The sequence below is a fragment of the Myxine glutinosa genome, chromosome 6 (assembly GCF_964187855.1).
Source record: "Myxine glutinosa chromosome 6, kmMyxGlut1.1, whole genome shotgun sequence".
In the NCBI taxonomy this organism is placed as follows: domain Eukaryota; kingdom Metazoa; phylum Chordata; class Myxini; order Myxiniformes; family Myxinidae; genus Myxine; species Myxine glutinosa.
The window spans coordinates 123153271-123441628 of record NC_136266.1 but is presented as its reverse complement, the minus strand read 5'-3'; the positions used below and the strand labels follow the sequence as shown (position 1 = coordinate 123441628).

The 288358-nt window shown below is 43.4% G+C and overlaps 2 protein-coding genes across 2 annotated transcripts; both read right to left on the bottom strand.

The window, feature by feature from the left end:
• Positions 1–55450: 55450 nt before the first annotated feature.
• On the bottom strand, positions 55451–254571 carry LOC137430253 (beta-1,4 N-acetylgalactosaminyltransferase 1-like). Its single transcript, XM_068120978.2, has 10 exons — positions 254331–254571; positions 232191–232307; positions 209880–209986; positions 155457–155494; positions 154469–154649; positions 116917–117003; positions 114175–114359; positions 104388–104528; positions 57202–57424; positions 55451–55773 (listed from the first exon to the last, which is right to left on the bottom strand). The coding sequence occupies exons 1-10, from the start codon at positions 254540–254542 to the stop codon at positions 55574–55576; spliced, it is 1491 nt and encodes a 496-aa protein (XP_067977079.2). The 5' UTR covers positions 254543–254571; the 3' UTR covers positions 55451–55573.
• On the bottom strand, positions 211925–219481 carry LOC144892545 (uncharacterized). Its single transcript, XM_078779513.1, has 3 exons — positions 219434–219481; positions 218118–219335; positions 211925–212083 (listed from the first exon to the last, which is right to left on the bottom strand). Exons 2-3 carry the CDS (start codon positions 219228–219230, stop codon positions 211925–211927), a joined length of 1272 nt encoding a protein of 423 aa, XP_078635639.1. The 5' UTR covers positions 219231–219335; positions 219434–219481.
• Positions 254572–288358: the final 33787 nt, after the last annotated feature.

Here is a 288358-nt window from a genome sequence, read left to right as displayed (position 1 = left end):
ACAAGACTGACTTACACAGGGATTGATGGCAGGGAAGGACAGGCAGTCGATAGCACAAGGTGCACCTTGGCTCAGGGACAGAATCAAGCACGGTCCAGTCCAGAGATGCGGGGAGGTGTCACAGCGCTCGGAGGTGGCGTCCTTCTCTCTCCAAGCTGAGGGCGCATCTGACGTCACCTTCCTCTTCCTGCGCATGCTCAGCGGGGAGTGACACGCCCTCGGCTCGTTGGCTCCGCCCCAGATGGGATCGGTCCGCCGCTTCTATTGGGTGCGGGGGTTACCGGGCTCCGCCCCTGACGAGGAGCTGACAGCGAGCCCCTACTTGGTAACCCCGTCGAGCACATGTCCGATGGCGGCTCGTTGGAAAGGCTTGGTGCCCTCCCAACACCCCCCACCAACCAAGCCGGAGTGAGGACGCGCACTCCCTGCGCCGCCGCCGTTGTTGTTGCTGTTGTTGTTGTTGTTGTTGCTGAACCGTGAGGAAGAGCTGCGGGGAGGTATTGGGAGGTCCTAAACTTCCTAACGGTGCCATACAATCACATTCTGGTGCAACGAAGAGTCAGAATTAATGGAAACGAGTCCTTAACTGACATAGACTAAGAATAACTAGCAAGATGTCCTATAGTTGTCTACGTGAGATGCGGTGGACCTGGATGCAACATTTAATGGGGGAAATAGGGGAAGGTCGGGTCTACAGAGTGTTGTTTACAGAAAATGGGACTAGGGAATGGGGGATTGGGGATAGTTGGGAAGTATGGAGGAAATAGGGGAATATTTACAAGCGGATATGGATGGATGCCAATCTCATATCCGCAACATTGCACCCTTCTCTACCTCGGGGCGTCCCGACCCGATAAATTTTTACTTACTTTAGTGTGGCACTCAGATGTAGTTCCCTCTACTATTAACTCAACCCTGAGTGCGACAGTTTTACAGATGTTCACAAATGAGTAAATATGTCCCCCTGCGACGTTGCACCCTTCTCCTCACAGAAACACACCCACAGGATAACCGAATCACGGAAAGAATCCTCAAACTAAACATACAGCCGGTAGGGAGCATCATTTATACAAGACTACACTGATATTTACACTACGATCCAGGACCTGTTCTTTGAGGAACACATGCAGATGTTATGCATAGAGAGAGAGCACGCATGCCAGCATCAATACACCAACCCACGAGTGCCTAGTGGCCCTACGACCTTTAATAATGTGCAGAGCACCCCATCCAAGCACCAAAAGCACCACCCCATTATGCACAGTCAGCACCATCCGGTGCACCAATAAAGTGTTCATAAAAATGCACAATTAATTGTCCATGGTCACCGGTGGTGTCGCAGCCGGCCGATGTTCTGCCGCTGGTCTTGCCTTCCTGGAGTGCACTTGGCCTTCTGGCTTCTTTAAAAATAAAGAAAGGCGCCAACCGCGTCCATTTCTGAATTGTAGCCGTCAGGGGGGGGGGGCAACTATAAGTGGTTCACCTGTATGGCATAGGTGCCACGTTGACCCAGAGGTCCATCAACGGGTGGTGCTTGCCCGCAAAAGAACTGCGGTCCATTGTGGGCGGCCACAAAATTTGCGGTCCATATGGTGTATCGATCCAGGCAGCAAGCAGCGAAAGTACAGGCCCACAACTGCGGAGCCAGCACCTCTCTCTCCTCTCTCTCTGCCCCAAAGCCAGATCCTCGGAGGTGGGAGACAAAAGAAAACAAGTGAGTAAGGTGGTAAGGGCGCAAAAGTGCACGCAATATTAGGTAATGCACACTAGGGGCACATGGGAACCAGGTGAGACAGGTACATTCCTACCGTACGCCCCCCCCCCCCCCACCAGGTAACCTACATTGCCCCTCCCTTACCCCTTACTGTATCCACAAACCACAACACTACCCATAAACATCTACTTTACACATCAACAAACGTCCCTACTGTCTTCCCCGTTCCTCCCATAAACCAAATTCGTCTTCTCTCCCTCCTAACCAATCAAATTTGCCATTTCCAACTCTCATCAAAATTTGCCATCTCCAACTCAACATCAAAATTTGCCATCACCAATTCATCATCAGTCCCTCCTAAGGAGGGAGAGATGGAATCACCCCAATGTCTCATCCACGTCGTGATGCGTCTCACAAATCCAAACAGCAATGCTCACTTCCTGCAACACAAAACAAAGAAAACGCAGGTGTGGAGTCATAATCCTCACCTCAGGTAAGTGGCTGCGTATGGTGCGACAGGTTCATCAATCCTAACTATTTCCTAAATGACTTTAACAACTTTACATTACCCGGGGTCTTTCCCTGCCAATCCATTGGCCAACTTACACTATGGGTTCTAAAAACCAATTCCCATTGACCAAACTGTGGTGCTTCTCAATTTGGGGTCTCACTCCCCCGATTCATCTCCCGGTGCCCTCGCACAATTTCTGGGCTGTGACGTGTAGCTCTCCCAGCAGGTCTACCCACCTGCACACCTCCACCACTGTAGTTGCCACCCGAGCTTACCTGCTCCTCACCCTAACCTAACTAACTGGGGAAGGCCCTCTCGCACTCTCACCCCCTCAGTGCCCTCTCTGGCACGGGCTGCCCGATCCACACCCGGGATCCTCAGGCACCCGCTGGCACTAACGGCTCCCAGAGCCCACCTGCAGCCTCACCTGGCCGACATCCTCACAGTGGTGGAGTGCCCAAACCAACTACACACACTAACAGGCTACACGCCCAGCCATTTCCACAACACTAATGCACCCATCCAAATACCATTCTGTCACCCGCACCACAGATGCCAATATCCAACCACAATTTACCTATACCCTCTACCTAACACTTACACTACCCGCCCCGGGTATTCGTGATGGGGGTCCACTCTTCCCCCATTCACACCTTCGCACCACCCACTCCACTCCATCGTTTCCACCATACTCACTCCACGACCATCCATTCCAATACTCCACTTATTCCACACTCCATGTCTTCCACACAACCATTTATTCCATTCACCTGTTGGTGCACACCTGTGCACTCACACCTGGTGCCACCTGCACCCTTCTCTCCCCCAAGCGCATTCGCGCTGATCCACAACACTCACTACTCCCTCACTGCTCCACACACCTGTCCAGTTCTCACACAGCGTCATCTCATCTAACTACTCCCCTCTGAAACTTGCGCTTCCCAGTCGTCCCTTTAAACTATTGCGCTCCCTCGTCATTATCATCCATACTAATCTACCTGCGTCCCCACTACAGGTATCAGTCACTATCTAAACTTAACGTTACCTAATGTCATCTTCGCTAGATCCCTACACACAATATAACCTAACCCACCCGGGCTAGTTTTCACTGCCATACACCCCATAATCTATTGCTCCTTTGCCCCACAGTTTGTGAGGGATGACAGAGTTGCCATCCCACCACATCGGGCATCTCCCACTACCAATTTTGCACATCAAATTTCAACAAATCAAAAATTTGCCAATCACTACCCATCATCTGCCAATCATTACTGCCAATCCTTTGCCAATCATCAAATTTTGTTTTTCTAATTTCGGGTCCAAAACACTAACCTCATCACCCGTCTACTTATTAGATCCTCTCGGTGCGCCAATTCACGTCTACAGCCCGGCTTCATACAGCCGAGCAATGAACGCGGGTTGTTTTGTGCCAGCAGCTGGATACGTCCCGCATTCGGGGCAGGGACGGGGGCTTACCCGGCCCGAGACCCCACGCACCACCTTGGCGTGGAGCCATCCCATGGCCTGATCTCGACCTGCCGGAATGCCTCAACAAAAAGTGGTCGCCATGACGACCCTTCCTATCGGGCTGCCCGCTCCGCCTCGTGGAGCACGGACGCGGCCGTTCAAAGCGAGGCCCAGCGTGGATCGCGTACGGCGGTCCTTTCGAATCCGCCGTGGCTCGGATCCCCGCTGGTTCTCGCGGCACGCGAAGCCCGGCACGCACCGAGGGCCCGATTCGGCTAAAAGTCGCTCTAACCGCTAACCCGGTTACCGTCGATGCCTCACCTGCATGCTCACACGCATATGCTACCCCTTTCTTGCTCATACCTCCAGCTGTTCCCATGCTCCTCGTACCTTTCCTTACACACCTCGGTACACTCATTCCACTCACAGCCTTGGTCACACACCTGACCACCGAACACTTTGGCACACATTCGTTGTTCGCACACCTCACCAACACACCTCTTCGCGCCCCTTCCTCGGTCACCTCCTCTGTGACAATCACAGGTGTGCTTTCACTCGCACACCCAACCACGTGCCTCACGACCAACTCAAGTGTGCATTCCCACACGCGCTCTACCATTCCAGGTGTGCTTCCTTTCTCACCTGTCACAACCAACTCACGCTCCGTGTCACTCTTACTACTCTCACCTCCACTCTTGACAGCGCACTCACCCTTACTCTCGACAGCGCACTCTTTCCTCATGCACCCGTCCGTTACACACCTTTCTCGCGCACACTCTCCCGTTACACCCTCTGTAACACTCACCACAGGCGTGCATTCTCCCTTTACACCCTCCGTAACACTCCTCACTACGCGCTTCCATGTGCTCCCTCGCACACACGCTACGACCGACTCACTCTCGACAGCACCCTCACTCCTTGGCACGCACTTTTTCCTCACACACCCCAGAGTCGGACTTTCTCGCACACCTCCTTTTTCGCACACCAGACCTGTCGCACACTTCACCAACGGCCTCTCACGAACACCCGGGTCCATCTCGACCCCCAAGCTTATTAAATCACCTGGCGCATCATATGCACGACCATATTGGTCACCACTTACACCGGGTCCTCTTTCTCTTCGCTTCTCCTCCATCACCTGCGAATCCCTCATCCGGTTAATGAGCACATCATCACGAGCCAAACACAGACTTTGGACCAATTCTTTTACTTCCTCCTTTATCTCTTTCTTATCCTCTCTCCGTCGCTTCTTAATTTCGCTCACCCCTTCTTCCACTTCTTCTAATTTCTGCTTCACCTCCTTCATCTCCTCGTGCGCCCCTTTAAGTTCTTCCTCTAACTCCACCTTATTTTTTTCTATGTGCTCCCGCACCTCCCGCTCTTTAACCTCCATCACCTCTACCACCTTGTTCATTTTCCTCGTCAGGTCCTCATGTACCGTCTGACACTCTTTTTTAATTACCCCTACGTCCTTTTTCATCTCCTTCTGTGTCGATTTTAAACCCTCTATTACCGCTGTGTTCTTCTTTACCTGGTCCCCCAACTCCTTTTGTCCCACTGTCAGTTGTTCTACTCCCAGCGTCAACTCCTCTATACCACCTTGCAATTTTACAGTCCCCTTTCTCACCTCCTTCTCCATGCGCTCCTTACAGTGCCTCACCTCCTCGCACACTCCCCTGACCTCCTCACTCACACCTCTTCTGATCTCTTCTCCCATCACTTGCATCTCCTGCCCAGATGCCACCCTCATCTGCTCCATTTCCTCCCTGTGAGCATCCAATTTAGTTTCAACCCCCATTCTGACCCCCTCTATCTGCTGCCCCATTTTTTTAACTTCCCTTTCCACTTGGTCCCTCATGTCCCTCAATTTGCCTTCCATACTGTTTTCTAACCCCTCTAACCCATTTTTCACTCCTTCCATTTGATTCTCTTGAGCGGCCATTCTGTTTTCTACCCCCATTAACCCATGTTTCACCCCATCTATCCCATTGTCTAACCCCTCTAATTTCTTGTCTAATCCCTCACCGGTACCCCTCGCTTCGTCCCTAATTACCCCATTTGGCCCTCCAATCGCTCAACCACTATCAGCCCTCATTTGCTCACTATTAGCCCTCATATCGTCCTTCTGCAGGTTGAGGGACGCCTGCATTTGTACCATAAATTGCTCCGTGAGGGCCTGCATTTTGGGCCATCCCTCCCACTTGTGCAGCGGGTGCGGCCGCCGTAGCCATGTGCGAGGCGCCATTTTGCACGCCCGCAACCTCGTGCGCGAGGACGCCATTTTGCGAACCTGCCGCCCTCACTGCTTCGCTCTCCTCATGTCCCTCAATTTGGTACTGGATCGACCCTGCCTCACTCTCCTCTACCGGAACCCAGCCATCTTGATCTGCCATAGCGCGACTTTCAAAATTCGGGTTTTTATTTTACAACAAAACAAATTTCGGTTACTTGTAATTTTGAGCGCGTTAAGCGCGCTTCGGGTCCGATCTCACTCCTCGACACCAGTTGTTACGGACACGGCTTAAGATGTTATGATGGGCCGAGCGGAATGGCCGCCGTGTTCGCACAGTTTACCCGATTACCCCCAACTCACCCGATTCCACTCGAACATTGGCCAAATCGCGCTACGCTAAATCAATGAAGGAAAGGACACAACGACTGGGATCAATGAAACGACGCAAGGGGTACAGTTCTCAAGACCTCCGGAGGAGGATATAATTAGTGGGGGAGAAAAGGGATAGATTACAAGGCAATGAGGTAAAGACACAGAAGAGATAGGCACTTAGACACAATCTTATCTATCCCAGACAGACCACAGACAAACGGAACAAGACTGACTTACACAGGGATTGATGGCAGGGAAGGACAGGCAGTCGATAGCACAAGGTGCACCTTGGCTCAGGGACAGAATCAAGCACGGTCCAGTCCAGAGATGCGGGGAGGTGTCACAGCGCTCGGAGGTGGCGGCCTTCTCTCTCCAAGCTGAGGGCGCATCTGACGTCACCTCCCTCTTCCTGCGCATGCTCAGCGGGGAGTGACACGCCCTAGGCTCGTTGGCTCCGCCCCAGATGGGATCGGTCCGCTGCTTCTATTGGGTGCGGGGGTTACCGGGCTCCGCCCCTGATGAGGAGCTGACAGCGAGCCCCTACTTGGTAACCCCGTCGAGCACATATCCGATGGCGGCTCGTTGGAAAGGCTTGGTGCCCTCCCAACACCCCCCACCAACCAAGCCGGAGTGAGGACGCGCACTCCCCGCGCCGCCGCCGTTGTTGTTGCTGTTGTTGTTGTTGTTGCTGAACCGTGAGGAAGAGCTGCGGGGAGGTATTGGGAGGTCCTAAACTTCCTAACGGTGCCATACAATCACATTCTGGTGCAACGAAGGGTCAGAATTAATGGAAACGAGTCCTTAACTGACATAGACTAAGAATAACTAGCAAGATGTCCTATAGTTGTCTACGTGAGATGCGGTGGACCTGGCTGCGACATTTAATGGGGGAAATAGGGGAAGGTCGGGTCTACAGAGTGTTGTTTACAGAAAATGGGACTAGGGAATGGGAGATTGGGGATAGTTGGGAAGTATGGAGGAAATAGGGGAATATTTACAAGCGGATATGGATGGATGCCAATCTCATATCCGCAACAATATTTTTACTTGCACTATATTTTTGTCGTTCAGCCTGTGCCTTTGTATAATAATTTGATAAATCAATATCCTGAGAGGATTTTCCAAAGATAGAACCATCTTTTCCAACATAAGTCATTTATATTAGATTAAAAATGATATCATAAAAATTTTCATTATTGTTGAGTTGAAATAATACATATAAACATAATTGACAACAACATTTAGAATTAATTTCTTGAACTTGAAATGTTTGATAAACACTATTCTGTAAAAATTGTATTACTTCAACAGGTGGTGGCATACCATAACTTTCAAAATAATATTTATCCTGACTATTATGAATACAAACCCAATGAGAACCATTCTGTGTGTCTAAATTCATAATAATATTCTTTGTATTCTTATTTATATGTATTAATTCATCTCTCATACAAATAACCACATTATCAATTTTTTGTGTTTTACAATACTTAGCTAGTTCTATATTTGACTTGGTATTCTTTCCAAATTGTTTAAACCATTTATCCATTTATTTATGAGAAAGATACAATCCATTACCCCGTTTAGTTAGTTTAACACCCGCTTGAGCGATAGAGGAAAGCATATCTCCAACCAACAATCTAGCTTTATCAGGTAGACTTTCAAGTTTTTGAGCAAAATCTACAATTACACCACTTCCACTAATTTGTTTCTCCAACTCCTTGTTATGTCTTTCCAATTATTTTTGAGCTTTTAGTTGTGCCTTCCTTTCGTTAGCAGTTTTTACCGCTGCTGAAATACCACCAGTCAATGCTCCCGCCGCAGTTAAACCAGCAAATAAAGGAATTAGAAACGGGAGAAATCCTCCTCTTGACTCGTCTATTGAATATTTCTTCAACATAGGTTTCGTCATTTTAATTTTAAGTGAACCAGTATCATTTACTGTTTTTACTTGTGTGTGTGCGAGTAAAACATCAATTCTTACAGCTCCTTTTCTTTGAATTGTATTAACATTAATAATACAAGGCTTTTGATTTTGAATACAACATGTTAATTTATTAAGATTGATTTGATTAACATATACCCCAACCATTTATTTATGAGAAAAAACCTATGTGATATTAATCATAACACCATTATCTGTATTAATCTGTAATTCTGTTTCCTCCAAAAGCAAACAATATGCATTAACCTCTTCACTCTCCCCTCTTTCAATGTATAGAGAAGTATCCACTCGATTAGACTTTATAGTTTCCTTTTGAGAACTCAGGTCAATTGCGTAGATTGTATAAAGTTTTTGAAACGCAACCATATCCAAAATAGGATCATTATTACCATTACTTTCACACACCTTTTGGTAGGACTTGTAGGCTTCCGCATAATCATTTTTTTCCCAATTAATTTCCAATCTATCTCGCGGATAAAATGTGCCATCAAGAGAAACCCGAAGTTGTTTCACCTTAGCATTATCACTCAGCGCATTATTCTTATCAGTGCCTTCATCTCCATCTGGTTTCTTAAAAATGAGCCATAGGTATCGTGGCTTTCCTTGAAGAACACCTAAATTCCAAGTGTAGGTAGTGTGTTCCAGTTTAACGTGTTGACATCTTCTTTTAAGGTATGATACATTTAGTGGTTTCTTTGAGTTAAGTCTTCTATTTAACATCTCCTCCGTTTTAAGATTAGGAGTATATTCACTAATATACCAACACAAATCATTAATAACAAATTTATTATTATCACCAAAAGCATTTTGAGCCCCAAAAAGCAATCTATTTACATTATCATTCCTTTGTAGTTGAAATCTAATTTTAAGCCCATACAAAACTTTATCATAATCACAAAATCCAAATATACCTTTAAGAGGTACTGCTATGGTAAAACTATTCTCTGCTTTTGTTTCATCATTATACATTGCCTTCCTTTGACTATAACCGGGGTCAGCATTTGTTCCCGTTGACATATCAGGAATAAAACCTTCAACAGCTCCCTTACCCATTCTATCACTAAACGAATATAGTGTAAATTTCATCATTTCAGATGTAGCAGAGACATAATCAACCACTTCAACCTCTTGTGTTCCAATATACAGGCGGACACTGTCAAACATTTTCCAGAAGAAATCATTTACGAGTGTAGCATTAGTATTATTCGCAGCCTTAGTGAATTTAAATTTACACAGCAAGAAACTATCAGCTATATTCAAGTAAGTTTGTTGATTATTTATTTCAAAACTTTTTGTTCCGTTTGAATTCCAGTCTGTTCCTGTAATAGCATTTACCTTAAAATAGTCTTCCTTTTTAGTGGAGTTTGAAATGATAATCGTATCATCCAAATCATAGATACTATCAATCGCTTCCATACTTGTATTTATATAGCATTAAAATTGTTGAAACCCTGACCCAAGTATTTTAATGATTTTTTGTCGTTCTTGTGAAGATAGTTGAGTTTTACCTTTTTTTATTTCTTTGATTGCTTGTAATTTATGAGACTCCTTTTGAGCATCTTTTATACTCTTTATAGCACCCGCAACTGAACCCACGGCAGAAGCAGTTGAACCAATTAGGTCTTTATGTTTAAGGATTGTTGAACCAATACCCATTAGAGTATCAATTATCCCATCTCCTTTCTTTCGAAATTGATGACCTACACCCCGTTGTCTCTTTGGTTTATAGTATCCTCTACCCACATACCTTGTATAGTATGGTGAAAGGTACATGCCCTCCCCTGTAATTATTTTATATTTTCCCAACTCGTGTTTTCTCACAATAACCATTATTTATTTATTGAAAATCTTCACGTAGGTGAATTCTGATGGATATAATTTCATCATTAAAGGATATCATACGATTATCTTGGTCGGTTATCCTAAAATTTACCCTGTATATGGTTTTTCCTGACACAGGTAAATAGACAAGATTTTTTGGTTCCATATTAAATTTATAACCAATCGGGGTTGAGTATGCACTGAATGAAAATATTGTATTTGTTCTTATTCCATCGTTATAAGCACCATCAATCAAATCACAATGAATTAATACTGAATTTATACCGGAGGATATTTGGATAACATTATCACTGTAAAACGTCCCGTTATTTTCAATCTTTTTTGAAGAGAAACCCAATAGCTCTCTAAACGAATTTTCAATCGTGAAATCAACTTTATAATTATTTTTAAGTTTAATAGTTTTTTTTTGTTTGTTTTTTTGTTTTTTTGTATACAAGATCGAGGCTCGTGAAAGAGCGAACATTAATCACACAGAAAGACAAACAGACACATAAAACAAATAACATCGGGAGCGGTAGACAAGATGGGGAGAGAGGGGGAAGGACACAAACACAACATTTGAGAGCAGGGACCGAGAGACATGGAGACATCGAGAGATCTGTGGGAGGGAGAGGGCTTTGGGGGGGAGGCATGTGAAGGGGGGGAGGCATGTGAAGGGGGGGAGGCATGTGAAGGGGGGGGGGGTGGGAGAGGTATAAACATATGGACACTGCCAGGATTTCCAGGAAATAAGTTGGAATTTCAAACAAGGTGGATCTGGGGTGAATTAGTGGGGGTAGAAAAGATCAAGGTTATGGATGGGGGAAGATAAGAGATGGTGGTGAACAGCTGTTTTAAAGACCTGGAGGGAGGAGAGGGATTGAAGGGAGTGTGGGAGTTTGTTCCACAGGCGGGAGAAAAGAGGAATGAAAGAGTGAAGGTGAGCAGAGAGCCGAGATTTCGGCAGTTTAACCATCAGAGGGTTGCTGGCAGATCTTGTGCGACCTGTAGGAATATTTGGGGGACAGAGCACAGAGAGAGCTGGGGGAGCAAGGCCGGAGAGGAGTCGGTAGAAGACAGAAAGACCACCTACCTGCCTGCGGTGAGTGAGTGAAAGGCCCTCAGAGATAGCTTCATCGCGGGAGATTCCAATGATTTTGAAAGCTTTGGATTCAACAGCGTGAAGCCGAGCCAGGTGTGAGGCAGGAGCACCAGCCCATAGGGGAGAACAGTATTCCATTGAGCTGCGGATGAAAGCCTTGTAAGTGGTGAGGAGCTCAGGTGTGCTGAGGAAGGACTTCGCACGACGGAGGATGCCCAGTCGGCGACTGGCTTTGGAGGCCAGCTTGGAAATGTGGTTTTCCCAAGAAAGATAATGGCAGATAGTGAGACCCAAAAGCTTGAGTGACAGAACTTCTTGGAGAGGATTGTTGAGAAAGTAGATGGGAGGGTTGTCCAGTCGATCTTTTCGGAGAGACATAGTAAGAGAGTGAGATTTGGCAGGATTGGAAGACATGTTCCACTTGTTTGACCAGTCTGTGATTTTGTCCAGGTCTTCAGAGAGTGAGGAGGCTGCAGAATGCCGATCTGAGGGAAGAGGAATGGAGCGGCAGAGAGTGGAGTCATCAGCAAAGAGATAGAGAGGATTTTCCAGAGAGTCAGAGAGATCATTGATAAAGACCAGAAAAAGCACAGGGCCCAGCACACTTCCTTGGGGAACTCCAGCCTGAACAGGAAGGGGAGATGAGAGAAATCCATTCAGGGCCACACGTTGACTACGACCAGAGAGGAAGTCCGCAAGCCATGCATGGAGATTTCCATGGATACCATAGGAGGAGAGTTTGGTGAGCAGAGCTGGGTGCCAGACCGTATCAAAGGCCCTTGATATGTCAAGGGAGACAGCTCTGATTTCCTGTTTGGCATTGAGTACCTCCATCCATTGTTGAGACAGCAGAAGCAGCATGTCCAGAGTAGAGTGACCTGGTCTGAAACCAAATTGATGATCAGAGATCATGCCATTGGAGAAGAGGAAAGATTTCATATCCGAAGCAATGATGGATTCCATGACTTTGCTGATAATTGGGAGCAGGCTGATTGGTCTGTAGTTGCAAGGATCTGTTTTTGCACCTTTTTTGTGTAAAGCGGTAATGTTAGCTGATTTCCAGGATGCTGGCAGATGACCTTGAGCAAAAGATAGGGTGAAAAGAACAGAGAGAGGGTGAGATAGAGCGGCAGAGCAGGATTTTAAGACCCGTGGGCTGATGCCGTCTGGTCCAGTTGCAGAATCAGAGTCGAGGTTTGACAAAAACTCCTCCACCTTGTCAGGAGAGAAGGACACAGAGTCCAGGAGCAGTTGGGTTCGACTGGGAAAGGTGGGAACAGAGAGAGATGGGTTTGGGACTAAGGATTTCGAGGCGAACACAGAGTTGAGGCATTCGGCTTTGTCACGTGCGATGTCAACTGTGTGGCCATTTGAGGTAAGGGAGGGGATGGAGGGGGAACAAACACCAGAAACGGATTTGACCAGACGCCACCAGGATTTGGAGGAAGGAGACAGGTTTGAGAGTTCATTCTTGAGTGAGGAGAGATAGTGCTTCCTGGCACTCCTGAGGGTAGACACACACTTGTTCCGAGCTTGGTGGAAGGAACTGAGATTTCCTTCAGTTGGATTAGCCTTCCAAGAGGCAAAGGCAAGTTGTTTCAGGGCAACTGCCTCACCACAAGATTCAGTGTACCATGGACGGGAGGAAGGGTAAGACAATTGAAGGCGAGATGGGATAAATCTGTGCATGAGAGAGATCAGTTTGCTTTGGAAGAATTCCCAGGAAGAATTGATGTCAGAGGCAGTGGAGATGGGAGACCAATCCAGACGATTGATGGCTGCTTGAAGACCGTCCCAGTCGGCCTGAGTGAAATGCCAGACTCGTCGACGCTGAGGAGGCTCTCTGAGAATGGCCAGAGAGATGTCCACTTTGACAAGCACATGATCAGAAGAACCGATTGGAGCAGAAGAAGAGCAGCAGACATTAGCAGGGAAGTTTGTCATAACCAAGTCTAGAAGAGAAGATACTCCATTGGCTGAGATCCGGGTCGGGAAATTGACAGATTGTGTCAATCCCAGTGAGTCACAGAAGTCCTTTGCTGAGGTGCCATGACTAGTGAGAGAGGAACCCACACCCAACCAGGTGGCATGATGACAGTTGAAGTCACCACATATGAGGAAGAGAGAGTTGGGATGAGTGGATAGAAGTTGGTCCATGTTGTCAGACATTGAAATGTAGATGGAGTCATCACTGTTTGGGGGACGGTACAGAACACATATGAACAAAAGGTGGGAGCGGAGAGGAAGCCGTAACCAGAGGTACTCCTGCGGGTGAGGAGGAAAGAGAGCAGTGCAAGGAGAGTGAGGAAGAGAGTTTTTGACAAAGATAGCCACCCCACCACCAGGCCGAGGCTCAGGTCTATCATACCGGAGGAGGGAGTAACCAGGAAGAGATATTAAGGAATCAGAGACATCTTGAAGGAGGAAAGTCTCTGTTAAGCAGATCAAGTCTGGATTGTCAGAAGCAACCTGTATGGAGAGATCAGTCAGGTTTGAGCGAAGGCCCCGGATGTTTGAGGTCCATACCGTTAATGAAGAGAGAGGGGGAGCATCGGGTACAGGACAGGGGAGGGGAGGAGTAGAGTAAGATGAAGGATGAGAGGGGGAGGTAGGGAGAGCAGTTGATAGTGTTTCAGATGTTGCAGAAGAGTTCCAAGAAAGGGAAGGATGAGGAGGATGAAAGGTTTGCTGGTGAAGGGATGCGGCACAGTGAGGAGTTGTTTGAGGGGGGGCAGAGGAAAGTAGAAGGTTTGGGGGGGTGGAGGTATGAGATAGAAGGGAGACGAAGTGGGGAGGAGGCAGCTTGGAGGAGGAGGGGGGAGGAGAGAGAATTGGAGAGGAATGGTATGTGGGGAGAATTGAATGGGAGGGATTGGGGGGGAGTTTTGAAGGGCAGGAGTGAGGGGGGAGTTTAGGAGGGGAGGGGCAAGGGGGGAGTTTTGGAGGGAAGGGGAAAGGGGGGAGATCAGGAGTGGAGGGGCAAGGGGGGGGATTAGGAGGGGAGGGGCAAAGGGGAAGTTTAGGAGGGGAAGGGCAAGGGGGGAGTTCAGGAGTGGAGGGGCAAGGGGGGAGTTTAAGAGTGGAGGGGCAAGGGGGAAGTTTCGGAGTGTAGGTGCAAGGGGGGGGATTTGGATGGGAGGGGCAAGAGGGGAGTTTAGAAAGTGGATGATTAATGAAAGACGAACATTGATAACAAATTGGGTTTGTTGTGATTTTCAAGTTAGCAATCCGGTTCAGGATGATGGAGGAGGGATGGAATGAATGTGAATTTAGACCATGTAGTGAGGGAGACGTATAAGATATTGAATTTCTTTTTTTTGAAGTGGAATGAGTTGGAGAGGAAATTGAGAAAAGCCTTTTAAATAGGAAGAAAAACAGCGTGTTGTAATATACCACTGAATAAAAAACAGAAGGGGAAAGGTTAAACATATTTAAAAATATTTAAACAGAACTATGAACAATCTTATATGCACAAAAATACCAACGGGGGGAGAGCCGAGAGGGACCACCACGAGTCACGTGAACAGGACAAACGGTGGATGGCAAGGAGATAATGGGGGTGGGGTGAACAGCACACCTGGACAGAAAATACAGGATGAGACAACAGTACACGTGGAGAAAATAAAATAAATGTTTTTGGTTTTTTTTTTTTTTTTTTTTTTGGTGGGGGGGGGGGGGTGGGGATTTAGAACGTTAGACAGTATTATGTTCGGGGTAGAAGGGAAAAAACCAAGAGCCAAGCAAAACACACTTAAGTTAACAAAACACCGACGGGGGTACAACTACAGTACAAGGCCACACACGAGGAGCAGAACACGATTAATTAAATACGAGTTACAGGAAATTCAAACCAAAACTAACTATAATCAAACAATATCACATGGACGATAAAATAACGAATTGAAATTTGACAATCTATCTGGGGAAATGGGGGAGAAACACGTGGTCGAAGAACGAACGAACGAATAAGAAAGAATAAACGAATGAGCACAGAGAAGGTAATGTCTTTTTTTTTTGTTTTTTTGAGTTGAGATTTACATAAGGAAGTAGGCTTTGGGGTGGAAAGACTGCGAAAACAGAGAACGAAAGTTATTGGATCACAAACGACAGGCGCTGAGAGAAAAACAAAGCCTCAAGGTTGTACAGTGTACACTGTACAGGGCCTCGAGACGACACGAATTAACGCGATTTTCAATACAGGTATGAAAGATTTGCACCGAAAATCTTTGACGGGACAATATACGTACATACACCATAAAAGAAATACAGTTATAACGAAAATACAAATTGGAACAATGACTTAACTTCGATTTCGATGGAGAGCGTGGAGACCTGCGAAAAAACGAACCGTCGCCAGCAAGACCGGAAACGGAAGTCCCTTGATTTTGTTGATTTTGAAGTGTGTTTTTGAATATCTATTACAATATTTTTTGGTTCATCACCTTTTTCTCTCATAAGGCGAGAGACCTCTGAAGATATTTGAGAAATCTCGTAAGCTCCAGGTGAAACGGTTATAGTTTTATATCCACTTCCTGGATTATAACTAAACTTGTTGTTTTTCTCTGTGATATTAAACAAGGTATTATAAGTTTCCATCGACAATAAAGATGCCTCATATGAGGTAAGGGGGTCAAGTTGTAGTGGGTAAGGGAATGAAGCTGTGTAATCGCTCGTTGTGAAATTAAAACTAAGAATTGTGCTTCTCATCTTATTTAATATCTAATAAAATATCTTTGTATTGACATTTATTAATTATTTTCATATTCATCAACTGATCTAAAATGGCTGAGGATTCATTAAAACAATTGTTGTTTCCAGCCTTCTTACTACCTAACAACAATAATAGCCTATTAACTAATTGTGATGGGTCATTTGGAAGAAAACTAACACCCGAACCAAGCTTACTTAAAGCATCAATAATATGTTTCTCCTTCTCATTCTTCTTACTTTTACCAGCAACAGAAACTCCATAATCAAGTGCATTTAGCAACTCAATATATACCCTATGTTCCTCTCTTTCCATATCAAGTGGTTCCTCAAAATATTTTGAACCGCTGAATCCGGGGTTTGTTAGAAGAAACATTAATCTTGGAGTTAATTTAACATTTGGTTGAGTAGAACTCAAGAACATCAATTCATCATTAAATATCAATACCTTTTCTTTCACAAGATGGAACACTGCTGGTTCTTCTGTTGGAATGAGACCTGCTCTGGTTTTTGAATCTGCCAAATATTCATTGTTTTGAAGAGCTTCCACTACATAATTAGGGGGTTGATTTACCTCCTCAAGTTTCTGAAATAATTCTTCATCATTATATTCTAATTTTCCAAGTTCTTGTTTTGTTATCTGACTAAAATCTTTGAGCATTTGAAGTTTTTTCGGAGTAAATTCTACCGTGGGAACTGTAGAGTGTTGAGTTTTTAAAAGCGGTTTAAAAAATTTCTCTTGTTTTCTTTCAAAGGCTTCTTCACCAGTTAGTTTCTGTCTCCGTTTCTTCTTTATCTCTTCCTGTTGCTTTACAACTTTTGAAACCAACTCTTGATGTTCTTTAAACTTTCTTGCTCTTTCTTCGGTATTCATTTTCTGTATTTATTTATTGAAAAATATCATTTAATGAATTGTAAAGGTCAATGGGAAAATTTTCATTTTCTTTGTCATTATAGTAAATGTGTTGAAATAAATCCTTTTCTTTAAATATTTCATCAAATTCTTTATTGGTATTAATACGAGTTGTTATTTCTTCTTCACTAATACTTGTATCTCTGCTTTTCATACGTTTGCGTTGAGTCTCCTCATCGATATCAAAACCGAATGATAAAATCTTAACTCCATCACCACACAATTGTTTAATAATTTGTCTCATTCCTTCAGGATTAGTTTCTAAAATCCCAAGACCATTAGATTTTACTTTATTTAACTCACTCTTACAATGTGAATATTTTGTAGAACCAAGAGAGACCTCCTCAAATATTTGACCTTCGTTCCTCAATCGCATATGTTCCTCCATTGAAATGTAGTAATAATCTTTCCCTTCTACTTCTCCTGGTCGCTTTGCTCTGGTTGTAGTACTCACAAAACGAATCATAGGGTGTTTTTAAAAAAAACTTACAATCTTTTCATTTTTACTATTCAAGAGTTTAGATTTATGAAAGTTCTTTCCTGAAGCAGATTTACCCACAAGATTAATAATAATAGTTATCATTTATATATGTCATTATGTTTAAAATAAAAATACATCCTTTAATATCTCATCTTGTTTCACAACAATATATTTATATTTTCCAATCGTGTGTTTCATATAATTTTCAAATTCTTTTTTACTACATAACGTAGAGCAATTATCTCTCCAAAAATTATTTACATCTATTGAATTTAACTTAAATAAAATAAAAGTATTGGCATTGTTTCTTATTGAGCGTCGAGGGAGTTGAAAATATGATTGACTAAGATATATACAATTACAAGAAGAATGTCTCCCTCTTGTATAGTAGCTATCCATTACTGTTTGGTTTCTCTCATTAACACAATCATCAAAGATGACGAGGTTCTTTTTTGATTTATCTAAATCTTGAGGTGAAGGTATATCATCCGTATTATCACTGAGAATACAAGTTATGGGTTTTGGTTTCGATTTTGATTTCTGTGTATCACAAAATAATTGTATTATATCTTCAATATTATAATCATTTAGTTTGTTTTGAAGTTTAAATAAACCGATAATGTCTTCCTTTTTAAGACCTGCATTAAAACCCTGTGAGAGTAGTTGATACTCGGGTTGAAAACTAGACTTTGTAAAAATTATTAAATTATCATAATCTAAAAAATTAGGACCAAGGAGCATCTTTAAAAGTAAACAGGTTTTTCCACATCCGCTTGAACCAACTATTAGACATCTCAATGAATTTGGAATGTTTTTATGGTTATTAAATTTTATCTTATTTTCCCAAACGGGTAAAAAATCATTCATTTATATATTTGGAAAACAAGTCATCTAACTTTTTTGAGCTATTTTAGAAACTCTATTTTTATCCTGAGTTCGGGTTTAATTTCAAAATAATTCATTATTTTATTTATATAATATCTTGTATTAACATTTCCATTAAAATTATTTTGAATAATAAATATCATTAAACCCTTATACATTTCCTCAATACAAATAGTCTCTTCCCTTGAAAGAAATGGTGTATTATCATCACAATACTTAACATTCATCTCTCTTATTAATCTTGTAAAGTAATTCATTTTTGGTTCTAATTTAAAAGAGTTATATATATTTTTATTTTTTTTATTATCATTAATTAAAATTAAATCACAGAAAATACATTGTTTATATGAACCCTCATTATTAAGCCCTATTCTATCACAAGCTGGACAATTCTCTAATTTATCATATGGAGAGTCTGGAAATTCTAAATATCCTTCAGAACTTATCATATTTATATGGTAAATTTTTACTTAAACTAAACGCAAGTTTATTCATTAATAAATACAATGTTTCAAAGCACAAAAGACAAATTTCAATCAATCTCTACTTCGGTGAAAGATATAGAAAAATATGTCAAAGATGTTAAATTGAACAAAGATAAATATGGAAATTTTTGGGTAAAACCAGTTATGGAAAATAACATGAGCCCCTCTATTTCATTTAAAGGAAGAGCTCTAACTATACCTGGAAAGACATCCATTAAAGTAAATCTAACAAAAGTTTCTCCTCTACTCCTGGCAATTTATTCAAAGCTTGAAAAAGTGATTGACCACGATACTTTGAAAAAGAATGATAAGACCATCAACAATACTCGTGGAGAAATTTGTATTTACTTTAATAATCCAAAGGTTGTAGATCTAAGTAAAATGAATGATGTTAATATTTCTGGTGAAATGTCATTTCGTTCTATGATAGTTAGAGATTATTTAAAGATAACTTTTGATATTAAAAATGTAGAGATTGAATCCGTTAATGAAAGAAAGTATATTGGTATAGATGGAAAGGTTTTTTCTGCTAATTAAATATGAGTCATTACAGCAGTGAAGATTTACTATTTCATTGAACTCGGACGATAGTGATGATAGTATTTCATTGAACTCGGACGATGGTGATGATAGTATTTCATTGAACACAGACGATAGTTATGATACTAATAGTTTGTGCTCAAATGATAGTTATGAGAGTAGCTTTATTGATGACTCTGAGTATGATTCTGAGTATTCATGTGATAGTTATGACTTAGATGATTCTGAGTGAAAAAGTGTTTTAGTTTAAGCACAGCGATATATATAAAACGGAGCTGTAAAGCTCAAAAGTGTTTTATTTTAAGCACAGTGATATATATAAAACACCACGTTTTCTCACGCTATAAATATGGTTTATTGTGATACTTGCGAGAAGGAAGTAAAATATTATAAACAACATATTCTCACCGCAAAACATACATACAACATTCTTAACAAACTTTCCCCTCTTCCACCTAAAACAAAACATTGTAAGGTCTGTAAAACAACCATCCTCAAGAAGGGGTTTAAAGCCCATCTTAAAACTAACAAACACTTGTCAAAATTGTTTACTATTAAAAATACTGATGGTGCTTTCAAAAGACATCAGGATTCGAATCTTTAACTTCAAACCTCCCGAACCAAAGTCTATAGTTGATGCTGTAGAAATAGTCAACCCTGCTGTTCAAACATTGATTGAAAAAACACTAAAAGAAATGAAACCACTTAAATTTTATATGGGGGTAAAATTAGAAATGACAAAGGATAAAGGAGTTATAGATACACCATACATGAGAACTGAGCCACACTTTATATCTTCATATCAAGATTTTAAAACATCAGGAGTCTATGATGAACTTATTAAACAAGAGCAAGATGTGGATAATTCAATCGTAGGAAGTGGATTCAATATAGGAAAAATTATTTACATAGACATTCATATTCTTAAATCAGATCCTCTAAAAGCTTCTTCTTACATTGATTTACCCAGTGTTATCAAAAATAGAAAAGCAGTTATCAATATCAAAAATAAAGACAATAAATGTTTTCTCTGGTCTATTTTAGCACACTTACATCCTCCACATTTTCATGATGAAAGAGTATCTCATTATAAAAAATATGAGAATACATTAAATACGAAAGATCTCAAGTTTCCGATGACTTTAAATGATATTCCTAAATTTGAAAAGATGAATAATTTATCAGTTAATGTTTATGGTCTAACAGAAACAAACAACATTCAGGTTTTAAAGCTTTCTGACAATTGTAAACAAACTCATATTAATCTTCTATATTTTAATTCAGAGGAAAATTCACATTATACATACACCAAAGATATTACAAAATTAATAAAACCACAAGTATGTAAAAGAACAAATAAAATATATATTTGTATGCGTTGTCTTAACTTCTTCCATACACAAGAAAGATTAGATAAACATTCAAATTATTGTGGTGAACATAAATCAACGGTAATCAACATGCCTAAAAAAGGCTCAAAGATCACATTCAAAGATGAAAAGAAAACAATAAAACATCCATTTGTTATATATGCTGATTTTGAAAGTATTTTAGAAAAAATTGATACTGCTTCTCCAGATCCAAAAGAATCATACACAAATAAATATCAAAAACATACTCCTTGTGGTTTTTGTTATTATATCAAATCATCCGTTGGTGATAAATATAACAAGTTAGAGATGTATAGAGGCTCAAATACCCCAGAGGAGTTTGTGAAACGACTAGAAAAAGACTGTGTTCGATTAACCAAGATAATGAGAGAAACCAATAAACCAATGTCCTTAACAAGTAAAGAAAAAAGGGAATTTATAAAAAACAATGTCTGTCATATTTGTGAGGAGAAAATTGGTAAAGGTCTAAAGGTTAGAGACCATTGTCATCTCACTGGTAAATATAGAGGTCCGGCTCATCAAAGTTGTAATATTAATTATCAACTCCCCTCTTTCATTCCTGTCTTTCTTCATAACAATGCTCATTATGATACACATCTATTTATCAAGGAACTCTCAAAGACTTCTGGAAGTATCTCAGCAATTCCAAACACGGATCAGAAATACATTTCATTCACAAAAACAATTCACACATCTCCTATTACTCATATCAGATTTCTTGATACATTTAAATTCATGGCAAGTCCATTGGCTAACTTGGTTCAAAATCTAAAAGAGTTTCCATGTCTTTCAGAGTATTTTTTAGATAAAGATTTTCTAACACAAAAGGGAATTTACCCCTATGACTATATGGACTCATTTGAGAGATTCAATGAAACACAACTTCCTTTAAAAGAAAATTTCTATAACAAATTAAATAATAGTCATATATCTGATAAAGATTATGTACACGCACAAAATGTTTGGAAAAAATATAACATTAAGAATCTTGGTGAGTATCACGATTTGTACCTCAAAACTGATGTGCTTTTGTTGGCTGATGTGTTTGAGGCTTTCAGAACAATCTGTCATTCTGGATATGGATTGGATCCTGCTCACTATTACACTGCTCCTGGATTGGCTTGGAGCGCGATGTTAAAAATGACAAAACAAGCTTTGGATTTGATAACCGATGTTGATATGCTTTTGATGATTGAAAAGGCAAAGAGAGGAGGAATTTCACAAGTCTGTTCAAAGAGATATGCTAAAGCAAATAACAAGTACATTCCAAATTATGATCCATCGGTAGAGAGCTCCTACTTGATGTATTATGATGCGAACAACCTGTATGGCTGGGCAATGTCTCAGGCTCTTCCTTATGGAAAACTTAGATGGGTAAAGGAAAAAGATTACAAAAAGGTTTTACAAGATGTATGTATCTCTACACAAAAAGAATTGGATGATTCAAAGGTTGGTTATTATTTTGAGGTCGATTTGAAATATCCAGAGGAACTTCATAACCTACACAAAGATCTCCCATTTGCTTGTGAAAAGGAAAGTCCAAAGAAGGAGTGGTTAAGTGATTATCAACAATCATTTAATATAGGTGAATCAACAGAAAAATTACTTACTACATTATATAACAAGAAAAATTATGTTCTACACCAAAGAAATTTGCGACAATATTTATCAAAAGGTCTAAGAGTAGAGAAGATCCATAGGGTTCTAAAGTTCAATCAAAGTCATTGGTTGAAGGGGTACATTGATTTTAATACACAAAGAAGAACAGAGTCAAAAACAGATTTTGAGAAAGACTTTCATAAATTGATGAATAATGCGGTCTTTGGTAAGACCATGGAAAATGTGAGAAAAAGACAAAATATCAGACTATCAACATCTTGGAAACAAGCATCAAAATTAATTAATAGACCGAGTTTTACTAGAGCTGAGGTCTTTACTGAGAACTTTTGTGTGATCCATTTGATTAAAGAGAGTATTGAAATGAACAAACCTATTTATATTGGAACATCAATTCTTGATTTATCAAAGTCATTAATGTATGATTACTTTTATAATAACTTGAGGAAGAAATATCAAAATGATGTTAATCTACTTTATATGGATACAGATAGTTTTATTTTGCAAATTAATACTGATGATGTTTATTCAGACATGAAAAAGGACATTAATATCTATGACACTAGTAATTACAGTCCAGAGAGTGAGTTGTTCTCTTCTAAAAATAAAAAGGTGATTGGCAAGTTTAAGGATGAATTAGGAGGAAATGTAATGAGTGAATTTGTGGGATTGAGGTCTAAGGCTTATGCTTATAAATACATTGTGAATAACGTTGAAAAAACTGATAAGAAGTTAAAAGGCATAAAGAAAAATGTCATTAAAGAAACAATAAACTTTAAGGATTATTATAACTGTTTAACAACAAAGAAAGAAGAGTTTAGAAAGATTAATGGTATAAGAAGTTATAAACATAAATTATATTCAGAAGAGGTGAATAAGAAAGCATTGGGGGCTTTTGATGATAAGAGGTTTATTTTAGAAAATGGAATTGATAGTCTCCCTTATGGTTATATAAGTATATAAGTGATAAGTTAAAAAGGGGGGTTAGGGATTTTAACGGGCTACCGCCGCATTTTTACTATTATATAAATGATAGAACCAAGTACCAACCAGACTAAAGAGTGGAGGTGTAATCAACCTTGGTATATAAATGGTAAACATAACGAATGTGAAAAATATCAAATAGGTATTATTGAAAAGACAACTGGTAAAAAAATTTACAAAACAAATAAGAGAATTAATTTAAATACCGGTGAATTGGGTAAAAAAGATGGAAATATTTTTGAGTGGACGGAAAACTTTGATGGTTGCCAGGAAAATATATACTTTAATTTAAAAATGGTATGTGGCACTGGAGGCGCTCAAACAAGAACATTGAGGGAGGTTTACCATTTTATCTTAGCTCAGTTAAAATATCTTAATAAAGAACCAAACTCAAACATCTTTTTTGTTAATATATTAGATGGTGAAGGGAGTGGCAAGAGAATTAAATTATTTCCCATGCATAAACAAATATTTGTAGGGTCGTTGCTTGAGTGGGTCAAAGATGATTCACCAGATGATATTAAGAGTAAAAGGTTAAAAGGTCCATAAGGTCAGAAGGATCACAGGTTCACACAGAAGGACCATTGTTTAAGTGGTCTAATGAATAAGGATAACATGTCAAAAGGTTAGAAGGTTCGTAAAGAACAGGGTGAGAGAAATAGAGGTGTTTAGGGGCAATGAGGGAGGGGAAAAATTAACATGTAAGTCAATGGGAAAATGAGAGTGTCCCAGAAGCAACATATATACACTGTGGTCGCGACATCTTTTTCTTCTGGTCCTGGCTTTGATAATGGGCAGTCGCATTTCCTCCTTGTTCCGACTTTGTCATGGGCGTGTGGACTTTGGGGCATGTGCGCACTTGGGAAAATTCTGGTGAGAAACCGGTTCGGGTCAGTTTGGAACTACAAGGCACAGGATTGATGTCGGCGGTGGACTGGCTAGGGCGGATCCAGGGGGGGTGACAGGGGTGACTAGTCACCTCCCTATTTTTGGAATAGCAATGTTTTAAAACAGAGGAAATTGTTTTTTTTGGTCTTTCAGATTTCCGTTTTGCAAGGGGCCTATGGAATCCATCTACATCGCCTGGTAATATTATCTATTAATTTAGTGTTCGTTATGGTTGAAGATAAGCTCTAATTAGCAGGAGGTAGGCCCTAGTTAGATTAATGCTGCCGAGGTGTAGGATAAGCCGCTGGGGCCTGACTAGGCCTAGGCCTAGTCGATCATATCCTACTGTTTGGGAATAGGCGTTCTGTATAGCCATAAGTTTCATCTTTATTGCAGTTATTCAACTTGATTATCAATTTATTTCAGATTTCAGCATGCGTTTGAAAAATGGACAACCCAAGGAAGAAAACACGTCGCCAAGGAACCCTGGACGCTTTCATTAAAAAGCCTAGTTCCAGCGAAGGTACGACAACGTCTGAAGCTCCTGAGGCGATTGATATAGTTAGGGGAGTTATGAAATTTGAAATTACCGGGCGGACTAAAGCACCAAATTTTCACAGGAGTTAGAACATTGATTTAGGAAGATAATTAGCCTCTCCAAACAACTTTTGGCCCCCTATGAGGCCCACAGTGGCCTGATACACTTTGGTCTCCATTTATGGATCAAGGGAAGTAACTCAACTTTTTTTTTCTTTTTTTTTTTGTATACTGAATCGAGGCTCGTGAAAGAGCTAACATTTACTTCACAAACAAATCAACCAGACAAACAAAATATATAAAAAGAGGGAGCGGAAGACAAGATGGGGAGAGAAGGGGAAGCACACAAACACAACATTTGAGAGCAGGGAGATGTGGGAGGCGCTCTAAAACATATCAGAAATCATAAACATGCATCAAATACCATTTTAGGTGTATAAAACTCTCAAATAGTTATATTTTAACAGTATAATAAATGATTAATATCGAATTACCTCTCTTGAAATAGCTTATATTCCATCAAAGCATAATGCACTATCTTTAGCTTGATTTTTCCTGTAATTATCCAAAAATATTTATTCTACAGTTGCAAAGTAAGGATAAAGGAGTGATGTAATGTGCCATTTACAGAGTTACGTTGCATGTATACGCTATCATAACATTTAATCATTACCGGAACTGTTATTAAGATATTTCACAGTTACATGTGCACAGCCTGGTGCATGGAAGGTCACTCTTTTTACATTTACACCGAACGCAGTTTCCGGTACATCGGCACTTAATCAGTTCGCCACAAGCCTCGGCCGCCTCGGGAAGGGTCATCCATGTGGGTTGTAGGCTCTGTTCATCGTCTTCCTCCCATCCCCACTGTAGCGGTGATGGGAGATTTTGCAGCGACTGAAAAAGAATAATTATGTAGAATGTAACAGTGCTAGGTAAATTATTTAGCAGAACTTTATAAGATGGAAGATCAAGGAATGAAGACTGTCATGTGGTATATTTATATTATTACCTTGTGTGCCATCATCCAGACTGCTGATTGGTATATTGCTCGCAGAACGTGAGGGAAAAGAGCGTCTTGAGTCGGTGGAAGATTTTCGAAACTGCGGGATTTTTTGCAGAAGAGGTTCAAACGTGTTTGATTCACGGATTCGCTGTCGGATGTTTTGTCATATACGAGTACAGTAAATCGTTCGAGTGCTTTGAAGACGTCCGAAGATATGTTGATGGCTGCAAATGGGTTGCTTGATATTTCGAGGAACGTTTGTGTTGCCTCAGGGAACGACTTCCATATTTTGAATATTGTCTTTTTGCCTTTGCCCCTGAAACCTGAAGTGCAATCACTGCCGCTGAATGCGTGAAAAAATGGTAACGAATTGGATCTATCATGTCCGAGGAACTCATAAAGTTTGTTGATCGAGATGACTTTGAGGTCCTTGCCTACTCCAAACTCCACATTTATTTGCAGTAAGGGGTGATCATCAACTATTTGTGAAAACAATCCTACCAAAATAACAATCACGTTGGTATCAACAGTTTTTACCACAATATTCTTGTGTCCATGTTTAGCTGCGTCTATCAGATGGACAACAATCCTGGTGTCTGCTTCCTCGTGATCACACGGTCCAACCGAACTGTCATTGCCCGAAGTTATCACCGGTCTGGAAAAAGAATGTTCCTCTACTTCACAGTTTAGAAATTGAAACAATTCCGTTTTGTTTCGATTGTCACGAAGAAAGTCAGGCCATTTTCTGGGTATTTTTGCGGTAGAGGTAACTTTTCGTCTTACACCTTCGCCTATTTTCTGACGTGTACTCGCCTTGATGCTCTTCTCACGATATTCATCCCAAACAATGTCAATGCGCGATCGTGATGCCTCCTTTTCGATATAGGGCAAGAACACATTCTTGGAGTATTGGTCAAACGTCGTCATTGTCATTGGCCGAAGCAAAAAAGTATGTTTACAGTTGAGGTATACCATTTATATTAATCATAAAGCAGATATTTAGATGCTATGTACATAGATATCAAACGTCATCATAAACACCCGTATAGGGGAGGAACAATTTAGGTTTATTGCTCTTCCAGGTTTATTGCTCTTCCAAAGGTTTATTGCTCTTCCAAAGGAGATAATTCGATATTAATCATTTATTATACTGTTAAAATATAACTATTTGAGAGCTTTATACACCTAAAATGGTATTTGATGCATGTTTATGATTTCTGATATGTTTTAGAGCACACAGACATTATCATCTATTTATTAAAAATCATTTTAGATAAGTTGAGTTACTTCCCTTGATCCATAAATGGAGACCAAAGTGTATCATCTTGCACGGGCCACTGTGGGCCTCATAGGGGGCCAAAGGTTGTTTGGAGAGGCCAATTATCTTCCTAAATCAATGTTCTAACTCCTGTGAAAATTTGGTGCTTTAGTCCGGCCGGTAACTATATTGACTATATTAAGCCGTAACTCCCCTAACCAATATGGTCACGGAGCCAACGGCAGAACACACAGAACCGATAGCTCCAAGAGAACTTCAACCTCAGCATGGTGTTGTTACGAATTATATTTCTTCTGATGGTACAGCGGCAGCCGTCGCTGTGGCATCCTCGACAGTTGAAGTGTCTGTCTCGCCGTATGACGTCGGACAAGTAATTCGTGGATCATCAACATTAAGTGACTCGGATAAGATTCGGTTCATAGACAATTGCTGGAAACCTTCAACGTCTGATGCCCTGGATTCCCAATATTGCGAGTCGAAAAGGCGGTACCTGACATTCCAATGGAAATGGCTTGATCACCACAAATGGCTTGCATTCAGTGCGCACGTCAACCATAGAGGCGGTTGGTGTTTACCGTGCTTACTGTTTTTGAGTGACCGTGAAAAGGAAACTCTTGGGGTCTTTGTTAAAACTCCATTCAGAAACTACAACAAATCCAAGGAATCGCTGAGTGGACACGAGGATAAGAAATACCACAAGATATGCATCGAACGGGCAGGTATTATCCGAGCTCAGATGGCAAACGTCGAGGGTCGCATTGACGTACAGATCAATCAAATGGCGGCGCAAAATGTCAAAAGAAATGAACAGATACTGCCATATATCGTCGACGTGGTGATGCTATGTACCACACAGCAGATCGCTTTACGTGGGCATAGGGACGACAAGGTGGATTTCGCTCAGGCACCTGTAGCCAACGAAGGGAACTTTATAGCTATCATTCGTCTTCTGGCAGAGAGCAATCCTGCCCTGAAAGAGCATCTAATCTCTGGACCGAAGAATGCTCGGTACACCAGTAAAACGGTTCAGACTGAGTTGATCAATGTAGCTGCCGACTTGTTCCGTGACTACTTTCGAAAATGCCTTGAAAAACACCCTCACTTTGCAGTCATCATGGATGAAACAACATCACAAGGCCGTGAGGTTTTGTCAGTATGCATTCGCCTACTCAACTTCCTTGCTGATCCATCCAAACCGAAAAAGCGTGAAGTGCTGATAGACATATGCGACCTTGAACGTACGACTGGACAGGCTATTGCCAAGGCAATTCAAAAAAGCCTTGAGAGAAATAAGATCAACATTGCTGATTGTAAAGGTCAGGCATACGACACAACTGCGTCAATGAGCTCCGACATGAAGGGTGTTCAAGCTGAAATTTCCAAGCTTGCGCCGGATGCGGATTATCAAGGTTGTTGTCTGCATGGACTCAATCTTGTTATCTGCCATGCTTGCAAAATCCCATCCATTGTAAATATGATGGATAATTGCCGAGAGTTGTTCAGCTTTTTTGACAATTCACCGAAGCGACAGAGGTTTTTGGAGGTCATTATCCATGCCCTGTCTCCAGACGCAAAGAAGGTCAAGCTAAAAAAACCTGTGCAAGACGAGATGGATCGAAAGGCATACCGCCTTCGAAACAATCTTCGAGCTGTACGAATACATTGTCGTCACTCTCGATGAAATATGTCAACCCACAACTGATGAGAGATTCTATCCGCACAATGAAGAATGGAGCTGGGACACAAATACCAGGACTGCAGCCAATGGTCTACGGCATACGATGGTAAGCTTTGGCCATATTGTCAACTTTGTGTGTGCAAAGGAACTGCTGGAACCTATGCGACCACTGGTTACATCGCTACAAGGTAGACTGATGGAGGTGTACTTCGGGTTTCAGAAGATCGAAGAGGTAAACCTTTCGTATGTGGACATCCGAAAAGGGATCGACGAGTGGTTTCAGCATATGTACGTGGAAGTACTAGCTGTAGCTGAAAAAGTTGGGTCTACTGAGCAACGGCCAAGAGTATGCGGTCGACAAACACAACGAAAAAACTGCCCATCTGAGTCCGTAGCCGAATATTGGAAGAGGACTGTAGCGATACCATTCCTTGACGTGATATGTAGTGAGATGAAATCTCGGTTCAGTCAGGATAAAAGGGCGCATTATGAGCTTTGTGCTCTCATTCCTGAGGTAATCGTGAAACAGAGCACTGCCGAAGTGAAGGAGCTGGTTCAATGCCTTCTGGTGAAGTGGAACCACGTCATGCCGCTCCCATCAGCCTTTCAAAGTGAGCTGCAGAGGTGGATGAATTACTGGAAGCGGCAGTTGCCTATCTCCGCAAGCTCAGTAACCAGCCTTTTCACCTTCCATGCTGACGCCACCTTCTTTCCCAACCTACGAGAACTATTGAAGATTCTAGCTGTGCTGCCAGTGGGAAGCGTGGAGGCAGAGAGGTCGTTCTCGTGTTTAAGGCGTATCCACAACTGGCTCCGAAATACGATGGCAACGGAGAAGCTGAGCGACTTGGCAGTAATTGCTATGCACGGACACGAGGTGCCAATCTCAAAGGCGGACATCTGCAAACGATACATGGATCTACACCCTCGTCGAATGATGGCATCGTCGTTGTTTGATGACCGTGATGGTGATTAATTCTATGCACGAAAATGCCGGTGACAGAGTCACATTTATCATGTTTGATACTGCTCACATTCATGTTCATTGTTTCTCATCAGTCAAGTAATATTGTAAGTTGGCCAGCGATTACTGATAGTCGGAATAAATTCTTCATCCCGATACCGGGTCACTGTTTTGGTCAATCTTATTTATTCCTATTTTACGAAAATTTAACTCATTGATGAAAAATTAAAATCCCTACCTAAAACGTCATACTCTAGGAGTCCAACAGTGAGGCAGATTTGTTTCACAGAATGCAGGAAATTGCATTTCAGAACAAGCAAATTTGAAAATTTCCATGCCCCCCACCCGGGCCCCCCTAGCGGGCTCGGCCCCATTGGAGCCTCGAGGAAGTCACCCCCCTGCAGAAAATCCTAGATCCGCCACTGAAATGGCGTCCTAGTAAAGTATGAAACGGGACGATCCTGTAACATACAGGACACCGGGTCAGCCTGCTACGGTGAGACAAAGCATATAGTCCAGGTTGTTGTGTAATTTCGTTCAGAGTTTTTGGAGATTTGCTAACATACATATTTGGAAACAACAGAGTGTAAGCAACCAGAAAACTAATGTTTCCATTTTCTCGGAAGTGTGTATGGCGGCCATCTTGGATTTTCAAAAATGACCACCCACGCAGGCATTTCTGTCAATATTTCAGCTTCTAAGCCACATGGGGTCCTGGTTATAACAGCCAAACCTCTATTTTAAGGACAATGAATCCAAAGGCACCCAAGTACAATATTCCCCGTGACCACAGAGCAAATTATGATGCCAATTGTTATGTTAATTTAGGTCATGTAACTGATTAACTGAACGCCTAAGTTTGGGATAATACTTAGGCAACATTTATGAATAACTACATCTAAATGGCCTTAAAGGAAAGACAATCAGCTTCAATATCATTGCATAACAGAACACAATATTAGGCAAAATCGTTTGCTGTGAAAAATCAATCATCATCATTATCTTTATGATCACTCTCTCCAATTACTGTACTAATGTTCTGAGAATCTTGATCATTCTGGCACTTTGTGGGGCACAAACAGAGATCTGTACAGATTAAGTAATTTTATTTCCCACGAACATCTGGAAGAGGAACAATCTCCTCTGCACTGGCCATCCCAAAGATGACCTTGATGTACGATTTACTGGACCATCGGTGTCCTGGTAGAAGCCATTATGAAATGGATCCAGGATCTCCTGCTGGGCGATGCTTGCCTGATCCCATACACAACCCAGAATATGTGCCCTTCGGACAATTACATCTAAAATGGTCTTAAAGGAGAGATGATCAGGTTTATATCTTGACACACGCGATCACTTGTTATTATAGAATAACAGAACCCAATATTGGACTGTGTAATCAATCATCATCATCAATCTCGTCATTCAATGTAATATCCCGAGAATCTTCATCATTTTGGCACTCTGTGCTGCACAAACAGAGATCTGTACATGATAAGTCCTTTGATCTGCAAGAGCATCTGGAAGAAGAACAGTCTCCTCTGCACTGACATCTGACCATCTCAATTATAGCCTTGGGAGGACCACGGTTGTCATTGGCTTCACCTGACCTTCGGTGTCCTTGTAGAAACCATTCTCAAGTGTATCCAGGATCTTCTGCTGAGCGACGCTTGCCTGACCCCGTGCCCTCAGGATGTGCTGCTTAAGAGTGCCAAGGGTAGGAGGAAGTTTCTGACTTTCAGCCATGTGCTTGCAGAAAAGATGCCATCGCAACTCAGGGATGCTCTTTATCTGGATGCCTTTTGGTGAGTATGCAGCACACACGAATTCAGCTAATGTGGACACCATCTCTTCAGTCACTTCAGTGGCCTCTGTAAGCATCTGCAGAGCCTTGACGACATCTTCACCTGCTTTCATGAAGACCTGCAGCCAGGTTGTCTTGCCTATTCGAGAGCTCGTTGTGTTGTCTGCCCCTGTGAATGCATGGAAGGCAGGCAAAGCCTTTGCTCTTTCGGCACCAAAAGCTGTCCATATAGGCTGTACTTGAACAACTCCAGAAACCATCGAAACACTTGTGTTTCTTAGCAGGAGGTCATAGTTTGCTATCACCAGCACGAGTACATCGGTGTCTGGAGAGAACACCACTAACTCTGCATCAGATGAGTTTCGATGTGATGCCAGCAACGCCTGTTGGATCAGCAGTGTGTCCGTTTCTTCGTGGTTGTTATCCTCAAATAACAGTTCCCTGTTGCTCTTAGTATGTCCTGCAGCAGATGTAATTATCAGCTTGGAAGAGTCCTTGTTGTATTCAATGGTTTTTGCTGCAAGATACTCGGTGAGATCAGCCTTTATTTTGTCATGAGAAAGGAAGCGGCTCATTGGAATATGATTGATGTTTGTGTCATCTTTGACTTGATACTGGACTTTCCCTGTCTTTTCCTTTCCCTGTCTTTCCCTGTCCCTGTCCCTGTCCTGTCCTGTCCTGTCCTTTTCCTGTCTCCTTTTTGTCCCCCGTCGCACAGCGTAGCGAAAGGGGGACAATGGCTTTCCCCTCCGTCCGTGTGTCCGTCCATCCGTCCGTACGTCCGTCCGTCCGTGCGTGCGTGCGGGCGTGCGTGTTTGCGGGAGTGCGTGCGTGCATAAGCGAAGGACCGCATTCAAATTTGGTGTGTGGGTGCAACCCACGTCAAAATCCAAGATGGCCGCCGCCATGTATGTCTGATGCCATGTAGGTCTGAACCTTGTGAGATGAATATCTTGAAAAATAAGCGAAGTACCAACTTCTAATTTGGTGTGTGGGTGTATCTCGGCATAAGGAAGAACGCTATTGTAAAAATGGGATCGCCACGTCAAAATCCAAGATGGCCGCCACCATATATATGTCTGAACCTTGTGAGATGAATATCTTGAAAAATAAGCGAAGTACCAACTTCTAATTTGGTGTGTGGGTGTATCTCGGCATAAGGAAGAACGCTGTTGTAAATTGGGTCGCCACGTCAAAATCCAAGATGGCCGCCGCCATGTATGTCTGAACCTTGTGAGTGGAATATCTTGAGAAATAAGCGAAGTACCAACTTCTAATCTGGTGTGTGGGTGTATCTAGGCATAAGGAAGAACGCCATTGAAAATTGGGTCGCCACGTCAAAATCCAAGATGGCCGCCTCCATGTATGTCTGAACCTTGTGAGCGAAATATCATATCATAGCATGTTTTCTGCGTCTTCCACTTTGTCAACTCACATCACTTCACCGACGGGGGACCTAGGCATAACGCTTGTTTCCCTTGTTGTAGTCTTCAGAGAATCAGCCCTGTAGGTATAAAACACGAGAATGATCTCATCACAGTCTGTCGTTAGACACACCAGCCTCTCATTGAACAATCCACTGAGATCTTTCACCGTCACTACTGTGGCAGGTTTCTTTGTCAGCTTCTGCACAAGCACCATACCATCCACAAGAGCAACTTCCAACTGGAATTCGTACCTTCGTTAGATGTTGAGTCGTTGGTTTCTGTATCCATTGCATCTTTCAACTGGAGGCTTGCAAATTGGATCTGTTGCTGATCTTCTTGGGATGTTTCAGCTGTTCCCAACTTCTCGAGTTGGTGAATCAACTTTGACATAGTTGCCATCAAAGTTGACATCAAAGTTGCCATCAAAGTTGTCAAAGCATCATAGTTGCCAAAGCATCATAGTTGCCATCAAACAAACTGGCTCTCTCTCTTCAACAGTTGCCAACAGATTTTGATAGGAGTCGATTCTGGGTTGTTGTACAAGTGAGCCTTTCTTCGCATCGCAGATTGGCACAGCACACACAGCTTCCAGTTCGTGGATTCCTGGGTTTGATGCGTCCCTTGACAAAGGCTAGGTATCTCACTCATGATATATACCTACTGGAATCTGCAAATACAGCAAATGAAACCACCACCTATAAACACAGCCACCACCATCACAGTATTGACACAGTTCACATATTGACACATGTCAGTATGTGTTGTGCACATTAATCCCATAAAATGCAGCGGAAAATAGCTTGACAAAGGCATAATGGCCCCCAGAAGTGATTTACCACATTATAACTGGTACCATTGTATTCTCCGCCCCTGAAAATGAATGTTTAGCCGTTCAAATGAAGACCCTGGGTGGTTTAGAAGCTGAAATATTGAGAAAATTGCCTTTGCGGGAGGTCATTTTTCGAAAATCCAAGATGGCCGCCATATATACTTCCGAGAAAATGGAAACATTGGTTTTTTTGTTGGTTCGGCTCTGTAGCTTCCAAAAATATATAGGTTTGCAAATCTTCAAAAAAACTGAACGACAGCCAAACTCTGAACATAGTGAACCGGACTAATATGTCGCCCATTTGGGCAGCGATGTCCGAGTGTGCCTGGGCGGTGTCCATGCTGTGTCATGTCCGTGCTGTGTCGTGACTGTACTGTGTCTGTGACCATGCCATGTCTGTGCTTTGTCGTGCTGTGTCATTTATTCTGGAGTAATATAACTGATTTATCAATTTAGACAAAATTCCTGATAAACTATCAATTGAACGGAGCAACAAAACCTACCAATCTGTAATGAACATGCGACTGGTGTTTTCATCTGCACTACTAACCAACACCATGTTCGTCTGAATCACTTGCACAAGGCTCAGAACGATACAGCTCCACAATCCCCAGAAAGCGTTTCCATCACTAATTTTGTCTCCAATAGTTTCTTCAAAATCCCACTGATCAGTTTCAACATATTGAGGACCTTCAGTGTTGCTAATGGTGGTGGAATCAGTATCTGATTCCGAGCTTGACTTGCACTGTTCTTTATATAAAACCGTCATTTGGATCAAGGTGAGAATTCATATTGTGACGTCACTGGTGAAATCGTAAATCTACACCCTAGGGCTATTTTTGACACTTTGTGAAGGACAAAAATTTTCTTCCCTGCAAATTAGACCGTGATTAATGATTTTCAATGGTTTTCAGAAAATAAATTTTTGCTTTTGGATTTCCCTTCAACCTCGGCTTCTTGTGATGAAAATTATATCTGGTTTGGGTGTAAGATCACTGATAAACTTAACACATTCAAACTCATGGGCAGCTAACCTTTTTGCATTCCATTGGATAACTATCATTATTCCATGAAGGAGTCCTGAGACTTTCGGATCCATGACACTGATTTTATTATTTGACTTGCTGAATATTTTATAAATCTCCAGGGAATAAATTCCCCCCCCCCCCCCCCCCACCCAGGTATTTAATCTAATGGCTGCAGAGGAAATTATGTTTATTTTTTCTGATCTTCTTTATGCTTGGTGGGCAGCACAATTTACTACTTTTGTGATAAAACTGATGAATCCCATTCCGGTAATCTTTATGTCTAGATTGACTATTGCACTCTTGGTCTGGCATTCTTGATCTTTAATCTCTGCCTGAACTCTCACCCTTTTTGTCAATATATTGACCTCGCCATAGGATTTGGTCTTGGTGTTGGCTTTGCTTTGTTTATTGGGTTCTTAATTTTGTAAACCTTGAGAACAGCCTCAGCATCGGACAGCTTTCCTTCACGAGTTTTAACATGTTGGATCTGGGCAGCTCTTTGGAATTCCGGGCATCCTGCACTGTCATCCTGAACTACAGGCTAAACTGTTGATCCGGATCCGAGAATTTTAAAAGTGATTCATCACCATTGAGTGATAGGTCCAAAATGACACATAGCATATCTCAAAAAGTTGTGGATGAGCTATGACAAAACGAGGTCGATGAGTTGGTTAGGTGACAAGAACAAGTCAATTAGATTTCGATTCAGGTCCGGATCCAGATCTGACCTATCAGTGAGATGCAAAACATAAACTGTTCAGCCTGGCGGAGGTATGTTCTCTACCGAGTGCCATTGTATTTGCCATTAGAACTGCCCATTTTAACTTAAATTTAGAGTTTTTGTACTTAAATTTGGATAATTACATTGCAACACTGAAAAAAACACGAAACTCTTGCATTAATTGATGGTCCTAACACACATCATGAGTGAGGAGATTTGTCCCCACTACCCTATTGGAGGAGAAGTGCTAGACGCTAAGCATATCCATACAGTGTGAAAGAAAGAAAGGGTGGCTTTTTGATATGACAAATGGTGATATGTATGTTTCGTTTGGGTAGCTAGTTTAAGGGCTTAACCACCATTTGTATAAGTGTGTGTGTTCAAATTTCGTTGTCTCTGTACTGCCACGAGGGAATGGTTTTGTTTAATTATATAGTAGATAAGGGAAGACATCCTGTTCCTCTATTACAAGTCTGTGATCCGGGCAATCCTTTTCGCTCACACCTACCTGGAGTGGGGTTTGCAGGGGGGGGGGGGGTGTAGGTGTCGGGTGGAAGCTGAGATTACTCCCAGCCAACAACACGGATGTCCTGTGCTACCAACGCACTCAAACAAACTGACTCCCAACTGCACAAACCAAATGCACCAAACACGTGGCCTCCTGGCATGCCCCTTTAGTTACATCTGCTTGCTTGCATGGCCCTGAGTTGGATAGTTTAGACTCATAGGAGAGTATATATCAACACTGGGCCAGTGCACTCTCTTCTCACTGAAACATTGGACATGGAAAACGGTTCTGCATTGCAAGTGGTCAGAATGTTGACTGCTGATCACGAGATAGCTCAACTTGATATTTTTAGGGAAGCAACTGTACATTTTCCTTGGTTCTTTTGCCTTGAAGATCAATGTATGTTTTGCAGTAGTCATGGAGTTGTCATTAATCATATGGTTCACGTATTATTTCAGAACTAGTGGGGTCACCCATGGGAATCCCACAGGCATGGACGTGTGTGACATTTGGACATCTTGAGTTTGATGCTACACATCCAGTTTTACAAAATGGTTACTGGAAATTTATCAGATCAACAAATGGTGTAATCTACACAATTTATTTTATTCTGATAACATGTGAATGCATGTGCGTGCACATAGGAAATACAGTTTGAAATGTGTAATTACATCTCATGTAAAATGTTACTTCAAGAGCTCAAATCCTCTCCCTCCCTGCCCCCATCCCTTCCACGTCACGCACACTGCACCGGGGAGTGGGTCACACACAAACGGGGGAGTGGGTCTCACACACAGAGACACACGGGGGGAGTAGGTCACACACATACAAACGGGACAGTGGGTCACACACACAACACATTGGGGGGGGGTGGGGGTGGGGGTCACTGATACGGATTCGTCACTTCCGTTGTTGTGGTTTTGCATCCACTGTAAATATTTCTGATTCCATGTACTGTTATTGTTTTCAAAAGGTTTATTGTCCATGAACTGCTTTTAAAAGGTAAAAAAAGTTAATGTTAAAAGAAACAGGAAACCGGATCGGGAACCGGAAGACGAAGAAGAAGAGGAGAGAAAGGAGGCGGAGCGAGTGAAGTCGGAGAAGAAGCAAGTCGTTTCTTCGTCCTGAGCGAATGTTGTCGAGCAAGAGTCACGAGTGAACTTTGGGTTTCCTGGAAAGGGATTCCTGCGATAGGGTTGTTATCGCTGTGACTGATCAACCTGCGTGTCAGGTTTGGCGTTGGATTCCGAGGAATCATCGTTGTGTCATTACATCTCAAGTACGAGCCGTCGGCCATTTTGACTCGCGCACTTTGCTCATCGCGAAAGGTCTTTGCTTCGCGTCAGCCGTTTTCACCATTCAGACGTCTATCTGGGATGTGTGTGTGCAACGCGGATTTTGAAGGCAAACCTGAGGTTCGCCGATTTGGAGCTGTAAAACATCCATACTGGAGGGTGTGATTTCCCAGTCGCCTTGAGTGTGCTTTTACGCAGCTTTGGGCCGCGTGACTCTTTGCGCTGCTTTTGCCGCGTACGCCTTTGTGCAGTTTTGGCGGTGTGACTGGGCCCGTCATCTGAACGGGATTCTGGTTTCGATTCGACATTGCTCTGACGATCGCTGGAGGGGATCAACTTTGAGCTTGAAGACGGGAATATAAGAGACATTGGGGAATGTTCTTTTTCACTCACTTGGAGCACAGTGAGTTACCTTATACTAGCTGATGGTACCATCATAAGATATACATTGATTGTACTTTTGATTGATATTATTGTTGTATTGTTATTCTTGTGTGATTTTTAATACAATATTTGTTTGTTGGTAACAATTGGTTTGGTTTCATCATTGATTTTGGACACAGGATAACACACTTTTCTGCCGCGACTCCTCTCGGGGCTCGGAGGTACACCGTGACCAGGGGGTCGGGGAGGAGCACGTAACAGTCACACATACATACGGGGTGGGTGGGGGGGGGGGGTGAGCAGGTCACACACAAACATGGGGGGCGGCAGTGGGACACACACACACACGGGGGAGTGGGTCACACACACACACACACGGAAACACTTGCTGAAAAAAAAATATATCATTAAAGATTTCACGATTTTATTTCCTGTAGCTATGAAATGCATTTTCTTTGGGTAGTGTATAATCGCTCCGAACGAAACGGGCATTACCTGGTTTCCTTTGCTTGAGTTGTAATCAAAATGCACCTTTGTTTCTTCAAAAAGTAATTTATGATCGAAGACGTGTTGATTCAGTCTAAAAATCTACATCAGAGGCCGATCGTCAGCCTATGGAGCCCATGACTCTTCTTCATTTTTTAACTTGAATGTATCGAGAACTTTTCGCTTTACAAAGTAAATATAGATTAAAACCAAACATTATTAATAAATATTGTGTTCCGTAGTTAGTTTACATTATTATGTACATTTTTGAAGTACTGTATTGTTTAATTCCATGGTTGGAAAAGAGTTGACTCGCTTCAAACAAACTCTGTATGTACACCCCAGGGATATGGAAAAATATAATTAGACTTCCGTTCGATCCCAAACTTCAGTATTCAGTCGCTGTACTTTTACTGAGTAATAATATTGTTACGGACCGCGGATAAGATGTTGGTTTGCCGAGCGGATGGCACCGCGGCCCTAACAGTTACCCCGACTAACCCGATTCCTGAACGTTGGCCGAATCGCGCCACAGATATTCAATGGGGAAAAGACTAAAGCGAAGGATGTGAAGAAGAAGAAAGACAATGGGTAAGGAATACAAATATAATTTATTTACTATTTACAAGACCAAAATAACCAAGGAGAAGGAAGGATAATAAAATAATTTACAGAAGAGGCAAGGCGACACAGCGAAACTTAGCTTAACTATACAGGCTTAATTAATACCCAGTGACAGAACAAACAAAGACAGACTCACGCGGGGAATGATGATAGGAATGGCAGGAGGTGGATGGCTGGAGGGAGAGGAAGGTCCACTGGAACTGGGTCATGGTCGGGCCGGGAGCGGCAACTCCATTCCTCCGCGGCCACGGTCGGCACCGCCATCAACGCCCAAGCTGCGGTCGTGCGAGCTGCCGCGGGACGAGCTCCGCCGGTCGAGTTAAAGCTGCCTGGTGGAGCCAACGCTGCTTGGTGGAGTTTAAAGCTGCTGGTACTGCTCGTGGTACTCCTCTTGCTTGCTCTCAGGACTCTCTCTCAATGCTTGCTCTCAGAACTCCTTCTCTCAATGCTTGCTCTCAGAACTCCTTCTCTCAATGCTTGCTCTCAGAACTCCTTCTCCCTCCTCTCTGCTCTGCGCTGCTTGTGTACTGCCAACTCTCTGACGCACCTCTCTTTGCACGTCTCTCTTTTGGTCCAACCACTCACTCGGCTCTTGCGCGCGCGCTTTTATAGCGCCTCAGGCGATCAAGCCGCCGGCCTTCAGGACACGCCCCTCGGTGAGCTCGCTTCGGCCCTGATTGGTGGGCACAGGCCCTCTGACTCCACCCTTGATGACGATGGGCGGGCACGCCCTTCTTCCCCGAGCTGAGCACATGCTTAATGGCGGCAATTGTAGTTGGCAATGCGAATGGCAATTGACGAAAAGGGAATGTGAACGGAATCTACTCTTATTTCACCTGGTGCAATGGAGTGTCATCTTAATGGAAGACAAGGCCTTACCCTAATACAGATAATAAGGAAATAAACTACTGAACAGGGATAGTATGGTGTCCTTCATGTATGCTTTATGGAACTAACTATGGGAACGCCTTTTGACCTTTATACAACACTGGAGTAAGGAGGGCGATATTTTACAACAATTTACACTACAACAACAACAACAAAAAACCATTCTCATATCCACAACACTGCACCCTCCTCCTCTTAGGCATGACCCGGGCCTATAACTTTAACTTTTAGTGTGGCACGTAGGTGTAGTTCCCTCTACATTTAACCTGACCCTGAGTGCGACAGTTTTAAAACATAAATAAATATGTCCGCTGCTCCATTGCACCCTGCCTAACAGATTCACGCCCACAGTTAACCGAATTGCGGAATGGTCTTCAAACTATACATTGACGGTGGGGAGCATTATTTACAATGACGTTACTTTATTTACAAAACTAACCCAGGACCTGTGATTGTTCTTTCTGGGGGGGGGGGGGGGGGGGGAGACAGTCTGCTCTGCATCGACGCACCATGAAAGCACCCAAAACGCACGAACACACCCTCAAGCACCAATCGGTGCTCAGTCATCACTGTTCATTAAAATAAAAACAACAACCCCTAACCCTGCTGGTGGTCTCTTGCTCTTCGGCTCGCTCTGCTGGCTATTTGCTTTCTTCCAGATGTTGTCATTTTCTTTGCTGGCGGCCTTCATGGCCGGTGCCAGCAGAGGAGCCATGCCCCAACCCACGGGGTCCATAAGTGGTGCTCAGCCACAGACATGTGGTCCATAATGTGGTGCATCGATGCAGACAGCTGTGGTTGCGAGAGGTTCGGGCGCACAATGGCCGACTCACGCACGCTCCCCTCAGCGCCCAGTGGCGCACAGGTCCTCATGTGGGAGACAAAAGGGGGAAAAGACAGATGAGCGAGGGGTAAGGTCACAAGGGTACACATCAATCAAGGCAATGCAAGGCGAAGTGCGTACGGAGAGCGAAGTGAGAAAGCTCGTCCCTACCGTACGTCACCCCCCCTGTCACCTACTCTACCCTTGCCCTTACCCCATATTTACAACAATCTACACATTTACAAATCCGTCGCTAATGTCACGTCTTCCCCATATTTCCCCCACACCAAATTCGTCTTCACAATCCCACTATCCAAAATTTGCCATCACCCAATTCATCATCAATCCTCATAAGGAGGGAGAGATGGAACATCAGCACAATGTCACACCCACGTCATGATGCGTCTCACATTCCAAACATTTGCATCAATAAAAATAATAAAAACAACCTGGCATGGTGTGGAGGTACGTCATCTCAGGTGAGTGGATGCAGATGGTGCGAGGAGACTTCAATCCTAACTATCCTCTAAATGACATTAACACACTTTACACTACCCGGGGTCTTTCCCTGCCAATCCATTGGCCAACTTACACTATGGGTTCTAAAAACCAATTCCCATTGACCAAACTGTGGTGCTTCTCAATTTGGGGTCTCACTCCCCCGATGCAACTCCCTGTGCCCTTGCACAATTTCCGGGCTGGGTCATGTAGCTCTCCCAGCAGGTCTACCCACCTGCACACCTCCACCACTGTAGTTGCCACCCGAGCTTACCTCGCTCCTCACCCTAACCTATCTAATTGGGGAAGGCCCGCCCCTCCTGGCTCTGTCACCCCTCGGTGCCCCCTGGCACTGGGCTACCCGGGTCCGTCCTATGGATCCTCGGGCCCCATCCACAACAACTCTACTGGCTCCCAGAGCCCACCTGCGGCCTCACCTGGCCGACATCCTTACAGTGGTGGAGTTCCCAAACCAACTACACACACTAACAGGCTACACGCCCAGCCATTTCCACAACACTAATGCACCCATCCAAACACCATTCTTTCACCTCGCACCACAGATGCCAATATCCAACCACAATTTACCTATAACCACTACCTAACACTTACACTACCCTCCCCGGGTATTCGTGATGGGGTCCATCCTCCTTTCCCCCATCCACACCTTCGCACCATCCACTCCACTCCACAGTTTCCACCATACTCACTCCACGACCATCCATTCCAATACTCCATATACTCCAGACTCCATGTAATCCATACAACCATTCTCCATTCACCTGTTGTTGCACACCTGTGCAATCACACCTGGTGCCACCTGCACCCTCCTTCCTCCCTGGACCATTTGGTCAGCACAACTCACATCACTATCACTCACTCAAACACTGCTCCATACACCTGTCCTGTTGCACACCTGTGCAATCACACCTGTTCCTCACACACGGCATCATCTGAACTACCTGTTGCCCTGCTAACTTAGTGCTCCCCGTCGTCCCTTTAAACTAAGCACATACCACGTCATTATCATCCACTCTAATCTACCTGCGTCCCTACTACAGGTATCATTGTCACTACCTAAATCTTACCGTTACCTATTGTCAATCTTCTCTAGATCCCTATCGTTATATCCTAACCCTCCCGGGCTAGTTTTCACTGCCATAAACCCCATAAGACTAGTGCTCCTTTGCCCCCGTTGTGAGAGATGGCAGAGTTGCCATCCCACCACATCGGGCCTCTTCCACTACCAATTTTGCACACCAAATTCCAGCCAATCAAAAATTTGCCAATCACTACCAATCCTCTGCCAATCCTTTGCCAATCATCAAATTTAGCTTTTTCTAATTTCGGGGCCAAAACACTATCCTCATCATCACAGTCTACTCACTAGTGCCTCTCGGTGCGCCAATTCATCTCCAAAGCTCGGCTTCGTAAAGCCGAGCAATGAATGCGGGTTGCTTGGTGCCGGCGGTTGGATACGTCCGGCATTCGGTGCAGGGAAGGACGCTTACCCGGGCCGAGATCCCACACACCATCTCGGCACAGAGCTGTCCAATGGCCCGATCTCGACCTGCCGGAACGCCTCAACAAAAAGGGGTCGCCATGACGACCCTTCCTATTGGGCTGCCCGCTCTGCCTAGTGGAGCACGGACGCGGCCGTTCCGAGTGAGGCCCAGCGTGGATCGCGTACGGCGGTTCTTTCGAAACCGCCGTGGTTCGGATCCCCGCTGGTCCTCGCGGCACGCGAAGCCCGGCACGCACCAAGGGCCCGATTCGGCTAAACGTCGTTCTAACCGCTAACCCGGTTAGCGTCGATGCTCCATTCGCATGCTTACACCCCGCAGCCCGTTCCTTGCTCATACATCCAGCTGTCTCCATGCTCTTTGTCATTGCACCTTCCCTGACACACCCAGGTACACTCATTCCGCTTACAGACTTTGTCACACACCTGACCACCGCACACCTTTGCACACACTCGTCGTTCGCACACCTCACCAACACACCTTCGCGCCCCCTCCTCGGTCACCTCCTCTGTGACAACCACAGGTGTGCTCTCACTTGCACACCCAACCACGTGCCTCACTACTAACTCAAGTGTGCATTCCCACACATGCGCTACCATTCCAGGTGTACATCCTCTCTCACCTGCCACAACCAACTCACGCTCCGTGTCACTCTTACCACTTTCACCACCACACTCGGTCACGCATTCACCCTTACTTTTGACAGCGCACTCGTTCCTCATGCATCCGTCCATTACACACCTTTCTCGCGCATCCTCTTGTGCACACTCTCCCGTTACACCCTCTGTAACACTCACCACAGGTGTGCATTCTTCCGTTACATACCCTGTTAAACTCCCCATCAGGCGCTTCCATGTGCCCCCTCGCACACGCGCTACGACCAACTCACTCTCGACAGCACACTCACTCCTCGGCGCGCACTTTTTCCTCACACACCCCAGAGTCGGACATTCTCGCACACCTCCTCCGTCACACTCCGTACCTGTCGCACACTTCACCAACGGCCTCTCACGAACACCCAGATCCAAATCAACCCCCAAGCCGACTGAAGCTCCCCTCACATCATATACATTTCCACGTATATCGCCACTCACCTTGGCACCTCGTCTCCACACCTCCTGTGCCACCTGCAAACTCTTTATTTGGGTAGTGAGCACATCATCATGATTTGAACACAGACCTTGCACATACTCCATCACTTCCTCCCTTATCTCCTTTTTAGTTTCCCTCCATCTCTTCTTAATTTCACTCACCCCTTCTTCCACCTCCTCTAATTTTTCCTTTACCTCCTTCATCTCCTGGTGCGCCCCCTCTATCTCTTCCTCTAATGCCACTTTAACCGTTTCTATGTGCGTCCTCACCTCTCTGTCCTTCGTCTCCATTACTTCTGTCACCTCGTCCAACCTCGTTGTCAGTCCCTCACGTACCATCTGACATTGCCTCTTCGTCGCTATCAAGTCGTCCTTGATGTCTCTTTGTGTCGCTTTTAACCCTCCTAGTACCGCAGTGTTCCTTTGTACCTGCTCCACTAACTCCGTCTGTCCCACCGTCAGCTGTTCCACCTCCTGCGTCAGGTCCTCTATGCCCCCCTGTAACCTAGCCGTATTATTCCTCACCTCTTTCTCCATACGCTTCTCACCTCGCTTTACCTCCTCGCGTACCCCCAAGACCTCCTCGCTTACACCTCGTCGTATTTCCTCCTTCATCTCCTTCATCTCCTCCATCTCTTTTGTAGATGCCGCCCTCATCTGTCCCAATTCATCCCTCTGAGCATCCAATTTACCTTCTAACCCGATTTTCACCTCCTCTATCTGGTTCCCCATCCGTTTGATTTCCCGGGCGGATTGCTCCCCTACTTCCCGCAATTTGCCTTCCATCCTATCTTCTAACCCCATTAACCCCTTCTTTACCTCTTTTATCCCGTTGTCTAACCCCTCAAATTTATTGTCTAACCCCTTAAAATTATTGTCTAACCCCTCAAAATTATTGTCTAACCCCTCAAATTTATTGTCTAACTTCTTAAAATTATTGTCTAACCCCTCAAAATTATTGTCTAACCCCTCAAATTTTTTGTCTAACTTCCCAATTTGGGCATTGGTACCCCTCACCTCGTCCCTCATTGCCCCCATCATTCTGTTTTCCATCCCTTTGAAATTATCGTCTCTTTTTACCATAAAGGCCATCATCTGTTTCATCAACAGGTCCAAATTCATTGGCATCTTGGGCTCGGCTGCCGTGACCACGGGCGCGGCTAAATTTGGTGCCGCAACAACCATGTGCACGAGGACGCCATTTTGTGTGCCTGATACCTCCTCAACCACCTCCTCATTGCTCTCCTCCATTTCTTCCCTCCGATCCTGGGTTACCCCTAACCCCTCTTCTAGTTCCCCCACCGGCATCCGATCGCCTTGACTAGCCATGGCGCGATTTCAAAATTCGGGTTTTTTTAAAACAAAACAATTTTCAGCAGCTCGTAATTTTGAGCGCGTTAAGTGCGCTTCGGGTCCGATCCCGCTCCCGACACCAATTGTTACGGACCGCGGATAAGATGTTGGTTTGCCGAGCAGATGGCACCGCGGCCCTAACAGTTACCCCGACTAACCCGATTCCTGAACGTTGGCCGAATCGCGCCACAGATATTCAATGGGGAAAAGACTAAAGCGAAGGATGTGAAGAAGAAGAAAGACAATGGGTAAGGAATACAAATATAATTTATTTACTATTTACAAGACCAAAATAACCAAGGAGAAGGAAGGATAATAAAATAATTTACAGAAGAGAGCAAGGTGACACAGCGAAACTTAGCTTAACTATACAGGCTTAATAAATACGTAGTGACAGAACAAGCAAAGACAGACTCACGTGGGGAATGATGATAGGAATGGCAGGAGGTGGATGGCTGGAGGGAGAGGAAGGTCCACTGGAATGGGTCACGGTCGGGCCGGGAGCGGCAGCTCCGTTCCTCCGCGGCCACGGTCGGCACCGCCGTCAACGCCCAAGCTGCGGTCGTGCGAGCTGCCGCGGGACGAGCTCCGCCGGTCGAGTTAAAGCTGCCTGGTGGAGCCAACGCTGCTTGGTGGAGTTTAAAGCTGCTGGTACTGCTCGTGGTACTCCTCCTGCTTGCTCTCAGGACTCTCTCTCAATGCTTGCTCTCAGAACTCCTTCTCTCAATGCATGCTCTCAGAACTCCTTCTCTCAATGCTTGCTCTCAGAACTCCTTCTCCCTCCTCTCTGCTCTGCGCTGCTTGTGTACTGCCAACTCTCTGACGCACCTCTCTTTGCACGTCTCTCTTTTGGTCCAACCACTCACTCGGCTCTTGCGTGCGCGCTTTTATAGCGCCTCAGGCGATCAAGCTGCCGGCCTTCAGGACACGCCCCTCGGTGAGCTCGCTTCGGCCCTGATTGGTGGGCACAGGCCCTCTGACTCCACCCTTGATGACGATGGGCGGGCACGCCCTTCTTCCCCGAGCTGAGCACATGCTTAATGGTGGCAATTGTAGTTGGCAATGCGAATGGCAATTGACAAAAATGGATTGTGAACGGAATCTACTCTTATTTCACCTGGTGCAATGGAGTGTCATCTTAATGGAAGACAAGGCCTTACCCTAATACACATAATAAGAAAATAAACTACTGAACAGGGATATTATGGTGTCCTTCATGTATGCTTTATGGAACTAACTATGGGAACGCCCTTTGACCTTTATACAACACTGGAGTAAGGAGGGCGATATTTTACAACAATTTACACGACAACAACAACAACAAAAAAAACATTCTCATATCCACAACAATATAAATAACGAAGTCCTGGGAACGTTCTGTCCTCTCCTTTTCCTATCTCCTTCCCCTCTCTCTCTTCTTTCCTTCTCTCATTCCTCTCTCTCATTCTCCTCTCTCATTCTGCCTTCTCCTTCCCCATGCCAACATAACAGTCAACACATTCAAAACGGCTGTTGGAATATATGTCGCCGATTTTCTCAACTTTTGCTGAAACTGAGACTTGAACCATCCTAGCGACTGTGATGGTGAATTCAAGTCGAGATAAAGCATGAGGGAGACTCAATGAATGACCTTTATGTTACAGGCCTTTGAAAATGCATTTTCTTCTATAAACGGTAACTTTCATCGAATTTTATTCCCGTTTTTTTTCAACCGAGTCGAAAACAATGTTAGCGACTGTGGAAAATGAAATGAGATATTGGGTTAGAGTTGAAATAAAACTGTGAGAGAGAGCAAGACACCACGGGCCAAACAAAAGAGGCCTCAAAGCTATGCGAGGAAACAAAATGGTGGATATTTGTTTTTGAAGCCCCAGCCAGACCGGGTGTTGCCACTCCCCCAGACAGACAGACAGACAAACAGACAGGATCACCTACGGAGATTATAATATTAATATTTATTGCTGTGAAAGATAAACCCATTTGCCTATCCATCATCAACATCCCTCTTACACTGTATTTGGAGGTGTTTTAAGTTTTATTAATACCAATCACCTCACATTTAATAAAATCCAAAAGCATGAACCTTCAGATATTCAATTAAACATACCGTGCTCAAGTACATGGCACAAGTTGAATTGAAGCGACATTGCACTTGTTAAAATAGGTTTTACCAAGAACGGCACTCAGTCGAGAGCATACCTCTGCCTGTTTGGCCATATCACTCAAACTCAAATTTTTTAATACAATATTTGTTTGTTGGTAACAATTGGTGTGGTTTTACCATTGATTTTTGACACAGGATAACACACTTTTGTGCCGTGACTCCTCTCGGGATTCGGAGGTACACTGTGACCAGGGGGTCGGGGAGTAGCACGTAACAGTCACACATACACACGGGGGGGGGGGGGGGGTGAGCAGGTCACACACAAACATGGGAGGGGCAGTGGGACACACACACACACACACGGGGGAGTGGGTCACACACACACACACACACACGGAAACTCTTTCGGAAAAAAAAAAATTCTTAAAGATTTCACGATTTTATTTCCTGTAGCTATGAAATGCATTTTCTTTGGGTAGTGCATAATTGCTCCGAACGATACAGGCATTACCTGGTTTCCTTTGCTTGAGTTGTAATGAAAATGCACCTTTGTTTCTTCAAAAAGTAATTTATGATGGAAGACGTGTTGATTCAGTCTTAAAATCTATATCAGAGGCCGATCGTCAGCCGATGGAGCCCATGACTCTTCTTCATTTTAAAACTTGAATGTATCGAGAACTTTTCGCTTTACAAAGTAAATATAGATTAAAACCAAACATTGTTAATAAATATTGTGTTCCATAGTTAGTTTACATTATTATGTACATTTTTGAAGTACTGTATTGTTTAATTCCATGGTTGGAAAAGAGTTGACTCGCTTCAAACAAACTCTGTATATACACCCCAGGGATATGGAAAAATATAATTAGACTTAGTTCGATCCCAAACTTCAGTATTCAGTCGCTGTACTTTTACTGAGTAATAATATAAATAACGAAGTCCTGGGAACGTTCTCTCCTCTCCTTTTCCTATCTCCTTCCCCTCTCTCTCTTCTTTCCTTCTCTCATTCCTCTCTCTCATTCTCCTCTCTCATTCTGCCTTCTCGTTCCCCATGCCAACATAACAGTCAACACATTCAAAACGGCTGTTGGAATACATGTCGCCGATTTTCTCAACTTTTGCTGAAACTGAGACTTGAACCATCCTAGCGACTGTGATGGTGAATTCGAGTCGAGATAAAGCGTGAGGGAGACTCAATGAATGACCTTTATGTTACAGGCCTTTGAAAATGCATTTTCTTCTATAAATGGTAACTTTCATCGAATTTTATTCCCGTTTTTTTTCAACCGAGTCGAAAACCATGTTAGCGACTGTGGAAAATGAAATGAGATATTGGATTAGAGTTGAAATAAAACTGTGAGAGAGAGCAAGACACCACGGGCCAAACAAAAGAGGCCTCAAAGCTATGTGAGGAAACAAAATGGTGGATATTTGTTTTTGAAGCCCCACCCAGACCGGGTGTTGCCACTCCCCCAGACAGACAGACAAACAGACAGGATCACCTACGGAGATTATAATATTAATATTTATTGCTGTGAAAGATAAACTCATTTGCTAACCCATCATTAACAACCCTCTTACGCTGTATTTGGAGGTGTTTTAAGTTTTATTCATACCAATCACCTAGCATTTAATAAAATCCAAAAGCGTGAACCTTCAGATATTCAATTAAACATACCGTGCTCAAGTACATGGCACAAATTGAATTGAAGCGACATTGCACCTGTTAAAATAGGTTTTGCCAAGAACGGCACTCAGTAGAGAGCATACCTCCGCCTGTTTGGCCATATCACTCAATGGTGAAGAACCACTTGCAAAATTATACTAGCTGGATCCGGATCCGGATCTTCACCAAAATTGAATCGATTCTTCCTTGTCACACATACAACCCGTCCAACAAGTTTCGTACAAATCCGTCCACAACTTTTTGAGATATACTGCTATGTATAGTGTTTGGCCCTATCTTCCAATAGTGAAGAATCACTTTAAAATTAAATAATTCTCATATCCGAATCCATATGCAGATCTTCACCAAATTCGAATCGAATCGTCCTTGTCAGACACCCAACCGGTCCACCAGGTTTCGTCCAAATCCGTCCACAACTTTTTGAGATATCCTGGTATGTATTGCTTTTGGCCATAGCTCCCAATGGTGAAGAATCACTTTTAAAATTATAGTCGCCTTTGGTGGTGGAGGTAACTAGAGAAATGCGACTGTGTCACCAATATGCCTCCGCATAATCCCACAATGGGTAGATGCCCTCGTTCACTGTCTTAAAAATAAACAAGTTTGAATTGAAATCCCTTCTGCTGTTTTCAAGTATCACATTTTTACCAGTCATGACAGATTTCACATCGATCGGTGAAGCGGTTTCAGAGAAGGGATTTTTTAAATATCGGCTTTGAAGCTAATATGGCTGCCACACCACGTGACGTATGACCTTAAAAAATGTATACTCTGCATAGATATGAGTAGGGGATCCCGTTTGTGAAGTTTCGTGTTGATTGGATAAGGTCCGTTTTTCTATCCAAGATTTCTGCCAAACCACATGACCTACAATGTCATCATTTTCAAACAATATGCAACAATGGTGTTAGATGATACTTGTAAAATTTTGCTTCAACAGGGTAAGCGGTTTCATATTTATATAATTATTTAATATTTTCCTTCAATCCAATATGGCTGTGACACCACGTGACCAATGATGTATTTGTGATCATCTTTTAATCGCCATGCCTAGTCAATGACACACGTATAGTTTCAAGTCAATTGATTATGGTGGTTTGGGAGGGGATGTTTTTTAAGGGTTTTAGGTTAAATCCAATATGGCTGCCAAGCCATGTGACCTATGATGTCATAAGTTTAATATTTCCACACGGGTCACAGATCATGTGCATGCAATTTCAGATTTTTAGGATAAGGAGTTCGATTAAAACATTTTTGGCTGGTTTACCCCTTCACCTATGATGTCATCATTATCATGCTTTTGTTCCCCATTGGGAATACTTGACAATGTGCCAAGTTTCAAATTTTTCCATTCAGCGGTTTCTGAGAAATATTTTTTAATTATTTGCGTTTAATCCAAGATGGCTGCCATACCACGTGACATATGACGTCACAATTATGATAAAAAAATTCTGCATAGGTGTCACTCCCACCCTGAAAGTTTCGTCTCAATCTGACATGTGGTTGCTGAGAAAAACGAGGTTTATCCCGGACGGACAGAAGGACCAACGGACAACTGAAAACAAAATGCCTCTGGCCCAACTTCAGGGGCAGAGGCATGAAAACACGGTTTAGAAAATGTGATAAAATACTACCAAACATTCCTTATGAACAACCCATAGATACGAACAACCTTACATTTCCATTAAATACAGTCGGACCCCGCTATTCGCGGTTCCGCTATTTCGCGGGTGATAAAATGCGACCTGTTTCTCTATTCTCGGAAAAGTGTCCCCCAAATTCGTGGTTTTTTCTATTCGCGGCACTATTTGACGAAATCGCGGGGGGGGGGGGGGGGGAGGGGGGTTCCTATTTACGGCCGTGTTCTGCAAATTCGCGGTTTTTCAGTGGCGCAATTTTTTTTTTTCATGAGCCATGAGCTTGACATACGGTATTTTTACAGCCGTCTTTCACCAGCCATGAATAAAGCAGCTGGACATACCCAAAAAAAATCTACGAACCGCGAGCATGACTTGCTCCTGCGTTTGCTGCCGTGTTTCGCATTTTCACGGCTTTCGTGGGATATCCCGTCATTCACAATGTGAATATCTTCACGTGATATTCCACCATTCACAGGTAAACAATGTTTCGCGGGATATCCCGCCGTTCCGTTCACAGTGTGAACAGATTCACGTGATATTCCACCGTTCACAGGTAAGCAATGGGGATATCCCACCAGCTGCATAACACGTCATCCCTGCGAGTTCCTGCACAGAATGAAAACACTTCACAGTATGTATTAGTGCAATTAGCTGTCTCCCATTTCCCCATTGAAACAATGGCACAGCATTAATTCTTGAATTTTCATCGACATTCGTGGATTTTTTTTATTTTAATTTTTTTGTATACAGAATCGAGGCTCGTGAAAGAGCTAACATTTATCACACAAATAAAATCAAACAGACAAACAAAATATATAAAAAGAGGGAGTGGTAGACAAGATGGGGAGAGAAGGGGAAGCACACAAACACATTTGAGAGCAGGGACATCGGGAGATGTGTGGGAGGGAGAGGGCTTGGGGGGAGGAGGCGTGGGAATGGGGGGGGGGGGGGAGGAGAAGTATAAAACACAAGGACACCATGGACTTCCAGGAAAGAAGTTGGTATTTCAAAAAAGTGGATTTGGGGTGAAATTAGCGGGGGTAGAAAAGATCAAGGTTTTGGATGGGGGAAGATAAGAGATGGTGGTGAACAGCTGTTTTAAAGACCTGGAGGGAGGAGTGGGATTGAAGAGAGTGAGGGAATTTGTTCCAGAGGCGGGAGAAAAGAGGATTGAAGGAGTGAAGGTGAGCAGAGAGTCTTGATTTTGGCAGTTTAACCATAAGAGGGTTGCAGGCAGATCTTGTGCGAACTGTAGGAATATTTGGGGGACAGAGCGCAGAGAGAGCTGGGGGGGCAAGGCCGGAGAGCAGTCGGTAGAAGACAGAAAGACCACCAACCTGCCTGCGGTGAGTGAGTGAAAGGCCCTCGGAGTTAGCTTAATCGCAGGAGATTCCAATGATTCTGAACGCTTTGGTTTCAACAGCGTAAAGACGAGCTAGGTGTGAGGCCGGAGCACCAGCCCAGAGGGGAGAACAGTATTCCATTGAGCTGTGGATGAAAGCCTTGTATGTGGTGAGGAGCTCAGGTGTGCCAAGGAAGGACTTCGCACGACGGAGGATGCCCAGTCGGCGACTGGCTTTGGAGGCCAGATTTGAAATGTGGTTTTCCCAGGAAAGATCATGGCAGACAGTGAGACCCAAAAGCTTGAGTGACAGAACTTCTTGGAGAGGATTATTCAGAAAGTGGATGGGAGGGTTGTCCAGTCGGTCTTTTCGGAGAGACATCGTAAGAGTGCGAGATTTGTCAGGATTGAAAGACATGTTCCACTTGTTTGCCCAGTCTGTGATTTTGTCCAGGTCTGCAGAGAGTGAGGAAGCTGCAGACTGCCGATCTGAGGGATGAGGAATGGAGCGGCAGAGAGTAGAGTCGTCAGCAAAGAGATACAGAGGATTTTCAAGAGTCAGAGAGATCATTGATGAAGACCAGAAAAAGCACAGGGCCCAGAACACTGCCTTGGGGATCTCCAGCCTGAACAGGAAGAGGAGATGAGAGAAACCCATTCAGGGTCACACATTGACTACGACTAGAGAGGAAGTCTGCCAGCCATGCGTGGAGATTTCCATGGATACCAAAGGAGGAGGGTTTGGTGAGCAGAGCGGGGTGCCAGACCATATCGAAGGCACGTGATATGTCAAGGGAGACAGCTCGAATTTCGTGTTTGGCATTGAGGACCTCCATCCATTGTTGAGAAAGCAGAAGCAGCATGTCCAGAGTAGAGTGACCTGGTCTGAAACCAAATTGATGATCAGAGATCAAGCCATTGGAGAAGAGGAAAGATTTCATATCCAAAGCAATGATGGATTCCATGACTTTGCTGATAATTGGGAGAAGGCTGATTGGTCTGTAGTTGCTAGGATCTGTTTTTGCACCTTTTTGTGCAAAGCGGTGATGTTGGATGATTTCCAAGCAGATGGCAGATGACCTTGAGCAAAAGAGAGGGTGAAGAGAACAGAAAGAGGGAGTGAAAGAGCGGAAGAACAGGATTTTAGGACCCGTGGGCTGATGCCGTCAGGTCCAGTTGCAGAATCAGAGTCGAGGGTTGACAGAAACTTTTCCACCTTGTCAGGAGGAAAGGACACAGAGTCCAGGAGCAGCTGGGTACGACTGGGTACGGTGGGTACAGATAGGGATGCATTTGGGACACAAGATTTAGAGGCAAACACAGAGTTGAGGCATTCAGCTTTTTCACGTGCTGATTCAGCTGTGTAGCCATTCGAGGTGAGGGAGGGGATGGAGGGGGAACAAACACCAGAAACATATTTGACCAGACCCCACCAGGATTTGGAAGAGGGAGACAGATAAGAGAGTTCGGTCTTGAGAACGGAGAGATATTGTTTCCTGGCTCTCCTGAGGGTGGACACACACTTGTTTCGGTCTTTGTGAAAAGAAATGAGATTTCCTTCCATTGGATTTGCTTTCCAGGAGACGAAGGCAAGTTGTTTCTGGGCAACAGCCTCACCACAAGATTCCATGTACCATGGACGGGAGGAAGGGTATGACAACTGAAGACGCGATGGGATAAATCTGTGCATGAGAGAGAGCAATTTACTTTGGAAGAATTCCCAGGATGAGTTGATGTCAGAGGCGGTAGAGATGGGAGACCAGTCTAAATGATTGATGGCTGCTTGAAGAGCGTGCCAGTTGGCCTGAGTGAAATGCCAGACTCGTCGGCGCTGAGGAGGCTCTCTGAGAATGGTCAGAGAGATGTCCACTTTAACAAGCACATGATCAGATGAGCCGATTGGAGCAGAAGAAGAGCAGCAGACATTTTCAGGGAAGTTAGTCATGACCAAGTCCAGAAGAGAAGATGCTCCGTTGACTGAGATCCGGGTCTGGAAATTGACAGATTGTGTCAGTCCCAGTGAGTCGCAAAAGTCCTTAGCTGAGGAGCCATGGCTGGTGAGAGAGGTACCCACACCCAGCGAACTGGCATGGTGACAATTGAAATCACCACATATGAGGAAGAGAGAGTTGGGATGGGTAGATAGAAGTTGGTCCATATTATCAGACAGTGAAATGTAGATGGAGTCATCACTGTCATTTGCCGACATTCCCGGGTTTTGTCTCACCATTTCCGGGACGATCATTGACCTTCACAGATTTATCGTCGACATTCTCGGGATTTGCGTCACCATTCTCATATTTTGCTTCGCCGTTCGTGGTTTGGTCCTCTCTATTCGCGGATTTTCGTGACTCGAGAACCTATCCCCCCTTTTTCCAATGAAACAATACCCCGCTATTTGTGGCTTAGCTAGGAACGTATCCCCCGCGAATAGTGGGGTCCTACTGCACACATTTCCCTGAATTACCTTTAAGCAATGACTTTTGACCCACAAGTAGTATTAAGGCTTATTGCAGATTCCGGAGTTACAAATATTCATAAATAAAGTCACTCAATCCCTGATTACTGAATGATGCTTTTTCATGTTGACGAGGAAAAAAAATCGATGTCCTCCCGGGGTTGAATTTGAAGTGTTTATTTACCTGGAGAGATTATCAGAAATCAAAGCAATTACAAGAGAACCAGCAACAATTCCAAAAGAAACACAATTATTAAAGAAACAGTACAATAATAATCGACATCGACAAACGGATCAATCTCAGAATCTCCGAAATCTCACAAATCTCCCTGAAAATCTCTAAATGAATGCTCTTTGAGTTCAGCCCTATATTTCATTTCATTATTTCCTTCGCTTTATTTCATGATTATACTATCCCTTTTAACCTGCATATGTAACCTAGGCTATATAGAATATATATGTCCTTTATCCTAATAGTTATAAGTACTAATTCCTAATTAACTCCATTTATATCGATTACATAGAGGATAAATGCATGTTGAGTTTCTTACACTCATTGCTAAAACAGCAAACACCCTTTTCCAGTTTATTTAATCAACAGATCCCAAGCATTGTCAAACAGCCTGGCCAAGGCCAGGTGCCTGGCACTTCCTGTTCCAAGCACAACGAGTAGCTTTTGTAAAATCTAATTTTCCGTGGTTTTTTTTCCAGCAACTCAGTTTTGAATTCAACTTCTGTTCAATTGGAGTTTTGGAATTAATTGATTTTCATTTGCTCTTCCACACTATCTACATAAGTGATGTGTGCGTAGTAACCCAGAACCATATCACCTGTAAGTTGCTTCGGGACTTTGGCATGCCAAACCGTCGTGTTTCTTTACAAGCACAATTGGAATTCCGAACTGGACATTTCACTTTGCCTCTATACAATTCCACAATAAATTTTTTATTCATATTCATTGCTTGAGTTTTTACATTCAGTAGAACAACAAACCCTGGATTTGTGTTTATTCTTATCTTTGCTACAATTACCTCGATTTTTGTTCTTGTGATGGAACTTGTCCTGCAGGGAAAGTTGTAGCAGCAATATATAGATATTTCATGCACCAAATATTGAGCTTGTGAAGTCCAATACACTTTGATATGTGTTTGAAATTAAAGTTGTGTGTCTTATGATTGTTTGTGGTCAAATTGCAAAATGGAGCGGTAACTCAAATTTGGTATTCACGCATAGATACATACATGCGGCGGACAAGTCTTACACCACGAGCATGGCATCATTCTTGGGATTGTGTGAACAGGTGTTTTCCCAGGCAAATTCTTCCTGTAGGCTCCTGAGTATGATGATGTTTGAGGTATCCATTTTATTCCTACTCTCATTTTGAATATAATAACCAAAATTAATTTTGGGCCCTGTTTCATGTCAGTGTTTGGACACATGGTTCATTGTCAATTGAAGATTAAATTTAGGTATAATATTAAAGCATAATTATAAGAGTTTAGGTGATGATAGATGTTCATTGTAACTCATTCTTGAATATTCACCAAATGATGCATGTCAATCTGTGCTTAAATGCCAAATTTTTTAGGGCTTGAGTGTTGAAACGAGGATTGTAGAAAACATTTCGGAAGGAACTGTACCTATTTCGTATTGAGGGATTTTTTAGATGACTTTCATGTCCTATTTTCACATAGTCGCAGGAAGCAACTTGCAGTTCACCAAGCCCATCCATGAAGAATTCTGCAGAAGCCACCCAAAACAAAATGCATTCAATTAGTGTATAATATAAAAATTGTGGAGGGACTTTTACACATCTTAGAAATAATTTTAAGTGTTTCTGCATTTGTTTGTTATTGCATCATGGCCGAACCCCGAGCACCTAGATGCCCCAAATTGTGGGTGTAGATACTTCAGAATCTGGGCAAGATTTTAAGCTACTGAATGTTGGCCTTGAAGGCCATTTTGAGACCACCATCGACCACTATAAAGTGTATATTGGGACGTGCGGTCAAGCAGTGCTGCCACCGGCTCACAGGCAAAATGTCACCACTATAAGGCCAATAACTCCAAAGCTGTCAAACATCCAACACCTCCCGAAAGCAGTGTTGGGTAACCCTTCCTCCGCCCCTAGTATTCAATGAATTATGGATGAAGCTGCTCTTGTTCAATGCAAGAAGAGATCATTTGAATGACAGGGGTACAAAATGTAGGTTCTATTCATAAATCAGCAGTGCTGCCGGGGCTGACTGCTGGACCTACTATACTAGCCTGTTATCATAATCCTACACTACCCAAGCCTGTTATCATAATGCTATGAGCACACACACACACACACACACACACACACACACAGCTCTTTCTCCACTACTTCCCTTCCTCCCCTCCTCCACTCCACTCCCTCCCTATTTTCTTCCTCCCCCCAACCCTCACACTCCCCTTCCTTTTTTCTGCATTCTCCTTAATAGATTAAAGTCGTGTCTATTCAGCTTACAAAAGCCTGGTGTTGGCTTAGCGGTGAGGGTGCTGGCTTGGGATCCCAGGATCCTGGGTTCAAATCCCGGGCGATTGCTGAATTAACACCAGGGGGGTTGACTCAGCCTGTCATCCTTCCGAGGTCGGCAAATTGAGTACAAGTTCACTGGTAATTCCTTGTGTGTTGCAAGAGGCGACTAACAGGGTTGGTGGCAGGAAGGGCATCCGGCCATAAAACATTGCTTCAAAAAGGGGACAAAGGTGCCCGAAAAAGGCCAACCCCTGCTCTGCGGGGGAAAATGGCTTTGAAAGGTGGTTCTATTCAGCTTACAACATGTAAATGCTTTTCACAAAATTCACTTGGTTTCATTCACAAGAATCAATCAGTTCAACTCTCAGCACACTCATGCAAATATGCTCCTCAACTCTGAAACTCGGTCCTCCCGCTAGTTGGTTGGGTGCCTCGCGGTGAAAAAAGGGATCAGCTCCGATACGTGCCGACAATATAATACAACATGTGGCGAAACAAGGGATTGGCTCTGGTACATGCCAAAGGCATGAGGACCATGTAGAGAAACTCGGACTTCGTTCCTCAAGCAAATTTACCAACACATTCCTCTTCTCCCGGATCCGCAACTCCCATGGTGTATACATTATCAGCCTTAAACCAGGTATAGACAGTTGATAGCATTGTACCCGTGTGTCCGATTCGGCTGAGCTGTGGATCAAAGCCGACAGCACGGACACGGTCTGTCTTGGCCATGAAGAAGTTGACTACAACATCGGTGATAACGCAGCCAGGGAATCCTTGAAGATCATGGTAGTAACCTTCAAGTTGTTTCACACAGAAGCCATCTTCTATTTCTGGTGATACTTTCAATTTGTGTCGGTAGGTTCTGCCTTTAACTGATCCGCCAACCTGCAGGTACCACAGATCAATACAAGTTAGTCCAAACATGACAGCGGAATATTTCATCAATGTGTTTATCCAGATGCCACAGTGTATTGGCATAGGTCTTGGCTATAAGTTATGTCCTAGTTAGATGCAACAGATGCCAAAACATCCTGTTGTAGGAATCCCACAGCAGCATCAAAGGAGGTTCATAATGGGGTAGTTGTTCATGGTAGCATGAGTAGATGAGAAATGTTGCTTCTGGGACACCCCAAATCCCCATTCACTTACATGTTAATTTTCCTCTCTCCTCATTGCCCCTAAACACCTCTATTTCTCGCACCCTGTTCTTTACGAACCTTCTAACCTTTTGACATGCTATCCTTATTCATTAGACCACTCAAACAATGGTCCTTCTGTGTGAACCCCTGTTCTTTATGAACCTTTTGTCTATAGCACCTATCCTTAATGTTTGTCATTAGACCACTCAAACAATGGTCCTTCTAGACTTGTGGACCTGTGATCCTTCTGACCTTATGGACCTTTAACCTTTTACTCTTAATATCATCTGGTGAATCATCTTTGACCCACTCAAACAACGACCCTACAAATATTTGTTTATGTGTGGGAAGTAATTTAATTTTTTTATTAACTTTTTTAACTTTTTACTTTTCAATAAGTCTTATTTGATATTTTTCACATTCGTTATGTTTTTCATTTTTAAACGAAGGCTACCAAACTTGGATCTTTTGTAATTAATAGCTCAGTTTTGAGAAATGACTTGTGATAAAACTTGAATAATTTCCCAGAAATCCCCATTGTTTCGTTTCCTGTTTTCACACACCCTGAATTTCCTCGAAATGTCGACAGCAGCACTTCCCTTCCCGAAATAAATTTTACATTATAAAAGTCGTGTTAGATACAGTTTTAAACATTGGGAATCGACGGATCTGAATGACAACATGTCTTACTCCAGCCTTTACTCTGATGAATATTATATCAACTCACCAGGACTTTGGTAAGTTTCATTCAGAATTAAAGTGTTCAATGAGAGTTTTGTATGTGATTAATTATACAACTCATGACTTAATCCCCCTTTATCTTTATTACAGCAATGCGAATATTGTGAATAACCTGGCAGAATATCAAGTTTTTCCTCAAGAGATTCACAACGAACTGAATATGGGTTTGAACAACCTGCCTGTTTCACCGTTCTTAGAAGATTCATGTGGAAGGTATGATTCTAAATAAAATACGTTGGTGTTAAATGACGCTGCCTTAGTGTGTGTGTGTGTGTGTGTGTGTGTGTGTGTGTGTGTGTGTGTGTGTGTGTGTGTGTGTGTGTGTGATGTTTTGTCTGGTTTACTTCAGCGCAGTAATTTCTCCTTATTTTGTTTGCAGTATTAACCTCGAAGACCAAAACTTTGAGTGGGATGATTTTGATCTCCCAAGGAGTGGTTATTTCCTGCCAACCTGTGATACTCTACATTTTCAACTCAACGATCTTGAAGCTAAGCTTGATTTTTTAGAGGTAAGCATGTGTGTGTATGTATTGTTTGTGTGTATGTGTGTGTGTCAATGTGTGTGTACACCGTTTCGAATAGGTACACCATATCCCTGCGCATCGTAAGAGGTGATTCAGGGTATATCATTCATATATTTCTCTCCTTGCTTCACCCCCTCTTGTATTTAATAGAAAGAGATTCAAAACCTGAAGACATCTGCTGAACCAACCTTTGACCTATGCTGGGGAGAAGTTGAATGTATACCTCAAGAAAAATGTTTTGTTAATATAAAGATTTTGTTTTCAATATTATATGAATATATTTGCTTTGTATACAACTATTTAATAATTAATTACAAAAAGAGAATAAAGGAAAAAGGACGGGAAGATACGTCCCCCACCCTCGATCCCCCCTCAACCCACCCCTCCCCTCCCCTTGTGTGTGGGGAAGGTGGGGGTGGGATGAGGGGGGATCAAGGGTGGGGGACGCACAGGGGGTGGGGGTTGATGGGTGTGGTCTGTGTGGGCGGGGTCTGTGTGGGCGGGGTCTGTGTGGGCGGGGTCTGTGTGGGCGTGGCTTATGATTTTTTTATTTTTTTTTTTTAAATTATTACCAATAATTAAATTAGTTAATCTGGGTGGGGTGAATAGAAATGTTGTTTAATGAATTATTTGCTTTGTTTTTTGTAATTCTTGTGAATAAAATGCCCCTAATATTTCTTCCCCATTCATATCATATAATTTGTAAGTCCAAGGGACTGTATCCATTATATCAACAATTTTAAATAATTCATTAGTCCACCTCTTTGTATAACCTTTTTCAAAATGGCTTTTCCATTTGTATATTCTTACCATATCACCAACTTTGAACTTGGGTTTTCTCAAATTAATCTCCTTTTCATATTCTAATTTTGTAAATGTTTCTGATGGTTTTGATTTTGTTGATGAATGAACTGTATTATTGTAATTATCGACAATATTCTGGATTAAATACACCCATTGTTAAGAACCGAGTTGTGTGAATTTTTTATATAATTTCTCCTTTAAAGTACGATTAAAACGCTCAATAACAACTGCTTTAACTTCATTAAAGGTGCTGTATAATTTAATACCCTTCCCCTTCAGAAATTTCATAAATATTTTGTTATAGAACTCTGTTCCCTCGTCAGTCCATAACTTCTTTGGTTTTCTTTTACTTTTACTAAATATTCCACTAAAAGCTAACATTAGAGTATTACCCTTTTTGTTTTTCAACGGAACAACCCAGGCAAATCTACTCCTCAAATCAATAATGGTTAAAGCATACCTGTATTTCAATGGTTAAAGCATACCCCTGTCATTATTCAATTCGATTAAATCAGCGGACCATATGTGGTCGGTGTATTTAGAAGAAACTTTCCTTCTTTTAAACTTTGTGATTATAGGTTTGTGTAATTCATTAGCCAAAAGCTCCTCAGTCTTGATGACATCATTGGAGTCTAATAGTTTTTTGAGGGTGAATAACCAAGACCAAGTTTCAATTTGACACTTATCATTTTTTTAACAATAAACCGATCAACTTTCTCTCTCAATGTAGGATTTCGTATCAAAGACAAATTATATAACATTTCTCTGTCTGCTTCATGTTTTTCATCCAATGTAGTGGTATTTCCATAAGCAATATCATGTTTCATATACACTTCATCAACCCTATTTATAGGTTTAGACCAAGGTTTAGGATTGTCAGCCTCATCTAATCTTTTATCCAAGTTTGTTCCTGGACCACAGAAAGAATACCCTGGAAGGTGTAATTCCCCTGGAATTCCAGTTGTTGTAAATTTACTTCCTGACAGAAACTTTTGTATGTCTCCTCCACTTTTAGGAGAGATAAATTGACACTTTTTAGAACCACACACTTGACATATTCCTTTTTGATAAACTCTATTATTTTTAGCTTTAACATAAGAGATATTTTTAGATTTAGTTTTCTTTTTACATTTGAGACAATAACTCATATTTATTTATCAGAAAAATTCCGACAGAGTATCAAAACCTTTTTGGTTTTTAACATATACATTTCAATCTTTATTTTTAAAACATAAAGAATCCTAAGGAATGCCTTCACTCTCTCCTCCATTTATTTACAAATAAAACTAACTAAAGTCAATAGCATCATCAACCACATAATCTTTGTCTTCTTCATGTAAATCTCCTCGCTGAACTCATCTCAACCATTTTTAAAATCATTATCTTAGTAAGAGTCATTAATTCTTTATTTTCCTCTTCGGTGCGTTGAGATTGATTTATTTGCTGTAATACACTCAATCTTTTACGAATCTCACTGATTTCCATCTTTTTATATTTTTCCTCCCTCTCTCTTTGTTCCCTCTCCTCCTTCTCTCTTTTCTCCCTTTCCTCCCTCTCTTCCTTCTCTCTTTTCTCCCTTTCCTCCCTCTCCTTTTTCTCTCTTTCCTCCTTCTCCCTTTCCTCCCTCTCCTCCTTCTCCTTTTTCTCCCTCTCCTCCTTCTCCTTTTTCTCCCTTTCCTCCTTCTCCTTTTTCTGCCTTTCCTCCTTCTCCTTTTTCTCCCTTTCGTCCTTCTCCTTTTTCTCTCTTTCCTCTTTCTCTTCTTCAACTCCTTCCTCATCCCTTGCTACCCTTGAGTTTGAGCCCCAAAGAATATTATACATATACTCATCTGGATTTTGAGATATTCTTGTATCTATAATTATTTTTCTCATAATAGGATACCAATAAGATTTGTTGACGATTTCTAAAAGAGTTTTATATTTCATAACTTTGAGAAGTTCATTTTTATTTAATATTTTAAACAAGTCTCTATTTGTGGGTTTAACAATATCAGTATAAGGCCAGTTTTTAATGACAAAATTTCCATGTATATGCTCCACATCATAAGGTATGTAATACCGAGCACCCTTTTCTTGTAGGTATCTCTGAATACAAAAATTATAATTCTCTTGTAGTCTTTTTCCTGCCATTTATGTATCAGAAATATATGTGAGATTAATATTATGACAGGTAATACCACCCTATCTTCCCACTACCAAATCGGTTTGTATTCCTCGGCTTTCTATCCTTATCTCATTACCTTCCTTCTTTGTCATGCTAACCATCGCTATACTCTCATATATTTTTCTTTTCTTCAAATCATGTATTTGTTGTTTACTAATTGTACTTCCACATAAATCCTTATCCTCACCAAGCGGATAATATTCTTCTTTACGAGACTGATTCAAATCATGTAGGTCTTCTAAGTTTATTGAAAAATACCAATTATACCCTAAATCAGGCATATCATACCCCCATTTATTAATTCGCATATTAACTATATGTCCTTCTTTATAAAATTCAATTGTAAGCAGGTAGTTAAATTCAATGAGGAAAGGTGTATGGTCAGTATAACCAGGTGTTGTGGTTGTAAATTTTACTTGTTTAACAAAACGTGCTGTTTTCTTTAAAAATATATATATTGTGATAAATCACTGAATCTAATTAAGTCATTCGCATCTGTAGGGTTTGGATAATTGATTAATTTATAAGTATTCTTCATATTAATATTTTTACTTATACTATATTTTTGTCGTTCAGCCTGTGCCTTTGTATAATAATTTGATAAATCAATATCCTGAGAGGATTCTCCAAAGATAGAACCATCTTTTCCAACATCAGTCATTTATATTAGATTAAAAATGATATCATCAAAATTTTCATTATTGTTGAGTTGAAATAATACATATAAACATAATTGACCACAACATTTCTTGAACTTGAAATGTTTGATAAACACCATTCTGTAAGAATTGTATTACTTCAACAGGCGGTGGCATACCATAACTATCAAAATAATATTTATCCTGACTATTATGAATACAAACCCAATGAGAACCATTCTGTGTGTGTAAATTCATAATAATATTCTTTGTATTCTTATTTATATGTATTAATTCATCTCTCATACAAATAACCACATTATCAATTTTTTGTGTTTTACAATACTTAGCCAGTTCTATATTTGACGTTGTATTCTTTCCAAATTGTTTAAACCATTTATCCATTTATTTATGAGAAAGATACAATCCATTACCCCGTTTAGTTAGTTTAGCAACCGCTTGAGCGATAGTGGCAAGCATATCTCCAACCAACAATCTAGCTTTATCAGGTAGACTTTCAAGTTTTTGAGCAAAATCTACAATTACACCACTTCCACTAATTTGTTTCTCCAACTCCTTGTTATGTCTTTCCAATTCTTTTTGAGCTTTTAGTTGTGGCTTCCTTTCGTTAGCAAGTTTTTACCGCTGCTGAAATACCACCAGTCAATGCTCCCGCCGCACTTAAACCAGCAAATAAAGGAATTAGAAACGGGAGAAATCCTCCCTTGTATTGAAAATTTCTTCAACATAGGTTTTGTCATTTTAATTTTAAGTTATCCAACATCATTTATTGTTTTCACCTGCTCTCTTGTGAGTAAAACATCAATTTTTACTGCTCCTTTTCTTTGAATTGAATTAACATTAATAATACAAGGCTTTTGATTTTGAATACAAGATGTTAATATATCAAGATTGATTTGGTTAACATATACCGGTTCTTTTATACTCATTTATTTATGAGAAAAAATCTATGTGATATTAATCATAACACCATTATCTGTATTAATCTGTAATTCTGTTTCCTCCAAAAGCAAACAATAAGCATTAACTTCTTCATTCTCTCCTCTTTCAATGTATAGAGAAGTATCCACTCTATTAGACTTTATAGTTTCCTTTTGAGAACTCAGGTCAATTGCGTAGATTGTATAAAGTTTTTGAAACGCAACCATATTCAAAATAGGCTTATTATTACCGTTGCTTTCACAAACCTTTTGGTAAGACTTGTAGGCTTCCGCATAATCATTTTTTTCCCAATCAATTTCCAATCTATCTCGTGGATAAAATGTGCCATCAAGAGAAACCCGAAGTTGTTTCACCTTAGCATTATCACTCAGCACATTATTCTTATCAGTACCCTCCTCTCCATCTGGTTTTTAAAAAATGAGCCAGAGGTATCGTGGTTTTCCTTGAAGAACACCCAAATTCCAAGTGTAGGTAGTATGTCCCAGTTTAACGTGTTGACATCTTCTTTTAAGGTATGATACATTTAGCGGTTTCTTTGAGTTAAGTCTTCTATTTAACATCTCTTCCGTTTTAAGATTAGGAGTATATTCACTGATATACCAACACAAATCATTAATAACAAATTTATTATTTTCTCCAAAAGCATTTTCAACCCCAAAAAGCAATCTATTTACATTATCATTCCTTTGTAGTTGAAATCTAATTTTAAGCCCATACAAAACTTTATCATAATCACAAAATCCAAATATACCTTTAAGAGGTACTGCTATGGTAAAACTATTCTCTGCTTTTGTATCATCATTATACATTGACTTCCTTTGACTATAACCAGGGTCAGCATTTGTTCCCGTTGACATATCAGGAATAAAACCTTCAACAGCTCCCTTACCCATTCTATCACTAAACGAATATAGTGTAAATTTCATCATTTCAGATGTAGCAGAGACATAATCAACCACTTCAACCTCTTGTGTTCCAATATACAGGCGGACACTATCAAACATTTTCCAGAAGAAATCATTTATGAGTGTAGCATTAGTATTATTCGCAGCCTTAGTGAATTTAAATTTACACAGCAAGAAACTATCAGCTAGAATCAAGTAAGTTTGTTGATTATTTATTTCAAAACTTTTTGTTCCGTTTGAATTCCAGTCTGTTCCTGTTATAGTATTTACCTTAAAATAGTCTTCCTTTTTAGTGGAGTTTGAAATGATAATCGTATCATCCAAATCATAGATACTATCAATCGCTTCCATACTTGTATTTATATAGTATTAAAATCGTTGAAACCCTGACCCAAGTATTTTAATGATTTTTTGTCATTCTTGTGAAGATAGTTGAGTTTTACCTTTTTTAATTTCTTTGATTGCTTGTAATTTATGAGACTCCTTTTGAGCATCTTTTATACTCTTTATAGCACCCGCAACTGAGCCCACGGCAGAAGCAGTTGAACCAATTAGGTCTTTATGTTTAAGGATGGTTGAACCAATACCCATTAGAGTATCAATTATCCCATCTCCTTTATTTCTAAATTGATGACCCACACCCCGTTGTCTCTTTGGTTTATAGTATCCTCTACCAAGAAACATACCTTCACCCTTATAGTATGGTGAAAGGAACATCCCATCCCCTGTAATTATTTTATATTTTCCCAACTCGTGTTTTCTCACAATAACCATTATTTATTTATTGAAAAACTTCACTTAGGTGAATTCTGATGGATATAATTTCATCATTAAAGGATATCATACGATTATCTTGATCGGTTACCCTAAAATTTACTCTGTATATGGTTTTTCCTGACACAGGTAAATAGACAAGATTTTTTGGTTCCATATTAAATTTATAACCAATCGGGGTTGAGTATGCGCTGAACGAAAATATTGTATCTGTTCTTATTCCATCGTTATAAGCACCATCAATCAAATCACAATGAATTAATACTGAATTTATACCGGAGGATATTTGAATGACATTATCACTGTAAGACGTCCCGTTAGTTTCAATCTTTTTTGAAGAGAAACCCAATAACTCTCTAAACGATTTTTCAATCGTGAAATCAACTTTATAATTATTTTTAAGTTTAATAGTTGATTTTGAAGTGTGTTTTTGAATATCTATTACAATATTTTTTGGTTCATCACCTTGTTCTTTCATAAGGCGAGAGACTTCAGAAGATATTTGAGAAATCTCGTAAGCTCCGGGTGAAACTGTTATAGATTTGTATCCACTTCCTGGATTATAACTAAACTTGTTGTTTTTCTCTGTGATATTAAACAAGGTATTATAAGTTTCCATCGACAATAAAGATGCCTCATATTCTTTTGTGGGATCAAGTTGTAGTGGGTAAGGGAATGATGCTGTGTCATCACTCGTTGTGAAATTAAAACTAAGAATTGTGCTTCTCATCTTATTTAATATCTAATAAAATATCTTTGTATTGACATTTATTAATTATTTTCATGTTCATCAACTGATCTAAAATGGCTGAGGCTTCATTAAAACAATTGTTGTTTCCAGCCTTCTTGCTACCTAACAACAATAATAGCCTATTAACTAATTGTGATGGGTCATTTGGAAGAAAGCTAACACCCGAACCAAGCTTACTTAAAGCATCAATAATATGTTTCTCCTTCTCATTCTTCTTACCTTTACCAGCAACAGAAACTCCATAATCAAGTGCATTTAGCAACTCAATATATTCTCTATCTCCCTCTCTTTCCATATCAAGTGGTTCCTCAAAATATTTTGAACCGCTGAATCTGGAGTTTGTTAGAAGAAACATTAATCTTGGAGTTAATTCAACATTTGGTTGAGTAGAACTTAAGAACACCAATTTATCATTAAATATCAATAACTTTTCTTTCACAAGATGGAACTGTGCTGGTTCTTCTGTTGGAATGAGACCTGCTCTGGTTTTTGAACCCGCCGAATATTCATTGTTTTGAAGAGCTTCCACAACATAATTAGGGGGTTGATTTACCTCCTCAAGTTTCCGAAATAATCCTTCATCATCATATTCTAATTCTCCAAGTTCTTGCTCTGTCATTTGACTAAAATCTTTGAGCATTTGAAGTTTTTTTGGAGTACATTCTAACGTGGGAACTGCAGGTGAAATCGTTTGTTGAGTTTTTAAAAGTGGTTTAAAAAATTTCTCTTGTTTTCTTTCAAAGGCTTCTTCACCAGTTCGTTTCTGTCTCCGTTTCTTCTTTATCTCTTCCTGTTGCTTTACAACTTTTGAAACCAACTCTTGATGTTCTTTAAACTTTCTTGCTCTTTCTTCGGTATTCATTTTCTGTATTTATTTATTGAAAAATATCATTTAATGAATTGTAAAGGTCAATGGGAAAATTTTCCTTTTCTTCATCATTATAGTAAATGTGTTGAAATAAATCCTTATCTTTAAATATTTCATCAAATTCTTCATTGGTATTAATACGAGTTGTTATTTCTTCTTCACTAATACTTGTATCTCCGCTTTTCATACATTTGTGTTGAGTCTCCTCATCGATATCAAAGCCAAATGATAAAATCTTAACTCCATCACCACACAAATGTTTAATAATTTGTCTCATTCCTTCAGGATTAGTTTCTAAAATCCCAAGACCATTAGATTTTACTTTATTTAACTCACTCTTACAATGTGAATATTTTGTAGAACAAAGAGAGACCTCCTCAAATATTTGACCTTCGTTCCTCAATTGCATATGTTCCTCCATTGAAATGTAGTAATAATCTTTCCCTGCTTCTTCTCCTGGTCGCTTTGCTCTGGTTGTAGTACCTACAAAACGAATCATAAGGTGTTTTTAAAAAAAACTTACAATCTTTTCATTTTTACTATTCAAGAGTTTAGATTTATGAAAGTTCTTTCCTGAAGCAGATTTACCCACAAGATTAATAATAATTGTTGTCATTTATGTGTGTAAAATATCAGTTAGTATCTCATCTTGTTTCACAAACAATATATTTATATTTTCCAATCGTGTGTTTCATATAATTTTCAAATTCCTTCTTACTACATAACGTAGAGCAATTATCTCTCCAAAAATTATTTACATCTATTGAATTTAACTTAAATAAAATAAAAGTATTGGCATTGTTTCTTATTGAGCATCGAGGGAGTTGAAAATATGACTGACTAAGATAAATACAATTACAAGAAGAATGTCTCCCTCTTGTATAGTAGCTATCCATTACTGTTTGGTTTCTCTCATTAACACAATCATCAAAGATGATGAGGTTCTTTTTTGATTTATCTAAATCTTGAGGTGAAGGTATATCATCCGTATTATCACTGAGAATACAAGTTATGGGTTTTGGTTTTGATTTCTGTGTATCACAAAATAATTGTATTATATCTTCAATATTATAATCATTTAGTTTGTTTTGAAGTTTAAATAAACCGATAATGTCTTCCTTTTTAAGACCCGCATTAAAACCTTGTGATTGTAGTTGATACTCGGGTTGAAAACTTGACTTTGTAAAAATTATTAAATTATCATAATCTAAAAAATTAGGACCAAGGGGCATCTTTAAAAGTAAACAGCTTTTTCCACATCCGCTTGAACCAACTATTAGACATCTCAATGAATTTGGAATGTTTTTATGGTTATTAAATTTTATCTTATTTTCCCAAATGGGTAAAAAATCATTCATTTATATATTTGGAAAACAAGTCATCTAACTTTCTTTGAGCTATTTTAGAAACTCTATATTTTATCCTGAGTTCAGGTTTAATTTCAAAATAATTCATTATTTTATTTATATAGTATCTTGTATTAACATTTCCATTAAAATTATTTTGAATAATAAATATCATTAAACCCTTATACATTTCCTCAATACAAAGAGTCTCTTCCCTTGAAAGAAATGGTGTATTATCATCACAATACTTAACATTCATCTCTCTTATTAATCTTGTAAAGTAATTCATTTTTGGTTCTAATTTAAAAGAGTTATATATATATATATTTTTTTAATTATCATTAATTAGAAGATAATCACAGAATAAACATTGTTTATATGAATCCTCATCATTAAGCCCCACTCTATCACAAGCCGGACAATTCTCTAATTTATCATATGGAGAGTCTGGAAATTCTAAATATCCTTCTATCATATTTATATAGTAAATTTTTACTTAAACTAAACGCAAGTTTATTAGCTAATAAATACAATGTTTCAAAACACAAAAGACAAATTTCAATCAATCTCTACTTCGGTACCAGCAGAAAAATATGTCAAAGATGTTAAATTGAAGAAAGATAAATATGGAAATTTTTGGATTAAATCCATAATGGAGAATAACATGTGTCCTTTTATTAAATTTACGGGACAAGCTATGTTAATTAATAACTCTATTAAAGTAAATTTGACAAAAGTTTCTCCACTACTACTGGCAATTTACTCAAAGCTTGAAAAGATCATTGATAAAGAAGCTTTGAAAATGAATGATAAGACCATCAACGATTCTAGAGGAAACATTTGTGTATTCTTTAATAGACCCAAAGATGTGGGTGAAATTAATAATATGAATATTAGTGGCGAACTATCATTCCGTACCCTGATTATTAGAGATTATTTGAAAATAACATTTAATGTAAAAAATATTGTGGTTATTATTTCTAATGAAAGAAAATATATAGATATTGATGGAAGTTTAATGCTACCGTAAACTGGGGCTACTTTGAACATTTTTTTCCTTTCCCATAGAACCCTGGCTAATGTAATAAATATATCTCACTCCTTTCATTACTCAAATAGGGGGACTGAATGAAGCTAATGATAGCATGCATCAAAACTGCTTAGCTGTGCATATAAATATATGTATATTTTAAAGAAATTAGGTGTTCACAGTAACCCCGCGAATGGGGCTACTTTGAATCTGTGTGAATTTGCTATACATAGTCAAAGGAACCCCTCTGTTTGGGTGTCATTGAACGCTATAACTGTTTTAAAAAATAAAATGAATCAAAAACAACATTTCAGAAAACTTTTAAAAAATAATACGGGTACTGGATATCAATTTTGGATTGTGAAAAATTTGAAAATCGGCATAATGAGGAATATGACACCATTTTATCATAAAACTTCCGTTAACAATTATATTACTTGTATTGCGCTTTACCAAGGCAATACAATCACAAGAAACATGTGAAATTACAGTAATACGGTTCCAATAGTGAAGAACAAATCGACGGAATGGACGGTGCAAAATAACCCTTTGTATAGAGGTCATATCACATTGGGGTATGTGTCCCCACCCTCCCCTCCTACTGCATTTTAAAGTTTTGCAGTTCCTTTGCATTGAATGTAAGTCCACCCCTTCTTTCCTCTTTTGGGGGACTCAGCAGTCTAACCAACTGGTTTACAGTAACATTACCCTCATCAGGTACGGATGGCCAAACAAATTTATTGTCAACTTTCTTCGATGACCTCATGAACTTCATAGTGCATTCATCTTCATCGACTATCACTAATTTGGCCACATAAAATTTGACAGAAGTTTTCACTTGGAATTTTACAACATAATAGTTGCCAATGGATGGTACTATGTCATCTGGCAGGACTTCCTCTTCAGACTCGATGCTATCACTTATCTGATCCTCGCTTTCTTCTACTTCGCTTGATTCTGTCTCTGCGTCATCAATGCTGCCATCATCACTCTGTGACCCATGACTGATTATGTCATCGATGGCATTGCTGGTTGGTTCCTGTAAGTCCTCTGCACTTATGCTTTTCCCCGGCTCTACAGATATTTTCTTCTTTCTCTTTTTGGGGGGATCTTGCTGGTCTCCAACCCCACGCATATTCTTCAGAATCCCTACGACTACTTCTGACACTGTTGTAGGTATGGCAGCATCATTTTCGTCACTGTCTGGTAGCCGCTTAATAACCCCGTGTCCTAGAGTGCGGTGACGCTTCATGAAATCATTTGCCCAATCAAATGATGGAAAATTATTGTGGAACTGCGCCACCATTCTCCCTTGTTTTTCCAGATAGGAATGTGCCAACATCCGGAGGTCTTTTAAATCAAATGGAAATCCCCAATCAGCGACAATCTTCAAATGATCGGCAAAAGCCTGCTCCTCTTCAATAGTGAATACTGTAGGATGTCCGGGTTTTTTGGTATGTTTTCCCTTGAGTTTATTGTGCAGTGTTCCCGCTGGAATGTTGAATGATTTGTGTGCCTCTCTTTGGCTCATTGTGCCTTGCTCCACTGCACGGACTGCCATATGTAGTTGCTCAGTTGTGTAGTTGCGGTACTACCTGGAACCTTCAACCCGTTTGTACGTTCGGACCATGTTTTACCAGATCGGATACCTGAAAATGAACACGTGTAGGGTGAGGTATAGAATACAGACTTTAATATAATACTTGTGCTTACAGACATCCAAAGAACAGCTATACATTTGTCAATCAATGTATTATTTCCTTGGTGTTACACGATTTTCTATTACCGGGGTTACTTTGAACACGTTCAAAATAACCCCGATTGTGACGAAAACATGCATGGGTAATGGTCAATTGACCCCTGTGATCCTATACCCAAACCATATTGACTAAGATTTGGTACCCCAAAAGAGTAATTATTACTTAATATTATGTTAGTATTTTAGGAAAAAATGAGTTATACTTACAAGTCAGGAGGTGAAAGTTTAAGACAGTTTGCTGCATACCATGTGCTCAGCATGAGGTGTCGGCCATTTTGAATCAGGCTTGGTCAATATCATTAATGTCCACATTTTAAATAATAAACAAACACAAAATCAATTAAACTAAATAATATCTTGTTTTATTTAAAACTTTTTTATTATTAACTAAGTATATCATAAATCATTTTCTTACGTGTGTGTTCAAAGTAGCCCTGTGATTCAAAGTAGCCCCAGTTTACGGTATGTAAATGAGTGATATTGACAGTCAATACTCTGAGAGTCTAGGATCTGAATATGATACTGAGAGTCTAGGATCTAAAGATAGTTATGATACGAATAGTTTGTGTTCAAATGATAGTTATGAGAGTAGTTTTATTGATGATTATAGTGAATCAATGAGTGATAGTGATAGTGATAGTGATAGTGATAGTGATTTTAGTGATGATAATTCAGTGTACACAAATGATAGTGTTCTCATTGAACTTAGATGATAGTGATGATGATGATTTTAGTGTTGAATTTTGTGATTAAAAAGCGCTTTACTTTTAGTATACCTGTAAAAAGGTGTTTTACTTTAAGTATAGTTTCATATATAAAAAGCCTGTAAAAAGGCACTTTCTTCGAAGGACGGTTTCTTCTATAAGTGTTTTACTTTAAGCACAGTTTCATCTTTAAAAAAGCCTCTAAAAAAGGCACTTTGTTTTAAGTATAATTTTACTATATAAATATGATCAAAGCAACGTATTGCGACGTTTGTGAATAAGAATATAAACAATACAAAAGACACCTTAAAACTAACAAACACACATTTAATCTACTTCACCTACTAGCTCCTATTCAGAAGGAAACAAAACACTGTTCTGTCTGTCATAAAAATATCCTCAAGAAAGGCTTCGAAATACATCTTAAAACAAATCTACATTTAATAAATTTTATCACAACTAAAAACTCTGATGGCGCATTCAAAGGACATATTAAAATAAGTCTTTAACTTCAAACCTCCTGAACCAGAGTCTATAGTTGATGCTGTAGAAATAGTTAAACCTGCTGTTCAAACGTTGATTGAAAAAACACTAAAAGAAATGAAACCACTTAAATTTTATGTGGGAGTAAAATTAGAAATGACAAAGGACGTAGGAGTTATAGATACACCATACATGAGAACTGAGCCACACTTTATATCTTCATATCAAGATTTTAAAACATCAGGAGTCTATGATGAACTTATTAAACAAGAGCAAGATGTGGATAATTCAATCGTAGGAAGTGGATTCAATATAGGAAAAATTATTTACATAGACATTCATATTCTTAAATCAGATCCTCTAAAAGCTTCTTCTTACATTGATTTACCCAGTGTTATCAAAAATAGAAAAGTAGTTATCAATATCAAAAATAAAGACAATAAATGTTTTCTCTGGTCTATTCTAGCACACTTACATCCTCCACATTTTCATGATGAAAGAGTATCTCATTATAAAAAATATGAGAATACATTAAATACGAAAGATCTAAAGTTTCCTATGGCTTTAAATGATATTCCTAAATTTGAAAAGATGAATAATTTATCAGTTAATGTTTATGGTCTAACAGAAACAAACAACATTCAGGTTTTAAAGCTTTCTGACAATTGTAAATAAACTCATATTAATCTTCTATATTTTAATTCAGAGGAAAATTCACATTATACATACATCAAAGATATTGCTAAATTAATAAAACCACAAGTATGTAAAAGAACAAATAAAATATATATTTGTTTGCGTTGTCTTAACTTCTTCCATACACAAGAAAGATTAGATAAACATTCAAATTATTGTGGTGAACATAAATCAACGGTAATCAATATGCCTAAAGAAGACTCAAAGATCACATTCAAAGATGAAAAGAAAACGATCAAACATCTGTTTGTAATATATGCTGATTTCGAAAGTATTCTAGAAAAAATAGATACTGCTTCCCCAGATCCAAAAGAATCATACACAAATAAATATCAAAAACATACTCCTTGCGGTTTTTGTTATTATATCAAATCATCCGTTGGTGATAAATATAACAAGTTAGAGGAGTATAGAGGCTCAAATACCCCAGAGGAGTTTGTGAAACGACTAGAAAAAGACTGTGTTCGATTAACCAAGATAATGAGAGAAACCAATAAACCAATGTCCTTGACGAGTGAAGAGAAAAGGGAATTTAGAAAAAACAATGTTTGTCATATTTGTAAGGAAAAAATTGGTGAAGGTCTAAAGGTTAGAGATCATTGTCATCTCACTGGTAAATATAGAGGTCCGGCTCATCAAAGTTGTAATATTAATTATAAACTCCCCTCTTTCATTCCTGTCTTTCTTCATAACAACGCTCATTATGATACGCATCTATTTATTAATGAACTTTCAAAGACATCTGGACACATTTCAGCAATTCCTAACACGGATCAGAAATACATTTCATTCACAAAAACAATTCACACATCTCCTATTACTCATATCAGATTTCTTGATACATTTAAATTCATGGCAAGTCCATTGGCTAACTTGGTTCAAAATCTAAAAGAGTTTCCATGTCTTTCAAAGTATTTTTCAGATAAAGATTTTCTAACACAAAAGGGAATTTACCCCTATGACTATATGGACTCATTTGAGAGATTCAATGAAACACAACTTCCTTCAAAAGAAAATTTATATAACAAATTAAACAACAGTCATATATCTGATAAAGATTATGTGCATGCACAAAATGTTTGGGAAAAATATAACATCAAGAATCTTGGCGAGTATCACGATTTGTATCTCAAAACTGATGTGCTTTTATTGGCCGATGTATTTGAAGCCTTTAGATCTGTTTGTCGCACTGGATATGGATTGGATCCTGCTCACTACTACACAGCACCTGGATTGGCCTGGAGTGCGATGTTGAAAATGACAAAACAAGCTTTGGATTTGATAACCGATGTTGATATGCTTTTGATGATTGAAAAGGCAAAAAGAGGTGGCATTTCACAAGTCTGCTTGAGTAGATACGCAAAAGCAAATAACAAATATCTTCCAAATTATGATTCAACGAAAAAGAGTTCTTACTTGATGTACTATGATGCGAACAACCTGTATGGCTGGGCAATGTCTCAGGCTCTTCCTTATGGAAAACTTAGATGGGTAAAGGAAAAAGACTACAAAAAGGTTTTACAAGATGTATGTATCTCTACACAAAAAGAATTGGATGATTCAAAGGTTGGTTATTATTTTGAGGTCGATTTAAAATATCCTGAAGAACTTCATATCAAACATAAAGATCTTCCATTTGCTTGTGAGAAAGAAAGTCCAAAGAAAGAATGGTTGAGTGATTATCAACGATCGTTTGATATAGGTGAATCAACAGAAAAATTACTTACTACATTATATGACAAGAAAAATTATGTTCTACACCAAAGAAATTTGCGACAATATTTATCAAAAGGTCTAAGAGTAGAGAAGATCCATAGGGTTCTAAAGTTCAATCAAAGTCATTGGCTAAAGGAGTACATTGATTTTAATACACAAAGAAGAACAGAGTCAAAAACAGATTTTGAGAAAGACTTTTATAAATTGATGAATAATGTGGTCTTTGGTAAGACCATGGAGAACGTGAGGAAAAGACAAAATATCAGACTATCAATATCTTGGGAACAAGCATCAAAATTAATTAATAGACCGAGTTTTATAAGAGCCGAGGTCTTTACTGAGAACTTTTGTGCGATCCATTTGGTTAAAGAGAGTATTGAAATGGACAAACCTATTTATATTGGAACATCAATTCTTGATTTATCAAAGTCAATAATGTATGATTACTTTTATAATAACTTGAGGAAGAAATATCAAAATGATGTTAATCTACTTTATATGGATACAGATAGTTTTATTTTGAAAATTAATACTGATGATGTTTATTCAGACATGAAAAAGGACATTAATATCTATGATACAAGTAATTACAGTCCAGAGAGTGAGTTGTTCTCTTCTAAAAATAAAAAGGTGATTGGAAAGTTCAAGGATGAATTAGGAGGAAATGTTATGAGTGAATTTGTGGGATTGAGGTCCAAGGCTTATGCTTATAAATACATTGTGAATAACGTTGAAAAGACTGATAAGAAGTTAAAAGGTGTAAAGAAAAATGTTATTAAAGAAACAATAAACTTTAAGGATTATTATAACTGTTTAACAACAAAGAAAGAAGAGTTTAGAAAGATTAATGGAATAAGAAGTTATAAACATCAATTATATTCAGAAGAGGTGAATAAGAAAGCATTGGGGGCTTTTGATGATAAGAGGTTTATTTTAGAAAATGGAATTGATAGTCTCCCTTATGGTTATATAAGTGATAAGATAAATAAGTGATAAGATATATATAAGTGATAAGATATAAGTGATAAGATATATATAGTGATAAGATATATATAAGTGATAAGCTAAAAAGGGGGTTAGGGATTTTAACGGGCTACCGCCGCCTGTTTTTTACTATTATATAAATGATAGAACCAAGTATCAACCAGACTAAAGAGTGGAGGTGTATTCAACGTTGGTATATAAAGGGAAAACATAATGAATGTGAAAAAGATCAAATAAGACTTATTGAAAAGGCAACTGGTAAAAACGTTCACAAAACAAATAAGAGAATTAATTTAAATACTGGTGAGTTGGGTGAAAAAGATGGAAATATTTTTGAGTGGACGGAAAACTTTGATGGTTGTCAGGAAAATATATACTTTAATTTAAAAATGGTGTGTGGCACAGGAGGTGCTCAGACAAGGACATTGAGGGAGGTTTATCATTTTATTTTAGCTCAGTTAAAATATCTTGATAAAGAACCAAACTCAAACATATACTTTGTTAATATATTAGATGGTGAAGAGAGTTGTAGGAGAATTAAATTATTTCCTACGCATAAACAAATATTTGTAGGATCATTGTTTGAGTGGTCTACTAGATGATCTGCCAGATGATATGTATAAGGCTCAGTGTCAATAGTAGAAGAAGGATCATAGGTCCATAAGGTTAGAAGGATCATAGGTCCTCGAGGGGGGTGAGAGGGAGCAAATATTCGTAGGATCATTGTTTGAGTGGTCTACTAAACAACAATGATCATTGATAGTAAGAGTAAAAGGCCCATAAGACCAAGGGGGGAAGGAATAGAGGTGTTAATGGGAAATGAAGAAAAGTGATGGTGAGAGGAAATTTTACATGTAAGTGAATGGAGATTCTGGGGCTGTCCCAGGAACAACATTTATCATCTACTAGCATGCTTTGAGCTGTTACAGTGTAACTATAGAACCCATTACCTCAGGAGGAACAAGATCACAAGGCCTTATCAATCAGCAGATGTAATGTTCATCCAAGTCGGTCTGAAGCCCTGACAGACTAAATGTGGCGTCAGAAAAAAGTATTTTCGAATATTTTATCGTTAATGGATGTTAAAGAATACATTAATACCATCAAATAATATTTATAATCAACGTAAGTGCCCAAAACCCAAAATGGTGGCAATCAATACCTTTTCATGTGTGGGGTGCAGGAGCCCTGCTCGTGTTGTATTTTTTCAACTTTATTCGGCTCATTTTTAGCTCACCTGGGACATAGTTCCGGGAAGCCTATGGGATAGCGCATTGTCTGAAAACACTTGACAATTCTCTGAAACTGCTGATTGGATTGTGACCAAACTTGGCTAAAATGATATTTCCTATGTTGCAACTCTAGTTTGTTCGCGGCATTAAAGAAATCGAGATCAGGGATCAAAGGGGGTCTAAAGTTGGTCAACGTGGGCACAGGTTTGAACCTCCAAAATAGGTATTTGCTTTCTTCTCAAACAACACATGCAATTCCGATTAAACGTGACCACAACCTTCATCACCCGTAATGTACCAAAGTTTGTTCAGTGCAAGAGAAAAATCGGGGTCTAAGGAGGTCTTCGGGGGATAGATGTGTGAGGTTGCCCCTAAAATATTAATGTTTTTGGTTAAAGTCTTATAATGACGTTAATATTGTCACGTGACTACCCTTTGTGAACACAAATGACCAAAACGAGCTTAATACTCCAAGGCATTCAGTCAAACATATAGCGGGCAATACGCGTTGGGGGCAAGTGGTGGGTGGAGAAATCGGAGCCTTACCTTCACGGATCCCCCGATGTCTTCGACCCTGTAATAAATAACTCAAACAAAACGGATTTAAAATATACAAAAATAAACAGGTTTAATGAAAAGAAATGCCAGCAAACAAAGAAAATGTACGATGAACTAAATTCCTAAATTGAGGGACCCTCCATACAGACTCGTATACAGACAAAGGATAAAATAACGTTATATAAAATAAATGTGTGTGGTTGGCACTTCGATATCTTTGCTCGGCTTGAACCCCTGTCAAGAGTCGTCCAGGCCCCATGTACCTACACAGGAAATGCATGCCGGTTGGTGCCAACTAGTGGCTGAAACTGTTGGTCTCCGACAGACCCTGCTTTCCAGGTTGCGTGTCGTTCTTCCGACCGTCCAACCTCCCAATGTTCCCGCACCGGAGTGCTTGAAACTCCGGCCGTTCGATGTTGCAGAGGGAATGAAATATCCGTGCCAAACCAGGAACGAATCCAAGAAGGAATCCACGAACGATTTGTTCCCCCAGGAGCCAGTGAATGAATCACGACCAACAGAGAATCAGTCCACGGCACAGCCGAAAAACAATGAACCAAGCCCAGCAAGCGATGCCAAGATGAGGAGATGGCCGGTCAATCCACCATCCAGGCAGGAGAGAGAAATAATCACAATCCACCCCAGCCAGGAGAGAAACGTCCACAATCCAGCAACCGAGAGAGAGAGAGAGAGAGAGAGAGAGAGAGAGAGAGAGAGAGAGAGAGATGTTAGGAACACCAGTCTTTTATAATCCATCCCCTGACATCATCCTCATCCTAATCCAACCAGTCCATGCCAACTTGCCTGCTCCAGAACGTTCTCGCTGATGTCATCCTTCCACCAATCCCCTCGCGCTCTCTCTAACCAATCACTGCGCTTCGGGGCGTGGCCCCCACAGACCTGCCTGCTTCGATCTTGCTATCCAAGTTGGTGTTATCAGCCACAGTGCTCAATGTCCTGCTTCCGGATAGTTTATTTAATGAGTGTCATTAAATGCGCGATTCTAGCTCTATGTGTAGTGTATTGTCAAAAGGGACAAGGGAATAAGTTACAGAGGCAACCACACACAGGGGATTTATTAACATAATCCCTAAACTAATTAACATGACCCCACCCCTCGTGATGGGATCGAAGATACACCTTACATGACATCGGGGCTAAACAAGTACTTATTACATGGTGGTTATTATTCTTCATCACGACATACAGTCATGTGAAAAAGTAAGTACACCCCATGTAAAGTTTTGACTTTTTCAACCTATTTCAACATACAGCTATTTGATCTTCATTTCAACAATATTGATAGATAAAGGTGATATAATATAACAAATATCATGAAACATTTACATTTTGTAGTCCATTGTATAATTTAAATAAACATAAATGCAAATTTCACATGTGGAAAAAGTAAGTACACCCTTTGCTCTAATAGGTGGTATTGCCCCCTTTGGCAGAAACAACCTCAAGGATGTGTTTCTTATAACTGTCTACCAGTCTCTGACATCGCCTGGGATAAATTTTTTCCCACTCCTCCATGCAGAATTCTTTCAGCTGTTCGATGTTTGAGGGGTTTCTTGCATGCACAGCTCGTTTCAAACCCCCCCACAACATCTCGATGGGATTTAGATTCGGGCTATGACTTGGCCATTCCTGAATGCTCCATTTCTTTCTTTTCATCCATTCCTTGGTGGATTTACTGGTATGTTTAGGGTCATTGTCATGTTGCAAGGTGCACCTTTGGTTGAGATTCAACTTTCCGACAGATGGCCTCACATTATCCTCAAGCACCCTCTGGTACAATGAAGAATTCATAGTGGATTCTATGATGGTGAGCTGCCCAGGCCCTGATGCAGCAAAGCTGCCCCAAACCATAATATTTCCACCACCATGTTTTACAGTTGGTATCAGGTTCTTGTGGTCAAATGCTGTCTTTGGTTTTCGCCAAACATATCTTCTGGTACTGTGGCCAAATAGCTCTACCTTTGACTAATCTGTCCAGAGCATTTCGTTCTTGAAGTGCTGGTCTTTGCCTGGGTGTTTATTGGCACACTTTAGTCTTGCCCTGATGTTTTTTCTGGACAGCAAAGGTTTCCTCCTGGTACACCTCCCATGTAGATCAAATTTGTGCAGCGTATTTCTAATGGTAGACTCGTGCACTTTGACATCAACAGTGGCAAGAGCTAACTGTAGGTCCCGTGATGACATTCTGGGGTGGTTAGAGACTTCTTTCAGCATCTTGCGGTCTGCTCTCGGACTGAACTTGCTGGAGCGGCCTGGCCTGAACAAGTTGGCAGTTGTTTGGAATCTTCTCCACTTGTAGATGATCTTCCGGACAGTCGAATGATTGATTTCAAATTGTTTGGAGATAATTTTAAATCCCTTCCCAGACTCGTAGGCATCTATAACCTTCTTTCTGAAGGCCTCAGAGAGCTCTTTTGATCTAGGCATGGTGACGCCGCACACTTCAACAACAAAGAGCAAACCAATCGAAATGTCTGAGGTTTAAATAAGACAGGTTCCTCCAAGATCCTCTCTAACGATGTTCTAATCATTTGCACCTGAGCTGGTGCACCTGATTCTAATTTTAGGTATTTGAAGTAGTGATAAATGTAGGGGTGTACTTCCTTTTTCCACATGTGAAATTTGCATTTATGTTTATTTAAATTATACAATGGACTACAAAATGTAAATGTTTCATGATATTTGTTCTACTATATCACCTTTATCTATCAATATTGTTGAAATGAAGATCAAATAGCTGTATGCTGAAATATGTTGAAAAAGTCAAAACTTTAAATGGGGTGCACTTACTTTTTCACATGACTGTATGGTGCATGCTAATTTATGCAAATCAACTGGTTATAAGTTATCACTACCCCCTAGAAACATAACAATATGATTATATATGCCGCCCTGTATCATAGAAACCATTGGAATTGGTTTAAGTACCATGATACTTTAAAAAATACCTTAAGTCTGTGTAGCATACTACTTTGTTATACCAGGTGAGCGATCAGGGGTATTGCCCCTATTTTTTCTCATATGGTGCCACTGGTGGGCCGTACTTAGCTGGGGGTGCTGTGTTTGAATGTTTTGTATGATTTCACTTTGTGTTGATATGTGTTGAGGATTTCGATGTTATGGTGATGTGCAGATTTCAGTGTTGGCTGATTTTCAACAGATATTTCATTTTCAATATCCTCTGGTTGAATAAACATAACTTCATTGGAATGAGATGTATTTGTACCGGCAAGCACGTCATCTTGAAGTCATCATTGTCTAGATTAAGAATACCAGTTCTTGGAAAACCTTCAGTGAGATATTCTGGGCAGATGGCGAATTTTTTTTTGTTTTTGTATACAAATTCGAGGCTCATGTAAGAGCGAACACATTAAACACAAAAAACATAAACAGACACATAAAACATATCATAAAGGGAGCGGGAGACCAGAGGGGGAGAGAGAGGGAAGCACACAAGCACAACAACAGTTGAGAACAGGGATATCGGGAGATCTGTGGAAGGGAGAGGGCTGGGGTGGGGGAGGGGGAAAGGGGTACATGGTATAAAGCAAATGAACACTACTAGGAATTTCAGGAAATAACTTGGGGATTGAAAGAGGTGGATTTGGGGTGTTTTAACGGGGGTAGAAAAGATCAAGGTTTTGGATGGGGGAAAATAACAGATGGTGGTGAACAGCTGTTTTAAAGACCGAGCTGCAGGTGCTTCTCCGCCATCATCTGGAATGAATATAGGCCTTGTGTATTTTTTCCAGCAAAGTCGATGATATCTTCTCATCTCTTCAGCGAAGGGGTCGCCTGTACAATTTATAACAGCTACGATCCAATCATGCATGACATCATGTACAAGGCACACAGAGTGGGCCTTGCATTTCCCCCATGCATCTTGCTGTTGAAGAAGACAGTTTTTGACGAGGATGCTTTCTGTCTTTGAGCTTCCTGCACCAGCTGCATATGTTCTTGTCGTGTAATGGAGGGGTCCTTTGTGTTGATGAGACAGTCATGGTTTTTTTTATGTTGAAGGCTCCAGTGATGGACTGTATAGTCCTCATCGAGGCCAGGCCTTAAATAAGAGCTGCATTGATAGAAAAGTGAAGAAAGAGAGAATAGTCTAAGAGTTTTGAGTAAGTAAAAAATCTGCATTTTGAAAAGGGGAAGGTCGTAAGTGTTTGGAAATACATGGGAAGGTAAAGAGTTCCAGAGTTTGTCAGTGGTGGGGAAGAAACAAACATCATAACGGGCCACCCTTGATTTGCCAATGACCACACAATAATCATGCGATGTCGTGGCTTGTCGAGTATTCCATGATATCGCTGCTGGTGGAGGTACACAAGCAGCAAGTTCTTGGGAGCAGAAACCGAAGTAATATCTGTAGAAAAGAGAAAGACAGCCAACTTTATGGCGTAATTCAAGCGGGTCGAGTTTTGAGATCAGATTGGGAGAATTGATGTCGCATTACTTTGGATTCAATTCTATCGAGTAAGTATGTGGAGGTAGAAACTCCCGAGATGTAAGAGCCATACTCTATACAAGGACGAATCGATCCTTTATACAGTATAGTTGAAGCAACTGTTGGGAGGAGAAGAATCTTCGACATCTGAACAAGACTCCAGGTTTCTTTGAGGCAGACTTAGCTGTTTGTACAATGTGTGGATTCCAGGATAAATTTGATGTTGGGGTAATACTTAGTAGGTTTGTTGTATCACATTGTGTAATTGTGGAGCTTTCAAAGAAGATTGGAGAGGTGAGAAGAGTTTTAGAGAGAGAGATGGGAAGAAATTTAGTTTTAGAACCATTAATCTAAACCTGATTACATTTGCCCCACTGGGAAATATTATCCAAATCCAAATTTAAAGAGGTGGCTGTGATCAAACGAGATGCAGATCAAGTGAGGGGAGATGGAGCAGATGGGAAAAACATGGAGGAATGTGCATTTGGTTATTTGTAAAAGAAGGTCATTGATAAAAAGAAGGAAGAGTGCATTTGGTTATTTGTAAAAGAAGGTCATTGATAAAAGGAAGGAGGAGTGCATTTGGTTATTTGTAAAAGAAGGTCATTGATAAAAGGAAGGAGGAGTGCATTTGGTTATTTGTAAAAGAATGTCATTGATAAAAAGAAGGAAGAGTGCATTTGGTTATTTGTAAAAGAAGGTCATTGATAAAAGGAAGGAGGAGTGTTGAAGACAGGACAGAACCCTGAGGGACACCAATGTTGACAGCGAAGGAGGGAGATGATGAACCATCAACAATTATGGAGATAGAGCAGTCTAAGAGAAAGCTCAATACGAGAGAGCAGAGTGAGGAAGGAAAGCCGAAAGAGGGCAGTTTGGATATCAGACCCCAATGCCAAATTTTGTCAAAGGCTTTTGAGATATCAAGGCCTTCAACAAAGGATTGCCCAATGTCTTTAAGAGAAGAGGCCCAAACATTCGTAATATAACAAAGGATATCACTGGTAGATCTTTATTTGCGAAAGCCACATTGATGGTCAGATACCAGACTGTGAGATTCGAGATGCTTGAGGAAATGGGAATTGAGAAGACATCCAAAGCCTTTGGAAATAGCAGAAGTCAGAGCAATTGGACGGTAGTTTGAAGGGTTTGAACGATCACCCTTCTTCAGTGGCGTGTGGATGAAAAATGACTTTTGGGGCGAGATGTCAAATTGCCACCCCCTCGCAACTCACATGCTGAATTAAACACAAAGCCCAATTAAATAACTTTATTACAAATAAAATTAGGTACAGTACATTTGCAAGTGAACAGTTAAAGTTTTGTTTTCTGCCTTTGTTTTGTTTTGTTTTAAAAAAAAATTGTGGAGATAATGTAAAAAAAATGAATCTTTGATACATTGTATAAAAATTGTCCCAACTTATTCACTAAGATGACAGAAGTATTCCAAAAGCATAAATACAATGTCACTTCCACGTCCTCGCGTTAAGAGAAGAAAAACATAGGGGCAATACCCCTGGCCCTCACCTGGTAGAATAAACAGTATACTGCACTGACTCAGGGTATTTTAAACCAATTTCAATGCTTGCTAGAATATTTCTTGCAGTATACTGCCCACCCCACCCCCACCCCTCCCACCCCGTGTACCTCCTCAGACCCCAATTTTTCCAATGCCTTGAACAAACATTGGTACATCACGGAAGTAGTATGGAAATGTTGATTCTGGCTCACTTTGTCCAAATAGGGTTCAATATGGTACAATATGATTCACTATGGTTCAACATGGTTCATTATGGTTCAATATGGTTCGACATGGATTATGGTTTATTTTTCAATTTTCCCAATCTTTTCAATTTTCCAAAAAAAATTCTTTAATTTTCAATTTATTTAATTTCCAATTTTCAATTTTTTCAATTATATAATTTTCAGTTATATACTTTTCCCAATTTTTTAAAATTTAATTTTCAATTTTTATTTAATAAGCCCTATCTGACATCTCGACTCCAGATGTCGCTGTTAAGTTGATATGAAGTGATTTGTGTATTCTTCTTCTCTGATTAAAACATTTTTAAAATTGATGTACCAAAAAATGTATTTTTTATCGCAATTGATTTTTATTTAATAATCAATTATCATATTATTAATCACATCACAAAAAATAAATATTGAAATATTTCAAGTTATAAATAACGGATATTAAAATGTAGGTGTAAATTCCCAACCTAATATGTTAAATAAACCCTTACATATTTTATCATGAAATTGTTTTCTTTCGACCGTTTTAAGAATCGTAAAATCTTCAATATTACATTTGTGATTATGCTTATGGAATAACTGAAATAATAAACATTGTATATTCATAAAATTTTTCATATTTAATTCTTCAACTTTTTTTTTACCATGTTTTTCATTGTATAATTTTAATAATTGTTTAAAATCTTTAACCAAGTCATTCTCCAAATGAGAAATATTATCTTTCTTTTCGTTCACGTTATTAAATTAACACTGTCATAATATTTTGTATATTTTAATTCTTTTTAAAACATTATGATGTGAGTTTTCGTAATCTGCTATAAAATATAAAATGCATATTTTATATTATCTTCATTCATCATTTATTAAAAGTCGATAGGCGTTAAATTTTTTTATTTAACACCTGATAAACCTTATCGGGTATTTTACAATATTGTTTTCCTTGATATTGGGCTATACAGTCTTGAAAATGCGAAACTCGATTATAAATAAACTTTCCTATTACGTTTACTCTCGTATAATCTTTATAAGTAATACTTATATCTATACTCATTTGTTGCGTGTTACACGTTAGACATATTTTAATCGTTGTATCATTTATTTCAAAATTCTTTATATTCGTATTGTTACAATTTGTACAAATAATATTAGATTGGACATTGTTATTTTCATACGGAATATAAATATTCCATGATTTTACACGCATAATTTCTTTACTGATGAGTAAAAATTTATTTATTATAATTTTCTTTTTTTCCAGAATAGGTTTATTATTTTCTGATAACGATACGGGTGATGTAAAATTTTCTTATATTCTTGAATAAGAAATCCTGTATCTATAATATACAACAATTTTTCACATTTGATATTGTATAATAATAGTTTAGCCTGGTGAATATTTTGCTGAATATTTTTATTAGTTTTATTATATTTAATAGTTAAATTTTTAATAGCTTTTAATTTAGTATTGAACGTATCATATTCCCTTTTAAAGTTTTTAATAATTTTATTATTGATGTGAATAATATCAATATCGGAACACATTATATTTTATTTTATGTTTGTATTTAAAGAATAATGTTTTATTTTTTCAATTTTCCCAGGTCCTTCTCGCTCATGCTGCACGTGTGGAGGGGTCAATATATGGTTGAACCCCCAAAAATTGATACAAAAGGTTTTTCAATGGATTCTGGTACGATTGGGCATGCTAAATAACATACTAAATATCTAGTAACATCTGACTTCCGGAAAGGGGTCATTTTCAAGATGGTGTCCAAGATGGCCACCGGGAGCTTAAAATGGCCATATCTCAATTACTCAACCTAGAAAGGTGGTTTTGGTGTCTAACCCTAGGTTTTAGGGCCCAAGGAATCCAATTGAATCAATAAAATTACCATCAGTTAATTATTTCTTGACAAGTCCAAGATGGCATCCCAAGGTGACATCCTGATCCACTAAAATGGCTCTGTCGAATAGTAGTCAACCTAGAGAGATATTTTCAGTGTGTATACCTAGGTTTAAGGCACCCAGGAAATCATCAAAATTACTTAAATAAGCGCAAAGTAATCAGGTAATCCAGTAAGCCAGGTTTACCAGCCCATTAGGCATTTGTTGTCTTTTCAGTTAGTCGCTATTCATCGTCATCCTATAAACTGGAGAGCTATCATTGCAGGAGGTTATGAGTTATGAGCTCAGTCCTTTCCCTCCTGCCCTCTTTGAAGCCAGAAACGTTTTCCGAAAGGCTGATAAGCCACAACTAGCTCACGCGATCTGTGATCATGTAAGTGATGCCATCCTAGATTTTGTACCAGAAACGGTGATCCACATCCTTGATGGAGGTTCACTCCTTCACAGAATACCATGGAAGAGTGGAGAAAGCTATGGTGAAATAGCGCAGTCGTATGCTGACTTCACCATCCAGCATTATGGTTCAGCTACGACCATTGTCTTTGATGGCTATGAGGAAGGGCCGTCCATTAAAGACAACACGCATCAGAGAAGAGGACACAATATTCATCCCATTGTCAGCTTCACTGCTGAGACAAAGTTCTCAGTCAAGAAGGAGGAGGTCCTGTCAAGAGATATCAATAAACAGAGACTGATCGGGATGATAAGTGATGAACTGAGAGAAAGGTATTGCACTGTGGTCAATGCACCTGGAGATGCTGACGTAGATATAGTAAAGGCTGCAGTGGAGGCATCTCTTCTACACACCACTACACTGATTGGAGAAGATACTGATCTCCTTGTCTTACTCCTTTACTATGTGCAGGGAGACAGTAAGAGCCTTTATTTCAGATCAGACAAGTCCAAAGCTGATGGCAGTTTTAAAGTGTATGACATCAACCGTCTAAAAGAAATCCTCGGACATGACATGTGTTCTCAGTTGATATACATCCATGCAATGACTGGTTGTGACACGACTTCTCGGATTTTTGGTGTTGGCAAAAAGACTGCTTTCCAGAAGCTTGTAAAAGAAGACCCTGTCCTTCGGTCTTGTGCCAACACATTCACCATCCCAAACCAGACCACAGAGGTGATCGATGACCTTGGATGCCGAGTAATGGCTATCCTCTTTGGTGGCAAGTGCAAAGCTTCCCTTGCAACAATGCGATATAACACCTTCAGCAAGAAGGTTGTCTCTGCTTCGTCTTTTGTAACACCCGAACGTCTGCCCCCAACTGAATCTGCTACCAAACTTCACTCTATTAGAGCGTACTACCAGATCATGGTGTGGATGGGAAAAGAAGAGGGTATGGATGCCATGAAATGGGGGTGGAGCCTGCAGGATAATCAGTTTGTCCCACTTATGTCAAGAATGAACGCTGCTCCAGACAGTCTCTTGAAGGTCATTCATTGTAACTGCTCCACTGCCTGCAAGGCACTCGGCTGCTCTTGTAGACGATATGGACTACCATGTACTACTGCCTGTGGACCGTGCCAACTTGAAGAATGTGACAATCCACATAACAAGTTTCTTCCAGAGGAGTCGGAGGATGACGATGAATAGCGACTCTCTGACTAAATGTAAAAGACAACAAATGCCTAATGGGCTGGTAAACCTGGCTTACTGGATTACCTGATTACTTTGTGCTTATTTAAGTAATTTTGATGATTTCCTGGGTGCCTTAAACCTAGGTATACACACTGAAAAATACTCTCTAGGTTGACTACTATTCGACAGAGCTATTTTATTGGATCAGGATGTCACCTTGGGATGCCATCTTGGTCTTGTCAATAAATAATTAACTGATGGTAATTTTATTGATTCAATTGGATTCCTTGGGCCCTAAAACCTAGGGTTAAACACCAAAACCACCTTTCTAGGTTGAATAATAATTGAGATATGGCCATTTTAAGCTCCCGGCGGCCATCTTGGACGCCATCTTGAAAATGACCCCTTTCCGGAAGTCAGATGTTACTAGATTTTTAGTATGTTATTTAGCATGCCCAATGGTACCAGAATCCATTGAAAAACCTTTTGTATCAAATTTTTTGGGGTTAGGTGAGTTTTTTCGTATATTGACCCTACTAGTGTAGATAATTATAGATCTAAATATTTTTTTAACCATTGGTATTTGAAAATTATCTAGACCTATTTCGGTTATTGACAGAACATCGATGTTAAAGAGAAGTATAATGAGTAATGTATTATGCATATATTACTTCTAAATTTTGGTTAGTTTGAATATTCAAACTATGAATAAAAAAATAACCTTTTAATTTTATGTTTTCTGGTAATATTTTTCTTACAGGCTTTAATTTTCTGTTCTGGTTGGAAATATTTAGTTTCACCCCAGAATAACTTTTCAAATGATAATTTGTCATCTATTGAAAAAAATTTTAGGAATGAAGAATTCCCCGTTTGGTGTTAATGTAATTTCTTTTTTTTTTTACGATTAAATATTAACCCCCGTTTCCCAAATGCCAAATCTTGGAAAAATTTCTTCTTCCATTGATCATATGTTTTAAAGTGCAAGTAAAGTGACAATGTATATTGGGCCTTATTAGGGAGAATTATGTTCATTTTTAACATTTATTTGGCAATACACAATATTTAGTGATTATAGTTAACATAATTAGCATATTTTTGCCATTTTTCAACACATATCTTCATATGCAATAAACCGGAAGCGTTCGGCATTTTCTGGAATGTGACGTCACGAAAAGACTTCGCCTGCGAACAGATGATTTATCGCCATCACAAAGCTATCGCGTTGATTTGCCGTGTGATGTTTACCTGCTTATTTTTACTTATTGCGTGTTTCAATTGACAATGGTATGGAAGTGTGTGGCATACGGCTGTTCTGCCAGCGACAAAGAGGGCGTAAGCCTACATATGTGGCCAAAAAAACCACAAATAGCGAGTCATTTCAATCTCAAATGAAATTCCACTGGAAGATTTGTCAATAGGTGAGGTATATTAACAAACGAATGAAACAGATTTGGTCAAATTCTGACTTTTTTGAACTAGATCGCATTTCACACAAAGTTGTGAGAAACTAAAGAAGAAGAAAGCTTGCGGGGGAGGGGAGAAGAATATCCCGCTCGAGATATCGAGATCCCGAGATATCGAGATCCCGAGAATATCCCGAGAATATCCCGCTCAATGGCTCCTGGCTTCTCAGATAATATAAATAATTCTGTCTCTGCAATTTCAGGTTAATTTTCTTTTTAAAATGGCTTTTTCTGCAATTAGTGCATGGATTGACATGTGTGGGTGTGGAGGGGGGGGGGGTGGGATGTGTGTGTGTGTGTGTGTGGGGGGGGGGGGTTGGTGTGTGCGTGTGTGTGTGTATGTTAGGGGTGGGGGGTGGGGGTATGTGTGCGTGTGGGGGGGGGGGGGGTTTGGTGTGTGCATGTGTGTGTGTGTTAGGGGTGGGGGTATGTGCGCGTGTGTTTGTGTGTGTGTGTGTGTGTGTGTGGTGGGGGGAGAGAGTGTGTGTGTGTGTGTGTGTGTGTGTGTGTGTGTATGTGTGGAGGGTGTGCATGTGGAGGGAGGGGGAGTGTTGTGTTGTGTTGTGTTGTGTTGTGGGGTGTGGGGTGTGGGGTGTGGGGGAGTGTTGTGTTGTGTTGTGTTGTGTTGTATTGTGGGGTGTGGGGGAGTGTTGTGTTGTGTTGTGGGGGGTGGGGGAGTGTTGTGTTGTGTTGTGTTGTGTTGTGTTTTGTTGTGGGGGGGGGGGTGGGGGAGTGTTGTGTTGTGTTGTGTTGTGTTGTGGGAGGTGGTGGAGTGTTGTGTTGTGTTGTGGGGGGTGGAGTGTTGTGTTGTGTTGTGTTGTGTTGTGTTGTGGGGGGTGGGGGAGTATTGTGTTGTGTTGTGTTGTGTTGTATTGTGGGGTGTGGGGGAGTGTTGTGTTGTGTTGTGGGGGGTGGGGGAGTGTTGTGTTGTGTTGTGTTGTGTTGTGTTTTGTTGTGGGGGGGGTGGGGGAGTGTTGTGTTGTGTTGTGTTGTGGGAGGTGGTGGAGTGTTGTGTTGTGTTGTGGGGGGTGGAGTGTTGTGTTGTGTTGTGTTGTGTTGTGTTGTGTTGTATTGTGTTGTGGGGTGTGGGGGAGTGTTGTGTTGTGTTGTGGGGTGTGGGGGAGTGTTGTGTTGTGTTGTGGGGGGTGGGGGAGAGTTGTGTTGTGTTGTGTTGTTGGGGGGTGGGGGAGTGTTGTGTTGTGTTGTGTTGTGTTGTGTTGTGGGAGGTGGTGGAGTGTTGTGTTGTGTTGTGGGGGGTGGGGGAGTGTTGTGTTGTGTTGTGTTGTGGGGGGTGGGGGAGTGCGTGTGGAAGGGGGGGGGGCGGATGTGTGAGTGTGTGTATGTGCGGAGGGGGGGGTGTGGGTGTGCTTGTGGGGGGAGGGGTGTGGGGGTGTTTGTGTGTGGGTGGGGGTAGGGGGAATGGGTGTGTGTGTGTGTGTGTGTGTGTGTGTGTGTGTGTGTGTGTGTGTGTGTGTGTGTGTGTGTGTGTGTGTGTGTGTGTGTGTGTGTGTGTGTGTGTGTGTGGAGGGGTGTGTGTCCAATCTCGTGACAACACTTCGATTCCCTGACTGTGGCCATTGCTTGGCAGTGACCACATGTACACCTGCAACAAAACATGACACTCATCAACACATTATGTTATGTCCATAAGCGGCGATACTTAAAATACTTGTCATTCATGAAAGTATGTACATTTATATTTAGTTAAGAACTCACCAGTCACTGTTTCCCATTCTGGATGCTTCTTCCTCGACATTTGTGTTTCGCGGTCCGCCATTTAAGCCTGATTAGCGTCGCGCTCCGGCTCGAACATATAGGGTTTAATCCCAGCAAAATCCACATTAAATTCCTCAATCTCTTCTCTGACAAATCCATCGCAAGAACTTCCCTCATCCTCTGAAAATTCTAGCACAAACTCGCTCTCACTCCCACTCAAATCCTCAAATTCCACAAGTATTTCTGCACTCGCTGATGCCAAGTTGTTGACCTCGATATTGTAAAGCCTATTGTCTTTTCGTGATGTCACAGATGCGCCCCTTCCACTTTTGAAATTAATTCGGGAAATTTCCAGGAAAAAGTGTATTTCTCATAATTAAAATAATGTGGGCGTGACCTGAGCGAGTCGGCGAGTCGGGGGAGGCTCTGATTGGCAGGACAGTGCGCCAAAGCTGACGTCAGCGGCCGGGGATATTAACGCCTTAACGGGGGCCGGACGCAAGGCTGCCACTCGTAGCCGGACCCGGACGCCATTTTCGGGGAGATTGAGTAGGACTGGCAGTTGAGTGACATTCCTGGCAGTGAGAAGGTTTTTGAGTTCACGATTCGCAGTTCACAGCTTGAGAGAGTCCCGGTGCGATCCTCAGTTGGCTTGTGAACAGAGTCCTGGCCCTGGTTGAGTTGGCTGTCGTGTGGAAGATCGCCGTCGAGGTGGTTGGAGCTCGCTCCTTTTTGCTGGGTGGATTCGCGCTAGCCTGCTGTGGGACCTCGTGGTGATCGGTGCTTGGTGCTCGGTGCTCGGGGCTTTGGAACTTGGAGCGAGGTGTGCCGCGGGACGAAAGGAGCCGGGTGTTGGACGGCAGCCACCAAGACGACAAGGACGAGATAAGGCTGTATCCGCGAATACACTTTACATAAAAGACGTGTTATTTTCGTATTCATCTCCCTCGTCTCGTGTTTGAAATCTGTTGTGCTTGGGATCCCAATTTAGTTACCTTAGGTTTATCGTCACATTTTCCTGTCCCTGCCTGTTATTGGATAAACCCTTGTATTATTTTGCATCCCCATTCAAACCTGTGCCGCTTGAGTTAATTTCCTTCCACGACCGGAGCTACACGTGCTGCAGTTAAGTGCTTTCGCCGCAGCCTCCATTTCCCTTCTTCCTCCCGCGCGGCCATAGCCGAATCCGTGTTTGGGTAGTTGCCTCCAATAAGACCGTTTAGGCTGTCCGCAACTCTGATGTTAATCGGAGTTGCACGACAACTGTTGTCGAGGAGTGGGATGGAACCCTAGAAAAAAAGAAAAAGAAAAAAAAATTGGTGTCAAGGAGTGTGGAGAATTTGGAAAGAAAATTTTTTGTAGTCGGAGGCGGAAATTTATATAGTCGATTGGGCTTGCACGACGCGAAAGGTGCGTCATTAAATTAATTCAATTCCTGTTGGAAAAGCCGCGCGGGAAAGCGACCTCCTTTACGGAGGAGGAGGTGAGCAGTATGGAAAGGAGATGGAAGGAACTTCCCCCGCCGGAGGGACGGCCCCCATAGACACCCAGGCCTTAATGAAATTAATGAAGGGAATGAGTGATCGATTGGAGGGGCAAATTAAAGAAAAAATTGAGGGACTGATTAACAAAATGGATGCCTGGTCGAGTAAATTGAAGGAAGGACGAACGAATAGTGCCGTCGGGGCTCAGGAGCCGGGAATGGCAAAATTTGGAATTGCACCGGGAATGGCAAAATTGGGAATTGCACCGGGAATGGCAATTGAAGTAAATGGGGAGATTGCAGGTGCAGAGGTGGATGGGGAATGTCCACAGGTGAATGGGGAATGCGCACAGGTGAGTGTGGTGCGCACAGGTGGATGGGGAATGTGAACAGGTAGATGGGGAATGCCTGCAGGTAAGTGTGGAATGCGCACAGTAGAGCGTAAAAGGTGCAAATTGTAGCAGGGAATGTTTCCCACCTGGTGGCCTGGTTGTTTGTCGGGACCAGGTGGATGTCACAACACCCCAACCGGGGGATGCATTCGGAATTGTGCAGCACCAGGGCGATGGTGCAGAGCAAGAGGGGGTAGAGGTATTGGGGGTCCGTGCAATGGAGCCGGACTGGGTATTTATTGGGGATATTTATGAAAACCTGTCGGGGTCAGAAATGATTTGTGGTATTGATGATGATGATGACCTTGATGTGACACAGCGGCTGGGGACCTGGGACAGTCCCATGGAGGTAGAGTTTGACCAGGCCCAAAGGAGTTTGGGGGATGAGGTGAGTTGGTCCGAGGAGGTGGTTGGAATGACCAAGGGAACTCTCACCGTACACTACGATTTGGTAACAGGCTCCAAAATTACAGAACCAGTTGAGGGAGTGTGTTGGCTCCGGGCTGGATTTGGATCTTGAAGGATCGGGAGATCGAGCCTCTGATGATTTGGTCCCCGTAGGGAATGTGGACCGGCTGCAGGGAGGGGCAGAACAACCTGTGATAGAGGTTGTTACCTGCAGCTGCGGTTTGGCAGTGGGAATAAAAAAAATTAAAAGGAGAAAGAAATTTAGAGTAAAATGGGAATTTGATTTGGCGCAGCCATGGGGAGAGTTGGTCCCCGGGCTGCGGGATTTGGACATGGGGAGGTCAATGGTGATGGCCTCGGGCAAACGTTGCCTCTTTCGAAATTTGGGAATGCCAGCCAGCTGGGGGGCTGAGCTGGCGGGATTTGGACGTGGGGTCCAGCCATGGGGGGCATGGTACGACCTGGGCCCCCCGGGGGGTCTGGCGGAGTGTGGTGTCCCTTGTCCGTCGGGGGACCGCCCGGGTGTGTAGCTCGGGCCGACAGGGTCACCGGACCCTAGTGGGGGTTAAGACCTCCAGGGGGGTCCGAGGTGGCTTCTCAAGCCTGGGTTGGCATTTATTGAGGACCACTAGGGGGAGGTGTTGTGGGTCATGCTTTGGTGGTGGCACCGTGGACGGCCAGCTTGGGCCTGATGTAGTGACCACCCGGGCATGCGGCCTGACACCCTCCTCCTGAGATTCTGGGACAGCCAGCATGTGGTGACCTAACATGTTGTGCTGGGCTATGGACACAGGTCGAACCGAATGGACAGGAATGAGATAGCCTGCCGTACAACCATTGGGGCATCTGTAGAACATGATGGTTTGAGAGTGACCTTCCACAGATGTTCCGTTATGATTTATGGACTCTCGGGTTGGGAAGAGAGCCATGGGGATGTGAATCGGGAGATGTGTAACGAGCCGAGCATATGGGCCATGCTCGGCTGGAATGTGTTTGGCAAAGCATCTTTCTTTGGTTGAGATTAGTGAATTGTGACAAATGTTTGGCATGGGTAATCTGTGGATTAGATGCAAATTTAAGGGTGAATTTTGTGAAGAGAAATTGTGGACACTGTTTAGTGACGCCATTGTTGATCCAGGTGTGGTAGACCAAAGTGTTGGAGGCTGTGATAAAATTGACAAGGTAGCAGGACACAGCCTTCGACTGCTTATGGGGGCGACTGCGCCAATATTTGGGACGCGGAGTCATGGGGATGTAGTTGTGTGGTTGAGGGTCAACGTGGTGCTGTGCGTGTCCGAGGGGTGTGGACCATGTCTTCTGGGTGAGTCTCCTGGTGGAGCATGGCTGTCGACTGGACCTTGGTGTGGTCAAGTGTGGGTGAGCACTGGGGGGGGGGGGGGGGTTGGCAGTTCTGTGGTCGGACTGGGGGATGATGTGGAGTGCAGGGGGCGTGGCTGTGGGGATGCCACGCACTGCGACCGTGCCCCCCAGGGCCGAGGTTGTGTGTGCGGTAGTGTGTGCTGTGGCAGCAAGTGCTCACCACATTGACCAGCTGGGGCTGGTGCAGCTGTGTTCCTCGCGGGGGGGGGGGGGGGCGAAGGATGGATGGTGGGTCGCACCCTTTTGGACAATCATGTGCCATGTTGGGGTTTTGACTGCTCACCTTGTCCCGATGACCCTTGCACGGTGGAGGTACAGAGCTGTCGTCGCCACAGGTAGTTGTGTGGTGATGATCACCGTTGGATGCGGATCCACATACCTGCCAGTGTCGTGGGGACAAAAGTGAAATTTGGAAGAATTTGGTAGGCCCAATGAGAAATTTTGGGATTTTGAGGGTGGATTGCACTTTGGACCTGACCAACCGATAGTTACCTGCACTTGAGGTTAGTGCTGTTAGCTAGATTCAAAATCCCGTCTCGGAACCGTCTCGATAAATTTTCAATTTTTATAACGGGATCTCGGGTCGGCTCGGTTCCTGACAAAGTAATACATAAAAAAAAAAAAAAGGCTTCAAAAATAATGGAATTTCATTACAATATATAAACAACAATGAAAAAAATTCATTTCTGATGTTGAGTACTTAAATTCCGACTTAGCTTCCATTTACCGGGATGAAATAAAATACACCGCCTACATGCAGATGATCGGCCACCGATGGGACCGGGTTATCTCATTACAGTTTGTATTGTCGTGTAATTTCTTGCTCGGAATGTCAGAGAGAGGGAGAAAATGTTTCTGCCCAGGCATATTCGAGTCCCGGTTGGAGTTTCATTATCATTTTGTGAGTTGTGATGGGGCATGTCAAGCGTTCTCGTAGCTCGCGCGCGTACACGTACGACCGTTCGATATTCATGATAGTTCAATAGTTGCCGCGTCCTGCTGCTGCGCACATGTGCATGTTACTTTTTTTTTTATAGTTCCGTTAAGCGGGCTATAATGACGCAGCGTTGCGTGCCTCAACTCAAATCGGAATGTACAATTTTTTGTTCAACCCGTTGATAGCCGTTCGGTGGACGGATCAAATATACCGACCCCTTATTCCAGAAATTGAAACTAATAACGCTAAATAACGCCTTTCATCGCATGTTCACTTGTTTTAACAATTGTCGACTGATAAGGCACCCAAGTTATCCGAGCCCATGCTTTGATCAACCCGACTGCGTTACCTGAATTGCTGGGAAGCCCCACCAGGACGATGGCAGACATTTTCACTTTCAGAAGTTCCTGCCACACAACGAAATATTTTTTATTCATATTTACCTCAGCGCATTTCAGCCCATGGAATCCACGGCATCAGAGCAGGTGGGCGCTGATTCGCTCAGAGCGATCACGTGATGACGTTATGAACGCTATGACGCTATGAAAAAAAAATCGCTCGCTTTGCCAAGGGGCTCGCTCCCCCCCCCCCTTCCCCTCCCCTCCCCCGCCCGGCAATGCCGGGTACTTCTGCTAGTAAATTATAAAGCAGGCGGTGTAGTGATCACCCCCCCCCCCCCTCCTTATTTTGACTCTGACTAAAGTAAACGTAATCAACTTATCAGGCCTAAAGTGGAGATAAGATAACCAAAATACTTTCACATTCAAACCGTCACACCAAACCCCGAGGGATTCTTACAATTTATAGATTTAGCGTTGCAATTAAACATAAACGTTCATCAAAAACTCATTTCATAAAACTACATAATGTATTGTACTTGTATTAATACATTGTGTGTGGAATAATCCGTTATAAACGTGTTTTTAATCTAAATAAACATCGTCCCTCCATTCACGGGGCCTCGAGCGAATCCCTCGATATTAATGTGCTAAAGACCATAGCAACCACATTCCGTAACTCGTCTCCAAGGACGGACACGTGACCGCAGCGGGGCGAGGCGGAGTGATACAGCGGAAGGATTCAACGGTTTAAATAAAGCCGCGATGCGGGGGATTTTCATTGGGACCTTTATCCTGATTTCGTTACCTCCGCCACCAAAGGTAGATGGAGGTTATGTTTTCACTCCTGTCTGTTTGTCCGTTTGTTTGTGAACACAATATCTCAAAAAGTTATGGACGGATTCGGACGAAATTTTGTGGAGATGCAGCGTGTGTGACAAGGACGACATGATTAGATGTTGGTGAAGATCCGGATTCGTTTGCAGTGCATTGTTTGTTGACAAGGGGAAAGTCCTGGAACAGTGAGTTTACTTTATCTATCATCGTTTGTGTCAGTTCAGCTGCACTTGCGAAAAATGATGCTTGTGCAGAAGCAGAGTAATGAAAGCAAGGCTCAATAAATGCCTCTATTATGGAAAATATCTGCAAGAAGTTGGAATTTTAACCGGGATTTTTTTACCGAGAAATTGCGTCAGTCAATTTATCTCGGGACCGTCCCGAGACCGTCTCGAAAGCCGAAACCGCCGGGATTTCGTCCCGGTCTCGGATCGATTGACAGCCCTACTTGAGGTGAGTTGAGGTGTACTGTCCCAGGCTTCAGGACTTGCTTGTGGAAATTTTGGGGACATGTAATTTGGAGTTGGGAGGCGGGTGAGAGTGATGACATGGCCGGTGAGGGGATGGAATGGGGGCCACACAGTGTCTTGTGGGTGGCGTATGTTTTGGTGTTGTGGTTATGTGTTTTGATGTGGTCGTGAGAGTGGAAACTGGAAATGGATGAGTGATGATTATATATTGGAGGAAATGAGTAAGTGGTGATTATTGTGTTTTGGAAATGAGTAATGATTCAATGTGAACTGGGGGATTTCACATGTAGCAGGCCATGGCAAACCTTTGTAACATCTTTTGAACCATTTCTATGAATTGTGCCGTGTTGTGTTGAGAATTGAATGGCAGCGGGGGAGGAAGTGTGTTTTGGGGATCTTGTGGGTGGGGAAGGTGTGTGTGTCCACAGGTATGGATCAAGCTCTGAGGAGCGATGCCTGCGCCCCCCCCCCCCCCCTCTGCGGCAATTACCCCTGGCAGCCGGTGGTACCTGGAAATTGGAGCTCGTCGGTGAAGGGTCAAGAGGTAAAGGTCAGTCGGTGAAGGTCGGTCGGTGAAGAGGTCGGTGAAGAGGTCGGTGAGGAAAGAGGTCGGTGAAGGGTCAAGAGGCCAAGAGGTAAAGGGGGGGGGGGCAATGAACTTGTAAGTCGGTTGACTTGTTTTTGGGACTGCGGGCACCACAGCCTGAAGCGACCCCACCATCCTTTTGTGCGGTACCTCCCCACTGCCTAGTTGAGGAATGCACACACACGAATGACATCAATGCCATGGTCCTGCAGGGGTGTGAAATAAGTGCTGGTAATGATAAAGTGTCGTGCTGAGTTATGGAATGTGTTTGAGTGGATAAGGGGTTTGTGTTGCATGAATGTGGGCGAAATCCACCAAGCCATGTCACTCACCTGCAACATCTGGACAGGGCCCGTGGAAATTTAGGGGTGCATTGGGGATGGCCCTGCAGGTAAGGTCGCGTCTTGTGGCATCCACCGGGGGACGCGGTCTGTAGATTGGGGTATGTAAAAATGTATAGAGTTTTTGCATTTTTGGAGTAAGGTTAAGTTTTGTGGATAAGGGAGGAGTTTTGAGTGTTGTTTGTTCCTCCCACCACAGGAGCGATGGAATGAAGACCATTGTAAATACATGATTGCATGATGGTTAAGGGGTTTAGTTGTTAAGGAAGTGTAGGTAGGTAGTCCGACTCACTTCCCACAGCCCTTCCTGATTTATTTCATAGGTTAATTAAGTGTGTCACAGTAAGTGTTAAGGCTGGAATGGTAGCGCCTGCAGTGAACCTTGCAGGAGCTACGGTTCCAGGGGGGGGGAGGGGGGAGGGGGCTGTGTTACGAATTTGGGTTGTGATATATGTAGAGCAGAGTAGATCTGAATAGGGAACATGCTTCGTGTGTCGCGGTAAGGAACACTTCCTGTAATAACTCATGTGTAGGCGTTTTGTCGGCTAAGATGTGTGATTGTGAATCTACCAGGAGATTCGTGTGTTAAGTCGTGTAGGGAATAATGAGTAGAGCCCTTGTATGTCTCACCTGTTAGCCAAACCTTGTCCCTTATGGCACTACAGACCACATAGACACTTGGTTAGGATTCCCTCAGTGCAACATTAATGACGCCCTTCCCCCATGACATGACGTAGGAAGAAATCAGGCCAGAACACCGCCACACGGCCACCACCATTTGCACCTCCGAGAGGCCTACCCGCCTCGCATAGCACGTGCTGTGACCAAGGAGCAGGAGCTGGAGTGAGAGTGACCTGAGCGAGTCGGGGGAGGCTCTGATTGGCAGGACAGTGCGCCAAATCGGCCGGGGCGGGCCGGGACAGTGCGCCAAACACGTCATCGGCCGGGGATATTAACGGGGGCCGGACGCCATTTTCGGGGAGATGGAGTAGGACTGGCAGTTGAGTGACATTCCTGGCAGTGAGAAGGTTTTTGAGTTCACGGTTCGCAGTTCACAGCTTGATAGAGTCCTGGTGCGATCCTGAGTTGCTCACAGTTGGCTTGTGAGCTCACAGTTGGCTTGTGAGCAGAGTCCTGGCCCTGGTTGAGTTCGCTGTCATGTGGAAGATCGCCGTCGAGGTGGTTGGAGCTCGCTCCTTTTTGCTGGGTGGATTCGCGCTAGCCTGCTGTGGGACCTCGTGGTGATCGGTGCTTGGTGCTCGGTGCTCGGGGCTTTGGAACTTTGAGCGAGGCGTGCCGCGGGACGAAAGGAGCCGGGTGTTGGACAGCAGCCACCAAGACGACAAGGACGAGATAAGGCCGTATCCGCGAATACACTTTACATAAAAGACGTGTTATTTTCGTATTCATCTCCCTCGTCTCGTGTTTGAAATCTGTTGTGCGTGGGATCCCAATTTAGTTACCTTAGGTTTATCATCGCATTTTCCTGTCCCTGCCTGTTATTGAATAAACCCTTGTATTATTTTGCATCCCCATTCAAACCTGTGCCGCTTGAGTTAATTTCCTTCCAGGACCGGAGCTACGCCGGCGTGCTGCAGTTAAGTGCTTTCGCTGCAGCCTCCATTTCCCTTCTTCCTCCCATGCGGCCATAGCCGAATCCGTGTTTGGGTAATTGCCTCCAATAAGACCGTTTAGGCTGTCCGCAACTCTGATGTTAATTGGAGTTGCATGACAATAGTTTTTTGAGGGCTCTGTCCACGGTGAAACACCTGGATAACCAAGACCAAGTTTCAATTTAGCACTTATCAATTTTTTCACAATAAACCTATAAACCTTCTCTCTCAACGTTGGATTTTGTATCAAAGACAAATTATACAACATTTATCTGTCGGCTTTGTGTTTTTCATTCAATGTAGTGCTCTTCCCATAAGTAATATCATGCTCCATACACACTTCATTAACCTTATTTAGAGGTTTAGACCAAGGTTTACGATTGTCAGCCTCATCGAATCTTTTATCCATGTTTGTCGCTGGACCACAGAAAGAATATCCAGGAAGGTGTAATTCCCCTGGAATTCCAGTTGTTGTAAATTTACTCCCTGACAAAAACTTTTGCATATCTCCCCCACTTTTTTGCTAAGAAATCATTTGGCACTTTTTATAGCCACACACTAAACATACCCATTTTTCATAAACGTGATTATTTTTAACTCACCTGGACTATGCTCAGCTGAGTTTTTGTCGACACCCAGTGTCCGTCATCCGTCATCCGTCTGTCGTCTGTCTGTCGTCTGTAAACAATTTGACGTTTGTTGATAAAGTCACAAATATTGATAAAATTTGATGAAACTTGTTGTGCAGCATCTTTAAGACATAAACTAGTTTGGGATTGCATTTGGGCATTGCACGCCCAAAAATGGGCGCAGCAGGGCAGCCATATTGTAAAATCCATTTGTGTCAATCTGGTACTTCCTAATGTAGCTCTAAGGCTGAAACTTGGTGTGTAGACAGTATGTACCAAACCTCAACACATATATTACGGGTTTTGACGATGTCCGAAAAATGACATGATCATGACCTATGACATGACTTGACCCATAAACATCAGTTTGGACAACGTCCAAACTCTAAAAGTCACAAATACTGATCAAATTTGATGAAACTTGTGCCTTTTGCCACTTAAAGATATTTGAAAACACACATATAAACGCACATATAAACATATAAACGCACATATAAACTATATAGTTTGTGGTTCTATTATGCATATTCTAACCATATTGATATAGACCAGTTGAGTTAAGGTTCCCTGGTTCAGGTTTATGTTCCATTCAAGAGAATTATAATTTTTGTATTCAAGGATACTTACAAGGAAAGGGGACAAATTTTTTCATTCCTTATGAATTGGAACATAAACAGGGAAATTTTGTAATTAAGAACTGGCCTTATACAGATATTGCTAAACCCACAAATAGAGACTTGATTCAAATATTAAATAAAAATCAACTTCTCAAAGTTATGAAAAATAAAACACTTTTAGAAATTGTCAACAAATCCTATTGGTATCTTATTTTGAGAAAAATAATTATAGATACAAGAATAGCTCAAAATCCAGATGAATATATTGTCGTGCGAATCCCTCAAGGTTAACACCAGGGACCGCGGAAGACCGAACGGCTTTAATGGAGGCGACGACCAAATATGGATTTTGCTATCAACCGTGGGAAGAAGAAGTGAAGAGGAAGAAGCAGCAAAAGCGCATATCTGGAGAGGGAATGAACTCAAATGAACACGGGTTTAACAAGGAATGGAAAGTAATGCAAGGGTTTATTTTAAATAAAGGTCGGGACAGGGAAATGCGATGATGAATCTAATAATGATCCTAAATTGGCATCCCACACACCGACTTCAAAATAGGAGACAGGGGAAAATGAATTAACAAAAGAACACGTTTGTTTTGGGTTCGTGTAATGTGGTGCGAGCATAACTGTCTGTCGTCCAACTCGGCCCCGTCCGGCTCCAAGCTCCGGCGTGAGGAAGCCCTCCGTGCGCTTCACCCACGCTCTGATCGGCCCCGAGTCAACGCCCCACTCCAGGCTCCTTTCGACCGCCCACGAGGTCCGTTCGCTCCACGGCACGCCTCGCTCCTGCACCAAAAGCCCCGAGCACTGCTCCAAGCATCACGAAGATGGCGAACCAACGACCACCAGGACCTCTCAATCCGAAGAGCCAAGACCCAAGGACGAACAACGACAAGCGAAGGGCCAGCACAAGTCAATAACAAGAGCGAAGAGCCCAGCACGAAGAAGAGCAGCGCAGAGACCAGGGACAAGAGACCAGCATGAAGAAGCCAAGAGAGAGACAGAGAAAATGTCGTGCAACGCGTCCTTTTGTAACCTGGCCCGTCTGACGTCAGTTCTGGTGCGCTACCAACCAGCGCCTCGTAGCTTCCCGCCGTTTGCCGAACCTCCTCGCGCCTTCCATGCTGATTGGTTCCAGGTTCGCGGCTTCCATGCCAACCAATCACAGTCCTCCTGGGCATGGTTACAGCTCGTCTCACGCGATGTTGCTAGGCCAGCTGGTGGTGCGGCTGGCGGCTGCCATCCGGCAGTGCCCCGATCTGGCCGCCTGCCGGTCTTCTTCCAAGGTCATTGTAAGGAAAGGGGAATTATTTAATGTGTGCACTAAGGACCTATCTAAGTGTTTATATGTGTGCGTTGCCACAAGGGACAAAGGACCAGGTCTGACACACAGGGGTTTATCTTAGTCCCCACAACTATTTAACACACGAACCATCCTTGTATGTTCACAGGTATACACTTACCCCGACAAACCGCCTAAAAACACAGAACCTATTACAGGTAGATTCCCTATCGCGACAGTCGGACACCGACCTATACAGATCTACCTGGCCCTAGATATTCCTTTCCCCCCCCCCCCCCGACATAACACTATGTATAATATTCTATGGGGCTCAAACTCAAGGGAAGCAAGACAGGAGGAAGGAGTTGAAGAAGAGAAGGATAAGGAGGAAAGGGAAAAAGAGTGAGGGAGAAAGGGGAGAAGGTGATAAAGAAACTTTTCTGAAATAAATGGAGGAGAGAGTGAAGACATTCTTAAGGATGCTTTATGTTTAAAACAACATCAATTAAAAAAATGTTTTAATCGGAGAAGAAGAACACACAAATCACTTCATATCAACTCAACGGCGACATCTGGAGTCCAGATATCAAATAGGGCTTATTAAATAAAAATTGAAAATTAAATTTAAAAAATTGGGAAAATTATATAATTGAAAATTGAAAATTATATAATTGAAAAAACTTGAAAATTGAAAAATAAACAAAAAACATTGAAAATTGAATAAAAATTTTTTGGAAAATTGAAAAAATTGGGAAAATTGAAAAATGAACCATCATGAACCATGTTGAACCATATTGAACCATAATGAACCATGTTGAACCATAATGAAAAATATTGAACCATATTGAACCCTATTTGGACAAAGTGAGCCAGAATCAACATTTCCATACATCTCACGGATGATGAAGGTTGTGGTGAAGTTTCATCCAAATTGTGTGTGGAGGTTCTGAGAAAAAGCATATACCTATTTTGGGGGGCAAGCCCCTCCATAGACCACCTACCTGAGCTATCTAGTCCAATATTGATGTCCTCCCAAATAGGAACAGATATCTGTATTATGAAAGCTAAATGTTCAACGTTTTTTGTAATATCACGTACATAAAAGTACATGGATGGATTATATCGGTCGGTTGGATGGAGTTCATTTTCATGTCGCCCGTCCGATCTTGTCAGAGGGGCGGGGGACAAAAAGGACTCACTGATATGTGGCCTGCTGGATTGTTGTTAAATGCATTCCTTGATTGCGTTAATATTGTGTTTGTGTGCTTTATTAGGCATCATCCGTCTTTCCATTTAGATCCCTTGTAAATACGGAATTGGGCATATTTGAACATACAAGTCAAGGAGCTTTTCTCTGCTTAATCAGTATTGTGGTTTTAATAGTCAGGTGGCTTTGTGAAATTACCGTTACCGGACGGATAAAAGCACAATATTTGGTATGAGGCTCCCTTACGGCCTATTAATTAATCTTAGCCTAGGAGCCCTCCGGAGTTTTAAAACATTTTCTCATGCATATTTCTCATATTTCAACATATTTCTCATGCCTTCCTTGAAAAGGAGAACCGTGTTTCTCCCATCATACTGTTCTTGTGCCTCTGGGAAGCGTTCCAGCAAATTACCCTTCAGTCTGGTCTTGTTGACTAGTTTCTTGATGCCCAGTTCCTCCAGATGATTCACATACAGAGAGTGGATCTCGGACAGCTTGCAGGGGAGAGTTCCAGAGTCCACAGATTTCTCAATGTAGCTGGTCAGTTCTACAAATCCGAGACTCGTTCATTTTCTCATCTGTATTTTCAGGTGTTTGGCTAGCCTTGAGAGTGAGACTACGGTAGCGATTTCTCAGTTTGACCAGACATGCCAGATGGTATTTTGCCTCCATTGCAATTAGATCTCCTCCAACTATTCTAGTCATAAGTTGGGTGTCGTTTAGCTCTGTGATCATGTCCCGGATATTTTTGTCAGCATCAAATGTTGAAAATTCATGGAGAACATTTTCTTCTTCACCTTTCTCGCAGAAGAAACACTTTTGAACGTTCAGTGCTTTGCGCTTACTGTGCCTTTTCTGTTCATCATCAGGGTTGTGCTCTCTCTTCATCTTTGCCTTTGCCAACTTAGAATTCTTGAATTTTAAATGGCAAGATTTGTACCAGGAAGCAGAATGAGGAGCAAAATTGTCAACAGTTCATCACTTCCAAAATAGAGTTCAGCTGGAAGAGCACCAATGGCCCGGAACTGTTCTACATTGGTCAGGAATAATGTGTAGGCATCTGTTTTGTCACCACTTGTCCCAGGGTTCTGCAACGGACACTTCAAGGGTTCAGCAGTATCCCGCTGGCAAATGACGCAGTAATCCCAGTTTAGCTCCATGTTGAGTCACACACTGAAAAGATACAAGCATATTGGAATATTTAGAACCCAGTTTCTGTGTATAGTTGCATAAATACTTTGCTGGAACTCGTTGTAGGTCTACTGGTGGTATTGCAATATTCAAAACCTATTCAGTGGGTTCAGTGGCCTAAAAAAAACAACATTTTGCAACCAATCTGGTGTTCTTATGACTACCAGGACTCGAGAAAAGCTATATTTTGTCATCGATGTTGGCCATCTTGAATTTTGGTGTTTTACATGAATTTTTTTTTTAACTCCGAAGGGCTCCTAGTCCTAGGCTAACATTAATTAATAGGCCCTAAGGGAGCTTCAACCAAAATATTGTGCTTCTATCTGCCCGGGAACGGTAATCTTTAAATATAGCACTAAGCCACCTGACTTTCAGGAGAAACCCTATCAAAGCCTGTAAACACTCCGATAAATGTCACACTTGGGTAAACAAAACAAAGATGAACGAGACTGTGTCCTCACCAAGTCCATTGTAGTCTCTTCCAACACGGTGATGAACTTCTCCAATTTGGTGTCCTTTGTGAATATAAAGTCATCATCCACCCACAAGAGGTACTTGGTGGTTACTTGTGAAACAGCCAGGTTCCTCCCAGCAAACCAACCCTGTTTGGTAGATTTTATAATTAGGTTTACTCTCCATGAAATGGAGAGTAACCTATTATTACTGCTAGAGTTTTTCTTATTATTATTATTCTTCCACGCTATTTTGCACCTCCGAAAACTTCATAATTAAGTTTCTCAGCAACCGCTGGTCGGATTGACAGGAAATTTTCATCAAATTATCGGCTAGGCTCGTAGAATTTTTAAATGCTAATGATGACGTCATAGGTCACGTGGTATGGGCGCCATATTGTAAAACACCTTCAACTTTGCCACTCTGTATCTCCGAAACGGCTCAATGGAAAAATTTGAGGAATGGCTCATTCTAAAGAACTCTGCAATGGGAACAAAAAACATGTGTATTGAGTATATCAAAAATGCTAACGTTAAGAGGTTAGAATTCGTCAAACACAGTTTTTCTCCCCCGAAAAAGAGATTTTTCCCCCAGATGCTTAGTTAAAAAAAACTCAGAATGCGAAAATTTTCGAAGTCATACGTCACATGGTTCGGCCGCCATCTTGTTTTCCGTGAAAAAACACAAAAAACCCTTTTTCTCTGCAACGGCTGAACGGATCGAGCCCAAACTTGGCATGCGTATTCGGATACCCATGACAAACAAAAAAGTCAGCGAGCACGACGTCATCCGACACGTGGTTTCAGAGTTATGACGTTTTAAAATCTCAAACTAGAAATGGAATCACCTCCATAATTTGTGGAGGGATCGAGTGGAAACTTTACACAAGTGTTCCTCATGGGGGGATGTTTAATCGTTACTTGAGACGTTTTTTTAAGTCGCATGGTTTGGCCGCAATAAATAATGGAAGTTAAATTTTAAAAAGCTTGTAACTCTTGAACCACTGCATGGATCGACTTAAATTTTAATACAATGTAGCTCTCATCGGGTGGAACAAGTGTGCAAAATTTCAAGATGATTGGATGTACGGTCGCGAAGCTAAAGTCTTTATTGTTGAAAGAGGAACAAACACACCATTTTGTCCTGCCAGGCCACATCTCCCAGTGCTTTTGCCATTTTCAGTTTTAATTTCCTTTAAAAAACATTTTCTCTGCAATAATAGGGCCGATTGAGATAAAATTTTCACCATAGGAGGCACTCGGTCGGTAGAATATTTTAATGGTAATTATGACGTCGCAGGTCACGTGGTTCGGCCGCCATCTTGTTTTTCGTGAAAACACGAAAATCCATTTTTCTCTGCAACGGCTGAACAGATCGAGGCCAAACTTTGCACGCAGAATCGCATGCCCATGACGAACAAAAAAGTCAGCGAGCACGACGTCATCCGACACATGGTTGCAGAGTTATGACGGTTTAAAGCATGAACCTTTAAAACGTAGCTCCTCCCTCATTTTTGATCCAATCGAGGAGAAACTTCACAGGTCTGTTCAGCATGTCGGTCTACTAAAATGTCATTTTAGAATTTGCGATAGGTCACGTGGTTTGGCAGATATCGTTAATTAAACGATTTTTTAAAAAAAAGGATATCTCTTGAATCGCTTTATTGATCGACGTGAAACTTCATACTGTAGTAGAAGTCATGAAGAGTAACAAGTTTGCAAAATTTCAAGATGATTGGATGTACGGTCGCGAAGCTATAAGTCTTTATTGTTGAAAGAAGAAGAAACACACCATTTTGTCTTTCCAGTACGTGCTCACGATAACGCGATCTCCCGCGGTCATTTGAACCGCAAAAAAAATTATAATTGCAGCTTTGTCAATAGATGAGGCATATTAACAAACGAATGAAACAGATTTGCTCAAATTCTGACTATTTTTAACTCGATCGTATTTCACTGAAAGTAATGAGGCCTGAAGAAGAAGATTCACTTCCAGGACGTGATCATTATCACACGATCTCCCGCGGTCATTTCAACCTCAAATGAAATTCAAATTGCAGATTTATCAATAGGGGAGACATATTAACAAACGAATGAAACAGATTTGCTGAAATTCTAATTTTTTTTAAATCGATCGCAATTCACATAAAGTTTGAGGTACTAAAGAAGAAGAAGAATCGTTTAGCTTCTCAGATAAAATAAATAATTCTGTCTGCAATTTCAGGTTAATTTCTTTTTAAAATGGCTTTTTCTGCAATCAGTGCATGGATTGACATGTGTGTGTGTGTGTGTGTGTGTGTGTGTGTGTGTGTGTGTGTGTGTGTGTGTGTGTGTGTGTGTGTGTGTGTGTGTGTGTGTGTGTGTGTGTGTGTGTGTGTGTGTTTAGAGGGGTGTGCGTATGGGGGGAGGGGTGTGGTGGGGGTAGGGGGGATGTGTGCATGTGTTTGTGTGTGTTAGGGGTGGGGGGATTTGTGTGTGCATGTGTGTGTGTGTTGGGGTGGGGGACGGTGTAGAGATGTGTGTGTGTGTGTGTGTGTGTGTGTGTGTGTGTGTGTGTGTGTGTGTGTGTGTGTGTGTGTGTGTGTGTGTGTGTGTGTATGTATGTATGTATGTGGGGGAGGGGGTGGGGTGGAAGGGGATGTGCGTTTGTGTGGATATGTGTGGGTGTGTGGAGGGAGGGGTGTGGGGGTGTTTGTGTGTGGGTTGTGTGTGGATATGTGTGTTTGTGTGTGGATATGTGTGTGTGTGTGTGTGTTGGGGGTGGGGGGATGTATGCGTGTGTTTGTGTGTGTGTTAGGGGTGGGGGGATGTGTGTGTGTGTGTGTGTGTGTGTGTGTGTGTGTGTGTGTGTGTGTGTGTGTGTGTGTGTGTGTGTGTGTGTAGGTGGGGGGGGGGGGGTTGGTGTGTGTGTGTGTGTTTAGAGGGGTGTGCATATGGGGGGAGGGGTGTGGTGGGGGTAGGGGGGATGTGTGCATGTGTTTGTGTGTGTTAGGGGTGGGGGGATTTGTGTGTGTATGTGTGTGTGTGTTGGGGTGGGGGACGGTGTAGAGATGTGTGTTTGTGTGTGTGTGTGTGTGTGTGTGTGTGTGTGTGTGTGTGTGTGTGTGTGTGTGTGTGTGTGTGTGTGTGTGTGTGTGTGTGTGTGTGTGTGTGTGTGTGTGTGTGTGTGTGTGTGTGTATGTGGGGGAGGGGGTGGGGTGGAAGGGGATGTGCGTTTGTGTGGATATGTGTGGGTGTGTGGAGGGAGGGGTGTGGGGGTGTTTGTGTGTGGGTGTGTGTGTGGATGTGTGTGTGGATGTGTGTGTGTGTGTGTGTGTGTGTGTGTGTGTGTGTGTGTGTGTGTGTGTGTGGGGGGGGGGGGGGGGGTGGGGTGTGTGTGTGTGTGTAGGGGGGATGTGTGTGTTTGTGCGGGTGGAGGGATGTGTGTGTGTGTGTGTGTGTGTGTGTGTGTGTGTGTGTGTGTGTGTGTGTGTGTGTGTGTGTGTGTGTGTGTGTGTGTGTGTGTGTGTGTAGAGGGGATGTGTGTGTGTGTGGGGGTGGAGGGATGTGTGTGTGTAGGTGGGGGGGGGGCTTGGTGTGTGTGTGTGTGTGTGGGGGGGAGGGATGTGTGTGTGTGTGTGTGTGGGGGGGGGGGGAGGGATGTGTGTGTGTGTGTGTGTGTGTGTGTGTGTGTTTGGAGGGGTGTGCGTGTGGGGGGAGGGGTGTGTGTGTGTGGGAGGGGGTAGGGGGGGTGTGTGTGTGTGTGTGTGTGTGTGTGTGTGTGTGTGTGTGTGTGTGTGTCGGGGTTGTATCCAAGGGGGTTGTGTCAAAGCATGTCCAATGAAAGTGGGGTTGTATCACAAGTGGGGTTGTATGAAAAGTGGGGTTGTATCAACAGTGGGGTTGCATCAAAAGTGGGTGCGAGTAAACCGGTCATCACTGCCAGCAGTTTTAAAGTGGCAGTTCTAGTTATTATTATTTTTATTATGATTACTATGATTACTATTCATTATTATTAGGCTTCCAGTGATCATCCCACTGGAAGCCTATTGTTCTTGTAAGGATTATTATTTTCACACATTTTGTGGAGACGATTCAGAGAAAACCGTTATAGCTAGCTCTACGAAACTTTAACTCATTATATATACCAATGTAACTTAGTGCATCATGAATTTTGCTTTTGTCATTTTGACTTACATTGGCTGCCATTGCCTATGACGTCATACACTTTAAACATCTTCTTCTCCAGAACCACTGAACGGACCAATGCAAAATTTTACAAATGTGATCGCCTAGCGATGGGGATAAAAGTTTGCAAAAAAAACCCGCCATCGATCACGTGGTTTGGCGGCCATATTGGATTTAAAAATAAAACTTTAAAAATCCATTTCTCCATTCAAACCAACCCTCACCCCTCCCCTTCAAACCTCACCCCTCCACTTCAAACCTCACCCCTCCCCTTCAAACCTCCCCCCTCACCACTTCCCTTCAAACCTCCCTCCTCAACCCTCCTTTTAAAACATCCCTCCTCACCCCTCCCCTTCAAACCTCCCCTCACCACTCTCCTTCAAACGTCCCTCCTCAACCCTACCCTTCCCACCTCCCTCCTCACCCCTCCCCTCTCCTGCATCCGATGCTCCCCCTCCCTTTTCCTAAACACTATGGACCTCCAACATCCGGGGCCTTCGCTCAAACCTGAATGATCTTTCCATACAGGTTGATTCTGACAAACCAGACTTGATCTGCTCAACGGAAACTTTCCTCCTTCAAGACGTCTCTGATTCCTTAGTATCTCTCCATGGTTACTCCCTCCACCGGTACGATAGACCCAAGCCTCGTCCTGGTGGAGGAATTGCACTCTTTATCAAAAACTCTCTTCCACACTCTCCCTGCACTGTCCTCACTCCATCCCACCCTCAGGAGTACCTCTGTCTACGGAGTCCCCTCCGCTCATACCTTTTGTTCATATGTGTGTTGTACCATCCTCCAAACAGTGATGACTCTGTTTACATCTCGCTGTCCGACAACATGGACCAACTTCTATCCACTCATCCCAACTTGCTCTTCCTCATATGAGGCAACTTCAATTGTCACAATGCCAGCTGGCTGGGTGTGGGTACCTCTCACACCACCCACGGCACCTCAGCAAAGGACTTCTGCGACTCATTGGGACTGACACAATCTGTCAATTTCCCGAAACAGATCTCAGTCCACGGTGCATTCTTGACTTGGTTAGGACTAATTTCCCTGCAAATGTCTGTCCTGACAGTTGCGTGCGTGCTCCATATGCTAGCGTGCTCCATATGCCAAGCGGATAGCGATCCACGATCCGAGCTGTTAACCAAAAACTAAACCCGATTCTAAGTGGTGGTAGGGTAGGGTGGGGCAAGAGGCCCAGTAGGGGTCAAACGCCTACCCACAATATATACTAAACCACGTGATGCAACGAGCCCCATGATGCCTTGCGAGCTTCCTTCCGCAAACATCCTTTCCCGCCACGACGGCGACACAGGCAGAGAAAGCGGTACGTTTCTCAGATGTTTTTCTTTGTTTTCGTCCTGTTGTAAATTTCATACTTCATTTGTTCAGTACCATCATCTAAATAGCAGAAGAAACAGAATGTCTCTACTTTTTCTTGTTATAGTGATCTGTTAGCTATCTGTTGATGCCAGACTAAACTAGTTGCCTCCCTTGCTTTAAGTCAGATTTCCAAAGATAAGATTTGTAACAGATTGGGGGTCAAACGCCCACTGGGATGTTGGGGCAAGACGCCTAATGTGCTCCTCATTCCACTGAATGTAATACCGACTTGACTTGAAATGCTACAGTACTGCATGTCTGTCTGTCTCTGTCTCTGTCTCTGTCTCTGTCTCTGTCTCTCTCTCTCTCTCTCTCTCTCTCTCTCTCTCTCTCTCTCTCTCTCTCTCTCTCTCTCTCTCTCTCTCATTTTCAGTTGTCATACCTTTCCTCCCGTCCATGGTACACTGAATCTTGTGGTGAGGCAGTTGCCCTGGCCCCTGAAACAACTTGCCTTTGCCTCATGGAAGGGAAATCCAATGGAAGGCAATCTCCGTTCCTTCCACAAAGCTTGGAACAAGTGTTTGTCTACCCTGAGGAGAGCCAGGAAACAATATCGCTCTATTCTCAAGACTGAACTCTCACGCCTGTCTCCCTCTTCCAAATCCTGGTGGCATCTCGTGAAATCGGGTTTTTTTTTTTTTTGTTTGTATACAGAGTCAAGGCTCATGTTGGAGCTGACACATTGCACATGAGAACAGGCACAGACCCATAAAACCACATACAATAAATAAAGGGAGTGGGGGACAAAAGGGAGAGGAAAGGCTGCAAGCATAACAGTAGAGAACAGGGACGTCAGTAGATCTGTGGAAGAGAGAGGGCCGGTGACGAGGGGGGAGGGTGGAAGCAAAGGGGCACACGGTATGAAATAAATTGACACGACTGGGAATTTCAGGAAAGAAGTTGGAGATTGAAAGAGGTGCATTTGGGGTGTTGAGGTTTGCTGGCAGATCTTGTGCGTCCTGCAGGAAAATTTCGGGGACAGAGCACAGACAGAGCATGGGGAGATAGACCGTAGAGGAGCTGGTAGAATTCAGAAAGACCACCGACCTGCCTGCAGTGAACGAGCGAAAGGCCCTCAGAATCAGCTTCATCGCGGCAGATACCAAAGATTCTGAAAGCTTTGGTTTCAACAGCGTGAAGCTGAGCTAGGTGTGAGGCAGGAGCACCAACCCAAACAGGAGAGAAGTTTTCCATTGAGCTGCGGATGAAAGCTTTGTATGTGGTGAGGAGCGAGGAAGGACTTCGCACGATGTAGGATGCCCAGAGGGCGACTGGGTTTGGAGGCCAGCTTGAAAATGTGGTTTTCCCAGGAAAGATCATGGCAGAACTTCTTCAAGAGGATTGTTGAGAAAGTAGATGGGAGGGTTTTCCATATGGTCTTTACAGAGAGACAAAGTGAGATTTGTCAGGATTGAAAGACATGTTCCACTTTTTGACCAATTTGTGATATTGTCCAGGTCTGCAGAGAGTGAGGAGGCTGCAGAGTGCCGATCTGAGGGTTGAGGTATGGAGCGACAGAGGGTGGAGTCATCAGCAAAGAGATAGAGAGGATTTTCCAAAGTCAGAGAACATCAATGAAGACCAGAAAAAGCACAGGGGCCAGAACACTGCCTTGGGGAACTCCAGCCTGAACAGGTAGAGGAGATGAGAGAATTCCATTCAGGGCCACACGTTGACAGCGGCCAGAGAGGAAGTCGGCAAGCCATGTGTGGAAGTTTCCATAAATCCCATCGGAGGAGAGTTTGGTGGGCAGAGCCGGGTGCCAGACCATATCGAAGGCACGAGATATGTCAAGAGAGACAGCTCTGATTGCCTGTTTGACATTGAGGGCCTCCATCCATTGTTGAGACGGCAGAAGCAGCATGTTCAGAATAGAATGACCTGGTCTGAAACCAAACTGATGATCTGAGATCAATCCATTGGAGAAGAGGAAGAATTGAATATCAGAAGCGATGATGTATGCCATGACCTTGCTGATTATTGGGAGCAGGCTCATTGGTCTCTCGTTGCAAGGATCTGTTTTTGCATCTTTTTTGTGTAAAGCGGTAATGTTAGCTGATTTCCAAGCGGATGGCAGATGACCTTGAGCAAAATAGAGGGTGAAGAGAATAGAGAGAGGGTGTGATAGAGCAGCAGAGTAGGAATTTAGGACCCGTGGGCTGATGCCGTATGGTCCAGTTGCAGAATCAGAGTTCTGTCTGGTGTCAGTTCCCCTTCCATCCCCTTCCTTACCTCAAATTGCTCCAGAGAAGACACTGCATGTGAAAAAGCTGAATGCCTCAACTATGTGTGCCTATAAATCTTCTGTCCCAAACCCATCGCTCTCCGTACCCACCTTACCCAGTCGAACCCAGCTGCTCCTTGACTTTGTGTCTTGTGGACTAACCTAACCCTAACCCATGGGACATATAATTTGATAAAAGTGAAATCATCAGTCACTGGTCTGGCAGCCACATTGGATTTTTAAAAATCCCATAAAAACAGGAGTGTTGGCTTGCACCAAGTCCTTCTCAAGACTGCGCAGGGTAAGTATTATATGAATACCATCTAGTTGACCATGTGACCAATGTTAATCTCAAAAATAGTTTGTGGTTGAATTCATTTCGCTGATTCGAAAATACTATTCAAATGTCAAATCGATGGGACAAAAATTGAGGAATTTAGAAATCTGGAAAAAGTGGTTGACCTTAGGCTCATGTTGACCTTTTGGCCTATGTTGATCTCAAAAGTGGTAGATGGTTGAATTCAGTTCACTGATATGAAAATCCTATTCAGATTTCAAGTCAATCGGATGAAAACTGAGGATTTTACAAATTTGAAATCGTTGTTGACCTTTGGCCGATGTTGATCTCAAAAGTGGTAGATGGTTGAATTCAGTTCACTGATATGAAAATCCTATTCAGATTTCAAGTCAATCGGATGAAAACTGAGGATTTTACAAATTTGAAATCGTTGTTGACCTTTGGCCTATGGTAACTTTGTGACCCATGTTGACCTCAAAAATAGTTGATGGTTCAATTCATTTCGCTGATATGAAAATCCTATTCAAATGTCATGTCAATCAGATGCAAATTGAGGATTTCAGAAATTTTAAAAGGTTGTTGGCGTTTTGGCCTATGTTGACCTTTTGGCCTATGTTGATCTCAAAAATAGTTGGTGGTTGAATTCTTTTTGCCGCTATGTAAATCCTATTCAAATTTCAAGTCAATTGCATGGAAATTGAGGATTTTAGAAATCCGAACAAAAGTAGTTGACATTTGGCCTATGTTGACCTTTTGACCTAAAAAAGAAATAGGATTTTGTCAGACCACAAATTCTACCATTTGGTGAAGTTTTGTGAAGATCGGTTTAAAATTGTGACCTGTAGGCAAGTACAAGTGAGCGAACAGACAAACACGCAAACACACACACAAACTGGAGTGATCAACATACAGTACTTGTCAAAAAAAACATTTTTTTTTGCAAAATAATAAAACAGGAAATCAGAGCTGTTTCCCATGACATATCTCGTGCCTTAGATACATTCTTGCACCCTGCCCTGCTCTCCAAACTCTCTCTGCACATGTCTATACAAGTCTGCCAGACTTACTCTCCTGCCTTAGTCAACTGTGTGGCTCCAAATGGATTTCTCTCTTCGCCCCTTCCTGTTCAGGCTGGAGTTCCTCAAGGCAGTGTTTTGGGCCCTGTGGTTTTTCTGGTCTTTATTAATGATCTCTCCGACTCTCTACGAAAATTCTCTCTATCTTTTTGCTGATGACTCCACTCATCACTCTGCCGAGAAAATGGATTTTTAAAATGCAGACACGGCACACGTACCGCACCCGACACACATATAGACCCGATTGCTTAACCCCGCTTTTCGCTTCGCGAGTGCAGGGTAATAATGTTTGCAGAAACACATTCAATCTTCCCAATCAACACTGACCCTTCCCCTCTTCTCTCTTCTGATGTTACCCACCCCCTCCCTCCCCCCCCCCCCCCACTTTTCCACACCCATGCACCCACCTCTTTTGTCCACACCCCACTGCCATTTCCCCACGACCCATTTCTGACAGTTATATAATTATTGATGGTGCCTTCATTGAAAAATACAATTGCTCCCAAGTAGCTTACTCAAAAGTGTTTGATAGATCTTCACTTTATTTTCTGTCCAACAAAAACCTACATTTGAATGTATTGCACAGTATATACAGATAGTTCTACAAGAGGTGCAGAAGTGGTAAATGGCAAAACACACCACGCCAAAAGGCATCTTGTAATGATCCACTTTCCAACCCGTGATGTTCTGCCATGGTTCGCTGTCATCCGCCACCACGATTCGTACGTCAGTGTAAAATTCCCGTACACTCGCAATTAGATTCTTCACCTTTTCATAGCGAAGGAATGTCTTGGTTATGATCGTCACCAACTCGCTGATATTGCCTTCAAGAGAAGTGATTATGACATGGATTAATGGGTCAAATTATGACACAAAGAAAATCACAAACTGTACATTTGTGATGCGATACACAATGGGAAAGAAATGATGTCACGATATACACTTCATGAACTACCTCGTGCACATACAATAAGGCACAGACGCTGAAACAAACCACGAATCTCAACGGAATAGGAGCATGAGGCTGTTGCAAAATTGTAGTACAGCAGAGAAAGTTGAGCAAGAACTTCTCTTACTCTTGTGCAGACATTCAAGATGCTGAGCAAATTGCCAGAAGGGAGGAAGTTATAAGGGTGCAAGTGGGGGAGGTTGGAGTTTGTTGGATCTTACCCTAACTTTTCTGAGAGGGGCATTGTCCTCCACCTCGCTTTAATAAGGGATATATCCTTTCCTCAAAACGCAAAGGACTATTTTGCTATACAGTGCCTTCAGAAAGTATTCACACCCCTTGACTTTTCACATTTTCTTGTGTTACAGCCTGAATTTAAAATGCATTCAATTTAAAATTTTGTCACTGATCGACACAAAATACCCCAGGATGCCAAAGTCAAAACATATTTCTAGAAATTTTAACAAGCTTATTGAGAGTGAAATTCAGAAATATCAAATTTACATAAGTATTCAACCACTTGAGTCAATACTTTGTAGAAGCACCTTTGTCAGTGATTACAGCTTTGAGTCTTCTTGGGTTTGTCTGTATCAGCTTTGCACATCTGGATTAGGGGAGATTCTCCCATTCTTCTTTGCAGATTTGCTCAAGCTCTGTCATGTTGAATGGGGAGCTTTAGTGAACAGCAATCTTCAAGTCTTTCCACAGATTCTCAATGGTATTCAAGTCTCGGCTTTGGCTGGGCCACTCAAGGACATTCACGTTCTGTTCGGATGCCATTCCAATGTTGCTTTTGCTGTATACTTGGGGTCATTCTGCTGTTGGAATGTAAATCTTCGCCAAAGTCTAAGTTCTTTTGCACTCTGAAGCAGGTTCTCCTCAAGGATTTGCCTGTATTTGGCTCCATTCATCGTTTCTTCCATCCTGACAAGTCCCTCAGTCCCTGACGCTGATAACCATCCCAATAGCAAGATGCTGCCACCACCATGTTTCACAGCAGGGATAGTGTTAGAAGATGGGTGATGAGCTGTGCTCGGTTTCCACCAGTTGTAGTCCTTTGCATTCAGGCTATAGAGTTCCATTTTCGGCTCATTAGAACACATAATTTTTGTCTCGTTCTCTCGGAGTCTTTCATCTGCCTTTTTGCAAACTCAAGGTGTGCTGTCATGTGCCTTTTTCTCAGGAGTCGATTCCATCTGCCCACTCTCCCATAAAGCATAGATTTCTTAAATGCTGCAAAAACTTTTGTCCTTCCAGCAGGTTCTCTCATCTCAGCCAAGGAACTCTGTAGTTCTGTCAGAGTGATCATTGGGTTCTTGGTCACCTCCCTGACCAAGGTCCTTCTTGCCCAGTTGCTCAGTTTGTTCGGACTGCCATTTATAGGAAGAGTCTGAGTAGTTCTATATTTTTTCCATTGGCTAATGATGAAGCTCACTGTGCTCTTGGGAACTTTCAACACTCCTAAAATTGTTTTATACCATTCCCCAGATTTATGCCTCCTTACAATTTTATATCACATTCCTTGGACTTCATTGTGGAGCTCCTGCTCTGACATGCACTGTCAACCGTGGGACCTTGTACATGAGGTTTGTTTGTTTATAAATCATGCCCAATCAATGAATTTGGCTACAGTTGAACTCCAATGAAGTTGTGGAGACATGTCAAGGATGATCAAAGGAAATTGGATACACCTGAGCTCAATTTGGAGTGTCATAGCAAAGGGGCTGAGTACGTATTGATTAAGACATTTCAGCTTTTCATTTAAAAAAAATTTGTAAAAATTTCTAAAAAAAATTTCTACGTTGATATGGAGTATTATGTGTAGATCAGTGATAAAAACAATCTCAATTTAATCCATTTAAATTCAGGCTATAACACACCAAAATGTGAAAAAGTCAAGGGATGTGAATACTTTCTGAAGGCACTGTATATACCAAGGCCAAATGTGCGATGTTCACACACACTAAGATAAACAATTCGTAATACTACAAAAAAAATTGAAGGAAGCAGTTTGCAAAGCTTTCATATAATTGATATGCTTTACAGCCTTGAACTATCCCTTCTTCATAGCTAAATCCAGACAACCTTGCGTTCATCAATATCTCTCATGCAATAATAATTTTCCTGTAACCACATTGGTCCATAATTAGCAATGTGCACATAACTCAAGGAATAACCTAAACTTCAAAATTTACTTTAAATTGTAGCTTGTCACCTGGCATCCTTATTGCTCTACCTGAGATTCTGCAGGTCGTTGAGCATCAATATTAAAGAAAATTCATTTATATTTGAAAATCATAATCTCATTTGGAATGTTAAAAAAAAATCACAATCGTAATAAACTGTTGCCTTGGAATAATAAACCACAGACACAATCAAAGGAAAATAACCATCGAATGTACATTTTGTTAGGTTGTGGATTTTGGAGTTACCTGTCCCAGAATTGTGGAGCGTCGGAAGCCGAGGATGTTGCACTCGGATGAGAAACTCAACAATTTGACCTCCGTACTCCAACTTGACTAAAGGGAGATGAGAGGACAGAGAATCATTTTGATCATGATGTATGGCCTTTATGTTTAAAGAAGTACATTATGGAGAAGAATACACACCCTTTGGTTCTTTTCAGAAACTTCTGTGTTTGTGTGATCTCTTCATTTTTACTTAAGTAAAATGTTTTGTTTTTCCACACAAACCATTCCATATTTTTGATACTTAGAAATGTTTCTCACATGCAATCTAGACTATTACATGTATTATTTTCAGATAATCATTAAGGCAAATCCATTATTAAATGTTGATTTGACTTAAACGTTATCAGAGTGTGCCGGCACTCTCTATGTAGGCATGGTGCAGAAAAAAAAATGTCAGTCCCATCCGCTACATACAAAACTGTCATACACAAAACTGTCAAAGCCGACCTCCTAGCAGGTCAGTTGAGCTGATTGTCGAGGCAATGGGTGAAATGGCATTGGGATTTGTGGATATGCAGAAGGCCAAGGGCACTGTCCCGAGAAAGATGGAGATGGCGACACTGAGCTGGATGGGAGTGCGGAAGCAAAGTTATGTCGGTGGAAGGGATGTATAAGGGAACGATGGGAAAAGTTTTGGTTGGTCCTAGGAACATATTGTGGGGCGGATATTGTATGTGGACGAACTGGTTGTTGTGGTGAAGAGTGAGTGGGAGATGCAGGAAGTACTGGGGGAGTGGAAGGAGGCATTTGAGAAACTTGGGCTGAGAATGTGCCGGGAGAAGACTGAGGTGATGTAGGTCGTCAGCAGAGAAAATAAATGAATATTAGGTTCGAGGAGAAGGAGATCAGACAAGGAAATCGGTTTGAGTATCTGGGTAGAACAGTGATTGGGGATGGTAAGTCAGAGGCATAGGTGCGGAGGAGGATTTAGGTGGGTGCGAATGTGTGGAGGAGAGTGGAGGGTGTAATGGCAGACAGAGAGATTTCAAGGAGATTGAAAGGAAAGGTTTTGATGTCACGCAAACGCCGGCCTACCGTTACATTCTGGAGAGGGTGGCATTGACAGAGAGACTTTAGTCCGGTGAGCTCATGTGATTGAGCAGTGTCCATGGTTCAGTCAGTCAGTCATTCATTCAGTCTGGAAAAACTTCAGTCATTATTGCTTGAACCAAACCTGCAATTTTGATTAAACTTGGCCATAATCTTCATATCTGATGCCATATGAAGGTGTATTGACCAAGTCAAAATCTGCACTCATTAAGGGGGTCTCGAGGGGTATTTTTGACCCCCCCCCCCCCCCTCAAAACAGATATTTGCTGTCTTCTCGAAAACTACACACACGATTTTGATGAAAATTGGGAACAGGTTCATATCTGATGCCTAATGACAGTGTATTGACAGTGTCACAGTATAGTGACAGTGTACAATGACTTATATGCATCAAAATATGCGCTCACTGAGGGGGATTACCGGGTGGGGTGGGGGGTGTTTTACCTATTTTCAATCAACGAGTTGTGAACTGTGACAAAATGTAATATGCTATCAAGACTAGTGATAATGATTCTGCAGCATATTTTAAATACTGTATATCTATATGACAACAAACTTGTTGAAAACTATTTACATTCCTAATTTATCTGAAAGGTTGTCCGACAAAGTAATTCAAATAATATGCCCAAAACAAATCATTAACAAGTACAGATACATTCAAATTACACCGCCCCCATGACAAATAATTAAATATCCTACAGCGCGGCATTGCCGGGTCGCCTCCGGCGCCCGGAAATACCGCAGTGCAGCTCATGGTGGCTGCATTGGGAGGGACAGGTGTACACTAATTTATTGATTAATTGTATAATTAAAATCAATAAAAGATTATCACAAAATATTTTCTTAATCAATTGGCTAATAGCATAACTAAACCACTAGTGCTTCATCCGAAGATGTATCTTTTAGAAATATCATTAAATGAGTCATTAATAAAAAATTAATTGATTAATCAATAAATAATTAATCAATTAATCAATAAATAATTAATCGATTAAATGATTAATCAATAAATCAAAAATATCCTTGATAGCCATATCACTTGGTCACTGTCATGATCAAATATTAGCTTCCCAGCTCAAAAGGTGCCTGAGATATTGGCCAAATGAGAAAGAAAATAAATAATTGATTCTTAATGAAAATAAATAAATAATAATCATTAAAAAATTAAATTATTAATCAATTCGGTCACAGAACACATAAACCACCACCATTTCATCAGAATCTGTAACTGAAAAAAAAAATATATTTTTTTAGTACTTAATTGAATAATTAAATAATTAATCGATTAATTGATTAATCAATAAATCAAAAATATCCTTGATAGCCACATCACTTGGTCACTCATGTCCAAATATTAGCTTCTGAGCTCAAAAGGTGCCTGAGATATTGGCCAAATGAGAAAGAAAATAAATAAATGATTAATAATGAAAATAAATAAATAATAATCATGAAAAAATTAAATTATTAAGCAATTCGGTTACAGAACACATAAACCACCACCATTTCATCAGAATCTGTAACTGAATTTTTTATTTTTTATTTTAGTAATTAATTGAATAATTAAATAATTAATTGATTAATTGATTAATCAATAAATCAAAAATATCCTTGATAGCCACATCACTTGTTCACTCATGTCCAAATATTAGCTTCCGAGCTCAAAAGGTGCCTGAGATATTGGCCAAATGAGAAAGAAAATAAATAAATGATTAATAATGAAAATAAATAAATAATAATCATAAAAAAATTAAATTATTAATCAATTCGGTCAGAGAACACATAAACCACCACCATTTCATCAGAATCTGTAACTTAAAAAAAGAAAAAAGGTCATTAATCGAATAATTAAATAATTAATCGATTAATTGATTCATCAATAAATCAAAAATAGCCTTTGCAGCCAAATCACCTGGTCTTTGGCCTGTCCAAATATCAGCTTCCTAACTCAAGAGGTGCCTGAGTTAACGGTCAGAAGATAAATGAAATTTAATTAATTAAATAAGTACTTCATGAAACGCTAATAATTAAATAACTCCTCAATTAAATGATTATTCAAAAAACAAAAAATACCGTTTTTGAAAAAGGACTTGCTCACTACTGTGCCGAAATTTCAGCTTCCTAGCAGGATGGCTGAGATATCGTCCGGACAAACAAACAAGAAAACAAACAAGTACACATACATTCAAAGTACACCGCCCCATGCCAAATAATTAAATATGCTGCAGCGCGGCATTGCCGGGGCGCCTCCTATTTTCAATACTGTGCTTCATCATTTATTTATTTTCTTTCTCATTTGGCCAATATCTCAGGCACCTTTTGAGCTGGGAAGCTAATATTTGGACATGAGTGACCAAGTGATGTGGCTATCAAGGATATTTTTGATTTATTGATTAATCATTTCATCTATTAATTATTTATTGAGTAATCAATGAATTATTTAATTTTTTATAAATGACTTATTTAATTAAATTTCTAAAAGATACATCTTCGGATGAAGCACTAGTGGTTTAGTTACGCGATTAGCCAATTGATTATGAAAATATTTTGTGATAATCTTTTATTGATTTTAATTATACAATTAATCAATCAATTAGTGTACACCTCTCCCTCCCAATGCAGCCTCAATAAGCTTCCTAGCTTAAAGGATGGCTGAGATATCGCCCGGACAACCAAGAAACAAACAAACAAACAAGAAAGAAAGAAAACAAGAAAACACGTACAAATACATTCAAAGTACACCGCCCCATGCCAAATAATTAAATATGCTGCAGCGCGGCATTGCCGTGGCGCCTCCGGCGCCCGGCAATACCGCAGTGCAGCTCATTGAGGCTGCATTGGGAGGGAGAGGTGTACACTAATTGATTGATTAATTGTATAATTAAAATCAATAAAAGATTATCACAAAATATTTTCATAATCAATTGGCTAATCGCATAACTAAACCACTAGTGCTTCATCCGAAGATGTATCTTTTAGAAATTTAATTAAATAAGTCATTTATAAAAAATTAAATAATTCATTGATTACTCAATAAATAATTAATCGATTAATCAATAAATAATTAATAGATGAAATGATTAATCAATAAATCAAAAATATCCTTGATAGCCACATCACTTGGTCACTCATGTCCAAATATTAGCTTCCCAGCTCAAAAGGTGCCTGAGATATTGGCCAAATGAGAAAGAAAACAAGTACACATACATTCAAAGTACACCGCCCCATGCCAAATAATTAAATATGCTGCAGCGCGGCATTGCCGGGGCGCCTCCGGCGCCCGGCAATACCGCAGTGCAGCTCATTGAGGCTGCATTGGGAGGGAGAGGTGTACACTAATTGATTGATTAATTGTATAATTAAAATCAATAAAAGATTATCACAAAATATTTTCATAATCAATTGGCTAATCGCGTAACTAAACCACTAGTGCTTCATCCGAAGATGTATCTTTTAGAAATTTAATTAAATAAGTCATTTATAAAAAATTAAATAATTAATTGATTACTCAATAAATAATTAATCGATTAATCAATAAATAATTAATAGATGAAATGATTAATCAATAAATCAAAAATATCCTTGATAGCCACATCACTTGGTCACTCATGTCCAAATATTAGCTTCCCAGCTCAAAAGGTGCCTGAGATATTGGCCAAATGAGAAAGAAAATAAATAAATGATTAATAATGAAAATAAATAAATAATAATCATAAAAAAATTAAATTATTTATCAATTTGGTCAGAGAACACATAAACTACCACTATTTCATCAGAATCTGTAACTTAAAAAAAAAATTTTTTTTGTCATTAATCGAATAATTAAATAATTAATCGATTAATTGATTAATTAATAAATCAAAAATATCCTTTGCAGCCAAATCACCTTGTCATTGGCATGTCCAAATATCAGCTTCCTAACTCAAAAGGTGCCTGAGTTAATGGTCAGAAGAGAAAGGAAATTGGATTAATTAAATAAGTACTTAATTAATCACTAATAATTAAATAACTCCTCAATTTATTGATTAATCAAAAAAAAAAAATACTATTTTTGACAAAGGACTTGCTCACTACTGTGCCGAAATTTCAGCTTCCTAGCTCAAAGGATGGCTGAGATATATCGCCCGGACAAACAAACAAGAAAACAAGAAACCAGAGTGAAAACTGAGTACTCTCTTTCAGCGTGCGTCACTGCCGAGCCCCCTTTGGTGCCCGGCAATGACGATTTGCAATGCCTGGAGATGGCATAGGAAAGGAGCGGTGTACAACAAGTACACATACATTCAAAGTACACCGCCCCATGCCAAACAATTAAATATGCTGCAGCGCGGCATTGCCGGGGCGCCTCCGGCGCCCGGCAATACCGCAGTGCAGCTCATTGAGGCTGCATTGGGAGGGAGAGGTGTACACTAATTGATTGATTAATTGTATAATTAAAATCAATAAAAGATTATCACAAAATATTTTCATAATCAATTGGCTAATCGCATAACTAAACCACTAGTGCTTCATCCGAAGATGTATCTTTTAGAAATTTAATTAAATAAGTCATTTATAAAAAATTAAATAATTAATTGATTACTCAATAAATAATTAATCGATTAATCAATAAATAATTAATAGATGAAATGATTAATCAATAAATCAAAAATATCCTTGATAGCCACATCACTTGGTCACTCATGTCCAAATATTAGCTTCCCAGCTCAAAAGGTGCCTGAGATATTGGCCAAATGAGAAAGAAAATAAATAAATGATTAATAATGAAAATAAATAAATAATAATCATAAAAAAATTAAATTATTAATCAATTTGGTCAGAGAACACATAAACTACCACTATTTCATCAGAATCTGTAACTTTAAAAAAAAATTTTTTTTGTCATTAATCGAATAATTAAATAATTCATCGATTAATTGATTAATTAATAAATCAAAAATATCCTTTGCAGCCAAATCACCTGGTCATTGGCATGTCCAAATGTCAGCTTCCTAACTCAAAAGGTGCCTGAGTTAATGGTCAGAAGAGAAAGGAAATTTGATTAATTAAATAAGTACTTAATTAATCGCTAATAATTAAATAACTCCTCAATTTATTGATTAATCAAAAAAAAAAATAACGTTTTTGACAAAGGACTTGCTCACTATTGTGCCGAAATTTCAGCTTACTAGCTCAAAGGATGGCTGAGATATCGTCCGGACAAACAAACAAGAAAGCAAGAAAGCAAGAAAGCAAGAAAGAAAACAAGAAACCAGAGTGAAAACTGAGTACTCTCTTTCAGCGTGCGTCACTGCTGAGCCCCCATTGGTGCCCGGCAATGACGATTTGCAATGCCTGGAGATGGCATATGGCATAGGAAAGGAGCGGTGTACAACAAGAAAACAAACAAGTACACATACATTCAAAGTACACCGCCCCATGCCAAATAATTAAATATGCTGCAGCGCGGCATTGCCGGGGCGCCTTAGGCGCCCGGCAATACCGCAGTGCAGCTCATTGAGGCTGCATTGGGAGGGAGAGGTGTACACTAATTGATTTATTTAATTGTATAATTAAAATCAATAAAAGATTATCACAAAATATTTTCATAATCAATTGGCTAATCGCATAACTAAACCACTAGTGCTTCATCCGAAGATGTATCTTTTAGAAATTTAATTAAATAAGTCATTTATAAAAAATTAAATAATTAATTGATTACTCAATAAATAATTAATCGATTAATCAATAAATAATTAATAGATGAAATGATTAATCAATAAATCAAAAATATCCTTGATAGCCACATCACTTGGTCACTCATGTCCAAATATTAGCTTCCCAGCTCAAAAGGTGCCTGAGATATTGGCCAAATGAGAAAGAAAATAAATAAATGATTAATAATGAAAATAAATAAATAATAATCATAAAAAAATTAAATTATTAATCAATTTGGTCAGAGAACACATAAACTACCACTATTTCATCAGAATCTGTAACTTTAAAAAAAAAATTTTTTTGTCATTAATCGAATAATTAAATAATTCATCGATTAATTGATTAATTAATAAATCAAAAATATCCTTTGCAGCCAAATCACCTGGTCATTGGCATGTCCAAATGTCAGCTTCCTAACTCAAAAGGTGCCTGAGTTAATGGTCAGAAGAGAAAGGAAATTTGATTAATTAAATAAGTACTTAATTAATCGCTAATAATTAAATAACTCCTCAATTTATTGATTAATCAAAAAAAAAAATAACGTTTTTGACAAAGGACTTGCTCACTATTGTGCCGAAATTTCAGCTTACTAGCTCAAAGGATGGCTGAGATATCGTCCGGACAAACAAACAAGAAAGCAAGAAAGCAAGAAAGCAAGAAAGAAAACAAGAAACCAGAGTGAAAACTGAGTACTCTCTTTCAGCGTGCGTCACTGCTGAGCCCCCATTGGTGCCCGGCAATGACGATTTGCAATGCCTGGAGATGGCATATGGCATAGGAAAGGAGCGGTGTACAACAAGAAAACAAACAAGTACACATACATTCAAAGTACACCGCCCCATGCCAAATAATTAAATATGCTGCAGCGCGGCATTGCCGGGGCGCCTTAGGCGCCCGGCAATACCGCAGTGCAGCTCATTGAGGCTGCATTGGGAGGGAGAGGTGTACACTAATTGATTTATTTAATTGTATAATTAAAATCAATAAAAGATTATCACAAAATATTTTCATAATCAATTGGCTAATCGCATAACTAAACCACTAGTGCTTCATCCGAAGATGTATCTTTTAGAAATTTAATTAAATAAGTCATTTATAAAAAATTAAATAATTAATTGATTACTCAATAAATAATTAATCGATTGATCAATAAATAATTAATAGATGAAATGATTAATCAATAAATCAAAAATATCCTTGATAGCCACATCACTTGGTCACTCATGTCCAAATATTAGCTTCCCAGCTCAAAAGGTGCCTGAGATATTGGCCAAATGAGAAAGAAAATAAATAAATGATTAATAATGAAAATAAATAAATAATAATCATAAAAAAATTAAATTATTAATCAATTTGGTCAGAGAACACATAAACTACCACAGTAGGGAGATAATGGGGCTTCCAGGACACCCATGTATTTAGATGGGACTTTTTCCCAAACTGCCCATTTTTCCCCCGATTACCGCGACACCCCCTTCTCCTTTTACATGTAAGTGAATGGGGGAGTCCTTACTTAACCTCCAAGGACCACGCGACATTCAAAATCCCTCATTTATCCTATTAATATTTGCTCATTTTCTAATTTTTTAACAACTCCATTCTCTTATGGAACTCATCCCCATCTAGGATATTGATAAACTTTGCATGAAGTACCTTTCTCTGTGCGTTTATAAAATGATATGTTTCACGGAGGGACCTGGTCTGTCCTCCTCCCGATCCACATACCATTTTAAAATTATAATATTTATTATCCGGTTGATAACCATCAAAGTTCTCACTCCACTCTAATATATTTTTCTTCCCGCCCTCCATTACCCCACTTAACAAATGAATACGTTTATCCGTCTTGAAGACCTTCTGACCCTCTCAACCTCTCGGATCTGGTATTTCTCACACTCATTATGTTTTCCATTTATATACCAAGGTTGATTACACCTCCACCCTTTAGTCTGGTTAATACTTGGTTCTATCATTTATTTATTTATAAAAAAGGCAGCGGTAGCCCTTAAAATCCCATTATCTTATCACTAATATATGGATGGTTGTTGTTTAATGGCTTATCAGTTTTGTTTTTTGTAATTCTTGTGAGTAAAATGAACCCAAGATTTCTTCCCCATTCATATCATATAATTTGTAAGTCCAAGGGACTGTATCCATTACATCAATGATTTTAAATAATTCACGAGTCCATTTTTGTGTATAACCTTTTTCAAAATGGCTTTTCCATTTGTATATTCTTACCATATCACCAACTTTGAACTTGGGTTTTTTCAAATTAATCCCCATTTCATATTTTAATTTTGTAAATGTTTCTGATGGTTTTGATTTTGTTGATGAATGAACTGTATTATTGTAACTAGGGCATGCCCGTACTATATCTATATCTAAAATTATATCCCCCCCCTCTATTTACATGAAATGGTTTGGTCCAAAGCGAACGGCTTGCGAGTGGTGACAATCCCCCCCCTCTATTTACATGCAATGGTTTGGTCCAAAGCGAACGGCTTCCGGAGTTTGGTAAAGAAATCGCCATCGCGTGCACAAACGCGCAGGAAAGCGAATGAAACGCAAATTCGTTTTTATTAGTTGTAAAACATAGTTTAACGCCAACATAGTTTGCAAACGTGAAATAAATGAATACGCTCTCAAATGTGCCATCCGAGGCAGAGTGTGCCCGCCACGTTCGGCACACGCGATCGTTCGCTGCTCTCTGATTGGTTGAATCGTTTTTTGGACATAGCTCGGTAAGTAATTGTCCGATTAATATGAAACCTTGAAAAGGCACATCCTCGGGTCCCCAGCAATATACCTGGCAAGTTAAAAGTATATCGGACCCGTGGTTGTCGAGAAACAGCGGTCACAGACAAACGTACAAACGTACAAACGTACAAACGTACAGACAGAGATTACTGGAATTATAGATAGATTATCAACAATATTCTGGATTAAATACACCCATTGTTGAGAACCGAGTTGTGTGAATTTTTTATATAATTTTTCTTTTAAAGTACGATTAAAACGCTCAATAACAACTGCCTTTCCTTCATTAAAGGTGCTGTATAATTTAATATCCTCCCCCTTAAGAAATTTCATAAATATTTTGTTATAGAACTCTGTTCCCTCATCAGTCCATAACTTCTTTGGTTTCCTTTTATCCCTATCAAATATTAGCTTAAAGGCTAACATTAAAGTATTACCTCTCTTGTTTTTCAACGGAACAACCCAGGCAAATCTACTCCTCAAATCAATAACGGTTAACGCATACCTGTATCCCCTGTCATTATTCAATTCAATTAAATCAGCGGACCATATGTGGTCGGTGTATTTAGAATAAACTTTCCTTCTTTTAAACTTTGTGATTATAGGTTTGTGTAATTCATTAGCCAAAAGCTCCTCAGCCTTGATAACATCATTGGAGTCTAATAGTTTTTTGAGGGTGAATAACCAAGACCAAGTTTCAATTTGACACTTATCATTTTTTTAACAATAAACCGATCAACTTTCTCTCTCAATGTAGGATTTTGTATCAAAGACAAATTATATAACATTTATCTGTCTGCTTCATGTTTTTCATCCAATGTAGTGGTATTCCCATAAGCAATATCATGCTTCATACACACTTCATCAACCCTATTTATAGGTTTAGACCAAAGTTTAGGATTGTCAGCCTCATCTAATCTTTTATCCAAGTTTGTTCCTGGACCACAGAAAGAATACCCTGGAAGGTGTAATTCCCCTGGAATTCCAGTTGTTGTAAATTTACTTCCTGAGAGAAACTTTTGTATGTCTCCTCCACTTTTAGGAGAGATGAATTGGCACTTTTTAGAGCCACACACTTGACATATTCCTTTTTGATAAACTCTATTATTTTTAGCTTTAACATAAGATATGTTTTTAGATTTAGTTTTCTTTTTACATTTGAGACAATAACTCATATTTATTTATCAGAAAAATTCCGACAGAGGATCAAAACCTTTTTGGTTTTCAACATATACATTTCTATCTTAATTTTTAAAACATATAGAATCCTAAGGAATGCCTTCACTCTCTCCTCCATTTATTTACAAATAAAACTAACTAAAGTCAATAACACCAACATCATCAACCACATAATCTTTTCCTTCTTCTTCTTCTTCACCACTTTCTCGTTTAAATCTCCTCCCTGAAAGTGAAGACATTGACGCCGTTATTCTTGAAAATAATATTTCCATTAGACTTTTCATTTCTTTATTTTCCTCCTCAGTGCGTTGAGTTTGATTTATTTGCTGTAATACCTTCAATCTTTTATTAATCTCACTGATTTCCATCTTTTTATATTTTTCCTCCCTCTCTTTGCTCCCTCTCCTCCTTCTCTCTTTTCTCCCTTTCCTCCCTCTCCTCCTTCTCTCTTTTCTCCCTTTCCTCCCTCTCCTTTTTTTCCCTTTCCTCCTTCTCCTTTTTCTCCCTCTCTTCCTTCTCTCTTTTCTCCTTTTTCTCCCTCTCCTCCTTCTCCTTTTTCTCCCTCTCCTTTTTCTCCCTTTCCTCCTCTCCTTTTTCTCCCTTTCCTCCTTCTTTTTCTCCCTTTCCTCCTTCTCCTCCTTCTCTCTTTCCTCCTTCTCTTCTTTAACTCCTTCCTCATCCCTTGCTACCCTTGAGCTTGAGCCCCAAAGAATATTATACATATACTCATCTGGATTTTGAGATATTCTTGTATCTATAATTATTTTTCTCATAATAGGATACCAATAAGATTTGTTGACGATTTCTAAAAGAGTTTTATATTTCATAACTTTGAGAAGTTCATTTTTATTTAATATTTTAAACAAGTCTCTATTTGTGGGTTTAACGATATCAGTATAAGGCCAGTTTTTAATGACAAAATTCCCATGTATATGCTCCAAATCATAAGGTATGTAATACCGAGCACCCTTTTCTTGTAGGTATCCTTGAATACAAAAATTATAATTCTCTTGTAGTCTTCTTCCTGCCATTTATGTATCAGAAATATATGTGAGATTAATATTATGACAGGTAATACCACCCCATCTTCCCACTACCAAATTGGTTTGTATTCCTTGGCTTTCTATCCTTATCTCATGACCTTCCTTCTTTGTCATGCTAACCATCGCTATACTATCATATATTTTTCTTTTCTTAAAACCATGTATTTGTTGTTTATTAATTGTACTTCCACATAAATCCTTATCCTCACCAAGTGGATAATATTCTTCTTTACGAGACTGATTAAAATCATGTAGGTCTTCTATGTTTATTGAAAAAGACCAATTATACCCTAAATCAGGCATATCATACCCCCATTTATTAATTCGCATATTAACTATATGTCCTTCTTTATAAAATTCAATTGTAAGCAGGTAGTTAAATTCAATGAGGAAAGGTGTATGGTCAGTATAACCAGGTGTTGTGGTTGTAAATTTTACTTGTTTAACAAAACGTGCTGTTTTCTTTAAAAATATATATTGTGATAAATCACTAAATCTAATTAAGTCATTCGCATCTGTAGGGTTTGGATAATTGATTAATTTATAAGTATTCTTCATATTAATATTTTTACTTGCACTATATTTTTGTCGTTCAGCCTGTGCCTTTGTATAATAATTTGATAAATCAATATCCTGAGAGGATTTTACAAAGATAGAACCATCTTTTCCAACATCAGTCATTTATATTAGATTAAAAATAATATCATAAAAATTTTCATTATTGTTGAGTTGAAATAATACATATAAACATAATTGACCACAACATTTAGAATTAATTTCTTGAACTTGAAATGTTTGATAAACACCATTCTGTAAGAATTGAATTACTTCAACAGGTGGTGGCATACCATAACTATCAAAATAATATTTATCCTGACTATTATGAATACAAACCCAATGAGAACCATTCTGTGTGTCTAAATTCATAATAATATTCTTTGTATTCTTATTTATATGTATTAATTCATCTCTCATACAAATAACCACATTATCAATTTTTAGTGTTTTACAATACTTAGCTAGTTCTATATTTGACGTTGTATTCTTTCCAAATTGTTTAAACCATTTATCCATTTATTTATGAGAAAGATACAATCCATTACCCCGTTTAGTTAGTTTAACACCCGCTTGAGCGATAGAGGAAAGCATATCTCCAACCAACAATCTAGCTTTATCAGGTAGACTTTCAAGTTTTTGAGCAAAATCTACAATTACACCACTTCCACTAATTTGTTTCTCCAACTCCTTGTTATGTCTTTCCAATTATTTTTGAGCTTTTAGTTGTGCCTTCCTTTCGTTAGCAGTTTTTACCGCTGCTGAAATACCACCAGTCAATGCTCCCGCCGCACTTAAACCAGCAAATAAAGGAATTAGAAACGGGAGAAAGCCTCCTCTTGACTCGTCTATTGAATATTTCTTTAACATAGGTTTCGTCATTTTAATTTTAAGTGATCCAACATCATTTAGTGTTTTTACTTGTGTGTGTGTGTGAGTAAAACATCAATTCTTACAGCTCCTTTTCTTTGAATTGTATTAACATTAATAATACAAGGCTTTTGATTTTGAATACAAGATGTTAATTTATTAAGATTGATTTGATTAACATATACCCCAACCATTTATTTATGAGAAAAAACCTATGTGATATTAATCATAACACCATTATCTGTATTAATCTGTAATTCTGTTTCCTCCAAAAGCAAACAATATGCATTAACCTCTTCACTCTCCCCTCTTTCAATGTAAAGAGAAGTATCCACTCGATTAGACTTTATAGTTTCCTTTTGAGAACTCAGGTCAATTGGGGAAATTGTATAAAGTTTTTGAAACGCAACCATATCCAAAATAGGATCATTATTACCATTACTTTCACACACCTTTTGGTAGGACTTGTAGGCTTCCGCATAATCATTTTTTTCCCAATCAATTTCCAATCTATCTCGCGGATAAAATGTGCCATCAAGAGAAACCCGAAGTTGTTTCACCTTAGCATTATCACTCAGCGCATTATTCTTATTAGTACCGTCCTCTCCATCTGGTTTTTTAAAAATGAGCCAGAGGTATCGTGGCTTTCCTTGAAGAACACCCAAATTCCAAGTGTAGGTAGTGTGTTCCAGTTTAACGTGTTGACATCTTCTTTTAAGGTATGATACATTTAGCGGTTTCTTTGAGTTAAGTCTTCTATTTAACATCTCTTCCGTTTTAAGATTAGGAGTATATTCACTGATATACCAACACAAATCATTAATAACAAATTTATTGTTGTCTCCAAAAGCATTTTCAACCCCAAAAAGCAACCTATTTACATTATCATTCCTTTGTAGTTGAAATCTAATTTTAAGACCATACAAAACTTTGTCATAATCACAAAATCCAAATATACCTTTCAGAGGTACTGCTACGGTAAAACTATTCTCTGGTTTTGTGTCATCATTATACATTGCCTTCCTTTGACTATAACCAGGGTCTGTGTTTGTACCCGTTGACATATCAGGAATAAAACCTTCAACAGCTCCCTTACCCATTCTATCACCAAACGAATATAGTGTAAATTTCATCATTTCAGATGTAGCAGAGACATAATCAACCGCTTCAACCTCTTGTGTTCCAATATACAGGCGAACACTATCAAACATTTTCCAGAAGAAATCATTTACGAGTGTAGCATTAGTATTATTCGCAGCCTTAGTGAATTTAAATTTACACAGCAAGAAACTATCAGCTATATTCAAGTAAGTTTGTTGATTATTTATTTCAAAACTTTTTGTTCCGTTTGAATTCCAGTCTGTTCCTGTAATAGCATTTACCTTAAAATAGTCTTCCTTTTTAGTGGAGTTTGAAATGATAATCGTATCATCCAAATCATAGATACTATCAATCGCTTCCATACTTGTATTTATATAGCATTAAAATTGTTGAAACCCTGACCCAAGTATTTTAATGATTTTTTGTCGTTCTTGTGAAGATAGTTGAGTTTTACCTTTTTTATTTCTTTGATTGCTTGTAATTTATGAGACTCCTTTTGAGCATCTTTTATACTCTTTATAGCACCCGCAACTGAACCCACGGCAGAAGCAGTTGAACCAATTAGGTCTTTATGTTTAAGGATGGTTGAACCAATACCCATTGGAGTATCAATTATCCCATCTCCTTTATTTCGAAATTGATGACCTACACCTCGTTGTCCCTTAGGTTTATAGTATCCTTTACCCACATACCTTGTATAGTATGGTGAAAGGTACATGCCCTCCCCTGTAATTATTTTATATTTTCCCAACTCGTGTTTTCTCACAATAACCATTATTTATTTATTGAAAAACTTCACGTAGGTGAATTCTGATGGATATAATTTCATCATTAAAGGATATCATATGATTATCTTGGTCGGTTATCCTAAAATTTACTCTGTATATGGTTTTTCCTGACACAGGTAAATAGACAAGATTTTTTGGTTCCATATTAAATTTATAACCAATCGGGGTTGAGTATGCACTGAATGAAAATATTGTATTTGTTCTTATTCCATCGTTATAAGCACCATCAATCAAATCACAATGAATTAATACTGAATTTATACCGGAGGATATTTGGATAACATTATCACTGTAAAACGTCCCGTTATTTTCAATCTTTTTTGAAGAGAACCCCAATAGCTCTCTAAACGAATTTTCAATCGTGAAATCAACTTTATAATTATTTTTAAGTTTAATAGTTGATTTTGAAGTGTGTTTTTGAATATCTATTACAATATTTTTTGGTTCATCACCTTTTTCTTTCATAAGGCGAGAGACTTCTGAAGATATTTGAGAAATCTCGTAAGCTCCAGGTGAAACGGTTATAGTTTTATATCCACTTCCTGGATTATAACTAAACTTGTTGTTTTTCCCTGTGATATTAAAAAGGGTATTGTAAGTTTCCATTGACAACAAAGATGCCTCATATGAGGTAAGGGGGTCAAGTTGTAGTGGGTAAGGGAATGAAGCTGTGTAATCGCTCGTTGTGAAATTAAAACTAAGAATTGTGCTTCTCATCTTATTTAATATCTAATAAATATCTTTGTATTGACATTTATTAATTATTTTCATGTTCATCAACTGATCTAAAATGGCTGAGGATTCATTAAAACAATTGTTGTTTCCAGCCTTCTTACTACCTAACAACAATAATAGCCTATTAACTAATTGTGATGGGTCATTTGGAAGAAAACTAACACCTGAACCAAGCTTACTTAAAGCATCAATAATATGTTTCTCCTTCTCATTCTTTTTACTTTTACCAGCAACAGAAACTCCATAATCAAGTGCATTTAGCAACTCAATATATACCCTATGTTCCTCTCTTTCCATATCAAGTGGTTCCTCAAAATATTTTGAACCGCTGAATCCGGGGTTTGTTAGAAGAAACATTAATCTTGGAGTTAATTTAACATTTGGTTGAGTAGAACTCAAGAACATCAATTCATCATTAAATATCAATACCTTTTCTTCCACAAGATGGAACACTGCTGGTTCTTCTGTTGGAATGAGACCTGCTCTGGTTTTTGAATCTGCCAAATATTCATTGTTTTGAAGAGCTTCCACTACATAATTAGGGGGTTGATTTACCTCCTCAAGTTTCTGAAATAATTCTTCATCATTATATTCTAATTTTCCAAGTTCTTGTTTTGTTATCTGACTAAAATCTTTGAGCATTTGAAGTTTTTTCGGAGTAAATTCTACCGTGGGAACTGTAGGGTGTTGAGTTTTTAAAAGCGGTTTAAAAAATTTCTCTTGTTTTCTTTCAAAGGCTTCTTCACCAGTTAGTTTCTGTCTCCGTTTCTTCTTTATCTCTTCCTGTTGTTTAACAACTTTTGAAACTAATTGTTGATGTTCCTTAAACTTTCTTTCTCTTTCTTTGGCATTCATTTAGTATTGAAAAATATCATTTAATGAATTGTAAAGGTCAATGGGAAAATTTTCCTTTTCTTCATCATTATAGTAAATGTGTTGAAATAAATCCTTTTCTTTAAATATTTCATCAAATTCTTTATTGGTATTAATACGAGTTGTTATTTCTTCTTCACTAATACTTGTATCTCTGCTTTTCATACGTTTGCGTTGAGTCTCCTCATCGATATCAAAACCGAATGATAAAATCTTAACTCCATCACCACACAATTGTTTAATAATTTGTCTCATTCCTTCAGGATTAGTTTCTAAAATCCCAAGACCATTAGATTTTACTTTATTTAACTCACTCTTACAATGTGAATATTTTGTAGAACCAAGAGAGACCTCCTCAAATATTTGACCTTCGTTCCTCAATCGCATGTTCCTCCATTGAAATGTAGTAATAATCTTTCCCTTCTACTTCTCCTGGTCGCTTTGCTCTGGTTGTAGTACTCACAAAACGAATCATGGGGTGTTTTTAAAAAAAACTTACAATCTTTTCATTTTTACTATTCAAGAGTTTAGATTTATGAAAGTTCTTTCCTGAAGCAGATTTACCCACAAGATTAATAATAATAGTTATCATTTATATATGTAATTATGTTTAAAATAAAAATACATCCTTTAATATCTCATCTTGTTTCACAACAATATATTTATATTTTTCAATCGTGTGTTTCATATAATTTTCAAATTCTTTTTTACTACATAACGTAGAGCAATTATCTCTCCAAAAATTATTTACATCTATTGAATTTAACTTAAATAAAATAAAAGTATTGGCATTGTTTCTTATTGAGTGTCGAGGGAGTTGAAAATATGATTGACTAAGATATATACAATTACAAGAAGAATGTCTCCCTCTTGTATAGTAGCTATCCATTACTGTTTGGTTTCTCTCATTAACACAATCATCAAAGATGACGAGGTTCTTTTTTGATTTATCTAAATCTTGAGGTGAAGGTATATCATCCGTATTATCACTGAGAATACAAGTTATGGGTTTTGGTTTCGATTTTGATTTCTGTGTATCACAAAATAATTGTATTATATCTTCAATATTATAATCATTTAGTTTGTTTTGAAGTTTAAATAAACCGATAATGTCTTCCTTTTTAAGACCTGCATTAAAACCCTGTGAGAGTAGTTGATACTCGGGTTGAAAACTAGACTTTGTAAAAATTATTAAATTATCATAATCTAAAAAATTAGGACCAAGGAGCATCTTTAAAAGTAAACAGGTTTTTCCACATCCGCTTGAACCAACTATTAGACATCTCAATGAATTTGGAATGTTTTTATGGTTATTAAATTTTATCTTATTTTCCCAAACAGGTAAAAAATCATTCATTTATATATTTGGAAAACAAGTCATCTAACTTTTTTTGAGCTATTTTAGAAACTCTATATTTTATCCTGAGTTCGGGTTTAATTTCAAAATAATTCATTATTTTATTTATATAGTATCTTGTATTAACATTTCCATTAAAATTATTTTGAATAATAAATATCATTAAACCCTTATACATTTCCTCAATACAAATAGTCTCTTCCCTTGAAAGAAATGGTGTATTATCATCACAATACTTAACATTCATCTCTCTTATTAATCTTGTAAAGTAATTCATTTTTGGTTCTAATTTAAAAGAGTTATATATTTTTTTATATTTTTTATTATCATTAATTAAAATTAAATCACAGAAAATACATTGTTTATATGAACCCTCATTATTAAGCCCTATTCTATCACAAGCCGGACAATTCTCTAATTTATCATATGGAGAGTCTGGAAATTCTAAATATCCTTCAGAACTTATCATATTTATATGGTAAATTTTTACTTAAACTAAACGCAAGTTTATTCATTAATAAATACAATGTTTCAAAGCACAAAAGACAAATTTCAATCAATCTCTACTTCGGTGAAAGATATAGAAAAATATGTCAAAGATGTTAAATTGAACAAAGATAAATATGGAAATTTTTGGGTAAAACCAGTTATGGAAAATAACATGAGCCCCTCTATTTCATTTAAAGGAAGAGCTCTAACTATACCTGGAAAGACATCCATTAAAGTAAATCTAACAAAAGTTTCTCCTCTACTCCTGGCAATTTATTCAAAGCTTGAAAAAGTGATTGACCACGATACTTTGAAAAAGAATGATAAGACCATCAACAATACTCGTGGAGAAATTTGTATTTACTTTAATAATCCAAAGGGTGTAGATCTAAGTAAAATGAATGATGTTAATATTTCTGGTGAAATGTCATTTCGTTCTATGATAGTTAGAGATTATTTAAAGATAACTTTTGATATTAAAAATGTAGAGATTGAATCCGTTAATGAAAGAAAGTATATTGGTATAGATGGAAAGGTTTTTTCTGCTAATTAAATATGAGTCATTACAGCAGTGAAGATTTTACTATTTCATTGAACTCGGACGATAGTGATGATAGTATTTCATTGAACTCAGATGATAGTTATGATGCTAATAGTTTGTGCTCAAATGATAGTTATGAGAGTAGTTTTATTGATGATTCCGATTACTATATAGAGTTTAGTGATGAAGAAATATGAAGTTTCTCACTATATAAATAACATGAAATCTGGTTATTGTTCCGCCTGTGATAAACAGTACAATCGATATGATATTCATATCAGGACCATTAAACATGCTATCAATACATCTGATAAGAGTAAAAATATGATAAGATGTGAACCTTGTAATAAGCTAATTAGAGTACTTGATAAAAGGAAACATAAACAAACAAAGCACCATTTAGATAATGTTCTTAACGGTTATAAAGAAGAAGAGATGAAACATTGTGATCTTTGTGATAAGGATATGAAGAAGACTAGTTATAGATATCACATCCTAACCAAGAATCATATGAATAAGTTGCCCCAAATTTAATTGAGTTTCCTGACTCTTGTTTTCAATTTTTTCATGTTTTATTTTAAGTAAAAGATAACTAGTAAATAGTGAAGTTTTTTACTATATAAATATGACGAATTCTACTTACTGTGAGAGTTGTGAGCAGAACTACAAACATATCAAAAAACATTATAGAACACAAAAACATTTAAAGAGTAAAGATAATAAGTATTGTAAGATTTGTAAGACATGGGTTCTGAGAAGTGGGTATGATCAACACTTAGATACTCAAAAACATTTGAAGAATCTCAAACCAAAGGTTCTTCCAAAGGTCTATTGTGAGCGCTGTCAACACTACATCCTCAAGAAGGATTGGAAGCGTCATGAGAAGACAAAGAAACACCAAGTTCCATATTATGAGATTGAAAATTTAGATGGTGCTTTCAAAGGAAATATTAAAATTAGATTGTTCGGTTTCAAAGATCCAGTCCCCCGTTCTCTGGGAGCTGCTGTTGATCTTACAAAGGAAGGAATAGATGATCAGATTGATAAGACTATATCTGAAATGGGAAGTTGTAAATATTATTTGGGGACTAAATTGGTTCTTCGTAAAAAGGAAGATCCACCATTTAACTTTTACCTACATACAACAACTTACATGGTACTTAATAAAAATGATTATAATAGAAATAAAGAACAGGTCTTTAATGAGCTTAAATATAGTGAATATAATATTGATGATCTTATTGTCGGAAGCAGTCTCACTGTTGAAAAGGTTCTGTTTGTTGATGTTCACATTTTTAAATCTGATCCACTACAAGCAAGATCATATATTCAACTTCCTAAAATCATCAAAGATAAAAATGCTATAGTAAATATTCAGAATACTGATAAGTGTTTCTTGTGGTCTGTACTGGCATATCTACATCCAGCAAAAGAACATGCTGAAAGAGTAAGCAATTATATGAAATATGAAAATGAATTGAATATGAAAAATTTGAAATTTCCGATGACTCTTAATAATATTCCAAAGTTTGAAAAGTTAAATAATATTTCTATAAATGTCTATGGGTTGACTGAAAAGAATAAAGTGCAGATTTTACAAATCTCAGATGATGAGAAAGAAAAACATGTTGATCTCTTGTATTTCCGATCTGGTGAAATTGAACATTATGCTTATATAAAGAACTTTTCAAGATTAATTAAATCACAAGTCTATTCTAGAAAATGTAAAGTTTATCCATGTCGTCGGTGTTTGAATACATTTCATTCACAGGAGAGATTGGATACTCATAAACAATATTGTTCAAATGAGAAAGCAACAGTCATTACACTTCCAAAGCCTGGTTCTAAAATTTCATTCAAAGATCAAAATAAAACAATTAAACATCCTTTTGTGATATATGCTGATTTTGAGAGTATCTTGGAAAAAATAGCAACAGCAGCTCCAGATCCAAAAGAATCATACACAAATAAGTATCAAAAACATACTCCTTGCGGATTTTGTTATTATATCAAATCATCCGTTGGTGGTGAATATAACAAGGTAGAGGAGTATAGAGGCTCAAATGCCCCAGAGGAGTTTGTGAAACGACTAGAAAAAGACTGTGTTCGATTAACCATGATAATGAGAGAAACCAATAAACCAATGTACTTGACGAGTGAAGAGAAAAGAGAATTTAGACAGCCAAAGGCTACCTGTCATATTTGTGGGGAGAAAATTGGTGAAAGCCTAAAGGTTAGAGATCATTGTCATCTCACTGGTAAATATAGAGGTCCGGCTCATCAAAGTTGTAATATTAATTATAAACTCCCCTCGTTCATTCCTGTCTTTCTTCATAACAACGCTCATTATGATACACACTTGTTTATTAAAGAGTTGTCAAAGACTCCTGGGAGTATCAGTGCTATTCCAAGTACAGATCAAAAATACATCTCCTTTACAAAAATCATTCCAACAAGACCAACTACAAGAATTCGATTCTTGGATACATATAAATTCATGGCTAGTCCTCTTGCTAACCTAGTTAAAAATTTGAAAAAATTTCCATGTTTGGAGAGTAATTATGAGGATACGGAACTCCTAACACAAAAGGGAATTTACCCGTACGACTATATGGATTCATTTAAAAGATTTGGTGAAAAGAAACTTCCTTCAAAAGAAGATTTTTATAATATTCTTAATAATAGCAATGTTTCAGATGATGATTATGTACATGCTCAAAATGTTTGGAAAAAATATAATATCAATAATATGGGTGATTATCATGATCTCTATCTCAAGACTGATGTCCTTCTTCTAGCAGATGTATTCGAAGCATTTAGATCTGTGTGTCTTTCTGGATATGGCTTGGACCCTGCTCATTATTTCACAGCACCGGGTCTTGCTTGGAGTGCTATGCTAAAAATGACTAAACAAGATTTGGATTTGATAACCGATGTTGATATGCTCCTGATGATAGAGAGAGCAAAGAGAGGGGGAATTTCACAAGTCTGCTCATCAAGATATTCAAAAGCAAATAACAAATATCTTCCAGATTATGATCCAAAGAAAGATAGTTCCTATCTCATGTATTATGACGCCAACAACCTCTATGGGTGGGCAATGTCCCAAGCACAACCTTATGGAGGATTGAAATGGGAGAGTGATCATGAGGGTGTTCTAGAAAAGATTTTGAGTTCAACACAAAAAGAGTTGGATGAAAGGAAAGAAGGGTATTTCCTGGAGGTTGATCTAAAGTATCCAAAAGAACTCTTTGAGAAACATAAAGATCTTCCTTTCGGGTGTGAGAAAGAATTAACAAACCCAGAGTGGTTGAGTGAATATCAGAAATCATTTGATAAGGAATCGAGAACAGAAAAACTTTTAACAACATTCTTTGATAAGAAGAACTATGTACTACATCAGAGAAATCTTTTACAATTTGTGAAACATGGTCTAATTGTTGAGAAAGTTCATCGGGTCCTGAAATTCAAACAGAGTTATTGGTTAATGAAATATATTGATTTTAACACTCGAAAGAGAACGCTTGGAAAGACTGACTTTGAGAAAGATTTTTATAAGTTGATGAATAACGCAGTGTTTGGGAAGACTATGGAAAATGTTAGAAAGAGACAAAATATCAAGTTGACAACTTCCTGGGAACAAACTTCCAAACTAATCAACAGACCGAGCTTTGAGCGTGTTGAAATCTTTACAGAAAACTTTTGTGCTGTTCATATGATGAAAGAAGAAATTGAGATGGATAAACCGATTTATATTGGTACTACTGTTCTCGATCTATCAAAACTACTGATGTATGAATATTATTATGAGAATTTGAAAACAAAGTATGATGATAACGTCATGTTGATGTATATGGATACGGACAGCTTCATTCTGAGTATCAAGACAGATGACGTCTACGATGATATGAAAGCTGATTCTGTAATTTATGATACAAGCAACTATGATCAAAAGAGTGAATTGTTCTCGAATCAAAATAAAAAGGTGATTGGAAAGTTCAAGGATGAGCTTGGTGGAAATATTCTGAGTGAGTTCATAGCATTGAGAGCAAAGGCTTATGCGTATAAATATAGAGTTGGGAATGTGGAGAAGTGTGATCAGAAGCTCAAAGGGATTAAGAAAAATGTAATTAAAGAAAGTATCAATTTTGGTCATTATTATCAATGTTTGATGAGTGGGGAGGAACAGTATAGAAAGGTAAAAGGGATTAGGAGTTGTTAGCATGAATTATATTCAGAAGAGATAAATAAACTAGCACTGGGGGCATATGATGATAAACGATATATTTTAGATGGTGGTGTTATGTGTGTACCTTTTGGTTATATATAAATGGATAAAGAGTGGAGGTGTAATCAACCTTGGTATATAAATGCTAAACATAATGAGTGTGAGAAATACCAGATCCGAGAGGTTGAGAGGGTCAGAAAGTCCTCAAGACGGATAAACGTATTCATTTGTTAAGTGGGGTAATGGAGGGCGGGAAGAAAAATATATTAGAGTGGAGTGAGAACTTTGATGGTTATCAACCGGATAATAAATATTATAATTTTAAAATGGTATGTGGATCGGGAGGAGGACAGACCAGGTCCCTCCGTGAAACATATCATTTTATAAACGCACAGAGAAAGGTACTTCATGCAAAGTTTATCAATATCCTAGATGGGGATGAGTTCCATAAGAGAATGGAGTTGTTAAAAAATTAGAAAATGAGCAAATATTAATAGGATTAATGAGGGATTTTGAATGTCGCGTGGTCCTTGGAGGTTAAGTAAGGACTCCCCCATTCACTTACATGTAAAAGGAGAAGGGGGTGTTGCGGTAATCGGGGGAAAAATGGGCAGTTTGGGAAAAAGTCCCATCTAAATACATGGGTGTCCTGGAAGCCCCATTATCTCCCTACTTACCACTATTTCATCAGAATCTGTAACTTAAAAAAAAAAAAAATTTTTGTCATTAATTGAATAATTAAATAATTAATCGATTAATTGATTAATTAATAAATCAAAAATATCCTTTGCAGCCAAATCACCTGGTCATTGGCATGTCCAAATATCAGCTTCCTAACTCAAAAGGTGCCTGAGTTAATGGTCAGAAGAGAAAGGAAATTTGATTAATTAAATAGTACTTAATTAATCGCTAATAATTAAATAACTCCTCAATTTATTGATTAATCAAAAAAATAAAAATACCATTTTTGATAAAGGACTTGCTCACTATTGTGCCGAAATTTCAGCTTCCTAGCTCAAAGGATGGCTGAGATATCGTCCGGACAACCAAGGAAACAAGAAAGAAAACAAGAAACCAGAGTGAAAACTGAGTACTCTCTTTCAGCGTGCGTCACTGCCGAGCCCCCTTCGGTGCCCAGCAATGACGATTTGCAATGCCTGGAGATGGCATAGGAAAGGAGCGGTGTACAACAAGTACACATACATTCAAAGTACACCGCCCCATGCCAAATAATTAAATATGCTGCAGCGCGGCATTGCCAGGGTGCCCGGCAATACCGCAGTGCAGCTCATTGAGGCTGCATTGGGAGGGAGAGGTGTACACTAATTGATTGATTAATTGTATAATTAAAATCAATAAAAGATTATCACAAAATATTTTCATAATCAATTGGCTAATCGCATAACTAAACCACTAGTGCTTCATCCGAAGATGTATCTTTTAGAAATTTAATTAAATAAGTCATTTATAAAAAATTAAATAATTAATTGATTACTCAATAAATAATTAATCGATTAATCAATAAATAATTAATAGATGAAATGATTAATCAATAAATCAAAAATATCCTTGATAGCCACATCACTTGGTCACTCATGTCCAAATATTAGCTTCCCAGCTCAAAAGGTGCCTGAGATATTGGCCAAATGAGAAAGAAAATAAATAAATGATTAATAATGAAAATAAATAAATAATAATCATAAAAAAATTAAATTATTAATCAATTTGGTCAGAGAACACATAAACTACCACTATTTCATCAGAATCTGTAACTTAAAAAAAAAATTTTTTTTTGTCATTAATCAAATAATTAAATAATTGAACTATTAATTGATTAATTAATACATCAAAAATATCCTTTGCAGCCAAATCACCTGGTCATTGGCATGTCCAAATATCAGCTTCCTAACTCAAAAGGTGCCTGAGTTAATGGTCAGAAGAGAAAGGTAGTTTGATTAATTAAATAAGTACTTAATTAATCGCTAATAATTAAATAACTCCTCAATTTATTGATTAATCAAAAAAAAAATATACCGTTTTTGACAAAGGACTTGCTCACTATTGTGCCGAAATTTCAGCTTCCTAGCTCAAAGGATGGCTGAGATATCGTCCGGACAAACAAACAAGAAAGAAAACAAGAAAGAAAACAAACAAGAAACCAGAGTGAAAACTGAGTACTCTCTTTCAGCGTGCGTCACTGCCGAGCCCCCTTCGGTGCCCAGCAATGACGATTTGCAATGCCTGGAGATGGCATAGGAAAGGAGCGGTGTACAACAAGAAAGAAACCAGAGTGAAAACTGAGTACTCTCTTTCAGCGTGCGTCACTGCCGAGCCCCCTTTTGTGCCCGGCAATGACGATTTGCAATGCCTGGAGATGGCATAGGAAAGGAGCGGTGTACAACAAACAAGAAAACAAGTACACATACATTCAAAGTACACCGCCCCATGCCAAATAATTAAATATGCTGCAGCGCGGCATTGCCGGGGCGCCTCTGGCGCCCGGCAATACCGCAGTGCAGCTCATTGAGGCTGCATTGGGAGGGAGAGGTGTACACTAATTGATTGATTAATTGTATAATTAAAATCAATAAAAGATTATCACAAAATATTTTCATAATCAATTGGCTAATCGCATAACTAAACCACTACTGCTTCATCCAAAGATGTATCTTTTAGAAATTTAATTAAATAAGTCATTTATAAAAAATCAAATTATTAATTGATTACTCAATAAATAATTAATCGATTAATCAATAAATAATTTATAGATGAAATGATTAATCAATAAATCAAAAATATCCTTGATAGCCACATCACTTGGTCACTCATGTCCAAATATTAGCTTCCCAGCTCAAAAGGTGCCCGAGATATTGGCCAAATGAGAAAGAAAATAAATAAATGATTAATAATGAAAATAAATAAATAATAATCATAAAAAAATTAAATTATTAATAAATTTGGTCAGAGAACACATAAACTACCACTATTTCATCAGAATCTGTAACTTTAAAAAAAACATTGTTTTGGTCATTAATTGAATAATTAATCGATTAACTGATTAATTAATAAATCAAAAATATCCTTTGCAGCCAAATCACCTGGTCATTGGCATGTCCAAATATCAGCTTCCTAACTCAAAAGGTGCCTGAGTTAATGGTCAGAAGAGAAAGGAAATTTGATTAATTAAATAAGTACTTAATTAATCGCTAATAATTAAATAACTCCTCAATTTATTGATTAATCAAAAAAAAAAAAAACGGTTTTTGACAAAGGACTTGCTCACTCTTGTGCCGAAATTTCAGCTTCCTAGCTCAAAGGATGGCTGAGATATCGTCCGGACAGCCAAGAAAGAAAACAAACAAGAAAACAAACAAGTACACATACATTCAAAGTACACCGCCCCATGCCAAATAATTAAATATGCTGCAGCGCGGCATTGCCGGTGCGCCTCCGGCGCCCGGCAATACCGCAGTGCAGCTCATTGAGGCTGCATTGGGAGGGAGAGGTGTACACTAATTGATTGATTAATTGTATAATTAAAATCAATAAAAGATTATCACAAAATATTTTCATAATCAATTGGCTAATCGCATAACTAAACCACTAGTGCTTCATCCGAAGATGTATCTTTTAGAAATTTAATTAAATAAGTCATTTATAAAAAACTAAATAATTAATTGATTACTCGATAAATAATTAATCGATAAATCAATAAATAATTAATAGATGAAATGATTAATCAATAAATCAAAAATATCCTTGATAGCCACATCACTTGGTCACTCGTGTCCAAATATTAGCTTCCCAGCTCAAAAGGTGCCTGAGATATTGGCCAAATGAGAAAGAAAATAAATATATGATTAATAATGAAAATAAATAAATAATAATCATAAAAAAATTAAATTATTAATCAATTTGGTCAGAGAACAAATAAACTACCACTATTTCATCAGAATCTGTAACTTTAAAAAAAAAAATTTTTTTGTCATTAGTCGAATAATTAAATAATTAATCGATTAATTGATTAATTAATAAATCAAAAATATCCTTTGCAGCACAATCACCTGGTCATTGGCATGTCCAAATATCAGCTTCCTAACTCAAAAGGTGCCTGAGTTAATGGTACGAAGAGAAAGGAAATTGAATTAATTAAATAAGTACTTAATTAATCGCTAATAATTAAATAACTCCTCAATTAATTGATTAATCAAAAAACAAAAAATATCGTTTTTGACAAAGGACTTGCTCACTACTGTGCCGAAATTTCAGCTTCCTAGCTCAAAGGATGGCTGAGATATCGCCCGGATAAACAAACAAGAAAGCAAGAAAACAAGAAACCAGAGTGAAAACTGAGTACTCTCTTTCAGCGTGCGTCACTGCCGAGCCCCACCGATTTGCAATGCCTGGAGATGGCATAGGAAAGGAGCGGTGTACAACAAACAACCAGAGTGAAAACTGAGTACTCTCTTTCAGCGTGCGTCACTGCCGAGCCCCCTTCGGTGCCCGGCAATGACGATTTGCAATGCCTGGAGATGGCATAGGAAAGGAGCGGTGTACAACAAGTACACATACATTCAAAGTACACCGCCCCATGCCAAATAATTAAATATGCTGCAGCGCGGCATTGCCGGGGCGCCTCCGGCGCCCGGCAATACCGCAGTGCAGCTCATTGAGGCTGCATTGGGAGGGAGAGGTGTACACTAATTGATTGATTAATTGTATAATTAAAATCAATAAAAGATTATCACAAAATATTTTCATAATCAATTGGCTAATCGCATAACTAAACCACTAGTGCTTCATCCGAAGATGTATCTTTTAGAAATTTAATTAAATAAGTCATTTATAAAAAATTAATTGATTACTCAATAAATAATTAATCGATTAATCAATAAATAATTAATAGATGAAATGATTAATCAATAAATCAAAAATATCCTTGATAGCCACATCACTTGGTCACTCGTGTCCAAATATTAGCTTCCCAGCTCAAAAGGTGCCTGAGATATTGGCCAAATGAGAAAGAAAATAAATATATGATTAATAATGAAAATAAATAAATAATAATCATAAAAAAATTAAATTATTAATCAATTTGGTCAGAGAACAAATAAACTACCACTATTTCATCAGAATCTGTAACTTTAAAAAAAAAAATTTTTTTGTCATTAGTCGAATAATTAAATAATTAATCGATTAATTGATTAATTAATAAATCAAAAATATCCTTTGCAGCACAATCACCTGGTCATTGGCATGTCCAAATATCAGCTTCCTAACTCAAAAGGTGCCTGAGTTAATGGTACGAAGAGAAAGGAAATTGAATTAATTAAATAAGTACTTAATTAATCGCTAATAATTAAATAACTCCTCAATTAATTGATTAATCAAAAAACAAAAAATATCGTTTTTGACAAAGGACTTGCTCACTACTGTGCCGAAATTTCAGCTTCCTAGCTCAAAGGATGGCTGAGATATCGCCCGGATAAACAAACAAGAAAGCAAGAAAACAAGAAACCAGAGTGAAAACTGAGTACTCTCTTTCAGCGTGCGTCACTGCCGAGCCCCACCGATTTGCAATGCCTGGAGATGGCATAGGAAAGGAGCGGTGTACAACAAACAACCAGAGTGAAAACTGAGTACTCTCTTTCAGCGTGCGTCACTGCCGAGCCCCCTTCCGTGCCCGGCAATGACGATTTGCAATGCCTGGAGATGGCATAGGAAAGGAGCGGTGTACAACAAACAAACAAACAACCAGAGTGAAAACTGAGTACTCTCTTTCAGCGTGCGTCACTGCCGAGCCCCCTTCGGTGCCCGGCAATGACGATTTGCAATGCCTGGAGATGGCATAGGAAAGGAGCGGTGTACAACAAGTACACATACATTCAAAGTACACCGCCCCATGCCAAATAATTAAATATGCTGCAGCGCGGCATTGCCGGGGCGCCTCCGGCGCCCGGCAATACCGCAGTGCAGCTCATTGAGGCTGCATTGGGAGGGAGAGGTGTACACTAATTGATTGATTAATTGTATAATTAAAATCAATAAAAGATTATCACAAAATATTTTCATAATCAATTGGCTAATCGCATAACTAAACCACTAGTGCTTCATCCGAAGATGTATCTTTTAGAAATTTAATTAAATAAGTCATTTATAAAAAATTAAAAAATTAATTGATTACTCAATAAATAATTAATCGATTAATCAATAAATAATTAATAGATGAAATGATTAATCAATAAATCAAAAATATCCTTGATAGCCACATCACTTGGTCACTCATGTCCAAATATTAGCTTCCCAGCTCAAAAGGTGCCTGAGATATTGGCCAAATGAGAAAGAAAATAAATAAATGATTAATAATGAAAATAAATAAATAATAATCATAAAAAAATTAAATTATTAATCAATTTGGTCAGAGAACACATAAACTACCACAATTTCATCAGAATCTGTAACTTAAAAAAAAAATTTTTTTTTGTCATTAATCGAATAATTAAATAATTAATCGATTAATTGATTAATTAATAATTCAAAAATATCCTTTGCAGCCAAATCACCTGGTCATTGGCATGTCCAAATATCAGCTTCCTAACTCAAAAGGTGCCTGAGTTAATGGTCAGAAGAGAAAGGAAATTTGATTAATTAAATAAGTACTTAATTAATCGCTATTAATTAAATAACTCCTCAATTTATTGATTAATCAAAAAAAAAATACGGTTTTTGACAAAGGACTTGCTCACTACTGTGCCGAAATTTCAGCTTCCTAGCTCAAAGGATGGCTGAGATATCGCCCAGACAAACAAACAAGAAAACAAGAAAGAAAGAAAACAAACAAACAAACAAACAACCAGAGTGAAAACTGAGTACTCTCTTTCAGCACGCGTCACTGCCGAGCCCCCTTCGGTGCCCAGCAATGACGATTTGCAATGCCTGGAGATGGCATAGGAAAGGAGCGGTGTACAACAAGCGCTTTGCCATTTTTAATTGGTATTCTTAATAGTTTGTAATACTTCGTCCCAATTATCAGTTTTTTTGTTGTTTTTTTCTTTTGTTTGAAGCGTTTACATTTTTTTGTAAATTCACTATTTGATTTTTTTTTTGATTATACATATTTTTATCTTGTAAGCAATCTTTGATTGCAAATTATGAATATGTATGCATGCGTAATTCAGCCATCGGCTGCCAGACATAGGGGAGAGTGGGGTAAGATGAGCCATTTTTCAGTAATGCCCTTCTGGACATCAAATATAAAGTGCTGTGCATCAGAGCCATAGTGATTATGATGGTGTAAATACTTGCTTCTCCCCTCATACACATGTTACCATTTCATTTTCATGTAATTAATTAGCAGAGGCCTTCAAAAAAAAGTTGTCTAATGGCTCATTTTGCCCCAATGATGGGGCAAGTTGATCATGGGTTCGGGGTAACTTGAGCCAGTTGAGCCACAAGAAAAAAACAGCATGAAACATTTTGTGTCCCATCAAATTCACCGGCTCAATACAGGACAGAACAGCAATAAAACAAGTTTGAGACAAAAAGTTTAAGTCCAGATCCACTGGAAAAGCTTATTATTGATAAAACACTGAGAAAACCCATTGAAACTGGGAATGCATGAAGTATTAATGAATACACATTTTTTTAACAATCACGCAAAAGCTGTTGCTTATAGCTTTAACAATGCAAAACAAGACAAAGTAGTTTCCTGTAAATGTTCACGTTTTTCAGATCAGATTTTTCAGTTCAATAATTGAAACTTGATATATGCTCCTTTCCCTTGTGTGAAATTTACGCACATGTAAGAAGCACCTCGTGTCTATTACAAAGTAACATGATGTAATTGATCTAATCAAATTTAACATTTTGAATTGAAATAATTATACATGTATTGTGTTCTGATTATTCGTAAGACACATGAATTATCAGTAAACTTTGGCTGAATGTTCATACATATGTAATCGTCAAGATTTATCAGTCAGATATGCTGATGAACTGGTTTGTATTTCAAACAAGTGAATCCTCTTGGATTGCGCTGAGGTTCGGGCATGGAATTTCGAGCCTCGATCATGGTTCGAGCCTCGATCTTGTATACAAAAATAATAATAATAATAAATAAGAACCTTGGGCCGAATCTCGCGCTTCACCAGTGCGCGTGCGCGAATTTACGTCACGTCGGCAGCGAGAAGGGGTTCCCCAACACGAACCAATCAGGAACTGCCACGTCACACTTATATGATCTCAGAATTCCTGTGACAGGAATTCGCGTTACACTGGCTGGAAGTCATTCGCTAGAGGCGCTTCCTCAGCGCTAATAATGATGAAGAACAACCATGTGCTGTCTTCCTTTTATAGTCCCAAGGCATTTTTCCATTTACCTGTGATTAATGCAAAAATATTTACATAAATCATTCTTAGGAATAGGATTTAGATCTATACACAAGTATCAGTGTCACAAGAACTACAGTTTTCAACTCCAACTTGCGTATAAAGCAGTAACTTTATCTTGCACACATGTTCATGGGGTAAGATGAGCCATGGCTCAACTTGACCCGACCCAATTGATCATCTTACCCCACGGGAGCCACTTTGAATATAAACATGCTCATTTCACGTATTGATTCAATTTACAATTCATACTCTCAGGTAAATAATCTACACCATTCATTTTCATATTACTACATGAACAATTCATTAAGCTTCCATTAATTCTATTGTTATCACCCTCAAAACATCATAACTCAAAGTTTGGGAAATTCTGAAAAAAATACAAATTTCATTACATCTTACTTACCCCCTGCTTCATAATCCTCTGCATGTGTACTCAGGAAGAAAGACTGTTGCTATGAAAGTATAGATGGCGCTCTCACACCTTCAAATATTTCACTTTCTAAGAAACATGGGGTGGCTCAACTTACCCTTAGGCTCAACTTACCCCACTCTCCCCTACTTTTGATTATCCATTTTGATTGATTGATTGATCGACGATATATCGTCTTTGGCCCGATCAATAAATGATGAAGAATCACTTAGAAAAATTTAAACTATCATATCTGGATCCGTATTCACATTTTCAGCAAAATCGAATTGATTCGTCCTTGTGAGACACAACCTGTAAACCAAGTTTCATTCGAATCCGTCCGTAACTTTTTAAGATATCGTGCTAATATCAATCTTAGGGCCAGGCAAATACAACAACATGCATTTTAAGGCCATTTTCCCTGCTAGAGCGGGGGTGGGGGGGTTAGACTTGCGGTCCCCATGACAATCTTCTCCATCTTGCCCTATTTTCTGCATCTCCCCTTGTTAACCCCCTTGCCCGCATTTCTTCTTCGATCATCTTTAGCCATGTCTTTCTCGGTCTTCCCCGTCCTCTACTTCCTTCTGCATTCATTTCCATCACTCTTCTCAACCAGTCACTTTCATCCTTCCTCAACACATGACCAAACCATCTCAACGTGTTTCTCTTCACAGCATCCATCACCGGCTCTATTCCCATCATCTTTCGCAATTCATCATTTGTCTTCCTCTCTCTCAACGATATAATCTTAGGGTTAGGGATATAATCTTATAATTATATAATCTTACTAATATAATCTTATAATTTCCACGCAAATCTTAGGGTCAAATCACTCAGTGGTGAAGAATCACAAAAATTATCGGATCCAGATCTGAATCCGGATCTTCACGAAAATCTAATCAATTTGTCATTGTCACATACCCAACCTCTCCAGCAAATTTCATCCATCATAACTTTTTAGGATATCCTGTTCACAAAGAAACAAACAGACAGCCAAACAAGCGAAGGTGTTGAAGGTGAAGGTTCAGTAGCCTGACAGGTATCACAAAATCATCACCGTCACCTTGAAAATTGACCTATATAGTCAAAAACATTGACAGCCCTTCTGCTCCTCTGGTAAAGTCCTTCTGTCATGTTTGTCCTTCTGCTGCTCTTGTAAAGTTTGATGAAGACAGTTGGAAGCGTTCGTGAGTTATCACATTCACAGACAAACAAACAAGAAAGCGTCAGACGGTAGCCTGACATGTATGACGAAAATCGATATTAGTGAAAAATTATCAATGAAAAAAACTGGTTGACCTTTGGCCTATGTTGACCTTGTGATCTATGTTGATCTCGAAAATAGTTGGTGGTTGAATTCATTTCGCTGATATGTAAATCCTATTCAAATTTCAATTCAATCGGATGAAAATTGAGGATTTTAGAATTTTGAAGAAAAGTGGTTGACCTTTGGCCTATGTTGACCTTTTGGCCTTTGTCGATTTCACAAATAATTGGTGGTTGAATTCAGTTCGCTGATATGAAAATCCCATTCAAATTCCAAGTCAATCGGATGAAAATTGAGGATTCTAGGAATTTGAAAAAAAGTGGTTGACCTTTTGCCGATGTTGACCTTTTGACCTATTGTACTCAAATATATTGTTGCGGTTTTGTGTTTTTACAAATAAAGGTTAATTTTCCCCCTCACAGTTTAGTCACACTACAACACGTAGCCTTGCGATACTTCAGTTATTTCTTATTAAATGTAAGCATAGTCCTTTTCCTGTGTTAGTTTTGCGTTGAGTAGAAAAATGAGAGTTAGGTTTCCCTCCAATGCTTTATGCCGCCTCGATACTTTGGCTTTGGCGCGAAATGCCACAAGGTAGGCCTGGACACGTCGATCAAGGGCGAAGAAAGGCGGGGAAGGAGTGACGGTAAGCACGAGCCGCCAATCAGGGCTCGAGGTTAGTGGCTTACGTCTGTGGCAAAGGCGTGGTTTGGAACATTCAATGCGGATTAAGGGTGTGGCAATATAACCCTTTGCGCAAAGCCCCCCCCCACCCCCCCAGTTATGGGAGAGGGGCTTGAGAGTTGAACAAGTTCTGAGGAGAGGTGCGCTGAAGGAAGTGAAACAAGTTTTTGAGGGGAAAGGCGCTTGAACAAGTTACGAGCCGGGGTCCTCTGTTGAACAGTTCTGAGAGTGCGCGTGGTGAATTGAGTTACAAGATAAATGCTCGGTTGAGCTTGAGGCAGATCCTCTATTGAATTACACGAGTGAAAGCGCACCGTTGATTAATCGCGCTGTGAGGAACCGCCGAGCCTGGCGAAAGATGCACATATTCGCCTGCCTGCCTTTGTTAGAGATACGTGCCACAAGGATCCCTCCCGAAAGCCTGCCTGCCTTCATCGAGGGACGTGCTGTGATTGGGAGAGGGCCACGTTGGGCGAGCTATTCCTGAACAACGGAGCCGGCGCGTTCAGTGCATGAGCATTCCTTCCTTCATTCCCCCTGTGAGTGTGAATGGGCCAGTGTCTGGGGAATAAGCTAAGACTGTATAAGATCTGCCCTGTGTCTCTGCTTCTAACAATCATTGTAAATAATAATTATTAAACGTGTTATTTCTTTGGTTCGACCGTTTCGTCCTTTCCCTCTATTGGCTAAGCGTGGTACGAACTATCGCTCTAATCGGGTTCCAATACTAAGGTAATTGCACGGACTATGTGGTACTCCATCCGCTCGGACGTACTCAAATTACGCGTGGTTCGTGCAAGACTTGATCCCCGCTTCCGCGGCGGCGTAGGTATTTAGGTATGTGAGAGAATTGTCCCAAAACCCTGTCCTGCGTCTGCCCGGGAGTGGCGATTCAAATCTCGCGGTTGCGACGACCCAAAAAGAACAAGGGGCTTAATCTCCCCTTGGTAAGGGCACGGAGGGTCGCGCGAAACCGTAACATTTGGTGTCCCGGGAGTGGGATTGGACCTGGAGTGCGCTTCACGCACTCAAAATTACGAGTGACTGAAATTTAGTTGTAAAATCCCAAATTTTATTCGAACCATGGCTGGCCAAGGCAGTCAAATGCCGGTGGGGGTAGAAGAAGAGGGGGGAATTGAGGACCCAGGACCGAGAGGGACAGTTGGTAATGGAGGAAGCCGAAGAGGGGGCGGTATCTGGCGAAGAAAATGGCGGCGCCTCGCACATGGCGGCGAGAGCCGAGCCCGCGATGCCAGGGTACATGCAATTATTAATGATGCAATTCATGGCAGAAATGAAAGAAATGAATGCGAAAATGGACGCCCAAAAGGATAGCCTGAAGAAAATGAATGAAAGAATGGACACCCGAGGGGAGATATTAAAAGAAATGGGGGACAAATCCACCCGGGAATTGGGAGAAATGAAAATGGGTTGGAAAACAAAATGGACATACAAAAGAATCAATTGAATGAAATGGGGGACAAATCCACCCGGGAAATAAAAAAATAGGGGAGGACATTGGGCACAGGTTGAGCGAGGAGGTCGCGGTGGCGCGCGACCAGGTGACGCGGTGTGAGGAACGCGTGGGGAATGAGCTTGGGCAGAGCACAGCCAAATTGATGGGGGCTATGGAAATCGCGACGCGGGGTGTAGAAGAGCCGACGGTCGCCGAATTGGACGAGAATATTTTATGGGCGCCGGCGGTCGTCGAATAAATAATTGAAATTAAAGAAACAATTGGGGCCGAAGAGACAGTAGAACCAGAAAACAAATCGCGGGAGGTAGAAATGGAATCCGCACAAAGTTTGCATTCACACCGTGATGCCATGCTTGCTAACCCCAATAAAGGTTTACAGGTGCTGGCGAAGAAGCCGGGGAAGGAAGACCCCGAGGTGAGTGAAAATAATGGCGCGAATGTGTTTGGCGCGAATGTGTTTGGCGCGAACGGGTTTTTGGCGCGCTTGGGACAGAGACGATACCCAGGCGTTCGCGGAAGGTCCAATGTGCGGTGTAAGAGGGCGACTGGTGCACGGTATGAGAGAGAGTGTGAGCGAGGAAAGTGTGCACCAGGGTGTGCGATTATTGGGTGTGTAACAGGAGAGTGCACACCCGAGGGTGTTATGGAGTGTGTAATGGGAGAGCGTGTTGCAGAGTGTGTGCAGGAGTGCACACCCTGGGGTGTGCGGCAAGAGTGTGTAACGGAGATTGTGAAAGGTGTGAGTGTGCCTAGGTGTGCGCGTACGGAGTCCGAGGGAGAATGCACACCGGACTGTGTGCGGGGAGAGTGTGCGGTAACGAAGTGTATGGGAGGCGCGGGGACACCTGGGTGTGCGAGTGCGGAGTGGGTCGCGAGGTGTGAGAACGCGGCTCAAGCATCGACACCGATTGGGGTAGCGTTTAGCGGGACGGGTAGCAGACGTGAGCCCCCGGTGAGTTGTGTGCAGCAGGGTCCGGCGGGGATCGATGCCGCGGCGTTTTCACAAGGACCGACATGCACAATTCGTGCTGGCCCCCCCTCTGTATGGTTGGTGCCATGCCGTGGCGGCAAAGGCAATCGGTGAGGTTCAAGGGGAGGTAGGATATTTCAGAGCCGCGCACCTTGGCGGGTGCGGTGCGCTGACCGTGGGCAGTTGGGTCACCGTGCGTGGGACCACGAGGCCCCGCGCAGGGATGGAGCCCTGAACCTCGGCCCATCCATATCTCCCCCTAAGGATCGAAAATGCCATACGGACCCATCATACAGGAGACAAACCACCCGCATGGATCGCTCGGCCTTTCGAAGCCGAGCTTTGACGATGTACCTCCATAGATGGAGAGGCTCAAAGTGTAGAGGATGGATGAGAGTAGTGTACCCTACGTGGAGGAATGGTTGTCTGACCATTCCTCACACGACCAGGGCCCATGAGCACTAGTTTAGGGGGATGACAGTGATAGGCACATCACTGTCATCTCCCCTTGGTAATGAGGCACAGATAGGCACAGCTCAAATGTTGTGTTTGTGTGCTTCCCCTTCTCACCCCATCTTGTCTACCGCTCCTCTTTTTATATATTTTGTTTGTCTGTTTGATTTGTTTGTGAAATAAATGTTAGCTCTTTCACGAGCCTCGTTTCTGTATATATATATAAAATAAAAAAAATACAACGAACATCTAATGCAATACGTCACCAAGAGGTGCTTCATTGTGAAGCACAACATCTTTCTGAGAGGAAGTTAAAGTATCTGCTGTCCGACCCTCACCGGATATCAATGATACCCTGGTATTTTTTTTTACAAGAGTATCGTTCTACAATGCCTACTGTCGCCAAACTCCAAATGATTTGTGTACATTCCGTGTAATGTTGATAACCTTGATTCAAACCGCATCTTCTTCTTCCAACAACTATGCCACTCATTTTGAGCCTCAAACAGCACATCAGATGTCACATTCATTGCTAATTTTATTCTCTTTTTAGCTTTATTTATATTGGGAGAATGCATATTCCTCAACTCAGGAATTACCCTGTTCACTATCTCCAAGCAGGTAGTGGGTGTTTGTGTAGCTGATGAACTTCATCTGCATATTAATGGCAATAGGATTTCGACTTGCGAGCACGAGGCGTTTCGTTCCCAGCCCTTCTGTCTGCACATCCTCAACCTCCATTGCCGTGTTCAGGGTTCCATGCTCACAACGCAGGGTCACCTGACAGAGAACAGAAAAATGATGTCCTGTTATCAGACCCTGTTATTCTTTTTGTTGAAGTGTATCCATTAATGTAATTATGATGCCTTATTGAATTAAGAACGATTGAGATTATTATCAAAAGCTTTGCATTGATTTGTCCTTAAAGCATGAATATATTTTTATACAGCTGATATGTACACTGATAATTGGAAAGTAATAAAGGTGTCATTTACAGAGTATTTACCATACTTGAGGGACAAATCCGACCCAAATAAACCACAGATCATTCCACAAAACCCACAACAAGTATGTGTCAACTCTCCAGAGAGGCCACAAACACATCTCGCTGGTTGACCTCAAAGCTGAACTTTAAACTTTTCTCCTTCCTCAAAGACCTGGTGGCACCTTGTCAAGTCTGTATTTGGTAAAGGCTCATCCTACACCCCTTCCATACTTCAAAAGTCACCAAAGCCTACTCTGCTTTTGAGAAGGCCAAATTTCTCAATTCTGTGTTTGCTTCCAAATCTCATGTACCCACCCGCCTCACTCACTGTACTTACCCTGCCCACTTTCACCCAACTTCTCCTGGATACTGTCTTTCTCACCTGAGAAGACAGAAGATTCTGGCAGTGCTTAAGTCCAATTCTACAACAGGCCCAGGTGGTACGTGTCCTAAAACCCTGCTCTGCTGATCTTGCACATTCTCTTTCTGCTCAGTTCACACCACCATTTGCCCTAAGTCACCTTTTGTTCCATGGAAATCAGCTAACGTTAATGCGCTAACGGAGGTGATGCATTGGTACATACAGACAATAATGTTCTTACGTTGTGCAAGTCTGTTGTCTTTTTCTGGAGAGATAATCCTGCAGAGAAATGGTAAAAAAATGAAACCACAATGAGTATGCAGTGTTTCAAATCAATTTGATCAATGCAATTTCTTTTTCACAACATCAGCAATAAATAAAATGGAAACTTGTTTTCCGCTGCTGTGCGGAGTTCCTGTATTTCTTAGCTCTACTAAGTTGAACTATTGTTGGTAGTAAATATGAAGTACATCCTGTAGAATAGTCTGATTTTGAGGATGAAAAAGTTGCAAACAAGTACAGATACATTCAAAGTACACCGCCCCCATGCAAAATAATTAAATATCCTCCAGCGCGGCATTGCCGGGGTGACCCTGGTGCCCGGCAATACCACCGTGCAGCTCATAGAGACTGTATTTGGAAGGAGAGGTGCACAATAAGTCATTTTGGAGGCAGATTTCAAGGATATACAACATTGACATCAATGTGGTCACAACCTGAGGCACAAAATATTTTTCTTCTGTGGTCACAACCACAAAATAGTTTTTTCCCTTAAAAAAATATAGGGTAGGTGTGGGTAATATGGAGCCCCTAAGCCAAAGTCCCGATAGAGCCTATACAAATAGACAAGGAAAATTTCCAAATAATGGTTTATTTAGACAACCAGACAGACTACATCCACGTGCAGTTTGGGTTGAATAAAATCAAAGACATATGATTGAGGGGACAAATAAAAATATGCCATCAATGTCCATATTCCCCACGTTGTTTGGAATATGGACCCCACCATTGGGGTAATATGGACCTTGGGTCCATATTACCTCAATGTGGTAAGTCCAGTTTCTTTTTGACAAATGTTCCCTGGGACAAATGTTACTTTCCGATTTTTCAGTGAACAACAACCTTAGCGACACTCGTCACAGACGAAAGCACCTATACCCTCATAGTCAGTTTCGTTTTCGTGGGCCCATTGCTTGCATTCACTGCATTGGATCCAAGAAAATTCAGGTGGATCAACAAATAACTCATTGCAATATATTCAGTAGAAATTACTCATGCAGTTTTCAGGTCCTTTTCTGTGTTGCTTAGCAGACTTGGTAACCTGCTTTCGAACTGGAGGACCGTGCTTTGTTCGTGGTCTGTTGCCTTTGCTTGCCTCTACCTGCCCCTACAGTGACCCATTACAAATTTTATTCAAAAGAATTAGGCATAACGATAAAGGTCAGATTTGTTTATAGTGGAATTACGTTTAAATTGTGTTGATAACGCTTTTTCGGGGCGAGTTAAATCTCCGACAGTGCATAGTCACTGTCGGATTTTTATACAGAATCAAGTGTACATGTTATCGGCTGTTAACAAACAGCCGATACTTGACGGCTACTTGGACCATGCCTAGTTTTGCTGAGTCACATATTTCGATGCAGAAAAATTTATTTGATTCAAATTTTGACAGTGAACATGCTGTTTTGTGGACTTATTCTATTAGCTTCCTGTGTGGGGAATATGGACATTGACTGTGGGGAATATGGACATGGGTCCATATTAGACACTACCAAAGGGTCCATATTCCCCACACCATGCCTCTCGATCATGTCAGCATGCCCAGTACATATGGGCTGGGATGGAGTTTTCTACACACAGTGGTGCTATAGACAGCTCTCATGTGTACTCAGCCAGGGACACCACTCATCAAACAAGCGGGTGACTACATATACATACACAGTACTGCATGCTTATGAATTGTAAAATTTGAGATGAAAACTTTTGGAAGTTTGCACTTACCGTCATTAAAGAGTTTGAATCACCTGCAGTTGTTCACTTGCTGGTCGGCCATACTTGTTTATCCTGTGATATGGAGACGAGGCTTGATACAGTGCATCATGGGGAATTCAGTGGGGTCCATATTCCCCTGGGGTCCATATTACCCCCACCCACTATATATATATATTTATACAAACCTACTGTGGTAAATTCTCTAATTTGTCTCATTAACCTTGTGCCGTGTCTGTCCCGTGTTCCCATGTAAATGAATAAGATTAGATAATCAAGATTCATAGTAAATCCGTATAAGGGATTTACTTTATATCTGTTACTTCCATTTTGTCGTGTGTGTGTGTGTGTGTGTGTGTGTGTGTGTGTGTGTGTGTGTGTGTGTGTGTGTGTGTGTGTGTGTGTGTGTGTGTGTGTGTGTGTGTGTGTGTGTGTGTGTGTGTGTGTGTGTGTGTGTGTGTGTGTGTGTGTGTGTGTGTGTGTGTGTCCCTCTCTCTGTTGTAGTAAACCTTTTGTTCATATAAACCTGTAAGTAGCCATTCTTGGTACGGGGCCTCCATTGAGCAATTTGCAAATTTAACAAAACTTATGAAGCAGCCATCCATACGGATGAGTTAATACGTACATTTTCCTCTTGGAAGGCAAATTTAACGGTAGGCAACGTCAGATCATTCCACAAAGTGCATAACAAGTGTGTATCTAGTCTCAGGAGAGCCAGAAAATAACATCTGTCCAATCTCAAGAATGAACTTTCAAACTTGTCTCCCTCCTCGAAAACCTGGTAGTGCTGTGTCAAGTCGGTCTCTGGAGGTAGCTCCCCTTCCATTCTTTCTCTCATTTCAAATTGAACCACAGCCGACTCCACTTACGTGGAGGCCGAATGCCTCAATTCTGCATTTGCTTCAAATGCCCTATACTACAGGTCTGGCATCCTTTCCCATGCATTACAAACCCAAACTATCTGCCTGCAGAAAATAAGGCCAACTCCACTGATGAATTACTAACTTCCATTCTCGAAGCCAACGTGTGGTTGCCAACAAAATACTTTCATCTTCTCTCCCTGTCAAGGCTGGAGTACCCTCAACATAGTGTTCTCAGTCCCATCATCTGCGTTTGGGATGTGACCTGGCTCTTGAGCTTGGTGGTGTGGGAGTAGAATATCTACAATTTAGATTGTTAAATTTTGTTTCTTAATTTAAAAAGGATTTCTAACCATTTAATCATTTTTTGCGAAGCATCTCGGGTAAAATATTCAAATTATTAAATACTTTAATAGAGGACTGACATGGATCGATGTTTTAAATGCCCTCTTCGTGCAAAACTGCTTCTTTAAACCAAAACCATGTGGAAGAAGGTCTACAGACCTCTGACTCTGAAGAATGCACACTTAATGAGCCTGGCCACCTGAAGTCATAAACTCACCCTCACATTGGCTTTCTTGCAGTGGGAACTGACTCCCACATATGGTTTGTGATGAAATTATGGGATTACTGTATATCTGTTGCAGTTCTCTCTCCTGTGGTCACGCCTTTATAAGTAAGTTGGTTTGAGGGTGAGAGGATTGTCTGTTTGAGACTGAGTTCAAGTTGGTAAGCTTCGTGTGCTTTCTTGTATGTGGATCATTTGCATAATAATGCCTTATATTACTGCTTGCTTATTGGCTGCCATTCTTTTGTAGATGAGTGGAGACATGATTGAATAAAAGCTCATGGTTACGGAGTTTGTGGAATGATCATTTTACCACATGGTTCTCATTGCTTTAATATGCTTTCTTATCTTAAATATGTTTCTCTCGAGCACATTAATTTCCTTGGCTGTGAAACTTGTTTTTCCAACCTCCCTGTGAAAGAATGCCCACCTTGGTATCATCTGATCAGGGTTCGACATCTGTAAACTTAATACTCCCTCCACCCGCTTGAAATTTATATATAACAAGACCGCTCGGAGATCCTGACAGGAATGCATTCGTGAGATTGCGTGAATATTTCCTCCGTGTGCACGTAAAATATTTTCTGTTTGTAACCAAGCTCTGTTTGTAAATGTGACAATAAATGTTAAATGAATGATTCAACTAACCCTGTCGTCTAACTTGAGTGAGGTTCGAGTTGTCAGCCATGACAGTGGGGCTTGTGGGCCCTGTGCTGCTGGATGGGAGGACCTATGTTTTGGTGGACCTGAGTGGGGAAAGGGGGGGGGGGCAGTCTGAGACATGGCAGACCCGAGTGGGAGTGGGGCCTGAGATTTGGCAGACCTGAGTTGAGGAGATATGACAGACCTGAGTGGGGGGGTGGGGGGGGGGGGAGATTTGGCAGACCTGAGTGGGAGTGGGGGGGCTGAGATTTGGCAGACCTGGGTGGGAGGATGCGAACTTTGGTGGACTTCCTCTTGCAGGGCTCCGTCCGCTGAGGATGTGGGAGCTGAGATTAAGAAATGCGCCGTTCGAGATGTGTTTGGGACACAGCCTGGCCTTGAAGCTCAGTGGGACTTGTGGACCCTTTGCTGCCGGATAGGAGTGCCCATGTTTTGTGGGAGTAGGGACCTGAGTGGGAGTTGGGCCTGGGCTGTGGCGGACAAGGATGGGAGGCCTGACCTTTTCTGGGTTTTTTTCCGACCCCACGATGCGCGTGAGGTGCCTGGTATCATGTCATTCAAAGAGGCAGCTTCCAAGTGTACAACAAATTTGGGAACTGAGCTTTGTGAGTCACCGTACCATGCCGAATATGGCAGCTTCAAAGGATGAGACTGAGCTGGATGGGATCAAGATGGATGAGATCGAGAAGGAAGATACCGTACCCCAGAGGCCGTTTCGGGGATGGCACAGGGGAAACAGACCATGGATGTGGAGACATGAGTCGTTGTTCCTTGCTGTGGTGGGCGTGGATGCTTATGAGGACCAGAGATGGCTCTGTTTGGTCTTGGGGGCTTGCAGATGGAGATGAGGACCAGTGGTGGTGATGCATGCACACACGCATTTGCGCACGCATGAGTAGTAGGAAAAGGGGAGGTTCTGGGACACATAAAATTTAACATTGGAGTCAATGGGGAAAAAGGGAAAAACTTATTGACTCACAGCCCATTTCCCATTAAATTACACCCTTTTTCTCCCTTTCAACTAAGCTCATTTTACCAACTACTAAAACACATTAAATATAACATTGAAGTCAATGGGGGAAAATTAAGGAAACTTATTGACTCACACCCTCCCTGCACTTAACATATTAACTCTCCCCATTTTTCATTATACTCGTACAGAGACCCAACAAATATTTGTGTTTCATTTTTAGGTAATAATTAAATCTCTTAAAAGCAGAATCGCCATCTAGAATGTTGACAAATGTTATATTAGAATTCAACACTCGGTTTAGGTAGCGCCGTTGAGCTGATATGAAATAATAAACTTCTCTAATGACCTTGTCTGAAATCCTCCAGTGCCACATATCATTTTAAGATTATAGTAAATTATTTTCCCCTCAATCTCTTGGCAACCATCAAAGTTTTCTGTCCACTCTAGGATATTACCTCCCAGAGCCTCCAACTTATTTGTATTTAAATTTATTCGCTTATTTGTTTTATCTACTTTTACCCCTGTTATTTTTTCAATACGACTTATTTGATATTTCTCACATTCATGATGTTTACATTTAAATACCAAGGTTGTTGTTTTCTCCACTCTTTGGTTTGGTTATTGCTTGGTTCTATCATTTATTTATTCATAAAAAAGGTGGCGGTAACCCGTTAAATTCCCTAACCCCCCTTTTTATCTTATCACATATACTTATATATTTATCTTATCACTTATATTTATCTTGTCATGTAGCGGTTACCGCTGGATGCACACAATCGCCTTGCACCGGCCAGAACACGGCCAGACGCGCCTCTCCCGGGCATGCCCGGACTCACTGTTCCCGGGCACGCCCGAACCTCCCGGGCACGCCCGGTCTCGTCTTTCCCGGGCATGCCCGCTCTCGCCTTTCCAGGGCTCGCCCAGAGCGTCCGGGCATGCCCGCTATCGCCTTTCCAGGGCTCGCCCAGAGCGTCCGGGCATGCCCGCTATCGCCTTTCCAGTGCTCGTCCAGAGCGCCCGGGCACGCCCAGCCTCGACTTGCCAGGCCGCAGCCAAACACGCCCGGGCAGGTCCAGACTCGCCTTTCCAAAGCTCGCCCTTGACACCCGGGCATGCCCGGTATAGCTTTTGCCGGGCAAACTTCCCGACATAAATGTGTATATATATTGCTGCCCGATAAACGGGCTGGTCAGAATACCTGAGCTGTTTTGTTTCAATAAAGCAACTCGGACGAATTCCGTCTTTGGTCGCGTCAATTCTTTCGACTCGCGTTGGAGCGCAGTTCCTTCAGTCACTTATATACTTATCTTATCACTTTTGCTTATCACTTATATTTATCTTATCACTTATATACTTATCACTTTTGCTTATCACTTATTTATCTTATCACTTACAGACTTGGCATTTAATATGGAATATATTTTTTTTCTTGACTTGGGTTTACTTTCTGAATTCAGTATATCAATCTGGTGAGTTTTTTTTACCCTTCGGTGATGTCTTTGTTGAAAGAACCGTGTCACTGAATGTCTTTCACAGAAAGAAGTCAATAACAGGATTATATCACAGGTGGTGTGACAAAATGTAAGGACAGGTACATTTGACGATTGGCTTCACAATCGGGTATACAAGGGTTGTTGTGTTCTGTATTAGTGGAAAACAACTGCTGCACGTCTACAAAAGTTATTGCCGCTTCCTCTGGAGATGGTCCGTCAACTTGACAATGCTGTTTGTCATGGAGTGGTGGCTTTACGAAATTCTGGCATGAAACAGCATGGCATCACTCAAGGTCAGGTGTCAAAGATCCTAAAACAAAATGCTCAGAGGGGTGTCCCTACTCCAATACCAAGGCCAGGACGTCCATGCAAAACCACAAGGAGAGATGATCGCCAGCTGCACCGGTTAGTCTGCAATGGCCGTACCAAGTCAGCTAATCGGCGTAGGGCTGAGTGGCATCAACTGACAAATGTGCCTGTATCCAGAAGGCTAGTCAACCAACGACTGGTTCAAGCAGGCTATCGTGCCAGGCGTCCCCTGGGAAAGCCACGCCTGACCAGACAACACAGCCAGTGCCGATTGCAGTGGGCCAGAGAGCACCGTCAATGGCAGCCAGGACACTGGAATCACGTGACCTTCAGTGACGAGTCTAGATTTCTGGTCTATCGTCAAGATGGCCACGTCCGAGTGCGCAGACAAGTGCATGAAGCCCACAACGAAGATTGTATAGTGCCAAGAGTCCAAGCTGGAGGTGGTGGGGTGACCATTTGGGCTGCTTTTCATGCAGGGGGCAAAACTGACCTGGTTGTTCTTTTTTTTTTTTCTTTTTTTTTTTTTGTATACTGAATCGAGGCTCGTGAAAGAGCTAACATTTACTTCACAAACAAATCAACCAGACAAACAAAATATATAAAAAGAGGGAGCGGAAGACAAGATGGGGAGAGAAGGGGAAGCACACAAACACAATATTTGAGAGCAGGGAGATGTGTGGAAGGGAGAGGGCTTGGGGGGAGGAGGCGTGGGAAGGGGGGGGGGGGGAAGTACAAAACACAAGGACACCAAGGACTTCCAGGACAGAAGTTGGTATTTCAAAAAAGTGGAATTGGGGTGAAATTAGCGGAGGTAGAAAAGATCAAGGTTTTGGATGGGGGAAGATAAGAGATGGTGGTGAACAGCTGTTTTAAAGACCTGGAGGGTGGAGTGGGATTGAAGAGAGTGAGGGAGTTTGTTCCAGAGGCGGGAGAAAAGAGGAATGAAGGAGTGAAGGTGAGCAGAGAGTCTTGATTTCGGCAGTTTGACCATAAGAGGGTTGCAGGCAGATCTTGTGCGACCTGTAGGAATATTTGCGGGAGAGAGCCCAGAGAGAGGGGCAAGGCCAGAGAGGAGTCGGTAGAAGACGGAAAGACCACCAACCTGCCTGCGGTGAGTGAGTTAGCTTCATCGCGGGAGATTCCAATGATTCTGAATGCTTTGGTTTCAACAGCGTGAAGACGAACTAGGTGTGAGACAGGAGCACCAGCCCAGAGGGGAGAGCAGTATTCCATTGAGCTGCGGATGAAAGCCTTGTATGTGGTGAGGAGCTCAGGTGTGCCAAGGAAGGACTTCGCACGACGGAGGATGCCCAGTCGGCGACTGGCTTTGGAGGCCAGATTTGAAATGTGGTTTTCCCAGGAAAGCTCATGGCAGATAGTGAGACCCAAAAGCTTGAGTGACAGAACTTCTTGGAGAGGATTATTCAGAAAGTGGATGGGAGGGTTGTCCAGTCGGTCTTTTCGGAGAGACATCGTAAGAGTGTGAGATTTGTCAGGATTTAAAGACATGTTCCACTTGTTTGCCCAGTCTGTGATTTTGTCCAGGTCTGCAGAGAGTGAAGAGGCTGCAGACTGCCGATCTGAGGGATGAAGAATGGAGCGACAAAGAGTAGAGTCATCAGCAAAGAGATACGGAGGATTTTCAAGAGAGTCAGAGAGATCATTGATGAAGACCAGAAAAAGCACAGGGCCCAGAACACTGGCTTGTGGAACTCCAGCCTGAACAGGAAGAGGAGATGAGAGAAACCCATTCAGGGCCACACGTTGACTACGACTAGAGAGGAAGTCCGCCAGCCATGCGTGGAGATTTCCATGGATACCAAAAGAGGAGAGTTTGGTGAGCAGATCGGGGTGCCAGACCGTATCGAAGGCACGTGATATGTCAAGGGAGACTGCTCTAATTTCCTGTTTGGCATTGAGGACCTCCATCCATTGTTGAGAAAGCAGAAGCAGCATGTCCAGAGTAGAGTGTCCAGGTCTGAAACCAAATTGATGATCAGAGATCAAGCCATTGGAGAAGAGGAAAGATTTCATATCTGAAGCAATGATGGATTCCATGACTTTGCTGATAATTGGGAGAAGGCTGATTGGTCTGTAGTTGCTGGGATCTGTTTTTGCAACTTTTTGTGCAAAGCGGTGATGTTGGCAGATTTCCAAGCAGATGGAAGATGACCTTCAGCAAAAGAGAGGGTGAAGAGAACAGAGAGAGGGAGTGAAAGAGCGGAAGAACAGGATTTTAGGACCCGTGGGCTGATGCCGTCAGGTCCAGTTGCAGAATCCGAGTCGAGGGTTGACAGAAACTTTTCCACCTTGTCAGGAGGAAAGGACACAGAGTCCAGGAGCAGCTGGGTACGACTGGGTACGGTGGGTACAGAGAGGGATGGGTTTGAGACACAAGATTTAGAGGCAAACACAGAGTTGAGGCATTCAGCTTTTTCACGTGTGGAGTCAGCTGTGTAGCCGTTTGAGGTGAGGGAGGGGATGGAGGGGGAACAAACACCAGAAACAGATTTGACCAGACGCCACCAGGATTTGGAAGAGGGAGACAGATAAGAGAGTTCGGTCCTGAGAACGGAGAGATATTGTTTCCTGGCTCTCCTGAGGGTGGACACACACCTGTTTCGGGGTTTGTGAAAGGAAATGAGATTTCCTTCCGTTGGATTTGCTTTCCAGGAGACGAAAGCAAGTTGTTTCTGGGCAATAGCCTCACCACAAGATTCCGTGTACCATGGACGGGAGGAAGGGTATGACAACTGAAGACGAGATGGGATAAATCTGTGCATGAGAGAGAGCAATTTACTTTGGAAGAATTCCCAGGATGAGTTGATGTCAGAGGCGGTAGAGATGGGAGACCAGTCCAGATGATTGATGGCTGCTTGAAGACCGTGCCAGTTGGCCTGAGTAAAATGCCAGACTCGTCGACGCTGAGGAGGCTCTCTGAGAATGGTCAGAGAGATGTCCACTTTAACAAGCACATGATCAGAAGAGCCGATTGGAGCAGAAGAAGAGCAGCAGACATTTTCAGAGAAGTTAGTCATAACCAAGTCCAGAAGAGAAGATGCTCCGTTGACTGAAATCCAGGTCAGGAACTTGACAGATTGTGTCAGTCCCAGTGAGTCACAGAAGTCCTTTGCTGAAGAGCCATGGCTGGTGAGAGAGGTACCCACACCCAGCCAACTGGCATGGTGACAGTTGAAATCACCACATATGAGGAAGAGAGAGTTGGGATGGGTAGATAGAAGTTGGTCCATATTCTCAGACAGCGAGATGTAGATGGAGTCATCACTGTTTGGTGGACGGTACAACACACATATGAACAAAAGGTGGGAGCGAAGGGGAAGCCGTAGCCAAAGGTATTCCTGGGGGTGAGGTGGAGAGAGGGCAGTGCAGGGCGAGTGAGGAAGAGAGTTTTTTATAAAGATAGCAACCCCACCTCCAGGACGAGGCTCAGGTCTATCATACCGGAGGAGGGAGTAACCTGGGAGAGATACCAAGGAATCAGAGACATCATGAAGGAGGAAAGTTTCTGTTAAGCAGATCACGTCTGGTTTGTCAGAAGCAACCTTTATGGAGAGATCAGACAAGTTTGAGCGAAGGCCCCGGATGTTTGAGGTCCATACTGTTAAGGAAGAGGAAGGGGGAGCATCGGATACAGAACAGGGGGGGGGGGGGAGTGGTAGGGTAAGGTGTGGAAGAGGTAGGGAGAGCTGTTGAAGGTGTGTCAGAGATTACAGAATAGCTTGGAGAAAGGGAAGAATGGGGCGGACAAAAGGTTTGATGGTGATTGAGAGCGGCGCAGTGAGGTGTTATTTGACGAGGGGGAAGAGCGAGGCAGAAGGTTGAGGGAGATGAAGGTGAAAGTTGGAAGGGGGAAGAAGCGGGGAGGATGCTTTGAGGAGGAGGGGTGAGAGGGGAGTCTAGGAGGGGAGGAGCGAGGGAGAGTCTCGGAGGGGAGGGGTGTGGGGGGAGATTTGAAAGGAATGTGTGATTGGGAAGATTTAGAGGGGAGGGGCAAGGGGGAAGATTTGAAAGAGATGGGTGATGGGGATGATTTGGAGGGGAGGGGCAAGGGGGTAGATTTAGAGGGGAGGAGTGATGGGGAAGTTTTGGATGGGAGGGGTGATGGGGAAGTTTTGGAGGGGAGGGGTGATGGGGAAGTTTTGGAGGGAAGGGGTGATGGGGAAGATTTGGAGGGGAGGGGCAAGTGGGAAGATTTGAAAGTGATGGGTGATGGGGAAAATTTGGAGGGGAGGGGCAAGGGGGGAAATTTGAAAGAGATGGGTGATGGGGAAGATTTAGAGGGGAGGGGCAAAGGGGTAGATTTGGAGGGGAGGGGTGATGGGGAAGTTTTGAAGGGGAGGGGTGATGGGGAAGATTTGGAGTGAAGGGGTGATGGGGAAGTTTTGGAGGGAAGGGGTGATGGGGAAGATTTGGAGGGGAGGGGTGATGGGGAAGATTTGAAGGGGAGGGGTGATGGGGAAGATTTGGAGGGGAGGGGTGAGATTGGATTTTGAAAAGTGTACGATTAATGGGAAACGAACATTTATTGCAAAATGAGTTTCTTGAGACATTCGAGTCAAAAATACGTTTGAGGACGCTGGAGTCTGATTTGGTGAGACAGAGACATTGAGATTTGGTGAGACAGATGGAGTGCTGGAGAGTTTAGGGAATGAATGAAAGATGCACTATAAGATATGGAATTTTTTTTTGGAATGAATAGATTTGGTGAGCAAGTCGAAAGCATCCTTTTATAGAAGAAGAAGAAAAAGGTGTTATAGAATATGACAGAATGCAGGTCTTCAGGGAATAGATTAGACATTTTTTAACAACGTGATCACGTGATCACAAACAACGTGGTCGAAGAACGAACGAACGAATAAACGAATAAGAACAGAAGGAAAAATGTTTTTTTTTTTTTTTTGAGGAGATTTTAAAACAAGGAAGTATGGGGTGAAAAGACCATGAAAAGCAGAGACAGGAAAGTAATTGCAGCGCGATCGGAGAACCGCTGAGACAAAAACAAAGCCTCAAGCCAAGGTCGGACACGGTAGCCTAGTACGACACTTAGGCCTCAGAATACGCGATATGAAAGACCGACGATTCTGTACACAGGTATGAAAAACCAACACCAAGAATACTATTAAAGACACCCCAAAAGCGACCGAGAGAAAGATACAGTTTCGACAAAAACACAATTGTGAAAAGTTACTTAACTTCGAAAGCGAGCGCGCATGGATAGCTTTGACGAGACGAGACCTCGAATTTTGCGCATGCGCATTCTGAATGGAAACCTGAACCAGTTCAAGTACAGGGTCATTCTGGAAGAAACTTTGCTTCCATTTGCTCGTGCAGCCTTTCGAGGAAACTTTGTCTTCCAAGATGACAATGCACGGCCTCATCGTGCTCGCATGATCCAACACTTTCTTGCTCAACGTGGTGTAGAGCATATGGAGTGGCCTGCCATGTCCCCGGATATGAATCCGATAGAGAACTTGTGGGCAGAATTAACGCATCAAATCGACAACTTGGACCAGCAGCCGACCTCTGTGCGTGAATTGCAGCAGACTATTGTCACTGCATGGCAAGCGATTCCTGTCCAAACCTTGGCAAATCTCGTGAACAGCATGCCTCAACGCGTACGTGCTCTCCTGAATGCTCGTGGGGGTTACACGAAGTACTGAACTGTAATTTTACTGTCCGTAATCCCAGTCATAATTTAGCTTTTGTTTTTGTTGAAAAAATGTTTGGCTAAAGTGCAAAATAAAGAGCTACTTCTGGAAAACGTACAGAAGTTTATCACAGTACTTGTTGTGGAAAACCAATCAGGTCCACACAACTTTAGTCCAACTGGTGGTTTAATTCCATTTTAGATCATGACATCATTCTGTAATACAGGAAAAGCAATAGGAATTAGATTTGGCATCACATGGGACCATTCATAACATTCAATGCAAGCAAGCTTAATATTCTATGCTGGCGTACCGTTAGCGAGTCTACCAGATGTAACATGTCACAGGAGAAGTCTCGGAGCACCGTCCGCAGCAGCAGGTCTTATAGCCGCGCCCTTAGCGGTGGCAACGAGCAGCGAGCATCACCCCGGGTTCAGTACGAATACGATTTCACTACATTCTCACACCCGTTAGAATTATACGGCAGAGCGGCTAGAAGCGATCGAGCGTCAGCACGAACAGGGTGCGGAACAGGGTATCAGTCGACCCAACCGTACCGGTCCGGGCGGCGAATTTCTCTGCCAGCACGTGTCCGAAATTCCCCGGGTACGGCATCACGTATCCCAGTGTCCCCGGCGTCGGAGGCGCCACCAGGGTCAGGTGACGAAGGGGGTAACGCCAAGCCGTCGGGCCCGGGTAGACGCGGTGAGGGGAGGGTCGGTAGACTTTCGGCGATGGGAGCGTCGGGCGAGTCCATAGTCTCATAGATGGGTTCGATCGGTTCGTCTGATTCCCTACTCGGGTCGGCGACCCCGCATGGGGCAAGATGACGTACGGAGACAGTAGTCTCACGGCCATCAGCCGTCATCACACGAGCATGCTCAGGATTAGCCTGGAGAATCTGCACTTTGTCCACTAGGGGGTCGTACTTGCTCGCGCGAACCGCCCGTTTAAGGTAGGCCGGCCCGGGCCCAGCGAGCCAACTGGGTAAAGACCGTATACACCCCGTGCTCCTGGGGTGGTGGAAAAGTCGCTCGTGGGGAGTTTGGTTGGTTGCCGTACACAGGAGAGCCCTGATCGAGTTCAACGCCGCAGGTAGCGACCAAGCCCATTTATCGAGGCCCCGGCCGAGGGTCCGGAGGTTGAGCATGACGGCCCTCCAGATAATCCCGTTGAAGCGTTCGATCTGCCCATTTGCCTGGGGTCTGTACGGCGTGGTGTAACTAGAAGCAATGTTATTTTGGAGCAGATAGCCGCACACCTCCTGAGACAAGAAGACCGCACCCCGGTCGGTAGGTACATAGGCCGGGTACCCGAACATTGAGAACAAGTTCTGTAAGCATCGCATCACCGTGGCAGCAGTCATGTCCACGCACGTATAAGCGAAGGGGAATCGCGAGTACTCATCGATGATAGTGAGCAGATAGCGAGAGCTACTCGACACCGGCAATGGGCCCTTGAAATCCATCGCCAAGCGTTCCCACGGCCTCGTAGCCCTAACCAGAGTCCCCATGGGTGGGTTATAGAAACGCGGTTTGATTTCCGCGCATATAGCGCAGTCGCGACAGATACGGCAGATATCGTCAATCGAGTATGGGAGATTGCCACGCCACACAAAATGAGCGAAACGCGTTACGCCCGGATGGCCCGCAGTGGCATGCAGCACACGTAGGCCCTCCAAAGAGGTGATACCCGCGCATGTAGCCGGTCTTGATAAGGCATCGGCGGCCCGGTGGTATACGGTATTTGATGGTGTAACAGAAGTCGGCGAGTTCGATACGCCAGCGAGTGATTTTCTCATTCTTAATGCGCTAGGCGTGTAAGGTGTCGTACATGAACGCAACGCTTTGCTGGTCCGTGATGATTTGGAAACACCGCCCGAGTAAGTACGGGCGCCATCGCCGAATAGACTCGACGATCGCATACGCTTCCTTTTCGACGACGAGTGTCTCCGCTCAGCGGTGGTAAGAGTCCGTGAAAAGAAAGCCACCGGACGCCCTCCTTGGGAGAGGGTCGCCGCGATGGCCTGATCCGAGGCATCACTTTCGAGGACGAAAGATCCGCTCTCGTCGATTGTCGCCACGGCGGCACGGGCGATGTCGGCCTTAAGGTCTCCAAAGGCCGCCAACGCGGCCGGACTCAGTGGGAAGGTGTCGCAGGCCACGAGGGGGCGAAGTTTCGCGGAGAAATTTTGTACCCATTTGGAGTAATGGGCGAATAGCCCGAGGTCGTGCTTCAGGGACGCCCGATCGCAGGGAGGGGCCATGTCGAGCAAAGGTCGCAGACGCTCCTTATCCGGAGCGACAGAGCCATGGGTCACGGTGTACCCCAGAAGATCTATCTTGCGTAGGGAGTATTGGCACTTATCCTCGTTCATAGTTAAGTGATACCTCTGCGCGACCTCGAGGAAGCGCTTCAGATTAGCAACATGGTGCCCTTGGTCATACCCACAAACTGTAAGATTGTCTAGGTAGATGAAAACATCGGTTAAGTGCTCCTTCGCAATGAGGTCATCCATGGCCCTCTGGAAACAGGAGACCCCGTTCGTTACCCCCAAAAGGCAATTGAGTAAACTGGTACAACCGCTGCCCCAACTCAAAAGCGGTATAGATACGATCCGCCCTAGAGATAGGGATCTGATGGTACGCACTACGGAGATCGAGAGTGCTATAGACCGAATACTGGGCCACCTGTTGCACCAGCGCGTCCATCCCCGGAAGGGGGTAGGCATCCAGCTGTGTAAAGCGGTTAATCGTTTGGGAATAGTCGATTACCATGCGTCTGCGGTGGGCCTCGCTTCGCACCACCAAGACCTGGGCTCGCCACGGCGACCGGCTAGGTTCTATGATACCGTCTTTCAAGAGCTGAGCCGTTTCGTCCGCAATGAATTGCATGTCGGCGCGAGAGTAGCGCCGTGATCTTACCGTGACAGGGGTACAGTCGGAGGTTAGATTGGGGAACAGCGAAAGCGGCTGGATGTCCATTTTCGCTAGGGCACACACAGCAAGCGCGTCCGCCCCCACAACAAGCGTGTCAGGCCCACCAAACTCCATTTCCAGACGTCCATGCCGCTTAAGAAAATCGTGTCCTAACAGAATATCAGCACATAAAGCAGGTAAAACCATAAGGTGTACATCAGGAAAAACCCGTCCCTTTAGCAAGAGTTTCAATCGGCATTCCCCCTTTGTGCTGAGTCGAAGCCCCTGGGAAGCCATGAAGATCCGTCTCGTAGACCTCCAGACCCGCCATCCATGCCTGAGCACTAGTCGCTGGTCGATAAAACTATCCATAGACCCTGTATCCACCAAGGCCCGAACACAATGGCCTTCGACCATGAGGGGAATAAGGGCTTGAGCCAGGCCGGACGAGCCTGCTGGGAGTGGGACTGAACCCCCCCGAGTGGGTCGGACGAGCCTCGCGGGTGGATCCTATGCCAGCAGCAGTTTTGCGGTCGTGGCCGGAGTATTCGTTGTCCATGGGGAATCCGTTAATGCCATCAGAGGGCTTTCCCATGCATTCCGGTGTTTCGCGATTCAAAATCTGACAATTTTGACGGGAAAAAGCCTCCGTAGTATTTGAAAACGCCTTTTGACACTTTTGGCAGGAAAAGGCCTCCGTCGTATTCGAAATCGCCTTTTTCCGGGTGAGGGCCACCGTTAGCTCATGAGCGACACGACGAGAACGTACCGCTGGGGCTTGGCGAGGCTCCAAAGCCCCTCGCGTGGCCCGGAGTCTGGTCAAGGACGCATACGCCGTGCCCGATTGAGGATGAGACTGTGGTGGCTGTCCGGTGACGCCCGCCAAGGTCGTCTGAGCGCCCAGGGGCCCGCAGAGAGGGGCCCTGCCCTTCGAAGCCGGGTAAGGCGCCGGGTTTCGGGCTCGGCTCGTAGGCTCCGCAATGAGCCCATTCAAGGTCGCGCGCGGCCGCGATCCGTGTGCAGTTTTCCGGCACACTTTCACGTAATGCCCCTTTTGCAAGCACAAATGGCATATTGCGTCCCGAGCCGGACACACGGGCCGGGATGACGTGGTCCCCCAGAGAAATAGCAAGTGGCCCCGCGTAAGGCCTTGGGTCTGGCCGTAGCGGCAGCCGTCAGGACTGGGTCTTCCTCCGGAGCATCCCGGAGTTCCGCGAGCAGGTCTGCGTCCTCGGCGGTAGCACTCTCCGGCCGTGCGTGTAGCGTAGTTCCCGCCAAGAGGCGCGTGCGATCATAGGTGTTCGATTGCAACCGCGCTTCGGTGTATACCTTTCCTTGCTCGAGTGCCGTAGCGAAGGTCAGGTCGGTCCTCTCCAGGAGCTTGAGCCTTAGTTCCTGGGAGGAGACCCCAGCAATATAGGCGTCTAAAAGAAGATCATCCTGAGACTGCGCATGAGTCCGTGGCTCCCTGGTGCTGTCCAGCAAGAGCTGCCGGAGCTCCTGGGCGTAGTGGTCCATCGGCTCGTTGGGTTGCTGACGTCGCATTCGCAGCAAATATCGAGCATACACCGGGCTCTTTTCCTTTATGTACAACCGTTTGAGCTCCGCGATCGAGAGGTCGTACGTCGCGAATTGTGCGATGGAATTGTACACCTTGTAGTCGATTTTTGAATGAAGTGTTGCTAGCTTCGTGGCAGCCGTCGGCTCGGTCTCAGGCTCCGCGAAATGATGCTCCAACGTTCTGAGCCAGTGCTTCAGTTGCAATCCACCATCCGGGGCTTGCGGGTCGGCACAGAATGTTGCAACCCCCAGCGTCTTGTTGCCCGCCATGTCGGTAGATTTAAAATGGAATTAAGTGTTGTGGAAAACTAATCAGGTCCACACAACTTTAGTCCAACTGGTGGTTTAATTCCATTTTAGATCATGACATCATTCTGTAATACAGGAAAAGCAATAGGAATAAGATTTGGCATCACATGGGACCATTCATAACATTCAATGCAAGCAAGCTTAATATTATATGCTGGCGTACCGTTAGCGAGTCTACCAGATGTAACATGTCACAGGAGAAGTCTCGGAGCACCGTCCGCAGCAGCGGGTCTTATAGCCGTGCCCCTAGCGGTGGCAACGAGCAGCGAGCATCACCCCGGGTTCAGTACGAATACGATTTCACTACAGTACTGTCTGTGAATTGCGTTCGATATCAGTTTCCATCACTTTCGAGGATCAATTTATTTGCTTCGAAATGTCAAATGTGGTTTTTGTTTCTTTTAAACGTCACATTAACAAAATCTAGAATAATTTCAACATAATTCCAATGAACTTTTGGTTCTGTCATCTTGAAAAGTAAGTTCACCCCCACAAAAAAAATATTCCAATTTAATGGCAAGTCTGTATATTTAGCTTATCACATATACTAATCTTTTCACTTACTGTATATACTTATCTTATCACTTTTGCTTATAGTGTAGCAGCATAGCAAACCTGTTGTGCATTTTGTGATACAAGCACCAAATTTGGCACAAATGTACATTAATATGTTGCGAACATTTTCAGATATTGGGCCACTTGAAATTCCGTAATTTTTTTTTCCAAATTTTTTCAAATTTCGTAATTTCAAATTTTTCGGGTGACACCGTCACAATTTCGGTCTTCGAGGCCGGCCGATATAGTGGGGCGGCTTAGCCCAAATATTCAAAAGAATTGTGCATTTTGTGATACAAGCACCAAATTTGGCACAAATGTACATTAATATGTTGCGAACATTGTGTGGTCAGCAATGAAGACGAGAGTCTGAATTACATGTATGCAAAAGACCTTGTGAACCAGTGAAGCAAATACACGGGTAAGCATGAATTAAATCTAGGGCATGATATAATTTCCATGATGTTTACCTCTACACTCAATGGTGGAAGGAGGTAATGTTTTGATCCCAGCTTGTCTGTATGTCTGTTTGTCTGTTAGTCCACAAAATTCCAGACAAAGCTTGTAGTAGTGGTAGTTGTAGTGGTAGTGGTGATAACAGAAATTGTTATATAGAACTGAACTTATATTATTATTATATGCAGAAAATAACTTCATTTCTATATGCCCTGCAGTGGACAGGTTAATTGGTTTATGCACTGAAGGGGTCACCCTGGTGTGCACTGCTGTGTTCTGCCTCACTGAGTTGTTCAGGTATGATGTACTCAGCACAAGCTTCCGGTCGGCCCGGAGGTGGGGGTGCGGGGCCTGTCACGGAACGTCAAAACAAACGGCCTGCCGGGGCCGCCCAAAAGTCGGGCGTGAGGGGCGCGTCCACTAATGGAACGCCTCTCGCTTCCCAGATCGAGGGCCACGTGGTCAGGAGAACCTCGTCCCTTCCGGTCACACTTTGCCTATCGGCCGGCCTCGAAGACCGAAATTGTGACGGTGTCACCCGAAAAATTTGAAATTACGAAATTTGAAAAAATTTGAAAAAAAAAATTACGGAATTTCAAGTGGCCCAATATCTGAAAATGTTCGCAACATATTAATGTACATTTGTGCCAAATTTGGTGCTTGTTTCACAAAATGCACAATTCTTTTGAATATTTGGGCTAAGCCGCCCCACTATATCACTTATATTTATCTTGACACTTATAATCATAAGGGAGACTATCAATTCCATTTTCTAAAATAAACCTCATCATCAAAAGCTCCAAGAGCTTTCTTATTTACCTGTTCTGAATATAATTGATGTTTATAACTTCTTATCATATTCATTTTTCTAAACTCTTCTTTCTTTAAAGTTAAACAATTATAATAATTTCCAAAGTTTATTGATTATTTAATAACATTTTTCTTTATTCCTTTCAACTTTTTATCACTCTTTTCAATATTATTATCAATATATTTATCGGCATAAGCTTTAGATCTCAATCCTACAAATTCACTCATTACCTTACCCCCCCCCTGTTTAGGGTCGTTGTCATGTTGCAAGGTCCACCTTCGGTTGAGCTTCAACTTTTTGACAGATGGTCTCACATTATCCTCAAGCACCTTCTGGTACAATGAAGAACACATTTTGTGTTCGAGTATAATCTTTATCAGTTATATGACTTTTATTTAACTCGATATGAAAATTTTCTTTTGAGGGAAGTTGTGTTTCTTCAAATCTATCAAATTAATCCATATTCATTTGTGATGAGAGTTAAATCTCTTCTTGATTGATTAAATACTCTGAAAGACTCGGAAAGTTTTTAATATTTGACACCAAGTTAGATAATGGACTTGTCATAAATTTAAATGTATCCAGAAACCGGATATGAGTTATCAGAGATGTATGAATTGTTTTTGTGAAAGAAATGTATTTCTGATCTGTGTTAGGTATTGCTGAAATGTCTCCAGAAGTCTTTGAAAGTTCATTTTAAAATACAGTCACGTGAAAAAGTAAGTACACCCCATGTAAAGTTTTGACTTTTTCAACATATTTCAACATACAGCTATTTTATCTTCATTTCATCAATATTGATAGATAAAGGTGATATAATATAACAAATATCATGAAACATTTACATTTTGTAGTCCATTGTATAATTTAAATAAACATAAATGCAAATTTCACATATGGAAAAAGTAAGTACACCCTTGGCTCTAATAGGTGGTATTGCCCCCTTTGGCAGAAACAACATCAAGTAGGCGTTTCATATAACTGTCGACCAGTCTCTGACATCGACTGGCAGAAATTTTTGCCCACTCCTCCATGCAGAATTCTTTCAGCTGTGCGATGTTTGAGGGGTTTCTTGCATGCACAGCTCGTTTCAAATCCCCCCCACAACATCTCGATGGGATTTAGATCCGGGCTTTGACTTGGCCATTCCAGAACCCTCAATTTCTTTCTTTTCAGACATTCATTGGTGGATTTACTGGTATGTTTAGGGTCATTGTCATGTTGCAAGGTCCACCTTCGGTTGAGCATCAACGTTTTGACAGATGGTCTCACATTACCCTCAAGCACCTTCTGGTACAATGAAGAATTCATAGTGGATTCTATGGTGGTGAGCTGCCCAGGCCCTGATGCAGCAAAGCTGCCCCAAACCATAATATTTCCACCACCATGCTCTACAGTTGGTATCAGGTTTTTGTGGTCAAATGCTGTCTTTGGTTTTCGCCAAACATGTCTTCTGGTACTGTGGCCAAACAGCTCTACCTTTTACTCATCTGTCCAGAGTACATTGTTCCAGAAGTGCTGGTCTTTGCCGAGGTGTTCATTGGCAAACTTTAGTCTTGCCCTGATGTTCTTTCTGGACAGCAAAGGTTTCCTCCTGGCACACCTCCCATGTAGATCAAATTTGTGCAGCCTCTTTCTAATGGTAGACTCGTGCACTTTGACATCAACAGTGGCAAGAGCTACCTGTAGGTCGCGTGATGACATTCTGCGGTTCTTAGAGACTTCTTTCAGCACCATGCGGTCTGCTCACGGGCTGAACTTGCTGGGGCGGCCTGGCCTGAACAAGTTGGCAGTTGTTTGGAATCTTCTCCACTTGTAGACGATCTTCCGAACAGTCGAATGATTGATTTCAAATTGTTTGGAGATCTTTTTAAAATCCCTTCCCAGACTCGTAGGCATCTATAACATTCTTTCTGAACGCCTCAGAGAGCTCTTTTGATCTCGGCATGGTGATGCCACACACTTCAACAACAAAGAGCAAACCAAACTAAATGTCTGAGGTTTAAATAAGACAGGTTCCTCCAAGATCCTCTCTAATGATCTTCTATTCATTTGCACCTGAGCTGGTGTACCTGATTCAAATTTTAGGTATTTGAAGTAGTGATGAATGTAGGGGTGTACTTACTTTTTCCACATGCGAAATTTGCATTTATGTTTATTTAAATTATACAATGGACTACAAAATGTAAATGTTTCATGATATTTGTTATATTATATCACCTTTATCTCTCAATATTGTTGAAATGAAGATCAAAAAGCTGAATGTTGAAATATGTTTAAAAAGTCAAAACTTTACATGGGGTGCACTTACTTTTTCACGTGAATGTAGATGTGTATGATAATGTGCATTGTCGTGAAGAAAGACTTGGATGAAAGAGGGAAGTTTAAAATTAATATTACAACTTTGATGAGCTGGACCTCTATATTTACCTGTAAGATGACAATGGTCTCTAACCTTTAACCCTTTACCAATTTTCTCATCACAAATATGACATACAACCTTTGGTTGTCTGAACTTTTTTTCTCTCTTCTTTTGTTAAGCACATGGGTTTATAGGTTTCTCTCATTATTTTGGTTAATCGAACACAGTCTTTCTCCAGTCGTTTTACAAACTCACGAGAGGCATCTTCTCCTCTACAAAGTTCTCACTTGTATTTATCACCTATGGATGATTTGATAAATTAACAGAAACCACAAGGAGTATGTTTTTGCTTTTTATTTGTGTATGATTTTTTTGGATTTGGAGAAGCACTGAAGCAGCATCCATCTTTTCAAGGATATTTCAAAGTCAGCATATATTACAAACGGATGTTTTATGGATTTGTTGAAATCATTAAATGATATACCTGATCCTGCTTTTGGCATATTGATTACAGTTGATTTATGATTACTACAATATTTTGCATGTTGATCTAATCGTTCTTTTGTTTGAAAGAAGTTGAGATATCACTTACATGGATATGTTTTACATTTTTTATTGATTACTTGTGAAGTGATTAATCTTGATAAATTTTTGATGCAAGCATAATGTGAATTTTTTTTCAAAGTAAAGTAGAGAAGGTCAATATGTGTTTCATTATTTATATTATCAGAAATTTTTAATATCTGAACTTTGTTTGTATCCGTTAATCCATATACATTAATAGATAGAATATTCATCTTTTCAAATTTAGAAATATCTATTCATGACACTGGGAATTTTAAATCTTTAACATTTAGCGTATTCTCATATTTCTTATAATGAGATACTCTCTCAGGTTTGCAATGTGGGGGATGAAGGTGAGTGAGAACAGACCATAGGAAACATTAATTATCTTTGTTTTGAATATTAACAACTGCTTTTTAAAGTTTAATTTCTCTTGGTAAATCAATATAAAGAGAAGCATGAGGAACCATTTTAAAATTACCTTTAATATTAGAGATATAGTAATTGAATTTGTTAATGAAAAAAAGTATATGGATATAGATGGTAATGTTTTCTTCTGCTGATTAAATATGAGTCATTATTCAAGTGAAGACTTTGGGGATTATGATAGTGATGATAGTATCTCTATTGGAACAGAAGACAGTTATGATAGTGAGAGTTTGTGTTCTAATGATAGCTATGAAAGTAGTTTTATAGATGATGAAGATGAAGATACCAATGAAGATAATAATTCTACTACTACTACTACTACTACTACTACTACTACTACTACTACTACGCCACGCCATTTTGCTGCTCCTCGAGCCGTGCTATTTTCGACATTTCCTTCTCACCCTCTTCCGTTTTCGTTTGTATTTTTGGTTTATTTGGGTTATTTGAACCGAGTTTTTTTTTTTTTTTTCTTTTTCTTTTTCTTTTGTATACTGAATCGAGGCTCGTGAAAGAGCTAACATTTACTTCACAAACAAATCAACCAGACAAACAAAACACACAAAAAGAGGGAGCGGAAAACAAGATGGGGAGAGAAGGGGAAGCACACAAACACAACATTTGAGAGCAGGGACATCGAGAGAACTGTGGGAGGGAGAGGGCTTAGGGGGAGGTGGGGGAGGTATAAAATATATGGACACTGCAAGGATTTCCAGCAAAGAAGTTGGAATTTCAAAAAAGTGGATTGGGGTGAAATTAGCGGGGGTAGAAAAGATCAAGGTTTTGGATGGGGGAAGATAAGAGATGGTGGTGAACAGCAGTTTTAAAGACCTGGAGGGTGGAGTGGGATTGAAGAGAGTGAGGGAGTTTGTTCCAGAGGCGGGAGAAGAGAGGAATGAAGGAGTGAAGGTGAGCGAAGAGTCTTGATTTTGGCAGTTTGACCATAAGAGGGTTGCAGGCAGATCTTGTGCGACCTGTAGGAATATTTGCAGGACAGAGCCCAGAGAGAGCTGGGGGGGGCAAGGCCAGAGAGGAGTCGGTAGAAGATGGAAAGACCACCAACCTGCCTGCGGTGAGTGAGTGAGAGGCCCTTGGAGTTAGCTTCATCGCGGGAGATTCCAATGATTCTGAATGCTTTGGTTTCAACAGCGTGAAGACGAGCTAGGTGTGAGGCAGGAGCACCAGCCCAGAGGGGAGAGCAGTATTCCATTGAGCTGCGGATGAAAGCCTTGTATGTGGTGAGAAGCTCAGGTGTGCCAAGGAAGGACTTTGCACGAAGGAGGATGCCCAGTCGGCGACTGGCTTTGGAGGCCAGATTTGAAATGTGGTTTTCCCAGGAAAGATCATGGCAGATAGTGAGACCCAAAAGCTTGAGTGACAGAACTTCTTGGAGAGGATTATTCAGAAAGTGGATGGGAGGGTTGTCCAGTCGGTCTTTTCGGAGAGACATCGTAAGAGTGTGAGATTTGTCAGGATTGAAAGACGTGTTCCACTTGTTTGCCCAGTCTGTGATTTTGTCCAGGTCTGCAGAGAGTGAGGAGGCAGCAGACTGCCGATCTGAGGGATGAAGAATGGAGCGACAGAGAGTAGAGTCATCAGCAAAGAGATACAGAGGATTTTCAAGAGAGTCAGAGAGATCATTGATGAAGACCAGAAAAAGCACAGGGCCCAGAACACTGCCTTGTGGAACTCCAGCCTGAACAGGTAGAGGAGATGAGAGAAACCCATTCAGGGCCACACGTTGACTACGACTAGAGAGGAAGTCCGCCAGCCATGCGTGGAGATTTCCATTGATACCAAAAGAGGAGAGTTTGGTGAGCAGAGCGGGGTGCCAGACCGTATCGAAGGCACGTGATATGTCAAGGGAGACTGCTCTAATTTCCTGTTTGGCATTGAGGACCTCCATCCATTGTTGAGAAAGCAGAAGCAGCATGTCCAGAGTAGAGTGTCCAGGTCTGAAACCAAATTGATGATCAGAGATCAAGCCATTGGAGAAGAGGAAAGATTTCATATCTGAAGCAATGATGGATTCCATGACTTTGCTGATAATTGGGAGAAGGCTGATTGGTCTGTAGTTGCTGGGATCTGTTTTTGCACCTTTTTTGTGCAAAGCGGTGATGTTGGCAGATTTCCAAGCAGATGGAAGATGACCTTGAGCAAAAGAGAGGGTGAAGAGAACAGAGAGAGGGAGTGAAAGAGCGGAAGAACAGGATTTTAGGACCCGTGGGCTGATGCCGTCAGGTCCAGTTGCAGAATCCGAGTCGAGGGTTGACAGAAACTTTTCCACCTTGTCAGGAGGAAAGGACACAGAGTCCAGGAGCAGCTGGGTACGGTGGGTACAGAGAGGGATGGGTTTGGGACAGAGATTTAGAGGCAAACACAGAGTTGAGGCATTCAGCTTTTTCACGCGCGGAGTCAGCCGTGTGGCCATTTGAGGTGAGGGAGGGGATGGAGGGGGAACAAACACCAGAAACAGATTTGACCAGACGCCACCAGGATTTGTAAGAGGGAGACAGATAAGAGAGTTCGGTCCTGAGAACGGAGAGATATTGTTTCCTGCCTCTCCTGAGGGTGGACACACACTTGTTTCGGGCTTTGTGAAAGGAAATGAGATTTCCTTCCGTTGGATTTGCTTTCCAGGAGACGAAAGCAAGTTGCTTCTGGGCAATAGCCTCACCACAAGATTCCGTGTACCATGGACGGGAGGAAGGGTAAGACAACAGAAGACGAGATGGGATAAATCTGTGCATGAGAGAGAGCAGTTTGCTTTGGAAGAATTCCCAGGAAGAATTTATGTCAGAGGCAGTAGAGATGGGAGACCAGTCCAGATGATTGATGGCTGCTTGAAGACCATGCCAGTTGGCCTGAGTGAAATGCCAGACTCGTCGACGCTGAGGAGGCTCTCTGAGAATGGTCAGAGAGATGTCCACTTTAACAAGCATATGATCAGAAGAGCCGATTGGAGCAGAAGAAGAGCAGCAGACATTTTCAGGGAAGTTAGTCATAACCAAGTCCAGAAGAGAAGATGCTCCGTTGACTGAAATCCGGGTCGGGAAATTGACAGATTGTGTCAGTCCCAGTGAGTCACAGAAGTCCTTTGCTGAAGAGCCATGGCTGGTGAGAGCGGTACCCACACCCAGCCAACTGGCATGGTGACAGTTGAAATCACCACATATGAGGAAGAGAGAGTTGGGATGGGTAGATAGAAGTTGGTCCATATTCTCAGACAGCGAGATGTAGATGGAGTCATCACTGTTTGGTGGACGGTACAACACACATATGAACAAAAGGTGGGAGCGAAGGGGAAGCCGTAGCCAAAGGTATTCCTGTGGGTGAGGTGGAGAGAGGGCAGTGCAGGGCGAGTGAGGAAGAGAGTTTTTTATAAAGATAGCAACCCTACCTCCAGGACGAGGCTCAGGTCTATCATACCGGAGGAGGGAGTAACCTGGGAGAGATACCAAGGAATCAGAGACATCATGAAGGAGGAAAGTTTCTGTTAAGCAGATCACGTCTGGTTTGTCAGAAGCAACCTGTATGGAGAGATCAGACAAGTTTGAGCGAAGGCCCCGGATGTTTGAGGTCCATACTGTTAAGGAAGAGGAAGGGGGAGCATCGGATACAGAACAGGGGGGGGGGGGCGGTAGGGTAAGATGTGGAAGAGGAGGAAGAGGTAGGGAGAGCTGTTGAAGGTGTGTCGGAGATTACAGAATAGCTTGGAGAAAGGGAAGAATGGGGCAGACAAAAGGTTTGATGGTGATTGGGAGAGGCGCAGTGAGGTGTTATTTGACGAGGGGGAAGAGCGAGGCAGAAGGTTGAGGGAGATGAAGGTGAAAGTTGGAAGGGGGAAGAAGCGGGGAGGACGCTTTGAGGGGGAGGGGTGAGAGGGGAGTCTAGGAGGGGAGGAGCGAGGGAGAGTCTCGGAGCGGAGGGGTGTGGGGGGAGATTTGAAAGGAATGGGTGATTGGGAAGATTTGGAGGGGAGGGGCAAGGGGGAAGATTTGAAAGAGATGGGTGATGGGGATGATTTGGAGGGGATGGGCAATGGGGTAGATTTAGAGGGGAGGGGTGATGGGATTTTGGGGTGATGGGATTTTGAAAAATGTACGATTAATGGGAAACGAACATTTATTGCAAAATGAGTTTCTTGAGACATTCGAGTCAAAAATACGTTTGAGGACGCTGGAGGGAGGATGGAGTGCTGGAGAGTTTAGGGAATGAATGAAAGATGCACTATAAGAGATGGAATTTTTTTTTGGAATGAATGGATTTGGTGAGCATGTCGAAAGCATCCTTTTATAGAAGAAGAAGAAAAAGGTGTTATAGAATATGACAGAATACAGGTCTTTAGGGGTCAGATGAGACATTTTTTTAACAACGTGATCACAAACGAAACAACGTGGTCGAAAAACGAACGAACGAACAAATAAGAACGAATAAACGAATAAGAACAGAAGGAAATGTTTTTGGGTTTTTTTTTTTTTTTGAGATTTTAAAACAAGGAAGTATGGGATGAAAAGACCGTGAAAAACAGAGACCGGAAAATAATTGCAGCGCGATCAGAGAACCGCTGAGACAAAAACGAAGCCTCAAGCCAAGGTTGGACACAGTAGCCTAGTACTACACTTAGGCCTCAGAATACGCGATAAGAGAGACCGACGATTCTGTACACAGGTATGAAAAACCAACGCCAAGAATACTATTCAAGACACCCCAATAGGTACATACAAGACCAGTTTCGACAAAAACACAATTGAGAAAAGTTACTTAACTTCCAAAGCGAGCGTGCATGGACAGCTTTGAAGAGACGAGACCTCCAATCTTGCGCATGCGCATCAATGAGTTGGTTCATTTTGTTATTTTACTTTGACGTCCCGTTTGAGTTATTAGTTCTTTTGTGTTCGGGCCTAGCCGCGGCGTGCGGCCGCACCCGTGTGGGACTAGTTTTGCCTCGCCCGATTTGTGGCGTATCACAAACTGTTTGACTTCCTTGTTTTTGCTTTATGACCCTTGACTTTTTGTGCTATATTTGCATAGTTTTGGCGATTAAGCCGATAAGTTATTTGCTCAACGCGTGTTTGATTATCCTTTTGAGTTAATCATCAGCATACCGGTACAGTCGTGCTAAAATAAGCAAAGCTCGCAAACGAGCTAATTGATATTTTTTTTTCATTTTCATTTGACGGGAAATATACCGTGAACAGTAATCATGCCTCTGGATGGTACATGGGCAAAAATGGCCGCTACTACCTCTGGTGCAGGTGGGAACCGCTCTGCCCACACATTTAAGATGTTAACAAGGAAGCACGGGGTGAAATGCGAGTTGGGACAAATCACTCAAATTGAGGCCTATGTAAAAGCACTCGCTAGTGTGGTTGATCCAGCAACGATAGTTGCAGCCTCGAAAATGTATGGACAAGCTGTGTTCTTTCTTAACTCAGAGGCTGCAGCAAACAAAGCCATTGAGAAAGGGATTAGTGTGGGAGGACTCTTTGTACAAGTCGAGCCACTCTCAAGTCTTGGTACAAGGATAATTATATCTAATATACCTCCTTACGTGCCTGACAATGTCGTGGTGCCTTTCCTGGAACAACTGGGAGTGTTGAGATCACCCATCAAGCCTGTGTCTTTGGGCTGTCATGAGCCCTCCCTACAACATGTCTGGTCTTTTAAAAGACAAGTCTCCATTGAATTGGGAAAGGATGCTGAATGTGAGGGGTCGTTTGTTATTCCTTTTGACGGAAAGAATTACAGGGTGTTTTATATGACAAACGAACCCCGTTGTTTTGTATACAAAGCGAAGGATCACAGGAGAGCAGACTGCCCCACTATCATTAAAGAGGTTGCAGCTCCTCAACGCCCAGATCAGCCTCGAGAGGATCCCAGCGTCACTGAAGGTATCCTAAGAGAGGCGGCTGCTCCTTTGTGCTCGAGGGCAGAGGCCCCTCAAGAAAGTTCTATACCAGCTTCTCATCCCATCTTTTCCGCTGCCATAAATCAATGGCAGGCAGTGGGAGCAGGGAAGGCAAAGAGAGCACAGAAGAGGAAATCAGAACCCGCAGAGGATGGGACCACGGAACACCCTGGTACAATTGAGGATGACACGGGGAGTAATGTGTGGTAAGGGATCCGTAAGGCCGAGCATTCTGAAGGAGAAAAGAGTGGTAACCCAATCTGAAAAAATGGAAGAAGAAGAAGAGGAAACTATTCATCAAACGACAGGATATGGAGAGTCTTCTCTCTCAGATCCACCCAAAGACAGTTTGAAGAATGAACAGGAAGGGAGACCGTCAGGTAGTAAACCCAGCATGGTAAAGATAAACAACCTAGAGGTATCTGACTTGACAGGGCCAAACGATACTGTGATGTTGGGTCCTGAGAAAATGCATCCAATAATAACAACTGCAACGAAGCTTCAAAATAAACCAGGGATTGAAACATCTACAAGAGCAGTTCTGAACCGAAGGATTAACACCGAAGTTTCAAAGGATTCTGAAGTAGCATTCATCGGTGGGACAGACAGAGAGAGGGAACCAGACACACAAGCATCAATAAAGTTGCTGGCACTGACCGACATCTCAGGTGATGTCACTTCACTCACTGTTGGCGCAGAAAGGGGAATAGTTGAGCACATCTCTATTTTACCACCCCAAAAGGTTGGATCTCCTATACCAACTGAGGAGGAGGCATCCATTCCCACAGGTGAAGCAATGTCCGCCGCATCAGAGCCAAAGGAGCGTTCCTCTGCGCCAGAAGATTATGCCAAGTCAGCCTTGAGAGACGACATGGCAGAAGACTTGACACATTGTACAAGTACACCAAAGGAGAAGGATCTTGAACCTCCAGACAGCGATGATGAGGAAAGTATTGGTGATGGGGAAGACTATCAAGGGTCACTGACTGGTTTAGAGACAGACCTACCTGCAGGACGCCATTCCTGCATTCCCAGCCAGGAGATACTCGAGTTCCTGGAACAAAGCTTGCATAGCAGGAAGAAAGTGGAAAATGCGCTGAAACGGTGGAAAGATTATGACTTGCTAGTGCATTCCTTGTATGTACTAAGGAGAGAGGGACATAAAACAAGGACTTCAGGCTCGGCCGAACAAGCCCGAGTCAGGAAGTTTCTAGCAAAGCTGTTGAGTTACGGGCCTGAATATAAATTCGTTTAGGAGGATGAATTTCACAGAAACAAAACTCTCAATACAATAATGACATCAAACTTACGAATAGGATCATTGAATGTCAATGGCTGTAAGGATGCATTCCGTGTGCACCAGGTATTGTCATTCTGTGTGAAGGAAAAACTTGAAGTAACCTTTCTGCAGGAAACCCACATGACCCCAGAGGCTGCATCCCGATGGGAAAACCAATGGGAAGGCTTGGCCTTTTTCAGTCACCTAACGGACACATCTTGTGGAGTGACTACCCTCTTTTCACCAAAGAGGAAAACCTGAAATACTTGTCGTAAAGGAAGCCAGTGTGGGGCGGTTGCTACATATAAAAGCAAAGTTTGAAGAATTTGTTGTCAATTTCATCAACATTTATGCACCTTGTGTAGGAGTTGCAAGGGGGATTTTCTTCAACCGGTTGCAGAGATTCATGCTCACCTTGCCTGGTGAAGAGTGTGTAATTCTTGGAGGAGACTTTAATTGCACTCTAAACCCCTCCCTTGATCGAATAGGGCAGGAGCCGCATACTCCCTCTGTAAGAATATTACAACAAACCATAACACTGTTAAACTTGAGGGATACTTGGCACATACAACACCCCACAGACAGAACATTCACGTATAGGAGTATCAGAGGTGGTCATATATCACAATCCCGGCTCGATAGAATTTACGTGTCTCACCATTGGTGAAAGAGTGTCAGTGACTCCGGCATAAAAGTTGCCCATTTCACAGATCACAACTTGGCCTGGATTAAGTTTTCCCTGGCGGAAACAAGGCGAGGCCCTGGCTTGTGGCACCTGAACAATGCTTTAAGTCAGGATGAAGCCTTTTTGTCAATCTTTTTGAATTTTTGGCAAGCCTGGAGGAATAAAAAAGGAGATTTTTGCTCACTTGGATTCTGGTGGGATGTAGGCAAGGTACGTTTGAAATTGCTGTGTCAGGAATACTCGTATGGATCGAGCAAAACACTTGGGGTAGGGATCAAAAGACTGGAAGAGGAACTGCTGCACCTTGAGAAGCACCTGGCCACACTTACCTCTACTGAACTGCAGGCATACCAAGAAAAAAAGAGCACCCTTAAAGCATGTAGTCGTGTGAAGGCACGAGGGGCGTATGTGCGCTCTCGTTTGCAGTTTATTTCTGAGGATGAATATGTCCTGAATTATCTCAAAGGGGTGGAAAAATGCAAAGGTCAATTCAGGACTATAGCGAGTGTTCTCGCAGAAGATGGTCTCTTGCTCAATGGCTCTGAGGGTGTTCAAAAACGAATTAGAGCCTTTTACGTTCAGCTGTATTCGGGTAAGAGCACAGATGCAGGTGCAGGTGGCACTTTGTGGAGTAGTCTTCCTGAAGCCTCTGTAGAAGACCGGGAGCAGCTGGAGACTCCATTATCTCTGGAAGAATTGAAAACCACCCTGCACAGCCTATCAAGAGATAAATCCCCTGGCATGGATGGCTTATCATGTGAATTCTACACAAAAGTATGGGACTTGGTTGAACCTGATTACCTAAGCGTAGCTCAGGAAGCATGTGATACAGGTATAATGCCCCTTTCTTGGCGTCGAGCGATTCTGGTCTTGATTCCCAAGGAGGGTGACTTGAGAAACTTGAAGAATTACCGCCCTGTGTCTCTGCTGTGTGTGGATTATAAGGTCATGGCTAAAATGTTGTCACTCCGTCTAGGACCAGTCCTGACAAAATTAGTCAGCCCGGACCAATCTTATGCCATTCCAGGCAGGACAATACATGACAACATATCCCTTGTCAGAGACCTGATACAGTATGCGGACATGACTCGGACTCAAGTCGGATTTCTTTCCTTGGATCAGGAGAAAGCCTTTGACCAGATGAACCATGAGTATCTGTTTGAAACCTTGCTAACATTTGGGTTGGGGAGGAGATTTGTAGGCATGATTCAGACGTTGTACATGTCGGCAGAATGCCTAGTTAAAGTCGACGGTTTCTTGCTCGCGCCCTTTCCATTTGAGGGAGGAATAAGACAAGGATGTCCCCTGTCCGGCCAATTATATTCCCTATGTATCGAACCCTTCCTTTGTTTGATGAGAAGGCGGCTAACTGGCATTGTGGTGCCACACAACAGGGTCAACCTCAAACTTTCTGCATATGCAGATGATGTTCTCGTGTTTGCCAGTAATGCAAGGGATATGCAAATAGTTTATGATTGTCAGCAGGTCTATTCAGCAGCATCGTCTGCTACAATCAATTGGAGGAAAAGCTCTGGGCTTCTAATTGGACAAATGCAGGTAAAGGAGTTACCAACACCTTTTCAGAAATTGACCTGGAGTCGCAATGAGCTCAAATATTTGGGGGTGCACTTGTCCACTTCCCATGGGTCCTCACCACTCATTAACTGGAACACTTTAGGGGACAATATCGAAGCAAAGTTGAGAGACTGGAGTGGACTACTAAAAGTCCTGTCTCGGAGGGGAAAAACACTCCTTATTAAACAGTTTATAATTCCGAAGTTAGTATTCAGGCTCTCTTGCATAAGCACTCCAGAGGAGTTTCTGGTTAAGATGCAGAGGAAGCTACTGGACTACTTTTGGAATGGTAAACACTGGGTTTCACTGGGCATTCTGAGCTTGCCTTTTGCAGAAGGTGGACAGTCTTTTCCCTGCCTTCGAAGCCACTACCACGCATCCAGGCTGAAGACCATACAACGTTACCTACATGTGAACCCTGCACCGCAATGGTGCTCACTGGCATCATACTTCTTCAGCAAAGTGCTCAATCTTGGGTACAAAAGGAATCTTTTTATCATTACATCTCGGAGCCTGTCTAGTGCTACATTATTGCCTCCTTTTTATCAAGAAATGCTGAAGGCTTGGAATGTAGTCGACATACAAAGAACAGTTCCTTATCCAGGCAAGGGCCTTTTAGAAGAACCGCTCATTCTCAACGCTCTGGGCCCAACTCTGGGCCCAACAGGGCCCAACTCTGGCTTCCCTTTCAGTAAGAAGGAGCCTCTTAGCTGGTAGCATATCCACAGTGGGAGACCTTCTGAACGATGGTAAGAGAAGGCTTATTTTACCCAAGGAACTCGCAGCAAAAATGTGCCTGAGGACAATCAGGATCCCCTCCAGGATACTTGAAGAGGTCAAAAGCTCCTTGCCTCCCGATTGTCTGGAATATCTAGAGAATCCCAAAGAGGGTGATGGATCTGGACAGATGTCCATCGGTAACTCCATGGATTTTAAAATCCGACCACGATGTTGCGAGCTCTCTCAGCCAATACCTGCAAACAATATGAGTAAGACCCTGGCACAGTGGAAATGTCGTTCTGTGGGCTATCAAGGAAAAATATATACCTGCTAGTGATCCACTCACTCCATTATATAGCTCTTGCAACCCGACTAGATACTCCCTGGCGTGAGATTCTTCCACTTCCTTCGACTGTTCATCCACTTTGGGATTCACTCTATCTCTTCCCATCACCAAGAATGATGGCAGACTTTAGTTGGAGGTTGCTACATGGTGCACTGAGCTCTGGATCTATGATGCGGCATTTCACTAACTTCCCAGAGGATTGCTGCTTTTGTGTTGAAAGGGAAACTATATTTCACATATACCTTCAATGCCACCGTCTTGAGCCAGTGTTCTTACTGATGAAAAATCTTCTCTTGCGCTTCTGGCTTCACTTCTCTCCAACACTTTTTATCATCGGGCACCCGGTAAAAAAAACTAAGCAAGTCACGTGATCTCCTTGTTAACTTTATTTTAGCCTGTGGGAAAATGGCAATATATAAAACCAGGAAGGCAAAAATTGAGAGAAATGTGGTGGAACACAGTTCTGTAGGTCTGAAGGGCTTAATACGCTCACGCATTATTTCGGAGTACAAGGCGGCAGAATATAGTAACACTGTTCAGAAGTTTAAGGAAACCTGGACTATAAATGATGCACTTTGTACGGTCTCCCCACAAGATACTTTGCTCTTATTTGTATAAATGTGTTATTTGGCCTTCTTTTTTTGGGTGTTCTTTGGCGTTCTTTTACCTTCCCCTTATCTGTCTTGGTAGTGCTTTCTCTTCAAAATGCTCTACCTTGTCTACTGTAGTTCAAACCATGGACTTGCAGAGATGAGGAATTGAGCGACATTAAACTGGGAACATATGTTTGCCTGAGCTTGCATGAGCTCTGAACGCAAATCTCTAAAGCCTTTCCAACAAAAGTACTACTACTACTACTACTACTACTACTACTACTACAACTACTACTACTACTACTACTACTACTACTACTACTGATGATTTTTAGTTTACGTAATCTTTTACTATATAAATATGATAAATCCAAATGACATCAGATATTGAGCCTCTTGAATTCCATGATTCTCCATATGATAAATTAGAGGATTGCCCTGCTTGTGAAAGAAGAGGATTAAATACAGAGTCAAAAGCCCATAAACAATGTTTATTCAGTGATTATCATTTAATTAATGATGCTAAAAAATATATAAATAAATATAGATATATTAAAATTACACCAAAAATGAATTACTTGACAAGATTAATAAGAGAAATGAATGTTAATTATGATGATGATAAATACACCATTTCTTACAAGGGAAGAGACTGTATTGAGGAACTGTATAGGGGTTTAATGCTATTTGCTTTTGCTATTCACGATTGTCATTTTCAGGGAAATATCAACACAAGATATTGTTGAGGTTTTGAGAATTGCACATATAACATCATTAAAGGTTAAAAGTTTGCCCCCCATAGTTAGTCCACAAGCAACACGTAGGCCCATTAGCATTAGTTATCTCATAGTATGTGTAAGAGTAGGCCACTTTCACTAGCAAACATCTGCGTTGTGGAAAGAAATAATAAGTTTCGGTCCTTTCATTTTGCAGCCGCCCTTCAATTCCACCAATGCTATCTATGGGCAAACTCGATCCCACGCCCCATTCGGCTAATCCACCTCGTTTGTTACGCTTTGGCCGCCAGCAGCGTTAGCTGCCTTTTGCTCGCTCAAACTAGTCGGGTGGCCACGAGGTAGGCATGAAATGGGGGAGGAGCGCGAGGTCAGGGTGTGGCCGCGTCAAGCAGCACGTCAAAGGTGGTGACGGTAAGGGCACCAGCCAACCAGAGCTCGGTGGGCATGGCTTGAGAGGGCGTAGTAAGGGCGCATCCAGCAAGTGCTGGAAGGTTCGCTGGGCAAGGCTATATAAGCCTTTACACAAAGCCCTTGAACAGGACTCGTGCAACAGGACTGGCCAGAAGGATTCGTGAGGACTTATTGGAGAGAGCTTGCCAGCGAGGACTTAATGAGGACGGGAGCCAAGCGCGAACCAAGCGAGAAGCCATTGAGAGAACTGATCCGGAGCACTCGCGTGGTAACAGCACTGAGAGGACCGGTGTGCGCATGACAGTTTTGAGGCATTAAGTGAGAAACGCATTAAGAAGCGCGTTCAAACTGTCCGATTATTACGTACGCGGCTGAGCCGCGAGTGTAGCCGCCAAAGCCAGCCTACCGTTGCCCTGTAATAATCCCATGCGCACCAAACGACATGCGGAGAGCTCCTGCCATCTGGATAAATCAAACTTTGTAAAATAAAATAGTAATCATAAAATAAAATAAATAATTAAATAAACTCTTACCTCCATTGATAAGAGGTTTGAATCCAGTCCATCAATTTGAAGGTTGAGTTCCATACAGGTAGTAGAACTCCAAGGAAGTGCCAAGTCATCCCACTCAAGCTCTGGACAGAAGTCCATTCTCAAGAGAAGCAGGAAGTCTGTTTTAAAAAAGCCTGCACTGGAACCCTTTATATAAGAATGGTTGGTGCATGTCATTTCCTGTGGAAATTCCCTAGGCATGCCTGGGCAAGCCTTAACTCGAAATTCCCTGAAAATGATAGAATGGAAATTCCCTGAAAATGATGAAATGAAAATTCCCTGAAAATGATGTAATGGAAATTTCCTGAAAATGATGTAATGGAAATTTCCTGAAAATGATGCAATTCCTTAACTGAAAATGAAAAATGGGGAGAGTTAATAAGTTAAATGCAGGGAGGGTGTGAGTCAATACATTTCCTTAATTTTCCCCAGTGACTTCAATGTTAAATTTAATGTCTTTTAGTAGTTGGTAAATCAGCTTAGTTAAAAGGGTGTAATTTAACAGGAGATGGGCTGTGAGTCAATAAGTTTTTTCCTTTTTCCCTATTGACTCCAATGTTAAATTTTATGTCACAGAACCCCCCTTTTCGTACTACTTGCATGAACGCACACACACACACACACACATACACACACATGCTGGGATACCTACACACACACGTGTACACACATATACACACACACACACACACTGGGATACACACAGACACACACATACACACCCACAAGAACACAGGGCATGAATTGCATGTACACATGCACGATTATGGTTTATACACATGTTTTGCATGGCATCATATGCTTTGTATTATGTGCACACATATTGTGCGTGAGATATTGTGCTGTGTAATGTATGCAAACATATTATTATTATTATTATACGTTAAAACATATAGATATTGTTACGTTTGTGGGGGGTAGGCAATGAAATACCTTCAGGCCAGGTAGGATTGTGTAGGTAGTGTGCGCCGACTGTCGTGAAGAAGACCTCATGTAACTTAAGTCCTCATGTAACTAGTGTGTCCGGCAAGAGCGCATCTTTGTCCCCATGGCGAGGGGTTGGGCTATGTTAAATAGGTAGGGTTTAAGGGTAATTAATTCCCTGTATGTAAATGCCTCTGTGATTTTTTCCTTTGTTCCTTATGACACACACCACACCAGCCATGCACTCCGCACCTATACTAAAAAGACCATAAATGCCGCTGAGGCCACCAGCCGAGTCATCGTCAGGGACAGCGGGGGGAGGGGAGGCATGGGGCCCCACTCCAAGGGGTGGAGATTGGTCCGGGTGAGGACTGCTGCGATGGCACTCGCTGAATGGAGCACACGCAGACGTCATCGGGTGACGTTGGAGATTGGGGTACAAAAAGACTCTGTCCCGGCATTTTCTTTCTCTTGGCTTTGGGGTTTGATGAAAGGTGGTCACAGTTTGTGCTCTTGGCTCTGACTTCGTGGAGGTGATCGTGGGCAGACACATTCTTTCTCTTGGTCCAGGCAATTGGTGCGAGCGGACACATCCTTTCCCTGGTGCGTTGGTGCTGACTTCGTGGCAGCTGTGTGCGCCTGAGGGACCTCAGTGCTTTGTGGAGCGTGGGACGAGGACAGAACGAGGCCCTGCTCGCTTCAATGTCGGTGGTTGGTGGGTGAACAAACTTCACGCCAAGGCATTGGTTTTCTCGAGCACGGACCAGGGACCCGGGATACAAGGGCCCCTCAAAGCGGAGTACTGAGCAAACAAAGCAAACACACATTTACTACTTTTAGTTATTTTTCCCCTTGTGTTGTATATGAGTCCGTGTGAATGCGACAATATTATACACATGTTGGATTGTATACACACATATGCATGACATGTTGAATGGTATATTTTGTACAAACGCATTGTTTGCACAGGCGGATCCAGGGGGAGGGGGAGGGTGCATGGGGTGCGCACCCACCCCTTCGGATTTTCGACAATAAATTATAAGCTAGGAATATCCTGGAACGGCCCATGTGTCCAGATTGTTTTGAATAAGGAATGTTCCCGACAGCTTACCAATGCTCAGAGGTTTGAAATCACTTTTGCGTTATTATAAAACACTCCAAGTGCGATGGTAAAACACCATGCTTTCATCACATACATTTTGTTATGGGAATTCTTCTGGATTATTTGTAGTTAATTAGCCTAATTAACTAAGGAGATCATAACAATCATTTCGGAAGAACGACACAAATCAGAAATTCCACATCAGAAAGCTCAAGTAGAACTACACAAAAACATGCCACATGCATGCACACAAACACACACACATACAAAATTCATCAATTTCTAGCAGAAGGAACAGCTGGGCAAGTCGTTTCACCAGTTCGTCATTCTGGCCATTAGTCATCGTGAATCTGCTGAACTGTTGGACCTGGGAAGAATGCAAGGAAATGCAGAAACTTCGAAGAACGCACGAAATGCCGTTTCTGACGATCAATTTTTTTAAATTTCCTCGGGAAGAACGGCCAGACCCCCTTCATCCCCCTGCCCCCCAACGCTATGGCTTTGTGCCCCCTCCGTCTTTAAATTCCTGGATCCGCCCCTGGTGTGTGACATATTACACATTTTTTACTCACACACACAAACAAACACACACACATACACACACACACAAGTGTGACCACAAGAAACCAAATTCCACATTGGAGACAGTGATTAGAGAAACAAAGAAAGCAACTCCAGAAGGAAGTAGGACAAATACAAAAGTTCAGGAAAAGAAACCGAAAACGAAAAAAGAGAATCCAAAGAATAGAAAACAAACACAAAATCGAAGGCGAAGACCTTGATTGCTTGGGTACGGAAAACAAACTCAAAATGGAAATGATAGCAAGGAAGATAAAAATAACTATGAAGAAGGAAACAACAGGAGAAAACAAAACCACATGTTTGAAAGTAATCCAAATAGATTTTACTGTGAATTGGGGAAACAAAAGCAGAATGTGTCAACTCCCCCTGAAAAAGAAACACTGGAAAAATTCTGGAAAGGAATTTTTGAGGATCAAAAAGAACATAACAAGGCAGCAGAATGGATCCTAAACTTGGAAAATAAGAACCAACATCTCGAGGAAATGCCCCCATTGATTAATTATTGATGAAGATAAAATTAGAAAATAACTTCAAAAAACGCCAAACTTCAAAAGCTTAGGCCCAGATGGAATTCAAAATATCTGGGTAAAACAACTTGATGCAATCACTGCACCAGGACATTTAACGAAATGATCCAAGAGGAAAAGGCAGTAGATGAGTGGCTCGTAGAAGAGAACACCTTTCTCATCCCAAAATTGGAGGAAACCCAACTTCCCCACAAATACCGGCTGATAACATGCCTACCAACCATACACACACTGCTGACAGGAAGCATCACAGAAATGATGTGCCATCATCTAACACAGCAAGGAGGTTTAGAGGCAGAACAAAAGGGATGTAAGAGAGGTTGTTATGGAACAATTGACAACCTACTACTGAACAAGGCCATACTTGAAAATTCCAAATGCGAATAACTAAATTGTCCACCACATGGATAGACTACAAGAAAGCTTTTCACAGTGTCCCACATTCGTGGATGATAAACTGCATGCAAAAAAATAAAATTCAATCCCCAAATAATCAAACTGATTTAGAAAGCAATGGAGCTCTGGAATACTACATTGGTATTACAGCACTCAGAAGGAAATATCGAAAGACCAGATGTGAAGATACGACGTGGAATATTCCAAGGGGACAGTCTTTCCTTCTTCTGTTTTGTCTGGCTGGACCCACTAAGTAACATCATCAAAATCAATCCCCAAATAAGCAAACTGATTGAGAAAGCAATGGATCTCTGGAATACCACATTTATATTACAGCACTCAGAAGGAAATATCGAAATACCAGATGTGAAAATACGACGACGAATCTTCCAGTGGGACAGTCTTTCCCCCTTTCTGTTTTGTCTGGCTCTGGACCCACTAAGTAACCTCACCAATGAACAAGGACATGGATACACCCGAATAACCAATAGAAGAACATCCAAGGAAATAGGAAAGGTGACACATCTACTATACATGGATGATTTAAAGCTATTCTCGCCAAATGAAAAAAATGACAAAAATTGACAGACGGACTAAAACTAGTAAAACGGTTTTCCGAGGACATTCAAATGGAATTTGGATGAGACAAGTGCACCAAGTACGCATTTGTGTAAGGTAAACCAACTAAAAACAGAAAACATAAAAATTGACCCTGAACCAACAATACAGCAGTCAGAAAAAGAATCATCATATAAATACCTCAGTGTAGAACAGGGCCCCAAAATATGTCACAAACACATGTGCAAAACAATCGCCAAAGAATATCTTTGTAGAACGAAGCTGAGCCTGAAAAAATACCTCTCCCCAAGAAACAAAATCAAAGCCATAAACCAGCTCACAGTCCTCGTGTTCCAATATAGCTGCGGAATAATAAACTGGCCCCAATAAAAAATCAACCTGTTAGACATCAAAACAGGAAAGCACGTTACCATCCACAAAATGTTTTACAAAAACCAGTGCATCCTGAGGATGTACCTGCCGAGACGAGAGGGAGGGAGTGGCCTAATGGAACTCAACCAGGTGCACAGAGCGACAAGTGTAGGACTAGCTGAGTATGTGAAATGCTCAACAGACTATCGGATACAATTTGTAAACAAACATGAACACAAGAAACCTGAAAAAATATCCTTAACTCACCTGGCAAATAATTTCCAAAAACAGGTGTGAATAGAAGATGCCACACAGGAAGGTGAAACAGCAACAAATACAGCCCCAGCAATTGCGAAAAAAGAAATATCAAGAAATATACAACAACAACTGGGAGAATGACAAAGGAGCAGGAAAATACAAATAAAAATTGGACAGAGTGGGTATAGACAAAGAAGGCTCATTGGAATGGCTAAGAAGAGGTCAGTTCAACAGGGATGGAGAATGAATCATAATATGAATGCCCAAGATCAAGGACACTACACCAATGGATTAAAAAATATGGGGGGACTGAGCCAGACGGATAAGTGTAGATTCCGCAAGACAGAAACAGAAACACAAATGTCAGTTCACCACCATCTCTTATCTTCCCCCATCCATAACCTTGATCTTTTCTACCCCCACTAATTCACCCCAGATCCACCTTGTTTGAAATTCCAACTTCTTTCCTGGAAATCCTGGCAGTGTCCATATGTTTATACCTCTCACACTCTCCCCCCCCCCCCTTCACATGCCTCCCCCCCTTCACATGCCTCCCCCCCAAAGCCCTCTCCCTCCCACAGATCTCTCGATGTCTCCATGTCTCTCGGTCCCTGCTCTCAAATGTTGTGTTTGTGTCCTTCCCCCTCTCTCCCCATCTTGTCTACCGCTCCCGATGTTATTTGTTTTATGTGTCTGTTTGTCTTTCTGTGTGATTAATGTTCGCTCTTTCACGAGCCTCGATCTTGTATACAAGAAAAAAAAAAATAATAATAATAATAATAAATAAATAAAAAGTACTAACTAGTCACCTGCTCTCCGGATGCAAAAAAACTATTATCAGAACAACTTTACACACAATGGCACAACAAAGTAAGCAAAGTCATTCATTGGCATATCTGTAAAAAATTTAACATCCCAGTACCAGAAAACTAATGGAAACACCAACCAATGTCAGGACACAATGCTTTGTTTTCTATGTTCACACTCGATGGAATGTTAGACTCGATGTTCACACTCGACTCGTTCACACTCGATGTTCACACTCGAATGATATAAAGGAATGTTAGCTCTTTCACGAGCCTCGACTCTGTACACAAAAAAAAAACAAGGTCAATCATTGAAAATGAGGACATCATGCTCATGTACGACCTGATGATTCCATCGAGTGTGAACATAGAAAACAAAGCATTGTGTCCTGACATTGTACTCAGGAACAAAAAGGAAAATATAGCATTGCTGATTGAGATATCAGTACAGTACTCAGTGATGTTGGCCGAAACAATACAGAAATCAATTAAATCGAGATCTCGCAGGGGATCAGATCTCGCTAGATCTTGTGGGGGTAGTCACGGTTTTTCGAAGCTGTCCCGACCTTCACGCATGCTCGAAGTTAAGTAATTGCTCACAATTGTATTTTTGTCGAAACTGTATTTATCTTACGTGTGTGTACCAAAAGTGCATCCCTTGGAAGATTATCGGTGTTAATCCTTCATACCTGTATAGAGTGATCGAGTATTTTGGGCCGCGATATATTGCGGCTTTGTTGTTGTTCTTTAAGCTTCCTACCTTGAGGCTTTGTTTTCTCTCAGCGGTTGATTGTGGTCCTGCTACTCTCGTTCTCTCAGTTTTTTCCCAGTCTTTTCACCCCATACTTTCTTTTTTTAAATCTTAACTAAAAACAAAACAAAAAAAACAAAAACATTTCCTTCTTTGTTCTTTTCGTTCGTTCGTTCTTCTACCACGTGTTTCACCCCCATTTCACTGTTCACGTGACTCGTGGTTGATCCTCTAGGCTTCCTCTCCCCGTTGGTTTTTTTGTGAATATTAGATTGTTCTTCACGGTTCTGTTTAAATATGTTTAAACTTTCCCCTGCAGTGTTTTATTCAGTGGTATATTACAACACGCTGTTTTTCTTCCTATTTAAAAGGCTATTTTCAATTTCCTCTCCAACTCATTCTACTTCAAAAAATATTCAATCTCTTATAATTCTAAATCACTACATGCACTAAATTCACATTCATTCCACCCCTCCTCTATCGTGTTTAAACGGATCGCTAACTTGAAAATCACAATAAACCCAATTTGTTATAAATGTTCATCTTTCATTAATCAGCCACTTTCTAACTCCCCCCTTGCCGCTCCCCTCCAAATCTCCCCCCTTGCCCCTCTCCTCGTAAACTCCCCACTTGCCCCTCCCCTCTAAACTCCCCCCTAACCCCTCCCCTTCAAAACTCCCCCCCAACCCCTCCCCTTCAAATCTCCGCCCCTACCATCCCTCTCCAATTCTTCCCCCTCACACACCCTTCTCAAAGCTGCCTCCTCCCTACTTCATCTCCCTTCTATCCCATACCTCCACCTCCCCAAACCCTCTACTTTCCTTTGCCACCCCTCCAAGAACCCCTCACTGTGCCTCATCCCATCACCATCAAACCTTTCATCCTCATCCTTCCCTTTCTTGTAACTCTTCTGTAATCTCTGACAAGCTATTAACTGCTCTCCCTACCTCCCCCGCCCATCCTTCATCTGCCCCGACCCCACCCCTCCCCTCTCCTGCACCCGATGCTCCCCCTCTCTCCTCATTAACGATATCGACCTCAAACATCCAGGGCCTTCTCTCAAACCTGATTGATCTCTCCATTCAGGTTGCTTCTGATAATCCAGAATTGATCTGCTCAACAGAAACTTTCCTCCTTCAAGATATCTCTGATTCCTTAATATCTCTTCGTGGTTACTCCCTCCTCCGGTATGATAGACCTGAGCCTCGTCCTGGAGGTGGGGTTGCTATCTTTATAAAAAACTCTCTTCCTCACTCGCCCTCCACTGCCCTCTCTCCACCTCACCCCCAGGAATACCTTTGGCTACGGCTTCCCCTTCGCTCCCACCTTTTGTTCACATGTGTGTTGTACCGTCCTCCAAACATTGTTGACTCCATCTACATCTCGATGTCTGATAATATGGACCAACTTCTATCTACCCATCCCAACTCTCTCTTCCTCATATGTGGTGATTTCAATTGTCACCATGCCAGTTGGCTGGGTGTGGGTACCTCTCTCACCAGCCATGGCTCTTCAGCAAAGGTCTTCTGCGACTCACTGGGACTGACACAATCTGTCAATTTCCCGACCCGGATCTCAGTCAACGGAGCATCTTCTCTTCTGGACTTGGTTATGACGAACTTCCCTGAAAATGTCTGCTGCTCTTCTTCTGCTCCAATCGGCTCATCTGATCATGTGCTTGTCAAAGTGGACATCTCTCTGACCATTCTCATAGAGCCTCCTCAGCGTCGACGAGTCTGGAATTTCACTCAGGCCGACCGGCACGGGCTGCAAGCAGCCATCAATCATCTGGACTGGTCTCCCATCTCTACTGCCTCTGACATCAATTCTTCCTGGGAATTCTTCCAAAGCAAACTGCTCTCTCTCATGCACAGATTTATCCCATCTCGTCTTCAGTTGTCTTACCCATCCTCCCATCCATGGTACACTGAATCTTGTGGTGAGGCAGTTGCCCTGAAACAACTTGCCTTTGCCTCTTGGAAGGCAAATCCAACTGAAGGTAATCTCAGTTCCTTCCACCAAGCTCGAAACAAGTGTGTGTCTACCCTCAGGAGTGCCAGGAAGCACTATCTCTCCACACTCAAGATTGAACTCTCAAACCTGTCTCCTTCCTCCAAATCCTGGTGGCGTCTGGTCAAATCTGTTTCTGGTGTTTGTTCCCCCTCCATCCCCTCCCTCACCTCAAATGGCTACACAGTTGACACCGCACGAGACAAAGCCGAATGCCTAAACTCTATGTTTGCCTCAAAATATTGTGTCCCAAACCAATCTCTCTCTGTTCCCACCTTACCCAGTCGAACCCAACTGCTCCTGGACTTTGTGTTCTTCTCTCCTGACAAGGTGGAGAAGTTTTTGTCAAACCTCGACTCTGATTCTGCAACTGGACCAGATGGCATAAGCCCACGGGTCCTAAGATCCTGCTCTGCAGCTCTATCGCACCCTCTCTCTGTTCTTTGCACCCTCTCTTTTGCTCAAGGTCATCTGCCAGCATCTTGGAAATCATCAAACATTACCGCTTTACACAAAAAAGTTGCAAAAACAGATCCTTGCAACTACAGACCAATCAGCCTGCTCCCAATTATCAGCAAAGTTATGGAATCCATCATTGCTTCGGATATCAAATCCTTCCTCTTCTCCAATGGCTTGATCTTCAATCATCAATTTGGATTCAGACCATGTCTTTCTACTCAGGGCATGTTGCTTCTGTTGTCTCAACAATGGATGGAGGTCCTCAATGCCAAACAGGAAATCAGAGCTGTCTCCCTCGACATATCACGTGTCTTCGATATGGTCTGGCACCCAGCTCTGCACACCAAACTCTCCTCCAATGGTATCCATGGAAATCTCCACGCTTGGCTTGCGGACTTCCTCTCTGGTCGTAGTCAACGTGTGGCCCTGAATGGATTTCTCTCATCACCCCTTCCTGTTCTGGCTGGAGTTCCCCAAGGTAGTGTTCTGGGCCCTGTGCTTTACTGGTCTTCATCAATGATCTCTCCGACTCTCTGGAAAATCCTCTGCATCTCTTTGCTGATGACAGCACTCTCTGCCGCTCCAATTCCTCATCCCTCAGATCGGCAGCCTGCAGCCTCCTCACTCTCTGCAGACCTGGACAAAATCACAGACTGGTCAAACAAGTGGAACATGTCTTTCAATCCTGATAAATCTCACACTCTCACGATGTCTCTCCGAAAAGACCAACTGGAAAACCCTCCCATCTACTTTCTCAACAATCCTCTCCAAGAAGTTCTGTCGCTCAAGATTTTGGGTCTGACTATCTGCCTTGATCTTTCTTGGGAAAACCACATTTCCAAGCTGGCCTCCAAAGCCAGTCACCGACTGGGCATCCTCCGTCGTGTGAAGTCCTTCCTTGGCACACCTGAGTTCCTCACCACATACAAGGCTTTCATCCGCAGCTCAATGGAATACTGTTCCCCCCTCTGGGCCGGTGCTCCTGCCTCACACCTAGCTCGGCTTCACGCTGTCAAAGCCAAAGCTTTCAGAATCATTGGAATCTCCTGCAATGAAGCTAACTCCGAGGGCCTTTCACTCACTCACCGCAGGTAGGTTGGTGGTCTTTCTGTCTTTCGCCGACTCCTCTCCGGCCTTGCTCCCGCAGCTCTCTCTGTGCTCTGTCCCCCAAATATTCCTACAGGTCGCACAAGATCTGCCAGCAACCCTCTTATGATTAAACTGCCAAAATCTAGGCTCTCTGCTCACCTTCACTCTTTCATTCCCCTTTTCTCTCGCCTCTGGAACAAACTCCCTCACTCTCTTCAATCCCACTCCTCCCTCCAGGTCTTTAAAACAGCTGTTCACCACCATCTCTTATCTTCCCCCATCCAAAACCTTGATGTTTTCTACCCCCGCTAATTCACCCCAGATATACTTTTTCGAAATTCCAACTTCTTTCCTGGAAGTCCTTGCAGTGTCCATATGTTTTATACCTCTCCCACCTCCCCCCAAGCCTCTCCCTCCCACAGGTCTCTCAATGTCCCTGCTCTCAAATGTTGTGTTTGTGTCCTTCCCCCTCTCTCGCCATCTTGTCAACCGCTCCCCTTATTTTGTGTTTTATGTGTCGGTTTGTGTCAGTTTGACTTTTTGTGTGATTAATGTTATTAATCAAATGATGTCAAAAACGAGGTCAAGAGATTTTGGAAGCTGAAGAGCATTGAAATTGTACCAGTGATAATGGGAGCAACAGGAGTGATAAAGAAAAACCTCACTGTGATTAGAAAAATCATCCTTGGGAATAACGCCACAAATTAACTTCAACTGGAGGCAATTCAGGGTTCTGTGACGATCCTGAAAAGAGCCCTTGGAACAAAACTCTGAAAAAGTTGAACAGCTTACTCCATGAACTGTAATCCCTTACCGAAGCCTAGGTGAATACATTGTGTCCTGCGAGGACTCCGTTCCACCTCCTGAAGCCCGCATTTGGAGATAACAACCAACAACACACTCGCACACACATACACATACACACACTCACACATTTAGTGTCTTCTCTTGGGACAACCATTATTCAAAAATGTAGGGATGGTTTCACATGATCATTTCTTGTGACCATCCATACCTTGTTTACATACCTTCTGGAGTAACATCACACCTACATCCTTTTGCATTAACAAAAAAAGTTGTTATTGCTTGTTGAAATTGATATAGCTGACATAACCTTCGTCAACCATCCTTGCTGCATATATACTACATGACCAAAAGTATGTGGGCACCCGAACATCACATATCTCAATCCAAAATCATGGGCATTCATATGGAGTTGGTCCCTCCTTTGCTGCTATAAGAGCCTCCAATCTTCTGGGAAGGCTTTCCACTAGATGTTGGAACATTTCTGCGGGGATTTGCTTCCATTCAGCCACAAAAGCATTGGTGAGGTCAGGCACTGATTTTGGGCGATTATGACTAGCTTGCAGTCGGTGTCCCAATTCATCCCAAAGGTGATCGATGGGGTTGAGGTCAGGGCTCTATGCACGCCAGTCAAGTTCTTCCAAACCGACCTCGACAAACCATTTCTGTATGGACCCCGCTTTGTGCACGGGGGCATTGTCATGCTGAAACAGGAAAGGGCCTTCCCCAAACTGTTGCCACAAGTAGGAAGCACACGATTGTCAAGAATGTCATTGTATACTGTAGCGTTAAGATTTCCCTTCACTGGAACTAAGAGGCCTAGCCCGAACCATGAAAAACAGCCCCAGACCATTATTCCTCCTCCACCAAATTTTACAGTTGGCACTATGCATTCGGGCAGGTTGCGTTCTCCTGGCATCCATCCAAACCCAGATTAGTCCGTTGCACTGCCAGATGGTGAAGCGTGGTTCATCACTCCAGAGAACGCATTTCCACTGCTCCAGAGTCAAATGGCGGCGAGCTTTACACCACTCCAGCCGACGCTTGTCATTGCACATGGTGATCTTAGGCTTGTGTGCGGCTGCTCGGCCATGGAAACCCATTTCATGAAACTCCCAATGAACAGTTGTTGTGCTAACGTTGCTTCCAGAGGCAGTTTGGAACTCAGTAGTGTGTTGCAACCGAGGACAGAATATTTGTATGCAATACGCGCTTCAGCACTTGGCGCTTCTCTTCTGTGAGCTTGTGTGGCGTCCCACTTTGCTGCTGAGCTGCTTTTGCTCCAATACGTTTCTACTTCACAATAACAGACAGCACTTACAGTTGACCGGGTAAGTTTGGTTTCATGGTTTCTGCAGTTCTAGCAGGGCAGAAATTGACTTGTTGGAAAGGTGGCATCCTATGACGGTGCCATGTTGAAAGTCACTGAGCTCTTCAGTACGGCCCATTCTACTGCCAATGTTTGTCCATGGAGATTGTATGGCTGTGTGCTTGATTATATATACCTGTCAGCAATGGGTGTGGCTGAAGTAGCCAAATCCACTAATTAGAAGTGGTGTCCGTATACTTTTGGTCATGTAATGTATTTGTATATGGTGCAAGCAAATATCACAAATCACTGGTTGGATTTGATTAAGTAGTTTTTGAAGCATATGTAAACAAACAAGAAGGACTCGTGCATAGCACGATACTTGCAAAATCTACTTCACCCCCACAAAAAAAAAGTTGCCTTGGATACATCAACTTGTCCATTTCATTCAGATTAAAATTGATGATCTTAATCAAAGCTCAGGCCAATCGGATGATAATAATTGATGATTTTAGAAGTTTGACATTGAGTTGACCTTTGACCTTTTACCTCAGATACAGTTGGTTTCCCGATTCAGTAATGCACTATGCAATTGCTACCCTGCACTCGCAAAGCGAAAAGCGGGGTTAAGTATTCAGTTGAGTACGTGTGCCGTACGTGTGCCATGTCTGCATTTTAAAAATTCCCGATTGACATGAAATTTTACCGAAGGAGCGCCTCTGCCTGTCGATGTTTTTGTGGATAATTATGACGTCATAGGTCACGTGGTACGGACGCCATCTTGGAAAAACTTTATACCTCCATATCTCCCAAACTGCTTAATTGAAAAAAATGAAACATGGCTCATTGTCAAGTACACCCCATGGGGAATAAGATATGTTAATGATGATGTCATAGGTGTCTCCATTATGACGTCATAATTCGAAAAGTACAACGCTTGATCTGATCAGTATGAAAATAAATAATTATTCTGCAACTGTTAGCCCTATGAACACTAAATTTTCAGAATATGTGCGGATCCTCCTGTATAATTTTAAATGATAATTATAACGTCATAGGTCATGTGGTACAGACGCCACCTTGGAAAAAATCGAAAAAAGTTGCACCTCTATATCTCAGAAACCGCTCCTTGGAAAAAATTGAAACATGGCTCATTGTCAAGTACTGCCCTTGGGGAATAAGATATGTTAATGATGATGTCATCGGTGCCTTCGTTATGACGTCATAATTCGACAAGTACAACACTTATCCGATCATTGTGAATTCTTTTTGTCAGCAACTGTTGGTCTTATGGGCACGAAATTTTCAATATAGGAGCGCTTCCTCCTGTAGAATATTTATTAATTATGATGTTAAAGGTCACGTGGTACAGGCACCATATTGGAAAAACCGAAAAATGTTGAACCTCTATATCTCCAAAACTGATGCATGGAAAAAATTGAAACATGGCTCATTGTAAAGAACTCCATGTAGGGAATAGGTGTTGTTAACGATGACGTCATTGGTGCCATAATTATAACGTCATAATTCGACAGGGACAATGCTTCGTCTGATCAGTTTGAAATGTATTGAGCGTGATCTATGCAACAATTATATTAGGGAATATAAATTTATGAAGTCATCGCTCACGTGGTCTAGCAGCCATATTGGATCAAAGAAAAAAAATGTTCAAAAACATAAGAGTTGGCTCGCCACAAGTTGACTGCGCAGGGTAAGTATTCTATTCATACCATCTAGTTGTTTAACTGTCAAGTCAATCCCACGAAAATTGACGATTTTAGAAATTCGAGCTCAAGATGACCTTTGACCTCCAAATCAATAGGCTTCCAGTTGTAACTATCTCTGCAACTTGGTAAAGTTTCATGACAATCGGTTTAGAATTCTGACCTGTAGGCAATTGACAAACAGACAGAATAACAAAGTCGACCGACCAATATACGAACAAACATATATTGAAATTTACTTTTACTGTGTAGATTATACAACTCACAGCTAAACAATAGTTAAATACAAGGAGGCAGGGTTAATTAAACAAAGATGCAAAAGGATAAGAGAGTTCAAACTTCATTTGTATCTCTCAAATCGACAAGATAGATAAATTAAGACACAGGGCCAATATCTACAATGTTTATTGATTATTATAAATGTCAACATTAATATCACTACAAAAATGCCAAAATATATAGTGAAAGCAATAATTGTTTTTCGCACATTAGCTTGTGATCCTACAGTACTCTTTAAAAAGAGGGTATTGTGTGCTGGTGCCCTGGCTGTTACGGTTTGTGACCTTTTTCTTCTTCCTTCCCCCACACCCCCTGTGAGTTAGACCAAGTGGTTTGGTCCATGGGTATAAAGCTATGATTGGCTGTGGAGCAGGGTGTGGCCAGGAAGGTGATTCAGAGGAGTGAGTGGTCATTTTGGAGGAAGCCTTGTGGCAGAGTGCTTTTTCGGGGGTTGTGGAGTGTCCAGCTGCAATCTCTCAACCTGAAGGGTGACGTTGATCGAACTATTGCTGCCTGCCTTGGAGCCTACTCCTACCCTCTCGTGCTGGGCTTACCACTGGGCCTGCCTTGGGGCCTACTACTGGGCCTGCCCTGGGGTCTACTGTTGGGCCTGCTTTGGGGCCTACTCGTGGACTTGCCTACTCCTACCCTCTCGTGCTGGGCCTACCACTGGGCCTGCCCTGGGGCCTGCTGTGGGGCCTACTGTTGGGCCTGCTGTGGGGCCTATGACTGGGCCTGCCATGGGGCCTACTACTGGGCCTGCCTTGGGGCCCTACTCTTGAACCGGCCTAATCTTTGACCGGCCTACTCTTGGACCGGCCTACCCTTGGACACGCCTACCCTTGAACCGGCCTACTCTTGGACCGGCCTACTCTTGGACCGGCCTACTCTTGGACCGGCCTACTCTTGGACCGGCCTACTCTAGGACCGGCCTAATCTTGGACCGGCCTACTCTAGGACCGGCCTAATCTTGGACCGGCCTAATCTTGGACCGGCCTACTCTTGGACCAGCCTACTCTTGGACCGGCCTAATCTTGGACCGGCCTACTCTTGGACCGGCCTACTCTTGGACCGGCCTACTCTTGGACCGGCCTACTCTTGGACCGGCCTACTCTTGGACCGGCCTACTCTTGGACCGGCCTACTCTTGGACCGGCCTACTCTTGACTGGCCTATTTGGGTTTTTCCCTCTCTTCTCCCTTCTTTGTTTGATGTGTAGGAAGAGATTTTCATGTGATAATCCATAAATAAAGACAGTGTGAGTGAAGGCTTGGCTTGGTGTGCTTCAGGCTGTAACAAATTGGGGGCTCGTCTGCGATCTGGATTATATGATACCTGTGTTGGATTTTTTTTTCTCCCGCATTTGTAAGTTTTCTCATTGGCAGATAATTTGACTTTTGTTTACGGTGCTGGTACTTATACTGCAGTCGTACACCATGGCTGAGGAGATGGATTTTGAAGTGAAGGAATTTTTGGAGAAGAAGGGGCTATCAGTGCAAGATGTAGAACTGTTACGTAAGGTAGAGTTACGAGCTGTAGCTGATCATCTTGGGGTTAGTGGGACATCTAGCATGAAAAGGTGGAGATTGGTTCGGCTATTGTCAGTCGCATGGGTTTAGAACCATGGGTAAGATTGAGGAGTGAAGCCTTGGAATTGGCCCGGATAGAATCAGAAGAAAGACAGCTCAGACTAAAGTTAGAAGACAAGGAATGGAAAAGAGTTTGAAAGAGAAAAGGAAGAAAAGGAAAGAGTTTGAAAGAGAAATGGAAGAAAAGCAAAGAGTTTGAAAGAGAAAAGGAAGAACAGCAAAGAGAAAAGGAAGCAAAGCAAAGATTGTTTGAAAGAGAGAAAGAAGAACGACAACGAGAGTTTGAGTTAAGAAAATTAGAAATGCAGGTGGGACCGGCCCAACCCGTTTCCATCGATTCAGGTGGGGGTAAAAATGATCTCCCCCGTTCCTTTGATGTGGCTTGGAACATTAGGCTTGTTCCCAAGTTTAACGAGGAGGAGGTGGAAACGTTTTTTCTGTCTTTTTAAAAGATAGCAAAACGTCTTCAGTGGCCCGAACAATACTGGACCCTGCTACTACAAAGTGGGTTCATAGGGAGAGCTCAGGAAGTGTATTCAGCTCTGTCGGAGAATCAGTCAGAGAATTATGAGGCTGTTAAAAAGGCTGTGTTGTCAGCCGATGAGCAAGTTCCGGAAGCGTACCGGCAGAAGTTCCGAACCCTGAAAAGACAGGCTGGGCAGACATTTGTTGAATTTGCGAGGGAGAAGGAAATGAGTTTTGATCGGTGGTATCGTTCTCTACAAGTGGATAGGACCTATGGTAATCTAAGGGAGGTTTATCTTGATGGAAGAGTTTAGGAACAGTATCCCCTTGGATATTAGGACACACCTTACGGATCATAAGGTTGGTGAGTTGAAAAAAGCTGCTGTTGGTGCAGATGATTATGAACTTACCCATAAGAGAGGCCTTGGTTTTCCTCATTACGGTACTACCTGGGATAGCAAGAAGGGGGTTAGTGAGGACCGGTCAGAGGGGAAGTGGACAGACCATAGGGGTCCATTGATGCGGCCGTCTCTGGGTAGACAGTTTGAGTGGTCGAGTCAGGCATCTCGCCGGGGACCGACCCCACGTGTTATTACTGTAAACAGAGGGGACATCTGAAGTGGAATTGTTGGAAATTGCAAAGGGAGGAGAAGCAGGGAGGCTCCGCTAGACCTATTGCATTGGTTCGAACCAAAGTGGACAATCACCATGATTATGCCCTCTCAGTTAAAGCTGAGGATACTGCTGACTTTACGAGCCCCGTACAGAACCGTTATAAACCCTTTGTGTCAAAGGGCCAAGTGTCTTGGGACGGGAAAGTCAAGTCCGTTATTCTGAGGGATACTGGGGCCGCCCAGTCGTTGTTGTCTAACGTTTTGCCATTGACTTTGAGTAGTTCGGGGAAAGCGAGTGCCTTAATCCAGGGCATTGCAGGTCGTTATGTCCCAGTCCCCTTACAGCGGGTGATCTTGAAGTCTAATTTGGTCACAGGACCCGTGATAGTAGGAATAGTCCCCACTCTTCCCAACGAGGGTAGTAGTTTCCTATTCGGAAATGATTTGGCTGGCAATAGGGTTGGTGTTTCCCCAGTAGTGAAAGAGAGATTCCTCGAAGAGACGGAGAACCCTAACCTTCGGGACTATGTAGGTACTTTCCGGGAAACACTTACCACCGCCTGCAATGACGCCAAGGAACATTTGAAAGTATCTCAGCGAGTAATGAAGGCCCATTTTGACCTGAATACGACAGCTCGTAATTTTAGGCCTGGAGACAAAGTGCTAGTTTCACTACCTCTGCCTGGGGAGCCACTATTGGCGAAGTTTAGTGGTCCCTACTTGGTCAAAAAAAAGCCGAGAGGTGAACTATGTGGTGCGGACCAATGACAGATGGAAACTCCGCCGGGTGTGCCACATTAATATGCTTAAAAGGTACTATGAGCGTGAGGCCGACCTCGGCCGGCCAGTTTGTCGGTCATATAAAGCATCAAGATATTGACTCTTGTGAATTAGACTTTTTTTTTCTTTCTTTTTTTGTATACTGAATCGAGGCTCGTGAAAGAGCTAACATCTACTTCACAAACAAATCAACCAGACAAACAAAATACCCAAAAAGAGGGAGCGGAAGACTAGATGGGGAGAGAAGGGGAAGCACACAAACACAACATCCGAGAGCAGGGAGATGTGTGGAAGGGAGAGGGCCCGGGGGGAGGAGGCATGGGAAGGTGGGGGGGGGGGGGGGGGGGAGGTGTTGTTGGGTGTTGCTCTCCAAGCACCTGATAGGGAACTGATGGGAGCTTTTACTACAACCTTACCCCTTGAAAATTGTACATATTTCAGGTCGAGATAATGTCATTGCAGATGCTCTATCTGGAGCTTAAGATATATTTTTTCATGCCCCTGCATGTTCAGTATGATGCCTCTAAATGTCACAAAGGAGAGATGGTTGTTTGTTAATTGTACTGTTTATGCTGGGTTAAGTTTATGCTTGCACTGTTTATCCTGCCTTTGTAAAAGAAAACTTTTATTGGGGTAAAGTTTTCTTCTTTAAGGGGGGGGAGGTGTTATGGTTTGTGACCTTTTTCTTCTTCCTTCCCCCACACCCCCCTGTGAGTTAGACCAAGTGGTTTGGTCCATGGGTATAAAGGCTATGATTGGCTGTGGAGCAGGGTGTGGCCAGGAAGGTGATTCGGAGGGGTGAGTGGCCATTTTGGAGGAAGCCTTATGGCAGAGTGCTTTTTTGGGGGTTGTGGAGTGTCCAGCTGCAATCTCTCTACCTGAAGGGTGATGTTGATCGAACTCTTGCTGCCTGCCTTGGGGCCTACTCGTGGACTTGCCTACTCCTACCCTCTCATGCTGGGCCTGCACTGGGGCCCACCACTGGGCCTGCCCTGGGGCCTACTCTTGGACCGGCCTACTCTTGGACCGGCCTACTCTTGGACCGGCCTACTCTTGGACCGGCCTAATCTTGGACCGGCCTAATCTTGGACCGGCCTAATCTTGGACCGGCCTAATCTTGGACCGGCCTACTCTTGGACCTGCCTACTCTTGGACCTGCCTACTCTTGGACCTGCCTACTCTTGGACCTGCCTCCTCTTGGACCTGCCTCCTCTTGGACCTGCCTACTCCCGGACCTGCCTACTCCCGGACCTGCCTACTCCCGGACCTGCCTACTCCCGGACCTGCCTACTCCCGGACCTGCCTACTCCCGGACCTGCCTACTCCCGGACCTGCCGACTCCCGGACCTGCCGACTCCCGGACCTGCCGACTCCCGGACCTGCCGACTCCCGGACCTGCCGACTCCCGGACCTGCCGACTCCCGGACCTGCCGACTCCCGGACCTGCCAACTCCCGGACCTGCCGACTCCCGGACCTGCCGACTCCCGGACCTGCCGACTCCCGGACCTGCCGACTCCCGGACCTGCCGACTCCCGGACCTGCCGACTCCCGGACCTGCCGACTCTCGGACCTGCCTACTCTCGGACCTGCCTACTCTCGGACCTGCCTACTCTTAACTTGACTATTCGGGTTTTTCCCTCTCTTCTCCCTTCTTTGTTTGATGTGTCGAAGAGATTTTCGTGTGATAATCCATAAATAAAGACAGTGTGAGTGAAGGCTTGGCTTGGTGTGCTTCAGGCCGTAACACTGGCCAAAAGTTAATTTCCTGATCTGATCTACATGGAGACCACTGCATCAGAGGCAATATTCCGATCCCCAGTTGTGATGCAAACAGCAGTCAGGTTCTGCACACAAACTGTAACTGATGCCAAACTCTCTCGGGCACCTCCAAGTACTTTGTAAAGTTCATGCTACATCATGTCATCATATGGTATATGTGGTCATGCAAAACGCTTTTTCAGTCTCACCAGGAATGAGGATCGTTCCCAGCGGGTGGACAAGTACTCCCTGGTTTGGGTACGAAAGTGGAAAGTTGGCTTGTGCCACCACCAGTTTGTGTTCAAGCAGAGAGAACCTTTCAGGATGGACACACAATCATTTTACATTAAACGTTGGAAAAAACAATGGAAAACAGCTCATCATTTTTAGAATGTACAGGGTGAGTCATTATCCCACGACACGGTTTTAGCTGTTTATACAAGATTTGTTTATATTGTGTTTACACCATTTTTTTTTCAGACAATACAAATCCTACATTACACCAAGATGGCAGACGCCAGCATTTGGCATTCACAATGCAGTTGACACCATTACACATGGTACTGGTTGGTTTTCACACCGCACGTCGAAAAACATTATCTTGTGCCGTGACAACGGCAGACGTCATACGGATGCACTCCATGCCTAAGGAGGTATTGTACAGTCGTTGAGAAAAATATTGGCATCCTTGCACTTTTTTCAAATAATTTACCATTTCTTCCAGAACATTGTTAAAATTAAATAGCCTTTTGGTATCCACATATGTATTTCTTTGGTTTGCAGTGGAACAAAATAAATAAAAAAACAGAAAACATTACTAAATCTTAGCTTGTTCCACACAGAAATCATAAAATGGCTCGGACAATATTATTGGCACCTTTCAGACGTTGTTAGGAATAATTAGATTTCAAGCAGGTGATTCTCCTTTACTTTGGAATTGAACTCACCTGTGGTGAGCTGCCGGTGCCTGCAAATTACAAATCACTCATTCAACCAGTTTGAATCGAGAAAATGAGTCATTCTGCTGTTTTGTGTCACTGATTAAAATCAAGAAGAAGATTCGGTTGTGGGTTGACACCTGAGGAGTTGATATATATAATGGAATGTAGTGTAGGAAGGAGGGGGAGTTTGCTTCATTTCTGTATTCTGTGAGCGGACACTTGAGTAAGGTATGATGGGGAATATTAATGGTCACTTGCTTGCTTATAGATGTGTTGGGAATGCAATTTCGTCCTTTCTTTGTAGTTCCAATGTTATTTATTTATTTTGTGTTACAGTGTATGTGGAGATATATTTCAATCGAGCCTCATATCTGGAAATGGTGTCGACTTGATTTCATAACAATTTATTGAAATCTATCTCGACACTCAGGTGTCATGGACAAGCTTCTCAAACTGGAGAGGTTCGATCGAGATCCGAATACCAGCAATGCCGGGCGACACCTGACACACTGGTTACGATCCTTAGAACTATACATGCAAGCTGTACCTGAAGCCACGGCCCTACAGAAGTTGAATGCTCTCATTTGCACCATGTCCAGCGATGTCTATGACTATTTCTCCCACTGTGAAACCTATGCCGATTCTGTAGCAGCCCTGCGAGTTCTCTATGTAAAACCACGAAGCACTATTTACGCACGACATCTGCTCGCTAAGCGCAAGCAAGAGGCGACTGAGACTTTGGAGCAGCATACGCAGGAGTTACGACAACTCGGCAAGGACTGCAGAGTGCAGGATCGGATGGCCATCGATGATCTAATGTGAGATGCTTTCATTACTGGTCTCCTATCGCCTGCCATCCTTCAGCGGCTGCTAGTAAACGAGGCTATGACCTTTCAGGCTGCGTACGAACAGGCCTGGGTTCTACAGCTGGCCCAGACCCGATCTGAGACATACGGATGACCCTATCTGACAGTGATCGCTGCTACCACCAAGCAACGCTCAGATGCGGTGTCCGCCGCTGGGTCAGGATGTCCGTCGCCGCTTGCCAGGATTTTCTCAACGAGAGTCCGGACGCCAAGGAGAGTGGGTCGGTTACCACGGCGGCCACGACTCCTGCTGTGATGTCAGGCAAATGTTTATTTTGTGGAAATTGCAGACATCCTAGGAGCCAATGCCCGCCTTGGGATGCGCAGTGCAATAGCTGTGGGAAGAAAGAACATTTTGCTAAAGTGTATCGATCATCTAAGGCCAGACTAACGATGCTCATGGGAGCTCGTTCCTCGAGGACGGCTCCTGGGGTTGTGCCTCGCGGTCTAGCAAGGGCTGCGATTCCTGTAGTGATTAACGGCGAAGCAGCTGATGCTTTGATCGGCACTGGGAGCAGTGAGAGTTAGGTCAGCCAGGATCTTGTTCGCAGACATGGCTAGCCCACTGTTCCGGCTACTCAACGTGTGTACATGGCCTCTGCGGCTCTATGGCAAAGCTCCAAAGGATTCTGTGTAGTGAACTTGGTAGCTAATGAGATACTGTACTCGGATATTCAGGTGATGGTATGTGCCGAATATGTGCTCCAACGTACTCCTTGGACATGACTTTTTGAATCAGCACGGGCATTTAGAGATGCGATTCAATAGTGAATAACCCACTAAGATCTTGTCGGTATGTAGCTTGACAGAGGTCGATTGAGCCACCCCTGCTGTTCCCGTGTCTGACACCTAATTGTCGCCCTATTACTGTGAAGTCTGGGTGTTATTCATGCCCGGATGCACAATTTATCGCTGATGAGACCAAGCGACTGCTAAGGGAGGGTATAATCAAACCGAGCAGCTCGCCCCAGAGGGCTCAAGTGACATAGTCAATAATCCTAATCACCGGAAACGTATGGTCATCGACTATTCTCAGATGATCAATCGCTTTACCCAACTTGATGCCCACCCGCTTCCCAGGATGGAAGACATGGTCAGAGAGGTATCTACCTACAGGGTATTTAGCACCTTGGACCTCCAAATTGCTTCCAATCAGATACCTATCCAGGAGAATGATCGTCCTTACACCGCTTTCAAATCTGGTCAGCGGTTGTATCAATTTCATAGAATAACCTTCGGGGTCACTAACGGAGTCCCTGATTCCAACGGGTGATGGATAACATTTTAACCAGAGAACAGCCGAAATATGTTTTCGTGTTTGTTGATAATGTCACTGTATGTGGCTGTGGTCAGGTAGACAATGATTCGAAATTACGGCGGTTTTTGGATGTCGCGAAGAAATACAGATTGACCTTCAACGAGAAGTGTAACTATTTCGTCAAAACAGTGGATCTCTTCAGGTACACCGTGGCCAGAGGGGAGATATGACGTGATGCCGCTCGGCTGCAACTTTTGCTCAATATGGCCCCTCCCGCTGAACGTGTGGCGTTGCACAGAGTAATGGGATTGTTCGCCCCATTATTCCAAGTGGGTACCAGGGTTTTTAGAGAAGATAAGGCCATTAGTGGAATGTAAAATATTTCCACTGAACTTGGCTGCGAAGGCTGCATTTCAGCTAATGAAAACCGACATAGCTAATGCTGTTGTGACCTTGATCGACGACACTATTCCTTTTATGATCGAGACAGACGCCTTGAACTGTGCCATAGCGGCTACTCTCAATCAAGCTGGAAGGCTTGATTCCAGCTGGAAGGCTTGATGAAAATAAAGACACTTTATTTTCTCGAACACTGTCTGTTAGTGAAAGGCGACATTCTGCTATCGAGAAGGAAGCTTACGCGATCGTAAAATCCGTCAGATGGTGGTGCCATTTCCTTCTAGGGAAACTTTTCCAGCTGATTATGTATGTATGACTGACGTGTATGACTGTGGCTTTCATTGAAAAGTGACACTGTCCGTGGCTTTCATTTATGACTGCCGCCATCCGCAGAAAATAAAAAATGAGAAAATCGCTCGCTGGCGCGTCAAATTAGCTGACTTCAGTTTCGACATTTATACAGACCGGGACAAGATAATCTGGCTGCTGACGTACTATCTCGACCTGTCTATTTTGGAATGACCACCGGCGATTTACATGATATTCATGAGTCGCTTTGTCACCCAGGGGTGTCTTGATTGGCTCATTTTGTGCAGAGTAGGAATCTGCCTTATTCTATAGATGATGTCCGGTGTCTTTGTAAAACATGCTCCGTGTGCGCTGAAGTAAAACCGAGTTTTTATAAACCGTCTACGGGAACCCTGATTCATGCCGGACGGCCACAAGAGCGTTTGAACGTGGATTTCAAGGGTCCGTTGCTGGTGGCAGGGGCACGCCGATACGTCCTTACTGTTGTTGACGAGTACTCCAGATTTCCGTTTATTTTTCCGTATGTTGACATGTCTTTTGCGACAGTGACTGAATGTTTCCGGCAATTGTTCTCTCCAGGATCGAGGTGTAGCCTCTAGCCATACCACGGTGTACAATCCTCAAGGCAATGGCTTGGTGGAAGGACATAACAGAATTATCTGGAGAGCCGTGTCTATGAGCTTGAAGTCGCGTGGTTTGCCTTTGCGGCAGTGGGAAGGCATACTGCCTGAAGCACTGCACGCTATCCGGTCACTACTGTGTACTTATACGAATGAAACTCCCCATGAATGCATGTTTCAATTCCAGTGACGTAGTGCTCGTGGGCAAGCGCTGCGCTCTTGGTTGTCAGAGCCCAGTCCGGCTCTCCTGAGACGAGCGGTCAGGCAAAGTAAATACGAGCCGTTGATGGATCGCATAGACATTATAGAGGCAAATCCGGAGTATGCTCATGTTAGGTTGCCGGATGGACGTGAGACTACTGTGTCAGTTCGCCATCTCGTGCCTTGCGGTGAGTGAAATCAGCGGGCTGTTGATGACAAGGGAGACAGAATCTCGGGTTCCCCTGTCAAAATGGAGTCGCAGCAAGGGTCGACCGGGGATAAAGTAATAGTTCATAATGTCAAGTGTTGTGGAAAACCATTCAGGTCCGCACAACTTTAGTCCAACGGTTTGGTTTAATTGCATTTAGATCATCAGATCATTCCTGTAAGTAGAAATACACAATAAGCATACGATGCGACATCTCATAAAGCCATCCATATCAGTCAATGCAAGCAAGCTAGATATTCTATAAAGGCGTACCATTAACGAGGCTACCGATGTAACATGTCACAAGGGAGAAGTCTCGGAGCACTGACACAGCAACGGGTCTTATAGTCACGCCCCTAGTGGGGACAACAATGACAGCGAGCAGCGAGCATCCCCACCCGGGTTCAGTACGGATACGATTTCACTACATTCACCCCCCGTCAGAATTATACGGCCGCGTGGCTAAAAGCGAGTGAGCGTCAGCATGGGCGCGGAGTATCAGTCGGCCCAACCGTAGCGGGCCGGGCGGCGAATTTCTCTGCCAGCACGCGTTCGAAATTCCCCGGGTACGGCGTCTCGTAACCCTGTATCCCCGGTGTCAGAGGCGTCAACAGGGTCGGGTGATGAAGGGGGTAACGCCAAGTCGTCGGACCCGGGCAGTCTCGACGGGGGGAGGGTCGGTGGACTATCGGCGATGGGAGCGTCGGGAGAGGTCATAGTCTCATAGATGGGTTCGACCGGTTCGTCCGATTCCCTACTAAGGTCGTCGACCCCGCAAGGGGCAAGATGACGAACGGAGACAGTAGTCTCACGACCATCAGACGTCATCACACGAGCATGCTCAGGATTAGCCTGGAGAATCTGCACTTTGTCCACAAGGGGGTCGTACTTGCTCGCGCGAACTGCCCGTTTAAGGTAGGCCGGCCCGGGCCCAGCGAGCCAACTGGGCAAAGACCGTATACACCCCGAGCTCCTGGGGTGGTGGAAAAGACGCTCGTGGGGAGTTTGGTTAGTTGCCGTACTCAGGAGTGCCCGGATTGAATTCAACGCCGCAGGTAGCGACCAAGCCCATTTATCGAGGCCCCGGCCGTGGGTCCGGAGATGGAGCATGACGGCCCTCCAGATAATCCCGTTGAAGCGTTCGATCTGCCCATTAGCCTGGGGTCTATACGGCGTGGTGTAACTAGACGCAACGTTGTTTTGGAGCAGATAGCCGCGCACCTCCTGAGACAAGAAGACTGCACCCCGGTCGGTATGGACATAGGCCGGGTAACCGAACATTGAGAACAAGTTCTGTAAGCAACGCATCACCGTGGCAGCAGTCATGTCCGCGCACATATAAGCAAAGGGGAATCGTGAGTACTCATCAACGATAGTGAGCAGATAGCGAGAGCCGCTCGACACCGGCAAAGGGCCCTTGAAATCCATCGCCAAGCGTTCCCACGGGCGTGTAGCCTTCACCAGAGTCCCCATAGGGGGGTTATAGAAACGCGGTTTGATTTCCGCGCAGATAGCGCAGTCGCGACAGATACGGCGGATATCGTCAATCGAGTAAGGGAGATTCCCACTCCGCACGAAATGAGCGAAACGCGTTACGCCGGGATGGCCCGCAGTAGCATGCAGCACCCGTAGGCCCTCCAACGAGGTGATACCAGCACATGTAGTGGGGCGCGATAAGGCATCGGCGGCCTGGTTATCCTTCCCTGGGCGATATTTGATGGTGTAACAGAAGTCGGCGAGTTCGATACGCCAGCGAGTGATTTTCTCGTTCTTAATGCGCTGGGCGTGTAAGGTGTCGTACATGAACGCAACGCTTTGCTGGTCCGTGATGATTTGGAAGCTCCGCCCGAGTAGGTACGGGCGCCATCGCCGAATAGACTCGACGATCGCATACGCTTCCTTTTCAACGGACGAGTGCCGCCGCTCAGCGGAGGTAAGAGTCCGTGAAAAGAAAGCCACGGGACGTCCCCCTTGGGAGAGGGTCGCCGCGATGGCCTGATCCGAGGCGTCACTTTCGAGGACGAACGAGCCGCTCTCGTCGATGGTTGCTACGGCGGCTCGGGCGATGTCGGTCTTAAGACCTTCAAAGGCCGTCAATGCGGCCGAACTCAGGGGAAAAGTGTCGCAGGCCACAAGGGGGCGAAGTTTCGCGGAGAAATTTTGCACCCATTTGGAGTAATGGGCGAACAGCCCAAGGTCGCGTTTCAGGGACGCCCGATCGCCGGGAGGGGCCATGTCGAGCAAAGGTCGCAGACGTTCCTTATCCGGAGAGACAGAGCCATGGGTCACGGTGTACCCCAGAAGATCTATGGTGCGTAGGGAGTATCGGCACTTATCCTCGTTCATAGTTAAGTGATACCGTTGCGCGACCTCAAGGAAGCGCTTCAGATTAGCGTCATGGTGCCCTTGGTCATATCCACAAACCGTAAGGTTATCAAGGTAGACGAAAACATCGGTTAAGTGCTCCCGCGCAACGAGGTCATCCATGGCCCTCTGGAAACAAGCGACCCCGTTCGTCACCCCAAAGGGCAATCGTGTGAATTGGTACAACCGCTGCCCCGACTCGAAAGCGGTATAGATACGATCCGCCCTAGAGATAGGGATCTGGTGGTACGCACTACGGAGATCGAGAGTACTATAGACCGAATACTGGGACACCTGTTGCACTAGCGCGTCCATCCCCGGAAGGGGGTAGGCATCCAGCTGTGTAAAGCGGTTAATCGTTTGGGAATAGTCGATCACCATGCGTTTGCGATGGGCCTCACTGCGCACCACTAAGACCTGGGCACGCCACGGCGACCTACTAGGTTCTATGATGCCGTCTTTCAAGAGCTGAGTCGTTTCGTCCGCAATGAATTGCATGTCCGCGCGAGAGTAGCGTCTCGATTTTACCGCGACAGGGGTACAGTCGGAGGTTAGATTGGGGAACAGTGAAAGCGGACGGACGTCCATTTGCGCTAGGGCGCACACCGTTAGCGCGTCGTCCGCCCCCACAACAAGGGTGTCAGGCCCACCGAACTCCATTACCAGACGTCCATGCAGCTTAAGAAAATCGTGTCCTAGCAGAATATCAGCACATAATGCGGGTAAAACCATAAGGTGTACATCAGGGAAAACCCGTCCCTTTAGCACTAGTTTCAATCGGCATTCCCCTTTTGTGCTAAGCCGGAGTCCCTGGGAAGCCATGAAGATCCGTCTCGTAGACCGCCCGATCCGCCATCCATGCCTGAGCACAAGTCGCTGGTCGATAAAACTATCCGTAGATCCGGTGTCCACCAAGGCCTGAACACAATGGCCCTCAACCATAAGGGGAATAAGGGCTTGAGCCAGGCCAGACGAGGCAGCTGGGAGCGGGACTGAGCCCCCCGAATGGGTCGGACCAGCCTCGCGGGTGGATCCTACACCAGCAGCAGTTTTGCGATCGTGGCCGGTGTCTGCGTTGACCATGGGGAATCCATTATCGTCATCAGAGGGCTTTCCCCAGCATTCCGGTGTTTCGCGATTCAAAATCCGACGAGAAAAGGCCTCCGTAGTATTTGGCATCGCCTTTTGACACTCCTGGCAGATAAAGGCTTCCGTTGTAGCCGAAATCGCCTTTTTCATTTGGTCGCTTTGACAAAAGGCTTCCGTAGTATTCGAAATCGCCTTTTTCGTTTGGTCGCTTTGACAAAAGGCTTCCGTAGTATTCGAAAGCTGTTTCTTCCCTTGCGTGGCTCGAGGTTTGGCCAAGGACGCGGCCTTTGTCCCCGATGGAGAATGAGACGTTGGTGGCTGTCCGGTGGCGCCAGTCAAGGTTGTCTGCGCGCCCAGCGGGCCGCGGAGAGGGGCCCTCCCCTTCGAAGTCGGGTAAGGCGCTGGGCTCGTGGGTTCTGCTACAAGCCCGTTCAAGGTTGCCGCGCCTGCGCGACCGCGGCTGCGCGAGTCGAAGGGCCGCGAGCCGCGTGCCGATTTCTTGCACACTTTCGCGTAATGTCCCTTTAGCGAGCACAAATGGCAAATAGCGTCACGTGCCGGACACACGACTCGGGCATGACGAGGCCCTCCACAAAAAAAACATGCGGCCCCGCGCAAGGCCTTGGGTCTGCTGGTCGTAACGGCAGCTGTCAGGGTAGGGTCATCCTCCGGAGCATCCCGGAGTTCAGCAGGCGGATCCACGTCCTCGTCAGTGGTACTCTCCGGCCGGGCGTGTAGTGAGGTGCCCGCCAAAAGGCGCGTGCGATCATAGGCGTTCGATTGCATCCGCGCTTCGGTATACACCGTCGCTTGCTCAACCGCCGTAGCGAAGGTCAGGTCGGTCTTCTCCAAGAGTTTGAGACGTAGTTCCTGGGAGGAGACCCCTGCTATGAAGGCATCTAAAAGTCGATCATCTTTAGCCTGCTCGGGAGTCCGTGGCTCCTTGGCGCTGTCCAGCATGAGCTGCCGGAGCTCCTGGGCGTAATGATCCATAGGCTCGTTGGGCTGCTGCCGCCGCGTCTGCAGCAAATAACGCGCATACACAGGGCTTTTTTCTTTTATATAAAGCCGCTTGAGCTCCGCGATGGTAAGATCATACGTCGTGCATTGAGCGACCGCGTGGTAGACCCGGTAGTCGATTTTTGAGTGTAATATTGCCAGCTTCGCGGCAGGCGTCGGAGCGGTCTCAGGCTCATCAAAGAGATGCTCCAGTTGTCGGAGCCAGTGCTTGAGTTGCAAGCCTCCGTCCGTGGCTTGTGGGTCGGCGCTGAAAATGGACACCGTCAACGTCTTGTTGCCAGCCATGTCAGCAGATCTTAAATGCAATTAAGTGTTGTGGAAAACCATTCAGGTCCGCACAACTTTAGTCCAACGGTTTGGTTTAATTGCATTTAGATCATCAGATCATTCCTGTAAGTAGAAATACACAATAAGCATACGATGCGACATCTCATAAAGCCATCCATATCAGTCAATGCAAGCAAGCTAGATATTCTATAAAGGCGTACCATTAACGAGGCTACCGATGTAACATGTCACAAGGGAGAAGTCTCGGAGCACTGACACAGCAACGGGTCTTATAGTCACGCCCCTAGTGGGGACAACAATGACAGCGAGCAGCGAGCATCCCCACCCGGGTTCAGTACGGATACGATTTCACTACATCAAGGTTATGGAGATCCCGTCGGTGACAAGGATCCCTCAAAAGGAGTGGATTGATGAGGATGATCCTCCTACGGCGAGATCGGGGGAGCCAGGAACTGAAGGGGTTTATCAAACTCGTGCTGGTCGATTGTGCCAACAACCTACTCATTTTGGTTTGTAGAGATCTGCATTCTGTTGCGTTGATTTCTTGTTTATTTGCTATTTGCTTGCTAGCTTGTTTTTAACGGAGGGAGAATGTGATGAAATATGAATGAGAAGATTCGGTTGTGGGTTCATACCTGAAGAGTTGATATATAATGGAATTAAGTGTAGGAAGGAGGGGGAGTTTGCTTCATTTCTGTATTCTGTGAGCGGTCACTTGAGTAAGGTATGATGGGGAATGTTAATGGTCACTTGCTTGCTTAGAGATGAGTTGGGAATGCCATTTTGTCCTTTCTTTGTAGTTATAATGTTATTCATTTATTTTGTGTTATAGGATATGTGGAGATAGATTTCAATAGAGCTTCATATCTGCAAAGGAGGTCTCGACTTGATTTCATAACAGTCACTGTGTGTACCGCAATGAGCATGGAGAAAAGAAAGAAAACCGGAGAATTGTCTGAGGAGGTCTGGCACAAGATTGTAGACAAGCATGGGCAATCTCAACGCTATAAGTCCATCTCCAAAGACCTTGCTGTTCCTGTGTCCACCATACGCAATGTTATCAGGAGGTTTAAGGCCCATGGCACTCTCGCCAACCTCCCTGGACGTGGCCACAAGAGAAAACCTGGTCGAAGATTGCAGTGAAGGATTGTTCGAATGGTGGAGAAAACACCTCGGCCAACTGCCAAACAGATTCAAGCTGACCTTCAGACACAAGGTACGACAGTTTCAACTCACTCCCTCCGGCGCCAACTCAATGAAAGGGGGTTCTATGGTAGGAGCCAGTGGCGTGCCTGAGGCATTGCAGGTATGACACGTGCCCTGGGTGCCACTTGAAGGGGGGCACCACTGAGCAGTTTCTATTAAAGTCAGACAAGCCATCCTCGGATAGTGAAAAAATAATTTTCTTCAGATGTATGATCTGTCTGAATATCAAGGGTGAAAACACTAGGATGGCTAGATTGTTAAACCACTTATATAAATTATTAGTTAAAAATACAGTGCTGGGAGCTACATGACCACATACATCACAGCACCACTGCTCAGTGCCAACTGGCAGTAAGACGATTCTCCTGCGCAAACTAGGGAGGTAATCTAGAATTTTGGGCAAAATCTGTGAAATTTAATGTTCTTATTAAAAGTGCCATTTCCTTATTTCAGAGCATTGTGTAAAAAGACCATGAAACGTTTCTTCACGAAGAAGAAGACCTTGATCAATTTAATTAAAACAGCTGTTCACCACCATCTCTTATCTTCCCCCATCCAAAACCTTGATCTTTTCTACCCCCACTAATTCACCCCAGATCCACCTTGTTTGAAATTCCAACTTCTTTCCTGGAAGTCCTGGCAGTGTCCATATGTTTATACCTCTCCCACCTCCCCCCCCCCCCCCCGCCCCTTCACATGCCTCCCACCCAAAGCCCTCTCCCTCCCACAGATCTCTCGATGTCTCCATGTCTCTCGGTCCCTGCTCTCAAATGTTGTGTTTGTGTCCTTCCCCCTCTCTCCCCATCTTGTCTACCGCTCCCGATGTTATTTGTTTTATGTGTCTGTTTGTCTTTCTGTGTGATTAATGTTCGCTCTTTCACGAGCCTCGATCTTGTATACAAAAAAAAAAAAGAAAGAATGAAAGTGGAGCTGAAGGATGGAAGAGATGAAAGTTGGAGACGGAGGAAGCAAAGAAGTCGAGCAAGTTCTTCATGCCCTTTTTTGAAAAGCCAGGAACAAGTTGTTCGACACGTTCCATGGAGTCGCCTGCACCTGCTACAAGTTTGTTAGAATCCGAATGTGGATCAAGTACAAATGCGTCACAAGCCAAGGAGGAAGTCAAGTCAGATAAATCCGAGTATGACGAGATTAAAAGTGAGGCTGCCAGAGAGAACGTGGACATGACAGGAGGGGAAGACAATGGTGGTGGTGGTGATGTTGAGTTTATTGACGAGATTTTACCTGACACGATTGAACCTGACGACACTGAACCTAGTGAACTGGATGGTGTCGAAGAGCCTCGAACTGTCATACCAGAAGTGATTGAACAGCATGACATTGGACTTCTGAAGTTCGACAAGGATACTGGAAAAGCAATTCTGCCTGGCGCGTTGAGAACAGAAATAATAAAGCTGGGTTCGAAGTATTTCCAGAACAGTGAGGGGCCTTTCCTACCAACAAATAACCGCTCAATAAACAAAACTTGGTTCAAGAGGAAATTGGGAAATGGTCGTGGTGAGTAAGTGAGTCGCTCATGGCTGGTCCATTCCCCTTCTAAAAAGTCTGCATTTTGTATCTGTTGTCTTCGCTATTCCCGTTCCCGGGCAGACCATCAATCCTCATTGGAGCAGGAAAGTGGATTCAACCAGTGGAAAGCACCTGAAATTAGTGTTCATGAAAATGCTAAGAATCATCGGGAGTGCTTCACACAGTGGAAAGAAATGGAAAGAAATTTAGCTGAAAACAGAGGAGTTATTGACGTGGAACTTCAGTCACAGATTGAGAAGGAAAAGCAGAAGTGGCGTGATATCTTGACGAGAATCCTTCACTGCATGAAATTCCTTGCGACTCGGAACCTGGCTTTGCGAGGACACAGGGGGTCACTTCAGCTGGACGATGACTCCAATGTGAGAAATTTCCTTGGCTTACTCAAACTACTGGCCATCTTTGACCCTGTCATGAAAGAACACCTCACTCGTGTGGAAAGACATCCTGGATCCACATCTTATCTTTCACTGGGTGTCCAGAACGAATTCATCCACATGATGGCATCCACTGTTTGCCAGAGTTTACTGAGAAGCATTCGTAAAGCCATGTACTATGGTCTCGTGTTCGACTCGACTCCTGACCAGGCACACCGTGAGCAGATGTCAGAAGTAGTGAGGTACGTGGAAGTCGATTTTGAGAGGAAAACAGTCCGAGTTAGAGAGTCCTTCCTTGGTTTTATCCAGATAAGTCAGAAGGATGCTGAGAGCTTGGTTGAAGACAACTTGAAACAGCTAGAGAAGGACGAAATGGAGCTACAACATTGTCGGTCACAGTGCTATGACAACGCTGCTGTGATGGCTGGACACAGAAGTGGTGTTCATCAAAGAATAAGTGAGAAAAACAACCTGGCAGTGTTTGTGAATTGTGACAATCACTCACTGAACTTGGTGGGTGTACATGCAGCCAAGCAGGATACAATGATGGTCGCGTTTTTTGGAACCATCGAAGCTCCCTACGTGTTCTTCTCTCGTTCAACACAGCACTGGGAAAAACTCAAAAACGCCGTGCCTGTGGTTGTTAAGTCGGAGTCCGAAACCAGGTGGAGTGCAAGGACAGAAGCAGTGAAGCCCATCAACAAGTACCTTGAGGAGAGACTTCAAGTTCTCCAGGACATGATAGACAATGAAAACGAGACCAGTGAAACAAGAAGTGATGCAAGGCAGCTGTATAACCGCATGTTGAGTTACGATTTTCTGACTGCACGGATTTTGGAACAAAGTACTCATTCACATTGACCGTATTCAAAAGAGGCTGCAGGATCCTAGCATGAACTTCCACGATGCTGCCCTGGATTTGAAAGCCCGCCGAGATCATTTTGATGATGAAAGAAGTGTTGGTCAGTGAGTCACTCGAAGAAGGACTCGGTCTCTGTCAAGAATGGAATATTGAAGTTGAAAGACGTCAGAGACGAAAGAAACGAATGGCTGATGAGAACTCGAGAGACGCTAGGTTAACAGCCAAGGAGGAAATGGAAAGAGTCATGAAGGGAACACTCGACCGTCTTCAAAGAGAAATGGATGAAAGGTTCGCTCGTTTGCACGACAATGACGCCAAGTTTGGATTCCTTCTCGATGTCGAGGGACTGTTACGGCGCCGACAGTAACGACCTAAAGAAGAAGTGCGAAAATTTGGGCGAATTGTACAGCTCTGATGTTGATGGACAACAGCTATATGAAGAAATTTTGGATTGCAGAATGTTGCTATCAAGTCGGGCCAACATGAAAATATCAAGACCTGAAGAGCTTCTCGAATTAATTGTTCAGTATGGAGATGAGAGCGTCTTCCCCAATCTTCGCATTGCTATTCAGATAATGCTAACCATCGCTGTGTTCCGTTGCCAGCTGTGAGAGATCATTCAGCAAGTTAAAACTAATACTTTCGTATTTGAGAGCGTCCATGGATCAAGGCAGACTCTGTGATCTTTCTCTGCTGAGTGTAGAAAGAAAAGAAATTGAAAAAACTGACTTTGAGCAAATCCTAGACCAATTTGCATCAGTGAAAGCAAGGAAGGTGCAGTTGAAATTTTCATGTAGTGCCATAATTTGTTAATTAAAAGATTAACGAGCATGACTTGTATTTTTGAGCTGATGTTTTTGTTTTTTTGTTTTTTTTTTGGATACAGAGTCGAGGCTCGTGAAAGAGCTAACATTTATCAAACAAACAAACAAGCAAACAAAGTATATAAAAAGGGGAGCGGTCGACAAGATGGGGAGAGAAGGGGAGGAAGCACACAAACACAACATTTGAGAGCAGGGACATCGGGAGATGTTTTTGGAGGGAGAGGGCCTGGGGGGAGGCAGGATAGGTATAAAACGCAAGGACACCAAGGACTTCCAGGAAAGAAGTCAAAAGTCACCTCAAAAAAGTGGATTTGGGGTGAAATTAGCAGGGGTAGAAAAGATCAAGGTTTTGGATTGGGGAAGATAAGAGATGGTGGTGAACAGCCGTTTTAAAGACCTGGAGGGAGGAGTGGGATTGAAGAGAGTGAGGGAGTTTGTTCCAGAGGCGGAAGGAGTGAAGGTGAGCAGAGAGTCTTGATTTTGGCAGTTTAACCATAAGAGGGTTGCAGGCAGATCTTGTGCGACCTGTAGGAATATTTGGGGGACAGAGCCCAGAGAGAGCTGGGGGAGCAAGGCCGGAGAGGAGTCGGTAGAAGACGGAAAGACCACCAACCTGCCTGCGGTGATTAAGTGAAAGGCCCTCGGAAATAGCGTCATCGCGGGAGATTCCAATGATTCTGAACGCTTTGGTTTCAACAGCGTGAAGACGAGCTAGGTGTGAGGCAGGAGCACCAGCCCAGAGGGGAGAGCAGTACTCCATTGAGCTGCGGCGGAAAGCCTTGTATGTGGTGAGGAGCTCAGGTGTGCCAAGGAAGGACCGCACGATGGAGGATGCCCAGTCGGCGACTGGCTTTGGAGGCCAGCTTGGAAATGTGGTTTTCCCAGGAAAGATCATGGCAGATAGTGAGACCCATTGTGAGATAGTGAGATTTTATGGTAAAGTTATCTAAAAGATGGGTGTCAGATGTTTGGACAGGGGCGCAATTTCAGTGCTTGCCATCGGCGCTATTTTCCGTGGATACGCCCCTGGTAGGAGCCCACTCCTGAGATAGAGACAAAAGAAAGCCCGACTGGAGTTTGCCAAAACGCACCTGAACACGCCAAAATCCTCCTGGGAGAATGTCCTGTGGACAGATGAGACCAAATTAGAGCTTTTTGATAAAGAAAATCATGTCTATGTTTACAGAAAACAAAATGAAGCCTTCAAAGAAAAGAACACCTTCCCTCCAGTCAAACATGGTGAAGGTTGAGTGATGTTTTGGGGTTGCTGTGCTGCCTTTGGCACTGGGTGCCTTGAATGTGTGCATGGCATCATCAAATCAGGAGATTACCAAGGCATTTTGGAGCTCAATGTTCAACCAAGTGTGCTGTCTTTCCCTCGTGGTCCCCCTGTCCTGTCTTTCCCTCGCGGTCCCCCTGTGCTGTCTTTCCCTCGTGGTCCCCCTGTACTGTCTTTCCCTCGTGGTCCCCCTGTGCTGTCTTTCCCTCGCGGTCCCCCTGTATTGTCTTTCCCTCGCGGTCCCCCTGTGCTGTCTTTCCCTCGCGGTCCCCCTGTGCTGTCTTTCCCTCGCGGTCCCCCTGTGCTGTCTTTCCCTCGCGATCCCCCTGTGCTGTCTTTCCCTCATGGTCCCCCTGTGCTGTCTTTCCCTCGTGGTCCCCCTGTACTGACTTTCCCTCGCGGTCCCCCTGTATTGTCTTTCCCTCGCGGTCCCCCTGTGTTGTCTTTCCCTCGCGGTCCCACTGTGCTATCTTTCCCTCGTGGTCCCCCTGTGCTGTCTTTCCCTCGCGGTCCCCCTGTGCTGTCTTTCCCTCATGGTCCCCCTGTGCTGTCTTTCCCTTGTGGTCCCCCTGTGCTGTCTTTCCCTCGTGGTCCCCCTGTGCTGTCTTTCCCTCGTGGTCCCCCTGTGCTGTCTTTCCCTCGTGGTCCCCTTGTGCTGTCTTTCCCTCGTGGTCCCCCTGTGCTGTCTTTCCCTCGTGGTCCCCCTGTGCTCTCTTTCCCTCGTGGTCCCCCTGTGCTGTCTTTCCCTCGTGGTCCCCCTGTGCTGTCTTTCCCTTCGTGGTCCCCCTGTGATGTCTTTCCCTCGTGGTCCCACTGTGCTGTCTTTCCCTCGCGGTCCCCCTGTGCTGTCTTTCCCTCGCGGTCCCCCTGTGCTGTCTTTCCCTCGTGGTCCCCCTGTGCTGTCTTTCCCTCGCGGTTGTCAGCTCTTTCACGAGCCTCGATTCAGTATACAAAAAGTGTCAGAAAGCTGGGTCTCTGTCGAAGGTCATGGGTCTTGCAGCAGGACAATGACCCCAAACACACTTCAAAAAGCACCCAGGGATGGGTCAAGCCAAAACGCTGGACTGTGCTGAAGTGGCCAGCAATAAGTCAAGATCTAAATCCCATTGAACACCTGTGGGGAGATCTGAAAACAGCAGTTGGGAGAAGGCACCTTTCAAATCTGGGAGAACTGGAGCAGTTTACACAAGAAGAGTGGGCCAAACTGCCAGTAGAGAGGTGTAGGAAGCTCATTCATGGCTATAGGAAGTGCTTGACTGCAGTTATTTTGTCCAAAGGCCGTGCTACCAAATATTAAGTCTTGGGAGTCAATAATTTTGTCAATGCCATTTCTCTTTAATTTTCTGATATAAAAGAATATATTAAGTTTTGAATCAAAAATAAAGGTTCTGTAATATTAACAGTGAGATAAAGAATTGTGGAGACCAAATACTTTTGTCAATTTAAACTAATATTTCGAGAAAATTGTGAGTTCTTTGAAAAAGGTGAAAGGGTGCCAATATTTTTGGCCATGACTAATTGTTGTATTGCTGTAATATGTTATTATTACTCCTGTTATTATGTATTACTGTTATCACTGTAATATGTTCCGACTCCTGGAGCTTATGTCTCACCCTGGTAGATGTTATAAATAAATCTTGTATCAGCAGCTAAAACGTGTCCTGGGCCTGGGGCTTATTAGACCAGGTCAATTTTGACAAAAAGATAACCATGGAGACATTTTTTGTTAACGAGGGGCACACATGTTCACTCCAGGTATTTTGATGTATTAAATCCAAATAAAGTGCATGCCAGATAAATGGACAAAGTGTGGTGTCCTCCGGAACAAAGTTTCTCAGCAATCTAGGGTAGGTAAAGGTTATGCTCGTGCTATAAGAGCTCACAAACCTGCACTACAAGCTCTTTGGGAGATACTGCATTCCTGTTTATATGGCTATTTGGAAAGTTTTTATCTTGATTTGAAAAGCGGGGATACGTTAGTTTGCAAATAACCACAATTAGATACAATTGCTAAACTGATTGAAAAAATTGGGACGAAGAAAACACATGGGATTATCGAATAATTTGGAGAAAAACTGAAGACTGAACAACCCTCTCCAATAAGTTCTGTCACTCAAGCTTTTGGGTCTCACGATCTGCCATGATCTTTCCTGGGAAAACCAGATTTCCAAGCTGGCATCCAAAGCCAGTGGCCGACTGGGCACCATCCGTCGTGCGATGTCCTTCCTTGGCGCACCTGAACTCACCACATAAAAGGCTTTCATCCGCTTGTACTTGTTGCGTGTTGTGTTCCGTTAGCGAGCAGCTTGCTTGTTGTGTTTCGTTAGTGAGCCGCTTGCTCGGTGTGTTCCGTTAGCGAGCAGCTTGCTTGTTGTGTTCCATTAGCGAGCAGCCTGCTTGTTGTGTTCCGTCAGCGAGCAGCTTGCTTGTTGTGTTCCACAAGCAAGCAGCTTGCTTGTTGTGTTCCATCAGCGAGCATTGTGTTCCGTTAGCGACAGCTTGCTCGGTGTGTTCCACAAGTAAGCAGCTTGCTTGTTGTGTTTTGTCAGGAAGCCGCTTGCTTGGTGTGTTCCATTAGCGAGCTGCTTGCTCGGTGTGTTCCGTTGGGGAGCAGCTCGCTTGTTGTGTTCCGTTAGTGACAGCTTCCTCGATGTGTTCCATTAGCAAGCAGCTTGCTTGTTGTGTTTTGTTTAGGGAGCAGCTTGCTTGGTGTGTTCTTTAAGTACCCACCTTGCTCGGTGTGTTCCGTTAGCAAGCAGCTTGCTTGTTGTGTTCCGTTAGCAACAGCTTGCTCGGTGTGTTCCGTAAGCGAGCCGCTTGCTCGGTGTGTTCTGTTAGCGAGCTGCTTGCTCGGTGTGTTCTGATAGCGAGCTGCTTGCTCGGTTTGTTCCTTTAGCAGGCAGCTTGCTCGGTGTGTTCCGTACACGAGCCGCTTGCTCGGTGTGTTCCGTACACGAGCCGCTTGCTCGGTGTGTTCTGTTAGCGAGCTGCTTGCTCGGTGTGTTCTGTTAGCGAGCTGCTTGCTCGGTGTGTTCTGTTAGCGAGCTGCTTGCTCGGTGTGTTCTGTTAGCGAGCTGCTTGCTCGGTTTGTTCCTTTAGCAGGCAGCTTGCTTGTTGTGTTCCGTTAGCCAGCAGCTTGCTTGTTGTGTTCCGTTAGCAACAGCTTGCTTGGTGTGTTCTTTAAGTACCCACCTTGCTCGGTGTGTTCCGTTAGCCAGCAGCTTGCTTGTTGTGTTCCGTTAGCAACAGCTTGCTCGGTGTGTTCCGTAAGCGAGCCGCTTGCTCGGTGTGTTCTGTTAGCGAGCTGCTTGCTCGGTGTGTTCTGTTAGCGAGCTGCTTGCTCGGTTTGTTCCTTTAGCAGGCAGCTTGCTTGTTGTGTTCCGTTAGCCAGCAGCTTGCTTGTTGTGTTCCGTTAGCGACAGCTTCCTCGGTGTGTTCCATAAGCAAGCAGCTTGCTTGTTGTGTTTTGTTAGGGAGCACAACTTTTTTTTCAGCAAAGGAGGAAAGCGATTTCGTCCAGGTGAAATAAGGTTTGACTTTGAACAAATTGCAACAGATTTATTAAATAAAGAGTACAGACACAGGTAACTCTATGGAAATTCAGTTTGTTTTTATGTGGATTGTTATTGTATGCCACATGGTTCTCAAGGCACTAATTACATTATTTGCCCCCAATGGACTTATTCCGAAATGGGGCTTATGGATTCGGTCTCATGCATCTGCAACCATATCTCAGAGATGTATGGACAGATTGTATTAATACTTGGTACACAGACAATACATGATGGTATATATATGCGCATCTTTGTTTTCTTGATACGGTCAAAGATGGCCGACGGGGGACATTTTAGTTGTAAAAAAACCCTGATGTTGAACACGTTCTCAACCATTTCCCAGACATGCATTTACCGATGTTGTTAAAACTTGGCACACAGATAATTAATGATGGCTTACATATGCTGTGTGTAAGATGGTCATTTTTTTGAGATCAGATCCAAGATGGCGGACTGGCAGCCCTTTTGTTACTTAAACATGTATCCAACAATTTCTCGGACATGCATGGTCTCGGACAAAGATGGCTGGAATGAAGGCCTTTAACTCCGTACAGCAAAATTACTAAAACCATGGCGGGGACTATGACATTTTACAGTCATGTGAAAAAGTAAGTACACCCCCTGTAAAGTTTTGACTTTTTCAACATATTTCAACATGCAGCTATTTGATCTTCATTTCAACAATATTGATAGATAAAGGTGATATAATATGACAAATATCATGAAACATTTACATTTTGTAGTCCATTGTATAATTTAAATAAACATAAATGCAAATTTTGCATGTGGAAAAAGTAAGTACACCCTTGGCTCTAATAGGTGGTATTGCCCCATTTGGCAGAAACAACCTCAAGTAGGCGTTTCTTATAACTGTCTGCCAGTCTCTGACATCGACTGGGATAAATTTTTGCCCACTCCTCCATGCAGAATTCTTTCAGCTGTGCGATGCTTGAGGGGTTTCTTGCATGCACAGCTCGTTTCAAATCACCCCACAACATCTCGATGGGATTTAGATCCGGGCTTTGACTTGGCCATGCCAGAACCCTCCATTTCTATATTTTCAGCCATTCCTTGGTGGATTTACTGGTATGTTTAGGGTCATTGTCATGTTGCAAGGTCCACCTTCGGTTGAGCTTCAACTTTCCGACAGATGGCCTCACATTATCCTCAAGCACCCTCTGGTACAATGAAGAATTCATAGTGGATTCTATGATGGTGAGCTGCCCAGGCCCTGATGCAGCAAAGCTGCCCCAAACCATAATATTTCCACCACCATGCTTTACAGTTGGTATCAGGTTCTTGTGGTGAAATGCTTTCTTTGGTTTTCGCCAAACATGTCTTCTGGTACTGTGGCCAAATAGCTCTACCTTTGACTCATCTGTCCAGAGCACATTGTTCCAGAAGTGCTGGTCTTTGCCGAGGTGTTCATTGGCAAACTTTCGTCTTGCCCTGATGTTCTTTCTGGACAGCAAAGGTTTCCTCCTGGCACACCTCCCATGTAGATCAAATTTGTGCAGCCTCTTTCTAATGGAAGACTCGTGCACTTTGACATCAACAGTGGCAAGAGCTACCTGTAGGTCCCTTGATGACATTCTGGGGTTCTTAGAGACTTCTTTCAGCATCTTGTGGTGTGCTCTCGGGCTGAACTTGCTCGGGTGTCCTGGCCTGAACAAGTTGGCAGTTGTTTGGAATCTTCTCCACTTGTAGATGATCTTCCGGACAGTCGAATGATTGATTTCAAATTGTTTGGAGATCTTTTTAAATCCCTTCCCAGTCTCGTAGGCATCTATAACCTTCTTTCTGAAGGCCTCGGAGAGCTCTTTTGACCTAGGCATGGTGACGCCGCACACTTCAACAACAAAGAGCAAACCAAACGAAATGTCTGAGGTTTAAATAAGACAGGTACCTCCAAGATCCTCTCTAACGATGTTCTAATCATTTGCACCTGAGCTGGTGCACCTGATTCTTATTTTAGGTATTTGAAGTAGTGATAAATGTAGGGGTGTACTTACTTTTTCCACATGCAAAATTTGCATTTATGTTTATTTAAATTATACAATGGACTACAAAATGTAAATGTTTCATGATATTTGTTATATTATATCACCTTTATCTATCAATATTGTTGAAATGAAGATCAAATAGCTGTATGTTGAAATATGTTGAAAAAGTCAAAACCTTACATGGGGTGCACTTACTTTTTCACGTGACTGTATGTCTTTTACTTTGTGTTTATAGTGTCATGAAATTATCGCGATAATTGTGATATTGAGGTCCATTATCATGATATAGGTTTTTCCATTATTGTCCAGGCCTAATACGTACGTAGATTTTGAACATAAATTTAGGGTTAAAAAGCATTTAAACCTTCCAATAGTTGTTGGTCCAATTTTATATTATGGTATTCTGCCTAATAATGCATTCTGGTAAATAAAGTAATTTTAACATGAAAATATCGGCGTTGGAGTAATTATATTAGACTGGTACCCATTATACAGCAAAAATTAATAAATAAATAGGGCAACAATTTTGAACTGAGGTTTAGAGGATTAAAAAAATCGAATCCGGCATACACTTGATTTGAAATCAGCATACTTTAAAATATAACGTCAGCATGAATGCAAGGCGTTAACACGAAATGCCCCACCATCCTTTTCTAGTGCCTTTTATTTCCAAATCTGACCTATATGACACACCCTGTGGAATGTAAAAAATACAATTAAAAATGAGAGCCTTGAGGGTTGAAATGTACCGTTTATTGAAGCAAGAGTTACTTGTTCAACCACGTCTAAACCACTTTGTGTCAACAGACATTGACTGTCAAATCTCACATTACAGTCATATAATAATCTGAAAATAGATATTGTTTAAAGACATTGAGAATATAACATCAGATTTAATAACTGAGAGTAAGAACATCTGGTGCTGGCAGGATAGTCTTGGTCCTTGAGGTATGCAAAGTTACCTCTGAGCCGTCGAGCTTAGGTTTGAATCTCAGCCCAACTACAAACTGTCTTTCTGGAGTCTCACAGGCAGGGCAAGGCATAATTGTGTGTGCCATCCCTCTGATGGACGTTAAACTGAGAGTCCCATCTGCTGGAATTAGTTGGTGGACATGAAAGATCTGACAGTGTCTTTCGCGAAGATTAGGCGAGCTCTCGCCAGCACGCTCAACAAATTCTAAATTCCAGCCCTATCGGACAGTGGGTGTTGCATCAGGGGCAAAGCTGAGACCTCAGACAATGATGCTACTCACAGACTTTTGCTACGCACAAAAGAATAATAATAATAATAAGAAAAGGCAGCACACCTGGCTCGGTACTGATGGAACTGGTGTTCCCGTCTGTTCAATGCTCCTTTATCATCGGCAAGCAGGTGACGTTGTGATTTGCTTTGGCAGGTGCATGAATTTCCATGAAGAAGCAATCTAGAGAAAGATTATGGGAGAGAACAAGATTGAAAAATAGCATATAAAAAGCACCAATGCCAATAAAAGATATAGACCCATTAGATGGACATTTGAGCATTTTAGTCAGGCTTATATTAGAGTGCTGGGTGCTGGCTTGGGATTCTAGGAACCTGAGTTAAAATCCTGTTCAGTCGTTGAATTAACACCAGTTGTGGTTGACTCAGCCTATCATCCTTCCGAGTTCAGCAAAATAAGTACCAGCTTCCTGGGATAAATGAGCCATTCGTGTGTCCAGCGTAGAAGTGACAACCTGACCAGGATTGTGCCCAATAGTCAAGTAATTGCTTAGGAAGCCATATGCATCTTATGATGCGGAGTGGACATTATCATTATATTGAAACTACAAAGACAAATCAGAATTTGCAAATCCTCGCCAAGACTTATTTTGTGTGACAAATACATGGAAGGATTTACTGAATGAAAGGTCATTGATGGCAAATGAAAGGTCGGTTTGGTCTAATGATGGGTCGGCACAAAGTGCACATTTGTACAATGTAAACCAACAAAAACAGATAACATTAAAAAAAATTGACCTTGAAACAACAATACAGCAGTTAGAAAAAGAAGCATCATATAAATACCTCAGAGTAGAAGAGGACCACCAAATATGTCACAAACAAATGCACCAAACGATCTCCATAGAATATCTATGCAGAACAAATCTGATCCTGAAAACATACCTCTCCCCAAAGAAACAAAATCAATGCCGTAAACCAGCTCACAGAACCAGTTTTCCAATATAGCTGCGGAATAATATACTGGCCAGAATCAGAAATCAACAAGTTAGACATCAAAACAAGAAAACTCCTTACCATCCACAAAGTTTTACAAAAACCAGTCCATCCTGAGGATGTACCTGCCGAGACGAGAGGGAGGGAGCAGCATGATGGAACTCAACCAGGTGCATAAAGTGACGAGTGTCGGAATAGCCGAGTATGTGAAATGCTCAACAGACTATCGGATGCAATTTGTCAACAAACATGAACACAAAAAACCTGAAAAAGTATCCCTAACTAACCTTGCAAAGAATTTCCAAAAACAGGTGTGAATAGAAGATGCCACACAGGAGAGTGAAACAGGAACAAATACAGCCCTAACAATTGCAAAAAAAGTCAAAATAAATACATAAAAAGAAATATCAGGAAATATGCAGCATCAACTGAGAGAATGACAAAAGAGCATGAAAATAAAAAAAAACATTTGGACAGAGTTGGGATATACAAAGAAGTCTCCTTGGAATGGCTCAGAAGATGTCACCTCAACTGGGACAACGAGCAAGTCACAATTAATGCTCTCGATCAAGGACACTACACCAATGGATTTTAAAAGTATGACCCACCTTCCCTCGGGATGCAAAATACTGTTATCAATTTTGGGGTAGTGATTTGCATAGATTTAGGTAGCTCTGCATAGTTAGGTGCTCTGACTGTCTTGACAGGGTATCCCACATGGAATAAGTTCTGTTTAGGTCATTTGTTCGGAATAAGTGTTTATTCATCCCTGTCAGAAGGGGACGGGGCTTGTTAACTAGAATAGGGCATCAGGGTAAAATTCCCTTGTACGTCGTTCCCTCTGTGATCATTCCTTTGTCCTGTATGGCAACGCACCATAGACATTAGTTAGGCCCATTAGTTACACCACACACACTACTTAAATTCCCTTCTGCCACAATAACAATAAAACCAACCGGAAGCCAGTTTGGGGCACTGCCGATGGAGCCACAGCCAGCCACATCACCAGCTGGCATAGCAACACACATCGAGCAAGACAGGCAATACACACGCCCAGAAGGACTCGTGATTGGTCAAGGCAGGGGCAAGAAGCTTCCCTGGGATTGGTGGAAGGAAGGGAGCAAGACGCGACAGACTGATTGGCCACCGACCGATGACATGAGGAGGAGAGCGCGAGGTGCTCGGCCAATGGTGGGGGACTGATGGGGAGGAACTTTCGGGTGGTCAAGAAGCGATGCGCTTATTGAAGGAGAGGGGCCGGCGACGTCAGACGACGAGCGACAAAGCGACTCGCAAGCCAGCATTTGCTTCTTCCTGTTTTGGATGCCATAACGAATGGTCGTGGACCGACATATACTCTCTCCCCTTTGTGCTCTTGTTTCTGGACTGCCTCTTGCTTTGGTGCCTGCCTGTGAGTGTGTGTGTTGACGATCTGCTTCTCTTGGCGTTTTGGACCTTAGTCTGCTACAAAGGGAAATGCAGGTGTTCTTGGCTATCTGGGCTGCTTATTTCAAATCTATCGTCAGAATTTAGCCAGCACGTCAGGTTTTCAAAATAAGTATATGTATTAATGATAGCCAGCATGCCATATTAGATACTTCATTATTGCAGATCGCCACATTGTACATCGAATATACGTGCTTAGTAATTACTTTCATGTCATATTTAGACAACAATGATTGACTGGACAACCCTCCCATCCACTTTCTGAATAATCCTCTCCAAGAAGTTCTGTCACTCAAGCTTTTGGGTCTCACTATCTGCCATGATCTTTCCTGGGAAAACCACATTTCAAATCTGGCCTCCAAAGCCAGTCGCCGACTGGGCATCCTCCGTCGTGCGAAGTCCTTCCTTGGCACACCTGAGCTCCTCACCACACACAAGGCTTTCATCCGCAGCTCAATGGAATACTGCTCTCCCCTCTGGGCTGGTGCTCCTGCCTCACACCTAGCTCGCCTTCACGCTGTTGAAACCAAAGCATTCAGAATCATTGGAATCTCCCGCGATGAAGCTAACTCCAAGGGCCTCTCACTCACTCACCGCAGGCAGGTTGGTGGTCTTTCCGTCTTCTACCGACTCCTCTCTGGCCTTGCCCCCCCCCCCCCCCAGCTCTCTCTGGGCTCTGTCCCGCAAATATTCCTACAGGTCGCACAAGATCTGCCTGCAACCCTCTTATGGTTAAACTGCCAAAATCAAGACTCTCTGCTCACCTTCACTCCTTCATTCCTCTTTTCTCCCGCCTCTGGAACAAACTCCCTCACTCTCTTCAATCCCACTCCACCCTCCAAGTCTTTAAAACAGCTGTTCACCACCATCTCTTATCTTCCCCCATACAAAACCTTGATCTTTTCTACCCCCGCTAATGTTACCCCAATTCCACTTTTTTGAAATACCAACTTCTGTCCAGGAAGTCCTTGGTGTCCTTGTGTTTTATACTTCTCCCTCCCCCCCCCCCCCTTCCCATGCCTCCTCCCCCCGGGCCCTCTCCCTTCCACACATCTCCCTGCTCTCGGATGTTGTGTTTGTGTGCTTCCCCTTCTCTCCCCATCTTGTCTTCCGCTCCCTCTTTTTGGGTATTTTGTTTGTCTGGTTGATTTGTTTGTGAAGTAAATGTTAGCTCTTTCACGAGCCTCGATTCAGTATACAAAAAAAAAAAAAAAAAATTATCTCCGTGTATAATGTGTCGTATACAAACCAAAAACAAACAAGTTGCAGAAAAGGGATTTAATAAAACATTAGTGTTACGGATCTGTCACTTCTGCCTTTGTTGTTATTATATACTTGTAGGATTTTTAGTTTCAGGTAATATTGTTGTTAAGATTTTTGTGTGTTATGGAGATGACTTCAGTAAAAGGTAAAAACTAAATGTTTGTGGAGGAGAGAGGAGGAGTTTGGCAGAGGAGGAGACGGCCATGAGAGAGACACAGCCATGAATCCATCGAGCCTGCGAGCAGACTTTTTTGATATTGGTCACAAATGAGTTGAGGCTTTCCGGGAAAGGGATTGTCCACGACATCATCACATATTGTGAGTGCAATTAAACCTGCATCTCAGGTTTTATCACCAAGTGTGAGTTATTGTTTGAGGGAGCAAGAGCCTCCATGACAGGCCTATATGCCATTTTGTCCTCGAACAGGCTGTCCGCTTGGTGCATCTTGTTTTGTCATTGGGATTCCCATATCGACATCATCGTGTTGATTGCCGTTGGTTCTCATATCGGCTCAATTCCGATATCGACCTCTCACCTCGTAACTCCCCATCTGCCACCGTGCCAATACCTGCCTCATTGTTCTTCATGACTTCAACCAGCGTGGGGATCCATGCACAGACTTTGGGGAATGTTTCCATCCACTCACATTTGTCGTTTCATGAGTTTATTGGATTGAGAGCATTGAGGAATGATGGTACCATCATATGTATTGTTCATTTGATGCAAGTGATATTTTTATTGTACTGTCTTTAAGAGTGTTATTATTGTGTACATGAGAGTTCTTAATACAATTACTTGTTTTGTTCTACAATTACATTGGTGTGGTTTTCCCATGGTTTATTAGAACACTCAAAATAACAAATCTTTCTGCCGTGTTCCCTCTCGAGACTCTGAGGTGTGCCCTAATCGGGGTTTGGGGAGGAACACGTGACAATTAGAGCATGGTAATCTTAGGAAGGGTGTAAACTTGATCGGGAAATCTGCCCCATTGTGAGTGATTCGGAAACAACACTTTGTTTACACTCTTCCTTGCAATATAGTCAGCGTAGGCACTGTTCAGACATGTTCAGAAGTGTATGAGACACTTGCTATGCGCATGTGTGTGGAATTGGTCTCCCATTGTAGGAACCAGCAGCAATCACCCATCATGTTTGGGCTGAACAGGCCTTGAGACCTAGTTTCCAGGACCAAAATGTCTTGGTGGGAATCTTTTGCCATGCTCATCGCTTACCTCACCCAGATTAGGTGGGAAAAAATCAAGATGAGAATGCAAAAAGTGCATTTTAAGAGATATCCTACAGCCCATTCGCTGATAGGCCTTCAGCATGTTGTCGATTAATTCAGCATACAGTCCAGCTCTATGGTTCCCAAGAAAGTTCTGCACAACCAACACAAATGCTTCCCATGCTGCAAACTCAAGTGGCTTCAGTTTATTTTTGAACTTGGGATCACACATCAGTCTCGTATCTGGGGCCCAACGAAAATGCCTGCTTTGAGTTTAGCGTCGTCTTTGTCGTCGCGGCTGTTCCATAGGCACAAGAAGCACATGTGTTTTTTTTCTTAGCCCAGCTGCAGTCCTATGAGGAGAGAAATCACATTTAGATCACCGCAAATGTTCCACTTATGATCTGAGTAATTAATCACTTTTAGAAGGATTTCCATGGACTCGCACATGCCTCCTTCATTCCGACAGCATGAGCTACAGGAACAGAAGGTTTTATGTTGCCATTGTGCCACAAAACAGCTTTGCGGCTCACTTTGCTGGAGTCTATGAAGAGTCTCCATTCATCAGGCACATGTTTGTTTCCTCGCTCATGTATTCGGCCATTAACATCAGCACAGAAACAAACATCGTTTTCTCCCTTAAAAAAGGCAGCTAAGTTTGTGTGGCGATCACGGAAGTGAGGAATTTTGGTTCCTTCCCCTCGCTAGGAGATTCCATTGCTGTAGTCTGGAGCCCAACACTTCAGCCTTCTCCTTTGATATGGCAGATCTCTCACCAGATCGTTTAATTCTTCTGGATTTAGCAAGTGTGACTTCTTTTCTTCAGACTCAGGTTCGTAAAATTAATCCATATCACCCATAACATCGTCAGAGTTGTCATCGCTTTCATCTGCAGCAGCTTCTGGTGGAACTGGCACAGGAGAATCCAGGTTATGGGGGACTGACCGGCTTCAGAGCAAATTACAATCTGGATATACAATTTTTGACTTGTTTTTCGTTGAGAGACCAGCAATATTTGTCATACAAAAGTAGCAGTCAGAGTGATGATTCGTTGGCTCACGCCATATCATTGGCACAGCAAAAGGCATTCCCTTCCTTTTGCCACTGAACCACTGCGTAAGCCCCGAGTTACACATGGTGCAGCAAACATGAGCTGCCCAGCTCTTGGTTTGGTCTCCAACTTTACATTCAAAATAATACTTGTCAGCAGCTTTCATCCTCTTGGTGAGGTTCTTGCGCTGGCTACGTGGAGTGTATTTCCCACATATATAACAAAAGTTTTCAGGGTGATTCACACAGCCTCGCCTGTTCATGATGCCTGTAGTAGTTCGGCAGATCGGTGAAATATTTTGGAGAATTGTAACTTTGATGATACAAGCACGAGAGTTGGCACACAGAGTATGCCCTAAGGGAGATATTTGGCTATGGGGCCATTGCAGATTTGTCCTGTGACAACAATGGGGGCCATTTTTCAAAATGGCCTCCATTGCTTGATATTTTACATATATTTGGTACATTACTGTGTATAAACTGTTGTTGTGGTCATACAAGCTGGACATTTGGCACATAATTAAAGACCCCTAACTATAGGGTTATCATATATTTGTCCTGTGAAAACAATGTTTTTAAAATGGCCGCTATTTATATGGTATATTATGGTATATGGTATATTAATTTACATAAACTGTTGTTTGAATCACAAGTTTGAAGTTTGAAACACAAGCATGGTATTTGGTACGCAGTTAAATATTCTGACTATTAGAGTAATCACAGATGTGTCCAATAAAAATGGCGCACAATTTTTAGTACGGCAGATAGGTGAAATATTTGGGAGAATTGTGCCTTTGATGATACAAGCACGAGAGTTTTCAGACAGTTAGAGTATTCCCTAAGGAAGATATTTGGCTGTAGGGCCATCGCAGATTTGTCCTGTGACAACAATGACGGCCATTTTTCAAAAAACGACAAATCTGCGATGGCCCGAGAGCCAAATATCTTTCTTGGGACATACTCTGACTGTGTGCCAAATGCCATGCTTGTATCATCAAAGGCACAATTCATGCAACTATCTTCCATACAAGAGTAACATATGCCTAACCTGCAAATATACAGAAAAATTATTAGGTTATAACCTGAAAATACATAGATACTATTAGCATGAAATGAATTCCAAACTTGATACATTCTTAAAATATATACTGTTGCGGATCCCGGGTTCGTCGACGTACAAAGGGGGGTTTATGCCCCGTTCCCCCACGAACTCCGGTTCAACTGAGGCTGCCGACCACGAACGACTAAACTCGTGATTGACGGATTGCTAAGCAATTCCGATCGCCAACCTCCCAGCCACGCGCCGAAGAGTTTGCCGGTCAATTGATCCCAAATACCTTCAAGACACGCACCCGAAGAACCCGGGGATCGAACCCTCGCTTTCACACACCTTATGGGGTGCCGAGCGGATTTGCACGGTGTGGAAAGCGGTGTTACCTCACGTGATTTACGGACCTGTTTCAAGCAAAACTCGGTCTCGGATGATGCTAGGCCAATGGAGAAAAGACGTACCTGAACAGGTTTACCAGTAACAGAAAAATGTACAGCCTTTTATTTTGAAGGCACAGAGAAACAGAGACGAAGATATAAGCTTATCAATTCCTTACCTAATAATAAACCCCACTGGCGCCTTCACACTCTGACACTCACACAGGGAATAACACGCTGGTTATTGGTACCGATGGTGCTTCGCAGGGACTGACTCGAAAGTGGCCAAGTGGTGTGTGCAGTTCGATCCTTGATCCCGACATGCAGCTTGGATGAGGTATCTGGACGACGAACTCCAATGCAGGCAGACGAGCTTCAGCTTCAGGTGAGTCTTGTGTTACGTGGTCCCCTCGGTGAATACCTGGTCTCGGTGACCCCCGGACCGTGAGAGGAACTTCGCCAGAAAGCTGTATTAAATATGCGCTTTCGCCACGCAATCCATATGAATTTCACCCCAGAGACAACTGACGTTCAAGGATATATTTCAATGGGAATGACCATACAATTGCAATGACACAACCACGGAGATTTTCCCCGAGCAATCAACCATATACAACCATCAACAATTCCCAATTCACAAGCACTTTCCTATGAGTAAGATGGCCATCTTATGTCCCGGTGAGTACTCACGACACCCTTTTGGTCTCGGTCCCGCACAATGTCTCTGGGCCCCTCCTGACCCAGATGATGGTAGCCGTCACCGCACTCGGGCGGTAGAACGAACCCCGGGTGGACGTGTTTCCACCGGGCAGGTATCGTACCAGGCACCGTGGCTGCAGCCCCTCGTGGCCACGCGAGGCGGATACGGTAAAGCAAGCCAAACCCCACGCCGCTTGCAAGGCGGGTTAGGCCCCAACGTGCGACCCGCACGCGTCTGTTTGGATGGTGCCGCGAACGAGGCCAGGCGCGGGGTCGATGCACGGCCCCACGTCAACTTGCCATCTCCACCGGGCAGGTACAAGTCCCGGTAATTCCTCTCGTCAGACAGGCTTCGGATCGGAACGCCGCTTTTCCACGCAGCGCAAGGTCGATCCCACCTTTTGGTCGGAGCGGGGCGAGGAAGAATAATACTCGTCCTTTTTTCCTCGTGTCTTTTTCTCTTCCGTTTCCGGTCACTTCCGTTTCCGGCCACTCCCTCAGAAGGGCTCCTGACCCTCCAACCACAACAACTACACAACAACTTAATATACTACACACAGATAAGCAAAGACCTGAATGGTAATTCACATACATTCACATAAATATGTAACACTCCCCCCCTTCAAGAAAGAAAGTTTGAACCCAGCGAAAACTTTCTTTGCCGGCCAATTTGGAGAAACAAACCAGATAACTCAACCCCCCCCCACATTATCCGTTCCCCCCGGGCACAGTTGTCACTTAAAAATAAAGCAACCAAAATTTCACCACAACCCCTCCAGATTACTCCCTCTGGACTAAGTACCAACAACGACCTTGTCCCTGCCAAATCAAACTCCATCTCATGACCCTCTGACTTTGACCGTCAGTTTCTTGGGAATGAAGGTTAAGGGGTTGATCAAAGATCCAAAGTTAAGCAACTCGATAGCACTTTTTCCGGGAGGCCAAGCCGAGTATTCACTACATGGATGCCTTTAGGAACGCGGAGTTCACGGTTAGTCCGTGCAGGAAAGTTCTCTACATGGGAGCCTTGAGGAACGTGGAGTTCACGGTTAGTCCGTGCATGAAAGTTCACTACATGGACGCCTTTAGGAACGGCGTTCACGGTTAATTCGTGTAGGAATCTTGGCTCGGCGGCTCCGCCGCCTTCAGTGCTTCAACTTCTCAGAACTTCCCTAATAATTAGGGTGGGACCACTGGTCCCTGTAGTCCCATGAATAGCGGTCTCCTTCTCGGCCACTACCAAAACTACCGCCCAGTTGTCCTCTCCTGTAGACCTCTCGACGCCTACGAAATGCCTTCCCTACTGTTATGGTCCGACCCTCCAAATCCTTGCCATTCCAATTCTTCTCTGCCTCTCTGGCGTCTTTTGTGCTGGCAAACGTGACAAAGCCGAACCCTCTTGACTGTTGCGTTTCCCAGTCTCTTACCAACCGCACTTCCACCAGCGGCCCATATCTGTTGAAGACAGAGGTCAGAACTTCTTCCTCTGTTTTGAAGTTCAGTCCCCCTACAAATAACTTGGCACTTTGGTCGCCATCCCGAGCTGGTGTGGTGTTATTTTCCCTGCTGGGCTCTTTACCAACCCTCAGGTTACCATAAACTTGACCCCCGGCCAAATCATTCCCGATAACCACAGATACACCCTCTACAGGAAGCGTGGCTTGTAAACCGACGGTGACCGGTCCTGACACCAAATCGGACTCCAACTGGATGACCTGAAGGGGAGCACTAACACCGCCCCCGATCCCCTGTAAACGAACACTATCCCCCGTTGCCGTCTCCTCGGACCATGGCAAAATGCCTTCAAGCATTAAAGATTGATGGGCCCCTGTGTCCCTCAATATCCTAACCGGTCTCCGGTTAGTCGAGGCTCCATCCAGTGACACAAACCCCTCTGAAATAAATGGTTGGTAACCCTTTTGATGGCGATTTCTTACGCTAGCCATCGCATTCGGAGTTGTAATAGTCGGACTCCGCTCTGGGTTGTCCCTTTTCATGAGGTAACAACTGGACATCAAGTGTCCAGGTTTCTTGCAAAACGCGCAAGTAGGCCCGGAGGAAAAACTCGGGGTCTGCCTCGGGCCCCCCGAACTATAAGTTTGTCTTGGGCCCGCATCCCTCTGATTTCGAACCGGTGGGGTATCATAGTTGTCCCCATAATCATCTCGAGGCCGCCGCCATGTATGGTCGTTCTCCGCACCTGCTGTTCCCCACCTCCCCTGCGGAGATCTAGGCGAGGAGTTAGGTTCGTGGACCCCTATTCGGTGGGTTAAGGCATAATCATCTGCCATGGTGGCTGCGTCCCACAACTTTGGTACCTTCTTTTCCTGCAGGTACACTTTGATGTCCTCGTGGACACACTGCTGGAATTCCTCCACCAGGATCAAGTCCCGCAATGTCTCGAAGTCTTTCCCGACTCCTTTTGACTCACACCACCGATCAAACATGTTTTCTTTCACTCTGGCAAACTCCACATGGGTCTCACTCTCCCTCTTCCTGGCATTCCTGAATTTTTGCCTGTAAGCTTCCGGAACCAACTCATAGGCCTTGAGGATGTGCTTCTTCAGTACCTCATAATCTGCACATTGGTCCATTGGTAGCGCCGAATAAATTTCCTGAGCTTTCCCCACCAGCACACTTTGCACGAGTATGGTCCAGGCCTCCTCCGGCCAGTTTAATTGTCGAGCCACTTTCTCAAAGTGTGGAAAAAATTTCGCGACTTCCTTTTCACTGAACGGTGGAACCAGCCTCACATGTCTGCCCACATCCCAGGTTTTCTGGTTAGGTGTCGACCCCGTCAGCAAGGGTGGTGCCTCTCCCCGTTCTCTCATTAACTCCAGCTCCTTGAATTTGATTTCTTGCTGAAGCTCCATGTCACGTTCCTTTAATTCCCTTTCCGCTTTTCTCTCCTCTGCTTCGAGGTCCCTTGCAGCTCTCCTCTCCTCTGCTTTTCTCCCTTCTAACCTTTCCTGGAGTTCTCGTTCCACTCTCCTTTCCTCTGCTTGTTTCTCTTCTCTCCTCGCTTCTGCTTTCCTTTCTTCTTCTGCTAACCTTTCCTGGAGTTCTCGTTCCACTCTCCTTTCCTCTGCTTGTTTCTCTTCTCTCCTCGCTTCTGCTTTCCTTTCTTCTTCTGCTCTTTCCTTTTCTGCTTTCCTTTCTTCTTCTGCTCTTTCCTTTTCTGCTTTCCTTTCTTCTTCTGCTCTTTCCTTTTCTGCTTTCCTTTCTTCTTCTGCTCTTTCCTTTTCTGCTTTCCTTTATTCTTCTTTTAACCTTTCCTGGAGTTCTCGTTCCACTCTCCTTTCCTCTGCTTGTTTCTCTTCTCTCCTCTCTTCTGCTTTCCTTTCTTCTTCTTTGATCCGTTCCTGGCTCCGTAATTGCAACTCCAGTTTCCGGAGCTCAACGTCTTCTGGTTCTTCGGGTAGCCACTCCCAGGCTAACTCGTCCCATGTTCCTAATCCCACCATAGATTGTATCAACGTGGCCTGCAACTCTGCCTTCCTCAAATTAGTTCGGACCTCCAAGTTAAAATGTTTGGCCAATTTCAAGAGGTCCGACTTTCGCAACGCTCGGAACTGTGCCTCACTCGGGGTTACCCCAAAGTTCTGTGCCACAAACGCCATGGTGCCTATCGTTAACACCTGTTAACCTTCACCCAAGACATTACCCCAATTTCTCAAAAAAAAAATTTTACCAATTAATAATTCATTAATAAATTTTAATTAATAAAAAAATTATTATTTTATTATTTTATACAATTTTAAATCCCGGACGTAGACCCAATTGCGAAACCGCAAATCGTAATTTGGACGAGCCCCCAATTCTGTTACGTGGTCCCCTCGGTGAATACCTGGTCTCGGTGACCCCCGGACCGTGAGAGGAACTTCGCCAGAAAGCTGTATTAAATATGCGCTTTCGCCACGCAATCCATATGAATTTCACCCCAGAGACAACTGACGTTCAAGGATATATTTCAATGGGAATGACCATACAATTGCAATGACACAACCACGGAGATTTTCCCCGAGCAATCAACCATATACAACCATCAACAATTCCCAATTCACAAGCACTTTCCTATGAGTAAGATGGCCATCTTATATACGTGTGTCCCGGTGAGTACTCACGACACCCTTTTGGTCTCGGTCCCGCACAATGTCTCTGGGCCCCTCCTGACCAAGATGATGGTAGCCGTCACCGCACTCGGGCGGTAGAACGAACCCCGGGTGGACGTGTTTCCACCGGGCAGGTATCGTACCAGGCACCGTGGCTGCAGCCCCTCGTGGCCACGCGAGGCGGATACGGTAAAGCAAGCCAAACCCCACGCCGCTTGCAAGGCGGGTTAGGCCCCAACGTGCGACCCGCACGCGTCTGTTTGGACGGTGCCGCGAACGAGGCCAGGCGCGGGGTCGATGCACGGCCCCACGTCAACTTGCCGTCTCCACCGGGCAGGTACAAGTCCCGGTAATTCCTCTCGCCAGACAGGCTTCGGATCGGAACGCCGCTTTTCCACGCAGCGCAAGGTCGATCCCACCTTTTGGTCGGAGCGGGGCGAGGAAGAATAATACTCGTCCTTTTTTCCTCGTGTCTTTTTCTCTTCCGTTTCCGGTCACTTCCGTTTCCGGCCACTCCCTCAGAAGGGCTCCTGACCCTCCAACCACAACAACTTAATATACTACACACGGATAAGCAAAGACCTGAATGGTAATTCACATACATTCACATAAATATGTAACACTTGGGAGAAGCCAACGCTTGCAGGTCAGCCGGATCAGAGCAAGAGATCGGCGAAGAGTGATGGGTGTCGGGCGTCGATGCAAAAAGCAAGAGAGGAGTGTTGGCGAAGGACAAAGGCAAAAGGTCCGGGCAAGAGCACAAAGGCAAGAGCAGTGTCGTCTGGTGGAGCCAAAAGCAAGAGAGGTGTCCTCGGCGAGGCGAAAAGCAAGGGGGGTGTCCTCGGCGAGGCGAAAAGCAAGAGGGGTGTCCTCGGCGAGGCGAAATGCAAAAGGAATCAAAATCCGATGGGCGGGGGTTTTATGACACCCGCCCACGCATTCAAAATGTTCCACAGCCTCCCATTGGCTGAGGTTTGTTGCATTGGTGCCGACGTGTTCCGACCCGTCATTGGTCATGTTGGTCACGTGGGCCTGTGCTTCTGGCCACGCCTTCCTGCTCATCAGTAATGGCTTCCCTTAACCACACGAAGGTTTGAATTCCTGCCTACTCAACGCATATTTCCTACAGGAAATATTCCTACAGGTCGCACAAGATCTGCCAGCAACCCTCTGATGGTTAAACTGCCGAAATCTCGGCTCTCTGCTCACCTTCACTCTTTCATTCCTCTTTTCTCCCGCCTCTGGAACAAACTCCCACACTCCCTTCAATCCCACTCCTCCCTCCAGGTCTTTAAAACAGCTGTTCACCACCATCTCTTATGCCTAAGTCACACATAGGCGGATATTTTGGCGACTACTGGCGACTGCCGGCGAAGAAGATTTTTCGGCGACTACTGGCGATTTCGGGCGGTCAAATATGGTCAGGCGGCAGTATGGCGACTGCAGGCGGCCACATTGCGACTGCATTACGACGACGCCCCGAGTGGGATGGTGACTGTTGAAGATCGACGACGACTGCATTGCGGATGCATGGCGGCAGCGGCTAGATTCTGGTTCAGACTAGACAGTTCTGGTTCAGACTAGACAGTCTGGCGGCTAGATTACGACCGATGGCGGATCGTGGCGACTGCATTGGGGCTGGGTGGCGGTTTACTCCGACGTCCGCAAGACTGCAATAAGACCGCCGGCGATTGGAGACGATTCACACAACTTTTTAAATCTTTATTTCTCTATTTTACATTTCACTTTATTCATTTCAATGATGTATGACATGAAGCATAAAGATGTTTGATGTACAATAAGAAAGTTAATAAAGATGTATCATTGTAATGTAATAATCAAACTTTTCTGCAGGGAGAGAGAATGGAAATAAAGTCCAACAAATTATTTCCACTGGTCCCAAGTCCCATAAATAAAGTTTCCAAAGGACCAAAGTCCCAAAAATAAAGTTCCCAAAAGTCCCAAGTCCAAACAATAAGGCCATATCCTTGTCGGCACCACAGGACCTCACTCCACGGAGACCCTCACTCCATCCTGTCTTGCCATGGAATCGTGGTAACTCGTAATGCAGTCGCCAGGCAGTCGTATCTCTGTCGCCAATGGCCGTAACTCGGCCGCCACTAGTCCTACTGCTGTCGTCGTCAGTCTCCCATAGCCGCAGGGGAGACGTGACAGTTCTTCTGTAGTCGATATGCAGCCGCAACAGTGTCGGCCAGTAGTCGGGAAGATGCCGCAGGAAGGCCGTATGGCATTCGCATCTCTGCCGTGCCAGCTGGTGGGGCGATTGCGGAAGACTATGAGCGACTGGGTTGCGGCCGCTTTACGGTCTTATTGCGGATACCGACGACAGCATGGCGGTTCCATCACGACAGCATGGCGGATTTTTTTCGAGTGCGACTGAGCGCGCCGTTTTTAAACATTTTAAAATATATTTGGCCCCTTTGCGGCTCTTGCCGACTGCAGCCGACCTGGGGAGGATAACCATGACTACAGGCGACCATCCATTACGGTTTCATTACGATTGTCGGCGGGTGGTGGCGATTTTTCCAGTCGCCAGTAGTCGCCGACAAATCCGCCTATGTGTGACGTAGGCATTATCTTTCCCCATCCAAAACCTTCATCTTTTCTACCCCCACTAACTCACCCCAGATCCACCCTGTTTCAAATTCCAACTTCTTTCCTGGAAGTTCCGGCAGTGTCCATATGTTTTATACCTCTCCCACCCCCCTTCCCATGCCTCCCCCCCCAAAGCCCTCTCCCTCCCACAGATCTCTCGATGTCCCTGCCCTCAGATGTTGTGTTTGTGTTCCTCCCCCTCTCAACCCACCTTGTCTACCGCTCCCCATGCTATATGTTTTATGTGTCGGTTTGTCTTTCTGTGTGATTAATGTTAGCTCTTTCACGAGCCCCGATCTTGTATACAAAAAATAATAATAATAATAATTTGGTCTCTATTACTATACAATGGGAAAGGGCTAATCTTTACATTCAATAAGAAATAATTAACTACTGAAGGCTACATGTTGTCGTGCAATTAACTATAGGGGGTTTGCCTTTATGGCAAAACCGCAACACTACATTGCATTTAAGTATTTTAGTATCAAGTTATTAACTCCTCTCAGCATGGAAGCGGCACACAAAATTGCAATGACGCATGGAAATAGCTTGGTGAGTTTTCATCCATTTTTAATAATTTGAAGTGCATTCTAAGGCTCTTTTTATAACAAATAACATTCCACAGTTGTATTGCTATGACCACCTTTAAATTATTGCTATAATTGCTAAAATTATTGCTATAATTGAAAAAAAAAATTAACAAAAAATTACAAAAGAAATACAAAAAAAACAAAAATATATTTATGATCACTCAAAATTACCCACCAGGGCAAGCGACTGTAATTGGACCAAATGTATATCTCAAAATCCTGACATACCAAAAAAAGTCTGACTTCAGATTCAGAATCAGCTTACTCAATTTCGTATAGAACATATTGTTGTGGCTTTAGGAATAAAGGCAACCCCCCTTTTAGTTAGGTGCACCACAACATGTAGCCTCGCTTTAGCCAGTTATTTCTTATTAAATGTGAAGTATGGTCTCCTTCCCAGTGTTAGTATGCGTTGAGGCAGGTAGGTAAGGGTAGGCCTCATTGGGCCTGGAATGCCATGTGCTGGGCCTAGGACAAGTCGAGGAGGCCCGAGGGAGGAGTCGGAGGGCGTGGCTGCTAAGCAGCAAACAGCCAATGGGAGCTAAATTGGAGTGGCCAGAAACGGCGGCCAATGAGGACTAAGGGGAGTAACTGATGAGGGGCTATCACGGCACGTGACCCCGGCGGCCAGTGGAGGCCCGTGGAACATTCTAGTGGGGCTCCGGGGGTTATAAGACCCACCCCGGACCCCCGAGCTAGGTCTCTCTGCCCCCGCTCTCTGCTGCCCCCATTCTCCCTGGCTCTGGTCTCTCTTTTGCCCTCACTCTCTTGAGATTCAGGCTCTCGCAGGACGACATGTCTCATTGGGCCCCGTGCAGGGATGGAGCCCGGCACCTGGGCCCATCAATCCCTCCCCCCCTCGGATCGTCAATGCCGGACGGACAACCCATACAGGCGACCAACCACCCGCATGGAACACCTTGGCCTTGGAGGCCGAGGCAGGACGAAGTACCTCCATAGATGGGGGCTCATAGTGTCGAGGACTGGGAGAGTAGTGTACCCCACGTGGGGGAATGGTAGTGTGACCATTCCTCCCACGGGGGGTGGGGGGCCATGAGCATTAGTTTAGGGGGGTGGCAGTGTTAGGCCCATGGAGGGGCCAGCAATGGTTGCCTCCACGGGGCACCGAACCTAGCCGAGGGAGGGCTGGGATAATGATAGGGATTTAGAGCGACCTTAGGGACCAGATTTAAGTAGTGACACCTGAACTGTAGAGGGGACGCAGAGAGTTTAGGTGGTTGTTAATAAAGGGTGTGCATAGTCGAAAGGGATGACGGGGAAGCACGAGTTGTAGGGGAAATTAGGTATATAGATGATGCTGTGTGTTTGAGGAATTGTGTGTGAGAATAAATGGAATTGTGTTGAGGTGTAAGAATAAGTGGTGTGCAAATAAATGGTGTGCAAGATAAATGGTGTGGAATAATTGGTGTGGAATGCATGGGGCGAAGGATTGAATGGGGGGGGGAGTGGAACCCATTCACAAAAGCACGGGGGGGTAATTTAAAGCCAGGTAGAGGGCATCGGTAAATTGAATGGATATTGACACCTGTGGTGCGGGTAGTGGAAAGTAGTATTTTGTGAGGTGCAGGAGATGGTGGAATGGCTGGGCGTGTGGCTTAATTGGTGAGTGTGGTTATTGGGGCACTCCGTCACTGGTTACTTGTTGGCCAGGTAAAGCCGCAGGTAGGCTCTGGGAGCCGGTTAGGTTAGAGTGTGAGTGGGGCCCGAGGATCCCAGGGAAGGACCGGGTTGCCCAATGCCGAGGTGGGCATCGAGGGGGTAAGTGCCAGGGAGGGCCTTCCCCAGTTAGAGTAGTTGCAAGGAGCAGGCAAGCTGGGAGGCGGCTTCAGTGACGGAGGAGCGCAGGTAGGTAGACCAGCTGGTAGAGCCACACAACCCAGCCCCGAAATTGTGCGAGGGCACAAGTAGAAAATTTGTTGGGTGAGACCCAAATTCAGGAGGGCACCACAGTGTGGGCAATGGGAATTCGGGTTCTTAGAACCACATAGTTTAAAGAAGGCCGATTGGCAGGGTACGACCCCGGGTAGTTTAGATGTGCAATGTTAATAGAGTAGTTAGGAAGTGAGATCCCTTCGCACCATCCACAACCATTCACCGAGGAGGACGAGCTTCACACCAAGGCTCTGTAAGCTGTTTGAGAAGTAAGATGCATCACGACATGAGTGAGACATTGTTTTTGGTCCATCCCTTCCTTCTTGGGACAATCTGGGAGGGATTTGGGGACGAATTTGGAGTTAGAGGGGGATATGGGAGACAAGATGTAGAGACAGATTGTAAATACAAGGGGGGCCAGGGTGGTGTAGCCAATGGTGGGGGGTATGGACTGCTAGGGACGAGCTTGCTCCGCTCGCTGTGCCGCGTCCCTCGCATCACACCAGGTATGGTGGTGCCTGGTCACCTTGTTTTTCGTGTGCCACTGTCTACTTTTCCTTTTGGTTGTTGCGCCTTGTCTTCCCTCCCCGCCCCAGGACCATTTGGAGGCCGACCTGTACAGCACCCTGCTGCCAATCCATCTTGTACTCATGGACCACAAGCCTTGTGGCCCCGCACCTCTGTTGTGCAGCATCTTGCTGCAATTCACCTTGCACCTTCGGACCACCTGTTGAGTGGCACTGACGCCATGCAGTTGGACCACCTGACGAGTACCCCTGCTTGGAAATGAAAAAAAGTGTGTGCAATTGTGTGCCAAGTGTGAAGATGTGAAGATTTAGATGGCCCTGATGTTTCACATGGCCTGTATGCCGGTCAAGGCCAGCCGGTTTTGTTAGCCCGCACACACAAGACAAGAAGATGCAAGATGCAAGCAGCAAGTGCCTTGATTTCCTTCCTCCAATTTATTTTCCAAAGTGCAGGTCCTGGGTCGTAGTATTGTAAATAAAGGTTAAGTTTTCTGCTTGTAAATATAAGAATGTGCCCACCGGCTATGCGTTTAGTTTACAAAATTCCGGAAATACATGGATTGTTGTGGGTGTGAGTCTGATAGAGTAGCTGTTCAACGCATTAGGAGGGACATATCTAGAGTAAATAATGTCGCACACATGGGTTAGAGTAAATGTTAGAGGGATTACATCTACGTGTCACATTAATGGTAACTGTAAATTGAATGCCAGACGCCACCGGTCGTTCCGATTGAGGTCGAATCGGGACGAGTCTGGTCAGAGAGGGGGGTCATGTTGTGGTTTTTGGTATAAAGGCAACCCCCCTTTTAGTTAGTTGCACCACAACATGCAGCCTTGCTTTAGCCAGTTATTTCTTATTAAATGTGAAGTATAGTCTCCTTCCCAGTGTTAGTATGCATTGAGGCAGGTAAGTAAGGGTAAGCCTCATTGGGCATGGAATGCCATGTGCTTGGCCTAGGACAAGTCGAGGAGGCCCGAGGGAGGAGTCGGAGGGCGTGGCTGGTAAGCAGCAAACAGCCAATGGGAGCTGAAGGGGAGTGGCCAGCAACGGCGGCCAATGAGGACTAAGGGGAGTAACTGATGAGGGGCTATCATGACACGTGACCCCCGGCGGCCAGTGGTGGCCCATGGAACATTCTAGTGGGGTTCCGGGGGGATATAAGACCCGCCCCGGACCCCCGAGCTAGGTCTCTCTGCCCCTGATCTCTGCTGCCCCCATTCTCCCTGGCTCTGGTCTCTCTTTTGCCCTCGCTCTCTTGAGATTCCGGCTCTCGCAGGACAATGTCTCTCGTTGGCCCTGTACTCTGACGATCTCCCTGCCTGGAATCCCTGCACGTGTGCTTTTTCCTCGCTGACTTCGGGACATGCTGTGTGGATTCCCGTACATGCATGACTGAAGCTGACGTCCCTGCCGCAAACATCCTCGAGGGGAAACGCCCAACGAGCCATCCGGGGCGAACTGCAATAAGCGGCCGCGCTTTGAGCGCGTCCTCTCCTTCCTCCCTTTCCCCAAGTGAGTCAGAGGGCCCTTGTCTGGGCAACATAAGTAAGAACAGTTAAGTTACTCTTCTGTGTCCCTTTTCTCTCACCATTGTACATTTGTTAATAAACCTGTGCTTGTTTGCAACTTGGCCGTTTTCATCTCTTCACCATTGGCCTCGCATTGCACGAGATAAAACTGCTCGATCGGGTTCCTAGTAATTAATGGCACGAGTTACGTGACACGCAAACCGCTCGGGCGTATCAGACCAGCGTGACTTGTGTGAGGTTCAGCCCCCGTCCTTGCGGCGGCGTGAGTATCGAAGGTACTCGGGTCGTGACCGGAAACCCTTCCACCCGCTCGCTGCGGGTTTGGCGGCTGGAATTGCTCAGCAATCCGTCCTCCATGAGTATAGCATGGGGGCGGCCTCGTGGACTCGAAGCTCGCGGGGGAGAAGGGCTTAATCCCCCCTCAGTACATCGACGGGCTCGAGATCCGCAACAATATTGTTACATTTGTGGGGTTAGGCATGAAATACCTAAAGTAGGAATGTGTAGGTTTTGGTATGGACCGTGTGACACGAAGAGAAGAAGCCCATCTCAATGTACATAAGCAATGTAAATGTTCAGTTTAAGTGTGTTTGCGTGTCTTCACATGGGGGGTGGAGCTTGTGTTATCTATATAGGGCCTACGAATAATTCCCAGTATGTATTGTCTCCCTGTGATTTTTCCCTTCATTTTATTTCATCAAATAGGGCCGCCATTACAACAACCTTAATCGCCAACAGTATAACCGGACATTACGATCAGAAAGGAGCCCCGCCCAGTCGAACATTCCCGAAGGACGGCTTGATTCCACCTCGGAGGACCGGAATTGACAGGCCACGCCCCAAGCTTCGTCATTCAGCGTCAATAATGGCCGTGAGGCCACGCCCCGAAGGACGATTTGTTGGGACGATTCGATGGCGCTGGGCAATTGGTCAAAAGGACGACGTCATTGGGACGCTCCGAGAAAAAGCAAAAGGAGATGACATTTTCTCTCTCTTTTGTACTGGCTTTGATAGTGGACTGTCACATTTTTATCTTGCTCTCTTGATCTGGGTCACATGTGAGGGATGTTCAGGACGCTATCTCTCCGTTGTCTTGGACATGGTTGGCTCGGCAGCGTGTGGTCTTTGGTTTGTGTGCGCTCTTGGAAAAGGGCTGGTGAGAAACAGCGGTTTGGGAAAGACAGAACTACAAGGCACAGGATCGCCGTCTGCGGTGGACTGGGTCCACGTCATGTTTCCTCTTGACGTCGTGGAGGCACGACTCCACACCATTTGTGCATTTCCGCCGCGGTGGTTCGAGGCGACAACCACCAACCCTGTGTTGCGACCAGAGCTAAGTGGCTGCACGACTAAACCCAATCTATTTTTCTTTTATCATTCCCGTCTGGAGATGAGTCAGAGTGGAGGATCCTCAATCGAGGAAGTTTAGATTACCTCACCTTTCGTTGTCTTTTACATTACTGTAAATAAATTTATATTTGTTGAATTTCACTTTTCTGTCCTGTCTCGTTCCTTTGTTCTGTGGGTTCGGATTAACCCCGTGTTGGCCGTCTGAACAGGTGACGCTTCGGGCTTTCCTGTGGGCGCAAAACGATAATCCCGCCAAGTCCAAAGTACGCCTCAGAGTTAACAACGTTCGGCTTTCGGTCGCCCTCAGGTGTTCACCACAGGGCTGGCACAACCATATGTTTCTACCCCAGTATCAAAATCATTGTTGTCCAGTGTTATCAGAACAACTTTACACACAACGGCACAACAAAGTATGCAAAATGATTCATTGGCATATCTGCAAAAATTTTAACATCCTAGTTGCAGAAAACTTTTGGAAACACGAACAAAGGGCAATCATTGAAAATGAGGACGTCATGCTCACGTGCGACCTGATGATTCCATAGAGCGTGAACATATAAAACAAAGTATTGCGTCCGGACATTGTACTCGGGAATAAAAAGGAAAAGACAGCATTGCTGATTGAGATATCAGTACCCAGCAATTTGGCCAAAACAATGCAGAAATCAAGAAAATTACAAAATACCAGGTCCTCAAAAATGAGGTCAAGAGATCTTGGAAGCTGAAGAGCATCAAAATTGTACCTGTGTCATTTGGAGGAACATGAATGATGAAGAAGAACTTCACAGTAATTTTAAAAACCAACCCTTGGAATATTTCTACAAATTAACTACAACTGGAGGCAATCCGGGGTTCGGTGACGATCCTGAAAAGAGCCCTTGGAACAAAAAGTTGAAGAGCTTGGTCCGTGAACCGTGATCCCTTACCAAAAAGGAGGTGGATACTTTGGGTCCTGGGAGGACTCCGTTCCACCTCCTGAAACCCGCAAATGGAGATAACAAACAACGACACACACACACACGCGCACACACGCACGCACACACACACACACACACACGCGCGCACAAACACACACACACACACACACACACTTCGTTTTTTTATATCTGATCCTCACAATTCTAATTATTTATTGCACAGTATCGGCTATTCCTAAAACATAATATTATAACTTAAAGGAATGCTGCACATGATGTTAATTTCACATCACCCGGCATTCAACCTCATTCTCTTGTAAATCTCAAAATAGTTCCTTTACCTCAAGTAAGAACCTTAACTTGCAATAGGTTAATGTTTTCATTAATAACACACAACACATCACAAACAACACACAATTATTGATGTTACCACCAACTAATATAGTGACGCACAAAAGTTGGACAATTATGAGATCCAATAATAAATGTGTGAAAATGGTGGGACACCTTGTTGAAGGACTTCGATCAATGAAAGATATGCAAGTCAACAGAAAGACCAAGAAGTTGAACTTTAAGTCCGCTCTGGGGAACATCCAACACTTACTTCATCACGTCCTCTCTGGGCGATTGTCGAGGTTCGTTGAAAATCTCTTGCTCATCCAGGTGATGATCCACACTCTGCTTATGGTAAGAAAATGACTCCACCAGATGCGGGAAGAATCCTGATGATCCGATTCTCCATAAGAGGAACGTCACGGCAAATATGATGGAAATAGCTGCAAGACGAAATAATCTTTGGAACTTTACGTTGTGCATTGCTCACTGCTCGTGGTAACTTCCAACTCGTGTAGCCTATTGAAAATGCGTCGTTTATTCTAATCAAAGAAAAATAATTCAAGGGCGGATCCACGTGAGGTTTGAAGGTTCTTCTGTGAAACTATCACACCCATCTCCCTTTTGTCGAACAACAGGTAACCAGCATTAACCACTTCATGATGAAACATAAACATTCGGATCGATTACCAGGGGTAGATCCAGGGGGGTCGTCTGGTCAAGATATGATTTGGAATGGAAAAAATTGCAACATAATTCATTTTTCCGCAATGCATTTCTATAAGGTCCACAGAACAACAAACTAAAATTCCCAATCGATCCTCGCACGGGAATATGCCAAATTTGCATAAATCCAATGTAGGAACCAAATGTAAAGATTTTTTCCAGTCTCCACAGGTGTACCACAAACACTAGACCAGGGGTGGGGAACCTTTTTCCTGCCAAGGGCCATTTCGATTTTTAGAACATCCTTCGAGGGCCATGCTAAATTATTGAATACATATATCGGACTCACTTAATGCGATGGCTGGAACTGTTTCTCTTTGGCGAGGCGTTTGGTGTCAGGTGGTAGTGATGATGATGTTACTCGCAGCTGGTTTTGCAGGTTTGGGTCAGTCAGTCTTGAGCGAAACCGAGTCTTTGCAAGAGTCAGTTTTGAAAAGAACTGCTCACAGCTGTAGGTCGTCCCAAACAGTGATGCAAACTTCAGTGCATGTCTCCTCAGAATGGGAAAATCCTCAGCACGTACATACAGTTTGTAGAACTCGAGCAAAGGGAGGTTGTTGTACCTAGCTTTGAGCTCGTCATTGCTTTGCAGCTCAATGATTTCGTGTTGTAGGTTGTCAGGCACATCAGCTGGTTCCACATTAAACGGCGTGGCAAATATGTTCAGTTCCCTTTGTTTACTTTTCATGTCCTGGAAAGCGCGACATTCCGCATCTACCTTTCTTTTCTTGTTAGTCGCCATGTTTGCATATACTGAATGAAATGATGACATGAGACCACGCGATCACTTGACTGTCCGGAAGCGGAAGGTCGCATATCGCAGTTACGATTAATCGCAAATTAGTTTTAATTTGATGGCAATTATTCTGTTAGCGCCAACATATTTTGCCAACGTCAAATAAATGAATAAGTTCTCAAATGTGCCGTCCGAGGCAGCGTCTGCTCGCCACGTTCGGCATTCGTTGACTGTTGTTACAACACGTGAAAGCTCGCTCCTCTCCGATTGGTTGAATCGTTTTTGGCCATAACTTGGTTACCCTTTGTCCGATTAATTTAAAACCTTGAAAAGGAGAGATTACTGGAATTATAGATAGATGAATTGCCTCGCGGGCCATATACGGCCCGGAGGCCGGAGGTTCCCCACCCCAGCACTAGACAAATAAAGATGCTAACTATTCACAAAGTGGTTTTATTAAACACACAGGACAATGATACATGGAATAAAACACAAACGATCCGTATTAATGTTGTTAGTATTATTAACTTTTAGCCAAATATACTAAAGTTGAGACTTCAAATAATGGGAAATTTAGCGATTCGGTTATGAGGACAATAATGGCGAACGCCAAAAGCTAATTTCAGTATAGAGCACACTGGTCGTCATTTTACATCAAGTCCACATCAATTGTAAGTGCACCAGCTTTTAAATTATGTTAATATATGTCATACAATTGGCATATTGTACATATTATTTTTACATTTTGTACATTTTATTGCACATTGTACATTTTGTACATGTTATATTTATTACATTTTATTGTACATTTTGTACATTTGGTACATTTTATATTGTACATTTTGTACATTTTGTACAATTTAAATTAATTATCATATTTTAAATATTGTACATTTTTAATTAAGGCATATTGTACATTCAGTCACAATGTGGCAAAAACGTTGATTTTCAGCATTCTTGAGCAGAACAAAAACAAAGTTATTTACATCAATGCAGGTTGTCATGATTCATCCAGTCGAATAAATCAGTAAAAGGTTACCGGGGTAAACGTTGAACTCTGCTGTATATATGTTGGAACCCATCTGTGGATCGGTCCCATCGGCCGATGGGTCTGCATTGTCATTTCTCGTGCATCCACAGATGGGTCGCCCATCGGCCATCTGCGGATCTGCAAACGGGTCAGACCCATCGGCCGATGGGACCGATCCACAGATGGGTTCCAACATATATGCACTTGAACCTGCATGGTCACAGCTTTGATAACAGTGAAGTGGTCATCTTGAACTGAGAAAAAAGTGATTTGCTTGTGGTGCAAAGATGCAAACGCTTTACACAAAAAGGTGCAAAAAAGATCCTTGCAACTACAGACCAATCAGCCTTCTCCCAATTATCAGCAAAGTCATGGAATCCATCATTGCTTCGGATATCAAATCCTTCCTCTTCGTCAATGGCTTGATCTCTGATCATCAATTTCGTTTCAGACAGGTCACTCTACTCTGGACATGCTGCTTCTGCTGTCTCAACATTGGCTGGAGGTCCTCAATGTCAAACAGGAAATTAGAGCTGTCTCCCTTGACATATCACGTGCCTTCGATACGGTCTGGCACCCCGCTCTGATCATCAAACTCTCCTCCTATGGTTTCCATGGCAATCTCCACGCATGGCTTGCAGACTTCCTCTCTGGTCGTAGTCAACATGTGGCCCTGAATGGATTTCTCTCATCTCCCCCATCCTGTTCAGCCTGGAGTTCCCCAAGACAGTGTTCTGGGCCCTGTGCTTTTTCTGGTCTTCATCAATGATCTCTCCGACTCTCTGGAAAATCCTCTCTTTCTCTTTGCTGATGACTCCACTCTCTGACGCTCCATACCTCATCCCTCAGATCGGCAGTCTGCAGCCTCCTCACTCTCTGCAGACCTGGACAAAATCGCAAATTGGTCAAACATGTGGAACATGTCTTTCAATCCTGACATTCTCACACTCTCACTGTCTCTCCGAAAAGTCCGACTGGACAACCCTCCCATCCACTTTCTCAACAATCCTCTCCAAGAAGTCCTGTCACTCAAGCTTTTGGGTCTCACTATCTGCCATGATCTTTCCTGGGTAAACAACATTTCCAAGCTGGCCTCCAAAGCCAGTCGCCGACTGGGCATCCTCCATCGTGCGAAGTTCCGCCTTGGCACACCTGAGCTCCTCACCACATACAAGGCTTTCATCCACAGCTCAATGGAATACTGTTCTCCCCTCTGGGCTGTTGCTCCTGCCTCACACCTAGCTCGTCTTCACGATGTTGAAACCAAAGCTTTCAGAATCATTGGAATCTCCCGTGATGAAGCTACCTCAGAGGGCCTTTCACTCACTCACCGCAGGCAGGTAGGTTGTCTTTCTGTCTTCTAACGACTCCTATCCGGCCTTGCTCCCCCAGCTCAATCTGTGCTCTGTCCCCCAAATATTCCTGCAGGTCGCAAAAGATCTGCCAGCAACCCTCTCTGTTGAAATTGCCAAAATCAAGACTCTCTGTTCACCCTCCCTCGATCAATCCTCTTTACTTCCGCCTCTGGAACAAACTCCCTCACTCTCTTCAATCCCACTCCTCCCTCCAGGTCTTTAAAACAGCTGTTCACCACCATCTCTTATCTTCCTCCATCCAAAACCTTGATCTCTTCTACCCCCATTAATTCACCCCCAGATCCATTTTTTTTGAAATACCGACGTCTTTCCTGGCAGTTCTATCAGTGTCCATGTGTTTTATACTTCTCCCACCCCCCCTGTTTTCCCAAGCCTCCTCCCTCCAAGCCCTCTGCCTCCCACAGATCTCCCTGTTCTCTGCTGTTCTACTTGAGTGCTTCCCTCGTTCTCCCCATTTGTCTCCCGCTACCTTTATTGTATGTTTTGTGTGTCCATTTGTTTTTTTGTTATTGATGTTATCTCTTACATGAGCCTCGATCTTGTATCCAAAAAAAGGAAAAAAAAGAAGAAGGAATATATATATATATATATATATATAGATATATATATATATATATATATATATATATATATATATATATATATATATATATATATATATATATATACACTCCCGGTCAAAGGTTTTAGAACACCTCGATTTTTCCAGTTTTTATTGGAATTTACGCAGTTTAATATCCAGTGAATAACCTGAAATGGTACAAAGGTAAGCAGTAAACTGCTCGAGGTTTAAAAAAAACTTTAGGTTCGCAAAAACGGGGAAATAATGTAAATTACACAGTTATATTGTAAAAAAAGGCCTTCTTCAGGGAACAAGTAATGGGTTAACAACTTACAGCTGTTCTGCAGCAATGTAAGTAAATTCAGCCTTGAAAGTTGATGCAAACAATTCCTACAGGTGTCCCAACCTCTGCTGATTACTTGATTACAAATCCCCTGTCTGCATAAAAGCAGTATTGGAACAGACTGTTATTACACCCTCTGAAGCATTTTTTGGACAATATTGCACTGCAGGAAGTAGTATATTGGAAACTGGAGGAAACTCTGACAGGAAGAGGTCTGGCAGACCCAAAGCCACAACAGAATCAGAAGACAAGTTTCTGAGAGTCAACAGCTTGCGTGATAGGCGGCTCACAGGACAACAGCTTCAAGCACAGCTTAACTCTGGTCGAAGTAAGCAAGTCTCAGTTTCAACTGTGAAGAGAAGACTTCGAGCTGCAGGTTTGACAGGTCGAGTGGCAGTAAGAAAACCATTGCGAAGATGGCAAAAATTGAAAAAGAGGCTTGCCTGGGCCATGAAGCACCGTCAGTGGACGAATGAAGACTGGAAGAAGGTCTTATGGACCGATGAATCAAAATTTGAAATCTTTGGTTCATCACGCAGGGTTTTTGTACGCCATCGAGTCGGCGGCCCTGGTGTTGGGCTAGCGGCTAGGGTGCTGGCTTAGGATCCTAGGATCCTGGGTTTGAATCCCAGTCGATCGCTGAATTAACGCCAGGGGGGTTGACTCAGCCTGTCATTCTTCCGAAGTCGGCAAATTGAGTACCAGTTCACTGGTAATTCCCTGTTTGTCGTTAAAGGCGGCAAAAATGGGTTGGCGTCAGGAAGGGCATCCGGCCGTAAAACATTGCTTCAAAAAGGGGACCAAAAAACAACAACAACCATGGTTCCCGAAAAAGGCCAACCCCCGCTTTGCGGGGAAAAATGGCCTCTAAAGGTGGTTATATTGTTTTATATCGAGTCGGCGAAAGGATGGTTCCTCAGTGTGTGACACCAACTGTCAAACATGGAGGACGAAGCGTGATGGTCTGGGGCGCTTTTGCCGGATCCAGAGTCGGCGACTTGCAGAGTGACTGGCACCCTCAACCAAAAGGGCTACCACAGCATTTTGCAGCGCCATGCAATACCCTATGGTATACACCTAGTTGGTCAGTGGTTCATCCTACAGCAAGATAATGACCCTAAACACCTCCAGGCTATGTCAAAACAACCTTCGAGGAAAAGAACAAGACGGCAGGCTTCAAACCATGGAATGGTCAGCGCAGTCTCCAGACTTAATCCCCATAGACCTGGTTTGGGATGAACTGGACAGAAGGGTGAAAGCAAAGCAACCTACAAGTGCAACACATTTGTGGGAACTTCTACAACAGTGTTGGGAAGAACTTCCCAAACAATATTTGATTTCCATTGAAGAAAGAATGCCACGAATGTGTTCGGCGGTTATATCTGCAAAAGGTGGCTACTTTGCTGAGTCAAAATTTTAAATTACATTTTGTTAAACAAAATGATTCTATGATTTTTTTAAATCTCCAATTGTTTATTTGTTCTATGCTTAATCTCAGAGTACATTGAGACATTAAACTACGTATATTTCAAGAAAAACTGGAAAAATTGAAGTGTTCTAAAACTTTTGACCGGTAGTATATATATATATATATATATATATATATCGATATATATATATATATATATATATATATATCTTATATCTTATATCTTATATCTATATACAGACTTGGCATTTAATAAGGAATATATTTTTTTCCTTGACTTGGGTTTACTTTCTGAACTCGGTATATCAATCTGGTGAGTTTCTTTTACGCTTCGGTGATTTCTTTGTTAAAAGAACCATGTCACTGATTGTCTGTCGCAGCAAGAAGTCAATAACAGGATTATATCACAGGTGGCGTGACAAAATGTACGGACAGGTACATTTGACGATTGGCTTCACAATCAGGTATATAAGGGTTGTTGCGTTCTGTATTAGTGGAAAATAACTGCTGCAGCTGCACGTCTACAAAAGTTATTGCCGCTTCCCCTGGAGATGGTCCGTCAACTCGACAATGCTGTTTGTCATTTAGTGGTGGCTTTACGAAATTCCGGCATGAAACAGCGTGCTATTGCTTGGCAGTATGGCATCACTCAAGGTCAGGTGTCAAAGATCCTGAAACAAAATGCTCAGAGGGGTGTCCCTACTCCAATACCGAGGCCAGGACGTCCCCGCAGAACCATAAGGAGGGATGATCGCCAGCTGCACCAGTTAGTGCGCAATGGCCGTACCAAGTCAGCTAATCGGCTTAGGGCTGAGTGGCAGCAACTGACAAATGTGCCTGTATCCAGAAGGCTAGTCAACCAACGACTGGTTCAAGCAGGCTATCGTGCCAGGCGTCCCCTGAGAAAGCCACGCCTGACCAGACAACACCGCCAGCGCCGATTGCAGTGGGCCAGAGAGCACCGTACATGGCAGCCAGGACACTTGAATCACGTAATCTTCAGTGATGAGTCTAGATTTCTGGTCGATCGTCAAGATGGCCACGTCCGAGTGCGCAGACAAGTGCATGAAGCCTACAACGAAGATTGTATAGTGCCAAGAGTCCAAGCTGGAGTTGTTGGGGCGCCCGTTTGGGCTGCTTTTCATGCAGGGGGCAAAACTGACCTGGTTGTTCTGAATGGAAATGTAAACCTGTTCAAGCACAGGGCCATTCTGGAAGAAACATTGCCTCCATTTGTTCGTGCAGCCTTTCGAGGAAACTTTGTCTTCCAAGATGACAATGCACGGCCTCATCGTGCTCGCATGATCCAACACTTTCTTGCTGACCGTGGTGTAGAGCATATGGAGTGGCCTGCCATGTCCCCGGATATGAATCCGATAGAGAACTTGTGGGCAGAATTAACGCATCAAATCGACACCTTGGACCAGCAGCCGACTTCTGTGCGTGAATTGCAGCAGGCTATTGTAACTGCATGGCAAGCGATTCCTGTCCAAACCTTGGCAAATCTCGTGAACAGCATGCCTCAACGTGTACGTGCTCTCCTGAATGCCGGTGGGGGTTACACGAAGTACTGAACTGTAATTTTACTGTCCGTAATCCCAGTCGTAATTTAACTTTTGTTTTTGTTAAAAAAAATTTTTGGCTAATGTGCAAAATAAAGAGATACCTCTGGAAAATGCACAGAGGTTTAACACAGTACTGTCCGTGAATTGAGTTCGATATCAGTTTATATCACTTTCAAGGATCAATATATTTGCTTCGAAATGTCAAATGTGGTTTTTGTTTCTTTTAAAGGTCACATTAACAAAATCTAGAATAATTTCAACATAATTCCAATGAACTTTTGGTTCTAAGTCATCTTGAAAAGTAAGTTCACCCCCACAAAAAAATATTCCATATTAAATGCCAAGTCTGTATATAAGAAAGTTTTTGTTTGTTTGTTTGTTTGTTTGTTTGTTTGTTTGTCTGCACACGCTAATCTCCTGAATGGTGAAAGATATAGTGGGGTGGCTAAAGTCCAAATTTAAGTGATATCGTGACACACTGGCCCAAAGGACCAAATTTGGCACAGTTCTACTTTAGGACCATACAAAACTTTTGAGAGGGGGCTGCCCAATTTTAGAGGCCCAGGTCAAGGTCAGGTCAAGGTCAAAGGTCAAATTATGTGTCTGTCATGTTTTTGCAATATCCAGCTTATATATAACCTAAAAAACTTGGTCTTAGTCACATAACCAACATATTTAGTCAATGAATCCATTACTATTATGGGAAGTTCCACCAGGTGACGGCCATATAGGCAGTGGCGGCGCCAGGCTGTCCCCGACCGGGGGGGGGGGGGGGGAGGGGGCTAACATCCCCGACGAGACAATATCTTCATCCCCTGGATAGAAAGGCAACTTCAAGGCTGTTCCAGGATGGACATCGTTTGGGACACTTACCGACCCGACAGCCTCAAAGCCACAACTCGAGAGAAACGAGGGAAAGGATTACGTAGAAAGGTATCCCGCAATACGAAGTTACCAAGTAACATCGCTGGCTTTCTACAGGGTCCTACCAACAAGGAGGAGCTTTTCGCACTGCTGACGGAGGACGTAGTCAAACACGACTATCCGCTTACCAAACAGGTTTACATTACATCTGGTCCACGAGTCCAATCGAATCAGGCTAACATCACAATGGGAGAGAGTGATCACGAAGAAGCAGACAGTAGAATATGTCTTCATGTAAACGATGCCCTAAGGGAAGGGGCGACTACTGTTCTCATCAGAACCGAAGACACAGACGTGATTGTGATTCTGGTGGGGGTGTTTCATGATCTTGTGCAGCACCATCCAGGTATGCAACTATGGGTTGGCTTTGGTACTGGTAAACACTTCCGCTATTACCATGTCAACTCAATCTGCCAGGAACTTGGGGAAGACAAAGCTCGTGCTCTGCCGTTTTTCCATGCATTCTCTGGCTCTGATGTAACATCCCAATTCAGTGGTAAAGGCAAAAAGTCAGCTTGGAGGGCATGAAAGCTTACCCGACAGCCACAGAAGGATTCACCATTACGTCCCTGACTGCGTTTGTTCCACAGGTGATTACATCTCCAGCATTCAATGTGATCGAGCGGTTTACCTGTATCATGTACGACAACACAACCCCACATGTCAATGTGAATGACCTTCGACAGGAGCTATTCCCAAGGAGAGTGAAGATGATGGAGAAGCTTCCTCCAACTCAGAACGCACTGCTCCAGCATGTAAATCGATGCCTGTACCAAGCCAGCATTTGGAGAGAGAGTCTGAAGCCCATCCTAGCTGCACCAAATCCAGATGGCTTTGGGTGGACCAAAGCAGATACCGGGTGGCGTCCAACCTGGACAACCCTGTCAGCTGCTGCTCTTAGTTGTAGAGAACTACTCAAGTGCGGATGTAAGGCGACACCCACTTGTTCAAAGAATTGCACGTGCAGGAATGCAGGACTGCCATGCACAGGACTGTGTCTCTGTCGCGGAAATTGTGAAGCATAAGTCATGCAGGCCGCGACCTCCTCTGTACTGGCCAATCCAGTATCCTCCCTCAGCGTATCGATGTACGTCAAAAACACTGATGCAAAAATGACCAACACATAATTTGACCTTTGACCTTGACCTGACCTTGACCTGGGCCTCGAAAATCGGGCAGCCCCCTCTCAAAAGTTTTGTATGGTCCTAAAGTATAACTGTGCCAAATTTAGTGCTTTGGGCCAGCGTGTCACGATCATTTCCATAAGCCACTCCACTAATAGGAGGAAACCTCGAATACAAAAATAACGGGACGGCCCCCGGGAAGGTTTTTGGCTAGGTGGCGAGGCCGGTCGAGGCCCACCTCTGCAGGCTGAGCCCATTTCGCAATTAAAAGCTGAGCTGAATTATAGTAGTCAATCTTCTACGGCCAAAAGTACAAGCTGAATTATAGTAGTAAATTCATTAAAAAAGAACCTAAAAATGTCGGGCCGGGCCCCGGGAAGGGTATAGGCTAGGTGGTGAGCCCGGTTGAGGCCGCTTCGGCCGGGCTGGGCCCATTTCGCAATTAAAAGCTGAGCTGAATTATAGTAGTCAATCTTCTACGGCCGCGAGTAAAAGCTGAATTATGGTTGTAAATTCATTCAAAAAGTACTAAAAATGTCAGGACGGGCCCCGGGAAGGTTATAAGCTAGGTGGTGAGGCCGTTTGAGGCCGCTTCGGCTGGGCTGGGCCCATTTCGCAATTAAAAGCTGAGCTGAATTATAGTAGTCAATCTTATACTAATGCGAGTAAAAGCTGAATTACAGTAGTAAATTCATTCAAAAAGAACGAAAAAAGTCGGGACGGGCCCCGGGAAGGGTATAGACTAGGTGGCGCGGCATGTCAAGGCCGCTTCGGCCGGGCTGGGCCAATTTCGCAATTAAACGCTGAGCTGAATTATAGTAGTCAATCTTCTACGGTCACGAGTAAAAGCTGAATTATAGTAGTAAATTCATTCAAAAAGAACCCGGGCAACGCCAGATGCTTTCGGCTAGTGCACAGTCACGCGAAAATGTAAGTACACACCATGTAAAGTTTTCACTTTTTCAACATATTTCAACATGCAGCTATTTGATCTTCATTTCAACAATATTGCCAGAAAAAGGTGATATAATATAACAAATATCATGAAACATTTACATTTTGTCGTCCATTGTATAATTTAAATAAACATAAATGCAACTTTCGCATGTGGAAAAAGTAAGTACACCCTTGGTTCTAATAGGTGGTATTGCCCCCTTTGGCAGAAACAACCTCAAGTAGGCGTTTCTTATGACTGTCTACCAGTCTCTGACATCGACTGGAGAAATTTTTGCCCACTCCTCCATGCAGAATTCTTTCAGGTGTGCGATGTTTGAAGGGTTTCTTGCATGCACAGCTTGTTTCAAATCCCCCCACAACATCTCGATGGGATTTAGATCCGGGCTTTGACTTGGCCATTCCAGAACCCTCCATTTCTTTCTTTTCAGCCATTCCTTGGTGGATTTACTGGTATGTTTAGGGTCATTGTCATGTTGCAAGGTTCACCTTCGGTTGAGCTTCAACTTTCCGACAGATGGCCTCACATTATCATCAAGCACCCTCTGGTACAATGAAGAATTCATAGTGGATTATATGATGGTGAGCTGCCCAGGCCCTGATGCAGCAAAGCTGCCCCAAACCACAATATTTCCACCACCATGCTTTACAGTAGGTATCACTTGTGGTCAAATGCTGTCTTTGGTTTTCGCCAAACATGTCTTTTGGTACTGTGGCCAAATAGCTCTACCTTTGACTCATCTGTCCAGAGCACATTGTGCCAGAAGTGCTGGTCTTTGCCGAGGTGTTCATTGGCAAACTTTAGTCTTGCCCTGATGTTCTTTCTGGACAGCAAAGGTTTCCTCCTGGCACACCTCCCATGTAGATCAAATTTGTGCAGCCGCTTTCTAATGGTAGACTCGTGCACTTTGACATCAACAGTGGCAAGAGCTACCTGTAGGTCCTGTGATGACATTCTGAGGTTCTTAGAGACTTCTTTCAGCATCTTGCGGTCTGCTCTCGGGCTGAACTTGCTGGGGCGGCCTGGCCTGAACAAGTTGGCAGTTGTTTGGAATCTTCTCCACTTGAAGATGATCTTCCGGACAGTCGAATGATTGATTTCAAATTGTTTGGAGATCTTTTTAAATCCCTTCCCAGACTCGTAGGCATCCATATCCTTCTTTCTGAAGGCCTCAGAGAGCTCTTTTGATCTAGGCATGTTGACGGCGCACACTTCAACAACAAAGAGCAAACCAAACTAAATGTCTGAGGTTTAAATAAGACAGGCTCCTCCAAGATCTTCTCTCACGACGTTCTAATCATTTTCACCTGAGCTGGTGCACCTGATTCTAATTTTAGGTATTTGAAGTAGTGATAAATGTGGGGGTGTACTTACTTTTTCCACATGTGAAATTTGCATTTATGTTTATTTAAATTATACAATGGACTACAAAATGTAAATGTTTCATGATATTTGTTATATTATATCACCTTTATCTATCAATATTGTTGAAATGAAGATCAAATAGCTGTATGTTGAAATATGTTGAAAATTCAAAACTTTACATGGGGTGTACTTACTTTTTCACGTGACTGTATGTCTATATATACAGGGTGTCAAAAGTAGCGCCCGATTTCTGTTATATATATATATATATATATATATATATATATATATATATATATATATATATATATATACTAGCTGAGGTACCCGGCTTCGCCCGGGTTGAATAAGAATAATACAAATATATGATGAAAAGAACATGTATATTTTAGAGCAATATCACAGTACATTTCCTACATGACGTTTTGTCAATTTTCAATTTCTCAAAACCTCTTGGTATACAACATTTCTGGTTTTCTTACTTGGTGCCAAGACATAAAGATTGCTTGGTTTTCCAACCCTCGAGCAGCCCACGTACAGCTGGCCATGGGAAGTACCCGGCATTGCCGGGCGGGGGAAGGGAGGGGAGGAGGATGGGGAGCGGAGGGGAACGGGGGAGGAGGGGAGGAGAGGGTGGGGAGGGGAGAAGAGGGGGGCAGGGGAGAAGAGGGGGGGAGGGGAGAAGAGGGGTGGAGGGGAGAAGAGGAGGGAGGGGGAGGAGAGGGGAGAAGAGGAGGGAGGGGGAGGAGAGGGGAGAAGAGGAGGGAGGGGGAGGAGGAGAGGGGAGGGGGAGGGGGGAGGGGGAGGGGAGGGGGAGGGGGAGGGGAGGGGAGGGAGGGGGAGGGGGAGGGGAGGGGGAGGGGGGAGCGGAGGGGGAGGGGGAGGGGGAGGGGGGAGGTGAGGGGGAGGGGGAGTGGAGGGGGAGGGGGAGTGGAGGGGGAGGGAGAGTGGAGGGGAGGGGGGAGGGGGGAGGTGAAGGGGAGGGGGGAGGTGAAGGGGAGGGGGGAGGGGTGGTGAGGGGGAGGGGGGAGGGGAGGGGGGAGGTGAGGGGGAGGGGGGAGGTGAGGGGGAGGGGGGAGGTGAGGGGGAGAGGGGAGGTGAGGGGAGGGGGGAGGGGGAGGAGGGAGGTGAGGGGGGAGGGGAGGAGTGGGGGGGGAGGGGAGAAGAGGGGGGGAGGGGAGAAGAGGGGGGAGGGGAGAAGAGGAGGGAGGGGAGAAGAGGAGGGAGGGGGAGGAGGAGAGGGGAGAAGAGGAGGGAGGGGGAGGAGGCGAGGGGAGGGGGAGAGGGAGAGGGGAACGGCTAGCTTGGCAAGCGATAGCAGGATTTTTACTTTTATTTTTACCTCAATGAGGACTATATATATAGTCCATGCTTGGAGCCTTCAAGTTCAACATAAAGATTTTTTATGAAAAATAATGCAGATGTATAACAATCCACCAATGCAAGTTCAGAAATGAATGCAGATCCTTTACTTTGCGATACAAACGCAATTCCCGCCATTTCCACTCACGATCAAGGCCTTCAGAGTGATCGCGCCTCTTCTTCCTCCTTCAACTTCGTCTCACTTCTTTCACTCAAAATGCACGAAATTCTGCCGCATGAAATTATGTAGACGCCTCGTCGGGGGGATATGAGGTAGATAAGGAAGGCGTTGTAACAGAAGAATCAAAATAAACGTAGAAGCACAAAGGAAATTGGAGCTATTCTGGACCCACAGCCAAACCCGACAAACCATTGCAATACACCCCGAACGTCTAGCGCCACCACAAACTACACCATGGAATTGCAGCTGGCGCGGTTTTTTAAAACCATTGATATTAAAATAAAACGTAGCCTAAAACCACCGGGTTTTATGCTGATTCCGAATCTGTGTCCAAAACTTTTCTCCAATGTGTAGTTCTTGAGTTTTAAGCGGACATCCAGACACACACACACATACACACACAGACAGACACTCCTCCTTTATATTGTTGCGGATATGGCATTTGGCCTCCATATCCGCTTGTAAATATTCCCCTATTTCCCCAATACTCCCCAACTATCCCCAATCCCCCATTCCCTAGTCCCATTGCCTGTAAATAACACTCTGTAGAACCGACCTTCCCCTTCTTCCCCCATTAAATGTCGTGCCCAGGTCCACCGCATCTCACGTAGACAACTTTCGGACCTCTTGCTAGTTATTCTTAGTCTATGTCAGTTAAGGACTCGTTTACATTAATTCTGACTCTTCGTTGCACCAGAATGTGATCGTATGGCACCAGTAGTGAGTTTAGGACCTCCCCATACCTCCTCCCATCTTCCCCATGAAACAACTACAACAACAACTACCACAACAGCGCGTGGGGAGTGTGCGTCCTCACTCCGGCTCGGTTAGCCGCCATTACCCATGTGCGCCGACGGGGTTACCACGAAGGGGCTGCCTGTCGGCCCCTCGTCAAGGGCGGAGCCGGTAACCCCCGCACCCAATGAGAAGCAACGGGCCGATTCCATCTGGGGCGGAGCTAACGAGCCGAGGGCGTGTCACTCCCCGCCGGATATACGCGGCCACTTACCGGATGTGAGGTGAGATGCGCCCCGAGCTTGAAGAAGAGACAAGTCGCGACCTCCGAGCGCTGAGCGACCTCCCCGCATCTACTGGACCGGACCGGGTCGATTCTGTCCCTGAGCCAAGGTGCACCTTGAGCCATCGACTACCCGCTTTCCTTGCCATCAATCCCCGTGTGAGTCAGTTTTGTCCTGTTTATCTGTCGTCTGTCGGGGCTATTATAAGACCGTAATTAAGTGCCTATCTTACTATGCTGTACCTCTCATCCCTGTAATCTGAACGTTCCGAACTAATATAACCTCCTCCGGAGGTCTTGAGAACTGAACCCTTGGTGTCGTGTCATTTTAACCCAGCCGTTGTGTCCTTTCCTTCATTGATTTAGCATAGCGCGATTCGGCCAACGTTCGAGTGTAATCGGGTAACCTGTGCGAACACGGCGGCCATTCCGCTCGGTCAAGCAACATCTAAGTCGTGTCCGTAACAATTGGTGTCAGGAGTGTCGGATTCGGACCTGGGACTAAATTTATTAGGCCCAAATTTTGGAACACCAATTGTACCACTAGGGTAACAATTGGTGTTGGGAGGTAGAATTCGATCCGGAGCGCGTTTTACGCGCTCGAAATTATAACGGCGAAATTTGATTGTGTTTTACGAAAATAAAAACCCGAATTTTGAAAGTCGCGCTATGGCGGATCAAGACAGCTGGGTTCCGGTAGAGGAGAGTGAGGCAGGGTCGGTCCAGGACCAAATTGAGGGACGTGAGGAGAGCGAAGCAGTGAGGGTAGCAGACGCACAAAATAGCGTCGTTGCGCCCGACGTAGCGGGCGCGCAAAATGGCGCCTCGCTGGTCGCGGCGCCCGCGACCGTGGCAGCGCCCCTGGTGGATTCGAACCTTTTTATGTTGCAAATGAGGGCCCTTATGGAACGAATGGGAGACCAAATTGTGGGAATGAGGGCTGATAGTGAGCGGTTGGGAAACCAAATGGGGGTAATGGGAAACCAAATGGGGGTAATGAGGGACGAAGCGAGGGGTACCAGTGAGAAGTTAGACAATAATTTTGAGGGGTTAGACAACGGGATAAAAGAGGTGAGAAATGGGTTAATGGGGGTAGAAAACAGAATGGCCGCTCAAGAGAATCAAATGGAAGGGATGCAAAAGGGGTTAGAGGGGTTAGAAAACAGGATGGAAGGCAAATTGAGGGACATGAGGGACCAAGCGGAAAGGGAAGTTAAACAAATGGGGCAGCAGATAGAGGGGGTCAGAATGGGGGTAGAAACCAAACTGGATGCTCACAGGGAGGAAATGGAGCAGATGAGGGTGGCATCTGGGCAGGAGATGCAAGTGATGGGAGAGGAGATCAGAAGAGGTGTGAGTGAGGAGGTCGGAGGAGTGCGCGAGGAGGTGAGGCACTGTAAGGAGCACATGGAGAAGGAGGTGAGAAAGGGGACTATAAAGTTACAAGGGGGCATAGAGGACCTGACGCAGGAGGTGGAGCAGCTGACGGTGGGACAGACGGAGTTAGTGCAGCAGGTACAAAGGAACACTGCGGTAATAGGAGGGTTAAAAGCGACACAAAATGACCTAAAAAATGACTTGGTAGCGACGAAGAGGGAATGTCAGATGGTACGTGAGGAACTGACAACGAGGTTGGACGAGGTGGTAGAGGTGATGGAGGTTAAAGAGCGGGAGGTGCGGGAGCACATAGAAAAAAATAAAGTGGAGTTAGAGGAAGAACTTAAAGGGGCGCACGAGGAGATGAAGGAGGTGAAACAGAAATTAGAAGAAGTGGAAGAAGGGGTGAGCGAAATTAAGAAGCGACGGAGAGAGGATAAGAAAGAGATAAAAGAGGAGGTAAAAGAATTGGTCCAAAGTCTGTGTTCGGATCGTGATGATGTGCTCATTAACCGGATGAGGGATTCGCAGGTGATGGAGGAGAAGCGAAGAGGAAGAGGACCCGGTGTAAGTGGTGACCAATATGGTCGTGCGTATGATGCGCCAGGGGATTTAAGAAGCTTGGGGGTCGAGATGGACCCGGGTGTTCGTGAGAGGCCGTTGGTGAAGAGTGCGACAGGTCTGGTGTGCGAAAAAGGAGGTGTGCGAGAAAGTCCGACTCTGGGGTGTGTGAGGAAAAAGTGCGTGCCAAGGAGTGAGGGTGCTGGCGAGAGTGAGTCGGTCGTAGCGCGTGTGCGAGGGAGCACCTGGAAGCGCGGTGTGGTAAGTGTTACAGAGGGTGTGACGGGAGAGTGTGCGCAAGAGTGTGCGCGAGAAAGGTGTGTGACGGACAGGTGCATGGGGAAAGAGTGCGCTGTCAAAGGCAGGGAAGAATGCACGCCTGTGGTGAGTGTTACAGAGGGTGTGACGGGAGAGTGTGTGCGAAAAAGGTGTGTAACGAACGGGTGCATGAGGAAAGAGTGCGCTGACGGGAGTAAGGGTGAGTGCGTTGTCAAGAATGGAGGTGAGAGTAGTGAGAGTGACAAGGAGCGTGAGTTGGTTGTGACAGGTGAGAAAGGAAGCACACCTGGAATGGTAGAGCGTGAGTGGGAATGCACGCTGGAATTGGTAGTGAGGCACGTGGTTGGGTGTGCGAATGAGAGCACACCTGTGATTGTCACAGAGGAGGTGACCGAGGAGGGGGCGCGAAGAGGTGTGTTGGTGAGGTGTGCGACCAACGAATGTGTGCCAAAGTGTTCGGTAGTCAGGTGTGTGACCAAGGCTGTGAGTGGAATGAGGGTACCTGGGTGTGTAAGGAAAGGTACGAGGAGCATGGGAACGGCTGGATGTGTGAGCAAGGAACGGGCTGCGGGGTGTAAGCATGCAGGTGAGGCATCGAAGGTAACCGGGTTAGAGGTTAGAGTGACTTTTAGCCGAATCGGGCCCTCGGTGCGTGCTGGGCCTCGCTTTGAACGGCCGCGTCCGTGCTCCACTAGGCGGAGCGGGCAGCCCGATAGAAAGGGTCGTCATGGCGACCACTTTCTGTTGAGACGTGCCGGCAGGTCGAGATCGGGACATTGGATGGCACCACGCCGGGGTGGTGCGTGGGATCTCGGCCCGGGTAAGCCCCCGTCCCTGCACCGAGTGCCGGACGCGTCCAGCCGCTGGCACCAAACAACCCGCATTCATGGCTTGGCTGTACGAAGCCGAGCTTTAGAAGTTAATTGGCGCACCGAGAGGCATTAGTGAGTAGACTGTGTGATGAGGATAGTGTTTTGGCCCCGAAATTAGAAAAACAAAATTTGATGATTGGCAAAGGATTGGCAGTAATGATTGGCAGATGATGAGTAGTGATTGGCAAATTTTGGATTTGTTAAAATTTGATGTGCAAAATTGGGGGTGAGCGATGTGCCCGGTGGGTAAGGGTGGCATCCCTGCCACCCTTCCCATAGGGGGGGCAAATGCGCAATAGCTTATGGGGTGTATGGCAGTGAAAACTAGCCCGGGTGGGTTAGGATATTGATAGGGATCTAGCGAAGATGACATTAGGTGACGTTAAGGTTAGTTAGTGACTGATACCTGTAGTGGGGACGCAGGTAGATTAGTGTGGATTATAATGACGAGGGAGCGCAATAGTTTAAAGGGACGACTGGGAAGCGCAAGTTTCAGAAGGGAGTAGTTAGCTGAGATGATGCCGTGTGTGTGAGAATTGAACAGGTGTGATTGCACAGGTGTGCAACTGGACAGGTGTGTGGAGCAGTGTGTGAGTAGTGAGTGTTGTGGATCAGCGCGAATGCGCTTGGGGAGAGAAGGGTGCAGGTGGCACCAGGTGTGAGAGCACAGGTGTGCAAGTACAGGTGTGTGGAATATATGGAGCAGAGAATGAGTGTGTGGAGAGAGTTGGAGTAAGTGGTACGGAGTGGTGTGCATGGTGCGAAGGTGTGGATGGGGGAAGAGTGGACCCCTTTCACGAGTACCCGGGGCGGGTAGTGTAAGTGTTAGGTAGAGGGTATAGGTAAATTGTGGTTGGATATTGGCATTTGTGGTGTGGTTGCAGAATGGTGTTGTGGATGGGTGCATTAGTGTTGTGGAAATGGCTGGGCGTGTAGCCTGTTAGTGTGTGTAGTTGGTTGGGCACTCCACCACTGTGAGGATTTCGGCCAGGTGGGGCCGCAGGTGGGCTCTGGGAGCCGTTAGTGTCAGTGGGTGCCTGAGGATCCCGGGTGTGGATCGGGCAGCCCAGTGCCAGAGAGGACACCGAGTGGGGAGAGCGCCAGAGGGCCTTCCCCAGGTAGTTAGGTTAGGGTAAGGAGCAGGTAAGCTCGGAGGCAACTGCAGTGGTGGAGGTGTGCAGGTGGGTAGACCCGCTGGGAGAGGTACACACCACAGCCCAGAAATTGTGCGAGGGCACCGGGAGATGAATCGGGGGAGTGAGACCCCAAATTGAAAAGCACCACAGTTTGCTCAATGGGAATTGGTTTTTAGAACCCATAGTGTAAGAGGGCCAATGGTTTGGCAGGAGAAAGACCCCGGGTAATGTAAAGTTGTTAAAGTCATTTAGGAAATAGTTAGGATTGATGAACCTGTCGCACCATACGCAGCCACTTACCTGTGGTGATGATGACTCCACACCTGTGTTTTCTTTGTTTTGTTGCAGGAAATGAAATTGCTGTGTGGATTGGTGAGACGCATCACGACGTGGATGAGACATTGGGGTGATTCCATCTCTCCCTCCCTAGGAGGGACTGATGATGAATTGGTGATAGCAAATTATGATGTTGAGTTGGAAATGGCAAATTTTGATGAAAGTTGAAAATGGCAAATTTGATTGGTTAGGAGGGAGAGAAGACGAATTTGGTTTATGGGAGGAACGGGGAAGACAGTAGGGACGTTTGTTGATTTGTAAAGTAGATGTTTATGGGTAGTGTTGTGTTGTGTGGATACAGTAAGGGGTAAGGGAGGGGCCATGTAGGTTACCTGGTGGGGGGGGGGCATACGGTAAGAACGTACCTGTCTCACCTGGTTCCCATGTGCCCCCAGTGTGCATCACCTTATATTGCGTGCACTTTTGCGCCCTTACCACCTTACTCACTTGTCTGCTTCTTTTGTCTCCCACCTCCGAGGATCTGGTTTTGGGGCAGAGAGAGAGGAGAGAGAGGTGCTGGCTCCGCAGTTGTGGGCCTGCACTTTCGCTGCTTGCTGCCTGGATCGATACACCATATGGACCGCAATTTTGGTGGCCACCCACAATGGACCGCAGTTCTTTTGCGGCCAAGCACCACCCGTGGATGGACCTATGGGTCAACGTGGCACCTATGCCATACAGGTGAACCACTTATAGTTGGCCCCCTGACGGCCACAATAAGGAAATGGACGCGGTTGGCGCCTTTCTTTATTTTCTAAGGAAGCCAGAACACCAAGTGCACCACACGAAGGCAAGACCAGCGGCAGAACATCGGCCGGCTGCGACACCACACCATGATCATTAAACATTTTATTGGTGCACCGGATGGTGCTGACTGTGTGATGGGGTGGTGCTTTTGGTGCTTGGATGGGGTGCTCTGCACATTATTAAAGGCCGTAAGGCCACAGAGCACTCGTGGGTTGGTGTATCGATGCTGGCATGCGTGCTCTCTCTATGCATAACATCTGCATGTGTTCCTCCAAAAACAGGTCCTGGATCGTAGTGTAAATAGCAGCGTAGTCTTGTAAATAATGCTCCCTACCGGCTGTATGTTTAGTTTGCGAATTCTTTCCGCGATTCGGTTATCCTGTGGGCGTGTTTCTGTGAGGAGAAGGGTGCAGCGTCGCAGGGGGACATATTTACTCATTTGTGAATATCTCTAAAACTGTCGCACTCAGGGTAGAGTTAATAGTAGAGGGAACTACATCTGAGTGCCACACTAAAATAGGTAAAAATTTATCGGGTCGGGACGCCCCGAGGGTAGAGAAGGGTGCAATGTTGCGGATATGGCATTTGGCCTCCATATCCGCTTGTAAATATTCCCCTATTTCCCCAATACTCCCCAACTATCCCCAATCCCCCATTCCCTAGTCCCATTGCCTGTAAATAACACTCTGTAGAACCGACCTTCCCCTTCTTCCCCCATTAAATGTCGTGCCCAGGTCCACCGCATCTCACGTAGACAACTTTCGGACCTCTTGCTAGTTATTCTTAGTCTATGTCAGTTAAGGACTCGTTTCCATTAATTCTGACTCTTCGTTGCACCAGAATGTGATCGTATGGCACCAGTAGTGAGTTTAGGACCTCCCCATACCTCCTCCCATCTTCCTCATGAAACAACTACAACAACAACTACCACAACAGCGCGCGGGGAGTGTGCGTCCTCACTCCGGCTCGGTTAGCTGCCATTACCCATGTGCGCCGACGGGGTTACCACGAAGGGGCTGCCTGTCGGCCCCTCGTCAAGGGCGGAGCCGGTAACCCCCGCACCCAATGAGAAGCAACGGGCCGATTCCATCTGGGGTGGAGCTAACGAGCCGAGGGCGTGTCACTCCCCGCCGGATATACACGGCCACTTACCGGATGTGAGGTGAGATGCGCCCCGAGCTTGAAGAAGAGACAAGTCGCGACCTCCGAGCGCTGAGCGACCTCCCCGCATCTACTGGACCGGACCGGGTCGATTCTGTCCCTGAGCCAAGGTGCACCTTGAGCCATCGACTACCCGCTTTCCTTGCCATCAATCCCCGTGTGAGTCAGTTTTGTCCTGTTTATCTGTCGTCTGTCAGGGCTATTATAAGACCGTAATTAAGTGCCTATCTTACTATGCTGTACCTCTCATCCCTGTAATCTGAACGTTCCGAACTAATATAACCTCCTCCGGAGGTCTTGAGAACTGAACCCTTGGTGTCGTGTCATTTTAACGCAGCCGTTGTGTCCTTTCCTTCATTGATTTAGCATAGCGCGATTCGGCCAACGTTCGAGTGTAATCGGGTAACCTGTGCGAACACGGCGGCCATTCCGCTCGGTCAAGCAACATCTAAGTCGTGTCCGTAACAATATATAGAGATATAGAGATATATATATATATATATATATATATATATATATATATATATATATATATATATATATATATATATATATATATATTTATATATATATATATTTATATGTATATATATATATATATATATGTATATATATATGTATATATATATATATATATATATATATATATATATATATATATATATATATATATATATATATATATATATATATATATATATATATATATAATAATGCATTTATTTTATATAGCGCTTTTCAGTAAGCCCAAAGATGCTTTGACAGAGTGCAAAACATAATGCATAGCAAAACATAAAAACAATTGCAAAAAAAGAAGAATCAATAGGGAAATATTCAAAGCACAAAGGAGGGAGAAGGACAGGAGATAGTCAGGGGTTAGATGCTGTGGGTTAAATGTTGAATGCAGTGTTGAACAGGTGGGTCTTGAGTGATGTTTTGAATGTGGTGAGTGAGGAGGAGTCTCTGATGGTGTGAGGTAGCGAGTTCCAGAGGGTGGGAGCAGCGATGGAGAAGGCCCTGTCCCCCCAGGATATAAATTTGGTCCGGATGGGGGGGGTCAGGAGGTTGGTACCAGCAGAGCGGAGGTTGCAGGTGGGAGTGTGTCTGGAGAGGAGGTCAGCCAGGTAGGATGGGGCCAGGTTATGGAGGGCTTTGTAGGTCAAGAGGAGGATTTTGTACTGGATTCTCTGGGAGATGGGGAGCCAGTGAAGCTTGTAAAGGACGGGGGTGATGTGGTCACGGGTCCGGGAATGGGTGAGTAGACGGGCAGCGGAGTTCTGAATGTATTGGAGTTTATTGGTGATTGTTGAGGGTGAACCATAAAGGAGGCTATTGCAGTAGTCCAGACGGGAAGTGATGAAGGCGTGGATGAGGGTTTCTGCAGCCACGGAGGAGAGGGATGGACGGAGACGGGCGATGTTTTTCAGGTGAAAGAAGGCTGTCTTTGTGATCTGTTTAGTGTATTTGTCGAAGGAGAGGGTTTGGTCAAAGATGATGCCAAGATTCCGGATGTGAGGGGAGGTGGATACTGGGAAACCGTCGATGTTGAGGGCAAAGTTATGGGTGGACTTGGTGAGCGTTTTTGGGCCAATGATGATTATTTCAGATTTATCACAGTTAAGTTTGAGGAAGTTGATTTGAAGCCAGGATTTTATTTCAGTGATGCAGTTTGTCAGGATAGAGTGGGTGGCGGTGGAGATGGACTTGGTGGAGATGAAAAGCTGGATGTCATCGGCGAAGCAGTGGAATTGGAGACCATGACGGCGGATTAAGTGACCGAGGGGGGACAGGTAAAGGATGAAGAGGAGGGGGCCAAGAACTGAACCTTGGGGGACACCTTGGGGGAGGGGAGCAGTGGGGGATTTGCAGTTATTGATGGAGATGAACTGACGTCTGTCAGAGAGGTATGATTTAATCCAAGAGAGGGCAGTGCCGGTAATGTTAAAGGTGGTTTCAAGTCGGGTGAGGAGGATGGTGTGATCGATGGTGTCAAAGGCGGCGCTGAGTTCGAGGAGGATGAGAATGTTGAGGTTGCCAGCGTCAGGGGAGAGGAGAAGGTCGTTGGTGATTTTGAGGAGAGCAGTTTCAGTACTGTGGTTGGAGCAGAATCCGGATTGGAATGTTTCATACAGGTTATTGGCAGAGAGGTGATGTTTGAGTTGAGTGGCTACAGCGCGTTCCAAAACCTTTGACAGAAAGGGTAGGTTGGAGATGGTTCTGAAGTTATTTAGGGTGTCAGGGTTTAGTCCAGGTTTTTTCAGAATGGGGGTAACAGCAGCAATTTTGAGGGATGGTGGGACGATGCCTGTAGACAGGGAGGAGTTTATTGTTGCAATGATAAGTGGAGAGAGAGCAGGAAGGGAGGCCTTGACAAAGCTGGAGGGGATGGGGTCAAGAGTGCAGGTGGCAGTTTTCATTCCGATGAGGAGTTCAGAGAGGTCAGTAGGGGAGACTGGGGAGAATTGAGACAGGGGATGGCAGGATAAGGGGGGGCAGGTGGTTTGAGGGGGAGCGGGTGCGGCGGTGGTCAAGCTGTTGTAGATGTTTTCAATTTTGCGTTGGAAGAATGAAAGGAAGGAGATGCAGTTGTCTATTGTGAATGACTGGGTGGTGGTGTTCAGGGGGCTGAGGAGTTTGTTTATTGTAGAGAAGAGTGCTTTTGGGTTTCCGGAGCCAGAGTGGATAATTTGAGAGTAGTAGGCGGAGCGGGCGTGGGAGAGGGCATCTTTATAGTGTTGTATGTGGTCCTTGTAGGCCTGGGAGTGAACTGTGAGACCTGTTTTATTGCGGAGTCTTTCAAGTTGGCGAGCACGAGTTTTCATCAGGCGGAGTTCAGGGGTAAACCAGGGAGCAGAATGGGTGAAAGAAACTGTTTTGGTTTTTATAGGCGCAAGTAGGTCAAGGCAGGAGGAGAGAGTGTGGTTGTCGTAGTCAGTGAGGTCAGAAGGGGTGTGGAGGTCAACGAAGGGAGAAGTGGACATTTTTTCAGAGAGGGTCGATGAGAATGAGGTAGGTGAAAGAGCGTTTAGCTTACGGAAGTTGATAGTGCGATAATGCCTTGGTGCTGGGGTGGGGATGTTGATGGTCAGAGTGATGGCTAGGTGGTCAGAGAGAGTGAGGTCGGAGCCAGAGAGATGGTGCAAAATTAGTCCAGTAGAGCAGACAAGGTCCAAAATGTGACCACGGTTATGGGTAGGAAAGTTGACATGTTGAGTGAAGTTAAAGCAGGTGAGTAAATCAGTGAAGTCAGTGGTTAGCGTGGAGTCAGTGGAGTCCATGTGGATATTGAAATCACCAAGGAGGAGGATTGAGGGGGAGAGGGAACATAGCTGGGTCAGAAAGTAGGAGAAGTCAGACAGGAATGATGGGTGTGGTTTGGGAGGGCGGTAGACAACAGCCATGACTGACTGTGTGTGACCAGAGAGTTTAAAAGCCAGGTGTTCAAATGATGGAGCAGATGAGATGGAGATGAGGTTGGTCTTGATGTCTTGTCGTTGAATAACGGCAATTCCACCACCTCGGCCCTCCGAGCGTGGTTTATTGATGTAAGAATATCCATTGGGTGTGGTGAGGTTGAGCGTGTAGTAGTCCAGTGGTTGTTGCCAGGTCTCAGTGAGACAGAGAAAGTCCAGTTTATTTTCCAGGATGTAGTCGTTCAGGATGAGGCATTTGTTGTTGAGGGACCGGGTATTGAACAGGGTGAGCTTGATGTTGTTTTGTACGGCGGGTATGAATCCAGGTGATTTGGCCAGGGTTCGCAGACAGGAGGTGCGATTTTGTGCGTTGTTGTGACCAGGTGTGTTGGGACGATGAGTGGGAGTGCGCTGAGCCGACCAGAGGATGGGGATGGAGTGACCTGATTGTAAATAAACAAACTTACGACCGGAGCCACGGTGAATGTACCTGGGTCGACGCAGGAGTCCATTCGATTTGATTGCAGAGATGCATGATGGGGTGGAGCGGGTTTTAAGCAGGAGAAGCCTTGCGGCGGAGTACCACAGAGCCATGCCAGCAGGAGCGAAGGGACGAGCACGAGGCCAAGGGTGAGGAGGCGAAACAATCGTCACAACCCACGGGAGTGGGCCCGAGGAAACAGCGAAGGAGCCGAGCAGGTGAAGCCAGGAGCAGAGCCGGGACCACGCAGAGGGCAGACAGGAGCGAAGAGACGAGCACGAGGCCAAGGTTGAGGAGGCAAAGCGGCAAATGCAGCGGCAAACGACCACCGCCGCAAATCAAGATCACGGCGGCAAACCGCCACCACCGCCGCTGCAAACAATGGGCACAACCCACGAGAGTGAGCCCGAGGAAACAGCGAAGGAGCCGAGCAGGTGAAGCCAGGAGCAGCAGAGCAGAGCCGGAACCATGCAGAGGGCAGACTCAATGGCCAAAAATCCACCACGACCACCAGGAAAGCAAGATACGGAGTATATATACTGCGCGGTGGGCGGCAGTATCAGACCGGGGCGCCCAAACGCTCCCCGGCTAAAGTTCATCCTGAAAGCGCCCACATTGTGTGGACAAACCCCACCAAGTCGAGGGCCACGTGGTCAGGAGAACCTCGTCCCTTCCGGTCACACTGTGCCTATCGGCCGGCCTCGAAGACCGAAATTGTGACTATGTCACCCGGCCGGAAAGCAAGATACAGATATATATATTGTTACGGAACCCGACGTCGGCCTATGGTTCCCCTTTGAGGGGGGATTAGTCCCCTCGATTATTGCTGACCGACGTGGTCCCTGAAGCTGCACCACGGCCTCCGGAAAGGCCGGTGAGCAGCTTCGTTCGCAACCGCGGATAAGATGTTGATGGATTGCCGAGCGGATGGCAGCCGCGGCCCGAACCGTTAACAAAGACTAACCCGATTCCTTAAACGTTGGCCAAATCGTGCCACCGGTATTCAATTGGGAAATCACCAAAACGACAAGGATGTGAAGAAGAGGAAGACGAAGGAAAAAGGTTGGAAATACGACTATTATTTATTATTACTATTTACAGGACCAAAATAACCAAGGAAGAAGGAAAGATAATAAAATAATTCAGAAAGAGGGACGGACCAGAAGGACACAGTGAAACTTAGCTTACCTATGCAGTCTTACTTAACCCAGGACAGAACAAACAAAGACGGACTCACACGAATGGGGAATGGAGGCAGGAACGATTGGCTGGAATGGTTTGGGACAGTGGCGTCCTGTACCGGCCTGATATGGCTGCCCACACCATCACACTTGGGCCACCCCACCTGTTGGCTTGACGCACGCAACAATCGGCATATCGCTCGCCAGTTCTCTCATCTCCCCTTCCCGTTCAGGCTGGAGTTCCCCAAGGCAGTGTGCTGGGCCCTGTGCTTTTTCTGGTCTTTATCAATGATCTCTCCGACTCTCTGGAAAATCCTCTGTATCTCTTTGCTGATGACTCCACTCTCTGCCGCTCCATTCCTCTTCCCTCAGATCGGCAGTCTGCAGCCTCCTCACTCTCTGAAGACCTGGACAAAATCACAGACTGGTCAAACATGTGGAACATGTCTTTCAATCCTGACAAATCTCACACTCTTACTATGTCTCTCCGAAAAGATCGACTGGACAACCCTCCCATCTACTTTCTCAACAATCCTCTCCAAGAAGTTCTGTCGCTCAAGCTTTTGGGTCTCACCATCTGCCATGATCTTTCTTGGGAAAACCACATTTCCAAGCTGGCCTCCAAAGCCAGTCGCCGACTGGGCATCCTCCGTCGTGCGAAGTCCTTCCTAGGCACACCTGAGCTCCTCACCACATACAAGGCTTTCATCCTCAGCTCAATGGAATACTGTTCTCCCCTATGGGCTGGTGCTCCTGCCTCACACCTGGCTCGGCTTCACGCTGTTGAATCCAAAGCTTTCAGAATCATTGGAATCTCCCGCGATGAAGCTATCTCTGAGGGCCTTTCACTCACTCACCGCAGGCAGGTAGGTGGTCTTTCTGTCTTCTACCGACTCCTCTCCGGCCTTGCTCCCCCAGCTCTCTCTGTGCTCTGTCCCCCAAATATTCCTACAGGTCGCACAAGATCTGCCAGCCACCCTCTGATGGTTAAACTGCCGAAATCTCGGCTCTCTGCTCACCTTCACTCTTTCATTCCTCTTTTCTCCCGCCTCTGGAACAAACTCCCACACTCACTTCAATCACACTCCTCCCTCCAGGTCTTCAAAACAGCTGTTCACCACCATCTCTTATCTTCCCCCATCCAAAACCTTGATCTTTTCTACCCCCACTAATTCACCCCAGATCCACCTTGTTTGAAATTCCAACTTCTTTCCTGGAAGTCTTGGCAGTGTCCATATGTTTTATTACCTCTCCCACCCCCCCCCCCCCCCCTTCCCATGCCTCCCCCCAAAGCCCTCTCCCTCCCACAGTTCTCTCGATGTCTCCATGTCTCTCGGTCCCTGCTCTCAAATGTTGTGTTTGTGTCCTTCCCCCTCTCTCCCCATCTTGTCTACCGCTCCCGATGTTATTTGTTTTGTGTGTCTGTTTGTCTTTCTGTGTGATTAATGTTCGCTCTTTCACGAGCCTCGATCTTGTATACAAAAAAAAAAAAAAAAAAAAAAAAAGAAGTTCTTCTCCAGACACACTCACGCCCATCAGGACTGTCCACACAGAACCTTGACTCATCGCTGAAAGCGACCTCATTCCACTGCGCCAAGGTCCACCGCTGATGCTGCTGGCACCATCTATGACGGTTGCGGCGATGGGCAACCGTCATCACGGGGGGGCCTCTGTATGGTCCTCTGGCAGTCAGACCATAGTCATGCAGTCGTCTTCGTGCAGTATCATTGGAGATCCGTGGGTTTGCACGCCCCGGAGTTTCTGCCGCAGTGCGGGATGCTGGACGGAATCGATCCCGCAGGTGACTTCGGACCATCTGCCTGTACTGCCTTGCAGTGGTGACTCTTGGCCTCCCTGATCGAGGTCTGTCATCTGCAGAGTTGTGGAGGGTGTCTCTGTCCACCAGGGCCGATATCGTCTGGTGTGAACAGCCAAGGCGACGTGCCACCTCACGGTAGCTCAGTCCGCCTTGCAGCATGCCCAGGGCACGCTGCCATTGATCCCTTGACAATCGTGGCATGTTGATAGAAATGCCCATTTTGCACTGGCCTTTTTAAAGCCAATATCAAGACATCACGTGCAGCTCATTAAAATCATCCCGTACCCCTTGGCTAATCACTGACAGTCAAAACGGCTGTTCAACAGCTATGCTATGAAGTGACCATTGAAGGTTCAAGTGACCATCCGTGACCGTTTTGTCTGACAGCGAGGACACTATTGTCCACAAATAAGTTCACACATTTACTACACGCAGTGTTATTGTTGATATTTAAAGGTTTCAAAGGTGGTAAGTTTCTTTTGCGTTTCAGTATATATATATATCTCTATATATATATATATATATATAATATATATATATATATATTCCTATCAGTTGATTGTTTGTTTGACATTTGTATTACCGTGTACAAGAAGGTATAAATAAATGAATGACATGTTTATATAACCATTTATTCGGGAGAAAATTATTACGGAAGTGTACCAAGCTGTTTTACTTGCAATTTTCAAAGTACCCTCCCTCGTGATCGATGCACAATTGAAGCCGAGCAGGCACAGAGTGGCACACACGCTTGCAGAGTTCGATATCTATTTCCTCAAACTTTGCAGTGATTTGAGCCTTCAATTCCTGAATGGTACGAGGCTTTTCACGATAAACAATTTCTTTCATGAGCCCCCAAAGAAAGAAATCTGGAGGTGTATGGTCTGGGGAGCGTGCCGGCCACTCGATCGGACCGCGGCGGCCGACCCACTTGCCACTTTCCGGGAAAGTTTTCCCTTTTTCACTTTTTTCTTGGCTTCACTTCCCTTCGCTTGGTACACTTCCGTAATAATTTTCCCCCGAATAAATGGTTAGATAAATATGTCATTCATTTATTTATACCTTCCTGTACACTGTAATACAAATGTCAAACAAACAATCAACTGACAGAAATATATATATATATATATATATATATATATGTATATATATATATATATATATATATATATATATATATATATATATATATATATATATATATATATATATAAACAGACATCGGGCGCTACTTTTGACTCACCCTGTATATTTATTTTTATTTATATATATACATATTATATATATATATATATATATATATATATATATATATATATATATATATATATATATATATATATATATATATATATATATATATATATATATATAGTATATATATATATATATATATATATATATACATATATATATATATACGTATGTATGTATATATATATATATATATATATATATATATATATATATATTTATATATATATATATATATATATATATATATATATATATATATATATATATATATATATATATATATATATATAGCGACCCATGGGTCCCCCAAGCAAGACCGGCATCAGAATCTCCTTGCTCCAGCCGGTGACGTCACCGGCGGGGATCCCTGGCGCCAGAGTGGCTGGTCACGTGACCGCCAAAGAGTGCCACGCGCGTGCGGGTATAATGAGCTTCACCTGTGGATCACGTGACCACCGAAGCACGCCTCGCTTGAGAGGCGTGGCTTTCGGTTTCGGTTTGGGTTTTTGGTTGTGCTTTATAATGCAGCCCGATAAACGGGCTTTTCAGTGTTCCCGAGTTGGTTTTACGAATAAAGATCTTCTCCGACGAGTTTGTGCCTTGCCATCCTTTTATCCGTATTCTGCTGGAGTCCAGACTCCTTCATATATATATATATATTGTTGCGGATATGGGACTTGGCCTCAATATCCGCTTGTAAATACTCCCCTATTTCCCCAATACTCCCCAACTATCCCCAATCCCCCATTCCCTAGTCCCATTGCCTGTAAATAACACTCTGTAGAACCGACCTTCCCCTTTTTCCCCCATTGAATGTCGTGCCCAGGTCCACCGCATCTCACGTAGACAACTTTCGGACATCTTGCTAGTTATTCTTAGTCTATGTCAGTTAAGGACTCGTTTCCATTAATTCTGACTCTTCATTGCACCAGAATGTGATTATATGGCACCAGTAGTGAGTTTAGGACCTTCCCATACCTCCTCCCATCTTCTTCCCCAAACAACAACTACAACAACAACTACAACAACAACAACAACAACTACAACAACAACTACAACAACGGCGCGGCGCGGGGGAGTGTGCGTCCTCACACCGGCTCGGTTAGCCGCCATTGACCATGCGCTCCGACGGGGTTACCACGAAGGGGCTCCTTGTCAGCCCCTCATCAAGGGCGGAGCCGGGTAACTCCCCCCGCACGCACCCAATGAGAAGCAACAGGCCGATTCCATCTGGGGCGGAGCTAACGAGCCGAGGGCGTGTCACTCCCCGCCGGATATACGCGGCCACTTACCGGACGTGACGTCAGATGCGCCCCGAGCTTGAAGAAGAGCCAGTCACCACCTCCAAGCGCTGAGCGAGCTCCACGCATCGACCCGGTATTGCAGTACCTCCGAGAACGGTGCACCCCCTCCGAGAACGGTGCACCTTGAGCCATCGACTGCCCGCTTTCCTTGCCATCAATCCCCGTGTGAGTCAGTTTTTGTCCTGTTTATCTGTCGTCTGTCAGGGAATAAGATAAGTGTGTCTAAGTGCCTGTCTTTCTATGCTGTCCCTCTTGTCGTTGTAATCTGACCTTCCGCCCTAATATAACCTCCTCCGGAGGTCTTGAGAATTGAACCCTGGTGTCGTGTCATTTGAATCCCAGCCGTTGTGTCCTTTTCCTTCATTGACCTAGCGTAGCGCGACTCGGCAACGTTCGAGTATAATCGGGTAACTTGTGCGGACACGGCGGCCATTCCGCTCGGCCCACCATAACATCAAAGTCGTGTCTGTAACAATTGGTGTCAGGAGTGTCGGATTCGAACCTGGGACTAAATTTATTAGGCCCAAATTTTGGAACACCAATTGTACCACTAGGGTAACAATTGGTGTTGGAAGGTAGAATTCGACTCGGAGCGCGTTTACGCGCTCGAAATTATAAAGGCGAAATTTGATTGTGTTTTACAAAATATAAAAACCCGAATTTTGAAAGTCGCGCTATGGCAGACCAAGTCGGCTGGGGTCCGGTAGTGGAGAGTGAGGCAGGGTCGGTCCAGGACCAAATTGAGGGACGTGAGGAGAGCGAAGCAGCGAGGGTAGCAGACGCACAAAATGGCGCCTCGCTGGTCACCCGCGCCCGCGACCGTGGCAGCGCCCCTGGTGGATTCGAACCTTTTCCTCCTGCAAATGAGGGCCTTTATGGAACAAATGGGTGAGCGATTGGAGGGCCAAATGGGGGTAATGGGGAACCGGATGGATGCTCAGAGTGAGCAAATGAGGGCTGATAGTGAGCGATTGGAGGGCCAAATGGGGGTAATGGGGAAACCAAATGGGGGTAATAAGGGACGAAGCGAGGAGTACCGGTGAGAAGTTAGACAATAATTTTGAGGGGTTAGACAACGGGATAAAAGAGGTGGGAAATGGGTTAATGGGGGTAGAAAACAGAATGGCCGCTCAAGAGAATCAAATGGAAGGGATGCAAAAGGGGTTAGAGGGGGTAGAAAATAGAATGGCTGCCCAGGAGAATCAGATAGAGGGAGTGAAAAATGGGTTAGAGGGGTTAGAAAACAGGATGGAAGGCAAATTGAGGGACATGAGGGACCAAGCGGAAAGGGAAGTTAACCAAATGGGGCAGCAGATAGAGGGGGTCAGAATGGGGGTAGAAACCAAACTGGATGCTCACAGGGAGGAAATGGAGCAGATGAGGGTGGCATCTGGGCAGGAGATGCAAGTGATGGGAGAGGAGATCAGAAGAGGAGTGAGTGAGGAGGTCGGAGGAGTGCGCGAGGAGGTGAGGCACTGTAAGGAGCGCATGGAGAAGGAGGTGAGAAAGGGGACTGTAAAACTGCAAGGGGGTATAGAGGAGTTGACGCTGGGAGTAGAACAACTGACAGTGGGACAAAAGGAGTTGGGGGACGAGGTAAAGAAGAACACAGCGGTAATAGAGGGTTTAAAATCGACACAGAAGGAGATAAAAAAGGACGTAGGGGTAATTAAAAAAGAGTGTCAGATGGTACGTGAGGGACTGACAACGAGGTTGGACGAGGTAATAGAGGTAATGGAGACGAAGGACCGGCAGGTGAGGACGCACCTGGAAACGGTCAAGGTAGCCTTAGAGGATGAGCTTGAGGAGACGTACCGGGAGATGAAGGAGGTGAAGCAGAAATTAGAAGAAGTGGAAGAAGGGGTGAGCGAAATTAAGAAGCGACGGAGAGGGGATAAGAAAGAGATAAAAGAGGAGATAAAAGAATTGGTCCGAAGTCTGTGTTCGGATCGTGATGATGTGCTCATTAACCGGATGAGGGATTCGCAGGTGATGGAGGAGAAGCGAAGAGGAAGAGGACCCGGTGTAAGTGGTGACCAATATGGTCGTGCGTATGATGCGCCAGGTGATTTGATAAGCTTGGGGGTCGAGATAGACCCGGGTGTTCGTGAGAGGCCGTTGGTGAAGTGTGCGACAGGTCTGGTGTGCGAAAGAGGAGGTGTGCGAGAAAGTCCGACTCTGGGGTGTGTGAGGAAAAAGTGCGTGCCAAGGAGTGAGGGTGCTGGCGAGAGTGAGTCGGTCGTAGCGCGTGTGCGAGGGAGCACATGGAAGCGTGGTGTGGTGAGTGTTACAGAGGGTGTGATGGGAGAGTGTGCGCAAGAGTGTGCGCGAGAGAGGTGTGTGACGGACAGGTGCATGAGGAAAGAGTGCGCTGTCAAAGGCAAGGAAGAATGCACACCTGTGGTGAGTGTTACAGAGGGTGTAACGGGAGAGTGTGCGCGAGAGAGGTGTGTGACGGACAGGTGCATGGGGAAAGAGTGCGCTGTCAAAGGCAAGGAAGAATGCACACCTGTGGTGAGTGTTACAGAGGGTGTAACGGGAGAGTGTGCGCGAGAAAGGTGTGTGACGGACAGGTGCAGGAGGAAAGAGTGCGCTGTCAAGAGTAAGGGTGAGTGCGCTGTCAAGAATGGAGGTGAGAGTAGTGAGAGTGACAAGGAGAGTGAGTTGGTTGTGACAGGTGAGCGAGGATGTACACCTGGGATGGAAGGATGCACACCTGGAATGGTAGAGCGTGAGTGGGAATGCACGCTGGAGTTGGTGGTGAGGCACGTGGTTGGGTGTGCGAATGAGAGCACACCTGTGATTGTCACAGAGGAGGTGACAGAGGAGGGGGCGCGAAGAGGTGTGTTGGTGAGGTGTGCGACCAACGAATGTGTGCCAAAGTGTTCGGTGGTCAGGTGTGTGACCAAGGCTGTGAGTGGAATGGGTGTACCGAGGTGTGTAAGGAAAGGTACGAGGAGCATGGAAACGGCTGGATGTGTGAGCAAGGAACGGGCTGCGGGGTGTAAGCGTCCAGGTGAAGCATCGACGTTAGACGGGGTAGAGTTTAGAACGACTTATAGCCGAATCGGGCCCTCGGTGCGTGCTGGGCCTCGCTTTGAACGGCCGCGTTCGTGCTCCACTAGGCGGAGCGGGCAGCCCGATAGAAAGGGTCGTCATGGCGACCACTTTTTGTTGAGGCAGTCCGGCAGGTCGAGATCGGGACATTGGATGGCTCCACGCCGAGATGGTGCGTGGGATCTCGGCCCGGGTAAGCCCCCGTCCCTGCACCGAATGCGGGACGTATCCAGCCGCTGGCACCAAACAACCCGCATTCATGGCTTGGCTTTACGAAGCCGGGCTTTGGACAGCAATTGGCGCACCGAGAGGCATTAGTGAGTAGACTGGGTGATGAGGTTAGTGTTTTGGACCCAAAATTAGAGAAAAACAAAATTTGATGATTGGCAAGGGATTGGCAGTAGTGATTGGCAGATGATGGGCAGTGATTGGCAAATTTTTGATTTGTTGAAATTTGATGTGCAAAATTGGTAGTGAGCGATGGGTCCGGTGGGTCAGGGTGGCATCCCTGCCACCCTTCCCAAGTGGGGCAAAGGAGCAATAGATTATGGGGTGTATGGCAGTGAAAACTAGCCCGGGTGGGTTAGGTTATATTGATAGGGACCTAGAAGATGACATTAGG

Bases quoted from the DNA above. Each gene is read 5' to 3' on its own strand.
- LOC144892545 (XM_078779513.1), bottom strand. From the start codon at position 219,230: ATGGCTGGCAACAAGACGTTGACGGTGTCCATTTTCAGCGCCGACCCA. The intron at 212,084-218,117 runs GCGATTTCGAAT...GCTTTGCCATAG, and splicing joins AAAGCGACCAAACGAAAAAG to AGCCGCAGAGGCCATGTACA.
- LOC137430253 (XM_068120978.2), bottom strand. From the start codon at position 254,542: ATGCACAACGTAAAGTTCCAAAGATTATTTCGTCTTGCAGCTATTTCC. The intron at 209,987-232,190 runs GTGTGCTGCCTT...CCATCCTGAAAG, and splicing joins TTCCATCAGTACCGAGCCAG to GTTCTCTCTGCTTGAACACA. The intron at 155,495-209,879 runs GTGAGACTGAAA...ATTTCTCTGCAG, and splicing joins GGGAACGATCCTCATTCCTG to GATTATCTCTCCAGAAAAAG.